The following is a 245,186-nucleotide window of genomic DNA, read 5'->3' as shown; positions in this document are numbered from 1 at the left end:
TGCAGATGCGAGCCTGTGCTCGGCGGACTCCGGGGAAGGCGCAGCGCCCGCCTGGGGAGCGGAGAGCCGACGAGGAAGCCAGACACGCTCCGCTCAGAGCCGTCGCAGCTGGGGGCGAGCCCAGGCGCCGAGACTCAGAGACTGTGGCTTGGGTCTTCTTTGCAATGAGAATAAAGCGGACGGGAGGGCCAGCTTTATAAAACCAAGAAGGGCCAAAAGCAAAACCCCATTAACGCCAGTGTCCCGTCACTGGTTTTCTGGAGGGGGCTGGGGCCCTGCTCCTGAGCTCTCCCGCGGAGAACACACCCAGCGGCGCTGCACCCTTGTCCCCGTATTTTTGCAAGTAGGCTACAGGGAAGAGTCATCAAACCCCAAAAAGCAAAATGCTGGCCTTTGGGGCAGAGGGACTGCACGATCAGTGTTCTCTATGTGTTCAGGCAAAGCACACCTGCTAATTCCTGAAGCGGATGGCTCTGAAATGTTAAAAGGACGGGCAGACAGCGGCTCAAAAATAACGTGAGGCAAGGAAAGTCCATCCGCCCCTTTGCAGCCCCTATGGGGGCGGGGGCAGAGAGCAACCCTCCTTCCTTCCCGGCCTCGCTTTCTTCATTGGTAGAATAAGGGTTATGGGTTCCGTAGATCTTCTCTACCCTCTCTCTGTCTAACGTCTACCATTCTATGAAAACAATCTTTATCCCCCGGGGTGATAGGGAGTAAGAGGGAGAATGAGAGGCAGGGGGCTCCTGCATCAACAGTTCTCTCCACCCTTTGTTTTTCCTTCTTTACATGTAGTCAGTGAACATTTATTCCGCAGGTCCTCAAACGCAGTCAAACCTCATCCGTCAAAAGTAAGGCAGATTCGGGCACCTGGGTGGCTCAGTGGGTTAAGCCTCTGCCTTCAGCTCAGGTCACCATCCCAGGATCCTGGGATCGAGCCCCGCATCGGGCTCTCTGCTCAGCGGGGAGCCTGCTTCCCTTCCTCCCTATCTCTGCCTGCCTCTCTGCCTGCTTGTGATCTCTGTCAAATAAATAAAGAAATAAAAATCTTTTAAAAAAAATTAAAAAGAGAAAACTCAGTTAATTCCCTTTAAAAAAAAAAAAAAGGAAGGCAGATTCTGGGTTTGTTTCTTTTCTTCCCCCCCCCCTTTTTTTGGTAGATTTCCATTTGAAATTTTACTTCACTTTTAGTCATTTCTTTGTTGAGATACAATTTGCATATCGTAAGATGTATTCTTAAAGTTTACCATTGGTGATTTTATATTCCGGGTTCTGCAACCACTGCCCCTAGCTAATTCCAGAACACTCCTACTATTCCAGTAAGAAACCCCACACCCACCAGCAGTCACTCCTCAGTTTCCCCCAGCACTGAGCCCTGGGCAACCACTAATCTGCTTTCCATCTCTACAAATTTGCCCATAGTGAACATTTCACATAGGTAGAGACGTACAATACAAAGCCTTTGTGTCTAGCTTCCTACACCTAATGTTTGCAGAGTGCTTCCAAGCTATAGCCTGCATCTGTTTTCCTTTTCAAAGCTGAATAATATTCCCTTGTGTAGATAAAACCACATCTTGTTCATGCATCCATCTCTGATGGACATTTTGTGTTGTTTCTACTTTTTCCCTCTATACTGCCTTGTTTGCCTTTCTCTTGGGTGTATATCTAAGAGTGGAATTTCTTGGCCATATGGTAACTCTATGATGAACTTCTCAAGGAACAGACACACTATTCCATAGTGGCCGTACTGCTTTACCTTCCCATTACGATGGTTCCAATTTCTCCAAACCTTTACCCACAGTCATTGTCATTTTTTTTTAAATTATACATATTCTAGTGGGTGTGAATTGGTATCTCATGGTTTTAATCCACATTTCCCTAATGACTAAAGATGCTGAGCGGCTTTTTCATTTATGGGCCATCTGTGTATCTGCTGTGGAGAAATGTCAGATCAAATCCTTTGCCCATTTTTACATTGGGTCGCGTGTCTTTCTATTGTTGAGTCATAAGTGATCTTATATCTGATAAGTAATAGTAGTCCTTTATCTGATATATGATTGGTAAATATTTTCTCCCATTCTGTGGGTTGTCTTTTCACTTGATGGGGACCTTTGAAGCACATACATTTTTAATTTGATAGTCAAATGTTTTTACAATAAAACATATGCTAACACGTTATAAGCTAATACTTAACAGTTTTTCAGACAATAAAAGTAATGCATGCCCCTTATCAGGGAAAAAAACTGCAAAAACATGGGAAGGATAAATTAGAAGTAATAATCATTTATGGTTCCATCACCTAGATACAGTCACTGTTCAGATTATGACCTATTTCCATCAGGCCCTTTTAAAACACATTATTTAGGGGCACCTGGGTGGCTCAGTGGGTTAGCCTGCTTCCCTTCCTCTCTCTCTGCCTGCCTCTCTGCCTACTTGTGATCTCTTCCTGTCAAATAAATAAATAAATATTTTAAAAAATTTAAATTAAATTTAAAAAATAAAAATAAAACACATTATTTATTTGCTATCATCCCAATGACGTCTGTAGCTCTGCACTTTACACTTGGGGTCATGATGAGGACTGTCTTACTGGCAATGTCCCCATGTTTAGGGCCTTCTCTTTATTCTCCTTTCCCACGGAAACCAATGTCTCCTATGCCCATTCCCTCAGGACTCAGCTAAGCTGTCTAGTATATTAATAATAAACACCATCGGGGCGCCTGGGTGGCTCAGTGGGTTAAGCCTCTGCCTTCGGCTCAGGTCATGATCTCAGGGTCCTGGGATTGAGCCCTGCATTGGGATCTCTGCTCGGCAGGGAGCCTGCTTCCCCGTCTCTCTCTGCCTGCCTCTCTGCCTGCTGGTGATCTCTGTCTGTCAAGTAAATAAATAAAATCTTTAAAAAATAATAATAAACATGATCATAAGTTATATGGGCTTTGCAGCTAAAGAGCACCTGTCCTGGTTCTGAGATATATCATTTGCAAAGTGGACTTTCGTGTCACATACTTAGTCCTCTGCCATATACTAGAAAGTGTGTGCAAGGAGCCACACCCACTCTTTTACCTCCCTGAGCCTCAAGCTCCCCATCTGTAAGATGGGAACAACACCAACCTCACGTTACAGTAAGGATCAAGCCTCAAAGTGTGAGTTGCAGCAGAAAGGGCCTGGTGGGGGTGGGGGTGCTGCAGGAAGGACTATGGCGCCCTGAATGTCCCATGCACTGAAGCCTGATAAGGTCCATGGCAGTAAGGAGATAAATCAGGACAGAGCGAGGGAGACTCTGAGATGAGAGGTCACCAAAGTCACACGAGTCCTTTGGGACAGAATTGGGGCAGGCCCTGGAAGTCATTTCCTTTCTCATACCCTTCTTTATTTCCTTTTTCTTTTTCCACGATGGATATACACCACTGCTATTGTTGAGGGGTTTGTTGTTTTGTTTTGTTTTTTTAGTTTTTGTCATTCTCAAATATTTTAGAGATGTGACGGGAAGTGTTTTATCTGTTTTCATGTCAGAGTATTAAAGAGAAGTTATGGTGGCAAGAACGTGTGTGAATGAATGTGTGTGCACGTGTGCAAACCTGGGCACAAGTGAGTCTCCCTGAAAGAAAAGGTAAACTGGGGTGCGGGGTGGGTGGCTGTGTATTGCACTGCAGAGACCTCTGCATTCACCACAACAGATTCTCTCCCAGGACCAAGCTTGGAGGCTCTAGATTTTATTAAAGGACGCAATGTGTTCCTCCTCCTGGCTCAGTTCTTACCACCACTAAGGAGTCTTCTTGCTGAAGAACATTTATTAATATTACAAAACCTTAGTCCATGACTCACATTCTGGAACACTTACCTCCTGCCGGTGGCTTTGTGGTTGTCTCTTCCAAAACAGTGCTTCAGCCTCCCTTGTTGGAGAAAACTAAAATAGAGAAGCAGAAGGGAATGGCCTGCAGAGCCAGCTCTGCTTCTTTCTACGTCCCAAAGCTCATAACTCAGACCTCACGAGTTTGCCACTGAGTTCTAAGCATTACGAAGCTTAGGAAATGAATGTAAAATAATCCAGCTGCTGACGGTGTCAGAAAACATACAATTGTTATCTAAATCTCGAAAGAAAAGAGGTTATTTCCACCTCTAACATGACAGCCCCGCACTCCTGGTTCCTGGGAACACCTGTCTGAAAAGTAAAGAACACATGGATTCCTTTGTTTTGTTTTGCAAAGTAAGTCAGGGTTTAGTCTGCAGTAAGCTGAGACCCCGTGTGACTATGTTTTATACATTGCTGAAGGAGGTAACCCTAATCCGGGAGATTGGAACTGTGAGTAATCTTTATTCATAGCTATAATCTTCATTATATCCTTGTTACTCACAGAAAATATTTATAGAGTATTCAAAAGGTGTGTGACATTCTCATAGGTTCCTAACTAGAGGGATTATGTGTCCAAGCCTGTCCCTGCAGATTCCCTATAGTTAGGACATTGATTTATTTGACAAATATTTCCTGGGGGCCTAGTGTGCCCAGAGCGCCGGGTTCAGAGCTCTATAAAGGACACAGAGTTGAAGAATCCGAAGAACCTACCTGTAACTTAGAGGAGCTGACCCGTGTACGAACTTGAGCATGATGTAAAAGATTTTGGCTTGAATGCAGTATAAAATATTATCATAATTCAGACAGTATAACTTTAATAATTGATAACACTTACTGAGAACCTCACTGTCTGGAGGGGTAGGCGTGATGATGACTCACATCGCAGAAACGAAGACAGAGGTTCGGGGCGGTTCAAGTATCCACAGGAAGCCACAGCGCCAAGTGGTGAGGGCAGGATTTGAACCCGGGCTGCAAAGGTGCAGAGCCGGAACTCACCACACCCTCTACCCCGTCACTTTCAGTTGCCACACTGTATACCTGGTGCCCGAGGTATTTTGGTTTGTTTGCTCATTTTTTTTTTAATCATATTAGTGATAACTCTGCCCCCAAGTCATTGGCCCCGAAGCCTTTTCTCCTTTGGCAAGGCCGTCCTGACCTGGTGACCTTCTGACCTTGACCTCATAGCCCCATTCTCGAACCCTGGAGTTTTCAAACAACTGGAACCGCCGTCTTTTGAGCCTGGGTGCTTTGTCATCAGACAGACTTTTAACAAAAAATGAAGGTTCTCTGAGTGCAGCAGAACAGGGAGGGGTGTCTTCCGTGGGCGCTAGGGGGAGGGAGGGAAGTTCATATGATGGTCAGCGCAGCTGGAACCTAGTTTGGAACACAGATGTCAATGCCACCTCAGGCTTGTCACTCAAGGAGTGCATTGACTTTGCCGTCACTGGCAGGGCTGCACCTGCCTCAGTAGACTGATGATTTAGAGTTGGTTGTGTTCAATGTTCCTTGCTACACTAAGCGCAGCTCCCTTTGCCACACCTTATTATTTTTTTTTTTTTAAGGTGAAAATGGCTTGTCGACCCCATGATCTCCCACCAAATCTCATCGGGAAGGTTGGGAAAGTCAGACGATGAGCCCCAGAACCGACCAAGCTGGAGAAATGGTGTTCCCTGCTTGTAGGATCTGGTTACGTAGGAGCCCTGTCATGAATGCTATATTCAGAAGAGACCCGGTATGTGTGACATTGTGCTGCATTTCAACAAAGAAGGGCTCAGTCAACTTGTTTTCTTCCAGCCACAATGGTAGGGTCTGACAAAGCACAGCCAAGGAGGGGAGGAGACTGCTGAGAGGGGGAGGCAGACACACAGCGCTGGGGGACAGTGGCTTTAGTTCAGGGATACCCTCCCTGAAATCCTGCTTTGGGACTTGGAGTCAAGGCAAAGATTCTTTTATCCCCTCCAAGGTTTTATTGTCTACTGTCGCTTCCGTATTTCTCCAGGAAGCACACAGAATTCTAGAAAGTGATTCTTGTTGTCTTAACAATGACATTCACCCAGCTCCTTTGCACCCACAATCTTAGGGTCAGCTTCAAGGACAAGGCACTCCCCTAACCAACGCAAGAGTTCATGTCTGATACCTGCCGTATTCTGTACCCCTGGGGAGGACTTGCCCCTCCGTGTTGCCCATCTTTCTCGTACCTGAGAGCAGCGACCTAGTCTCAGGAGCTCTCAGGACATTGCCTGGCTCATGGGCACTACTTTTATTGTAACTCACTATGGCCTCTAATAGGGAACCATGGAGCTGGGGACCTCCAGGGGACCTGGCATAACAAAGAACACCATAGAGCCAGTAAGAATCTAAGAATGTTGCAATCTCTTGGTACCAATGAAATGACCCTGAGGAGGAAAAAAATCAAAATACCCATAGACATATATACATTGTTTTACCTTGATAACAGCTATGTAAAAAAATAAATGCTTGTAGACTTACCCAGGACCAGGGGCGATGTTGAAAGATGAGAGAAATAGGTTTAGGTCCGGTAAATCCTTTATAATCAAAAGTTAATTAGAAAAATATATGTGTGTATAAACAACTGTATTAATGATATGTCTCTGCATAAACAAGTTATCGCAAAACTTAGAGGCTTGAGAGAACAAATATTTGTCCTCTCACCCGGCTTCTGTGGTTCGGGAATCTGGGGGTTGCTTAGCTCGATGGGTCTGGCTCAGGGGCTCTCCGAAGGTGCGGTCACATGTCAGCGAGGGCCACTGTTGACCGCGCCCAGCAGGTCCATTCCCCAAAAGGCTCTGACACGCACGATTATTGGCGAAAGGACTCAGTACCTTGTCACGCAGACCCCTCCACAGGGGACGCGTCTCCATGGGGCTGCTCAGGACACAAGAGCTGGCTTCCCCCCAGAGCAAGTGATGACTGAGTGAGAAAGAGAGCAGTATCCAGACCAAAGTTGCAATGCCTTTTATAATCTAATTATCGTTAGAGGAAAAAAATTTTAATTAAATATTTCTTCTAAAAAAGTGACATGTCATCACCTCTGCCACGGTCTATGGTCACATCAACCAACGCTGATACAAGGTGGGAGGGGCCACACATGGGGCTGAATCCTCAGACACAGAATCACGAGGGACCGTCTCCGAGGTTGGCTCAAAGTCCATTTTTGCTCAAATACACGTTTAGGTTATTAAATATGCATTCTGAGTATACACTGAAATAGATATGTCAAAATACCCAATTCTCCTGATTATAGTTTTCAAGAAATAAAAACAGTGTTTGGGGCGCCTGGGTGGCTCAGTGGGTTAAGCCGCTGCCTTCAGCTCGGGTCGTGATCTCAGGGTCCTGGGATCGAGTCCTGCATCGGGCTCTCTGCTCAGCGGGGAGCCTGCTTCCTCCTCTCTCTCTCTCTGCCTGCCTCTCTGCCTACTTGTAATCTCTCTCTGTCAAATAAATAAATAAAATCTTTAAAAAAAAAACAAAAAACAGTGTTTGGTTAGTACTTCCTAGGGACCAAGCACTATATTAAGATTGTCCATGGACCCTCTCTACAGCCCTCACGCCTTCAAAGGAGGCAGTTTTAGGCACCTCACTTTAGAGATGGAACTTGAAGCACAGAGAGGTTAAGCAACTCCCCCAAGGGCACACAGCTAGCAAGGACATCAGAATAGGAACTCAGATCTATGGATGAAAGCACATCTATCTTCGCTAAGCTGTGCTCCTTCTCCAGTTATAGTTTTGTGGGGTAAATCTCTAACCTAACCGTGCTTTACAAATTAAGAGCCATCATTCCAAGTGGGTAGTTGAAGATGTCCCTGCAAGTACAGAGAAAATCAGTTAAGACACAGATTCACAGTGATGTTTATGGAGTCTTGGATTAAGACCAGATCAGTCACCTGGGTCTTCTCTCTTCCCACTGTCTTCCTTCTCTAGTGGCTACACTGGGCTCCCCGTTGTTCCTGGACCACTGTTGGCATGTGACTGCCTTCGGTCTTTTGTGCTCCAAGTTCTTCTCATCCCCTCAGACCAGCTGGGTTCCCTCTATCACCTCCGTTTCCCAAATGCCACCTTGCAGGAGAGGCCCACTCTTACCCTGCTGCCTAAAATGACCAGCCCCCCATCCTTGGTCCTGCCTTCCTTCCCCTGTGGTCCTTTCCCATAGAACTCTGTCCACATCCTACATAATTCACTTATTTGGGGCGCTTACATTTTTCTCCCTATCCCAGGATGCCATCTCCACAAAGGCAAGGATTTGCATCTGTTTTGTTCACTGACCGCTATTGTGTTCGCTGAGGAGACCCAGCACTTAGGTCAGTCTTTGGTACATAATATGTACTCAACATTAAATAGGTGTTTCTAGGGACACCTGGGTGGCTCAGTCGGGTAAGTGGCTGCCTTCAGCTCAGGTTGTGATCCCAGGGTCTTGGGACTGAGTCCCAAATCGGGACTGCTTGGCAGGGAGTCTGCTTCTCCCTCTCTGCCTACTTGTGCTCTCTATCTGTCAAATAAATAAATAAAATCTTAAAAAAAAAAAAAAAAGATTACACAATCAAGGCAGAGACTCACACCAAGATTATCTGTCTGATTCTGAAATCTGGGCCAGTTTCAAGTGCAGTTCTCGGGCCCTAACCATCAGCCGAGGCACTAGCCTTACCTGGTTATCTTTCCATGAAGGCTGACACCTAACACTGCATGCCACATAGGAACGCTCAAAAAAATATCACTGTTCATCTGAAATTGAGACTTCGCTGGATGTCTCGAGTTTTTATGTGCTAAACCTGGCAAATAACAACACACGCTCTATGACGATTCTGGAGTGTAGCCAGGCCTGTGAATGTTCATAAACTTTTATCTGTTGCTTTAAAAAACACTAAGTCTGGGGCGCCTGGGTGGCTCAGTGGGTTAAGCCGCTGCCTTGGGCTCAGGTCATGATCTCAGGGTCCTGGGATCGAGTCCCACATCGGGCTCTCTGCTCAGCAGGGAGCCTGTTTCCTCCTCTCTCTCTCTCTCTGCCTGCCTCTCTGCCTACTTGTGATCTCTTTCTCTGTCAAATAAATAAATAAAATCTTTAAAAAAAAAAAAAAAAAACTAAGTCTGTACCTTGTACCAAGTACTCTTCTCTGTCTTGGAAACTCAGCAGGAAACAAAACAAATATTCCACCTTCGTGGATGTTCCTGGGGAACTTTAAACACTCATCCCAGTGGGGCACCCAGGTGGCCAAGTCCATGAAGCATCTGACTCTTGATTTCAACTCGAGTCATGATTTCGGGATTGAGTGGGGATCTTGGCTCCGTACTCAGGAGGGAGTCTGCTTGGGTTCTCTGCCTTCCCCCACCCCCTCCCCATGCACGTATGAACTCTCTCAAGCTGCTTCTGTAAAATATATAAATAAATCTTTTTTCTTTTTTTAAACCTCACCCAGTTATGAAACACTGGGGTCAAGCACCCTAGTTTTACAGATCAGAGGAACCGAAGCCTACAAGGGCGCTACCACGGCTCAAGGTCACAGACAGAGGAAGGACTAGAAATCAAGTTTCCTAACTCCTAGCTAAGTTTTTTTTTTTTTTTTTTTTTTTTTATTATCTCTCTGCTGACCATATGTCCTCAATTTCCCAGAACTCTTCCCTTTTAGTATTCCATTGTTCCTAAAATTACAGGCTTTGGTTTGCAAAATAAATTCCTAGAAGCTATGTCATTCTTTTTTTTTTTTTTTTAAAGATTTTATTTATTTATTTGACAGAGAAAGAGATCACAAGTAGGCAGAGAGGCAGGCAGAGAGAGAGGAGGAAGCAGGCTCCCCGCCTAGCAGAGAGCCCGATGCGGGGCTCGATCCCAGGACCCTGAGATCATGACCTGAGCAGAAGGCAGAGGCTTAACCCACGGAACCACCCAGGTGCCCCAAGCTATGTCATTCTTAAAATCATACACTTAATACGACTGGGGGCTCTCCCTGTAACCGTAACACCACGATTTTGGCAGTCAACACGCACACACAGTAACAGAGAATCCTGACCCTCGATAAAAGGGGCAGTCGTTCCTGGCACTTGACTCTGCAGAGTACGTGTGTGCAGCACTTACCGTGTACAAAAACCAACGATTCTTCCAACAATCCTGTGAACGGGGCAGGTAAGACATCACAGTCACTGTCCTTTATAATTGAAGTAGTGGAGATTCGCATACGTATCCAAGTTCAGACAACTTGTAAGTGGCAGAAACAGGGCTCAAGTCCAGGTTTTGTCTCTCCGAGTGAATAAAATAACCTGAGGGTGAATGAAGAGCTCGGCTGGCTTTTCTTCCTCCTTCTGCAGGGCTGGCCAGCTAAGGCCAGGAAGCCAGTGGCTACTGGTGAGGTGAGGCACCAGCCTGCTTGCTCACACGGAACCTGGCCCCGGCCCCAGCCGCTGTGTCCTGCCCGCCTCTCAGGCTCCACATTCCCGCACACCGGATGGCGCGAGGGCCGACTGATGGCAGAAAATCCTCAACCCAAATGCACACGGGTGAGCCAGGAACCGTGCCCGTGTGCTGCCATGTGTATAGAGAATCATGGAGGCGATGAGCCAGTCAGTTAACAAGAAAACCGCCGCCCCTCACATACGTTAAGGGCCCACATCAGCAAACCGAGCTTTGATAGCTAACCGAACTGCAGGTTCAACCCTCTGAGGAGGTAACCTTTGCCCAGTCAACATGGCATTTCATGGGCAGCACCAGAAATTTACTGATATGTCCTTTTTACTCTCCTAAGAAGGTGACCTTTCCCCAAACAATGCATTCTTCACCAAAAATTTCATTTTTTCCCCCACCTCCTCTCTGCTTTTAAAAGCTTTTTCCTCTTCTACAGCTCCAAGGACCTCCTTTCTCTTTGCTAGGTGGGTTGCCTGACTCATGGGAAGTTCAATAAAGCCAATGAGATCCTCCAATGTACCCAGTGGACTTTTGGTTATTTAACACCATCAGGTTCTTAGGAAATTGGTGGTCAAACTGGTCAGTTTGCTCACATCATCAGTAGGAGATCAGGCTGGGCCACAGAAGAAGAAACCCAGAGAGGAGGGCCTGGGGAAGCGAGGCCTCATTTGATGATAATGATGCTAATTAACAGAGGAGAAATGTGAGATCAACTTCATGATGACACAGAGCCCGGGACTCTTTCAGATTCTGCTATGTGTCCTCATTTGTAAAATGGTGGCTCTATGGTCATGCATAAAAAAATTCTATGATTACAGGGGCGCCTGGGTGGCTCAGTGGGTTAAAGCCTCTGCTTTCGGCTCGGGTCACGGTCTCAAGGTCCTGGAATGGAGCCCCACGTCGGGCTCTCTGCTCAGCAGGGAGCCTGCTTCTTTCTCTCTCTCTCTGCCTGCTTCTCTGCCTACTTGTGATCTCTCTCTGTCAAATAAATAAATAAAATCTTTTTTAAAAAATTCTATGATTACAGTAGATCTGAAGAATTCCTATCATAATATATCCGATTAACATCTAATTAATAAATAAATCCAACAGGCAACAAGTAAAGATTTCGACTTCAGTCACTGGAGTTTGGCCAATAATTTTTGGAGTCCGTTGAGAGGCTTCCATTGCAAGAGATGGAAAACCCCTTGTCAAGCTGGTTTACGACAAAAGGGAGCTTCTTGGTTCATGTAAGTAAAAAGTCCAGGGGAAACACTGGCTTCAGGTTCGGCTTGATCAGAGTCTGAATCAGTGACCTCAGGACACAATATCTCTCCATTTATTGGTTCTCCCTTTGGCAGTTCCTCCTTCATTCTCAGGTTCTGTGTGATGGCACCAGTCACTGACTGCGGACAGGCCCAGCCAGAGGGAATGTGGAAATCTCACTCAGCACTCACCTGAAGTTCTCTTATGACTACAGATGAGCATGAGAGATCATTTTGAGATGATGGAAACCTATCACTGTGTCAGGGGAATGTGATGCTCTGATTGACCAGGCCTGATTACCACACCTATTCCCTGGGGACAGGGATATAGTCCGTTTTATCCAAAGCACAGCGACCAAGACTGGAGAGAGGGTCCTCTGTCTGCCAGTCAAAAATTGGGTTAATGGATTTGCTTCTAAGGCCCAAGAACCAAAGGTTGACCTGGGACCAGTGCTAGCTTTCAGGGCCTTTCTAAAGTCAAACGTGGGTCCATCATGGGCCAAACCACTGTCACATGTGCACCTTGTGAGGCCTAACTTTTGTTTTCTTAACTTCTCCATGGCAAATTTCAAGGTGGGATCAACCTTGTGTTGGATTCTTAGTCTCAGAGATGTTGACAATAGCCATCCCCAGAAAAATCCAGAAGGTCTTTCTCTCCAGGCTCAAGCACGTCATTTTTTGGTGCTGTGTTGTCTGAACTCAGGTGCTACATAGAGTTTCCTGGGGCCTGTCACAGGCCAGAGATCTGGGAGGAGATTTTTGCCACCTCTCTGTGCTCCACTCTGCAAGTCTTCAACCCCATGCTCCCTGAGAAGGACCAGAAATAGACCCTCTGCCTTTATTTTTGGGTCATTAATACTCTTTATCTCACTTCTCACTATCTCTTCCAAGCTTGATTCGCAATGCTTGCGACTGTGGGTCCAAAGGAGGGAGGAGGTAATGGATTGGAATGAATCATGGGGCTGCACTTCACCCGATTTTCTGGGGCGTGGGAGACGGGGCGCCGAGGCTCTTCTTGCTTTGGGGAAAAAGGGCACAGTAGGCAACAGCAGCCAGGTCCCGGAGTGCCGAGCGGGGCCTTGGGGCTGTGTTCGACATCCTCCAAGTGTGGATAACCTGATCCACATCTGAGACCCGAGGAAAGCGACCCGGAGAAGTGGGTTAGCGGGGCACAGGGAGGCTGAGCAGAGCTGGGCTTGGAGCAGGCGCTGTCCTGTCTGCAAGGCGGGAAAGTTGAATCACGAGCTGCCCCTCCACTTCCCACCAGTCTGGCTGTGGTCTGCAGGCCCCTTCGCTGTCACAGCCCTGCAAGGGGCATCTCCTTTCCAATGCACACCTGACTTCACACTCCCAAGAGCATGATCCCAGTGACGTCGCCCCTGGATGTTAGCTATCTGACTCTGGCAGGCACGTGCCTCTACGTCGCTGAGAAACTAGCAAGTTGCCAGGAGCACCTGCCTGGACTCCCCTCTGGACTCCAGGAAACAAACTGAGGGTTTCATAAGGGGGTGGGTATGGGGTGACCGGGTGATGGTATTAAGGAGGGCTCGTGCTGGGATGAGCAAAAGGTGTTCTACACAACTAATGGATCCTTGAACACTACATTGAAAGCTTAAGATGTACTATATGTTGGCTAACTGAACATAATGGAAAAAAAGAAACCCATCCATATCAATAAGTTATTTTACATGCAAAACAAAAAGAGCTAAAATGCATTATTTCCACATAGAACATCACAGAACCAAGAGGTCGAAGAAAGCTGAAGGATCTTTCCGTTCAGGAGTGGCAAACCATCCTCCTGATCCACAGCCAAATCCTGCAGAGATATTTTATTTGGCCAAGACAATGCTTTTTAAAAATATATATATATAATAATATTGAGTTTGAACGCCTTTAGGTGGGGTGTGCCTGTCCAATTGTTCCCTGTCTGATCCACTTCCTGCTCTCTTAACGTTTTCAACAATTTAACCACCTGATCCGTAAGAGACATTGAGTCTATGAGCTCTAACTTGAACCCAGCTTCCCGAATTCCTGGATCTCTCCTCTAGCCACACACACATACACAGAAGATCTCTAGCATGTGGCTTCCTTGCCTATGCTTCTAGAAGCAGGTCCTTTGAGGAAGTGGGCTCCATGGGGAGCAAGCTCTGACTTAAGAGTTCTTCCTGCATGAAGGGCGTCTGGGTGGCTCAGTGGGTTAAGCCTCTGCCTTCAGCTCAAGTCATGATCTCAGGGTCCTGGGATGGAGCTCCTGTATCGGGCTCTCTGCCCAGCAGGGAGCCTGCGTCCCCCTCTCTCTCTGCGGGCCTCTCTGCCTACTTCTGATCTATCAAATAAATAAAATAAATCTTTAAAAAAAAAAGAGTGCTTCTTGAATGAAAATCATAGCATAGATTCACCAGCTAAAATTAATGTGCTATATATTAACTCTTGCACTTCCAATCCTTTTGGCAGCTCCCTGCTTCTTGCTGAATGCTTTTCTCATTCCCAAGCATCCCATCGCAAGATGGAGGTAGCTCTTAGATACATTTTCCAACCTGCTCTTCAGGAAGAAAACGGGTAACTTAGCACCACATTCAACTTGTCTCTGCAACCACGGTCATCTCACAATGAACTTGGCAAAGGTCCGTCTAGCTCACCTGACTAAGATGAGCCGGGAGTCTAGGAGGCACCCATCCCCCAGGAGGCTGCATTTCCAGGATATGGTAAATCTTAGTAGATCTTATCTTCAATTGCCCCATTAGACCTAGACATTTTCACAGCTTTGTGCTGTACAGAAGTTAGCTCGTGCCTGAATGCACAGGAATGTAACCCCAGCAATTATTTACCCAATGGAATGCGTTTTTTGTATTTCTGTCTTAAGGGAACTCTGTCAATGTTTTTGGTTTTCAGCTTTGACGGAGTAGATTGTGGACCTGTTATAACCTGATGAGAGGGGGAGACAATTCCATATTTTTCTGTTTTCAGGGAAAATAATCTCCATACGAAGGGCCATCTGGAGAACTCAGTAGATCATAAATCACTTCTAACACCAATTACATTTACTGGAAGCCCGGTGATTTTCTTGCAAGTAGAGACAGGAGGATACAGTGTCGGCTTCTGAAAACAACGCTGTTGTGAGCTTCCTCGAGGGAGAGCCAAAGGTCAGGAAGACCCCGGGCTGTTAGCCTGAGAAGGAGGGAGCTCCTGTAAGTAGGGAAACGGGAGCCCGTTTGGATTTTTCTCTTCTCTCTCAGCTGGAGTCCCCGCAACATCGAATGTGTTTTTCTCCCATGCAGCTCCTCATACACTTTCAGAGAGCACTGTCCTCTGCAAGCTTGTGTGGATCCACTGATCTCGATCAAGATGCACATTTTCAAGTCAATGTCACTTAGGAGCTGAACCACCTGAAGCGAGCCTTCTAACCCCTTAGGCTTTGCTTCCCTGTTTGGAACATGTGGCTAATGGAAATGGACCTCCCGCAGGGAAGCTGAGGCACTCAGGGGATCAATAAACATGAATTCCCTTTTCTTGCAAGTCAGAAATCTCAAAGGAGATGAGGTCTCCCTGCGAGGAATTCCACATAGCAAAACAATTACTGTCTAAATGTTAAACAGGCTGTTGAAATCCAGCATGTGTTGTAGATACCAGAATTCTATTAGGAAATTTCGCCCTCCTTCTGTTCCCATTAAAGAAGCAGAAAATCAACTCGGAAAGGGCAGAAAGGGCCGCCGTATCCCTTCCTTTTCATCACAGTGCTTGATCGTGGATGGACACACGATGCCAAAGGCTTTCCCTTCGATTTTTCTGTAGAAAAGACTTTGTCTTCCCTTTATGCTGGAGAGCTGTATGATGAATACCTACACCAGCAGGCTCCCACACATGTCATCTGGAAGGAGAATTAGTAGTGAAGAACTCTGGTGACATGTGGCCCCTAACACTTGGGTCCCCAAGGCCACCTGCTTTTTGCAATTTAGTGGATAGTCCCAGTATTGCGCCCCCCCCCCCCCCATTAAATTTCTATTTTCCTTAAGCTAGTTGGAGTTGGCTTTACATTATTTGGAACTGCAGGGGTTTTGATTAACTGCTTATGTGTCCATGAACACTGATAATTGGGAAGACCACATAGCAGCACGGAAAAGAGATTTTGGTGAATTTTACAAATAGCACCAGATCAAATTACGTGAATGATACACATTGTAGCTATTTAAAATAAGCACAGGTATGGACACCTGGGTGGCTCAGTCAGTAAGCACCTGCTTCAGCTCAGGTCATGATCCTGGGTCCGCATGGAGCCATGCACTGGGGTCAGCAGGAAGTCTGTTTCTCTCTCTGCTCCTCCCCCTGCTTGTGCTCTCTCTCTCTCTCATGCTCTCTCTCTCAACATAAATAAATAAAATAAATAAATAAAATCTTTTTAAAAAGTAAGCATGCATATGCAAAACAGCTAGAAATGAATGTTCAGCGTAGTAAAGGGGAATATTTTTTCCTTTCGTACAATTTCCTACATCATACAAATGGACCAAATTACAATCAGTGTGCAGAGTAAATGTGGTCTGTTTCCTAAAACTGACCGAACCTCTATCATCAGCTTTCCCTGCACTAACCATTAACGTATCTTAGTCTCTTTAGATGGGAAAGTGTTTTGGTTTTAAGAGTTGTTTTGTTTTGTTTTCATTTCAAAGTAAATGTCTAATCTTATTTGTTTCCTGCCTCACTTTCCAAAATAGGACCTTGTGGCATCATGGGGGCAGGTGGATGACCTGGTGGCAGTAGGTGGGAACCAAGCTGTAGATTTGCACACCTACAGAGATTTGCACACCCACAATTAGGGCATTTGGTATGTGATGTGATGGTATTTGGAGATGGGGCCTTTCAGGGGTAGTTAGGTTGAGATGAGGTCATGAGTGTGGGGATAATCTCACTAATCACGGGATTAGTTGCCTTATAAACAGAAGAGAAATCTCTCTCTCTCTCTCTCTCTCTCTCTCTCTGCATGCACACACCAAGGGAAGGCCAGGTGCACACACACAGTGAGAAGCTGACCCTCTTCAAACTATGAAGAGAGCTCTCGCCAGCAACCTGATTGGCTAGCACCTTGATCTTGGACCTCCCAGCCTCCAAAACTGTGAGAAAATGAACGTCTGTGGTGTAAGCCCCCCAGGCTACAGAATTTCGTTATGGCAGCCTGAGCCAAGATCGTTGGTGCTGATGTTTTCAGCAATGTGTCTGGGTATCTGGCTGACAGCACTGTTGATGTCTGTGTTTGGGAAAACTGTGATTTTTTTCTGCCTTGGTCAGGGCTCGGGGGTCTTCCCTATGACTTGCTCCCAGCTCCCACGTTGGCTTTGGTGGCCCTGCAGATTCCTTTGTGTCTCAGCCACTCTCTTACTTAGGCCATCCAGCTCATCCCTTGCCACAGCTGCCTGACTCATTGGCACCCACGTCCTCGAGTCCCTGAGGAAATGCCTGGGTCCCTCCTGGGCCACCTGGGGTTTAGGTCTCATAACCACATCGTATTCTGTTGTGAAATGACCCTTTATTGCAATACTTACCTTTGTTGTTCTTCACCACTGGTGATGTCACCTATGACGTCATGAGAGGGCCGCCCCCATCGGCCCCACAGCCCACAGACGGGGCAGACCCCAGGTGCAGGATCTCCTTAACGGTTCTAGAGAGTTCTCTGGCTGAAGACCACTATCTCATCTGTCCCACAACATCTGATTTCTACTGTGCTTCATGTTCTCCTGCTTCTTTCTCTCCCTGGTTGATCCCTGGGGGGCTCTGGTGATCTGACCCATCTATTCTGAATGGTCAGCTTCCCCATCAGCCGCGGATCCTTCCAGTCACTGGGGGTCTTGGCAAGGTCATTACCCACCATTTTCAGAGACAGACCCAGGGGGCTGATGTGGGGAGGCAAGGTAGACCTGGCATTGAACCCCCTCAACGGCGGACCTCAGGTTTTCAACTTTGACTTTGTTGGGGGTGAACTGGAGAGGAAGCCGGGGGGGGGTGTCTGATGAGCCAGACTGCAGGTTCCGGATGACCAGAGACGGCTGTACGTGAGCCTCCACGAAGACACGCAGAAACACCCACACTCTGACTTGCTTTCTTCAGGGCTCCAGCTTGGTGGGGGCTGCCCCTTAGGTCAAACTTACTTCTCTTTACTTATGGCTTCAACCTCAGGTCTGCCATTCAGACCCTTGATCCATTCATGGAAATGGTAGGAATTTAGAAAATCCTCTTCTTATTCTACAACTGATGACTTTTTTTTTTTTTTTTTTTTTTTTTTTTGGAGCGAGCTATAGAATGAGAGAGCAGGAGGAGAGGCAAAGACAGAGGGAGAGAGAGATTGAATCTCAAGCAGGCTCCATTCCTAGTGCGGAGTCAAATGTAGAGTTTGAGCCCCGGACCCTGAGATCATGACCCAAGCTGAAATGAAGAGTTGGACGCTTAACAGACTAAAGACTGTCCTTCTAGAAACTCAAATTTGGAAGTTAAATGCTGGGCCTTGGGGTGCCTGGGTGGTTCAGTGGGTAAAGCCTCTGCACAGTAGAGGCTCAGGTCATGATCTCAGGGTCCTGGTATCGAGCCCTGCATCAGGCTCTCTGCTTGGGCGGAGCCTGCTTCCTCCTCTCTCTCTGCCTGCCTCTCTGCCTACTTGTGATCTCTCTCTCTCTCTCTGTCAAATAAATAAATAAAATAAATAAAAAAAACAAAAATAAATGTTGGACCTTTACTCTTTTTTTTTCTACATTGCATTCCTGCTCTAAAGATCGCAGTCTTCCCCGAGGCACAGAGAAACCTCACACTGATCAGAGAGAACATCATTCACAGAATATAAAAAAAGAATAATCTATTTAAAGTATATTATCCTTATTCTACCCTTCAGACTCCCTTATGTTCTTAACTTTCTCCCCTGACATCCCAACTCCCGGACAATCCTTGGCCAAACTGCGTAGTGATGATAATTATTGTTTATTGAATACTTGGTGTCAGACAAACGTGCTTTTAAACTTTACGATACTCCCACAGATGCTTCTGTCCCCAGTGAAACAGATGAGAGAGAGGGCTCAGGAAAGGTGACTCGTACAACAGAACAGAGCTAACTCGGAGGACTCGTACAACAGAACAGAGCTAACTCGGAGGAAGAAACAACTTTAAAAAACACATTTGTATCTTTTTTTGCTTTTGCTCACTTTGGCTCAGAAGTCAGACATGCATTCCAACGCTGCAAATGTAACGTTTTTAAGACAAAAAAGAAAAAAACTCAAGTACGTTGGTGCTTAACATACTACTTAGAAAATAGTAAGGTCTCAGAAAAAGACAAGGGTTAATATTTATTAATGGTATTTCTATGTGTGTCCCAGGAAATGAGCATCTCTGTGCATAGAGGGGGGGTCCACCGTGGCCAAACTCTTGGTACGATTTGATATGACCACAGCCGAGCAAGGAAGGAGGAGAGGTGCTTTGGGGAGTAAGGACATCCTGGTTGAGACGGAAACATGGGGCTGGCCTTCCCCCTTTGCTTTTGGATGGGCGTCCAGGAAACCTGGGTTCTTGCCCGGGCATGGTCAACACTAGCCATTAAAGCTCCTCCCATCGGTTAGTTTCCGGACCCAGAAGTGAGGGGTTTGGACACCATCGGATGATGGCCGAGGTTTTGCCTAATATTAGGAGTCCTGGAAAAATGGTATCCTCAGAGGTAGAAAAGTCTAGATAGCCCCGCTGAGCTGCACTGTCCCCCGGCCCCCAGAGCCTCTCTGTCGTCTCCAGCGCTCAATCCCATCTCAGGAGCAGAAGGGGAAGGAAGGTTGGAACCGAGAGGGGAAAAGGGGAATCAGTGGAAAGAGGGAACCAAACGGCAGGTGAGGGGACAGGGGAAGGAAGACAGAAATCACACCGTTTTCAGAGAAAGGACACAGGGGACAAGGCAAGGGAGGCGATGAACGGATGTTTGCCTTCTTAGGCTCATCAGACGAAACGACAGCGGACGTTGATTAAGCCCTCATCCGAGGCCTGTTACCTGTGGAACGTGTTCTCCCTCATTTAGTCCTCACACATTTCATTTTCCAGAGAAGTAGGAAACTGAGGCTTACAAAGTTCGTCAAAGAGCCCAATGTCACCGTCTCAGACCCGTCCCGGCTGCTGTGACAAAGTTTCTAACACTGACTGGGAAGCTTTATAAACACCATTCATTTCTCAGTGTGGAGGCTGCAAATCTGAGCCCAAGACACCACAGATTCAGTGGGAGGCGAAGTCTCTCTTCCCGGGTGCCGATGGCCTACTTCTAGCTGTGTCCCCACATGGCAGAGAGGGCGAGAGTCCTTTGGGGTCCCTTCTACAACGACATGAATCTCATTCCTGAGGGCTCCACCCTCGTGATCTAATTACCTCCCGAAGGCCCCACTTCCAAATACCATCACATTGGGGGTTAGGATTCAACGCAGGAATTTTGGGGGGACACAGACATTCAGCCCACTACAATGACTGAGAGTAAGAAGCAGAACAAGGCACCAGACCTCAGCATCTCTGATTCTAGATCTGTGCTCCTCGACTCCGGTCCATACTGCTTTCCTGCCCAGTACCTCCTCTGTGCTAGGGAATGTCATTCTTTTGCTTAATTAAGGCTGACTTAGCATTTAACCTTAATCTCATGGCTGACCTAGTGAGATGAGTTCACCACCCACGGGCAGAGAGTCAGACAGACGGGCACCTGCCTACACACTCACTCACCCCTTGATGACACTCAAGAAGGCTTGGGAAAGAAAATTCAAAGCTGTGAATAACATAAATAGAAAGTATTTTTTTTTCTTTTTTTAAATTGGATGCCATCGCATAGAGACAGCTGTTTCAGCTTAATGAACTCTGGCTTCATTTACTGTTGAAGTTAATTCTTGTGCCTTCCGGATACAAGATCCCAGAATGTGTGCCTGGACATATTCCCACGTCATTCCCAGCTGACCACAGGTGTCTGAGGTTTGTTGGGGGATAACAGGCATATAAATCCAGCGGTGACTAACCCTAGCTAATCCCATACAATGTCCTTAGTATCATCCCCATCAGGAACGCAGTGCAAGCTTCACTCTAGCCTGCGACCGAGAGCACAGGTATTACGGTAGAAGCAGACTGAGCAGTGATGGAAGATGCCCCATCAGGAATCCCGTCTCCGCCTGATATTTTAACTCTGGGATCCATGAGGAAACATGGGAACAATGAACCAAATCCCGACCCAACCGTCTACGAGGTCCACATACCTTCTCTGGATCCTTCTTTGTTCTATTATAGGAACATCATAAGGTCTTGGGATCAGTCAGACTCAGGTTCAAATTTGGCCACTGCCATTTACTGATGGTGGAACAGGAGTGGGAGGGCAGTCTCTCCCACATGGAAATGCTACTACCTGTCCTGCAAACAGGAGAGATGGGCAGGTTGTTGTGGGGGTCAGGTGAGCTGGCGCACACAGAGTACCCAAGTGAGCAGCCCTTGGGTCTGTGCCACCTGCCCTGAGAGCTTTAGTGAGATTTCCATGAAGAACAATGCATCTCTTCTCATGGTTCTGCAGTCTGGCTTGGGCTCAGCTAGGTGGTTCTTCTGCTGATCTTACCTGGAGTTACCTGTGCACTCACACCTCCAGGAGACACAACTGGGGCTGGAAATCCAAGATGGCTTCCCTCCGGCATCAGACACCTTGGCTGGGATGGCTAGAACAGTGGGGACAAGGCTAGGGATCTCTGTATTTTCAAGAGGTCCCATCACCAGAGTGGCCAGCAAGGCTGGCTTCATAAGGATGCAACAGACCCACAGCTTCCCACATCCAAAAGGGTCCCTGCTGAGATGAACACTCTGTTGCCACCATCTTGGAATTTTTAGTAATTTTTTAAAGAAGGGACCTTGCATTGTCCTTTTAGATTCGGTTCTGCACATTACATAGCTTCTTTTTACAATGGATCACAACTCCAAGAGGATGAAAAATGGAGCTTGCAAGCTTCTTAAGATTGAGGCCAGAACTCACACCATATCACCTCACTGTATTCTGGGGACCAAAGGCTATCCCAATCCAAGAAGAGAAAGAAGAAAAATCTTCCATATGCTTAGCATTTCCCATAAGCAATCAGGTCCTGAGAGAGTTTGTTTGGTGCTCAGAAGCAGCTCATAAAAAAAAGGGATCTATGGTCAAGAGTCAGAAACTTCCCAGAAATGAAGGTGACCACAACACAAGAATGTGGAAAGGAGAAAAACTCAGGGCCTGAGGCAATGTTTGGCTCTCAGGATCACGCTGGTTTCCTTGGTCAGTCAGCCATGGTGTGCGAGGAGCAGCAGGCACCTTTCTTTCAGAAGAGACAACTGCCCCTTCCAGAGACTTGGGCAGGGTAGGCTCTCAGCAAGGGGCTGTGGATGAGGTGGGCCCTATAACCTGACAGAAATGCTTGTCTATTTATTAACTCTTTATGAGGTACAATACCATGCCTGGGCCTCTGGGGATATAAGTTGGGCCTAGAGGAGAACGGCCCCTTCTTTTTTAGTCACATAAGGGCATTTCTTGCTACCTCTGATCGAAGCAGAAGGGGAGGAGAGTGTGGGGAGCAGATTTTTTCTAACTGTTCCTTGCACACAGGGAGTGGGTCTTGTTCCTTGCTGGCTGGGGCACATGTCCTCATGTGACAACACCCAGCTCTAATGGAGAGCTAGAGAATGCATTCTTTTCCTAACATATGACTAACCACATAGAACAGCCGTGTGAAGGGGGACCAGAAAGTGTGACTTTATCTTACTTGATCCTGTCCCACTCCAGGGAAGATGGCAGACTTAGGCTCTCTCAAGGAGGCATACCCACAAAGGCAGGCCCATCTTGTGACTTCCATCTTCAGCGTGCCCCTCCACCCCTCTCTCTCTCCTACCCCTTATAGTTCCTTCTTCCCACCCTCGGTCTGGTGTCCGAGTGTCCTTCCTTGATATTTTCTTGGTACCTTCTGGCAAACTCCAACATGTATGACCTCTTCTGGTGCTGTGGGCTTTCTGTGCCTAGCTTTGCAGGAGAACATGGTTAGCCCAGGAGGTGGAGACCTTGGTGGGTGATCAGATCCCTGGGCAGGTTCCTTCCAGTGGTAGTTGTTTTTCATTCATTACATAACAAACAAGCAACTTCAACCGAGTAGGCTTCAATATCGCCCAGCCACAAGCATCTCCTGTTATTTGAAGAAATGTTACATCCTCTATTAACATGACTTTGAGCAGCTCTTTGCAAAATGATAACCTTGGCATTGTTTAGTTGAAGGAGAATTTAATTTCTCCAGTATCTGGTTTACACGGCAAGAATCCCCATGGGGACTGTGAACAGGACCGTCTTCACTACCCAGGAAGGCTCGTGTCCACTTGGATAAGAGTTTCCAGATCTTCAGTCTCTTAGCAGTCAAGAAGAGGGAGAGCTTCCTGCTGCACAGAACGTCCAGATAAGTCGGGGGTAGGGCGCATGTGTGTGTTAGGGGAGGGACTTGGACAGTCTTATACTCAGATGAAACTAGAGCGGGAGAAGTCAGTGAGGGGTGGGTGGGAAAGGGAAGAAGCTTCCAGAAGCAGGTGCACAGTTGGGGGTGAGTTCCTGCTGGAGCTCAGGAGTAATGGGGGGGCACACTTCCAATCCTTCCCTCCAGCTATGCGCACACACGTGTGTGCCCCCTGGATGGGGGTGCTCTCTCAGGGCAGAGACTGGGTTTTGCTTCCTCATCTGCAGGAAATGCTGCCCCCCCCTTGGCCTCCCAACGTTGTGGGTTTGCCATGAGAACCAGAACTCAGACAGGTGAACCCCAAGCTTGGTACGGGTGGGGGTTCTGCTCGGGGGACTCCACTGGACAACGGCCCGCTCCCCCCACTTTTTTTTTTTTTTTTACCCTTTCATTCCCACTGCAAGGTGAGCTGCCCCCGTCTGGGCTCCTCTAGTTGGAGGGGGGTGGGGAAGATTTTAGGACTGTGCCCAAGTCTCATGATACGACCTTACTCGGCTCCCACTTGGACTCCTTTTCCTGCAGCTTCACAGCTCCTGAGGGAAAAAGGCCCGGAGCCTGCCCATAGGCTTCCTTTCTCAAGTCCAGCTAATCACCATGAATGACAGGCGGAAGCAGTTTTCTGCTCCTGAAGCAAAACAAACCAAACCAACCAACAACAACAGCAAAACCAAAACAACAACAACAACAAACACACACACAGGGCTTTCGGGATTTGCCAGCCCCACTGGAACCACTGCTGGGGTGTCGTGGGCTCAGTTCTCGGGGGATCTGGGCCACTGAGTTTCTTATTCTGTTGCCGGGCCCTACACCATCGTTTCGTGAAACCTTTGGCTTCCTATGCATCTAGAGACTTCGGAGGCTTGGCGGCCAAGTTGGGGCGGATGGAGCGGGTAGGCGAGGCTGCGGGTGAAGGCCGGGCCTCTGACGGAGCCTGTCAGCTCAGTGACTGCGTGTCCCTCCTCCGGCCTTGTCTTTTTTTTGTTGTTGTTGTTCCTTAGGGCTCTGGGCAAACTGGGGTAGCTTTGTTTCCAGGAGGAATCTGTGTACTGTGATACCCTGGAGGAGCACCTGCGGACCGGGGTTGTGGGGGGTGGACACAGGTGGGCTGTTGGAGCCCGTGTATTTACCTTCCAGAGGAATGCCCTGGAAACATGCTGCGCTTGAGAAGGAAGGGAAGCCAGGTCGGATTGGGTTTCCAGGCGCCACTGTGCACCCTCTCTGTTCCACCGAGACGCTTGCTCTCCGCTCCCCTGCAGGCCCTCGCTGTTGGCCCCTGCCAGCCGGCATCAACGGGCACTTCAAGCTGAATAGGCCAGGCGTTGATTTACTGGGAAATCAGGCCTCTGTCCTGTGGCCACCTTTGGCCTCCTTTTGATGAATGCCGCCGCCGGGGGGGTCTGGCCAAACTTTCTGAAGCTGTGGAGTGCAAACAGTGCTTCCTTATATTGGGGGCAAGCCCTCTGGAGTTTCCAAAACAAGTCCCATGCCTTCATTATCCACTGGATCTCCTCGGCAGGTAGGAAGAAGACAGAGCAACGTTTATCTATATTTTACAGTTAAAAAAACAAACCCTGAAGCTGAGCAGAATAGTGACTTGGCCAGTGTTGCCGCACTAGAGACCAAAGGAGTGAGAAACCAGGGCTTCTGATCCCTGGTCCAGAGGCTTTGGGCAGTCACGTGGTCTTCTATATAATAATAATAATAATAATAATAATAATAATTTGTTGTTATTATATCATCTCATTGATAATCCTGACAATCCTGTTGGCTAACTGAACTTGTTATCCATACGGAACATATTCATCTATGTCCTGTTCTCTCACTGCATAAAGGAACTGACAAGGGACAAAAGCTGATTTTTCCACTGTGTCCTTTGGAGCTATACCACCTGGAAAGTCACTCCCTTATCCTTGCTGCTGGTGACTCCGTCTTCCAGGGCATGAGCAAAATAGTAAAAGTGAAAGCCATTTGAGCTGCCAGGCGAATGCCACAGACATCACTGTCAGACTAGGAGCTGGGCTGGATTCAGTAGCATCATTCCAGAGACAGCAGTGCCCCACCCCCCACCTCCACACCCCCGCAGGGTCAGGAACAGGGACATCTCTCCAAATCACTTTCAACTGAGGCCATGTTGCATTTCCTTCAGGAATTCTATGACTGCAAACTTCGTGACCATTGGAGATTTGGGTTCTTCATCAGACTCTGTTTGGTTGGGTTTAAGGTTATTAAGGATAAAGTTTAGGATGAGTCCGGGGATGGCGCCAGAAAAGGGAGGAAATCTTCTAAGTCTTGCCCATGCATTGACAGGCTAGAGTCAAGAGTGAACGGAAAGGCATTCCTCTGGGGCCAATGGACCCAAATGGACTGTCCTCCTTTAGGTACTGCTTTTAGCTCAGAGTTACAGAAAAGGAACAGTCTGGAAGAAATCATCACTGGTGGCCACCTTCATCCATTATTTTGGGTGTTTACAAACACCCACTCAGTGTCCATTATGGCCCGGCCCTGGCAATGCAATGATGATGTTTGACTTAACCCAGTCAAACCTACCGTTGTTCTATTTCCCTGTCCCTCTCTCTCCTACCAGTGCCCCTCCTCACCTTCAGCTCCATAGTTCTGATTCCTGATCATGTGCACAATTTTTGGAAAGACACTCCAGAGGACGAATGACTGGTACAGTGACATACCCCACTCCCATCTCTCCGGTCCCCACTTTCCTTCCGTCTACAAGAAGCCCTAGGTCCTGCTTCTTCTAGTGCATATATTCCTTCAGCTCCCCTCCTGGAGAGGGTCCTGCTGAGTCAGTGGTTGTGAACATGGTAGGAAAGAAACTGTCATCCTGATGCCCATACAATCTCCTGCTTCTGAATGCTGTAACGCAAAATGTTTGGTAATGAGCCTCTCGTGATTTCTTTGCTTCCTTTCTCCCTTTCTTCCCTGTTCTCTGAGGAACTACTGGTCCCTTTATCACTAGCCATGTGGTTTGACCCCACTTCTAGTGTGAAGGGAGAACCTTGGTTAGCACAAGCCACTCCACTTAGAATGAACCCAAAAGATTTCCCTGAGAATTCTGGAACAGAGGAGGTTGTAAGGTTCAGGACTGCCTGATAGTCTGTCATCCCGAGCGATGAGCTGGAATTTGCAGGGGCCACTACTGAAAGTCCGAGAACGGAGCCAGCCAGGAGGAAGCAGAGATAAAAAATGGACCCAGGACATGCTCTGTGGGTCCTGAATCAAGCTGCATCTGACCCAACAATACCTCTGGGTTGTCCTGTAAACTCCACCACCCCCTTTGAAAGCACGAAACTGAGTTTGGTTTTCTGTCCCTTACAAAACATGGCCAACTGAGACTACTCTTCAGCTAGATAGAGTTTCCCAAGTGGTGTGCCATGGTGCACCCAGGAACTGGGTTACAGATATTACTTGAGGTTGACTGGCCCAGCCTGCTGGGAGGGACTCCAGGGCTGGAAATCTCTAGCAGCAAGTAGCTTCGTCCATAGGTCCCAGTGAGACAGCAAATATAGAATCTTAACGTATCCCATTATGGTGATTTTAAAATATGTTTAAAAAATTCTTTGACACTTCTCCACTCAAAACATGGAGCCTAATAATTCTCCCCCGGAATGGGGCCCAACCCTAGTGGCCTACTTCTAAAATACAGAAGATGGCAGACGTGAGGGAGTCTGACTTCACAAGCTAGCTCAGGAAGGACGTGGCCACATTGGCCTTACTTCTCTCATATCGTGCCCCCTAGGGGGAGTCAGCAGCCGTGCATCTGGAGAGAAGTCCGCAGAGAGAAGAACTAAGGCCTCCCATCAAAGACCAGCACCAATTTCCAACATTAGGAATGAGCATCTTAGAACCGAATCCACCAGCTTCAGTCAGGCCTTCAGATGATGGCAGCTCTGGTCAAGAGCTTGACCGCAACCTCATGGGATACCTCAAATCAGACAGTCCGGGTAAGCTACTCTGGAATTTCAAATGCGCAGTGACTGGGTGAGATATTGTTGATTGCTGTTTTCAAGCTAACAAGTTTGTGGGCTTTTTGTTATGCCTCAATGGATCACTTTTAAGTCCATGGTGTGAAAAAGATTAGGAAGTACTGATTTCAGTCAAAAAAACAAAACCAGAAACAAAACAAAACAAAAACAACCCACAAAAACAAAACAAACCACAAAAACAAAACAAAACAAAACAAATATGCACTGGATACGGTGGACACACCCAGCACTCTGGGATGTATTAGAACCTTTGGGGCGTTTTGTTTGGTTTCCAAAATGATACTTAATAGCAGCTTTACAGATTTGAGATCACAAGCATTTAAAAATACATTCAAGGCAAAACAAAGGCTCCCTGTCTCTGGAAACATACTTGCAACCACAATTAGCAATGACAGCTGTAAAGTTTTTCATTTTGAAACAAACCTATTGTCATGGAAAGAGCTCCTTAGGGAATAGAATTAGAGTCTAAGACAGTGCAAGGCGTGAGAATGCAATCAGACCTATACAGCATATGTCCCATTTCCCTGCAGATCCTATTTTTCTAAAAAAGATGTTACTATTAAGTAATCTCTACACCCAACGTGGAAGGGGGGCTCGCACCCACAACCCTGAGATCAAGAGTCCCATGCTCCGTCAACTGACCCAGCCAGGTGCCCCTTCCTGGAGATCCCTAGGAGATAGGGACAATTGCGCCCTTGACCTTGCCAAAGGAGAGGCAGCATGAAGCTGATCAGTGGAGGCCTCCAAAAAACTTGCACAGAAGGGTTTTCCAAGGTAAAATCAAAATGCTATAATGGTATATCAGGTTAGTCTAATTTTTAGAAAACCAGAAGGCCTGATTTGCTTAAATTTTCTTTTAAGATTTTTGATTTTTAAGATTTTTAAAGATTTTGAGACAGAAAGAGCAAGCACAAGCTGGGAAGAGGGGCAGAGGGAGATGGAGAAGCAGGCTTCCTGCTGAGCATGGAGACCAATACCTGGCAGATCCCAGGACCCCAAGGTCATGATCTGAGCTGAAGGCAGATGTGCAACTGACTGAGCCACCCAGGCATCCCTAATTTGCTTTACTCTTGGGAAGGCTTTTTGGTTGTTTTTGTTTTTGTTTTTAAAGATTTTATTTATTTGACAGAGAGAGAGAGAGAGAGAGAGCACAAGTAGGCAGAGAGGCAGGCAGAGAGAGAGAAGGGAGGAAGCAGGCTCCCTGCAGAGCAGAGAGCCCGATGCGGGGCTCGATCCCAGGACCCTGGGATCATGACTCGAGCTGAAGGCAGAGGCTTTAACCCACTGAGCCACCCAGGTGCCCCTTGTTTTTGTTTTTTTAAGGAATGTTTAAAATGCTTTTCTTAACCTCATGTTTAAGGGTTAAGAGGACTGAGTCCAAGTTCTTTGTTTCTGCTATTAATTTATGTAAGTGCAGTAATGCTTCCACTGTATTTATAACTGTTACCCGAGGAACGACTAAATTCTCTGGAACTGAGAAAAAAGCCAGGGTTAACGCATAAAGACTAGGAGAAACAAAACCAAGGTTGGCCAGTCCAAACCCCCAACTCTACCAGCTTCACCTCTAGGGAAGCCCACAGGCTCTCAATCAGAATTCTGTCATTCTCTCTCCAGACCCAACCCCCTATTGAGAGCCCATACATCCGGGGCATCAAGTTATAAAAGCTGGAAGCTTCTAGAATTGCACTGTTCAAGAAAGTGACCGCCAGCCACATGTGGCTTACTGAGCACCAGAAATGTGGCTGGTTTTAACTGAGATTAAGTCTGCAAGTATAAAATCTGAATGTGTCAAATACAGACAGACAGACATTGCAGCCAGCATCAGAAAGAACGTAGAATACCTCATTAATAGTTTTTGGATTGATAATATGTTGAAACAATAATGCTTTTTATATATCAGGTTAACTAAAATACATTGCTAAAATTAATGCCACCTGTTTCTTTTTGTGGTTGTTTTTCAAGTGGCTACTAGAAAATTTAAAATTAGACCTGTGGGCTGTATCGCATTTCTAGTGGACAGGGCTATTCCAGAAGTCTACTCACACACGCTTGTGGACTTAGCCGTACAGCGAACACTTATCGAGTGTCTTCCGTAAATTCAGCACTGGGGTAGAGGGTAGAAGGCAGAAGTTAACACAGTCCCTGAACTTGGGAAGCAAGTCGCACCCACTGTGGTACAAGAAAGACTAAAAACAAAAACAACAAAAAACAAACAACAACGAGGGACAACAGGTAGCTAAACACAGGGGACTTTTAATCAAGAGTATCTTAGCTCATTGGGACTATTAGGACTCTTGGAGTTAAAAGACAGCCATAGGTAGCTTAGCAACTACCACTTACTATTTGAGGGCAAAATAGAATATATGTTGGTAGGACTGACGGCCAGCCTTGAGTCACTCATGAAAGGTTCGGTTCTGTAGGCCCCTAGACGCTCTGTTGTGGCTATGTGCTCAGAAGTGCTCCCTCCTCGCTAAGGCGGCAGGCTTTGGAGGGACGATGTTATGTGACCTGAGTCTCACCCAGAACCTCCCACACAGAAGACGCCAAACAGCATATGGAATTCAAGTGTCTCCTATGGACTCATTTAGGAAAGCAATTAAAGGTATAATATCCTTTAGAAAGAGTTCTTCCCGAAATGCCTAAACACCAAAGAGTTTGCCATGTGAACTAGTAAGCTTTTATGATTTAAAAAAAAAAAAAAATCACTTTCAGAATATAAATTCATGTCTCAGCAGTTCTGGATTACCCAAACGCACTCTCTCTCTCTTATAAACTCCAGATTAAATGCCCCAGGACAGCCCCGTCGGGAGGACCACACCCACCCACCGCAACCTTCCTTTTCTCCAAAGTGCTTTGTGAGAGCCGCGAGTTGTCGAAATAAAAAACACGAGCTGCAAAGGGAAACGTTTCACTTGCCATTCTTATTACATTTTTAGTACCAGTCAAGGGCATCAGGCATATGAAAAATATATGATTTAATCCTCAAGCCATAATGGCGTTCATCTGTGTCCTACAGTACATTGTCTGAAGTCGTCTGAGCTCAGCCGTCTCTATAGCCGATATATATACACGCTGACAGATGGCTCGGCATTCTGAAATGAAAGCAGAACTATTATCCTTTTACAAAAATAAACTTGGTCCCAGGCCGGAGGAAAAAAAGAGGGAGCAAGAAGGAGCAGGAAAAAAAAAAATGCAAGGTGCTGCGGGAGAAGCGTGTGAATGGAACTGAAAATGGCCAAGTACCGGGTGTCTCTTAACTCAGGAGGTCCAGGCTCCTCTCCAGGCTCCTCTTCTATAAACTCTCGTTAAATTAACTTAACACACAGTAACAATTGGGCAAAAGTAACTACACAACAACTAGCCCACCGTTACCAAAAAGGTACCAAATTCACAAATAATTCACCTAGATCCAGGTTCCCAACCATCATCATGATTTTTGGATTTCCAGTGAGGCCTCCCATCACGGATTTATTGAACACGTTTTTGCATTCCTGCCAGCTCACCCTCCTCTCCCATAAACAGGGGATGCAGGAGGTTCACCCGGAATGGGACAGCGGACAGTGTTTCCATTTCACCATGGGCAATGCGGGTTTTTCCTGTAAATCCCATATGGCCAGAGGAAGTCATCTCTCTGGTAAACAGTGACCAACCACTCCTCAGGAGGTGCTGTTTCTGCCTTGTTTTGTACGATATTGTGGAAAACCATGCTTTGATAAATACACAGGCTCCCCTGGTTGACCACCATCCGGTCTCCCCATCCTGCAGGATGGATGGCCCAAATCTGGTCAGACCCCATTTGGGTGCAATTCCCACGGTCCCTAGGACCCTAAGGCTTCCGGGGCGCTGTCCTGTCAAGGAGAATGCAGTCCGTCCTGTGCAGCAAATATCCAGTGCTTGAAGTACCAGCGAGGACTTCTCCAGGGTCACAGAGCCTCGGTCTCCATGCGTGAGGACAGCTTTTCCTAGCTGCCCTGTGATGATGACTGGGTTTCACATTTCCTGAAACTAGATCTGTGGAAGGAGTCTCTGAAATTACAAAGGAGAGAAAGAGAGAGAGAGAGAACAAAACAAAACAAAAACACAAAAACAGAGGTAAGAAAGATCAATTAATCTTTTAAGGAGGAGAGGGAAACCACCCACCAGAAAAGGCAGGGATTATGAGCAACTCACTAAGTTAGTGAATGTGCAAAGGTCCTGAGATCCCTTCATGCCAGCACCAGAGAAAACACAGGAGGAAATGGGTCCTGGGGAAGACCACAGGCAGCAGGCCAGCATGAAGAGGTCCCAGGGAGGTCAAGGAGAAGGTAGAGGGAGTGGAAGGCACTCAGGATAGAGGCCGGACGGATCAGGTTCTGGTGGATTCTCTGACTGCAGGTGCACTGCCAGTCCCCGAAGCTTGTGCGGCTCCCGAGTATAGCAGAGTGTGCCCTGACCCGTTGGGCCCCAAGCCCTGTCCTTCATCCCCCAGCAGGAGGCCTCCTCTGCCCTGAACTCACCTCTTGTGACTCTCAACTCTGAATATCGGCTTGTAGAGTTCTGGAATTTTCCGCTCGATCATTGGCCTGAGGTTCTCTTTCAGCTTGTGGTAGTTCTTTTTGAGTTCCTGCTGATACTCCCTCTGGTCCGCCGTGATGAGACGCTTGTTTTTCTCCACGGCCTCACCGCACCTGAGATGGGAACACAGGGGTTGGGGGCGTGGAATGAGGTGGTATTTTGTAGGAGTCTGAGGTGCCTGGAGGTTATCTAACACTTCTTGACCCCCTCCAAGAGTACCTACAAACTCGATGGCCTGTCAGGATCCCCTGTGGAGCCTTTCAAAAGTTCGGACTTCTGGACCTTAACCTCAGAGTTCAGGAATCAGAACACCAAAGGAGGAACACCCAGGAATTAATGTCTTTGAAAAGTGACCCAGAGACCATGATCCTCTGAGTTGCCCCAAGCCAGGCACTATACGAGGAGTTTTCCATACATTATCTGGTTAATTCTCCCAACAAACTCAGAAAGGCTGTATTTGTCTTCATTTTTGTCTTGAAGCTCAGAAGTGTTCGGTCACTTGCCCGAGGTAACGCTGTGAGGAAGTGGTGAGTCCGGGATTCAAACTCAGGGTCATTGCTGTGCTCACAAGGAACTCACGGTGACTTATGGCGATGTAGTAGACGGAGCCAATGCACTCAGCCCACCGCCTCCCCCGCCACCCCCCGCTGCATACACATAGAAGTGCTGGAACGTACAGCAAACATTTGTCGTAGGATGCAGGGGAGCCTCAGGCACCGGAGAGGAGGAGAAGAATCCAAATCAGAGTGATAGCAGGAGCTGATGTCACAGCAGCTGTCCCAAGATGTGCCCATTAGAGTTTCAAGACTGCACAGGGGTCCTAGAGGCTTGGGGAGGGTGCGTGGTGCGGCGTGCTGGGAGCCCACATAAGACAGGAAAGGTAGCCTCGGCCAAGGGCAAAGCGGGGCTCTGAATATGCCACTTGCATCTAGTCAGGGGGCTTGAAAAGCTGCTACCCCAGGGGTCCAGAGAGGTGGAATGAAAGCTTGCTAACAGTCTGGGGCCATCACTGGGAAAGCAAGTCTAAAAACTGAAATTCTAGGTTTGCACCACACGTGGGTGTGGGTTATAAATTTATACTCCTGTATGGTGTGTGCTCCAAGGTGAGAAATTAACTTAAAAAGCACCAAGGTAACTGGAACCCCCAGGGCTCGGACGGAAATGAGTGTGTAGTTGCTCTGGAGAAATGCTTTCTGCATCAGGGCTCCTGGGCCACCCACAGAAACAGTGACCCCTGCCAAAGATGAGCTCACGATACAATCATCACAGGAGAAGACGCACAGAAACAACAAGCAGGAGAAACATCCCCAAAAGAATCTGAGATGACAGAACAATATAAAAGACCAGAGGTTAATACATACAAAGATGTAAAAAAAAAAAAAGGTACAAAATTCATGATGAAAATAATCAGAGACAATGAAAAAAGAGATCAGGGAAACATCAGAAAAAAAACCAATGGAACTTCTATAAATAAAAATATAGGCACTAAGATAAAGAGAAAGATCCCAATGGACGGGGTAGAGAATAAACCAGACACGAATGGGAGACCATACGGACTATCGCACAGATCTAAGGAAATCACCAAAGAAATTTTTTTTAGTCAAAAATATTAAAAAATGGCTAAGAGCCTGGAGCTAGAGGGGCACCTGGGTGGCTCAGTCGGTTAAGTGTGTCTGTCTTTGGCTCGGGTCATGATATCAGGTCCTGGGACTGAGCCCTCTGTTGGGCTCCCTGCTCAGTGGGGAACCTGCTTTTCTTTTTCCCTCTGCCCATCCCCCCAACCCAAGCTTTCTCTTTCTTTCTCAGATAAATAAATAAAATCTTAAAAAAAAAAAAAAAAAAAAAGAACCTGGAGATAGAATGGAGATGCCCAGCCCACATCTAAATAACTCTCTATGGGAATGAAAATTAAGAGGCAACATTTAAAAGAGATAACAGCTGGTAATTTTCCAGAATTGCAAACAGACATAAATCCTCTCATTGACAGAAACAGATCCCTATGGAGCTCCACACGGTGAAACTGCAAAGCATCAGAGAGAAAATCGTGAAAGCTCAAGCCTAGTGTTTCCACAGTCTCCCACAGAGTACACTACATACCAAAGAAGAAAACCGTATTATTTAAACACGATAGAGTCTTGCCTTTTATTTTATGCTGTGCTACCTCGGGAAACTCACAAATCTACAGACCTAGAAGGGACATCGTAATGGTTGAAACCCAGCTGACATGCAAAAATTAGTAATAATTCTTTATTGCCCTGCAGATGAATGGGATCCTGGTGATTAATGTGGTTTAAACTGTTTTCCTAATTGCAGGGTTAAACCTGAGATGAGTCATGGGGATACCCAGACCTTGTGACCCCAATCCTCTGTATTACCACTGAACATATTCTCAGGGTAACAGCCGAAGGCAAACAGGGTGGAAGATGGCCACAGGACAGGGGGAAGCTATCTGGCCTTGGCAAAAATAAACCCGTGACCACAGCTTTCCCACACAATTAGCCCCGATTTAACTCAGCCTGAGGCCAGAACTCCCCTAACTGGACCTTCAGCAGTCTTTCAAGTTGATGTTAACTGCAGCAAATTGTAGGATGTCTAAGGTTGCATATCGAAGCTTCCAGGTAGGGCTGGGCAGGGGCTGTACAAAACCTCCGAATCCTGAGAAATCACCACCAGCCCCTATGTTTTTATTGCTTCTGAACTAAAAAGCAATAAAATCTGATCAGTTTCAGGATGTGTGTAAAATCCAATCTGTAAAAGCCACTGCAAAATCAGTGTGCAAAATCCAATCAGTTTCAGGATGACTTCAAGGTCCGGGTTTGTAACATCGGCAGACTGTAGGGGCGTGCAGGGGCTGACTGCATCCTTGGGAGTGTCTCTGAAAACTTGAGGGGAATGAACTAAATGCCCTCTAGTCTTTCTGCTCCAAAGTAGTAAGAGGCAGCTGGCACATTCTGACGGTGTGCCATGTGTTCTGGACCTGGCTGGATGCTTTATGGGCTCTGTGACAGGGTGAAGAAGACAGTGTGTCTTCTACCTGGCTCTGTCTCTTGGGACACGTGCCTCTGGAGTCCCAAACCACCTGCTCTTTGAGCATTTTTCAGCCCAGACATCAGACATGTGAGCGAGGAAGACTTCAGGCAATTCAGGCCACAACCACTGCCTGGGGGCCACCGTGAGACTGGGCAAAAACCACTTAGCTGAGCCCACCAGCCCCTAGAACTCCACGCACAATAATTAAATGTTGTTGTTTTCAGCCACTAAGTCTGGAGGTAACTCGTTGTAGAGTGACAGATGAACACAGCGCTTGACAAAGAGGAATATATTCATAGGTGGGGTAAAAATTTTTCAGATGTTGTCATAGTAACATCAAGTTGTATTTTATCAAATTTTATAGTTTATGAATTGAAGAAATACATTTTCTGTATTTCTTCCTTTCCTCCATTTGGATTCTATACTCTAGATTTCTTTTTTTAAGATATTATTTTTATTGATTTGAGGGGGGGAGGAAGGGAGGGAGTGGTGGGGAGGAACAGAGGGAGAAGACAGCCAGACTCCGAGGTGAACACAGAGTCCAATGAGGGGGCCCGATCCCACAACCCTGAGATCATGACCTGAGCTGAAATCAAGAGTTGGATGCTTAACTGACAGGGTGGGCGGAGGACAGAGACAGGGAGAGAGAATCTTCCGCAGGCTCCACATTCAGCACCGAGTCTGACACCAGACTCAATCTTACCACCGATCCCACAACCCTGAGATCATAAACCTGAGCCAAAATCAAGAGTCAGATACTTAACTGACTGAACCAGCAGACACTCCACCATCATGTTGATTTAAATCCATAAACTAATGAGAGAGCCATGCATGAAATCTACCTCCTCCAGAAGAGCTATTTCTCTTTGGAAATCTACACAATATCATAGATCTATGATGGGGATGATTGCTCAAGTGACCTTATCTGTCACATTGTCCTTAGGTCTGCAGACACGGACTGTGCCGCTCTCACTCAGTGACACCACCATCCCAGGTCTTTGGTTGCCCCCTCTGTTGATCAGGTCACTGAACACAAGCATTTTTTCATAGCAGAGGTGCCTGAGGGTTTCCAGAACCCAGAATCCTAGAGGAACCAGACTGAGAGGAAAAAAATTTTAAGTCCAGAACATGGTTCCTGGCTTTTGTAGACAGTCACTTCCGGAGGCCTCTCCAGAAGGAGGTAGGTGTCTTTCCTACAGAGACGGTCATCAGGTAGCCCTCCATCTCTGTATCCGTTGGCCTCCCTCCTCTGTGATGTTCCTCTAGCAGAGTCCTCACACCAGTCCCTTGGGATGGCCAAAAATTTCTAGTTCCTTCCTCAATCCATTCTCTCTTTTTTTCTAATAACAGAACTCCATCTGATGAGTCTCCCTGGGAAGTTACAGGTCCTAGCCCCCCTTAACAGAAAGGGATGGCTGATGAGATACAAAATGAAGTCACCAGGAAAGCCCTTTAAAGGGGCACAGCCCTTTTGCTCTTTCCTCATTTCCGCTCCTGATATTTCACATGGTCATGATGGCTAGAGCCCTAGCAGCTATCTTGTGACCATGAGGATGGATGCACTACGATCAGGATGGCAGAGCAAAAGAATGGAGAGAGCCAGGATGACGTAGTTCTGGGACGACAATCTCTGATCTTACTTTATATGAGAAAAAAATAAGTTTCTATGTTCTTTAAGCCATCTTCCTTCAGGTCTCTGTTATGAGCGACTGAACACAGTTCCTAAAGAGAATAGCACAGCGCAGTCGTTAGGGGTATAGACTCTGAATCCTGCTTTGTGGCGTATCAGCTTTGTGACATGAAGCCGGGCACTTATGCTTCAGTTTCTTTACCTGCGCTACAGAGGCGATAATAATAGCCAACCTGGTTATGCTTGTAAGGGTTAAATGAGTGAAAACATACAAAATGCTTAGAATGTTTGAGTAAGAACACTTATTGTTATGGTTATGATTCCTGATGGACGCAGTCTGAGCACAGAAACGATTTGTCCCATAGGAGGAGGATGAAGTACTCGAGCGTTTCCACTCCTGACCCTTGGTTTTCACAGTTAAGGAAGAATGCAGAGATGGAACACCCTTTCCCGAGTCCCACACCTGCAGGAACGCAGAGTCAGGTGCAAATCCAGAGACCTGGCACTCCCCCACTCATGTGTCCTCGGCCCCACTGTGTCTACGGTACAAACTTGAGGCCCCCGAGTCATGGGTGGACATCTATATTCAAATCAGACGGGTAAGTTTCTGCTTCCTTCTCAGACTGATCTGCTCTCTGCCCCACCAAATGATGTTCCACTGGTCGGTCATGCAGGATGTGCCCAGCCCTGTCCTAAGCTCTGTGTGTTGACTCAGCAGATCTTGGCACTAGGTCTAAGAGATAGTTATGAATACATACAATTCCCATTTTAAAGTTGGAGAAAGTGAGGCCAGGTAACGTGCCCAAGGTCACACGGCTAGTTAAGACCCGGTGGGTCTGTGAACCCCAGCAGCCTGGATCAGGAGCTCACACTGCTAACTGGGACACCGTGTACTCCACCTGGGAAGAAGCCCTTCCAGCTAGAATCCAGGCAGGTGGCCTCCGTCTCAAGTTGGACGTATTCTGTCTGGAGCCCCAGTTTCAACCTCTGCCTTTCTCAGCTTCTTCCCCGTCCCTCTGTAGCAAACCCCCACTCCAGGCCCAGGAAAGAAATGGAACTGCTGGAACGCTGGGGGTCTGGCAGCAATACTGGAGAGGCTGGGACTGCATTCCCTCCTGCCCTCCGGGACTGGGCTCCAGGCCCTTTCAGGCAAGGAAGGATCACGTGGGGGCAGGGCGCCCGGGGCTGAGGTGGCCGCCTGCCGGGGGTGTGAGAGGGCCATGGCTCCAGCAGGCACCCCTCCCCAGTGGTCTTCTCCAACTCAGCCCTTTCCCTCCTCCCTCCCTGGGCGGCCTCGACCAGACCCCAAACCTCAAGGGCAGCCTATCCTCGGTAAGAATTTCAGTCCTGGCACTTAACTTGCTGTGTGACCAGCGCTCTGTGGGCTGGGTCCTGACTCCGGGACCAGAGGTGCGGGAGGAGCCCGCCTGGGTGTGGCAGGAACTACGTCCCCTAAAGACCACTGGTGAGGGTGCCGTGGAGGGCGTGGTCTTTTATTGTAACATAAAAATAAGTGGAAGGGTCACTTAGTCCTTGTAAGGCTGGGAGCGTTCAGATAATATGGACTGAAGGTTTGTGTCCTCTGCCACCCCAAATTCCGATGTTGGAGCCCTAACACCCCCTGTGATGGTATTTGGAGGGAAGGACCTTCAGAAGAGTTCTGGTGTGAATCACTGTGGATTCACAGTGGGGGATGGGACCCATGGGGTCAGGTTAGTGCCCTTGTCAGAGAGCTTTCTTCCTTTTCCTCTCTCCACCCCTTGAGGGGGCCGGGCCAGAACGAGAGTCCGTCCCGGAGCCTGACCTGCCAGCACCTTCTGTCTCAGCCTCCCCAGCCTTCAACGCTGTGAGCAATAAAAGTCTGTTGTTCTGGACACTCAGTCCATGGTATTTGATGACACCAGTTTGAGCTAAGGCAGAAATGCAAGAAGAAATTTTAAACACCCGGATTGGCTCTGGTCGCACTGTCTGAACAGCTTGAGCACTTTGGGGAGCAGAGAAGGAAACAGATGGTGTATGTCACCATCTTGGTTTCTGAAACCCTGAGGTGTTGGGATTTTTTTTTTTTTTTTCTTACTGCAGGAAAAGGCAGGAGCGGATCAAGGTCCCGATCTGGCAACAGGCTGAGGAGCTCTGGGACCGGCTCCACGAGCAGCATCACCTGCCACGTCCTCTGTGGCCAGTCTGGGGCCGCTGCCACAGCTGAGTCCAAGGCCTTGCCCAGGGCCGGGCCCTCACTGCTCACTGCCTGGCACCCGGCAGGCCTGTGTGTCCGCACTCAGCAAAGAGGTGTCGGAGGGTTCACAGCGTTCACCCCGGAAATCTGGGCTATCAACCCACCGCTCGAGTCTGCCGAGGAGTGGGAGGTCCTCCACGGGAAAGCCCGAGAGCTGTTCCAGCCCCAGAATCTTCCAGTCTTGCGTCACCTCGTCTGGCCGTCGGAAGCAGAGAGCCGGGGGGAAATACCCGGGTGCAAATAATGTGACAGAATATTGACTCTGGTTCTTAAGAGCCTGGAACTTGCTGAGGGGACTTGAGAAACAATTAAGCAACCGGGGTGAGGGATAAGGAAGGTCTCCTCGCCTCCCGCTGCCTTGAGGGTACGAGCCACAGGCTGGGGCGCCGAATCCGTCAGCTCTTCACGCGGCTGCTTTTACTCTTCCCTCTGTCCGAGCCCCATCTGCCAAGACGACTGTCTTTGGTCTCTCCTCTTGTCCTCACAGGCTTCCAGAACACACTACTCTGGCTGACTCCGAGGGGCCCAGAGGCACCCCCGAGGTTCTGTGGTCTGTCGCTTTACCAGGCATGGCTCCCACGTCTGACCATCTCCTTTGATCTACCCTAAATATTCCAGACGAAGGTTAAGTGAAGGCTTCCCCAGCCTCCAGCCTGTCACAGACCATCCCTTTCTGAGCTCCGAAGGCCTGTATTTCCTGCGCTCTCAGCAGGGGCTAGTGAGCTGCCCTGGGCTGGCGTTCGGTCATGGACATGGGGTCCTGTCGGGACTAGACGGACACTCAGCTCCTGTCTCCCCACAACTGATATCGAACCCGGGCCATACTCTGTCTCATTAAACATTGCCGAAGTCCTTCCAGAGGACCAGACAGGCCTGGGCCGCTGCCAACTTCAGGGGCTTTCAACCATAACTTATTTTATTTCATTTTATCTATTTTTAAAAGATTTTTAAAATTTATTTCAGAGAGAGAGTGCAAGCTACGGGAAGGAGCAGAGGAAGAGGGAGAAAATCTCCCACTGAGCAAACTCCCCACTGAACATGGGGCTCCCCAAGGGTCTCCATCCCAGGACCCCGAGATCACGACCCGAGCAAAAATCAAGAGCCAGGCGCCTAAGCAACTGAGCCATCCAGGTGTCCCCACATAACGAATTTTAAAAGAAGATAAGTGGAAAGGAAAGAGATCTTTAAAAATTCCTGCAGTATTTTTTCTAGTTTTTTGTTCTGTAAAAAGGCACTATTTACTAAAGAAAATGCAGCTTTTGCGTAATATCAGAATTGCTCTCAGATACAGGAAGCAATTCAAATCCCAAAATATTAATAAATATAATCTCTGTGTTTAGGCCATCTGTGTGTGGGGGTGTGTGCCCACAGAACGAGTGTGTCTCCACACACAGCACGTTTACAAACCTCTCACCGACGCCTGTGGAGGAGGGATCTCTCCTCGTACTCAACACCGGCATGCCGATGAGTTTTCAGTGAATTTAGCAAACTTTCACTTTTCGCCTCCTTTGGTCCCCATCTGCCAAGTAAGTTTATACCCACACTTGATATGCTGCTCTAAGGTTGAAAGAAATATTAGTACACATTTTCCTGATGTTGTTCCCTCTTGTGGGTGAAAGGTCATCCCAACCTTCATTATCATTCATTTCAGGGCCACAGGAGACCCAGCTGTACCTGTCTATACTGTGATAGTTTGCAAGACCTTGCTCGAAGACCCACTCTTATGCAGCCTGAACGGGCTGTTCCTGATGCCAGCCCACAGAGGCTTGTCTGACAATGGGAACCGCCCGAGAGATGATACTTTTGAAAAAGCCCAGTGTTAGAATTGCTTTCACCAAACTGGAAGCAGGTTCTATTCTTAAGATTCCAAAAACAAGTTATTACATGATACTAAAACACCCTCTTGGACTTGAAAGCCTCATGGACAGTCAGCACACAGATGGAGGTGTGGGCTATGCGGCTCAGAAGATCTGGATTTGAACTCAGCTCTTCTACTAACTAGCTGCGTGACCTCAGGCAAAAGCATTTCCCATCTCCAAACCTCTGCTTCCCCTTTTGGCAAAATGAGGCTGGTGGTAATACCGGTTTGATGTGGGAGGAGCACGCAAGACTGTAAATGCGAAAACACTACAGAGTTTCAATGTTGGTTACTTAGTACACATGAGGCTGATCTACTGCAATGATTTCCAGACGTGAGTCTGCATCAGAATCCCCAGAGGGCTGGTTATACCCAGACCACCACTCCCCACCTCTGGGGGCTCTGATTCCATAGGTCTAGCAAGTTTTAGGGGTGCCCTAGCTGCTGCTCTGGGGACCCCACTCTGAGAACTGCTGCTCGGCTGCCTTCGCAGCCATAGTCCATCTTACCGCATTATGAATTCCTTAAAGCATAATCTCAGCTTGTTGTGATGTCGATACAGTCTTGGGTCAGCTGGAATTTCGGCCAAGAACACTTGGGCTACTTCCAGTGGTCCCTGATGGAAAAAGGAACAGAACAATAGGACATTGGGGAAAAAAATAAATTACTTGGGAGAAAATCTTGGATTGACTTCCTAGTTTGGACATTTAATTCTGTAGGTAGCATGACCACAATAAAAAATCAAGGAAGGAAAAAAAAATTTTTTTAATTTTAAAAAGATTTTTAAAAAATCAAAGGTAGGTACTGAACTTCTCAGGAAACTTTGATTTCTTAGGAGTCTAGAGATTTAGGAGAATACTCAGAAGTATAAACATATTTGTTTTTTTTTTTAAAGGATTTATTTGTTTATTTTATTTGAGAGGGGGAGAAAGAGCAGGAGTGGGAGGAGGAAGGGTCGAAAGTGAGGGACAGACTCCCCGCTGAGCAGGGAGCCCGACTGCTGGGCTCGATCCCAGGACCCGGAGATCATGACCTGAGATGAAGGCAGATGCTTAACCCACTGAGCCACCCAGGTGTCCCCAGATGTATTTTCTTAATCAAATGCTATACTAATAATAGGTTCTTCTTTGTAGGTAAAGACAATACTACTACATCCTAGGGTATGTGCTTTGAGTGGCTTTTCTAAAACTGAGGTCTGTCTGATTCATCCTTTCACATTCACTTGTTAAGTGGCCCCACTGGTGGGCACCGTTTTGTGTAATTGCTGGCTTCCGTCAGAGATACACACAGTACATGGTTATGGGCTCATAAAGTCTTCCATTTTCATTAAAGGATTGGGACGGAAAGCAAAAACTTCCTAATATTTCCTGATCTGGGAAATTTAATAGTCATTTCCCCTCTGTGCTATTTCTGCTCCCTTGATATTATCTGGACCCAATTTCTGTAGGGAAGTCCAGCTGTGCTGAGTGAAGAAAAGGTCATGACACTCACTGGATTTTGGAGTGGAGGTGTAGATAAGAGCAGATCTGGATCTGTAGTTAAGGAGGCCCACTGGACAGAAACTGCGGGGCCAGCCCTCGCTGTATCTGAGACTGGTTTAGTTTGGGGGTAAGGATTCTAAGGGGTTTGAGAACGCCCAGCTGGGTCCGAAGCCTAGTCCCTGGTCACTCCTGGTTGGTAAGGCTGGATTTGTCTGGTGACTGACCCAGGGGCTGCATGTTCTAGACCCTTACCCTCTCCCTTACCAGATGATCTCACACTCTGCAACAACTCTGCCTACACTGGGCATGACCAAGCCTTCTGCAACAGGACCCCAGATCTGGAGCACGCTGCCAGGACTGGCCTCACAGTGAAGACCTCTCTGTGGAAATGGTACTCCTTACCCACTGTCCACTCATGTCTGGGATGGCTTTTCTTTCTTTCTTCCCTTAAGATTTTATATATTTATGTAGGGAAAGTGAGCGAGAGAGAGTGCACAAGTGAAGTAAGGGCAGAGGGAGAGAGAGAAGCAGACTTCCTGCTGAGTAAGGAGCCCAATGCAGGGCTCGATCCCAGCACCCTGAGATCAGGACCTGATCCCAAGGCAGACACTTAACTAACTCACCCAGGTGTCCCTGCCTTGTTGCTACCATGGCAAGAGGTGTCGTCTTCTACACCTCACAGGTGTTGGGTCTAAGTGTAGGGATACTGTTTACGTGTGGATGGAGCCGTCTTCCTCATCAACCTCAAGGAAGGAGGGTATAGACAGGTAATGAAAACCCAAGGAACAAGGCCCAGGGGAGGTGCCGGCAGCTGGTCCGGCTCACCTGATTGACAGTAGCTCCGACGGAACCCTGCAGCACCATCTGAAGCATCTTGGCGTCGGGGGGCTCTTGGTTAATGGCAACTGCTAACTGCAGCGTCTTCTTCTTCATATCTTCAATGGCGACTTCAATGGGGGTCAAAACAAACTGAACACAAGACAGAAGCGTGGGGAAGTCATTATCTGGTCTTGGAAGCCATGGACAAACCTGGAGCCATGACGGATGTCGATTTGAAGATGCAGGTAAGGGGACTTCCAGAGTATTTAAAATACTCTGGATAGGTTAAGAGGAAGGAAAAACCCAACATTTCATGAACACTTATGTGTTCGGGGAACACTGCAGACATTTCTCCCATATTCTCTCTGTTTCTCTGTATTCTCTCCATCTTACAGCCCAAGAGGGATTTGTAAGGTTCAGAAAGTGCCACAAAGTGACATAGGGTAGTAACTAGAGAGCTCAGAATTTGATCATAATGATGTCTACATTCAAAATCTGAGTTCTTTCTACTCTGTTCAGTTTTCTCTCCAATTGCTGAACAAGTTACTTGAACTTGACTTATAATTAATTGGAAGGTATCAGAAGCACAACACTCAAGGTTTTTGTCTCCGCCGTAACGCACGACTTCGGCATCATGTGTACCTTCTCTAACTCACCCTGAAGGTGAATTCCTGGTTATCAGAATTCTGTTAAGAGTCAATCTGCTGGTTGCCAAGTTCTGCGGGTTGGGGTAGGTCCTTCTTGAATGTTGTAGGTGGAGTTGTGCCCCTCCCCCCGATTTCCTATGCTCAACTGCTAATTCCCAGTACCTCAGAATGTGACCTTACTTGAGATAGGGACTTTATAGAGGCAATCAAATCAAAGAGAAGTCCTTTGAATGGACTCTATAGGATAGAAGTCCCTATAAAAAGAGGAAATTTGGACACAGAGACACACGTGGAGGGAGGCCCAGAACATACCCATCCCCCACAACCCTCGGAAGGAACCGACCCTACCAACATCTTTCTTTGGTCCCTGACCTTCAGAACTGGGAGACCATACTTTTTTTGCCTTTCAGCCATGTGGCCCATGGTCCTTTGTCACAACAGTCCTAGTGACCTAACACACTGAGGTTCTCAGGGAAGGGCAACATGGCCAAGAAAAGCTGTGGGGCTTCTTGCTGGGACCACGAGCTTACTTCTGTGCTATGCCTCCCTAGTGTTTAAAAGTCCACAACAAAAAGAAATGTAATAGATGCCTTCTAAATCAACCCCCTCTTAACCGAGTCACTCATTCAGCATTTCTCTCACGGTCGTGAGGCTCGCTCTCTGATGCGGTTGCAGAACACCCTCGCCGGCGGGCGGTGAGCTCAGTCACCTCTGCTCCCGCCCCGCCAGGCCTCCGTTCACCACGGCCCAGCTCTGCGCCTTCACCAACCTGATGATGCCTGTTATGCTTGTTATTTTCATGACCTCATCTCATTAAATAGCACACCAACGGATGAGCCGTGGGTGTGGAACAAAACAGAATTGTTTCTACGAACACCAAGCGGAATGCCGGGGCAGGACAGCACGAAAGCGAGTCGCTGTCAAGATTCCTGCCGTGTTAGGTGTGCGCGAGACGGCCGTAAAAGGCTGGGGCGAGGAGCCATCGGCATCCAGAAGGACCTGCGCTCACATTATCCAGCTCCTCGACTGCTTTATAGAAACGAAAGCTGGAAACTATGGTCAGTGTGTTAAGGATGGGGCTTATACGGGAAGACAAAGCCGAACTGTGACCCGCCAACGCCAAATCGCAGGGGAGGCGGAGGCCCTCTGTAAACTGGACAAAAATAAAGTCCGCAGATGCATTTTAAAGTAAAATGAAACATTTGTGTTCTGTCTAGATTTGAGACACTTTGTGGATCAGCCCTTTTCCAACGGACGCTTCCGATGGACCACAGAAGAGAAAGGGGTCCTTGCTGTCCGTGTGGCGGTGAGGAAGCGGGGTGAGTGTCAGTGCCTTGGGCAGTGTCACAGGAAGAACCTGGGACTCGAAGTCCGTGGGGACCCTCCTTCCAGCTCATCGCCCCTCCTGGGGACACCCGCGTGCTGCTCCTCGTCTCTGACCACTAGTAACACAACTCGTCTGAACCACCTCTAAGCTTCCAAATATATAAAAATTCAATATAAAATACTTAAAAGTTAAATAGCAATTTCATATAAATGTATCATAAAAATATGCATGTTCAATACTGTAATTCTGTCATTCTACTGAGGTTCAAGATAGAACCTCAAAGTATAAAATATTTAAATGTTAAGTAATGCTATGAAACGCGTAACTGCCTAACTGGGATTTCCTGGTGCCGTGACAGTCGGAAAATCACCACCACAAGGATATTTCCAGGGTGTCCCCTTCTTTGGTTTTCTCTCTGCTGAGAGGGAGTGCGGGGGGAGGGGTGCGTGTTGTCCTGGGAGGGAGACCCAGGCATTCCGAGGTGACCTTGGTCCCGAGCCCGCTGGCGCCGGGGGCCATTACCTCTTCCTTCTGGATGACGCTGATCCTCGTCTTGACGTAGGGGAAGGCGTGCCCGGTGGTCAGCACGGTGTTCCGCCGGTACTGCTCGTGCAGCTCCCCCCGGGGCCGGCCCTCCAAGGTGAAGGGGGTGGTGAACATGAACCTCCGCAGATTGAAATTCTTCTCGAAGTACGTTACCCTGTCTTTCATCTCGTACTCATCAAAGTAGGGCTCCACAAACGTGATCTGGATGTAGGCCTGAGGGGAAGAGGTGGGGGAAGGAGGAGATGATGGGCTCGTCTGCAAGCCGCCCCCCGGGAGGCAGTGGGGAGGCAGGCTGGGGCACGGCACCCCTGCTCCGCCCCTGTGCGTGCCCCAAAGCCACAGAAGCTGAGCGCGTGAGGCCAGACGTCAGCCCTCCCTGCTCTGCACCCCCAGGGAGACCGAGGGCTGTGGGTGAGGAGGACAGGGCAGCGTGCCCATGGGACATCAGGTCTCCAAGCTGCCCCTCCAAGCTGACCTCATGAGTCCAACTGAAACTTGCTACAAAAGTTCTCCAACTGCTATTCAGAACGGACGAGCTTTCCTGTTTTGGAGCCACTGTGACCGCTACCCACTGAAGAGGACAGCCAGACTGAACGTGAGTGACATCCTGAGCACAGGCAGGGACAGGGGCACTTGACTTTCCGCACACCGATGATGGGAATGCAAAGCAGACAGCCCCTTCTAAGGTAGGCTAGCCATTTCTTACACAGGTAGGTGACCTTGGCCATCTGATCCCCAAATCCTGCTCTGATGTGTGCATCCAAGAGAAATGAAAATTCACCTTCACACAAAAACCTGCACATGATGTCTACAGCTTTAGAATTCGTAACAGACAAAAACTAGAATCGAGCCAAACGTCCCTCCAGCGGGGAACGGGTAAACAGAGGGTGTTTCGGCCCCACGGCAGAGGATGACTCCGCAGGACAAAGGAACAGACGACTACCACAGGGAGCGATCTCAGATGCTCTCTGTGCAGTGAAGATTCAAAGGGCTGTAGGCCTGTGCCTATTGTTCAAGGGTTCCATTTATGTGACCTTCTGGAAAAGGCAAAACTACAGAAACAGGGGTGCCTGGGTGGCTCAGTCACTGGGTATCTCCCTTCAGCTCTGGTCATGATCCCAGGGTCCTGGGACTGCGCCCCACATCGGGCTTCTCCCTCTCCCACTCCCCCTGCTTGTGTTCCCTCTCTCCCTGTGTCTCTCTCTGTCAAATAATAAATAAAATCTTTAAAAAAAAAAAAAAAAAACTACAGAAACAGATGGCACGTCAGTGACAGTCAGGGGCTCAGAGCAGAAGGAAGAGGCATGGGGACGTATTTGGGGGTGATGAAACTCTTCCTGATGGCAGTGACACGTGTTTGTCCAAACTCATAGAACCCAACTGCAGAAAGGTGAATTTCACTGCACGTACCTCATTTAGAAATGTGCCCACATGTGTGCGCACTCACACACACACACACTGACAAAGGGCCCTTATTAAGAAAGAAGGCATCTTAAAAAAAAAAAAAGAATGACTGTAACCATGTGACCACAGTCTCGGTAATACCCACCCAGTGGAAAGGGTGGGGAACATCACTGACCTCAGCCTGTATATCACTATTTAGTGTGATGAAATCTGGCTGTCGTTCTGGGCTCAGCTTCTCATTTAAAACTCTCAGCACCTGCCCTGGACATTTTAGAAGACAAGTGCACCGCGTGTCAGAGATGTCCGTGACAACACTATCACCTCTCTGTGGCGTGTGCTGTGCGTGCCTGTCTTCCCAGGACCTCCGACCCCTCTGTCGAAGGCTGGCTCAGCTCTTAGCACATTGACCACCTCGGGCCTGGACTAGGGAAGGTGTCTGGAGTGAGCAAGTCTTCTGGAATCTGGAGAAAAAAAACTCCTGCCTTTGGTCCATTCCTCCCTACTTGCATCATCTCCTTAATATCCTGGAGGTCAGATCTGAGGGGACAGTCTGGACTCTTCACTGGCCAGGCCTGCCAGATGGCCAACGCTCCTCTGACCCCCAGCGTTCCATAAAAACCTGGAACTCATCTTACTCCCAGCAGCTGAGACAGCCTCACACACACATCTGTCTATGAGGAGGGCTGAGCAGGGGGACAGTCCCCCGTGATACACTAAGGAATATATCTAGTCTTTGCATTTGCTGGCTTGCTGCTTCCAAAACTCTTGGAATGTCCTAAGGGGATAGGAGTGTCTCTGTTATTTTCCTGAGGTGACCCAAGCTTGGTGGGTCCCAGGATGCTCGCTGGTCACCCCAAAGACCAATCATGTGATGAGAGGGTTGGGAGTCGGGGCTGACTTTGACCTCAACTGGGTTGGGGGGGCCTGGAGACTTGAGTTTAATAATATGGCTCAGGAATTCATCAGTCATGCCTGGACATTAAAACTGGACACCAGGACTGGGTGGGGCTTCCTGACAGGTGAATGGATAGGCCTGCCAGGCAAGGGGGGTGTTGGGGGACATGCCCGGATTCCACAAGGAGGGGGCATGGAATTACGCGGGGGCCTTCCCAGACCTTGCTCTCAGTGCACCCTCTATCATAAAACTGTCATTGTCATAAGGCACTTTCCTGAGGTATGTGAGTCACTCTAGTGAATCTCCTAACTTGAGGGCTGCTGCGGGAATGGCCAAATTAGTAACCATTTGGTCAGATGTGGGGATGGCCTCAGGCTGGTGTCAGAAGACAGGGCAGGGCTAGGAGGGTCTGAGCCACGCTGCAGGCTCAGGGTGGGGAGTGTCCAATCTGGATGGGGCACACCCAGCTGGGGACAGGACCGAATACGCCCTCCTGTGACAAGGGAGGGCGCTGAGGTCCAAGCCCTTCCATCATTCCCCCAACATCACCCGGCCGGGGGGTGGGGGGGGGAGGGGCTGCACGTGGTTGTTAGAAATTCCTACAGCCTAAAGCAGGGTGCCAGTAAGGGCTGGCAGTGAAAAATTTGCATCTTTCCAATATGTGAAGTTGAGTGTAAACTTTGCATAGAAAGGCAATAAAAAGCAGTGATCAAGAGGATGGGTTTGAGGAGGATAAGACCCTGAGCTTGGGTCCTGGCTTTGGCACTTGCACGGTCCCAGAAAGCTGCTTGACAATTCTGCACCTTACTTTTCTCATCTGTGAAGTAGGAATAACCACACCTACTTCAAAGGGCTCTTGGAGGATGAAATGAAATGATGTACACAAAGGGCATGGTGCAGTGCCAAGGCATACAGTTGGTGTTTAATAAATGGTAGCTCTAATGGCTCTTGCCTGGGAATATTGTTTCTTTTAGATCTAACCATATACTAGTTGAGTCCTCGATAAAAAATTCAGCTACATTTAAGTGACCTTGAGAGCCCAGACAGAGGAGGACATTTTATGTTTTCGGGGGTAGACCAAGGGAATTAGAGCCTAAGGGTGACTTTTTGCAAACTTCCCAATACCTTGTTAGGATCCAACTTGGTTTTGTCCACAGGAGCAGAGTCTTTAATCACTTCCACAAATTCCTCCCCGAAACACTGGCCATAAAATCCCTAGGCAAGGAGAACCAATGGATTACAAAGGTTATTTTATTAAAATGCAACTCTTTGGGTCTCAGAAGTGGTGTAAGTTTGGAACAAGCATAAGGAAGAATTTGCACATTGATTATTGGAAGTCTTTCTGAGCTAAGGAGGCAAGCTGGCATATCCGGAGACAAAAATAAAAATATAAGGAAGTGCAGAATTGCAGACGGATGGATGCTTCCCTAAAATAAGTGTTACTTGACCTCTAATTCAACCAATGTCTTCATCTTTCTGGAAGCAGCTACAGGGGAATGGCACTATTTACATCTTGCCTTTTGTACCCTAGGAACTTGGAGGTCACTAGGCTTCCCAGAATGTGATGAACCACACTTTACAAGAAGACAAAACATACACTTCTAGTCCTGCATTGGAGAAATATATTAGGGAACAAGTGGCCCAGGGTCAGTTGCTGGTTTTCCTTCTCATGAGCTGTGTGACTTTGGACAAGTTACTCAACCTCTTTGGGCCATGGCTTCTTTGAGTCCAGTAAGAATTGAAGTCTCTTATTTTCCAGGGATGAACAGCATAAGGAGCAATTTGGCAACTAAAGTGTTCTAAGTTGTACAGCTATGAAAAAGCATAAATTCGAAGCAACAGCAAGCAGGCATAAGGAGTGAATCTTGAGTTAAGTGTCAGCACTCTGGGGAAACCCAGATACTCAGCCTGAGGAGGTTTTGCTTGGAGGGCACCCCTTGACTTTCCTCCCAAGTTCTTAGGGCTTGGCCCTTTCCATGTCTGCTTTTCTCACTTTTTTCTAGGCTGTTTTCCTGTTTTTCCATCATTTGCTCTAGGAACATGCTGTCTTTTTCTGTGACAATATGGATCAAATGTAGACAGACATTTGGAGTTGGGGCTGCTAGCCTAGGAGAGGGGACACTGACTCTGATAATCCACACAGAAGGGCTCCTTGGGCCAGCTCAGCAGGAAGAGCTCACCATGTTGCAGTTCATGGCGTGGCTACTGTGAGCATCTCTGTGTCAGAAGTGGGATGTGCTCTCCAATGAGACCAAAAGGATGGCCATAGCACTTTCTAGGGATAACTCAGTAGTTTGGCCAGATTCAAAGTCAAGGTAATACTACTCTTAAGGCTGAGAAACTATTACTAAAATTTCAAGAGTGATAGGAAAGCACCTGACATTGACTGACTTTTGGAAGTCTTGAAAATAAAGATCCACCCTATACATTTATAAACTTTGACAAGCATAAACAGAAAACTCTTGAACTCCTGCTTTACCTTGTGCTCTCACCTAATACCTTCATATTATAAATGCAATGTGGACAAATTTTTATACAGACCAATGACAAATGCACGACTTTTTTTGGGCAACGACCCATTCTAACTTGTTTCTGTGAAGTATGTGGTGTTGAGCACTTTCCTTACCTCTAGGCGGTGAGAGATCTCAGGAAGCTTGGTAATTGCGGGCTCTTTGTAAACAAATTCCTGCTCATCCAAATCCCCAAATTTGGATCCATAAAAACCAACTCGGAAGTAGGTCCCAAACATTCTCTTGTGACCCTAGTGAGGGAAATAAGAAAATCTCTCTTTAGTTAGCTCACTCATGAGGATCTACCAGCTTGCAAAGGGCAGGATTCTTTTATTATTGTGTTACAAAGCAGTTATTCCCATGGCTAATATCAACCAAAATCAAGTCTTTAAAAAAATGTGTGTTTATGGAAGAAACTTTGGAAATAATTAAAAAAAAAAAAAGAAATACCATGAAAGATTTCCAAGACTTCTTTGAGATGAACTTTAAAAATTCTCACATTTCCCGGTTGTAGTCATTCAAGGTGCCTTCTTTCAGTCTGAACTGTCTGAACTCTGGTACTCTGCCTATTCCCAGCCCCTGTCCATCGGGTAGGTGAGAACTATGGCAACGCTGTGCTCAAGGCAAATCTCTCGCTAGAGAGGAAGCAGGGCTAAGGGTCTCTGGGACAGGGTCACTGCTGCCAGTTAACAGGACCTGCTGGCAAGGTGCCCCCAGTTACCTTGCTAATGATGCAGTCAAAAGCCTTCTGTAGCTTGTCGTGGGTGGAGGTCAGCTTCCGGAAGTCTCTGTGTGCTTCCAGGATGGGAATGACCAGCTTGTAGACCTCATTAACCGTCTCGTATAAACCTCCCTTGGAAAGAGAAGAAAATCAACAAGAATTTAACGCAGTGGAAAGTTAAGAAGAGCATCCAGTGTTCATTACGTGCTGGAGAATGGATTAGTCATGGGCACCACAATATTTTACAGAGCAGGAGTGGTGTCTGGGCTTCTCTGAGATGGCCGGAGCATGCAAATGGAATTAGACACACGCTAAATGGTCCTAAAAATGTGATGATGTTAAGTGGGCTAACGGGTTTCCAAGTAATAGCAACAGATAGATTGGCAGCAGGGACCAGTAACTATTGAGGAAGACAGCCTCAGCCTCATTAAATATCATCAGGGTCACCCTAGGCAAGATGTTCAATGCATGGCCCAAAAGGAGTTGGTCAGATTCTAACTAGTTCAATTTCTTGAATTTTAGGAAAAATGGAAGTATGCTGCCCTTTCTCTGAATCCTGAAAGGGAAAGCAGAAAAAAGAAAAGATAGTTAAAGTGAAAAAAATTCATAGAGATTGTAGGGTAGGGAACTTGGAAATGAAAGGTAGAAAAGAAAGAAAACCATAAGGATGAACAAAAAATTGGATCAGCTAAATATAGCAAAGTATTTGATATTTACTTGGCTTAAAACTGGGGAAAGGATTGGGCTTATTAATATGAAAATGGGCAAGAGACTTTCTCCACTGCCCTGAATCTCCCTGACTTAATCTACCTATTTTTTTCTCTTAGCAGGAGTGTGTAGACCCAGACTAGGCTAGTGAGGGGCATCTCAGCGGTTGGCCCTCCCACTGTTCTCTGAGCTGTGGCTGGGTTGCACCAATCCTGATGGCCACCCAGTTGTCAGAAATGCAGATGGTCCATCCGTTCCCTCCCTCCCCTCCCAATGGCTCTGCCCCAATATTTTTCTCCACCAGAGGGAAAATGAGGGAGTGAGAACATGTCTCATCATATGTAGTATAACCCTGGGCAAGCCATTTCACCTCTCTGTGGCCTAATTTCTACCCTATTAAATGGGAATAATACAGTGTTTGTTGCTGCCCAGCCAAAGAGCCTGCCATGAAACCAGAATATTGCAGTGATGAAAGGCTTTCTCAGCTCCCTCCAGAACTGATGCAATTTGCATACATCAAAGTCATCTGGGGCCACCCCCTGCCCAGTACAGCCCAGCAGGAGCTGCTCCTGGCTCGGGGTGAAGACTGGCATTCACAGTGCTAGGAGTTCAGCCCAAGTGGAGGCCCCGGGACCCTTGTGAACACTGACCGTGCTGAAGAGCTCCGCTGCATGCTCCAGGAGGCCCACCAGGCCGCTCTCGGTGAAGTACCGGCCCGAGCACACGCCGTCCTCATCAGGTGACAAGGTGTCGTCAGAGACTGCGGACTCCTCCAGCACGTTGGAAGAAATGTTCTGAAAGAGATCCCAGTATAAGCCCAGGGAACAGGGGAACCAGACTAACAAAGGGTACCAGAGGAACCCAAGGTGGGGCACTGAGCCAGCCTACGTTCAAAGATCCTCATAGAGCCTGTGGTTATAGAATGTCTCTAATTCCAACCACCAGACATCCTGGCTGCCATTTATTTTTGAACGGATACACTGAGCAACTGGTCTTCAAAACTTAGAATTTTCTTTTTGACCTTGAGGACATACATAAAGGACGAAGTAACAACAGTTGAGCTACAGTCATGAAACGACCCCAGCGGGGGTCCTGGTTTTTAAGAGGTGAAGACCAACTATCAGCTAACGAGACTCCTTGTTTCATCAGCCCAGTGAACTCTGGAGGCGTGTTGCTCCTAACTTGACTTTCAGGTGAACAGCCATATGATATGATAATAGCCAGTGAGAATGTCCTCTTGGGGGCCATGCTGATAGCAATACAACAATTACTGTTGTTGTCTCTCATTTTGTTCTTTCTTTCAAGCGTTTCCTTTACACAAACCATAGAGTTTATAGTCTCTAGCAGAGAGTGCAATAACCAGGGCCTGGGCTAGGGTGAACCTAGTGAGAAACTGAGGGCACAATCTTTAGAGAGGCTTTCAATCTCAGGGTCCATCCATCTCAGTAAGTGATGACTCTGAACTTGCCCGACCCTAGGAGTGAGCGCTTCCTTATATTCTGCCCCTTAGGCACCTCTTGCCTCACCCCAGCTCTGGCCCTTGCAGTGACTTTCATACTCTTGATATGTTAAGAGTCTGTTTTCTTCAACCCGTCTTACAGCTGTGGCAGAAATGCACAGAGAGCATAAAAGCAATGGCACATCTTCCCAGCTTAGAGATTGCAAACGGGTAGCACACAGGCCACTCCTTCCTATTCCTACACTCTTAACAGGCATAACTAATCAATTATAGCACCATTTCCCTTCAAGTTTGGATATACAGTAGATCCCTGAACAACACAGGTTTGAATCACACAGGTCCACTTATACACATTTTCAAAAATATACTGGACTCTGAAAGTAAGGATATGCTATATGTTAATTAATTGAATTTAAATAAAATCAAATTTAAAAATATACTGGGAAGATTTTTTGAGATTTGCAACAATTTGAAAAAACTCATAAATCATGTAGTTCAGAAATACTGAAGATATTAAGGAAAAGTTTTTTTCCTTACATAACTTCATTTTCCTTAAATAAAAGTTATTGTAAGAATATATTATATATCTAGAACACAAAATACAATAAAATAACTTTATGTTACCTCTGTTCAACAGTAGGCTATTAGTAGTTAAGTTTCAGGGGAAATCAAAGTTATCTGTGGATTTTTGACTATGTAGGGAGGGTATGTCCCTGTTTTCAAAGGTTAATTGTGTTCTCAAAAGTTTTCTCAGCATCGCACTGCAGTCAGCCACTATCAACTGACCAGAGTTGGCTTGTGAAGTAAAATCACCTGCCCCCACGCCTGGCTAGCAAGATCCAGGGAATCACCCTTAGCAAGATCCAGGGAATCAACCTTAGTAATCAAGGAAAAGCTATCACAGTCCTCTATCTTCACATCCAAGACTCTAATGTAGTTCTAGGACTATTGGAGGCTCTCAGAAAGTCTTGGGGTCAGTCTTTTTTCCAAACCTGGCCTTTCTATTATAATGTTTCCAAATTGAAAATAATAGAAAGTCCAAGGGATTCAGCTGAAAGAATCTATTAACTCAAGAAATGAGTACTAGGAGAATTGTATGCAGTTTTCCACCGGTAGAGGAACAGATCTGAAGCAATGTAGGTTTATTAGCTGTAACCAGAGGGAAAGGATTCTGGCAGACTTTCCTGGCCTCAGAATCAGGGAGGAAAATGTCAGCAGTACCTGAGAATGTATCCGTATCTACATTTGCGGGATCAACACTGCAGCCCAGGGCATCGAATTTCGACGATCTCACTGCCTTGGAATTCAGTGGCCTCGAAGTTATTTTCCTTGTACAGATTTATTTATCTCCAGTTTCTAATTCTTTTCCAAAAATTCAATTTTACTGGAGCAGAACGGGGTTGAAAACTGAAGCGCACAGCACTTAAGAAACCAACTCCGAACATCTGCTGCTAACGCTGCCCAGACGTCCACCGTCCCCTTGCGGAATCCGGCCTCCGGGGGACCCTCGGCGAGCCCAGGTGTGGACCTCTCCTCCGGCCCAGCCAATCAGAGCGAACCATTTCTCCGGTCACTGTGATTGGCTCGGGGAGGAGCACATGACCCTGCCAGAGCCAATAAGAGGCACTGAAACCTCCCCAGCAACTGCCAGAAACGAGCCATCCCTGCATTCTCCTGGTCTCCAACCTGGGGAGGCATCCACCTGCACACATCTCAGGGGGCACAGGACGCCAGTGCAGGACAAGGTCGGCGTCAGGGAAAGCGGAGACAGGAAGTGCCGATAACACTGAGATCTGAGGATGTGGTCTGGGCCCCCCTTCCAGTGTGGCAGGGGCGGCTCCAGGCTCGCCTCCCTCCTGCAAGTGGTTAATTCCGTTTCCCCGCTAGGGCAGTCGAGGGTTGGGATTCTGTCACCTGCGAGCCTCCATTTCCCAAAAGGTCTGGCATGGCTCATCTGAGAGAAAAGGCTCGCCTCAGAGGCAGCAGCATAATTTGGCTTCTCTTATGTAGCCGAGAACACCGACCTGGCCATGTTCTGTGCATCACGGTGACCTCACACTTCTCAGCTCCTTCTGCCTCCCCCTCCACCTTCCTGGTCCTCCTGAGCTTCCCACGACCCCAGGTTAGGTCAGATTATAAACACTCACGGCATCTGGTACCTCTTTCTTAACAGCATTTATCATCATTGTAATCGAATAAGGAATAGAGTACTTAGAGGATGTCGCTCTCCCTGGCTAGAAGGTAAAGGTCACGAGGACAAAATACGTGCTCAATAAATATAGTCCAGAAGAATAAATGGATGGAGACAGATATATGAAAAATAGAGCTAAAGGCTCTCCTGTAGGGACAATGTGGAGTTTTTCTATTGGTTTTAGAATAACTATCCTAGGGGCGGGTGGCTCAGTGGTATAAGCCTCTGCCTTCAGTTCAGGTCATGATCCCAGGGTCCTGGGATCAAGTTCTGCATTGGGCTCTCTGCTCAGCAGGGAGGCTGCTTCCCTTTCTCTCTGCCGGCCTCTCTGCCTACTTGTGATCTGCCTGTCAAATAGATAAAATCTTAAAAAAAAAAAAAAGAATAACTATCTTATCTCACCTTGGGATGGCTTATAAGCAAATCAAATGAATTCTACACAGAATGAGAATTCTCAAGCTTACAAACATGAGAGTCAGCAAGGAAATGCCAACACTCAAGTGATAAATAGCAAATAGAATATAGTAGCTGTGAGAAAGGCATAAAAGAGTGATATGAGGTGGGTCCGGTCAAGATGGCGGAGAAGTAGCAAGCTGAGACTGCTTCAGCTAGCCGGAGATCAGCTAGATAGCTTATCTAAAGATTGCAAACACCTGAAAATCCATCGGCAGATCGAAGAGAAGAAGAACAGCAATTCTGGAAACAGAAAAACAACCACTTTCTGAAAGGTAGGACCGGCGGAGAAGTGAATCCAAAGCGACGGGAAGATAGACCCCGGGGGGAGGGGCCGGCTCCCGGCAAGCGGCGGAGCAACCGCGCACAAAATCAGGACTTTTAAAAGTCTGTTCCGCGGAGGGACATCGCTCCAGAGGCTAAACCGGAGCGAAGCCCACGCGGGGTCAGCGTGGCCTCAGGTCCCGCAGGGTCACAGAAGGATCGGGGGTGTCTGAGTGTCGCAGAGCTTGCGGGTATTGGAACGGGAAAGCCGGCTACAGAGACAGAGCCGACAGTAAGCTCGCAGCTCCGTGTTACCTTGAACCGGTCGCAGGCTCGGTGAGCTCGGAGCGCGGCCGGAGGTCAGGCAGACGGGAGTAACTGGGCGCTGTTCTCTGAGGGCGCACTGAGGAGTGGGGCCCTGGGCTCTCGGCTCCTCCGGGCCGGAGACCAGGAGGCCGCCATTTGTATTCCCGTCCTCTGGAACTCTACGGAAAGCGCTCAGGGAACAAAAGCTCCTGAAAGCAAACCCGAGCGGATTACTCACCCCGGCCCCGGGTAAGGGCGGTGTAATTCCGCCTGGGGCAAAGACACTTGAAAATCACTACAACAGGCCCCTCCCCCAGAAGATCAACAAGAAATCCAGCCGAGACCAAGCTCACCTACCAAGGAGTGCGGTTTCAATACCAAGGAGAGCAGCAGAATTCCAGAGGAGGAGAAAGCCAAGCACGGAACTCATGGCTTTTTTCCTGTGATTTTTTTTAGTCTTGCAGTTAATTTAATTTTTTCTTTTTCATTTTTTTTTTTTTTTTTCTCGCCTTCGGGTAAAATTTTTTTTTTTTTTAACTGTTACCTTTTTCTTTTTTAACGATTTTTTACTAGTTTATCTAATATATATATATATTTTTTTACATTTTTCTTAGGTGTTTTCTTTTTTAAAAAAAAATTCTTTTCTTTTTTTTTTTTTTTTTTTTTCTTTTTTCTTTCTTCCTTTTTGAACCTCTTTTTATCCCCTTTCTCCCCACTCACGATTTTGGATCTCTTCTAATTTGGCTAAAGCATATTTTCCTGGGGTTGTTGCCACCCTTTTAGTATTTTACTTGCCCCTTCATTTACTCTTATCTGGACAAAATGACAAGACGTAAAAATTCACCACAAAAAAAAGAACAAGAGGCAGTACCGAAGGCTAGGGACCTAATCAATACAGACATCGGTAATATGTCAGATCTAGAGTTCAGAATGACAATTCTCAAGGTTCTAGCCGGGCTCGAAAAAGGCATGGAAGATATTAGAGAAACCCTCTCGAGAGATATAAAAGCCCTTTCTGGAGAAATAAAAGAACTAAAATCTAACCAAGTTGAAATCAAAAAAGCTATTAATGAGGTGCAATCAAAAATGGAGGCTCTCACTGCTAGGATAAATGAGGCAGAAGAAAGAATTAGTGATATAGAAGACCAAATGACAGAGAATAAAGAAGCTGATCAAAAGAGGGACAAACAGCTACTGGACCACGAGGGGAGAATTCGAGAAATAAGTGACACCATAAGACGAAACAACATTAGAATAATTGGGATTCCAGAAGAAGAAGAAAGTGAGAGGGGAGCAGAAGGTATACTGGAGAGAATTATTGGGGAGAATTTCCCCAATATGGCAAAGGGAACAAGCATCAAAATTCAGGAGGTTCAGAGAATGCCCCTCAAAATAAATAAGAATAGGCCCACACCCCGTCACATAATAGTAAAATTTACAAGTCTCAATGACAAAGAGAAAATCCTGAAAGCAGCCCGGGAAAAGAAGTCTGTAACATACAATGGTAAAAATATTAGATTGGCAGCTGACTTATCCACAGAGACCTGGCAGGCCAGAAAGAGCTGGCATGATATTTTCAGAGCACTAAACGAGAAAAACATGCAGCCAAGAATACTATATCCAGCTAGGCTATCATTGAAAATAGAAGGAGAGATTAAAAGCTTCCAGGACAAACAACAACTGAAAGAATTTGCAAATACCAAACCAGCTCTACAGGAAATATTGAAAGGGGTCCTCTAAGCAAAGAGAGAGCCTACAAGTGGTAGATCAGAAAGGAACAGAGACCATATACAGTAACAGTCACCTTACAGGCAATACAATGGCACTAAATTCATATCTCTCAATAGTTACCCTGAATGTGAATGGGCTAAATGCCCCTGTCAAAAGACACAGGGTATCAGAATGGATAAAAAAACAAAACCCATCTATATGTTGCCTCCAAGAAACACATTTTAAGCCCGAAGACACCTCCAGATTTAAAGTGAGGGGGTGGAAAAGAATTTACCATGCTAATGGACATCAGAAGAAAGCAGGAGTGGCAATCCTTATATCAGATCAATTAGATTTTAAGCCAAAGACTGTAATAAGAGATGAGGAAGGACACTATATCATACTCAAAGGGTCTGTCCAACAAGAAGATTTAACAATTTTAAATATCTATGCCCCCAACGTGGGAGCAGCCAACTATATAAACCAATTAATAACAAAATCAAAGAAACACATAAACAACAATACAATAATAGTAGGGGACTTTAATATTCCCCTCACTGAAATGGACAGGTCATCCAAGCAAAAGATCAGCAAGGAAATAAAGGCCTTAAATGACACACTGGACCAGATGGACATCACAGATATATTCAGAATATTTCATCCCAAAGCAACAGAATACACATTCTTCTCTAGTGCACATGGTACATTCTCCAGAATAGATCACATCCTCGGTCCTAAATCAGGACTCAACCAGTATCAAAAGATTGGGATCATTCCCTGCATATTTTCAGACCACAATGCTCTAAAGCTAGAACTCAACCACAAAAGGAAGTTTGGAAAGAACCCAAATACATGGAGACTAAACAGTATCCTTCTAAAGAATGAATGGGTCAACCGGGAAATTAAAGAAGAATTGAAAAAAATCATGGAAACAAATGATAATGAAAATACAACGGTTCAAAATCTGTGGGACACAACAAAGGCAGTCCTGAGAGGAAAATATATAGCGGTACAAGCCTTTCTCAAGAAACAAGAAAGGTCTCAGGTACACAACCTAACCCTACACCTAAAGGAGCTGGAGAAGGAACAAGAAAGAAACCCTAAGCCCAGCAGGAGAAGAGAAATCATAAAGATCAGAGCAGAAATCAATGAAATAGAAACCAAAAAAACAATAGAACAAATCAACGAAACTAGGAGCTGGTTCTTTGAAAGAATTAATAAAATTGATAAACCCCTGGCCCGACTTATCAAAAAGAAAAGAGAAAGGACCCAAATAAATAAAATCATGAATGAAAGAGGAGAGATCACAACTAACACCAAGGAAATACAAACTATTATAAGAACATACTATGAGCAACTCTACGGCAATAAATTTGACAATCTGGAAGAAATGGATGCATTCCTAGAAACATATAAACTACCACAACTGAACCATGAAGAAATAGAAAGCCTGAACAGACCCATAACCAGTAAGGAGATTGAAACAGTCATTAAAAATCTCCAAACAAACAAAAGCCCAGGGCCAGACGGCTTCCCGGGGGAATTCTACCAAACATTTAAAGAAGAACTAATTCCTATTCTCCTGAAACTGTTCCAAAAAATAGAAATGGAAGGAAAACTTCCAAACTCATTTTATGAGGCCAGCATCACCTTGATCCCAAAACCAGACAAGGATCCCACCAAAAAAGAGAGCTATAGACCGATATCCTTGATGAACACAGATGCGAAAATACTCAACAAAATACTAGCCAATCGGATTCAACAGTACATTAAAAAGATTATTCACCACGACCAAGTGGGATTTATTCCAGGGCTGCAAGGTTGGTTCAACATCCGCAAATCAGTCAATGTGATACAACACATCAATAAAAGTAAGAACAAGAACCATATGATACTCTCAATAGATGCTGAAAAAGCATTTGACAAAGTACAACATCCCTTCCTGATCAAAACTCTTCAAAGTGTAGGGATAGAGGGCACATACCTCAATATCATCAAAGCCATCTATGAAAAACCCACCGCAAATATCATTCTCAATGGAGAAAAACTGAAAGCTTTTCCGCTAAGGTCAGGAACACGGCAGGGATGTCCATTATCACCACTGCTATTCAACATCGTACTAGAGGTCCTAGCCTCAGCAATCAGACAACAAAAGGAAATTAAAGGCATCCAAATCGGCAAAGAAGAAGTCAAATTATCACTCTTCGCAGATGATATGATACTATATGTGGAAAACCCAAAAGACTCCACTCCAAAACTGCTAGAACTTATACAGGAATTCAGTAAAGTGTCAGGATATAAAATCAATGCACAGAAATCAGTTGCATTTCTCTACACCAACAGCAAGACAGAAGAAAGAGATATTAAGGAGTCAATCCCATTTACAATTGCATCCAAAACCATAAGATACCTAGGAATAAACCTAACCAAAGAGACACAGAATCTATACTCAGAAAACTATAAAGTACTCATGAAAGAAATTGAGGAAGACACAAAGAAATGGAAAAATGTTCCATGCTCCTGGATTGGAAGAATAAATATTGTGAAAATGTCTATGCTACCTAAAGCAATCTACACATTTAATGCAATTCCTATCAAAGTACCATCCATCTTTTTCAAAGAAATGGAACAAATAATTCTAAAATTTATATGGAACCAGAAAAGACCTCGAATAGCCAAAGGGATATTGAAAAAGAAAGCCAACGTTGGTGGCATCACAATTCCGGACTTCAAGCTCTATTACAAAGCTGTCATCATCAAGACAGCATGGTACTGGCACAAAAACAGACACATAGATCAATGGAACAGAATAGAGAGCCCAGAAATAGACCCTCAACTCTATGGTCAACTAATCTTCGACAAAGCAGGAAAGAATGTCCAATGGAAAAAAGACAGCCTTTTCAATAAATGGTGCTGGGAAAATTGGACAGCCACATGCAGAAAAATGAAATTGGACCATTTCCTTACACCACACACAAAAATAGACTCAAAATGGATGAAGGACCTCAATGTACGAAAGGAATCCATCAAAATCCTTGAGGAGAACACGGGCAGCAACCTCTTCGACCTCTGCCGCAGCAACATCTTCCTAGGAACAACGCAAAAGGCAAGGGAAGCAAGGGAAAAAATGAACTACTGGGATTTCATCAAGATCAAAAGCTTTTGCACAGCAAAGGAAACAGTTAACAAAATCAAAAGACAACTGACAGAATGGGAGAAGATATTTGCAAACGACATATCAGATAAAGGACTAGTGTCCAGAATCTATAAAGAACTTAGCAAACTCAACACCCAAAGAACAAATAATCCAATCAAGAAATGGGCAGAAGACATGAACAGACATTTCTGCAAAGAAGACATCCAGATGGCCAACAGACACATGAAAAAGTGCTCCATATCACTTGGCATCAGGGAAATACAAATCAAAACCACAATGAGATATCACCTCACACCAGTCAGAATGGCTAAAATCAACAAGTCAGGAAATGACAGATGCTGGCGAGGATGCGGAGAAAGGGGAACCCTCCTACACTGTTGGTGGGAATGCAAGCTGGTGCAGCCACTCTGGAAAACAGCATGGAGGTTCCTCAAAATGTTGAAAATAGAACTGCCCTATGACCCAGCAATTGCACTATTGGGTATTTACCCTAAAGATACAAATGTAGTGATCCAAAGGGACACATGCACCCGAATGTTTATAGCAGCAATGTCCACAATAGCCAAACTATGGAAAGAACCTAGATGTCCATCAACAGATGAATGGATCAAGAAGATGTGGTATATATACACAATGGAATACTATGCAGCCATCAAAAGAAATGAAATCTTGCCATTTGCAACAACATGGATGGAACTAGAGCGTATCATGCTTAGCGAAATAAGTCAAGCAGAGAAAGACAACTATCATATGATCTCCCTGATATGAGGAAGTGGTGATGCAACATGGAGGCTTAAGTGGGTAGAAGAATAAATGAAACAAGATGGGATTGGGAGGGAGACAAACCATAAGTGACTCTTAATCTCACAAAACAAACTGAGGGTTGCCGGGGGGAGGGGGTTGGGGAGAAGGGGGTGGGATTATGGACATTGGGGAGGGTATGTGATTTGGTGAGTGCTGTGAAGTGTGTAAACCTGGTGATTCACAGACCTGGGGATAAAAATATATGTATATAAAAAATATATGTTTATAAAAAATAAAAAAAAAAAAAATATAAAAAAATAAATAAAAAAAAAAAAAAAAAAAAAAATAAAAAAATAAAAAAATAAAAAAAAAAAAAAAAAAAAAAAAAAAAGAGTGATATGAAATACTTCAGTTAATGAAGCATGGAAACAGAAGGATATAATTCAACATTAAGTAAAAAAAAAAAAGATTTTTCTGGGAACTGAAAGAGGAGCACTTAAAATATTAATCATTGGTAGTATCAAAGGGCCAAAATAAATGTGATGAAAGAAGCAGATACATCTAAAATGACTTTTGTAACTTTCTTCACTTTTACGTGAATGAAAATCAGATGTGATCTTTTTGTGCTTTTTGGGTAAGAATTTCACTTGTAGCCTTTGAAACTCATACTTTCGAATTGAGAAGAGAAGTGATTTGCTGAGGATGAAATGTTAGAATAAATATTATTGTTACTGAAAGCCATAAGAAAGGGCTTATTATTAATAATAAGAAGCAAACAGGTGCACAGGTGAACAGAGTTCTTATCCACCGGCCCCCCAGCCTCAATCCCCGGGGCACCAGTTCCAGTAATTTCTTCCCAAAGCCTGGGGAAGCTACTCTGAACTGTCTTCTCCCTCTGGTTCACATAGCCATCACAAAACTGCGTTGAAGAACAAGACTGAAAAAGAGCTTCTGATAAAATCAATCATACAGATTCAAACAAGGATAATACAAGCACTTACACATGAGTCTGGCTTGAAAAGGGCTCTATTTCTGGACTGGACTGTGCCTGGTTTCAAGGAGAGTCATTGCTACAGATTCTGTCTCTCTCACAAAAGGACTCATAAAACTTTTATTTTCTCTAAAGACCATGTTAAACTACTCAGCAAAAGCTGTCCAAATGGCCATGGAGCATCCTAGCCAGAGTCCATTTTCAGACCTGGTAGACCACTTTCCTTTGCTAACTGTGGGCAATATTCAACTTATCCTAAGAAAGTGCTGGTTCAGACCCCTTTGGCCCTCCCCAGGTCATTGTGGTTCTTCCTTGCTTTGGGATGATGAAGTGTGGGATGCTACAGAGTTGGGGCATATGATCAAAGGAATGGGTCATCCGGGAAATCATTTCTCTAGTGTCTGGAAAATGCTTTCCCAGGTGTCAGTGCCCTGTGCCAACTCCCAGTCTTTGGGAAGGAGATTAAGTGACCTTAGAAAAACTGCTTTCTCAGTTGTGTTAGTCGTAAAGTAGGAGTCATAGTACCTTGCCTATCTGCCTGAAGACAGAAGGTCAAATAAAATCATAGACCTCAGTGTTTGGGAATGTCTAGAGTGCCTATCAACTCTACATTTATTGTAAATAATTAAAAAAAAAAAACCCAAGATAGTAAAGCAATTAGAAAAGGCAAATATAATACACTGAAGGAGATTTCTTTCAACCTTGACAGTATTGACATTTGAGGCCAGATAATTCTTGGTGGTGGCTGCCGATATGCATTGTAGAGTATTCGGCAGGATCTCTGGATTATATGTGTCAGGGGTCAGCGCCCCACTCCCCCAGCCCACCCTGAGCTGTAACAACCCAGAAATGTCTCTGGAGGTCATCTAATGCCTTCTGGGGTGGGAGGCAAGCCTGCCCCTCTGTTGAGAATCACCGCCCTCCAGGAAAAGCGGTGTCCGCCCCCACCTGAAAGCTGACACTGCCCACGGGCAGGTAGCTGTGGTCCTCCAGCATGCTCAGGTACTCGGCCACCAAGGCAGCCGCGTGCACCAGGCACATGGCGGCCTCCGTGTAGCATTTCTTCTTGGTGTGTTTCTCCGCCATGTTCTGGAGCCAGGTCAGCCGCAGATCAGGGGACGTCTGGTAACTCTTGGCAATTCTGAGGACAGATTAAGAATGTTTCAAGGACAGCTGGCTCATGACACTGTTTTTCTGCTGTGGGTGGCCACTTTCTTCCCCACCAAGAATCCCTCCCCCGACCTGCCCTTTCCCCACCTGTTCAGAAAATGAGAGAAAAAGCAAACATGTGTCAGTCGTTTTCCATCCACAGGTAGGGTGTCCTGGACCTCGAGAAATAGCATTTACTTCCAGTTTCATGGGGAAGAAAAAGGCCCAATCAAATGAGGTCTGTCTTAATGGATCTCTAGCAATTTTCTTCGTTTTCCTTCCTTTCTCTCAGAATAATAATAACAAGACAGAAGTACGACCCGTCTATGACAGCACATCAGAATCAATTTTTTTCTCTAAGTAGTTTCTCCCGAACGAGGAGCATAAAGACAAAGTTTCAAACTATCAAGTAAAATATGAATTCTACTTAAATGGTACATGTATATTTGAATATAACTGGGAAAAAAAGGAAATAATTCATATGATAATAGATAGTTCTTTTCTCTCATTCTATGATAAGTAGAGGATAGTATTATAAAAGGTACCTCAGTTGAAATTAGGGGGATATTTCTAAAATTATAATTTTTAAAGATTTTATTTATTTATTTGAGAGAGAGAGAGAGAATGAGAGAGAGTGACCATGAGAAGGGGGACGGTCAGAGGGAGAAGCAGACTTCCTGCCAAGCAGGGAGCCCCAATGCAGGACTCGATCCTGGGACTCCAGGATCATGACCTGAGCCAAAGGCAGTTGCTTAACCAACTGAGCCACCCAGGCACCCCAGGGGGATATTTCTAAAAGGGATTACATGAATCAACCCACTGTGAATGATTACTTTCTACTAACTTCTCTTTATGCTTTTGGATGTCATCGAAATCACTGTACTCACATGACCTATAATAATCACACTAACAAGACCTCCAAGTGACAAACCCTAGGCCCTCAGCTGACGGCCTTGATTTGGTCAGAAAAGTGTACCTGTACATGAGATCCATCAGCATCTCGGGATCTTCCTGGAACTCCCTCATTTTCACGGTGTCGTATAAGATGCTGTTCAAATTGCACAGAAGTTCCTCCACCTGCAAAAAAAAAAAGCGAGCGGCTCTAATCAATCCTGGTTTTGTCATCCACGGTGACAGGCTGGAGTTGCGTTGGAAGGGCACCGGCCAGCCACGGGCGGGCTTCTTGGTGGGAGCAGAACTCGCAGGTGGAGGGGAGCCGGGAGGGGCCGTCCGTGGCCTTCACTTTTGCAGGTCCCTGTGCTTCAGAGGCCCAGACGTGAGTTGGCCCTTGGGATCCATGATTTAGCCCTGAATCCTTATACTATCTTCCCTCTTTTTGTTTAAAGTAACTTGAGCTAGTTTCGGTTATTTGCCACCTAAACGAGCCTCTAGCTGTACTCTGGAACATCAGGGGTCTTTACACCAATAGGAGGCAGCTTAGGACTTCTGCTTACACTATGTATGTGTGTGTATGTGTGTGTGTGTGTGTGTGTAATATAATATAATACAATAATATATGATAATATATGATACAGTAATATATATGATGTGATATATATGATATATAATATAGTGTGCTGTATATTAAATACAAGAGTGTGCTATATATTAAATACATGTGTATACATAATATTTATGTATTTTATATATAACCTGTTACATAATTACATATTATATGTGTTACATAAATTCACAGTATACACACACACACACACACACACACACACACTCAAGTTTATATGGCTGATCTCGAACCTGTGTGTGAGGTAAGGCGCGCTCTTCAGCTTACCTGGGTCGGGAAAGGAGTGGCCTGCATGGCCGTGTCCTCTTCTGCATAAGCCAAGATCGTTCTCAAGGATCTTCTCAGGTACTCCTCATTAAAGTCTGGTGCTTTGCCCACCAAAGATGCCAGAGACATGGTTACCTGCATCTTTACTCTTGCAAAGTTCTGCGTCAGGAGGAGGAGAAGAAGGAACCAATAAGAGGCACCTGGCCTGCAGATAAGGGAAGGCAGGCGCGCCAGACACCCGGGACTCCCCAATGTTTCTTTTTGCTCCGTCTCCACCACTTCCTTTTCTCTCAATGAAATGTGAGCTCTGCTTTGCACGAGATTCATATCATTGTTTAAATGGTTTAAATGGATATTGCTCTGACATAAATCCGTCAGCGGCCTTTAAATTTTCATGGAGGACTGGATGGCCTCTATGCTGCAAGGCTAGGAGGTTGCTACAAAGTTGGGTCTCAAAAATGGATCCTTTTGTACCAAGATTCCTCTTCTTGGGACATGACTTAAACTGGAAAAAGGAACAGTATCTCCATGGCCACATTTTCTGAGATTCTGGACCCTGGACAGGCAGTGAGTTTCTGTTTCTCCTTCCCTTCTAGCCCTATGGAAAAATATGGTTATCCTGCAGGCCCCAAGAAAATGTCCTAAATATTTTCAATAATTATGTCTCACACATGATGAGGATCCTATCTTTTTTCCATGGTCCAATTTATCTTTTAAGATCTCTTGGGGGTGCTCATCAATATGACCACAATATGACCACAAACTAAACTAAAATCTAGATAAATCTAAATAAACTAACATCTAGAAAAACTAAAGCAAAGGTTAATGCTTCTGCAATAAAGCATAAATCCAAAGGCTGCAAAGCTTCAGTTAAAACTCAGGGGCAGATGACGCTGGACATTCAAATTCTCACCCACAGGTCACACTGGTCCCATGCAATCAGATTTTGGAAACAAGACAAACGCTGCTGAATTCTTAGCCTGCCTGGTGTATTTTTCCCCACAGAGGACAACTTTTAATCTACCTATATTCACTCGGCCATCCTTGAAACACACGGATGGAAACCACTGCCTTCACCAGTCTCCATCTTCACTTCTGGTTACAAACTCAAAAGCTGCTATCCGTCTACATCATCAATGGTCTCCCCATCACATGCAACAGAAGGAAATGGTGATCCCACAAACTTTCTCTCAACCAATGTTTGCACTGACTTTGGGCCACTTGCACTGATTCTGGGTCCCCCCGCCCCCGCCCACTGGTGGGAGTTCTTACACTAGTGGCTCCAAAGCTGAACCTCATGAGCAGGTAGAGGGTGGCACAGGCTTGGCTCCGGGTGACGTCCATGCTGCTGCTGCAGTGGTGTAAGACTCGCTGGCACAGGTCCGCACACTGTTCCACCTCCTCCTCAAACAGCAAATCCCCGAACTAGGAGAGACACAGAGGCCATGAGGCAGCCCTTGGTCCCTTCATATTTTGTCTGGGTGGATGCCTGCTGAAATAGGCAATGTCTGCCGGGACAAGCAGAGAGGCTAGAAGAATTCATGCATTGCTCCATAAAGAAAATGAGCTCCTTGAGTCTGAAGAAGAATGCAAGCCACAGAGTCCACCTAAGATTTAATTATGAACCACACAACCAAGATCAGGGCATAGGTGTAATTCACCGCAATGTTATCCAGGCTACATGTACCAGCAAAGTCATCTCTATACAGGAATGACCTACGTTTTCTGAGCCCCCGGGAAAGGACTGGTGACCAAGAAAGAGAAAATCAACCTGAGAAGGGAGAGCAGAAGAATCGTACTTTCTAAATGTAACTGATTCCAGGGTTCCTGGCTGGCTCAGTTGGAAAAGCATGCTACTCTTAATCTCGGGGTCATAAGTTTGAGCCCCTGCTGAGTGTAGAGATCACTTAAATAAATAAATAAACTTAAAACAAAATGTAAAAGATCCCATTAAGCAGGTACCAACTGAGAGTTTTCCAATCCTGGAGGAGAAAGTAAACTGCATTAGACCACTTGATGTCAGGAAAATCTATATTCTTCAGGCTATGAAAAATTTACTTCTAAATCTTCTCTTATTTTACGACAAGACACTCTGGAAGACTTACTGATGGGCGTCCGCATTTAGGACAGTAATCTCACCCAGATGCGGTACTGGAAAGGGTGAAAGGTAAGGGTGTGAGGTTGCATTTGCTCTCCTGTCTCCATTGAGTGCCTGTCGGAGGCAGGCCCCTGGCCAGGGCGGCCTCAGCCATTAAAAGATGGAGCCTGGCTAGTTGCCAGGTTAGGATTGCCTCGTGAGACTAAGCGGAACGCCCAAAGAGGAAGTAAACAGCATTGGTTGCTAGCGAAGTTGTTCGTTTAGGTGCACAGCCTGATTCGCTCGCTCCTGTACCCTGCTCGCTGATTGGTCATGTAAGCGTATATAAGTGTGTAGACTTGCGGAAATAAAGAGAGAGAAGATGCATCCGAACCAGGGCATCTTGTCGTCCTTGCGGGGCGAGGGTGATAAGTGCCCATGTCAAATGCCTATAGTTCTGCCCACATTTTAAGCGGGAGACCCACTGACTCTCTCCTGGTGACTTCTCAAAAAATCAGGGCATTCGCTTTATTCTCAGAGAGACTTAAAACCTTTACCTTGATGTCACTTAATACCATGCTGTGTGGGTTTGGGGACCCCTGAGAGGAGAATGTGTGAAACCAGGTGAAACTCTCAGCTCTTAATTAGGAATAAGAAAACAAGCATCCCGTGTTTACCTTGGCAATGAGAGCCCGGAGTGTCGCAAAGCAGTGAGTCAGGTAGGTGGTGCTCTGATCGCAGCTCAGAGAATTCACCAGCACCCTGAGAACACCTCCCAACAGGCTGTCTTTACAGTCCAGAGCCGAGCTTGCCTGGGGGAAACAGAAGAACAGCATCACTGAATCCCTGTGCCATGCCAGGGAGTGGTGGGGTGAAGACACAAATCAGCCCTCTTGACAATTAGCACAGCGATGCTGACATCCCATCTCTCTGAGTCTAAGATCTTCAGGGTTTGGCCACCACACACATCATCCATTACCATGACAGCTGAGGACCTATATCCAAATGACTTTACTCTAAAACTCCCAAATGATTTGGGATTTATGCCCAGTTCCGGGCTGCTACACTAAGTTATGAGGCACACCTCCCCCTCCCCATCCCAGACAACAGCTCTTGGAATGTTCTTCCTTTATATAGAAGGCACAGCTTTCCTTGTGGGCTTCAAAGCACAACTGTGGGCTTCCCAGTACAAAAGGGGCTGCTTGATGGCAGCAGTGTTTCCAAATAGAACAGTGAGACTAATCCCACTGAAGGTAATGACAGGTAAATGCCATTTCTTTGGGAAAAAGAAAAAATCACTGTGAGGACTGGTAAGTGTATAGCAATCAGAGCAGCGATGGATAGAGATATTATCAATATGAGGCCAAGTGTTTAAGATATCAAAGACATCACATACTTTTTGTCTTTCTGTTTCTGTAACAATTACTTTGATTTTAGACTACTTAAAAGTAGGATAACTAAGGTTTCCCTGGGTTTCAACAATATTTCTTTTTCTAGTTCCCCAAAGCATCACTGGATCCACCCGAATAAATGATTTCTCACTGGAAACATGGTGGGACTCATTTCTCAAGTTCACCAATACCCCATTATCCCCTAGACTTCTTGGGAATTTTTGGAAACACTCACTTAGCAGATAAAATTGTCTTACTGCAACGTTCATAGTGGCACTATGCTTTTCTGCAGTGGGGATGGCAAATTCATGGTACAAGTGATTTTCCTTCCCCAGTTGGGGTCCAAAGTAGACCTCATTATTCAGACCCAACACCTCTGCCACCTGGTCCAGTCATAATCTTAGCTCCCATACGAGATGTCAACCTTAATTCAACTGGGGTTGTCCCAAACCACCTTAGCTCTCATCCCTATTCTAGATCATCAGCTACAAGCCCCCATCTGTATTATACGCTTGGTACACACTTGGCATATTTAAGTATAGGATCACCTTGTCAATACCCAAGGGAGCAGCGAGTCAAAGAAGCCAGAAGAACGTTGATTATCTCTGGAATTTGTAAGGTGAACAGTATTGTAAATGGTTAAAAAAAAAAAGGCATTTGGGGATCACATTTCTCTCCCAGTTACCTATAAAGAGATCCTTATTAAATTCCAGTAAACATGTCGAACAGATCAGGTGTGTGTTGTCCTCACCTGGATAATGTTCTCCTGCATATCCAGGATGATTAAGTTTGCCTCTGTAGCCAGATTGCCACTGATCAGGGCTTCTTGATCTAACTCTGCCTTTGTTCTAAGAAAAAAAAAAAAAGGGTCAAATTGAAGAGCCTATCAAAGCCGGCTGAGTTCCAGTGATGGCAATCTGTGCACCAAGGTGTAAAGAAATATTCTGAATAGCCCATCGTGAAATGAAAACAGAGGAGGTGGCCACAGGGCACCAGAGAGTGCAGGGTGCTTTCTGCGACCACTGCCTGGTGAAAACCATTTTTTAGGTCAAGTCTCCAGATTATCTGCAGCCCTACTACTATGAATAATGATGACAGAGAAACAGCAAAATGGGGAGAAAAAGCAATTACTGGTGGCTACTAGCCACCAGGCAAGTCAATCCGATGCTGGTGAAGCCTCGGGCCATTCCTGGGTTTCTTGCATGAGAACCAGCTCTAGATCGGAGTCAAGGGAAGCCTGTGGCACAGGCCAGAGGGAGTGGGGCAGGGTGTGATCTGAGCTCCGCAGACAGCAACGGTGCTGGATGAGGAAAGCTGGTGCTTCTGAACTGGGGCAGGCAAGAGTTAGGCTCTTGATGTCCCAAAGACCACCTTGGGGGGTTGCTTGGTCAAGTGTAGACCTTTTGTCTAGACTTTTCCCCCAGTGGCAGCAAGGTGGTACTCCTGCGGGACAACAGGTTCATCTGACATCCCGGTGGGCGTTACCGCCCACGAGGGAAGGGTAGGGAACAGGACATTGCCTGGCGCTGCTTTTCCTCGAGGTTTCCGTCTTGAGGAACCAGAACATTTCAGGCACTGTTCAATGATTCCTATAAAATCTAAGTGATGCTGGAAAGGGATATCTTGTAACATCACATTTAGTGGCCAGAAAAGGGAAGTGTGAAGATGTCATTTCCCCAAGACGCCCCAGAGGCTAAAATGTCACCCCAGGGCTTGGGGCGTCAGGATGTATGAGCCCACAAGTCTTGACCAGGACCAGCACCTCGTTGTTCCTGAGTCCTCTTCACCCAACTGTGGGAGCTCTGCCACTGCTTACTCCCTGCTGAGGGCTCAGAATAAGTATTTCCTTGTGTTTTAAATGTTTTCAAGCCAGGGCGCCTTAGGGGCTCAGTCGGTTAAGTGTCTGCCTTTGGCTCAGGGCATGATTTCGGGGTCCTGGGATCGAGTCCCGCATCAGGCTCCCTGCTTGGAAGGGAGCCTGCTTCTCCCTCTCCACCTGCTTGTGCTCTCTTTCTCTAACAAATACACAAATAACATCTTTAAAATTTTTAAGCTTAGGACAGGGTCTTGGGTCCCAAGGGGCTCTACATTGTATTTCATTCTGCAAGTGATAATATTTGCATAAAAAAGTGAAATATAGAAGCTATTTTTAAAAAAGGTATTGGTAGATTTAGGTTTTGAGCAGGGCGATGCGACAGAAATGTAATGAAGAAAACAAATGTCGTTCTCCATTTTGCCAAAGCCACAGTAAAGAAAGCAAAAAAAAAAAAAAATCATGTGAAAGTAACAGAAGAATTTTTTTGACCCAATACAGAAAAAGAATTGTCCATGTGTAATCACTATGAAAATTACTAATGAGACCTTTTCCATTCCTTCACTGGTGCTAAATCATCAAAATCTTGCCTGTATGTTTTACTTGTAGCACTAATGAGGCTACTCTATGGGACAAAGCAGACCTAGATCTGGTTTTCATTTTTGTTGTCAAAGTTTTTCAATTGTGGTAAAATACACATAACATAAAATTTCCTATCTGAACCATTTTAAAGTGTACTGTTCAGTGGTATTAAGCACATTTGTATTTTCTTGCAACTCTCATTGCCACTTATCTAGTTTTTAGAACACCTACCACCCAGTCCTTTAAGACGCTGGTTCTAAAATTGGACCGGACAGCAGAATCACCTCGAGAGTTTTACCGAACACTGACGTCTGGGTCCTACTGTGGGAGGTTCTGAATACATTGTTCTGGGGTCCATTTGGACCCGGGCAGCTTTAAAATCTCTCCTGGTTGATTCTAATCTATAGTCCTGTTGAACATGACTGCTCTAGAAGAAACAGACCCAAAATAATTAAAAAATGATCTGAAAGAAAAAGGTAAAAGACCCCACTATTATAATTACGAAAAGTTTTTCAAATAGCTAACTCTCACTATGGTTCTCTCGAAAAAGAAAAACAAACAAAAACAAACAAACAAAAAAACCCCAAAACCCACATCAGCCCGACTGGGGAGTGCTGGGAAGTACTACACAGAAAGACTCAGTGTGGTGTTCTTTCTTTCTTTCTTTTTTTTAAGATTTTTTTTTTTTAATTTCTTTATTTGACAGACAGAGATCACAAGTAGACAGAGAGGCAGGCAGAGAGAGAGAGAGAGAAGAGGAAGCAGGTTCCCTGAGGAGCAGAGAGCCTGATCCCAGGACCCTGGGATCATGACCTGAGCTGAAGGCAGAGGCTTTAACCCACTGAGCCACCCAGGCGCCTCTGTGTGGTGTTATTTCTGCAAGCAAAAGGGAAAAGTTTCCCCAAACCTCAGTTTATGCAGCCCGGGTCAAACATGACCCGGCTCCTCTCCTAATCTCAGCAAGTAAACAGCCCAACCCCCTAAGTGGTTCTTTGTGTGTCAAGTGTGTGGGGCGGGGCCTTGAACCATGTAATGTTCTGCTCAGTGAACCCTGAGATTCATACCTGCTGCAAAGAGGAACAGCACAGGTGAGCTCTCTTCAACATACTTAGTGGCACGTCTTACATATTCAAATTCTTACACGTTTATCTTAGACATTGCAATCCAAGCAGCAGGTTGGATTTTTTATATTTTTTGCTGATAATAGCATACATTATCTTATGTCTATGTTATATATAGTGCACGTGTGTGTATAGAGAGAGAATCATACACACACCCATTGTAGGAGATACAGCAAAGTATAAAGAAGAAAACATCAATAACATTAATGTCCAGAGAGAAGAACCCAAGGAAAACCGCTGTTAATATTTTGGTAAATTTCCTGCCAGTCTTAAAGTGTATTTACCCTAAGCAGCTGAGGATTTAAGATTCTATTCCAAAATCAAGTGTCTGTCCTATTTTTCCAACCTTACATCATAAGCATGTCCTACGTCATGCAATTTTAATACCAACCTAATATTTCTCTACAAAGTTCCCTATTCTCGAGCATTTAGAATGTTTCCATTTTTAAAATATTGAGCGATACTGATGTAAATATGTGTGACTACACATTTTGCACACTATGAATTTGAACTATGTGGTCTCGGGTCCCCTGTCCTGTCCCTGTCCCCTCCAGCAGCTCCGGTAAGGCTACCTGACATTGCTAAACACTCGTTTTCTTTAACTGCTTAGCAGTGCGGTCAAGCTTTCAGAGCTGTGAATCATAGCTCCTTATACCTTCGATCTTCCTGGGTGCCCGGACAGAGCGAATTTACACAGGTAACGATGTTTCCCTTCCTTCCCCTTGGAAGGATACAGTTGTTTTGGTAATACAAGTAGCCTGGGAAAAAGGGTTTTAGATTTTAGGTAAAAGTAGCACAAAGCTGCTGAGTGACGCACTTATCTTGTTTCTCATTAGCTTGCCGCCAATGTGTCTGCTCCTTCCTCCATCTCAAATTTTCATTGAGGCCTGGAAATCGGTCATTCCCTAGGAGTTAAGAAATGCACGAGAGGAATGTGATTAGCATGAAACCCTCCAAGATAACCAGAAGTTCCGTAACCCGCTAGGGCAGAGAGGACTCAGCACTGTGCCTCTGGCTAATTAGAGCCCGTGCTGGACCCTGGGTGGGGGGCGGTGGCGCTGGGGCAGGGAGACAGGGCTGCCTGGGACCCGGCCGCCTGCACTTTGACGGACAGCCTACCGTTTTAGAACCCTTGCCTTTCTGGAGAGGGGGTGAGCATATGTGCCCTGAACAGAGGGTCCCAGTGAAATTGGGGTTCTCAGTGAAATACTGAAGAGGAGAGTGTGGGGAGGGTGCCCCCTCCCCAGCACTGTAAGAGCTGAGCTTCTCCCAAGTTCCTGGCCACTGTGTCCCATGACATGGACGAGCTGTCACCCTGTGTAACTTGGAGCAGGGTGACCAAGACGGAGCATGCCTGAGCACCTCTCTCTGCCATATAGCAGCGAGTTCAGCCTTGATGAGATCATTCCTGGTGAGCCTGGAACACCCGGACACCCCTGTGGCTGGGATGGGGGGGGGGATCGGTTGTGTTCTAGAAATACCCTGAACAATCTGGGGAGTCGATTTTGGAATCAGTATTATCCAGTGTCTTGGCCATGCTTCACAAAAATGAGTCAAACGCCCTGGGAGAGGCTTTGACCTTGAGGGCGACCACATTCCATCTATCCTGTGACTCATGTCCTTGGAGGTGGACAAGTCTTGAACAGAAGATGCACGTGGGGACATTTCTGGGGTTCCTGTGACCTCCGGATAGCCGCCTTCCCTTGCAAGCACAGAGCAGGCACAGAATCCGGGAACCGGTTTGCCTTCATTACCCTGACATCTTAGGAAAGCGAGTAGGTCTGCTCGCATTTAAGGATGTTTCCCTTCACCAAGGGTGTAAAACCCGCAGACGAGAAGCAAGGAAGGGCAAGGCCTACGTACCGGGAGCCCGGCAGCGCCGCATCATCTCCCCACGGGCCCCTTCCCCGCGGAGCAAAGCCTCTTCCAGCCTGGCCTTGACATCCCTTGACTTCTGCAGGACTTGGGTACTGACTTTGTCAGAACTCTGTTTTCCCTGGACAGGACAGAGGCAGAAGGATGTTTAGTGTGGTGAGATCTCTGTCCGTGGGAAGAATCCTCAAAACACAACATACTCTGCGGCGAACGGCTGCCGTTTTGGACACGTGCCCCCACAGAGAGGCTGCTCAGGGGGGTCCCGTGGCTCAAATCCTGCAAATGAGAATGGGGTTCTCTCTGCAGAAGGCAGAGATCCTTTCCCTGAAAAATGGTCGTATCTAGACTGCAAAGAGGTTATGGGTTTTAGTACAGAAGTGAGACCAATAGATGATGCCTCCATTGTCCCCCAAGCCAAGGGGAACCATAGTAATGACATTGATCTGAACATGGGAGCTAAGAGCTGCTGTAAGGCTGAGCCACCTCATGCTCACCTTGTACTCGAAACACGAGACACAGATGAAAAGGAGATCCAGGATCCTATTGAGCTGCATGGACGGCAGGTCGGCGATCCACTTCCTGATGAGGCTCTGGTCGGCGTTCTTCATGATCCAGAGGAAACAGATCATGAGGTTGCGGGTGGTGTCGGCATTCAGCATGTTGTACTGCTTGTAGGGCTGCAGGGAGGCAGAGGGTGAGGTGGATGCAGGGGAAGGAGTGAGTGACGGGAACCCCAAAGGCTTCGGGGATGCTACGTTCTTAGAACACAGGCACTGCCCTTTGCTCCTGGCTGAGGAACTGTTTCTAGGAATCCGGCCTTTCCTGGACTATGAAGCTGTAATCCCTGAGCTGAGGGGCTTGGCAGTGTCTGAGCCAGGCTTTCGGGCACATCTTGTGGGCTCCCTCCATCTCCGGAGCAGCGTGGTCTGGTGGTCTATCCTGCCTTGACCAGGGCTCCCCAGTCTCACTGATAAAAAGGAGGCTTCCAAACTGCTAAGATTCCAAGTATTTCTCCTTCCAGCTGGACACCGGAGGGCTGAACTTAGGGAAGAAAACAAGACTAGCCAGGATCCAGAAACCTCCTAACTGTGCAGGAATTAACTTCTTTGTCGGAGTCCAGAGGATAATACGAGGGTCACCAAGTGCTCGGCAAAGAAATCAAATCCCTAATTTAGTGCAGTCCTCGATGCTGGGACTTGGGGGTTGGGGGTTGGGGGTTGGGGGCTCAGGCTATTTGCTTAAAGACCCCAGTCCCAAGGGTTCGATTTCGAGTCCTGAGCGCGCTTTCGTTACTCATCCAATGAAGACAAAGACCAGTGTACCACATCTTTGGTTCACAAGGCCGTGTACCAACACCCAATGGAATGTGAAACCCCCTGTTTGTGAGTATGTGTGAGAAATGTTGGTTTGGGATGCGAATGGTAGAGCTTCTGAAATTAGCTGAGTTTTCCTGAGTATGGTGACAAGAAGCTACGAAAACCTTAGTGATAGGGGTGCCTGGGTGGTGGCTCAGTGGGTTAAAGCCTCTGCCTTCAGCTCAGGTCATGATCCCAGGGTCCTGGAATCGAGCCCCGCATCAGGCTCTCTGCTCAGCGGGGAGCCTGCTCCTGCCTGCCTCTCTGCCTACTTGTGATCTCTCTGTCAAATAAATAAATAAATAAAATCTTTAAAAAAAAAAAAAAACCAGAAAACCTTAGTGATAACTTCCCAGGGAAGATCTTCTAGCTGTGAACTCTGGGCATCTGAGGATGTCCCCTTCAAGCCAAATAATAATGTAAAAGGCACGGACTCCCTTGGGCAACTAACTTGGGTAAGACGCACATTACTAAGGTGAAGGAAGTCATGAAACACAGCATTTCCCCAACAATGAGGGAGGTCAACTCTCAAATGTCTTTTCTCTTTCTTACATCCTTGCCTTCCAGCCCTCCTGGGGGTGTCCTGGTGGGCGTCAGGGGTTTGCTTAGTGCTGGAGGGAAGAGAGGAAAGCCATCCAGCAGAGAAGCTACTGAGGTCTAGATGCTGCCTTCCCAGGAGAGAACCGAGGGAGTTCTCTGTGGATGTACACCCTAAGCTGAGACGCAAAGTTAAATTAAGCTGGATGGGGAGGCACCGTCACCATCTCCCAAAGGGAGTCAAGGCTCCCCAAGGAACAGAGTTGCCACCTCAAGGAAATCAGACCCTGTGCTTCTGGAGATGGTGCTCTTTAAGCCAGAGTCTGTGCAAAAGCCTAGAGCTATCCAACTCTGTTTGGGCTCCCTGGGGACCCAGAAAAGCTGAAGTCTTTTGTCAAAGAAATACTCACCCCCAAGAAACTGGCTCCTTCAATCATTTTTTGGGAGGCAAACACAGTGTAATGATAAACATAGAATAAATACCACTTTGTGCTGACCCCAGATAGCCCAAGTTCGCCTCTTTCTGGTGTTTGAACCTTGAACTCAGGCACCGCTGAGACTGCCTGGATTTGATTCGTGGACCTGCTGCTGCATCCGGGACCATCTGGGACTACGCTGCCTCATCTGAGCCATTTCACTTCTCAGCCCCAGGCTCCACGCTGATGCCTTTCAGGACTGACCAAAGAGGCAGGAGAGCCTGCTCAACTCTGGGTTCCAGTAGGTAAATATAAGAATAAGCCCATCAGAAGATGGGACACAGGACAAAAAATAAACCAGAGAAAGGTGCACCAACATACCAAGGAAGAAAGTATGGTTCCACTTGTCTTCGAATTAAAATTGTTTCCGGCGATGGCCAGCGCCACGTTCTGGTTAATTGCACTGGTTCCTTCTTGGTCTTCATCAGAGCCATTGGCACGACTTTTTCCACTACGGGCATCTGCAGCTATAATGAAAACATCATTGGCCTTACCATACCGTCCAACAATTGTGCTTCTTGGTATTTAGGCAAGGGCTGGAAATTTATGCCCACATAAAAATCTGCACATTTCTAATGGGCAAAACATGGAAGCAAGCAAGCTATCCTTCAGCAGATGAATGGATAAACAAGCCGTAGTACGTTCAGACAATGGAGTATTATTCAGCCCTAGAAAGAAATGAGCTATCAAGCCATGAAAAGGCATGGAGGAAGCTTCAGTGACTGCCAGGGCCTGGGGGAGAGAGGAATGACCGGGGAGAGCACAGAGGAATTTTAGGGTAGAGAAACGAGTCTGGTTGATATCATAATCATGGATACATATCATTATATATTTGTCCAAACCCACAGAATTTACAACCCCAAGAGCGAACTCTAATGTAATCATGGACTTTGGGTAATTATGATGTATTTCTATTGGTTCATCAGTGGTAACCCATGTTACCACTTGGTACTTGGGTGGATGCTGACAACAGGGGAGGCTGTGTACACAGGGGGCTGAGGGGCGGGCGCATACAGGAAGTCTCCATACTTTCTGTTCAATTTTGCTGTGAACCTAAAGCTGCTCTTTAAAAGTCTTTAAAAATGGGGGGAGGCGGTTTGGGTTTATGGACATTGGGGAGGGTATGTGCTTTGGTGAGTGCTGTGAAGTGTGTAAACCTGGTGATTCACAGACCTGTACCCCTGGGGATAAAAATATATGTTTATAAAAAATAAAAAATTAAAAAAAAAAAAGTCTTTAAAAAATCTTTGCTGATGAGAAGCCAAAAATCAGTATTTCCCTATGTCTCCTACCCAATGCCCACCGAGGGACTGATACTTATTAGTCACTAAAGTCTGCACAGTAATTAAAAACCTGATGTCAAGTGGGGCGCCTGAGTGGCTCCGTTGATTAAGCGTCTGACCCCTGATTTCAGCTCAGATCATGATCTCAGGGTTGTGAGACTGATGTGCTCCTCAGGCTCCTTGCTCAGTGTGGAGTCTGCTTGCGATTCTCTCTCTGACCCTCCCCCCGACACGTGCACTCTTTTTCTCTCTAAAATAAGTAAATAAATCTTTAAAAAAAAATCCCGGTTATTAATTGTACTGCTAAATTGCTACCGTCTCTAGGAAAAAGCAGGCAAAAAAAAGAGACAAAATGCTCAGCAAAAGATTCAGCTGGAAATTAATTTTTCAAACTGTAAAAATGAAAATTTTCAAAACTTTCATAACACTTTCCTGTAATATTTTACAATTTTTTCTAAGTTTTTATTTAAATTCCAGTTAGTGTAATAGTGTAACATGGTGTAATGCTTCAGGTGTGTAATATAACATTTTTTATTCTATTCATACATTTTAAATAATGACCAAATAGAAAGGAACCCATAATTACAGAACTAATCTGTTCCTTATAAAATAACAAGCTAAGGTCACAAATTCGGCAATAATGTATTAAATTTCAAATGTCTGAAATGTTAATTATTATCTCTATGTAATATAGATATACTTATGTTTATATGTTTAGATGTCTGCAAACAAAAGAAGGTCCCACCACTTAAAAGGCTGGTTTTTGACCACCAATGACACACAAAGTTTTTACTTAAGCAGTTCTTAGAAAAGTGTATTAAAAACACTTGCAACCCATTGATTCGTTAAAAACTCATATTTTGTTATGCTTGTCAACATTGTAAGTATTTAGATCTTCGATTTTTCAGGAAAATTAGATTGCAAACAGTATATCCTTCTGCTAAAATTCTAAAAACAGAACTCAAATATTTTTAGAACTCAGTGTTTTAAAATAATAGTTTATTATTTGGGTTTAAAGGTGGCCAAGTTCTTAAACAAATGGTAAAATGAATAGCCTGTGGCCTTAATGTAAGACCTGATAACATTATCAGATTTGAGGATGCATTCTTACTTCCCCCAAATATCCACAGGGTCATGGTTATAAAAGACAGAGAGAAGGACATACACATTTGCCACATAAAACGCTTTCATAGCGTTTTATGGTCTCTCGGTTCATATCCTTATAACAATCCTAAGATGTAGATATTGTTACCACATTTTTACAGTTGAGGAAAGGTTGAGAGAAGGCATTGAAAGGCTGAGGAATTTTTCAAAGGTCACATGTAGCCATAAATGGGCTAGAGTTTGAATTCAGCTTATCTTTTTAAAAAACTATATCCTTCTTAGTGTATCAATCTACGGATTCCATATGTAATAAATAAGCTATATTAGCTCTAATAATAGAATAGTTCCACTGATTTCCCACTTGTCAGCTACATCATGACTATAAAGGTCGAACCCATACATCAAGAAACCACTGAGATTTAAAAGCTCGGGGGCCAAGTGCTAAAAAGCTCTGATCCAAAGGGACTGATTTGGGAAATTCTCATCAACATGGACACACAGGAGAATGTGTGCCAAAGCAGTTTCCTGCTTTGGGAACAAATGAGTCATAGGTCTTTGAATGGAACTTTCTAGAAACTTTCAGCAAAATTCTGGAAATGGTCTGCAGGTCACTGGCTATGCTCTGGATTATATCCTTAAATCCTGAAGACAATTCGGGGCTCAGTCTGACATGTGAAAAAGTGTTATATTACACACCTGAAGCATTACACCATGTTACACTACCAGAGAATGTTTACCCGCTGGGCCAAGCTTGCTTTCATACATCCCTTGCCCATTTCTAATCCGTCTTTGTTCCCTAACCCACACTGTAATATGTAAATAAACTCAGGAGGTACACAAACTCCTTTAAGACAATGTATCCTTTCCTCTTGCTGAAAAATGAGAGATACTGACTTCCAACTCCAGAATCAGCCTCTTACGGCCAAAGGCAAAATTCCTCTGCCATGGCAGAATTTCTTAATACGGAAGACACCACGATTACCATGATTTTTTTTTTTTCCAGTTAGAGTTGGGAAAGGCAGAGTAGGAGAGAGAGAGAATCCCAAGCAGGCTTTACACTCAGCACAGAGCCCGATGCGGGGCTCAATTTCATGACCCTGAGATCGTGACCTGACCTGAGCCAAAATCAGGAGTTGGATGCTTAACCAACTGAACCTCCCAGGTGCCCTGACACCATGATATGGAACAATCATTAAGGATGCTTGGGTCTGCTTCTTTCCTAAGCCATTCTTAAGAGAAAAGACCAGGAACACCTTATTTCAATGCCTTAGAGTGGTGACCTCCCAAGGGAATAATTCTGTTAGTATTTCATCCTTTGCGATGGATGGTCTATAAAGTTCATCATATACCAGCAGATGGGTGAATGAGTGAAAAAATGATTTCTAAATGAAAAACTGTAAGAGACTCTTAATCATAGGAAACAAACTGAGGGTCGCTGGAGGGGAGGTGAATGGGGGGGATGAGGTCACTGGGGATGGACATTAAGGAGGGGACATGATGCAATGAGCACTAGGTGTTATTCTAGAACACTGATGAATCACAGACCTGTACCTCTGAAACCAGTAATACATTATCTGTTAATTAGCTGAATTTAAATTTTTAAAATGTTGAAAAGAAACACCACACATGACTATGATTCTTTACAAAATAAACGAAGAGTAAACTTATTGGAACCAAAAAAAAAAGAAAGGAAGGAAGAAAGAAAGAAAGAAAAAAAGAAAGAAAGAAAGAAAAGAAAACCCAGACCCCCAAAACCCCCCAACACTTATTGGGACTCATGCGGAAAAGTTCTGAGAGCACCGGTGTGGAAAACTGCTCACACAAACACATCAGCACTAGAACTAAGAGAAGAAACTTCATTCCGGGGGGGCATTTGGCAGGGGCCCCTTCATTCAGTCCCTGAAGGACACGGAGGCATTATTACCTGTAAAGTCATAGAGTTGCGGCAAAGCATCCAAAATGATGCCAACCAAAGGCAGGTAGAGAGCAGCGATTTTGACCTTCACTTCCGGTTTGACGCAGCGCGGGTCCAGGTCGTGAGAGCTCAGAAGGCTGTGGATGGCACTGACCGCTTTCCTTTGCACTTTGCTGATCCTGAGACAACACAGAAAGCTAGAGGTTATGGTGAATGGAGATCGGCCAAAACACTCTTAAACAACAAGGAGGGATCAGAACGCTCCTGGATCATTGGGGTGACATGTGAAAACCAAGGAAAAGGAGGAAGAGGTGTCTAGAATCCAGAAAGAGACAGCCTGAGTTCTGTTCCTGGGCTTGATGTTTCAAAGTCCACCATATTGTAGCATCTGGTAATTCATTCCTCTTCATTGTTGAGTAATATTCCATGGTGTGGATAGAACACATTTTGAGAGAGAGGGGTGGGCTGTGAAGTGGGGGAGAGGGGTAGGGGAGAGGGCGAGAGAGACTCCCATGCAGGCTCCATGCCCAGCGCAGAGCCTGACATGGGGCTCGATCTCACAACAGTGAGATCATGACCTGAGCCAAAATCAAAAGTCAGATGCCTAACACACGGAGTCATCAAGGAGCCCCAGATCACATTTTAATACCCCATTCATCAACTGGTGGACGTTTGGATTATTTCCACTTTTGGCTATTATAAATTATTAATGTTGCTGTGAATATTTGTGTATAAGTTTTTGTATGGATATAAGTTTACTTCTCTCGGATATCAAGTTTACTTCATATCTCAGGGTAGAATTATAGGATTTTATGGAAACTATATTTATCCTTTAGAGGAGCCACCAAGCTGTTTTCTTTTCTTTTTTAAGATTTTATTTATTTATCTGAGAGAGAAAGGCACAAGCAGGGGGAGGGGCAGAGGAAGAGGGAGAAAGACAAGCAGATTCCTCACTGAGCACAGTCTGCCCAGAGGCTCGATCCCAGGACAGTTTGATCATGACCTGAGCCGAAGGCAGATGCTTAACCATAGGAAACAAACTGAGGGTTTATTTTACCAACTTAACCAACTGAGCTTAACCAACTTAAGCTTAACCAATTGAGCCACCCAGGCGCCCCACCACCAAACTGTTTTCAACAGTGAATACACCATTTTACAAGCCTCCCCAAGTTTCTGTTTTCTCTCTGCCAACGCTAGTTAGTATTTACCTTCTTATTATGACCATCCTAGTGGGTATGAAGGTGCTATGGACCGTTTGTGTCCTCCCAAAATTCGTATGTTTAAACCTAACTCCTAACATGATGATGGAGGAAAGGCCTTTGTGAGGGGAATCACGTCACGAGGGTGGAGCCCCATTCATGGGATTAGTGCCCTTATGAGAGACCCCAGAAATCTCCCTTGCCCTTCGGCCATGAGAGAATATAGCAAGAAGATGACCATCTGTGAACTAGGAAGTGGGTTCTCATCAGACATTGAATCTGCCAGCGCCTTGACCTTGGACTCCCCGGCCTCCAGAACTATGAGAAATAAATTTGTGTTGTTTAGAAGCCCCCGAGCCTATGGTGTTTTTGTTACAGTTGCCTAAAGGAACTAAGCCAGAAGGGATATTCCTCTGGTTTTGATATGCATTTCCCTGATTGTTAATGTGGCTGAATACTTTTCTCTCTCAGGTGCTTATTGGTCATCTCTTCTTGGAGAAATGTCTATTCTGATCCTTGCCTTCTAAAGAACTGAGTTACTTGTCTTTTTGTTATTGAGTTGTAAGATTTAAAAATTATATAAAGAGCAGGGAGCCTGGGTGGCTTAGTCAGCTAAGCCTTTGACTCATAATTTCAGCTCAGGTCACGATCCCCTAGATCACAAGATCAAGCCCCCTGTCAGGCTCTGCGCTCAGTGGGGAGTCTGCTTGGGACTCTCTCTCCCTCTCCCTCTGCCCTTTCCTTCACATGCACGTGTGCTCTCTCTAAAATAAAAAAAAATAAATCTTAAAAAAAAATGATATAATGCACACAAATCCCTTATTAGGTCTACAATTTGCAGATATTTTCTCCTATTCTGTGCATCATCTTTTCATTTTCTTGATGATGTTCTATATACCACAGAAGTTCTCCCTTTTAAGAAATCTAACTTACCTATTTCTTTTTCTTTCATTGTGCCTATTTTTGGTGTCAGATAAGCAGCCATTGCCTGATCCATCTTCATACGGATAATGAAGATTATCCCTATGATTTCATCTAAGTGTTTTGTAGTTTCAATCCTTACATTGAAGTCTTTGATCATTTTGAGTTAAGTTCTGCACATGGTATGAGATAGGGTCACAACTTCATTCTTTTCCATGTGGATACTCAATTACATCAGCATCATCTGTTGAAAACACTCCTCTCTCCCCCTTGAGTTGTGTTGGCATCCTTGTCAAAAGTCAATTGACTATAAATGTGAAGATTTATTTCTGGACTCTTAATTCAGTTGCATTGATCGATAGGTCTATCTTTATGGCAGAACTACTATTGCTTTGTAGTAGATTTTGAAATCAGGAAATGTGAGCCCTCCGACTGTGTTCTTTTTTAGGATTGTTTTGGCTATATTGGTTCCCTTGAATTTTCAAATGAATCTTAGGGCCAGCTTGTCAGTATCTGCAAAGAATCTAGCTTGAATTCTGAGAGGAGTTGCACTGAACTTATAGATAAATTTGGGGAGTATCACCAACTTAACAGAATTAAGTCTTCTGACCCATGAATACATGATGAGTCTCCACTTGTTTCGATCTTTTTATTTCTGAAGTGTTTTATAGTTTTTAGTGTACAAATCTTATATTTCTTTTGTTAAAAATTTAGTCCTATGATCTTTATTAATTTTTGATGCTATTCTAAATGGAGTTTTCTAAATTTCATTCCACATTGTTCACCACAAGGATATGGAAATATAATTGATTTTTGCATATTGATCTTGTACCTTGCCACCTTGCTGAACACATTTATTATCTTTAATAGGTTTTTAGTGGGTTCCATAGGACTTTCTAAAAACAAATCATGTCAATCTGTGAATAGAGATAGTTTTACTTCTTCCTTCCCAACATGGGTGCCTTTATTTCATATTCTTGCCTCCTTGCTCTGGGTAAGGCTTCCAGTACAATGACAAGTAAAATAGAAGTAGTAAGAATGGGTAATCTTATCTAGTTCCTGGTCTTAGAAGGAAAGCAATCAACTTTTCACCGATAAATACAATGTTAGCTTTGGGTTTTTCATAGATGCCCTTTCTGGGCTTGTAGAAGTGCTCTTCTACCTCGGTAGGATTTGTTGAGTGTTTTTTCAAGAAGGGTATTAGATTTTGTCAAATGCTTTTTCTTCATCTCTTGAGATGACTGAATGGGTTTCGACTTTTATTCTATGAATTGAGTGTATCATATCAATTGATTTTCCCAGTGTTGCATTGGCATCTTGCATTCCTAAGATAAATCCTACTTAGCTGCAGCGTATACCCTTCTTATGTGCTGTTGAATTCAGTGTTCATTTTGTTGAGGATATTTGTATCTAGAGTCATATTTTGGTGTTCAGTTTTCTCGTGATGTCTTTTGTCTGATTTTGGTATCAGGCAGACACCGGCTTCATGGAAGGAGTTGGAAGGTGATCTCACCCTTCTATTTTCTGGAAGAGCGTGTGAAGGATTGGAATTAAGTCTTCACTCAGAGCTGCTAGATGATTTCTGCATACTTGAAAAACACTAGGGATTTAAGACGTGTAGACATTTGTAGGCAGCCCCAAGTGAGGGGTTCGAGGGAGACTTATTAGAAACTGAAGCTAGGGCTCTTGCACAAGTCCAGACACTGAGACGTGTCTCACTGGCCCTTGCCCTTCAGATGCCCTTTAGGTGTTGCTGAGTCTAGTCATTGTTTTGGCAGCGAAAGGAAGTACTGATAAAGAGGAAGGATTGTTCAAAGAGATTTTTCTGAGGCTTTAGCCCACATGGTAAAGTCACTAATAAGTATGTGACAGTTATTTCTAATGACTTTCCAGGGGAGTAACTGACAACCCAGAAATCGGGAATTATTGTGTTGCCAAAGGAGAGACACTCTTAATTAGCTACCCTCTGAGAGGCAGAAAAGGTCCCGTGTGTGTGTGTGTGAAGAATGTGACAATTAAATTACTGAAAATGACATAACATCCTCTGAATATAGTCTTACTCTGTTGCTAGTGAAATTATAGCAACAATTTTATGACGAATCAAAATAGATGTCAGGGCTGCTTCCCTTGACATCTCAGTGGAAGGGAAATTGCAATTAGAAACTTCCGCTAATTAAATACTAAAGAGTACTTTCTGATACCACGTGGATCAGTGCTAGCAAAGACAATTAAGGAAAATGTGTGTGTGTGTGCGCGCGCGCGCGCGTGTGTGCGTGCATGCTCACGCTCACGCGTTGTGTACACGAAGGCAATTTTCTTTGTGCTCAAACCTCATTCTCAACGCCTTATGGGTCAGGGTACTCTGTGTTGCTGTGGAGATTCATGCTCGTTATACAGTAAAAAGTTCTACTGAAAAACCTGAGAGAAGTGTAGTTAGGATTGAGAGAAGATGAGATGGAAGCTCTCACTCGGGACCTGAATTTCTGGAAAAAGGCAAACTTTAGGGAGAAGAAAATTCCGTTTCTCACACTGGCCTCCTGGTAGGCAGAGACAGACGTTCACTCGGCGAACATCACTGGCAAAGTGCTTAGGGTACTTTTGTGATTGCAGTTAACGTAAACGGAAGGTGCTTCTATCATTGTTTCCTTCTCTAAATTGTAAGCGCTTAGAGAAAATTTGAAAACTTCCCATTAGATGAAAATCTGTAAACATACAGCAATGCTGCCACTAATGAGCATAATTTATTCCAGAAGCTTCTTTAGCACAGCGAGGAAGAGCGGAGGAGTCGTAGGTAGAGGTTGTCCAGGGAGAGCAGTGGTGGGGTGTGTAAGGGTGTACCTTGTTACAGGAGATGTAGGATTCAGGAGACCAAGGCTCTGGGTGGGTTCTGCTACGTAACATTGGGCAAGTTCCTTCCATTCTTTGTGCCTAACCCGAACACCAAAAGGGCTGAGCTTGAATTATCTATCAATGCCAACGATCTCTAGATCTGAGTCCCTGAATGGTGAGTTCTACCGGGGCAGGGAATTTTGTCTCTTTTGTGCACTGATGTACCTCTGATATACTCCAGACTATAAGCATTTGGTGAGTGTTGAATGGAATGTATACTATTTGGAAGGCACTGTCTCCTTCCGTCCAACTGGACAGATGGGGGTTTTCTAATCCTATGGCTCGGGGAGCACAGGGAGAGAAGGAAAGAAGGGGAGGTCGATCTCCATCCCTGTCCGTTGACTTCAAGAGTAGATCCTGCCAGAGCCCATGGGTAATCAGGCTTACAAAAGGCGAAAGGATGTATAAGCCTTGGACCTCGGACATCTCTTTTAACCTGGGAAGGTCTCTCTGCAAGAAACCTAATCTGGACACTGGGTGACTGCCTTCCAGTCAGCGGCCACTTCCTTTGTCAACATGAAGCCAAGGGGCACCTTGCTGCTGTCTGTGTACATAGATCACCTGGGGCATGTCTTATAAACGGCTTTGTTCCTAAGTTCACTAATCAAAGCATCCCTGGGAAGCCTGCTTAGTAGAAACGGGAAACTCAGTGATTAAGTGGCTGGAAAAAGCCATTTTATGAGGGTTTCCCTCAGTCCCTCATGCCTTTCCACGTTCCTATGAACACCTTTTTCTCAGCACATGGATGCTTCCACTCCTCAGAGCTGGTCAATGGTAGGGATTTTTGCCAAGTAGGAGAGGTTGGACTACAAACTCTAGGAAAGAGCTTTTGGTTTTTGCAGGGTTTTTTTGTTTTGTTTTGTTTTTGATTTTTTTTGCTTTTGTTTTTGCTTTGTATCGCAATTAACACCTCTGCAACATACCCTTCTCCTTCAGCATCCAGAGCAGCAGCCAGTTCCGTAAAGAGAAGACCCGTGAGGAAGTGTTGCTGGCGGTACTCCGGGGTCAGATCGAACATGCTGGCAATCTTCTGGTCCTGGAAACTGGAGCAGGAGCTCGAGTTCTACAAAAATGCAAGGATTTAAATTAAAAAATAAATAAATAAACCACGATGCTTGTTTAAAAAAAAAAAAGAAAGGAAAAAAAAGAAATGCAAAGAGCAGTTCCAAAAGGAACAGGAACAGGAATTAAAATCACAATGGCCCATACTTCGGGAGCCACGCAGGCTTGATCAGCCCTTCCCAGAGACAGTCCCCAGGAGGGAGCTGTACCCCTGGTGGTCGCTTTGTGTTCCCATCCCTGCTGGCAGAGAACTGTCCGTTGGGAAAGATGAAAACAGAGCCCCCAGGGTCTCTCACAAAAGGACTCCTACTCCCTTCCCCACCCCAGATCAGAAGCAAAGATGAAAGCTTCCTCTCGTATCATATCCTTGTATCCCGTGGATCGGGAAACCCAGGGAAACAGGCACTGTGTCCCATGCTGTGGCTTTGAGCAGGGCATGCCTCTCCCACAAACTACGTCCTTGATTTGAGGTCCCTGTTTTCTCCGAGGCACTTCTCAGTCTGGCTTCCGCACACTGCCCAAATTCTGCTGCCGGGACTAGCAGGGGAGTCAGGCAGGGGAACTGTCAGAGTGTCTCTGGAAATCCTTTACAGCTGGGTGGGGCTGGAGCCCACCCTGTGGGCCCCAGGGTTGCTAACTTCCTGGAGTAGTCAGAGGGAAATGGGGTGGAAGACTCGGGGCAAAGTTAGCCCATTTGGAATTGCTGCTCTAAGTCTGATCCTCCCCAAGGCACATGGAGACGGTCATGTGGCTGACAACTAGCTCCTGTCTATTGGAAGAAATGGCTACATTTTCTTTTTTATTTAGTAAGACAAACCTTCACCTTTGTATTAGTCTCAAGGAATATGCAACAAAAATAGACCCTAACATGGAGAAAACTTGCTTGCTGTCCTGAGCTACTACTGATTTGTCACCTATAAATGGAATGGGGTTATAAAACAGCATTTCCTTAAAGTTTTTCTAGAGGGCACAAGTCCCTTGAGAAATCTATGGGGGCGGGAATAAAAAATGGTTTTCAATAGCAAAATCACTTTGGGAATCAGTGTTTATTAAACACTTTTTTCCTCCACCCTTTGGGTATTTACAATTTACACTAACAAGCTAGAGATTCTTGGGTGGTCTACTGCAAACAGACCTGTTAACACAGGTTAACAAAACAGGGTTTCCAAAACTTATTTGACTCTGGAATTCTGTATTTGCATAATACCTCTAGAATCTGGGGCCCCTGCTGAACCTAACATGTGAGAAACTGTTACCACAAAAGATCAGCCACGTCAGTCAAAGCCTTGTCTCTAAATATTATACAAGTGTTATTTGTGTGTGTGTGTGTGGCAGTTAAAGAACAGGACTCATTAGAAATACATTCTCTATAAAAGAAACTGTCGGATTCATTTATGACAAGGTCTTTTTAGTGCTTCAAGAACTAAGTAATCTGGAGTATAATTCAAGATGGACTCCTCTTGCACCCAACTGCATTTTATAACAGTACCAACAGAAAGTTCTAGAATAGCTCAAAGATATAATACCAGTGTTAAAAACCATTTCGGAATAAACATAAAGACATAGGCAATTTCATGAATTTTACGGTTCTGGGGTGCAGAAAAAGGAAAGTGAGCAAAGAAGATGGTCCCCCTCATGTGGAAAGATGATTAATGCCAGAGAGAGGAAGCTACGTGGCTTATCTATGCATTTCTAAATTTTCATCATGCGTATGGATTCTGTGCTCTTCCTGGCTTCAGCAAGGACGCCTGAGCTTAGGAAGAAACCAGTCACAGACCGTGTTAGGGGTCAGTTAGATGCACAACACTGGGTACCGTCTTTGTGTGCATCTGGATCAACCGATCTAGCGTGGACAGCTTGATTTTCCTCTTAATGAATAAGACCAACCTTTACAGTAATAAACGACTCGACTAATCAAATCAGATTTTGAGGAATTCTGGAGCTGATCACCTGGGAAGAGATGGAGGGGCAGGGGGACGCCGGAGCAGCATCGACGTTCATAAAGAAGAGGTTCAGATTCAGGTAGTGCTCGTGGCTGCAAAGAATTCTCAGAAACTCCAGCCTCATGGAAATGAGCATCGGAAGGTTGGTGAGCTTGGCCGACAGCTGGGAAGAAGAATGAAAAGAGGAAAGAAGTGTTTATTATAAGGCAAACGGAGTCCAAGCTGGCAGATACAAAAATCTCCTTTCTCTCCAGATTAGGACAATCAATTTAATAAAAATGAATAGGACAGTGCAACAGATGGAAAGTTCTATATTCCGGGGAGGCCCAACGAGTGGTCACACATCACTGTTCCCCTTAATAACTCTAGCCCAACTCTAGCCTGGCTCCTTGACCCGACGCCCACCCTTGTCACATCTACAGTGCTGTGGCCAACCTGGGCAGCAAATAAGCTGGAGGTATGTCTTCGGGGTCACATAATGTCATTAATTTCACAATTAATGTCACTGTATCCGAGGAGCTAAATGAAAGGAGTTGACCCCACATGGGGCCACACAAAATTAACGGAATAAGACTGGGTGACTCTCACATCATGACTGTTCTTTTGTAGTTGCTAATTAAAGTCCCCAATGGGGAGTTCTCAGACCAGTTCCCTAGGTAAAGGCATCACCTTACTGAGGAAAGTATGTGGTCCCAGCAAAAAGATTGGCGTTTGCCCCAAACTAAGAGGGGAGGAAGTGGAAGAGAAAGCAAGAGACAGCTGGGAGAGTCTTTCCTTCAACGAGGAAACCATGAGAAGTACAGCATAGGGAGGACAGTCAACCGCACTGTAGGAACACTGTACGGTGACAGTGGGGACCACACTTGTCGTCGTGAGCACTGTGCAATGTATAGAACTGTTGGATCACGATGTTGCATACCTGAAACTAAGGTAAGATTCTACTGTTAATTTGACTTCAATTAAAAAAATTAAAACAAAAACAAACCACGCAATAAGCAACGGAAAGCTGACAACAGTGACAAAATGGAAGAGAACATTTGTTTCCCTCAGGGGAGGTGACAACTGAAGACCCAGACTCTGAAGGCAGCTTCTTTTAAGGCAAAGCAAGGAAAAGGGGGTCATGTGGGACCGTGAGCCTCTCAGTTCATCATCAGCAACCTCGCGCCCCAGCATGGACACACCTCCTCTTCGTGGACTCTGAGAGTGATTTTATAAATGACATAATTGAAATGAGCAACATATTTCAGCCATCTTAGAAGAAGCCGTTGCACTGTGGGTCACTTTGCTTATAGGATCGGTGAGTCTGTAGTTAGACTTTTACTTGAAACAAATGAATACCGTTACATGTTACGTAAAAAATAAAATGTGGCTTTTGTGCAACAAAGTTACCAGAACCTATGCTCTTTGTCAGTGTGTCTTGCTGGCTGACTTTGGACGAGTGGAGCCACCAGTAAACTCAACTGATCAGAACTGGATCGCATGCCCCTCACCAAACGGTCCCTCACCAGGAGCTGCTGGGTCAAACCAGTCAGAATGTGAAAGCGTAAGATATTTGTCCTTGAAAGAAGGTCACAGTATAGGTATCTTCAATAGGTCCCTTGAGACTTCATTAAAGATGGGAATTTCAAAAATATTTTTGGTGATGTTGAGAACAAAATAAGATACAGTTCTGGAAACATCCTCCCCCAAGGTCAGGACCCATGGTGGCACTCCCCAAGGGATGGGTGTTCCCTTAGTGGCAGGCTGAAGGCCACCTCAAGCAACTGAAAAGCTTAGATTTGTGTATTGTTAGTGACTATTTTAAAAAGGCTGAGATCATACCCATGGTCACATGGTCTATGAATGGCAGAAAACATGATAGAATGTTTGGGTGATGGTACGCAAAATGATAAAATCAGAAGACTTTGGAAGAATATAACTCGCCTCAGGTAGGATGCTCATACTCCACCTACATAGCTGGGCTCAATTGCCCTCAACTCCAAGCACTGATCACTGCAGGTCTGAGTACTACACTATTTATGCTAGCAGTGCCCACAGACGTCACTGGCAAACAGAGCACAGAATCAAAACGACAAAGCCTGGACAAATCTAATCCAATTTTGGCTTTTTTTTTTTTTTTAAAGATTTTATTTATTTACTTGAGAGAGAAAGAGAACAAGAGGGGGATGGTCAGAGGGCGAAGCAGGCGCCCTGCCGAGCAGGGAGCCCTATGCAGGGCTCGATCCCAGGACTCCAAGATCATGACCTGAGCCAAAGGCAGATGCGTAACCTGCTGAGCCACCCAGGGGCCCCTCAGCTCTGGCTTTTGGCAAGATGAGGGAGCTACGGAGGCCAATGTAAGGCTGCCCAAATCACAGAGGCATAGAACGGCATCACGTGAATTAGAACACAGGTCTCCAGATTCCAAGTCTGAGGCTCTCTGGAGGCTGAGACACAAAAGAGGAAGAAAGAGAGGGGAAATGAGAAGCAACCCTAATGTAGAAGAAAAGGAGAAGATTGAAAACACAGAGAGAGAAAGAGAGAAGAAAGGAAAGCAAGAGAGAAAGTATGAAGGGCCTGTGCAGGGCAGCCGGCCTCTCCTCTGGATGCCTTGTTGGTTTTTCAGTGATGGAAAGCGTCCACATGTGGTAGAGTCTCTCCTTCACTGAACGCGAGCCAGGCAACTCTGAGCTGTTTTCCGAATAGGCCCACCCTTGGGCACGTCCCCGAGAGCTCGATTTTAGCAAGGATCCTACTTCGTCAGTTTAGCCGAAGTCCCCCCGTCCCCCCAACCTCAACGTCTCATCCCTCAGCGGCCCCCGGATGGTTTCTGGTCGCCCTGGTGTGTCGTCACCAAGAATCCTCTTAGGGTGGTTCAGCCAGAATCCTCCTCACTTCTGAGGCTTCTGCTTATGAATTTCTTATCCACGAATCCCCCCACCCCGCTCCCTGGGTCCAGGTTCCCACTTTTCCTTGTCTTTGTAGTTGAGTCCAGTGTCCAGTAGGGTGAAATCGCATTGCAACGGTCCCTACACTTATCTCGATGGCCTGAATAAAAGTCTGCCTTACTGTTTAATAAGCGTCATGATTCACTTTTTCTTTAAAAGCGGCTCTCCATGGGCCTACCGTGATGTTCAGTATCTCCTTTCTCTATATCCAACTTTAAGTTTTGAAAAATGGATTAATTTATATTTGTAATTCATCCAATGACCTGTTTTGAAAAACATATACACTTATATTTGCAATCCATCTGATGACCTCCAAGTTCTCAATAGCTAAGACGGAAGGCACAGAGGAAAGGCGTCGTCTTCCAACCCTCCATTCTGGTGGAATCCGAAACAGAAGACCCACACAGGGTCAGGAGGTCGGGGCCCTCAAGATGCTGGTGTTCTGGGAATCCTGAAGTTTCCCTAGGATTCTCCTTTTACAGGTCGGTTTCCTAATCAGTAGCTCCTTTGGAAAAGTCATGGTCTTTTGTGGGGAGGAATGGGGAGAACCTTTTCTATTACAAATGAGGAAATGAGACCCAGAGAATTTGAATGAATTACTTAGGGTCACCAAGAGATTAACCGCGGAGAACCAGGCCTGATGGGAGAGGGTAATTAGAGTTAGGCAGATGTGGCTCTTTCCAACCTGGGCAAATTACACGACTCTTCCAAACCTCGACTTTATCATTTGCAAAAGGTAGAAGACACCTTGTAAGGACTAAAGGTACTGTTTCTAGAAAACGTTCAGCCCAGTACCTGGTTTTCAGGAAGAACCCAGCCATGGTGACAGGGCTGGTGACAGTTCAGGGAGGTGGGGGTTGACAGTGGGAGTCGGAGGTAGTCGTAGTGACATGGCAGTGACAGTTGAGGGTGGGGGGGTGGCTGGAGCAGGAATTAGGAAGGAAAGAAGAAGCAAACACCAGCCAACCACTATTTATGTGACTACTGTTGGGGCAATTTAAGGAGAATGGCGAACAAAAGAAGAATTGTACTTAAAAATCTGAGCTGTGGGCTAAGACGCTAAGATGCTAAGACGCTCTTAAATTGTAAATATCTGCTTTGTGCTCGGTGAGGTTCGAGCTATTTGGCCGATTTTATCAGGGTTCTTTAAAGCCCAAATCCACAAGCACATTTTAATTAATGGCCCTAATATGTGAAAAGAGACCTCCTATGTTGAATTCTAGACCTGGTCTGAGACCGAACGTGACCATCACGTGATTTCTATTAACCGCTCCAGTGAAGACAATCAGAGCACTAACACCTCCCTGTTCTCCTACATTTAACTTGGAGACCCTTCTGTGTTGGGTTGGCCAATGCTCTGGGAATCTCTGCGGCCCAGTATGTCTAGGGATGTCCACGGCAGAAGACAAATGACGTAAAATGATCGCAAAACCCAGAACATACAAGAGTTAAGCTAACTTGGCAACGAGCATGACGTTGGAAGAAAAGGAACCAGGGGCAACGCAGCTACGTCTGTGGGACGCTCACCTGGTTACAGTAATGTTTGATGAGGTTAAACACGAAGCCTCGGTCCATGAGTGAGAGAAGGTCATACAGGAAGAACGCCAGGCTGATGTTCATCTTTTCTGCCTGTTCATTTTCCTTAAAAACAAACCAACAATAAATAAATAAATAAATAAATAAATAAATAAATAAAACAACCACCACCAAAAAAAAAACCAAAACCAACACCTGAGTCATTTTGCGGGAAACCCTGATCACAAACAACCAGGTCCATGGTGGGAAAGATTCACTATTATTTCGGCCACTGTCCCTAGGGAAGACACGGGACGAAGCTGGTGACCCTGCAAATACCAGTCAGCCCTTAGCAGGTGCCATGCGTGTGAGGTTGAATCAAACATTTCTTCATTTACAGTTAGTATTTAGGTACTTTTTCTTCCATCTACTTCCCCCTACATGCATATTGACCGGTACATAATGAGGCTCGTTCTGCATACACGGTGTTGGGCCTCTCATCTTCTCATTCAGCATTATACTAAGGACACCTTCCCGCATGTTTAGCATTTCTTCAAAACCCGTTTTGAATGGCTGTCTCATATTTTTTCACACGCTTCTACCGGAACTTGTTTGATTCTGGTTACTGTTGCTTTGGCAAAACTAACGTGAAAGGTACCCGCTCTCTTCAGTGAGACAGATGCTTTTTAGTTGAGAAAATCTCATCAGGATACAAGAACCGGTTTTTACGAAAGGAGTTCTTTGCCCTCCACTGAGGCAGCGTTCCCACCCAGGAGAGGTCAGAGCCGCACATGCTAGAGCGAATTCTTGCACCAACAGAGACAATGACTGCAGTTTTCAACCGGACTTCAGAGCCCCTGGGGAGTCCCTTTTCCAAGTTTATGTCCTTCATTCTCAGAAGGATAAATCACTTTTAAAGATTTTTTTTTTTTTAATTTATTTGACAGAGAGAGATCACAAGTAGGCAGAGAGGCAGGCAGAGAGAGAGGAGGAAGCAGGCTCCCTGCTCCCTGCTGAGCAGAGAGCCCGATGCGGGACTCGATCCCAGGACCCTGAGATCGTGACCTGAGCCGAAGGCAGCAGCCCAACCCACTGAACCACCCAGGCGCCCGATAAATCACTTTTCTCTGCCTCTATTGAAAATCCGATTTCAGAATGTGGTCCTTTTGTTCTGATGGGCTGTTTGCAAATTCGGGCCAACCCGCACAGCTCCTGGGATGGAGCCGGACCTGACAGGGAAGTTTCCATCTATCTCTGCGGCAAGTCTGCCTGCCCCAGGGTCCAGCGGAGGGACCACTCCCGGGGAGCTGACGTTAACTGTCTGAATATTCTGGGCTTGGAGTCTTCTTCAGCCCTGGCTTTGCTGCTACCCGCGTGGATTTTGGAAACTCTATCAACCTCACTGCAACTCCTTTTCCACGCCTGCCAAAATGCAGACAGCCCTGCTGCCCTGAGACGTTTTGCCGCAAGAAATAACCACACGGAAATCTCCCGAGCATATTCTTAATTACAATAAAGGTGTTAATAATGACCACTGCAGCCTCATATTTTACAGTAACCTTCTAAAATGGTTCTACTTCATTTTATTCACTTTGCAACTTCCTATTGTAACATAATTTCAAAGACAGAAAATGTACAAGAAGAATGCAAAGAACTCCTATGCGTCCTTTGACCCGATTTATTAATATTTTATCTTTGGCTACATTAGGCTCATTCATTAGGCTTGTACATTAGCTTTATCCTGCTCTCTCTGTATATAATGAGTGTTTGGTTTTTTTTTTTTGTCCAGTGTCATTGACCCTTAGAGTAGGCTGCAAAAATCACACCCATGACCTCATATGTAACACTTCAAGATGGATTTTCTAAGAACCAGAACATTCCCTCTGGGATCTGCATGGACCATCCCCTAGCCCCACCCCAGCCGGTGTAATAACCACACTTAGGTGTCATGTTTACTTGCTGATATTTAAATCACTGTCTTAAGAGGATGCTTCTTTTTCTCCGCTTATTGAAATAACAGACTCGCAAGGGCAAAGATTTAGAAAATAAATAAAGGCCCCGTTACCTTCTGAGGTTTCACCAAAAGGGCTGCTGTCTCCGAGGTGACCACATTAACAATAGTAGTTATGTCATCTTTGAACCGGTCGGAAAAACGAGTCCTCCGAAAATTGTCCCGTTTGTCCATGTTATGCACGTACTGCGCCATGCTTTTCACCTACAGAGGGGGCGGGGGAAACGCAGAAATTGGTGAACTGCCGGCACAGGGAGAAGGGGCGAAGACGTGAAGGAAAGCTCATGAACTGTGGACTTCCTAATGCTTTATCTGCCCGGGGGGTTGCCCAAGAAGACTCTGGACAAGAAATGCTCTTGAGACACAGAGGGTTACCATGGTGGCGGGAGTTGGGAAGGATGTCCTCCTCTTGAACCCAAGTCAGGGCGCTTCCTTCTTGCTGCTCATAAAGCCAGGGAGCTTCATCCTTTAGCTATAGTGTAGGAAGACTCCCCTTCCTCAACTACCCATGGGAAGGCGGAGCTAGATGGGGATCCGTCCCCTTCCGGGCCCTGCTTGGTGACGGCACCAACGAGTGACACAGAAGGAACTGTTTATGGTACAGTTTTTCATGTGAACTGAAGTCACTTCTGTCCCCAAAACCACAATGAGGAGAAGAGGGGACAAATACTTCTCTTGAGTTTCAAGCTGAAACAGGGAGCGCAGTTTTCAAAAAACAATTCTTTGTTAAGCTAGCTGGAAACTTAACCACTATTTGCAACACTGTCTCCAGGAGAAGTTATGTTTTGAATTCAGTAAGACTACTTTGCTTTATGTATCTGCTTAAAGTATCTATTTATTTATTTAAAGAAAATGTATTAAAAATATACAATATACAATAATACAGCACATTTAAAATCAAGATCATAAAAAATATATATAAAAAATAAAATCAAGATCATGTTTTGATTTTGGACACCTTCTTGAGGCCAGGAGATCTGGGAGTAATACAAGCCCCTTTGACATCATCTGAGGTCATGTCTCCTCAGGAACACTCTGATGGGCAAGACTAGGAGTTCTTACCCTTGGATGCCTAACGTCTAAGGCCATGTTCATGAATGTCCCTAGACTAGTCAGAGAGTCATGGCAGAAAGAAATGGCCTTAGGAGTTAACTGCCCACTTTTGCCTGAAGATGACCCTCTAGGCCAGGGCTGGCAGAAGCAGGGACAAAGCCAGTTATATGGAAAAAATGCTCTCCACTCCTATGATGGGAGCTGAAGTCACTATATGGGAGAATTTCCATGCACGACCAGCAGATTTCTGGTTCCAAGAATTCAGGGCCAACAATTTTCATTAGCATTGAGACAAGCAAAGATAACAAAAGAAAAAAAGAAAAAGAAAAAGAAAAAAGGAAAAAGAGAGAAGGTCACACAAGAAGAGGCTAACAGACAGGCTTTATGTGTTTTATGTTTTCAGATGATACCATGGCCAGCTCAGAGGAGACCCAAGAATGTAGGATTCTAAGCCCAGCGAAAGGACCAATGGACTCTCTTCACTGTGTAGGGTCCTGCCTGGTTCCGGACACACAGAGGAGTCTGTATCTCACAGAGTCTCACATACTTGGTGGGAGGGAGGATCAGGAGAAGGGATGCGGACTGGGCTCCAGTTTTTGTCTGACAAACATGTCTCTCTCACTAGGTTCCTATCAAAGGACCTACGGAAGACAAGGCCTCTTTGTTTCGAGCTGTCCCCATCCTGATTTTTCTTCTGGCGAACTTGCCCTACACCAGACTTCTAGAACTCACTGTTTTATCCGGCTCCTTCCTGCTGAGCTTGGCCATCCTACAGCCAAATAAATAATTCTCACAATCCCCTACTTCCAACTGATGGCCTCTTTCCAGACTCTAAAGTCACTTGCCAGCTACGTGTCCTTCGGCTCTTCAGAGAAGAACATCCAGTAGAAATAAATACTGTGGATCCTTGGTCAATTATTTGTACGTGGGGTGAGGCAGGAAAATTCTTTCCCCTCTACTGGCCTCCATGACCCGTCACAGCCGGGGTACCTCTTAAGAACCCCTTGGTGAAATACTTCATGTTCTGAGTAAACTAGGTCACCTATTTACCTGTGGGTCTGCCTCAGCACTTTCTAGAAGCACAAGCATTTATTCATTAGCGAGTATGAAATTGGCCTGAGGCCTGTGTCCAACAGCTCTGAGGACAAGTAGCTGCCCATCCTGTGCTCAGGCATTAGTACAATTGAAGGATGTTAAAGGGCCCAGGTTGTTGGCTGAGTCTAAGGAGAGTGTCTTTTCTTTCTTGCAGGCTTCTTGGGGGGAAACCCCCTATTTTTGTTTTTCAATAACTTCCAAAGCATCCGTAAGGCAAATGCACAAACAATGCATAGAGAACCATGCACTGCGTCTGAGTCTGGGGTAGGTTTCCTGCGCAAAGTTCTGGCTGGGGTGAAGACTTTCCATCTGACTCCGCCCCGGTGCCGAGATCCAACTTTGGGTGTTTTGTATTTAAAAATGGCGTTTTGTGTCAATCTCATGCCCTCGGGAAGCTGATCTCTATGGAGGACACCAGGAGGACACCTGTCAGGCCTCCTTGCCCTCGGGCTTCTGCTTGAAGTTGGCCAAGGGAGGCACCGGCAGGGAATGAGTGAGGGAGAGGGAGTCCACTCCGCTGCGCTCATCTGGGCCGCAGCAGGCTTCTGGCAGGGCCGACATTCTGTAGGACTCCGGCTCCTATGGGGGTGGGGGGGCTCCGCTCCGCCTCAACTTTCTCTAAATCCCAGTTACGCTCTTCCCCACCGCTCTGCAAAGGCTTTGCAGGCCATGATAAAATTCGTGATTTCCAGTACACCGGAAATCATGGATGGTTTTCCAAAGGAGACCGGCATGACCTGTGGTAAGAATCGGCAGCCCGGGGCAGAACGGATGGGCCGGAACAAAAAGACAGGCAGGTGGGCAAAAGGAGAAGTGACTTCGAGAAGCCTCCAAGAGAGGCTGGCAGGTGGCCAGGTGGGGAGTGGCAAAGTAAGGAGAAGGGAGGGGCGCGAGGTGTGTTTTCAAGGCAGCAGCCACAAGAGCGAGTGGAAGCCAGCAGAGGAGTGAGGCAGAGCTGGGTTTTGAGGAACAGTCCCAGGTTCTTAGCGGGAGCAACTCTGCAGATAAGACGTCAGTTCCTAAGGGGTGGGGGAGGGGAGGGTAACTTCGCGGCCTTTCGGCCACGGGCCGCGGGCCTCGCTGAGCGCAGACAGAAACGGGCAAGAATCTCACCAGAAGCTCGAAGAAGAACCAGGCGTACTTAAAGACGGTTTCTCTCACCATCCCGGTGCTGACCACCATCTGCAGGGCGAGCTCCTCGTGGAAATGCTGGGCGACAAGGACAAAAACCAGTCCGAGAAGGCAGGGGCTCTCGACACCCTCATGCCCTCTGTTTTGTACCAATGGTTACTTCCTGGCATGGGCATCCCCGCTGTCCCGGACCCCGGCTGGATGGCAAAGTCAATGCCAGAGGTTAACTGAGGGGTAGGACCTTCCAAATGGGTTGGAGAAGGTCGTTGGTGGCATCAGGTAAGAGGGTTGGTTTGAAGGGACGGTCTCAGCCTGGGAGAAACTCTGCATTCTGGGGGAGCAGTCCGAACTGGGCTTCTTCCTTCCCCCCAGGCCCTGCTGCAAACCCTCTGCGTGACCCCTGGAAGCCGTTCCTCTTTCAGCCCTCCATTTTCTCGTCTGTGAAATCTAGTGGTTTCAATGTGGTAGCCATGTGGTAGCAATGGTGGTCAAAACGGACAGTGGATCTGGATCCCCTAGGGGGACTGTGAAGACACTCAGACTGCTGGGTCTGCCCTCATAGGTTTGGATTTGGATTTGGTGGGTTTCAGGTAGAGCCTGAGAATTCACGTTTCTACCAAGTTCCCAGGTGCTGGTGACGCCATTGGCGTAGGGACCTCCGTTAGAGAATCGATGTCTCCGTGATTTCTAAACTGCCTCCCGGATAGGACAGTTCTTGGTTTTTTTAATCCCACTACAGCACGGCGGGGAACATGATGGGCTGATGGGCAGATCCTTTCCATTACAGTGGTAGCAGCCTGAATTTCCAACTTCTCAACCCCTTCTGTCCCAGGGTCAGATTCTGGAAGCTTACTCAGTCAGCTCTGCTTTACGCCTACACTTCCCTGCAAGTTATCCAACTGCTTGAGAGCAAACATAGCAGGTGGTGACTTTTGCATCTTTTGTACATTTCCTGTTCCCTGGTTTATCTGGCTACTTATACTCTTGACAACAGGTTTGCTGGGGAAGAAGCTCAAGACTGAAGGTAGGGCCGCCAGCTCCTCTCAGTTTGCCTGGGACTGCCTCGGTGTGAAAACAGAAAAGCCCTGCATCCCAGCGAGCCTTTGGTCCTGAGCAAACAGGGATGGGTGATCGCCTTAACTAATGGCAAAAAGAATGCCTGGGTGTTTGTGGGTATCATTAATCTGCTGACCATAAAGCCTAGAATAAATACAGATGAACTAATTTATTTATTGTTCTGTGGGTAAAAGAACTAAAACTATTTGAACATCCTCATACCACACCCTAAGCCACTGGCACATACAGCAGTTAAGTCTCAAACTCAACCCCTCAAACAAAAACTGATTACAGCAAAGACTGTCCTTGATATGCCTTGACGGTGTGCACGCTGTACAGCGTGTCTGCAGCTCATTTCACTGTCTTATGCACATGATAATTGCAGACTTACTAAGCCGTGCTAAAAGGATACAAATGGAAACTCTACGTGCAGATCTCTGGGTGTTCTAACTATTTAAGCTTCAGCCGGTTAACGACGATGAATCCAAAATGCTAAAGTGTTTCAGCATGTCAGAAGGTTCGCAGACCTTCTGCCAGCTGAGTCAAACCTTTATAACCTTCGGACACAGAAACACATTTGTCTGCTGTCCAGAGCCGTCCATGAAGCTCACCGGCCTGGAAGCGGTGGGAGGCGGATTGTCAACCCAGCAGGTGGTCTGCGTGTGCCGGTGACGTAAGTCAGCTACTCGGGGAGCTTGCCCTTGTAGGAAAGCCTCACGCCACTGGCTTCAAAGGTAACCTCTGGGAAATAGGTCAGTTTGACTGCCAGAGTCTTAGAGATTAGAGGAAGATAAGCTGCTTCTTAAAGTAATTTATGTTGCTTACCAGGCAACATTATTACAAGAACACCTTGCTCCGGAGGTTAGAGAGGAGAGCCAAGCAGCTAAAATCCTTTTTGCTGAGCTAGTGAACAAACAGTCTAAACTTCCCTCTGAGATGAAACAATTCTCTTCTCATCATTGAGAACAAAATCAAAACAAGGCAATGGGAAAGCCAAGTGCCATTGTTTGTTGCAGGAGGCGAGGCTGTAGGCAAACTGTGGCTTTCAAAAGAAGGTCGAATGGTTCGTGGAACCAGTTCCTGCCAAGCCCAAGGTCGAGTTTGAGGGTAAGTGAAATATCTTCAGCACCTCGCCTGATCTTCTTTCACTTTTTTAAAAATTAATTCCCTGTATCCCTCCCCAGAGGGTGCCCTGGGCCCGGATCACTGAGAAGTCAGCACCCTCAGACCCCCGCAGGACACCCCCATGCCTGATCTTTCCCTCACTTGGTGCACAGCGAGCTGAGCTGAGGTTCGCTCCCCCCCTGGCATGTTTAATAAACATTCCCTGTGGCGTCAGCTGTTGCAAATGGCTTCCCATGTTATCCTTCCACTCAGAGTATTTACATTTTAATAAGGATCTGGAAAGACTCTTGAGACCTTAACTTCAGTCACTGCTCTCAGGGAGCAATCCTCGGGTGTCTGGCAGAGAAAAAACTGAAGCGAGACACCCCGGGCCCTCAGACCACACAGGCCATGGCGATGACTGGAGAATTCTGCTATTATCAGATATTCTGGTGAGCAGCTTGTAACGTCTCCCAGCTCCTAACTAAAGCTGATTAGAATGAATTTGGAGGAAAGCCTGTCAGGTCACCTGATGGAGGACTGAAATAAATGATACCCAGTCATTGCCTTTCGCTTTTGCTGAGGATGAACTGTTCCCAGCCCACGTTCGACTGAAGAAGAAAGGAAGCCAGGCATTCTCTGACTGATCGCTGGACGAGCATCCCCTGGGAACTTGTTACAAATGCAAAATCTCAGGCCCAGCTTCGGAGCTATTGCATCAGAAACTCGGGGGGGGGGGGTAGGGTCCAGCTATGGGTTTTAATGAGCCCTCCCGGGACTTTGGGTGCATGGTAAGTTGGACCACCCTTCGGGAACAGGAATCACTTGGTCAAAAAAATGGATGACAAGGAACAGAGCTACTGAAGTGTGTGTGTGTGTGTGTGTGTGTGTGTGTGTGTGTGTGTGTGTGTGTTGGTGGGGGCGGGGAAAGGAGACAGAAGAGCCTTCTGACGGTGTCTGTTATCAATCACAATGAGAACAACAAGCAAATTGTCCTCACACTCAGTACCTTTTTGCTGGCCGGCCTCGGGGCTGTGGTCGAGCCTGGGACCTCGTTATTGGCTGAACAATAGTAGGACATCCGATTGCAGCTGCGATCTGAGTTCTGAAATACACAACCCATGACACATCCGCCAGTCGACATCAGTCCCCTTAGAAGCTGAGCCCGTGGCCTGAAACTCACACCCTCAATGTTCACTTATAACCTATTTCTTACTTTTTTTTTTGGTTGTTTTTTTTTTTTTTTTTTCTGGTTACAAAGGTAAAGCACTGATCACAAATGAATACAAAACAAAGCAAAGGATATAAAGTCACAGCACATTCTACTTGCTCCTGACACAATCCCTGTTAGTGGTTTCATGTGTAGAACAACAACCCATAGTTGCGAACCTAGTCAGGATTATCCTATGGTCTTGATGATAGCAGGAATTTGAGAAAGAAGACAGAGGATCATCAGGGAAGGGAGGGAAAAATGGAACAAGATGAAACCGGAGAGGGAGACACACCATAAGAGACTTAATCTCAAGAAACAAATTTGAGGGTTGCTGGAGGGTAGGGCAGAGGAGGGATAGGGTGGCTGGGGATGGACCCTGGGCAGGGAAGTGTTGCAACGAGCACAGGTATTATAGAAGACTGAGGAAGCACAGGCCTGCACCCCTGAAACAAATGATACATTATATGTTAATTAAAAAAAAAAAAACCTAGTTAGGGACGGGGGTGCTGAAGTCTCTTGTATATTCTGACTTTTGGGGGGAGGTGGGGAGCATAAAACAAAATGTGGGAACAGCGCCTCTCTGTGGGCTAGGATGGTACTCTCCTGGGCTCCCAAACACTGTATTTAAAAAATTGCCAAAAAACCACTGTGGACAAATGCTCTCCCCTTTCTACAAAACAGTTAGATAATTCTTAACCCCATCCACGAAGAAATTTAGTATTTTCACTTTTCTTAAAGGAAACCAGAACGATCAAGGCTGTGAATAATAGAGACAGGCCACATGTCCCGGGAAATCGGGAAATGTCATTGCTTACAGAGGGACCTTACGTATGAGGTCGTACTGGGGTGCGCTGGCAAACGTTTAGCAAACAGCTCTTGGGTGGAGGACCTGATTTGCAATATTTAGTTCTGTACCTTAAATGCTTTCATCACGACAGACTGCAAGTTCAGATGATGTCACTGGACACGGTGTTGGGAAGAAATACACACCAGCGAACCATTATAGAGTACTTCCACCATACAGATACAAGAGACACAAAAAACCCTCAAGAACACAGATAAAAGAGTAAAATGTAGTAAACTAGCAAGGAAGGGATAGTGTCTGAGTACTGTCTTTCTAAAGCGGAGTAATTTCGGAGTTATGGACAAGTTGCAAAGGTGATCGAGAGTTCTTGCACAGCTTCTTTCTCCAGTTCCTCTTGATGTTAACATCTGACATCACTCTGGTACCTTTGTCAAAATTAAAAAATTATCATTGGCTCCTTACTAGCAACTAAACCACCGATGTAGATTTTACTAGGTTTCCACTGAGGTCCAGTTTCAGCTTCAAGATACAGTCCAAGATACCACAGTGCATTTAGATTATTTTAAATTCAATATAACTTGTTATTTTATATAATTTCATTTTTTAATAGCGTCTAACAACCGGCTCAGAAAATTTAAGTGACCAGCTCTCAGAAACTGGTAGGAGCCGGCTCCAGCCCTGCCGTGCGTTGATTCTGTAAGTCAAAAACGCCGGGGTAGGAACAATTTCGTAAGGTGCGTACACACTCTAGATTGTCAGAATCTCCAGTGGCGGGTCCATAGATGATCCTTAAATCCATCCAGGGTTCAGAAACTCTATGGAGATGAGCAACGAGAGCCCCAGGGCAGGAGCGGACTCGCCCGGGATCACACAGTGGGGTGGTGGTAGAGTCCTGACCCAACCCCGGGGGTCTCCAACCAATTTTAGAGACCGGGGTCTCCAAATTCCTTTTTCTTACAATATACTGTCTCAAGTAGGTGGATTTTGTAAGAGAAATTATGTCAAAACTTAGAGAGTATGATTTATCATACTCAGGGGAAACAATATTACTCTAGAAGTTTAGTCACAGGGGCCACAGGTAACTGGAAAGAAAATTCAGATGAAGAATTTACGGCAGCTTTGTGCTGGGTCAATTTTATAGTGTATGGTTATATCACAAGCTCGAAATAAATTTTCAAATGAGACACACTCTACCAAAATCTGACCAGGATCCCTCCAAAGTGTCGAGGTCATCAAAAACAAGGGAAGTCTATGAAATTGTCACCACCAAGTGGAAACTAAGGAGACAGGACGATAAAATGTAATGTGGTATTTTGGCTGGGATCCTGAAACTGAAAAAGGACATGAGGGAAAAATGGAGGAAATCTGAATAAAATATGAACTTGGGTTAATAATGATCACAGACCGATATTAGTTCATGAATTGGAACATATGTACCATTCTAATGTAAAATGGTAATAACAGACGAGGCATGACAGATACACAAGCTTTCTGTACTCTATTCACGATAATTCCATAAATCTGCAACTGTTTTAAAATAAAAAGAATATTTATCAAGAAAAAGCAAAGATGGAGTGCCTGGGTGGCTCAGTGGGTTAAGCCTCTGTCTTCGGCTCAGGTCATGGTCTTGGGGTCCTAGGATCGAGCCCTGCCTGGGGCTCTCTGCTCAACAGGGAGCCTGCTTCCCCCTCTCTCTGCCTGCTTCTCTGCCTACTTGTGATCTCTCTCTGTCAAATAAATAAATAAAATATTTTTAAAAAAAGAAAGAAAAAGAAAAGAATTCATGGAAGAAAAACATTATAGCCTAAGTCATCAACATCTCTGATCTGTTTTTGTTTATAAAACCTGGCTTTGCAGGGTGCCTGGGTGGCTCAGTGGGTTAAGCCTCTGCCTTCGGCTCAGGTCATGATCCCAGGGTCCTCGGGTCGAGTCCCACATCGGGCTCTCTGCTCAGCAGGGAGCCTGCTTCCTCCTCTCTCTCTGCCTGCCTCTCTGCTTACCTGTGATCTCTGTCTGTCAAATAAATATATAAAATCTTTAAAAAAAACAAACCTGGCTTTGCTCTGGGGATTACTCTATGGTATAATTAATCTATGGATGTTAACGAATGTTAAAGGGCAGGTATTAAAAAGTTAATAAAACGAAATAAAAAACAACTGTTCCAAGGCATAAAAAAAAAAAAAAAAAGCAGTTAAAGCTACATTGTTTCCCTTGAAAACAGACTCCAAGTGGCTCAATCAGCCGTGCTCTAAAAACTTCCCAACCACAGACTAACGGAGCAGATCAAATGCCAGTCTTGCCCCTGCCTCTTTCCAGAACGGTCTCAATCATGTCAAAACCTGAAGCATGAGAACATGTGACCAGCAGAACTGTGGCCCCAGCTGTGGTCCGTTTTGTGTTGTTTCTCTAAGTTTTCGCTAAAACTAAAAAAGCTCAGGTGCCTGGGTGGCTCTGTGGATTAAACCACTGCCTTCGGCTCAGGTCATGATCCTGGAGTTCTGGGATCGAGCCCCGCAACGGGCTTCCCTTGCTCTGCAGGGAGCCTGCTTCTCTCCTCCCTCTGCCTCTCCCCCTGCTTGTGTGCATGCTCTTTCTTTCTCTCTCTCTCTGTCAAATAAACAAATAAAATTTTTTAAAAAATAAAATAAAATAAAACTAAAAAAGCTCGTGTTGCGCTCCTGGCTCTGGCATCTCCCGTACCTTCGCAGCCATGATGTGCTTTACCTCCTGGTCGGCCGCGCAGTGTGTCCCCGCGAGGTCCGGGTTACTGCTGCTCATCACCCGGGCCTGCAGCAGCTTCGAGCTCACGGCGGCCGCGGACGTGCGTCCGTACGTGTGGTAGCGCGGGTCAGGGAGGGCGGCGGTCCCACCTGCACCCCACCAGGCCCAGACATGTCAACAGAAAGAGGGGATCCGCGTCACTGAACCGTGCTGGGGATGGAACTGAAGAGGGACAGGGTGGGGAGGGGAACAAAAACCCACCTGAGCACATCTCGGAATTAGGGTCTTATCATCAAAGGCCTAGCGAAGGTCAGAGGAGCATGGCTTTGGGGGTAAGGAGATGAGGGCGAGGCTCCAGGGAGGGGTGAGGACTGTGGTAGCGGGAAACACCTGCCTCATCGGAAGGGGGGGGGGGCGGCTACGAAGCTTCAGCCTCTTAGGGCCCCAGGGAAACAGCCCCCAGGGTGGCCCGAGCTGCAGCTTGCTCCAGACAAGCTGGAAATGGGGACTTCTAAATTTATTAATATTTAAATTAAGACAACTTTATAAGTCATGCAAGATTTTCTGAGATAGGAGAATCCAAGGATAAGTATATGTTATACATCATTTCTCACTTTTCAATAGGTGTATGTCTTCTGAAGTGATTATACAAGTTCTTTAAAAACTCAGCTGAAATTATAGGTTTTCTGGGGCATCTGGGTGGCTCATTCGGTTAAGCGTCTGCCTTTGGCTCAGGTCACGATCCCGGGGTCTTGGGATTGAGCTCGGAGTTGGGCTCCCTGCTCAGCGGGGAGTCTGCTTCTCCCTTTCCCTCTGCACCCATCCCTACTCTTGCTCGCTCTCTCTCCACTTTTGCTCTCTCCCAGATAAACAAAATCTTAAAAAAAAAAAAAAAATACAGGTTTATTTGTAATGACGTTGCATGGACTAATAAAAAGGGCAAGTTTCTTCGTTAGAACCTTGAATTTTGTAAACTTGTTGATGCTCTTTTTTACCTCCTGCTGACTGGAAGTATCATGGGAGGACTACCTCTGTACGTAGCTGGGAAGGATGGAGAGATGCCCTGTTATTATTTCAGAAGTTGAGTTTGGGGGAAATGGGGAAAGGGAGTTAGCTTTTCATCCCGAAAACTGGAGGAACCGGTGCTCACCACTACGCTGGGATATTTGTTTTCCTTCGTCATTCTTATCCTAGCATCCCAGACAACTGTTGTCTCCACTTTTTAAAATAAAAATCCTCACCCAAATCAAATTACCCACTGGGTTATCACAGAGGCAGAAAAAAACCCCAAGTCCTTCAGGTATAAAAAGAGGGAGGGGTGCCTGGGTGGCTCAGTTAAGCGTCCAACTCTAGATTTCTGCTCAGGTCGTGATCACAGGATCCTGGGACGGAGCTCTGGGTGTTGGGCTCCGTGCTCAGCAGGGAGCCTGCTTGAACCTCCTTCTCTCTCCCTCTGCCCCTGCCCGTGCTCATGCACTCCGTCCCTCTAAAATAAATGAATCAATCTTAAAAAGGGGGGGTGGAAGGGAGGCAGCAAGAAAGCGAGTCAGAAAATAAAAACTAGAAACAAATTTTCTAATTTCGGCATTCGCATAAGTTTGGTCTCACCAATACAAAAATAAATTAAAAATTAATAAAATCAATTTTAACTGAAAAAAATCAAACATATAATTTAACTTTGGGCTTTTTATGATATTTTGAATCACCGGGTAGCAGGCCAGGCGCAGGGTCCCACCCACCAGGCACCCATGGCCGGGGTGGGGGTGGGGGGGGCAACCCTACCTGACTTGGGTGGGTCCCTGGGCGGCTCCGGCAGGCGGAAGACGTAGTGCACGTAGGAGGCCAGCAGGCAGTTCCTCCCATGCTGGTCCTTGGCCAGGTCGTTGCTGTTGTGCAGACTGTTGGCTATGGCCACCACAGACTCAAACGCAAACTGGGAGAAGTTGGCTGAGGAACCAAGAGAAAGACAGGCAGCCTCACAACTGGTCCCGAGGGAACCCGAGCTAGAATGTTCTCTGGGGCAGCATCAAGGAGTCCTCAGAGCGGACCTGCTGAACCAGGCTGGGCAAGACGGCGGCCAGGGCAGGGTGAGTGGTTGTGGGGACAACTCCTCCATCCCAGCTCTGCTAACTGCAAACCACGTCACCTCTCCCCCTTCCTCAGCCTCCTCTGGAGAGCACTGTGGGTCTTCACCGCAAAGACAGGAGACCATCAAGGCAGCCTCCCCACCACCACCGAGCCGTGATCGCAAGATGCCCTGGTGATTCTCACACGCCCTCCTGTCTGAGATGTGTCCTTGCGCCATGCAGTTTCTTGGCATATAGATTAATCTGGAAAAGTAGCTGTGCCGTGCTCTCCTCCACGTGGGTCTGCACAAACTGACTGATTTACCGTGTACGGTCTTGTTCAGGAGCTCCCAGCCCTCCACAGTTTGGCTTCACCTCGTTACCCAAACTTGTTACCCTTCTTTCCTGCTCCAATTCAACTTCCTTTAAAATGAGGCAATTGTCCTGTCCCCATCACGTGTCTGCTCTGTCTCAGCTCTGCAATTTTTCGCATGTTGTTGTTCTTAGCTAGAAAGCCCTCTGTGCTCCCGCCAGCAAAATCCCACCAATTCTTCACTGCTGGGCCCCATCCACCTCCTCCATGAAGCCTCGGACATGACTCGGCACAAGGCTTCAGGGATGCCAAGACTCAAAGTTCTTTGGCTGCTCCCGGTGGTCACCTCTGTCTCCCTGAGCAGGCTTCCAGCCTCTGGGGAGAAGCGTATTTCTCCCTTCTTCTTGTCTCCACCCCTGTGATGACCAGAGCACCTGACATATTCTGAATAAATGCTTCTATGTTAAGTGCCTCCACCTAGTTGGTGGCTGTCGCCCCAGGACGGGTGGCAACTTGCTACAAAGAAGCAGCTTAAAACCTAGGAATGAATGGTTTGTCTACTGCACAGGTCTGTGTGCGAGTGCAAATATGTGGGGGCATGGGAAGGAATCTGGGAATGGTGGAGCTAGCTACTCAGCAGGGCTCTAGCTGGAGAGGCAACGGATGCAGAGAGGAAACGCTGGTCTGCAACACAGGATACCTTAACTGTGGCACCATGAGAGACGCATCTCAGGACACGGCGTGAGCTAGGGATTCGGAGGTCCTCTTCTCCCCTGGCTCTGAAGGCTGCCCAGCGTGTGCCAGGCTCTGAGTGCCCCATTGTGTGAGTCACTTCTCTTCTGACACTCCCAGGAAGGTGTCTTTTGATACCATTTTCAGAACCCCTTCTGTTCTGAACCAGACACTCCGGGTTTCTGCGCTTGCCCTGCACATCTGACTATCCCTATGTGGGCCCCTTGTCCCCCACCCATCCTTCAAAGCTATCTCAAATACCTCTGTCTTCCTCCTGGGGGCCTCCTTCGTCCTCCCAGATTGAGGTTCTCACTTCCCCCCCAATATTTAGCTGTGTCCTTTAGAGGACGGTCCTGCGCTGATGCTCTTTGCTCAGTTTCAAGTTCTCTGAGGTCCCACAGGCTCTCAACTGTTACTGCCAAGCCCACAAGACGTAGCAGAGCCCTGGGAGCAGGGCTCTGAAATGTCCAAAAGACATCTGCAAGTCTGGGGAGCTCAAGAGGACATCAGCCCAGCTGAAAACAGCGGCCAACAAAGGCGCCCCACCGCCTGGCCTTCTCCTGCAGGAGTCGGGAGGACCACTGGACCCAGGTCTTACGTGCCATTGTCTCCAAGAGAAGTCTTACACGTTGTATTCAAATAGTGGTAATTTGTGCCAAGTCAGCATTTAAAATATACTTTCGGAAAGTGGATGAGTGGTTGTCAGGGGCTGAGGGGAAGGGAGAATGGGGGGGGGGCAGCTGCCAAAGGGCACGGGTTTCAGTTCGGGCTGATGAAAATCTCCTGGAACTGGAGACCAGTGATAGTTGCCCAGCCATGAGATGGGCTAAAAGCTAATGAATTGTACACGTTGGTGGATTTTAGGGTATGTGTTTTATAGCTCAATTAAAGAAGTGATCCCACTGAGTTTCCATTTAGAGAGTTCCTCTGCCGCCATTTAATACGAGCTGTCTTACTTCCTTAAAAACATCGTATTTCCTTGTCGGTCAAGAAAATAAAAATATCCCAGTGTCCAAATAAATCCATCCATTACCAGGAATGGACTTGGAACGATCACCTCTAATCATTCAATACACCTATTTTTGAAAACTATCATTTTAAGCATCCTAAATTAATCTGTTTTTTATTCAATGTCCAGGAAGTCTCAAAAAAAAAAAAAAATTACCCCTGGTCTTGGCTTCCCTTGGACTCACATCATCGATAGAAAGGAAGATCCCACTGTCCCCATTCTAAGGATTTCTGGAAAGTCACGGGTCATGCAAGGCGCCGCCTGCCCGTCCGGCCCCGCCCCAGCCCCGCGGGCCCCACCTGTCTGGCCAGCGATGACCATGGGCTGCACGGACAGCTGGAAGAGCTTGTCCAGCACCAGGTGCAGGAAGAGCACCAGCGGCTCTAGGCGGGAGGAGTTCAGGCAGATGAGGCTGAGCTTCAGCTCGTGTTCCAGCGCCATCTCGCTGATCTTCTGGTCCAGCACTCGGATGGGGAAGGTCACCTGGTTCTCCAGGGAGTGGCAGAGGGTGAAGAACTTCTCCAGGTGGTTGTCCTGGGAAGACAGACAGCAGGCATCCTGGGGCGGACCCCATCCACGCTCCACGGGGGGGCTCATGAGCCAAAGCTCTGGGACCCGGAGGTTTCAGACCGAGGCTACGGATGCCTCAGAAGAGCAGCGGGCACAGAACAGAACCTCTTGATGACTAGTAACTGAAGAAAATAGAATTTGGCCTCGGATCTGATCTGGTTGTGGGCAGAGGCGAGCGCACTTGGTTAAACACACAGCCAAAATGGGGTCTGAACAGATGGAAAGTGCAGACAGAAAAGGAAGGAATGGAGAACTGGGAAAAAACAAAAAACAAAAAACAAAACAAAATCACAAAGCGGGGAAAAATGGCCGATTGACAGCGGGGAGTGAGGCAGCAGCAGGAAAAGGTTGCTCATGGTGCCCCTCGCATGGTTTCTCAGCCCAAAGGGCAGATACTGCATTCCTTCATCCAGGCACTTGACATTTTTAGGAGGTCTCTCCCTTTAAATGACCAGTAAAACCTGAACAGGCCTGTAAGCCTCCAGGATGCAGTGAAGGTGGTTTCTTGTTTTATCCATGCACGAACTCTGTCACTGGTCCTCTACTGGCCTGTCCACAGACGGTTCTCTGCTGCACCCCCTTCTTCTTACGAGCCCTCTGCCTCTGATCTGAAGAGGACGCTGATATGTTCCTTACCTGGGTGTGGACAGAAGAAACAGCCTGCACTTCAATATTAAATACTCCCTTGTGTCCTTCAGCCCATTTAATGGGGGGAGTCTGTGAAGGGACTTTCTGTGTTGAAGGGAAAAGAAAAAAAACAATTAGCAATCCAATCCCCTTTTCTGGTTATAGACTAGCAGAGCGAGGCAGCGTGAGTGTGAATGTCAGGGTTACGCAGGTGTCTCCCTCCCTGGAAGCCAGAGAACTAGCCGAGGAGTCAGGGGTCCAACACTCGGGTTCAGTTTTTCACCGAACGAGTTGTTGTTACTTTGACGAGTCGAATGAACTCTCATTTGCTTATACAGATGGGAGGGGTCTGAAATGAGTGATGGATCCTAAGCTCCCATCCAGCATTGAGGACCCTGGATTCTAGGGGTGGGAATAAAATCATATTGCATTGGGGATGCCTGGGTGGTTCCGTGGGCTAAGCCTCTGCCTTCAGCTCAGGTCATGATCTCAGGGTCCTGGGATCGAGCCCCACATTGGGCTCTCTGCTCAGCGGGGAGCCTGCTTCCTCCTCTCTCTCTGCCTGCCTCTCTGCCTACTTGTGATCTCTCTCTCTCTCTCTCTGTTAAATAAATAAATAAAATCTTTTTTTTTTTTTTTTAAAGTCATATTGGGGCACCTGCGTGGCTCAGTGGGTTAAAGCCCTTGCCTTCAGCTCAGGTCATGATCCCAGGGTCCTGGGATCAAGTCCCGCATCGGGCTCTCTGCTCAGCAAGGAGCCTGCTTCCCTTCCTCTCTCTCTGCCTGCCTCTCTGCCTACTTGTGATCTCTGTCAAATAAATAAATAAAATCTTTAAAAAAAAAAAACAGTCATATTGCAGTGATTTCCCCATTAATCAGGAACGTCGAGACAAAGTGTAGAATATCTTACGAGACATGAAACTTTAATGCCTTGGAGATCCCGAAGTCACTTTCTCTTTTAACAAAAGGTTTCCAGAGAGCAGTCCCAAAGGCTTCTGCATTCAGTACTTAAAATGACTCTTTCATACCATTTATATGTTGGTGGTTCTGCAGTCCTTGGGGACCATTTCTGGCCTTAAATCCCCACCAGAATAGTCATCCTCTAGAGACACCATCATACAGCCCTGCAAGAGAACGGTGTAGCCTGACCCGGCCACGGGAGTGTGGGCACCTCTTGCACGCTAGTGAAAGGAAGCACGCTGTCCTCTCAGGAGTGGGAAGAGTGCCTGGTGTGTGAACTTCTGGAACTCTCCAAGACAGAGTCACAGACGGGGGCCCAATGCTAGATCCAGCCTCCAGACAGTTCTGTGTGGCCCAGGGCTGGAAACATTTTCAACTAGCAGCCAACATTTGAAAGTCAAGAAATTTCACATGAAAGCTTGTTTTCCTTTTTTGTTGTTGTTGTTTTGGTTTAAGACTTTTTTTTTTTTTTTTTTTTTTTAAATTTATTTGAGAGAGAGAGGGACCGAGTAGGAAGAGGGGCAGAGGGAGAGAGAGAATCTCAAGCAGACTCCAGCCTGAGCAGGGAGCCCAACTCGGGGCTCGATCTCACGACCCTGAGATCATGACCTGAGCCAAAATCAAGAACTGAGCGCTCAACCAACTGAGCTGGCCACCCAGGTGCCCCCAAAGCTTGCTTTTCTAACTTCCTTGGAGAACCGGAAGATAGGAAGGCACGGGAGTGGCCAGCTTGCCGCTTACCTCTGCTGAATGCATGGAGTAATTGGGGGGCAGCTTTTCCAAGGCAACAGGGAGACAGTAGGATCCAGTCTGAAGACGTTCATTTAGGAGAATTGGCAGCCACTGAAACAGATGATATAAAGAATAAAGTGGAATTATTACAGCATATCATTTTGGCCATTTATCTAGCTCACAATAATCAAATGCAACTGAATGATGATTAGATATTGACCAGGCCTCTTGCAAGCAGTAATTTCTGTCAAATTCTTTGCATTTTAAATTCTCTGAGAGCTCCTGAGATAGGGTATCAGTGATTTACTGCTTTCAGAGCCAAAGTAGTGAGTGTCTAGACAACATCAACGTTTATTTTACCCGTTATATTTCTTAAAGAAATAACTTTCTTCCCCTGGGGGAAGTGGAGCATATATATGGGATCTAGAAATAATGGATGTTGCGATGCTTTTTTATAAATGCGTATTCTTCCAATATCTACCACCCGCTAGCTTGCCATTCCAGAAATGTGTCACGTGCCGAGTCAAGTCATTTCTGCTCTTTGCTAGAATCTGGTTTGGCACATTTTGCTACTTCTGACATTTGGAAAAAAGCAAGTGAGCTGAACTGAGTTATTTATGTCTGCAGGGACCTTGGAGTCCAACCACCGCAGTGTGAATCGGCAAGGTGGCAATGACTTACCGAGTACCCCAGGAGACTTTCCACGGAGGCCCCCTGCTTCTGCTGACAGCTGATATGATAAAAGGTGAACAGGAGGTGGTGATTTACAGTGAGCTTAGCCGGGAGCTTGATTTTCACTTCTTCATAGAAGTCAGGAGACCTGTTTCGAAAGTACATTGTACATGAGAAAGCTTAAGCAAGAATGATGCTTTCTCCAACGATCCCTTCTAATGCCACAGGCCCTTTGCACCTCAGAATTTGCCTGCTTGGTGTGCTTCTCATTTTACATCATTCTGCTCCCACGCTGAAGATCCTTGAGACCAACTTTATACCCCCAGATGTGCTTTGTTTACAAAGGACTCCTCACAAACTTAAGGCGTTGTTAGGAAAACAAACAAACAAACTCCACACATAATGGGAAAGCTCAACTTATTTCCAAAAGAAGACTCAGTCTTGCTGTGGCCTCCTTTTCTATCTCTACCCCCAAGAACAGGGACGGGCCCATCTCTGGCCTTCATCAGAGGAATCTAGATTAGCAAATGAATGCCGACAGGAAGGAAAGGGAACCTGATTCACTGAATTACAAAGACCCAGATACTTGACTAAGGGCTTCAAGTACATTACTCATCTCAACCTGTCCCAAGGGAGGAAAGAGGGTTCAGAGAAATATTTCAATAGGCCAAGGTTATCAAGCCAGGATCAAACCTGAGTGCATCTGATGCTCCCTCCCCAACCTGTGAAATGTCAAAGATGGTTTGAGACATTAATCTGTGACTCAGTGCACCCACAGAATAATGAGGGTCCCATTTCTCTTTTGGCCAACTTCCATGTTCTTAAAGTAGATAGTAGCACAGATGTGGAGTAATATTTAGAAGACAGGGAGACAGGGAAAGGAGGGTTGGATTTTGCTTCTGACCCCCTGCAGTATCTCCAAGCTAGTTAGGAAATGTATTACTTTGTTTAATACCATAAAACTTCTCTGTCTCGTGCTACATCAGAAGGCTCCTGAAAAGTCAGAACAATATTCACTTTTTAAAGACATGTTCTACTCTCAGTCTTAGTGACAAAAAGTATGCAGCTGCAGCACAGAATCATAGAACCGACATATTATTTCCTTTGTCCCGTAGTCCCTGAGTTATAAAACCTTTTGGGAGGAATCACCAAAAGGGGATTCAGAAAAGCCAGGAGATAATGACACAACCACGGCATATATCTGAGGTGCGGAAAGGTACTCACTTATTATGGTATGTAACAGCTGTGTATACTTCCTGCAGAAATTCAGGGCCAGTGGATTTTCCAAAGATGACCTGTGTGCCAACAGAGAAAGGACCAAATTAGCAGGGGGTTTTGGGCATACCAAAGCAACTGTCATCAGCCCCATGGATGTTTGGGTCTGGCAAAGCGACATTTTGTAAATTAAGTGCGCTAGGTTTACAACTGACCAATTGCACACCGACGCAGAAGAACCAGCTGTGAAGGGTAAACTGAGGCCCCAAGGAGCTGTATTAGTGACCGAGAGCCAGATGGTTGTGAGCCTAGAAAACCAGTGCCCTCTCCACTTGGCCTCGAGGTCTAGAGGTCCGTTCTCCAGGCAAAGCCACACGGTTTTGTCCCCAGTGACTCTGATCCAGGTTCTTTCTCCTCCAAAGACATGGACCTGGTCTCTTGTGTGATCAGGACGTTCCCTGGCTTGTCAACGTGCTCCTGTTATTTAGAAAAATATACTAGGGCGCCTGGGTGGTACATTCAGTTAAATGTCTGCTTTCGGCTCAGGTCACATCCCAGGGTCCTGGGATCGAGCCCCGTGTCTGGCTCTCTGCTCAGCGGAAACCCTGCTTCTCCCTCTCTCTCTGCCTCTGTCTGTTGCTCTGTCTGCTTGTGCTCTGTCAAATAAATAAATGAAATCTTAAAAAAAAAAAAAAAAAAAAGGACACCTCCTGTGGCCTGACTCAGCCCTGAAGGTACATGAGTTGACTCCTCTTTGAGCAAAGGAAAGAAGAGCCTTCTCCTATTACTGCAGCAGTCATGCCAAGGTCCCAGGGCTTGGGGAGAGGAGAACAGGCTGGGATTGGCCCTCACGTGTCCCCTCCCAGAAGCTTCTGCACAGCTGGACCAGGCAGCCCTGGGAGCCTTGTTAAGGGCCAGAGCAGGGAACCACAGGAGTCCTCCTTGAGGACTGCTTTCCCATCCCTGCCACAAAAAGAGACCTTGCCGGGTACCTGGGTGGTTCAGTGGGCTAAAGCCTCTGCCTTCGGTTCGGGTCATGATCTCAGGGTCCTGGGATCAAGCCCCGCATCGGGCTCTCTGCTCAGTGGGGAGCCTGCTTCCCCTCTGTCTCTGCCTGCTGCTCTGCCTACTTGTGATCTCTCTCTCTCTGTCAAATAAATAGATGGAATCTTTGGGGAAAAAAAAAAAGAGAGAGAGACCTTGCCTTGGGAAGGTGCATGTGTCAAGAGAAGGATGTTTTTTTAAAGGAAAAAAAAAAAGTAGGTATCTGAAGAGCAGAAACACTGGAAAAAATTTCCTTCAGTAGAAAGGTACGGGACCGGAACTCTAGGGCTTAGGGATGGAAAAACCGCCCATCTCATTTAGTGGCAGAAACATAAAATAACACAAATTCTGGCCTTTTGGGTGCCTTTGAGAGTGCAGTAGTATATCTTATTATTTGATTTATATTTTGTCTCAGGCTGAAGACCCACTCCTGAAGGGTGCTGAGACGGCGTGGGTGTTATGCTACTAGGCAATATTTCACATTTGCCTCCAGAGGCAGCCTGGGGCTTGGGTGAGTGCAAACGTGGCCGACACAGCGGGCCCGCTCGCCAGCTCTTCCGCCAGGAGGGTGATGTGGAAAGATTTCATCATGTTTTTCAAAGCTCTAAAATGATCTGCTCTTCCCAATGTCACAGATCACTACCGAGTAAGTCGGGGAAGAGACTTTCAGCTTAGAATGACCCTGTTTCCCCTTCAGCACCCTGGGACCCATACTCGAGTAGCCCCAAAGGCCTAGGCAGGTGCTGACATGTAGGCCTGCCCGGACGGACTCTGCACGCGGACGAGCCCTGCATTTTGTCCGCGTGGCCCGACCGGGGGCGAGGAGGAGGGGTCAGCCCGCCCTGCTGGAAGGCACATGTTTCTCTGTCTTTACCGGCATCGCGTTGCTAGCATCCTCTCCACACATAAACTGGATCTTTATAGTGATATTCCGCGCCGAAGCCAGTTTGTTAGCGAAGTTTAGCCTCTGCGGGTAGACGTAGAGAAGATTCCTGGAAAAGAGAAGATAAAGAACCAGTGAACACTCGGCATCGGGGAAATACAGATCAAAAACCACAGTGAGATCCCACCTCACCCCAGGCAGAACGGCTAAAATGAACAAGTCAGGAAATGACAGATGCTGGCGAGGATGCGGAGAAAGGGGAACCCTCCTCCACTGTTGGTGGGAATGCAAGCTGGTGCAGCCACTCTGGAAAACAGCATGGAGGTTCCTCAAAATGTTGAAAATAGAGCTACCCTAGGATCCAGCAATCGCACTACTGGGTATTTACCCTAAAGATACAAATGTAGTGGTCTGAAGGGGCACGTGCACCCGGATGTTTATAGCAGCAATGTCCACAATAGCCAAACTATGGAAAGAGCATAGACGTCCATCAACAGATGGATGGATAAAGATGTGGTATATATACACAATGGAATACTACGCAGCCATCAAGAAATGAAATCTTGCCGTTTGCAACGACGTGGATGGAACTAGAGGGTATTATGCTGAGTGGAATAAGTCAGTCAGAGAAAGGCAATTATCATATGATCTCCCTGATATGAGGAATTTGAGAGGCAGGGCGGGGAGCCGTGGGAGGGAGGGCGGGAAAAATGAAACAGGATGGGACTGGGGAGGGAGACAAACCATAAGAGACTCTTAATTTCAGAAAACAAACTGAGGGTTGCTGGGGGGAGGTCGGTGGGAGGGCTGGGGTGGTTGAGTGATGGACACTGGGGAGGGCGTGTGCTACGGTGAGTGCTGTGTATTGTGTAAGCCTGATGATTCACAGACCTGTACCCCTGGGGCAAATAATACATTATATGTTGTTAAAAAAAAAAAAAAAAAAAGAGGGGCGCCTGGGTGACTCAGTGGGTTAAGCGTCTGCCTTCGGCTCAGGTCATGATCTCAGGGTCCTGGGATCGAGCCCTGCATCGGGCTCTCTGCTCAGCAGGGAGCCTGCTTCCCTCTCTCTCTCTGCCTGCCTCTCTGCCTACTTGTGATCGCTCTGTCAAATAAATAAATAAAATCTTAAAAAAAAAAGAACTAGTGAATAAAGTCTGGAGTTTATTTGTGCCAAGTTCTTCCCTCAACGCAAAACCCTGTACTCAGGAGGTCACTATCACAAAGAAGTGTCTCCTTTCAGAGGTGAATTATTTTGGGAGGAATGAGGCCTTATGGATTCTTCTCTTCAGCTGCAGCCAGCTGATAAGCACCAACCCTGTTCTCTGCGTTGATACACAGCGAGACAGGTCTGCTGCTCAGAATGTCTTACTGCCTTCCTACGTGGAAATCTGCCTAGAGGTGGAACGTCTGATACCGGGATAAGAAAGCAACAAAAGGCTCGGCTTATTTTATTTTTTTATTCATTAATCATATCATTTATTTATTTGAAAGATTTTATTTTTAAGTGGGCCTACACCCAACGTGGGCCTTGAACTCACAATCCTGAGCTCAAGAGCCAGAAGCTCCCCGACTGAGCCAGTCAGGTGCCCCTCAGCTCCTTTTACACACAGTTTGTGACCACAGATGATGGGCCTAACTTCATTTCTTTTCTTTCTCTTTTTCCCTTTCTAGTCTGTATGGAGTAGTTTCAGTTTCTTCTTACCACGGCATTCTGGATAGGTTTAGCTTTCTTCTCCTATCTAAGATGAGAGTTCAAACCCCCAGCCCAATAAAGTTATAGGACAATAACACAATAACAAGACGAAAAATATATCCATTTATCTAACAGCTATGGAACAGGTACTAGGCTAACTATAATTTTTATTTTTTTTTCTTTCCCTTTGCATTTTTACTAGTATATTCCACTAAAAGCAAAGCTCTGGGAAGACAGAGATTTTTATCTGATGTTTGATCCACTGATGAATCACTAGCAGCCAGACTAGTGCTTGCAGCATAGTAGGTACTAAATAAATATTCATTGAATAGAAGAACAAATGTGTATTTTTTTGATGAGTCATATTCCTGACTCAAAGAAACAATGATATTACAGCACTTACTTATCCTGTGTCAGGCACTATTCCCAAGTACTTTTTTTTCTTTTCCTTAAAGATTTTTATTGATTTGAGAGAAAAAGCATGAATGGTGGGAAAAGGCAGAAGGAGAGGGAGAAGCTGACTCCCCGCTGAGCAGGGAGCCCAACGCAAGGTTCATTCAATCCAGGACCCAGGGATCATGACCTTAGCCTAAGGCAGACCCTTAATCATCTGAGTTACACAGACATCCTCTTAATTATTAATTTAAATTTAAATTCTCATAACTATCCTATAGCTAGGTACTATGTTCATGATATCATCCCCATGTCATAAATAAAAAAATGAGATGCAGATATGTTACATAACTTGCCCCAAATCACAGAGGTAGGAAATGTCAGTCGGGAATTAAAGTCAGGAAGTCTGGCTCTAGAGCTGTGTTCCCTCTCATCAGACCCATTGAAATGACAAGAATGACCTTGCCATACTGGGTCACTCATGACATCTCAGTGACAAGTCTGCCTAACTTTCTGGGTCTTATCAACAGGACACAAGGACTGGACTGACTCAATTAGTTAATGTCCCCTACTTCAGGCAAATGTCTTGTTCTCTTCCCACTTGGTCCACTGTTCCAAATCCTAGACAGCATGTTCACCCCAGACAGAAATCTTCTTGTTCCAAAGGCTTCCAAATCCCCCCGGTTTGAGAACCACTTATTTACGCATGTGAATTTGCACAGGAAAGATTTGTGCCTCCATCCCCAGCCGATTTCCCATCTTGAGGACGTAGTCGCTGCCACTCACTGGGTCCATATTCAAATGTAAAGGATGCCCCACCGGAAAAGGGCGAAGGCAGGCGATGAAAAATCTGTATCTGTTTAGTTTATGAAATCTCTGATAGGAAAATCAAAAGGGAAGGACGAAGCTAGCCTTGACTCCATTTTTGCCACTCTAACCCCTTAGTTGTAACAGGCAGATTGATCCTGCCATCACGCGCCGGTGACAATGGCCATTGCGGACCTGCCTCCGCAAAAACGTCTGGATTTACCCCATGGCTCTTCCTCGGTATGACAGTATCAGCAGGGACAAGACTCATAACCACCCCCTCAGACAAGACCCAGGACAGGGGCTGAGTGAACCCACTCCCGATGGACCGGGCTCACAGCCCCCAGTCAATGACTGGGCACCAGACATGGAAATAGAGAGCCATGTGGCAGAGGTCATGTTCAAGGGAGAGCTTCCTGAATGGCCAGGAATGGATGCATCGATGCTTAGAATCCCACTTTCACAATAAAATTTCAGAGTCATACAGTTCATGGGACTTATCATTGTTAAAAGCAAAGATGCTTATTTCCCTGAGTGTCACACAACCTCTAGTCCGACGCCAGGTATCAGGCAAGGCGAATCCCATTAGCCCGCTGCTCACGGAAAACCCAGCAAACCCGGCACTGCCTGCGCTCTTCTGCAGAGCCCCAGCGCTGGGCAACACGTGAACACATCCGTGGGGAAGCAGGGGAGGTGGGGGAGACTCAGGGGACATGAAGGTAATGTGCGTCCTGAACCGCTTCAAGGGGGAAAGAGGCACCGCCTTTCCCTAAATGTTTTGACCTCAGAACTCATTTCGTTAATCTTTTCTTTCATGGTATATTTCCCCTGTGTAATGTGCTGAGAAATCACTCGGGAATACATTGAAATAAACTTCTCTGGAGACACAGGAACATCCCACATCAGGGGAGGAAAAACGCTGGTGGATTCTTGCTGTAATGGTTTTGCAGGATAATGAGTGAAGACTCACAGGTATTCAAGGAGAGAAAATGCTACTTGGAATTACCAAGAACACCCAGCAGCTGCTCATTTGCTTGTGCAAGTTCAAAGACCAAGGATGCAAATAAGTAACATTCCTATGTCTTTTTTTCCCCCAGACTCGCTGGGGGCAGGATGGGGGTGACAGAGTGCTGGGGACAGATCCCAACTGCTCGATCTTGGGAGCTCTCTAGGCCACTCTGCTTCGGGCACTGATGCCTGGCATTGTACCAACTGGGGTACACACTTTCCCTGCCTCCTGGCTTCTGTTTCCAGCTCTTTCTAGCTATCACCCTGTCCTCTTGGTGATCTCTTGTGATCTCAGGACCAAGAGTAGGCGTGAATGGTCAAGTCCATTGACTGCAACCTACACCGTAAGTGGAAAATAACACAGATGCAAGGCAAGAGAGTCATCACCAGGAAATTAATTAAATTTCGAGAACGGGCACAATACTCAATAAGCTTCAAAAGTCAGTAAAGTCTTGACCACCCTCCAAAGAGGAGATGGCAGGCCGGGAGAGAGTAAAAGGATGAGCACAGAAGTCTGGGGAGCCAGAGTCGGGGGACACCCACGCCACGCCCCAATCTTTGAAAATGAGAAAATGAAGGCCCTGGAAGGAAAAGGGACAGTGTGTCCTCTCTGAACCTAGCCGTGGCTGTGTCCGTGGAACCGTCCAGATCTTGTTCTATCAAACTGAGGGAGCCCAACTGTGAGGCTGTTGGGAATGGACACGGATGTCGTAAGGCGGGCAGAAGGCAGTCCAAGGTCGGGTGCGGGCACGTGGCTGGGGGTACAGACCCCTCTCTGCTCTCGCTTACTTATCTTTGAGGTCACCATGCCCCTCTGCCAAACCAAGGTGTCCCAGTGGTTGTGTTGAGAGTGGGTAAGGGTGTTGGCTCCGGGGCCAGAGAACTGGCCTTGGGCAAGATCTTCAGGCTTTCCAAAGCCCCGGTGGGGTTAATAGTCACACGGACCTCGCAGGGCTATGGTGTGCATCAATGAGCAAGAACTTACTAAGGACAGTTATGATGACGATGATTTCCTGCACACAGCAAGGTCAGACCCACACCACGGCCTACACGCTCCACTCCAAATCACCGTCCATCTCCCCTGGACCAGAGCAATGCTTTCCAATCATCTCTGGACTTCTACACTTGCCCCTTACAATTTACTCCTTATATATGCGTCAAGAGGACTTTTCCAAAAGTGTGAAACAGATTATGACAAACCCTACAAGGGTTTCCCACACTTCTCATTATGAACCCTATATGGTGTGGCTCCTGGCAATTTCTCCCACCCTATTGCTCATTACTTTCCTGTACTAGTTTTTTGTTTGTTTGTTTGTTTGTTTTGCTTTGTTATTTTTTTCCCCCAAGGCCTAGATCATTCTAAACTGATCCTTATGACAGGGCTTTGGTACCTGCTGTTTCCCCTCACCTGGAAGAGTTTCTCCCGGTTCTCTAAATGACTGGTCCCTTCTCATCTCTTGGGCTTTGGCTCAGATGTCCCATCATCAAAGAGATCTTTCCTATCAGCCTCTAGAGTCGGTCCACTCCACTCTCTCCCCTACATGAACTCTTTTATAATCATGACCATGAAAGCACGAGGATGATGACATTAATATGAATCCACTTTTCAGTCTTGAATAGCTGAGAAGTACAGGAAAGTATAAAGAATAAAATCTCAACTACCCAATATCCTACTGCCTTGAGGAAAATCATTGTTCAGACAAGCTTATTTCCTTCTGTCTTTATTTCCTCTGTATGTTGAACAGTTTTATCCCACTGTGTAGATGAAGCTTTATCTTGGTTTTGTATCATTTAGTGTTGTTCAGTAACGACCGTTTTCCCAATGAACATGATGTTAACGGCTACATGATAACTCCATGGGATGAGGAAGCCGTCATGTACAGCAGTGTCCAAGAATAAGCATCGAGGTTATTTCCTCTTTCTCAGTTCTTAAGCTGTGATGCACACTTTTTATCTACCTTGCCCCTCTGTGATGTGGTGTATTTTTCAAAAAATCTCTTACGATTCTGTAGAGTTCAATTTCTTCATCTTTGAATCCATAGAAAAAAAAAAAAAAACCACCAACCCACCTTCTGTTATTCTGGGCTTGAAGAAATAATGAGCCAGAGTTTATAAAAACATTTTCAAGGAGCTGGATCAAAGGCTCCGTGTAAATCACAATGGATAAGCAGAAAAGCTGTTCCCACACCCATCTCCATGTCCCAGTACAGGGGCACCACCAACCTGACCCACCTGTCCCCCCAACACCGGTCCACCCCTTCGCACACTGTTCCACAGTCATGTTCAACCCCTGTCCTCAAACCTCATCACCATGGGCACTCAATTCCCTGCCCCATACTGAATGCACTTTCTGCAGGACACACAGCTGGAAGGAAACTTCCAGAAAATTTAGCTCAGCATCTCTTTTTGCAAACCTGGAACCTGACTCCAGGGAGGTTAAAGGGCTTTACCTAAACTTCTTTTTCTTTAGGAAGGTGAATCTCCCAAGGATTATTATGTTTCTTATTGCATCAACGTTACCTGATGTGTTTTGTTAAATGGGCACACTTTGAGAGAAAACGGGTCCACAAAAATAAGAATGTTATTTCTTGGGAGGGAAGATCTACCCACATGCTCAGTAATCTGGAGAACCTAAACCAGGTAAGATTATCAAGACACTGATGAACGGGCTCTATGTTTTATATGTAATAAGGTACACGCCTCATGTTAGCTAGAGAAAAATCCAAGACTTGATGTCATCTAACGACTTTCGAGAAGGTAGCCCATAAGCAGGATGAGACTCACTGTTTCTGGCCGAGGGATTTCGCCCGTGCGGGCCCAGTTGTGCATGCATAGGATCGAGTACAATCTCATTTTCCCCAAACACAGACAAGAATGGCCCAAAGGGAAAGTTGGGATGTTCACAATCTTACATCTTGTCTGAATCAGATTCACATTGAAAAGAATCATAAATACATAAGCATTTGAGACCTGCTGGGGGAAAACCGACTGCTTTAGAAAAGAGTAAATCTCTCTCCAATCCCACTTGAAACTGTTTTAGAACATATTTCATTGTGCTCATTGAAATTTTACCAATTAAGACATCCCTGTTACCAAATATTTTTTTGAAACACCACTTAGGAGTTTTCAAATATTAAGAGGTTTAAATATCATCCACTACCACCTTAGTATGAATTAGTTTTCTTGGTTCCTTTCCTCCTTACAAAGAGGTTGGATTTGGACTGTTGGTGTGAGTGGAGAAAGGAGACAGACAGGAAGATGGGGTAATTTTTAATCATGAGGCACTGCTCTTGGGAAGATCTGGATATGTAACTCGTCAAGGAAAGTCACAAAACATGGAAATGGGGGAAGGTCTCAAATCCAAATTTTTTTATTCCACATTTTTTTCCCTAAAACATTCTTAAACTTGACACTGACAAAACAGTCAAAACATTCAATGGCTAACCACATCTCTCCTAACTCCCAGCTACACACATGAAACCTATGATGTGGTTTTTAAGGTCTGTTGTTTAGATGTTCTTTGCGATTCCCACATAGGGAGGGCTCAGAAATTTGTTGTATAGATCAAGCTCCCAGTCAGTGTGTTAGAACTCTATTATCACTAGTGTTTGCCTGTCTTTCTTTCTTTCTTCCATGGTGACTAGAAAGCATTTAATAAGTATATATTTTATCTACATGGGCAGGATTGGAACAGACCAGTTTAGCAGTCCACATTTCAGACACCCTGCCAAACTCACCCTTCTCAGCTACGTCTTCCACCCCAACTTCTGTAGCTTGGTTAGAACTGTGGTAGCAGCTTCCGACATGGCTCCCAGTAACCCTGCCTCCTGGGATTCCTGCTCTGTGAAACCCCCTCCCCTTGCTTGCGGGCTGGATCCAGTGGCTCGTTTCTAACCAACAGAATACAGCAGAAGTGACAGGATGTCACTCTGAAGGTTTACATAAAGACTGTGGCTTCTTCTGCCTTCGGATCAGGTCATGATCTCAGGGTCCTGGGATCGAGCCCCGCATCGGGCTCTCTGCTCAGCAGGGAGTCTGCTCCCTCTACCCCAATCTCCGCTCTCTGCCTGCTTCTCTGCCTACTTGTGATCTCTGTCAAACAAATAAATAAAATCTTAGGGAAAAAAAAAAAAAGACTCTGGCTTCTATCTTCTACCTTGCTTATGCATACACCCTCTTGCTCATCATTCTGAGGAAGCCAGTCGCCATGTTGGGAGCTGCCCTATGGAGAGACAAACAGCAAAAACCTCTGGAGGGCTCCTGCCAACCGCTAGTGACGAACAAAAGCCCTTGTAATCCAAGAGGAACTGAATCCTGTCAACAACCACAGGCGTGAGCCTGGAAGTGAATCCTCCCCTAGCTGGCCCTTGCGGTGGTCACAGCCTTGGCTACCATTGAACTGTGGCCTTCGAGAGCCCTGGGTTCATGGCATCCAGCTAAACCACACCTGGATAAACCACTCGGACTGGGAGATAACAACTGTGTGTTGTTTTATGCTGTAAAGTCTCGTTACACAGCAATAGGTAACACAAGCATGTAGGTTTTTAAAACATCATCGGTCAACTATTCACTGACATTTAAACATGAGTTTCCTTTAGAAAATGCTTTCTAATACCTGTAAAATTTCTGCCTCGTAACTGGATCTCAGAGCTATTCTCCTGGCCTAAGGAGTATAATATAATGACAACCCATTACGTTATAATATACGTTGTAACATTATAATATAATATAATGACGATAATGTTCTTAGTACCAAAAGAGCCTCTTTGGCATCCATCCTATCTCCAACTAAGTATAAAAACTTGAGAATTACGAAAAACATAAGTAACTTTTCTTTGGTTCTAGCTCTGATTCCATTAACCGAACTAATTAATGTCTCTTTGAGAGGCTGCGACCAGTCAGACAAAAGCTAAGAAGAATGCTAAGAAGTATCAGCCACATCCTTTCTTCTCCTCTAAAGCAGCAAAATTTTAAGGATCGCTTCCCCACATAAAAACAGAACAAGCACTTCAGTAATATTTGGCTTTGTAAAAGACCTAAATTTCAAATTAAAGACACTCTTCCAATGCCAGATTGGGACTGGGCTGCATTTTTTTAAGACTACCAGACATTGGGCACCTGGGTGGCTCAGTGGGTTAAAGCCTCTGCCTTCGGCTCAGGTCATAATCTCAGGGTCCTGGGATCGAGCCCCGCATCGGGTTCTCTGCTCAGCAGGGAGCCTGCTTCCTCCTCTCTCTCTGCCTGCCTCTCTGCCTACTTGTGATCTCTCTGTCCAATAAATAAATAAAATCTTTAAAAACAACAACAACAACAAAACCTTCGTATGAGAATAATGCCCTCCCCAGGCACCTGCTTAGAGTTTACTCTCAGTCGGAGACTGACCATACAAGGAAAATTGGGGCAGTCACCCTGGCTCTGCCCGGGCCTTGCAGAGGAGAAAATCCACCCAGCAGGATGCTAGAGACATAAGGGGTGCAGCCGGCGCCATGGTCTCACCACCAGAGCAAAACACCAGCAAGTCAGCTTAAATTCAACCTGCTTCTTCCCCTGCTACATGCGAATACTGAGAGCAGTTACTGATGCGATGTCACACAAATAGCAACCGTTAGCACGCGTACCGTAGAGCATTTTACATTTCGCAAAGCACGTTCGTTCGCACGTGAAGTCTTTATTATCTCCCCAAGTATCTTGGAGTTACTCCATTTTACAGATGAAGAAACGGAGACTCAGTCTTTTGACTCTGATCTTGGGTACTTTTCTGGGCAGTAGAGCAGCTTCCCTTCAGGCTGAATGGTTCTGTTTGGTAAAAATATTTCCTCCCTTTGTCCCTCTTAAAGCTGTTCTTTATGTCTGGTCTCAGCAAAATTTCACTGGTTTCAAAATATTATTGGGGGGGGGGTGGTTTGCACTGCTAAGTGCTCTCAGTTTGCTTTTTCACCAAGTAAGGACAGACCACTAATCTGAGGTTTGTTCTTTACAAAAGAGAAAGCAGCCATCCAGCTACCCCTTCGGGTGGGGGCTGGCTGGTGATGACAACGAGAGAAAGCCCATCTGGGGAAAATGAGTCACCTCCTTCCCTTTTCCTCTCCTCACTGGGAAGATCTCACTGATGTTATGGGAGAATTCCAGTACCATCCGAGAGTCCTGGACAGTGCGGACTTTGGCGGGACTCAGGTCAACGATGGTGGGGTACAAAGTTTTGCCACTGGGATATGTTAAGGTCAGTGATGCAAGGAAGGCAAGACAGAACCGAACTCTGAGCTCGGGAGGAGCTGAGGTTTCTGCATTTGCCTCTTTTTTTTTTTTTTTTTTTCCGATTTTCTCAAAGGGGAAAAAAGTAGAGGGTGTATCTCTGCGTGTCACCCTGGCGGACACAAGCTGATAGGCTGATATGGCCACAGTGCAAATTTATTAATAATATGGAGAAACTGGCCCACTTCTATCTATAAACCCAAGAAGGGACCTCAGAGAAGCTGTGGCACTGGTCTAGGGGCTCTGATAGGAGAGAAAACACCACCCGCATATCCCCCAATGAAGAAAGTGGGGAGGGGCCAAAGGAACCACAGGTGCAGTTTTAAAGCCTGAAACTTTAGGGAAAGTTGAGAAATGAGCTTCGAGAGGTTCTTACTGCTAAGTGTGGGATTTTTAGCCGTAGGCATGGAAATCTCTTTAAAATTGCTCAAAGGAGCCAGTAAGTTGAATTCCTCTACTATTATCCTTATTAACCTATAATATTTCTATTTCTACATGGTTGCACGGATCCCAGTTGACCTTTCTTTTTTTTCTTTTGAAGATTTTATTTATCTGTCAGAGAGAGAGAGCACAAGCAGGGGGAGAAGCAGGCTCCCCTCTGAGCAAGGATCCTGCTGAGGGACTGGATCCCAGGAAGCCTGAGGCTTAACTGACTGAGCCACCAGGCGCGCCAAACCCCCAACATACCTTTTGAAGGTCGTCAAACAAAGAACATAGAACACATGAGGTGAAACTGGCACATTTTAAGTTCTATAACCTATCTGGTTTTTAGGCTTGCAGATAAATGAAATTCATTTTTTAGTTATAAAAGATACACAAAATCTGATTGATGAGCATTTTTTAAAAATTCCCTTATGCCCCTGTAAAACTCAGTCTTTCCCCACCACTTAACTATCAATAAATAGTTCAATTTAATGCAGCAACGTTTAAAACAGTAAAGTCTATTTCACTCTATGCTGTGGGGCCCACCTGTCCTGCCCCAACCCCTACCCACTTTGTCCCCTGCGGAGACTCTGACACAGCCTCTAACTTCTGGCCCCAGGGTATTGTGACTTTTGCTGAGAAGGGTCAAGGGCATGGGGTCCGACGCCTTGAAACCACAGGATGTCCATCACGAGTGAGAGCTCTTAAAACACCTCTGTGTTAGCGGGGGTCAGGCACGGCACAGGAAGAGTGTGGGTGACCACTCGCCCCGGATCGTCTACACAGCACAGGAGAAAGTCAGATCTGAGCATGAAAAAGCTCAAAAGGAGAGAAGCTGTTTCCCCCTGCACCTGCTCGGCTGGGGAGTAAGAAGAAATAACTCCCTGAAGGATGTCTCATCAGGAGAAAGACACTTCAAAGAACCGATTTTAATATTTAAAAAAAAAAAAAAAAAGTCTCAAAATCAAAGAAAGAAGGCTTCCTGCATTTTAGGGAGCTCCTCCTCGGCCAGCCCGACTGTTCATCATCATAATTAAATACATACCCAGGTCTGCTTTATTTGCATCACCGTCTCCCTGCTGCCGCTAACTCATCAACTTTGTCCCGCCCAGGTCCAAACGGGAGGCGGCGTGAACCCGCCTGTGGATAAAGGATCTTCAGGGAGGAGAAGGACACCACCCTCCAGGGGACAGGGCAGGGTCTCTCAGGAGGACAGTCACATTCGCGCAAGGTGCCCTCCCAGGGAAGGAGTCTTGAACTTCAGATGAACGTGGGGCGGGGACTTGAGGAACAACAGACACTACCGGGCACACGCGATCTCCGTGAGGATTCATCACTGCCTCATGTTTTTAACAAATTCTTGATTTCGGTACAGTTGCCACGGAACATTACATTAGTTTCAGATGGACAGCACAGAGCTTTGAAAAGTGCTGGCTTTCTAAGGTCATGACTTACTTAATGAAAGAAGACAGAAGGGGACCAGTTAGGATTCACGACTTTGCCCCCCACCCCCCTAAAAAAGACAATAGTAATCTCTCAGGACACTGCAATACTTTTCAGTTCTTCCTGGTCCTGCGCTTCAAAGGCAATCGATCAATCAATCAATCAAATGTGTGTTTTCCTTTAATAAATCACGACTCCCTCTGCTTTGTAATGGGGGAAAACCAAAACAGGTGGGTCGGCACCTAGAAAGTGAGCAAATTGTGCCCTCAAGTGGCGGAAGGATGTACTGCGGGCTGGGCTTGGCAAAGCCGGCGCTTGTGGGGAAGTCCTGCCAGGTCACTGCCTCCCTTCTGATCTCTTTCATTCTGAAAAGAAGGAAGACAACTGAATTTTGGAGCAAGGCATCGGGAAAGGGGGATCGTGTTCCCGAATTATTATTGAGCCCAACGTGCCACAGCGAAATCACGTACAAGGACTTAAGTATCGGGACAGTTCACGCAGTAGGAATTCATTTCGGTTTTGCCTGTGTTGCACTGCTGTTCTAAATAAAATGTTTGTTTATAATAGGGTTTATTTTCTTCAAGCAACTACTTGCTGAGGTTAGTAAAACCAAGGACTGGGTTTTAGGATTGTCTTATAAAGCAGAGTTCTTTCAACATCCCTTTAAAGATGAAAAGGAGAAAGTGGATCCAGTAAGTATGTTTGCTCAGGTGTGAAAAGTTATATAAGATTTTTTTTTTCACTGTAACATCATTTGTTACAAAAGATTGGCAACATCTTAGATGCTCCTTTTCATGGGTTAAGTAAATCATAATGCATCTCAATGAGATTCAGTGCAGCTGTTAGAGACGTAATTCTATGTACTCATCAGAAGGGCTCTCCAAAACCCAGTATTTGATGAGAACTCAAGACGCAGAACAGTGTAGAGATTTCGCTATGCTTGCATTGTGAAAGGAAAAATCCCAGAGCTATATTGGCTTGTACAGACATCATCCATCTCTGGAGGGACACACATTGATAAAAATGGCTGTTTCCAAGGGTCAGAAACAGAACTGTGGAATTTATGGGATTTTCATCTATTTTGTTCACTAGAATTTCTCTATTGTCTAGAAAAGGGCCTGGCACACTGTAGGCACTCAGTATTTGTGGAATAAATATGCAGATAAAATCAAACAGATGTATATGTACACATATTTAAAAGGCTCTCCCCAAGGAAGGGGTTGGATGACTAGAAATCAGTAGTGGGAGAGAGAATTTATTCTGCATTTTCGTACTTCAATAATTTAGAACTGCCAGAGTAGGCTGTGCATTCCAAGAGACATAAAATTCAAGGAACATAAGAAACACGTAAGAACGGGGAGTTATTATTTTGATAGCCACTTAAGGAAGGTACTGTTCGATGGTGATTTACACCCAGGCAGCCTTATCAGAAGCCACGGACTGTTAATTAGCAGTCATGCTGGAGTACTCACAGCATCTTAGCATATCGTGTTATAAAAAACACTGTCATCCTGGGGAGCGATTTCCTGCTCCAACACTTGGTCGTTCCCAATTCTCCTGACCTGATACTCCAGCAGCAGGATCCGCTGCGGCCCCAACACACAGCGCGGAAAAGATCCTGGCTGGACGTACAGCCAGTGGAGCTCAGAATGGGAGTCCATTGCCATGGACCCAAGAGAAGTCTGTCTCAAGGTCACCTTCTACTCCGTGTGCCCCGGCCCCCTCCGACCCACCCCTCCAGAATTATTTCTATTCCTTTCCTTCCACGAAATTTTGACTTTCAGATATCTGTTCAGGATTAGCTTGTACATTTATCTTACACCCTTCTCCCTACCTCTGTAGGATGCTGGTCTGATGGTTTTCAACCTCCTGCTTCCCCCTGTGATAGGGGAGACACCTCCCTGGTCAACCAGGCCTCAGGTGAGCTTTGGGCATGCGGACTGCTGGTCTGAGAACATTCTGCTAAGAAGGGGGACACCTGAAAACAGCTCATTATCCATCCAAGAAATCGTGTTCCAACGGATATACTTGCTCTCGGCAAGCTCGGTCCTCCACAGCAAGTCTGCTAATTGGATAAAAAGGCTTCAGAGCCTTTGGGAGGGGGGGATAGGAGGTGAAAATGTACTTCATGGGGCTTTCTCTGATCTAATCACCCGCTAAAAGGACGGCCAGGAGGTTAACAAGCTAATTACAAGCTCAGTGCCTATGATCTCCGCACACACCCCCATGGCAGCCGCAGGACCGGGTGCCCCGAGAGGTCAGGCTGGGCCTCGGCGGCAGCCCCGCTGTTCCTCCATCCCCAGCCCCACAGAAGGCAGCAGCTGGCATCCCCCTCACCAGCTGCTGGGCCCCTGGGACATAAGCCAGGAGTGGGCTCAAACATGTGACCGGGCTAACATCTGCATCTGGCCGTGGAGAAAGGGGTGCCCACGTCAGACGTGGATAAGCCTGTTTATCAACCTCATTTTCCCAGCTGTCCTGCCCATGATTTCGCAACGGGGCTGGGCTGGGTCTGGGTCTCGTCTCACCCCACGCCCCTGTCCCGGGAGGTTGCATGTGGCGCACTGATGGCCAAAGCCCCTGGTTCGGGAGAGGCCGGCCATTCCTGGGAATAGCACTTCTGGCTCTAGAAGTTCACCTCTTCCCTCAGAGCGTGGGTCTGTTTCACGAGTGACCGCCCCATGGGGGCTCACGTGGATGCTTCTGGAGCCGGGTGCAGGGCTCCTGTAACTGGTCTAGATTATTCCGTAAATCACTCTGAGTAAGGCAGAGGCACCAAGGACTCCACAGAGAAGACAGTGCGGATGGAGCTCCTTTGGGTACCAGCTGGTGGCTGGCAGAGGCCCCCTGCAGAGGTCGGAGGGATGAGGGGACTGAGAACAGGAAGTCAATGTCAGCTTATCTAGCCCCGTTGTATTAGAGGCCCTGCGACAGATGCTCCTCGAAGACACTAAAAAACAGTTCTCTTGAGTTCTACTCACACGGTGGTAAATCGAAGCCTCACCCCTACTTAGATTCCTATCACGTGTGACTCTGGCCAGCTCTCACCTTCTCGCCCAGAAAACACCTCCTGGGGCGCCTGCGTGGCTCAGTGGTGAAGCGTCTGCCTTCAGCTCAGGTCATAATTCCAGAGTCCTGGGATCAAGCCCCGCATCAGGCTCCCCACTTAGCCACTTTCTCCCTCACCCACTGTCCCTGCCTGTAGCCCCTCTCTCGCTGTCTCTCTCTCTGTGTCAAATAAATAAATAAATAAATAAATAAATTTGTTAAAAAAAGATTTTATTTATCCATTCGACAGACAGTAGTAGCCAGAGGGGCAGGCAAAGAGAGAGGAAGAGAAGCAGGCTCCCCGCTGAGCAGAGAGCCCGACTCGGGGCTCGATCCCAGGACCTTGGGATCATGACCTGAGCCGAAGGCAGAGGCTTTAACCCACTAAGCCACCCAGGTGGCCCCCCCCCATTTTTTTTTTTTTTTTTAAAGAAAACACACCTCCCACCGGATCCACTTAAGAGTTTCCCGCACCCACGGAGCTCAACGGTTCAGGTGAAAATTACCCAAATTCAGATCCTGGGTTTGTCACCACAGACATTCCGTGCTTGGCCCAGAAGATGCATCCCCACAAGTTCCAGGCAAATCAAATTTCTCTAAGTCAAGCTATATTTCAAATTCCTGAGGTGGACCCTCTATAAAACTAACTCACCCACTCTGTAAATCTTAATTTTCATTCCCTTGATTTTGTTAAAGGGACGCAACTGGGACCAGGATCAGAGACACGGAAACAGCAATGTCAGCAGGGACAGCTAGAGACAGGCCAAACCCTTAGCGTGCTGTCCAGAATTCAACGAGGTCGAAGGAAAAATTTTTTTAAAAAGAAAAAGGCACTGCTACTCCTGCTGAAATGATAAAACCTGTACGACAGAGAAGACTTTAGGGCATACCCACTCTTGATACCACAATGTAAGAAGGTTTGGAAATCTTTGCTTGAAAAAAGACTTTGGGGCGCCTGGGTGGCTCAGTGGGTTAAGCCGCTGCCTTCGGCTCAGGTCATGATCTCAGGGTCCTGGGATCGAGCCCCGCATCAGGCTCTCTGCTCAGTGAGGAGCCTGCTTCCCTTCCTCTCTGTCTGCCTCTCTGCCTACCTGTGATCTCTGTCTGTCAAATAAATAAATAAAATCTTTAAAAAAAAAAAAAAAAGAAAGAAAGACTTTGATCAGAGGGGAAAAGGGATAGAAAAGCCACAAGGTTCCAGGTTTCCGGAGGTATAAGGAGATGAGAAGGCACAAAAGAGGGTTGGATTCGGGCACAGGTGAGCAGCCTCGCTCAGCGAAGGCCCACAGTCAGCTCACCGGTCTGACCCAGCGTTCAGATCTGACCCAAGCCTTCCACTTCTATTGTCTGAAATGGAGCTGGAGGTGTGTGGAGAGGGGAAGATTCACCCCCCGCTGGGCTGCTCTTAAGACCAACCTAATCAAAACCACGAAAAAGCATGTGGGGACTGTTGCAAAAATAGTAAACATTTAACAAGAGCACAAGAGAGGTAGACAAGACGCTCTCTTGAGGTCACTGTGACTCTCCTTCCTCACAGAAGCTATAAAATACGGTGGCCTAGGAGCCCGGCGACGGTGCCGAAGGGATACTGAAGACCGGGTTCCTAGTGGGCCGGCGTTGGCGCGTCTAGAGTGTCCAGTGGAGCTGAAGAACATGCACTGTGTCCCTGTGGGTGTTTCTCACGATGCCAAGTCAGGTTCAGAGGAATCTGTCCGGACGTGTCCTCGTTAGAACTCCTGAATCCCACATCGCACAAATGTACTCTGAGTCCCGCGGTGATGTAATTAAGGGATAATGTTTGCAGCAAGGAGTAGAAAGCGCCATAAATGCCTCCCCGGGGTGATTAAATACTGAGGAGAAGTTGAGTCACCACAGAATTCATTTGATGCAAGTTTATTCCAATGCCAGAAGCATTTCTTTTTCCAATGATAGGACAGGGTTTCTAAAAAGATACAAATACAGCCTCCACAAGCAAACCTTTTCATGCCTTCCTCTCCCTCTTGGGAATGGGGAGCTGAAACCACTAAGCCAGAAATACTTGTTCATCGATGGAAAGGGATGGGGGCGGAGTCTGTGTTTGAGGATTGAGCAAGGACAATGAAAAGCTGCTTCGGAACAGGGAATAATTGGGAGGGACTTTGGTACTGAAGGAAAAGGTCCATTTCTAACTGAACGGATGCCTGTTCCTACTTCTCGCTGTAATTCTTGACGTCTTGACGTCAACAAACCACTCACTTCCCCACCCTGGGTCTCAGTTTTACGCATCTGGAGATGTGGGGGTGGGGACCGGGTCAGTTCTGAGATTCTTTGCATGTCGGGTTGGCATACACACGCTTCACACTGGGAAGTGTGAGTGGGGATGTGGGGGAACGGGCTCACTTCCATGCTGGGAGGAAGGACTGCAAGCGGTACGGTTTTGGAAAAGGGGGCGGCATGAATAAAACTGAAAATGCGGATTCCTTGCGACCCAGCAGGGTCACTTTGAGGCACGCTGCTTAGAGAGGCGGTCACACGTGTGCAAAGAGAAACAAGGACAGAAACCCTCGCTGCAGTGTTTCGAAGAGCCCCGAATTGGTAAAAACATAAGCGTCCATCAATAGAAAAATAAGAAATGGAGAAATACAGTAGGGCCTCTTCCTACAAAATACTATATCCCAGTCGAAAGCACGACGAAGCGCTATCTGCATCTATAGTAATATTCCCAAAACACAAGCTGTTAAGAACTTGGTCAAATTTGTGAAAATCAGAATAATTATGTAGGATAATTTATCGTCGCCGAGTATGACCCACTGAAATAATAGGATTCACGAAGCCGCAATAATAATCAAAGAAGAAAAATTATACTGTTATATTGAAAAGTACAGTGTAACACAGAGTGTAAAGCTATTGATGTACATTTTAAATGAATATAAAAATAAGACCATTCGGGGTTCATGTGTGTTGTGTGTTGTGTGTGTGTGTGTGTGTGTGTGTGTGTGTCTGTGTGTGTGTGTGTTGTAAAACAGAAGTAAGGAACCATCCAACTTCATAATAACTGTGGTGTGTGGGAGGCAAGGTAGAAGCCTGTGTCTGGAGACGGGGGATAAAGCAGACTTCAACGTAACCAGTAAGAATGTACATGTGTATGTGTATAAAATGCATGAAAACAAACGTCATTTCTGGATGGTGGCAAAAAGGTACTGGTTATAACATTCTTCTCCACAATTAAAAAAAAATCTTCTCAGGGGCACCTGGGTGGCTCAGTGGGTTAAGCCTCTGCCTTTGGCTCGGGTCATGATCTGGGGGTTGTGGGACCGAGCCCCGCATCGGGCTCTCTGCTCAGCGGGGGAACCTGCTTCTCCCTCTCTCTCTGTCTGCCTCTCTGCCTACTTGTGATCTCTCTCTCTCTCGGTCAAATAAATACATAAAAAATATTTTTAAAATAAAATAAAATAAAAAATCTTTTCAAGGGGTGCCTGGGTGGCTCAGTCAGTTGAACAGTTGATCATGACCTTCTGCTCAGGTCATGATCCCAGGGTCCTGGGATCGAGCCCCACGGCAGGCTCCCTGCTCAGCGGGTCTGCTTCTCCCTTTCCCCCTCTACCCAGCTCATGTTCATCATCTCCCTTAAATATATAAATAAAATCTTAAAAAAAAAATAAAAAATCTTCTCAAAAGAAAAACAAAAATACATGAGCAGCAATGTCTTTGGCAAAATAAGTGAGAACAGCTTCCTCCCAGCCCTCCGCGAAGGGCCACCAAGAAACCAAGGCAGCCTAACCTCTTAGGCCTTTACCGTCCAGTTCTGCTCTGCCCACTATGGTAACCACCGGCCGCTTGCATCTGGATTTAAAGTCAAATCAAGAAAGATCAAATAATATAAAAATCTCCATTCCTCCGTTACTCTAGCCACAATTCAAATGCCGAACAGCCGCAGGTGGCAAGTGGCTGTTGTATCGGAAACATACATAATGAAGATGTCTACCATTGCTGTCAATGTTATAGGACAGACTTGATCTTGAGCTAAAAAAATCTTTCTTTTAGACAATGAGAACATTTTTGGTCACATTGCTCTTTCCCTAATACATCTTTCTACACAAAGGGAAACCGAGGTAATGACTAGGAACCTTATTTCATTTCTGGAAGGAATATGTCCAAAGTAATCCCACGTTCCAACTTTGACTCAAGTAACATGTTCTGGTTAAATAAAATTAGATAAACCATTTTTAGAAATGGATCTCACCATGATCCACAGTTATGGAAACATCGTATTTCATTTTCCCCAAAATTTAGGAAGGAAGAAGATCGGTTGAAGGATACGGAGAGTGGTCTCCAAGCACAACTCTACATGTGGGTTCCACGGTTTCCCATGAGCCCAAGTTTCTTACCTGTACACAGTATGAGGGACGTAGACTTCCCGGATGGGGAATTCCAAAATCTCTTTGTGTGGACGTGTCCGGTTTTCAGGAAAAGGTTTCACTGGCAGCATTTCAGGAGTGAGGGAGCCACTGATGATCTCTGGAGCTGGGGAAATTTCCAGTCTGAGCAAGCCTAAAGAGGGAAAACAGGACTACTTCGGTAAAAATGCAGTCATGTGACATGGGACTCAAGAAAGACTGTTGTGCTGTATTTCTTTTATGAAAGAAAGGATGAGTTGTGGGAGTATAAGAGTTTTGGAATTCCTAGCTAATTTCCTCTAGTTGGAAAAAAAATCATGTTTTGATAACTTTTGAGATTTAGTTTCTAGAAATTAAAGAGCAAGGAATTGTACAATGAGAAAAAATGGATCTTTAAGCTTCCTTCTAAAAATACCACATTATAATAGCACATAGTTAACAATTGGTGGTTTTCAAACTGGGTTCCCTGGTGCCTCAGGATCTATTAAGCTAATAAAAAGGAAGATGTTCTCAGCTTCTACCAATGCACCTCACTCTCACTTTTCTTTTTGCACTAAGAGTTTCATATAATATTTTATTTGATAAAAGATGCTGCTCTGTTCAAACTATTATCTGATTATCTGAAAAGCCAGATCTAAAACATAATGCTCCTTTAATAGGAATAGAAATATTAACAGATTTTTCAAAAACATAGACCAATTCAGACTCTTCCCTCCTGAAGCAAAATCAGGAAACATTTATTTAGCAAACATTATTATTATTATTATTATTATTTTTAAAAGATTGAATTTATTTGACAGACAGAGATCACAAGTAGGCAGAGAGGCAGGCAGAGAGAGAGGAAGGGAAGCAGGCTCCCCGCTGAGCAGAGAGCTCTATGTGGGGCTCGATCCCAGGACTTCGGGATCACGACCTGAGCCGAAGGCAGAGGCTTTAACCCACTGAGCCACCCAGGCGCCCCGCAAACATTATTTTATAAACTGTAGCATTAGACAAAAAGTATGTCCACTCATTCATGGTTTTGGGACAGTTAGCGAGGAAAAGACAAGACATCCACACCTGGAATCGACTTGACTCTTCTCTGTAAGGACGAAGATCTCTTGTAGTCAGCCAGAAACTTGAATAAGTCTTCGTCACTGAGGCGATCCCCCTCCTGCAAAAAGAGAACTCAGGGTTAGTGCAGAGACATCGCTGGCTCCTGGGGTGAGGATCAGTGATTTCCAGGAAGACCTTGATCCTTAAGTTTTATTCTGACATGGTTTTCATAGGAACAATGACTATAGCCACTGCTGAAATAATTTAGTTCAACCTCTTGTCAAATATTCCTTCCCAGATACACGTATCAATGGAACAGAATAGAAAGCCCAGGAATAAGCCCACAATTATATGGTCAATAAACATTCAGCAAAGGAAGAATGAATGTCTAATGGGAAAAAGACAGTCTCTTCAACAAAGGGTGTTGGGAAAATTGGACAGCCACATGCAGAAGAATGAAACTGGACCATTCCCTTACACCACACACAAAAATAAACTCAAAATGGATTAAATACCTAAATGTGAGACTTGAAACCATAAAAATCTTTGAAGAACACACAGGCAGTAATTTCACTGACATCGGCTGTAGCAACATCTTTCTAGATATGCTCTTGAGGCAAGGGGAACAGCTATCAGGACCACATCAAAATGAAAAGCTTCTACACAGTGAAGGAAACAATCAACAAAACTAAAAGACAGTCTATACTGAATGGGAGCTCTTTGCAAATGACATATCTGATAAAGGGTTAGTATCCAGGATAAAGAATTTATAAAACTCAACATCCAAAAAAACAAACAGTCTAATTAAAAAATGGGCAGAAGACAGGAAGAGACATTTTCCCAAAGAAGACAACCAGATGGCCAATGGACACATGAAAAAATGCTGGATATCACTCATCATCAGAGAAATGCAAATCAAAACCACAACGAGGTATCGCCTCACACCGGTCGGAATGTCTAAAATCAAAAACACAAGAAAAAAAAATGTTGGCAAGGATGTGGAAAAAAAGGAACCCTCGTGCACTGTGGGTGGGAATGTAAACTGGTGCAGCCACTGCAAAAAAGACTATGATGCTTCCTCAAATACATTAAAAATAGAACTTCCCTATGATCCAGTATTTGAACTACTGCATATTTACCCGAAGGATATAAAAACTAATTTAAAGGGATACATGTACTCCTACGCTTATAACAGCATAATTTACAGCATCTAAATTAGGGAAGCAGTTCAAGTATCTATCAAGAGATGAATGGATAAAGAATATGGGTATAGACACACAGTGGAATATTACACAGCCATAAAAAAGAATGAAATCTTGACATTTGCACTGACGTGGATGGAGCCAGAGCATATCCTGCTAAGCAAAGTCAGTTAGTCAGAGAAAGACAAAGACCCTATGATTTCACTTGTATGTGGAATTTAAGAAACCAGACAAATAAATACAAGGGGAAGAAAAGAGGCAAACCAAGGAACAGACTCTTGACTATAGAGAACAAACAATGGCTACCAGAGGGGAAGGGGGTGGGGGGGTAGAGGGGAAATGGTTGATGGGGATTAAGTAGTACACTTGTGAGGAAAGCAAATAAATAAAATAAAATAAAATAAAATAAAGCAAAATAAAGTAAAACAAAAGAAAGTAAAATAAAATAAAATAAAATAAAATAAAAATAAAGACTGCTCCATGGATACTTGAAAAGAAGGAGCACCCATTCTTTTCAGGATTGGGATTTCAGTGCATCAACTTGATATGCCTCATCAGTTACCTTATGTAATTCTTCTGTATCCTGACTTTCACTCCCTATGCTTCTTTGTTTGTTGGCATAACCGGATAGTAAGAGACCCCACCTCAAAAGACTACTTAGAGGAACACACAAGGGTACTTAACCCAAAGCATTCAGAAGAGTGCTTCTGGGTCTGAGTGTTTGATAAATGCTACTACTCTACGGGTTGAATTGCCCATTTGGTCTGTCACAGGCTAAGCCAGACAATTAAAACTTGCTTTTCGGGACACTGCAGGGACAAGAAACAAGAGACTGGCCATAATGCAATTACATGAGATGACTGAATGAAAGATAAGTATAATAAAATAAAGATACCTTTTACAAGGAAAATACACTCCTTCTGTACCACTCCCAACTTACTGTCTCAACAAAAATCCTTCTCAACAAAAATCCTTCTACTACATTCTAAGGAAGCCTGCTTGACCTGTACAAATCTAGGCCAAAAGTTTCTTCCCCTGTAACTTAAATCCACTAATGCTGGTTTTACCCTCTGAGACAAGGCAGAACAAGATTACCTCCTTCTTCAAACATTTAAAGAAAGAGAAAGCATCTTTCCGTATTTTTCCTATCTTCCTTTTCTTCAGATTTGTCTCGAACAAGAAGGCTAAGCATAAACACTACTCTCCAGGCACCTATAAGGGCCAGGTACTCTGCCAAGGATTCAAGGGCAAGAGCTCTAATCCAATAGCCCAGGAAGGTAGGTAGCTAGGTAGCTAAGGTAGATAAGTAAGTAGGTATGTCTTATTCCCAAGTACAGACAAGAAAAGTCAGTTAAGTACTTTTGCTCCCTGTCCCCACAAGGACAAGAGAAAGAGCTAGATCCCAAACAGAAACTCTTTGTCCCAAGCTACTTCTATGGGCATGCCACCACACCTCCCACCCCCAGCATCCCTTTTGCATTTGGGGTTGTTGAGAGGCCCCTCAACTGCTTCGTGAAGACTGCTTGAGCTTTGGAAACTCTTCCAAGTCAGAGTCAAACCAGGTCTAAGTCAAATGTGTTTGTAGTAAAATAGACCTAATAAGAACAGCACCATCGTATCCCTTTCTGAACGCACAGTGATTAGGGCCAAGTACATTCGCGGTGTTGTACAACCGATCTCTGGAACTCTTCCATCTCCCAAAACTGAAGCTCCGTATCTATTAAACAACAACTCCCGATTCCCCTCTTCCTCTCGCCTCTGGCACCCACCAGTCTACTTTCTGTCTCTATGAATGTGGTCACTCTCAGAAGTTCTCTGATTTTTTAAATAACCTTGATTATCTATTGAACTAATAAAGAGAAAGATCCGTGATGGTGACCCTCTATGAGGAAATAAATGTGGCAGAAATGTGGAAAGACGGAGTAGGGGTGATAGGGACCACAGCTGGGCTGGGAAAGCCCAAGACCAAGGGGAAAGGGCTGTTCCGGCCAGATGCTCTTAATAGCCCAATAAATGGAACTGGTTTGATTATGAACTGGACTGTGATTGTTCAAAGAGGAGGGTTTGCCTTAGTGGGAACAAAACCTTCTGTCAATGAAATGAGCCAACACTCATTTAGCCTCTGCTCCATCCCAGGCTCTCTGAGCAGAGCTTTACACACCTCCGGCCATCTACCACGCCCACCTGCCCCACGGGGCAAGCACCGTGGTCCCTGTTTTGCAGATCACGACACTGAGGATTGATGAGGTTAACTAACCTGCTCCCTTAACCATTACATATACCTCCCCTTTGGGCTCCAACACTCATACCACCCAGGAGAGAAGTTCAGACCCAATGGAGCGGGAAGAGATACCTGCTTGAAAAAGCTGTTGACGGTCATGGTGGTGGTCTTGTAGTTGGAGCCAACCCCATTTTCCTCCAAGGAGAGGGCTCTTTCAGAAAGCCTTCTAGTCTGGGACAGAGTTCTCCGCTCACCCGCGGAGCCTCTCCCTGTAAGGAAGACAATCGTCATTCGAAAACATGCCTTTCTGTGTGAATACACAGCAGTCATGACCTTTATCATATAAAAGACAGCATTTAAAAAATGTATTATCGAAGTGTAGTTGACACCAATGCTGTCTTCATTTCAGTGTACATGAAAGAGAAGTTTTAAGTCATGAAATGAGAACATGGCAAGTGGCCATCCTTGTTTTGGATGAAAATTTCCCTCCACTGGCCTCACCTTCCTCTGTCCCCCTGTCGGAGCCCCTCGTCTTCCTCTGACCAGACTGGAGAAGCTGTGCGCAGCCGCAGGCCCCTCCCACATGGAGATCAGGGCAGGCCACCCAGCAGGGCCCAGCACTGCAGCCAGAGCTGGGTCTGCCGAGAAGCTTTATTGAGCCAACACTGTTTGCTTTTGTTTTATTTTTACATTTGCATCCTGCTGGGAGAGGCCTGAGGTCAAATGCCCCTGAAGGCGTTTGGGACTGTGACCCAAAGTTGCCAGAGTTAGGGCACCTGGGTGGCTCAGTGGGGTAAGCCGCTGCCTTCGGATCAGGTCATGATCTCAGGATCCTGGGATCGAGTCCCGCATCGGGCTCTCTGCTCAGCAGGGAGCCTGCTTCCTCCTCTCTCTCTCTCTGCCTGCCTCTCTGCCTTGTGATCTCTCTCTGTCAAATAAATAAATACAATCTTTAAAAGAAAAAAAAGTTGCCAGGGTTAGCCTGTGTGCGTTCTGAATCTGAGCATTCTTCTGCTCTCCCTGTGGGCACCAGGCAGCAGAAGGGGGTTCCTTGGCTGACCTGTCCAATAGGGATTAGAACCCTGAGTCACACCCACACCTGGGCTGGGACCCCGATACTCTGCACAGTTATCTGTTATCCCCTTCTGGGATTGAGGTGGGCACCTTGTTGCTTTTATATGGCAAAATTAAGGGGTTCCACTGTGAACGGTCAAATTGCCTTGAACTCTAATGTCGCCAAGCCCACTCTATGAATATTCTCTTATCCTTAATTCTTGCTGGGATGCTGAATGGGAAGTTTTTATTTTTGTTTTTAGGATTTTATCTATTTATTTGAGAGAGAGAAAGAGAGCAGGCGGAGCAGCAGATGGACAGGGAGAAACAGACGCCCTGCTGAGCAAGGAGCCTGAAGTGAGGCTCAAACCCAGGACCCTGGGAACATGACATGAGCGGAAGGGAGATGCTTGACTCACTGAGACACCCAGGTGCCCCTGAACAGGAACTTCCTGCTTCCATTGCCCGCCTAAACTTGCCGTACTGCCCCAGGATTAAACGCTGCATTTTCTGGTTGCTTCTTAAGAGGCAGCCTCTATAGTCAGGTTAATTTATCCATGACCCGGTCATTACCCTATGGCTAAATTACCCAGTTTATGGTCCCCTCTGAAGTCTGTGAGTATTCTTTTCAAATGAGGCTATGTGGGTCTACATAGAAGTTGGCATGAAAAAGAAAAAAAAAAAAAAAACCACTTATTGTGGTGTGAAGGTCAGGATGCACTTGAATGAGGTTTGTTGTTGGTAAATCAGAAATAACCCCGCAGTTCTGACTGGTAATTCACAGCAGTGATAAAATACCTTTCCCTCCGGTCCCCCATTAAGGGCGGCATTTGGGAAAAGGCAGGGCGTGGGAACACATGAGGAAAGTGAACAGCCTCACATATTTGCTGAACACAAAGACACTCAGGACAAAAGACACTCCACTGGGTGGGTCAGCTTGAGAACTCTGAACCCCCCTGGACACTTCCATACCCAAACTGTTCGGGAAGTTAATGACTCAGATCCAGGGAGAGGTGATGAAAAGGAGAAATACACTAAATAAGTTGGAACAGTAACAGAAATGTTCTTTTGGCATCTACTTTTTCATTACACTAGGGGAAAAACATTTTTTTTTTTGAAGGGACTGGAAATTATGCTGAGAAACCTGAGTTCTGTTTTTTGAAGCCTGTAAGAGCCAACCATGGTGGCACTGTCTAAGCCACTATAGATAGTTGCTGTACTTTGTTATTTCAAAACTTTTACTTTGAAAGGGAGGCAGCTACTGGAAATTAACTTTTTATAGTGTCAGAGTGTCCAGAAAATTCCAACCAAAAGTCTTACTCCAGGAGTATATTTAAGTTCCACAGATGTTCATGGTAATTGTTTTGGGGATCACCATCCAATCAAGCGTTCGTAAGTCAGTCATAACGTGTTTCATTCTATTTACCGTCTTTGTTCCTACTCTCCACACCTTACTGCACTCTGAGCCCCCACTCCTAAGCCCCTGACCTCAGAGTCAGTGCACTAGGGACCCCTCCCCTTCCCACTGCAGTTGAAAAATCTTACCAACCATGGACTCCACATCGGTTACCTCCCTGTCCAGGGTGGAGACATTGAAGAAACTTGTTAAGCTTATGGGAGCCCAGGCAAAAGGCATCCGGTATTTCCCCAAACGCTGGCAGAAGGCTTCTGCTTGAAGTTTTAGTTTTTCAATCTTTTCTTTACTCTAGAGGAAAGCGGAAAGACACAAGCAGAAACAAACAATATGGCGCCAGCACCAAGTCAATGGTCTCTGCCATGGATATGACAGCCACTTCCAAAGTCCCTACCCTACTAATTAAAAAGGGTGAATGGGCAGGAGAATGACACGACTCAGGCTAGGATTCTTGCTGACAAGAGAATACAGATCAGAAATCGAAGAGTTCAGAGAAAGTCAACATTCAATTATTAAATATACCTTCAGCTAAAAAAAAAAAAAAAAAGTCCAAGTATCATTATCCCAGCTAACCAACCTAACCAAGTGCTTTTAGGGGCTAGCTCTAAGACTTGGATCTGCACAACAAAATTCTGGAATGAAACATTTTACAAATTAAATACCAAGCTGTCAAGAGAGTCTACTTTTCAAAAGTTGCCTTGGGAAACTCTAGAAAAATCAATAATGGTTCACCACGTCCTTATTAGGTTGGTAACATGTCCAAGGTGTTCTGAGTTCAAAAGAGAAGGTAGTTTTTACAAAATGAATGCCTTGAGTTCAAGAAATTGTATTTGAAATTTATGAGTCTGGAACAGGGTGCTCCTTAGCCAAGCCTTCTTCCAGAAAGGCTGTGTTTTAAAGAGTCACGTTGGAAACCTTTGCAAATGGATGCGGAGAAAAGATGTCCTTTTCACAGGCTCAGTACCTGTGTTGCCCCAGTGAATTTATCCCGTACAGAAGTCTTAGCCTATTTCCAAATAACCACACCAAAAAAGATATTTGGAAATGGGCTGGGACTGTTGAGAAAGCCCAGCAGAGCTCTGATATCTTTTAGTTTCATGAGGTCTCTGTGGCCTTCCCAACCTGGGTCAGGGCCTTGGAACCAAGACAGCAGGATGTGGCTTTTGTCCTAGCCAAGTTCTTTTCAGACACTGGTGTCTATGTCATTTGTTGAATTCAAGAATTTATTCCTTTAAAAAAAGTTATCCATGACCAGCTTTCCTTTCTTCTTTTTAAAGACATAATTTATCAATGTCTCATATGGGGACATATTACGGACATATTATGGACTTTACTATTTTGTGGAACTTCCAAAAAAATAGCTGCTTATTCTAAGATATCACCATTTAGTAACAGCCAAAGCGTCATACCTTTCCACCATCACCTTCTTTGATAACCATGTATGGTTCGGCACAGTCTCCAATCTCTCCCTGCTGAAGGACTTTTTCAATCTACCAACAAAAAAAAATATTAAAACAAAACTCATGAATTATACCCATATAATGACATCAATGCAACCATCAAAATGAGGTTTTGTCACAGTACTTGATGACAGGGGAAGATGCTCGTGCTATTTTTTATTAAAAAATTAGGGTGAAAAAAATTAGCATGAAGAGTACTACACAGTTTTGTAAAAAAAAGAAAAAATCATAAAGGCTGAGCTAAAGGATGATAGTAGATACACAGCAAATGTTAACAGTAGTTATCTTTGTATGGTGAGATTATGTGCTATTTTTATCTTCTTCCTAATGCTTATGTGTATTTTCTATTTTTAAACCATAAACATGCATTATGCCTATAATAAAAAATGCAATAAAAGTTATTTTATAAAACAGAACCCACGAGACATATGTAAGAAGTGAAAAGCTCATTTTCTTTATTATTACTTACAATGTAAAAAAGAGATATGGCCTCCGTAAAAGTCGGGTTAGGGACCAAAACCTTCCACAAAATGAATAAATGAACAGAATAAATTATCTGTAATTGTCTCGCTTGTATTTCCTATTAGGGCCGCTTCTCTGGATTTAACAGACATGGAAAGAAACTGAAAGGCATGGAATGCGGCAGCTTTTCACTTGGCTAACTGGCTGGAAATACGAATGAATGTCAGCCTGTCGAGTATCTTCTTCCATTTGGGTTCAGATGAAGGATCTGACTGGCCAGAAATGTGACCACCATGTTTGGGAGAAAGAAAAGGAGAGATCTGAAATTTGCCAACCCTCTGTTCCAAGGAAATGTAGCTTTACTTGGAGGTTGAAGAGAAAAACAAGTGGCGTTAGTCCCATTAGCCTTTGTGGAGATTAGACACCAGTAAGTCATTTAATTTCTTGGAATCTCTAGGTTGCTCTCTTGGGATCATGGGGTAATCTTTGGGATCCTGGAAGTAAAACACTGTGCTAACTAGAAAATGTTCCAAGCCTGGAACTCTGCATGGATGTGAAATAAAACCTAAATTAATAATAATATTATTATTATTACTTAAAATTTTGGGGTAAACAGTCAATAAAACTAAATATTTGGCTTAAGCTAAGTAAAATACCCAATATTCATTGTTAACCTCTAACCAGTCATTCTGGTGTGCAGAGAAAGCCTCTGGTTTTCTTACATCAGCAAAGAGTACAGCCGAGAATGCACAGTCTTCTACTTGGAATTGTCCCACATATTTTGAGTTGTACCGTACAAAGTCATAGTCTGTGACACGGTGATACAAAGGGAGAGTGAAATTTGGAAACCACAGGCCACAACTTAAATTGTCAAAGCCTGGACTTGGGAACATTTCTCTACAGGTGTCTAGAAGAACATGAACAGGTACTCTCTCCAAGACTTCCTCCACAGTAGCCTCCCAGAACAGGACCACTGAGGATAGGAGGAATAAAGCCTGTAATGGGCCCGGCTTTCTTCTGCAATCACAACTGCCCACTGAGGCCAGTATTATAACCTCCACTTTACACAAAAGGAAACAAAGTCTTGGCAAGGTTAGATAATCACCCTAAGTCCTATAGCTACAGAGTTTCAAAGCGGGGATTCAAAACCAAGAGTGTATGACTCCCAAACCCAGAGTTGTGCTAGCTTCAGATACAGGATTTGCTTGGAAAGGAAAAGGGGTCAGTTGAACATGAAACAAAATGAACAAAGTGACTCTCTCGGAGAACATGTGGACCCGTTCTGACCTCTCTTCCGCAAACATGCTCTGGGAATAAGGCAATGAGGAGAGCTTCCGAATGCAGAATGTGCAAGCCAGCCTGCGTTCAATTACCTTGACTACCAGGTAGATGTCGGAGGATGGGTAGGTGACGGAGAAGACCGCGGATCTCGCCTGACTTGAGGGGGCCACGGAGGGCGTGTAAGCACGCAGGAAGCCTTTGAACTGGTCAGAGTTTAGGTCACAGTGAAAATTTTCGGAGATCTGTAAACAAAGAGCAAGGCAAAGAAGAAGTCACCTCTGCTGTTCTTCTGGTCTACGTGTGTTTAAAGGGTAAGGAACCCATGAAGAAATGTTGCCGCAAGAATAAGGGTCTTTATGACCAGGAGTGGTGGAAAAACCTGATACGCATTTTGTCGCAATTTCTAGATGTCTTGGAGCTGTTGGAGAGATGATCCTCGAAACATTTGCATTTTTATTATCCCACCCGTTATTTCCTGAATACCAATGATGCGTTGGGCAAAGAAACACAAGAAATCGTCTCTGCCCCACACCCACCCCAGTCAGTTTACAGTCAAGAATGAGGAAAAAGGCAATTTTGCCATTTACTAGTAGGAGCTAGAGATAAGGGACCGCACTCGCACGGAAGAGTACAGGGGATGCTCCAGAGGGTGGGAGGTCGCATCCAGTGGAGGGACGGCGATCAGGAGGCATGTGACACGGAGGGTCCCTGGATAGGGACAGATGGGCAGAGCTGGAGGATGACGGTTCACTGGGGAGAGAGCCCTGCACAGAGAAGCCTGAGAAAGGTCTCAGAGCGCGCAGAGCCACGAGCGAGGGTCGCTCACAGCGAGGACACTAGCTTGACTCTCACTGGCTAACCCGGGAAGGAAGCCAGGCATGGAAATTCAAGAGTGTTTCTCATGTCGCAGGTGGCGAGGCCCCATTCGAGATTCTGAGCAAGAGCAGGGCAGGCCACGTGCTGCCGGGCTCGCCAGTGCCGTGTTAGTTAAGAGCCGCTGGGTAGTCAGGTCTCCCTTTCATCGCTAAGAGTCGTAGCTGAGAACTGGCTGCTCGGCAGAAACTACATTTACCAGCATCCTTTGCAGGTGGAGCGAGCATGTGACTAGGTTCTTTCCAATGAGCTGTGAGCACAGGGGCTGAGTCACCCAGCTGGTAACAACAGGTAAGGGGGTGAGTGTTGTCAAATGTATAGAACTGTCAAATCCCTGTACCGTATACTCAAAACTAGTATAAGAGTGTATGCCCCCTGCACTTCAACAAACCAACAAACGAAACACTTCCAGCCCTCCCCCATCCATCTTTTCCCTTTTTGGGGAGTACAGTGCCAAGGACAAGGCTTAGGGAGGGTGCATATTGAAGATGGTGGAGCTCTGCCAGCATGGGTTCTAGAATGACAGGGCAGCAGACCTCTGCTGAGCTAGCACCCACCCCACGCCACCCTGGATTGCTAAGAAACCAAGACAGAAACTTCTTTTTTAAACCAGAAGTTCTCCAAATGTGGTCCCCTGCCCAGCAGGTTCAGCATCACCAAGGAAGCTGTTAGAAATGCAGATTCTCAGGCTCCCCCGGACCTCTGGAGTCCAACGCTCTGACGGGAGCCCAGCATCTGAGATGTCAAAGTCCTCCAGGGGATCTCTGACACCTGCTCACGTGGGACAGTTACTACCTTACACTTTGGAATTTAGGGGTTAGCAGTTTTAGCAGTAAACCTACCCGAGCTGATGTACATCTCAGCTGTTATGAACATTTATCCAAGAGATACACACTTCCTTAAATACAGAGAGGTTACAGGTCAAAGGGGCAACAGCATCCTTTGTGGCTGGGTTGTTTTTGTCCTCCTCTGGGGTTCACAAAGTGACTAAACAGTAAAACTCTCCTGGAGAAGAGGCTGAGGTACTCAAAATCTCTTTCATTAAAAGGACATCACATTCAGTGAGGTCTTCATCTCATGGTCCTCACCATCCGTGACGAGATTATCTCACAGTGCAAAAACTCCCAAACAGAGGTGACATTACATATATATCCAAACTTGTCAAAAATGTATTTAAATTGCCTTGTTTATGTGTCATCCCATAAGTTGCTATTTCTTTGGTCTCTCGATCCTAAACAGGCCACTACCTCCAGCAGGCTTTCCCTTCAAGATTCTTCGAAGAACATAAATGACTAACATTGCCAGATCAATCCTGCAAAAACTGCCAGGGCAGTAGGACCAGATGTGTCAAAGGTCATCTACTTTCAAATCTGATGTGTTTTTGCTGCAGAGAAGTGAGATCTGAAAAACACGCCCCCCCCCCAATCATGAGCAATAGTGTGCCCCCCAGGATGGAATGTTCTTTGCTTCCTTACCTTTTTCCTTTCTTTAACATCATAGAGGGCAATGCTGGCAAACAGAGGCTCAATTTCAATCTCAAACCTGTCAGAGAAAGAAAAAAAATAGCATTTTAATTTAGATGATTTTGAATTTGCTGAAAGTGCTGAGCTCTATAAACTGCTTAAACATGTACGCCATTCCCCCAAAATATTTGGATAACTCCACACAGATGAGACTCATACTGGGATATTAGTGGAGAAAGATGGAGGTTGGTGGAAATTGCGCAGTCATTGGAGACTGGGCTGGATGGCACCTTCTCCTAAAAAGTACTTGTCGGGGGCACTGCAAGGGACAGAGGGCAGAATGGCGCCACAGTGGGATCCAATATGGCTCTACTTACCATTGTGGGTGCTGTGTTTTCTAATGGTAAAGCCTCGGTTTAGTCAAAGATTTTATTCCCAGTTTACCCTTTACTACTAGGGTAAGAATCCCTCTTATTCAATTCTAGGGGACAAGGCATTTCAGAGTTAAATAAAGTTTTGCTGCTTTTGCATAAATTTATAGTGGGACCATTCGTGTGGGTGGATATCTGGTCTTTCGTAATTTCTCTGTCTGGGGAGCTGCTGAGTTGCTGGGTCAGGATCAGAGCTGTGGGGACCCAGTGAGAGCTAGAAGCATGTCAGCCCTAACCGCCCCATTCCCCTTGAAATGGTGGGTTTGAGGAGACCGCATATCCAGAGCATAATCTTTCCACATGTTACGGAAGACACGAGAAGCACAGATTAACATGTTCCAAGCTTCTCAGGCTAACAACCTGTGATTTAGGATCCTGTTAGCTGAGCGCACCAGGAACCAGGCCCTGGACCACCATTACGTCAGAAGCCACGGAAATTAGGCCAAATTTTGTTTCAAGGCATGTGTGAGAGGATGGCCTTATTGCTGGGTAACCTTGTCTAAAAAGAAGACTTATTTTTTTTTTTAAGATTTATTTATTTATTTGAGAGAGAGAATGAGTGGGAGAGGCAGAGGGAGAGAGAAACTCAAGCAGACTCCATGCTGAGCCCAGAGCCCATTATGGGGCTCGATCTCATGACTCTGAGATTATGAACTGAGCCCAAACCAAGAATCGGACGCTCAACCAACTGCGCCATCCAGGCATCCCTAAAAAGAGAACCTGAGATTTTTCACAGAACCTGAGGTTTTTCTTCCTACAGGTGTATCTCCAAGGGTAGTCCCCAGAAACTTAAATTTTGAGGCAAATGAGAAGTTTATCAAAATGTAGGTTTCTTTGTCCCCCTTGAGGTCCAGTGAACCATAATCTCTTAGAGGGAAGGATGGTGCTGCAAGGTCTCCCAAAATCTGCATTTAAAACACGCTCGGGGGCTGGGGGGGCACCTGGGCAGCTCAGGTCATGATCTCCAGGTCCTGGAGAGCCTGCATCAGGCTTCTTGCTCAGCCAGAAGTCTGCTTCTCTCTCTCTCTCCCCCTCCCTCCATTCCCCCTGCTTATTTTCTCTCTCAAATAAATAAATAAAATTTAAATCAATCAATCAGTCAATCTATCTGAGTAAACTTAATGATGCACTCAGTTTCACCAGCAAGGAGACTCCTTGAACTGAGGTTACTGTACATAAGATAGCATTAAATCTTTTATTAAAGATTTTTGCACATTAAATGCAAAAGAGAAAAATACTTTGTTGCCATCTTCTTTTTTTTTTTTCTAGGTGCTATAAACATTTGCAGATTCTACACCAGCCTGATTCTTTCTACATGCTTGAGGCTTTACATGTTTCTCGAAAGCAAAACAGTGACAGTTAGAGATCTCAACAGATTCTGAAAAATTACCAAGCTGATAAAATCTGTAGTGGTCAAAACAGAATACTGCATGTCCGTGTCAATGGAGAAATGGGGGTCTTTAACACTACCATTACATTTTTACTATTCATAATTTTGACACTGTAGGTTTACTTATAAGAACTTGCTTTTTTTTTTTTTTTTTTAATCCGGTTTATTTGGAGTAGTTAGAAGTGGGACAGTCTCTTTGGTACATCACTCCTCTTACAGATGTATGTTGATACGGACACTATTTAAGACACTTGAGTGGGCCAAGTGCACCTCAATTCTACCTGATTCCTGCTTTGACAATGGGGAAAAACATTGCCAGAAAACTGACAATTATCATTAAGAGAAATCCAAATGGCTCTATTTGTTGTTGTTTTTTTTGTTTTGTTTTGTTCTCATAATACACGTCTGTCTTAGTGGTCATGTTTTCCCACCTGTGAGAACTGCTGCTTTTTATTTATTGGAAGGATCTGGAAGGCTCGGTGGCATAGTGACATCAGGAGGGAGAATTTCTCCAATCCTGAAGAGCACAGTTACTGCACCTACCAGGGGCCTGATGTGCATCCTGTGGGGGTGGGTGAATGCCTCAGACAATAGGGGGCTTCCTGCGCAACGCAGAGGAGACCGGCGGTCACTTCCACTCAGTCCCCCTGCTCAAGGGCCAGCTGACTCCCACTTCCGGGTTGGCCTGCAAGGGCTAGAGGTTGCCTTTTGTAGCCCAGACTTGCCAGAGAGCTCTTTTATGAGCTGCTTATCTCCCTGTATAAGACAAAAGGCCCTCACTCCCATCCCCCCCTCCCCCCGCTGGGTAGAGCCGGCTGGGGGGAGGGGTTACCACATCAAGGGAGCCCCCACGACCGGGTGAGCAGCTCTGCCTGCTTGTGTTCTCAGGAGAGGATCTGGGGAAACTGTTCATTAGAATCACGGAAGTTTAGGGCAAGTAGGAACTTCAAGAATGCCTGGTGGAACAACATCATTTATCCCTAAGAGCTAAAACACCCAGAGAAGCTCCCAGGGTTGAAATACAGCCTTGAATCCAGGATCCAGGTGCCCTAATTGCAAACCAGGTGCTATTTGAGGGGCCATGAAGTGACTTCAGCAGATGAATGACCCTCCTAATGGGGTATGAAAATATAATATGCTTATGTACTGTTGCTCAGATAGAGCATTTTACAACTGAATATTTTCCAGAGTCTGTGATTTGAAGTTGGAAGAATTCTCCAAAGTAGACGTCTGCAAGAGAGGCATGCAAACCCTTCCAACTAGATATGCAACAATCTGTTTGTGTGCTGGATTTACTGTGATTTATTAGTTCATACATTTCAATTTTTCATTTATGTGTATTCAATAATGTATGTAATATTTTGATCTGCACGTATCAAATTAATACACGTCAACAAAGGACAGCGGACTTTCTCCTACTCTAAAAGTAAACCATCAAAAAAAAAAAAAAATTAGAGGTAATTGCTATAAAGTAGATGTGGCAAACAGTTGGCCCACCAGGTGAATCCAGATGGCAGACATGAGGTCGTAGGATATTTAAAAAGGAAATGAGAAGGTATGTAAGAAGTCAGGAAATCATGCAGAAAAATCTGAATTTCCTGCTTCTTTTGAAAAAGCAAAAACAAAAACAGAACAGACAGCTGGCCACAATGGGCTTGTATCCTTAGATGGTAAGAAGTGGCCCTTGCTAGCAGTGGGGACTCCCTTAAAATGGTTTGCTGGAGTCCACACTGCTCTCTGGTCCTCTGAGGTCCCCGGCATGGAGACTGGGTTTTAGTAGCATTTAACGCTGTTTCAATAATCAACAAACGAGTCTCTGTGGGGGGAGAGAAAAAAAGCTCTGATTTGTAGCATTTTCTCATTTCTATGTTGCAAATATCCTACCGTGGCCAATTTCAAGTGAGGACGGACGGGAAGTCACTAGACACAGAGCTGGGAAGAGAAACGCACCACCGGCACTCATGAGTTAGTCAGAGTGGACTCAAGTACACCATTCACTCCTTTTCAGGTGTTTCCCCCCCCTCCCTGCCCAGCTTTCCCTGTTCCTTCTGTTTCTCTCAGTTCCCTTCCATGACTCCCTTCAGGGTGTGCCTTTGCTATGACACAGGAGGGACCACTGGGAGAATTAGAATCTTGGGAGAGTTAGAATCTGGGTCTAGCTGACTCCAAATGCTGCTTCTCCCATCATGTCACAGCCGCACACGGTTACAAGGGTGCCCCACGGCCCTCCCCATTCGAGCTCCGTCCCTACAGATGCAGCTTGTCTGTAAAAGGCAAGATCAGCTCCGTGCAGTGGTTAGTATGCTTGCTGAGACTTACTTCAGGGTCAGCACCTTGACCAGTATTCTGTTGCCCAGATGTTCCTTTGGACATTCTGGCACCGGACGTATTTCCACAGCATCCTCCTATTATGAATCACATGGCGAAGAAATCATAAGTGAATTTCCGTGAGGGGTTCCGGCGGGCGTGAGTCCAGGGAAGGAAAGGCTGCTGCCCAGCGCTCAACCTGCATTGGCCTTATGTCTAACAGACAGATAACACTTTGCCTTTTATAAGAGGGTTTGTTATTCAGTCCCGAGCTTCGAAGTCAACGCTGACCGCAAACAATTTCCCCTTTAGGAAGGCAAGGCATTGGAGACAAAGAGACAGAGAGAGGAAGGAAGGAAATTGGAACACAAATAGGACTGAGTAACATCCACCAGACGGCACTGCAAAATATTACACCTATTGTTGGTGTGGCGGACTGCTTTTTTTTTTTTTTTTTTTTGGCTGCTCTAAGTCCCCATTCAGAACTTTTTTCCTGCCAAGTTTTTCTAGTAAAAAGTGAGTTTCATATTTGAACCCTGAGTCAGAACAGCTCACAGCAGGCTGTATGTAAACCACCGATACTCATAAGAGAGTGTCTTTCTAGCTGACCATTTTCTTAAACAGATTTGAGACTAAACATATAGATTCTACACAGGCATATCCAGGTAGAGCTTGCTGAAGTTCTAAGTACAGGAAACTTAGTAATGACACATGAGTAACAACTTAGTAATGGTAAATGCACCTTTTTTCTTTTTTTTTTTTTTTTTTCCCACTAACCACATTTGGGACTCTATTTTACTGCATTGGGACTCAAGACCTAAAGAGAAACACCACATCCCTAAGGAAACTTTTCACATTCAAACCTGAACTATCACGGGATCTTAATTATTTTCATGCATGCAAAGGTAACAGTGCCAAGTCCTGAAAACTTGAATTCCTGCCCTTGTCATAGACTATCCCAACACTGGTGGTCTGTAGCTCACAAGGCTCCAAAGAATGTAGTCAGGGCTAATAAAGTCTTCCTGGGCTATAAAGCATGGGAGCTCCTCCCAGATACTCGACAGCAACGGTAACATTTTTAGAAATAGCAATAGAATTGCCTTCCCAATAGCTCTACACCCAGTTTGGTTACACAGAGTGGTTAAGTCACACCTACTCTAACCTCTATTCTCCAAGGCCCAATCCTGCTGGCCATCCTGTCCGGTGGAAAGGGCTGGGCTTGTTTCCAAGGAGGCACTGCCCAACACCCACATGGAGCTCAGCTCCCTCGGACCAAGCTCAGATCACTTGCAGGGTGACCAGAGCAGACATATCGAAAACAAGAAGCCCCCCACCATTGGAGAAGAAACTGAACATACATTCATGGGTGTCTAAGGCTACCTCTCTCTCTGGTCTGGGTTTGAATCTTGGGGATCCTTTGTTGAAAGCTCTTCATTGGGAAATGTAAACACACACAAAATTAGAGAGAAAAATGTCATGAACCATCTTTACCCATCATGTAAGTTTCAACACATTCAAGTCGTGGGCAACCTGGTTTCACCTCTACTCCCACTTACGACCTCTCCCCACTCAATAGTGGATTACTTGGCAGCCAAGACCCAGACATCATACAACTTCATCTGTAAATCTCTAAAAGATAGACTTCTAAAAAGAAACAGCTGTGATATCATGAGATATAATGATATTATATTATATTATATTATATATAATTAAATATATAATATATATATTATAATATAATATATATATTATATATATAATATCATTATATCTCATGATATCACAGCTGTGCCTTTTTAGAATCATGATATATAATATCATGATTAATATCATGATATAATTTCTTATTATTACTTATTTCTTATTCTTATTTCTTATTGCTACTAAATTTCTTATTGTTACTAAACAGTTAAATTTCTTATTGATATTAAACAGTCAGTTCCAAATTTCCCCCTCTCCATTTTTTTTATTTGCAGTTTGTTAAATCATGATCCAAACAAGGTCTACATATTGATGCATTTCCTAAGTCTCTTCTAATCCATATGTGTTTCTTGAGCCTTTATAGTTATCTGAAATTGGAACTAGTTTCCAGAGAAGGAGAAGAGCAAATACAAACTTTTAAGTGGATGTCTGTAGTTTTACTTTCCTGAGTGTGTGTGTGTGTGTGTACACATATATATATTTAGAGAGAGACAGAAACAGAATGGGAGGGAGAGAGATAGCGAGAGAGAAAGACAAAGACAGTAGGAGAGACATCCCTCTCTCAGTTGACGCAGGAGATCCCGAGGCCCACACTCCATCTGCCGCCTGTGCTGGCATTATGGGAATGGATAAATCTCATCCCCCACCACCATTTTTTTTCATAATTGATTTTTAGTTGGGCTCTGTCACTTACAGCCTAGGGAGATTGAATGCAAATTCTTCTGTGATCCCGAGGACAGGGGCATCTTTGTAGGGACCAATACACAGGATGCCTTTCACAGAACCGAGAGTGAATCAGGGGAAGACGTCACCTCACAGAGGCTTGGTGGTTATGTTCTCCTTTTACCTCTCCTGTAGGCTCAGTCATAACTTGGATAGAATAGTTTACCTCTCTTCTCATTATCCTCGCCAGGAAATAAACTCAAGGTCATACTAAATAGTTTCATTAATGTGTTTCCAAAAAAAAAAAAAAAATCAGCAGGGGTGATCACGTCAAGGTAGCCTCAAATTTTCCTTTCTTCCGTAGGACCATCTTTGGAGGAAGTTCAAGTTACAAGGACAAATGCGATTTCTGTGTGTATGAGCTTCAGAATATGAAAGGCTGGTAGAGGGGCCCTCCAGCATTTCAGACATAGCAATTTACAAATAATTGGCACAATCATTACAAAGCATTCCTCTCCACTCAATAAAGCATACCTAAAACCTCTTCTAGACTATAACTTCAGTCCTAATCGAGTTTGTGCATTGTTCCAGAGACCATAAAAAAACAAAGTTCTTTCCTCAGAGTCCGTGATTCTTTTTGTAATCAGTGCAAGCCTGGACACCCTCTCATTCAGTCCCCCAGCAGGGACTTCAGCGAGCGGACATCCCACTGGGCATGTCCTTCTCACTCCTTACTTGTTTTCTCTCTCCTGGCATCCACGTGGGGACAGTTTCTGACCTACGGGCACCTCCACCATGGAACTGGGAGGAAATGGAATGTAAGTAGAAATCGAACCTATCAGGTTACTACTTCTTGACAAAGTTGGTAAAAAAAAAAAAAAATCAAATTTCTATGGAAACTGAAACCACACAATGTGGTTGCTTATATCATCTTTGGATTTCAATTCGGTGGGCTCACACACAAGGCAGTCCCATGTAGAAACATAAACAGGCAACTATAAAGGTTGGGATCACGGGGCTGGGATGCCCATTCTGTATTTTAATTTGCCTGTTGAATCTTGAACAAGATACTTAACCTTCCTGACTCTTACTCTGCAACCTGCGATAACACTGCCCAAATTATTCATGTTTATTTTTAACCTGCCTCATTCAGGAAAGGATTTGAGGCCACTGCAAATGAAATAAGTAGGTCAGAAAACCAAGGCGGCTGGAATATAAGGAGAAAGAAGGAAGGAACAAAGGAGAAGTAAATGCCAGTAAGTAAGCCACTGGATTTAGTAGCTGCAAACAGAAATTTGACCTGAAGTGAAGACTTAAGAAGAAGCTGTGCACAGTCATCTAAGTGTTCCTGCTTCTCCAGTGGATGCAACTTCTTCTCTGTCTGTAGGCTTGAGAGACAATTTCCCTCTGGATCCTCAATGAAGCAGGTGCTGGATGAGGAGGAGGTCTGTGTCCTCGATAATATTTGCACAGTGGACATCACGTCACATCTTGTGACTGCTGCCTCCCTTACTAGGCTTTTTTTTTTTTTACCAACAGTAAGCTCATCCCAGGGCAAGTCAGCAAACACAACGCCCAGGGGTGGGGGCTTTGCACCCCTAATGGTCTTCCTGTTAGATCCGAAAATTAAATTTCTAACATTTAGAGGCAGGGATGATGGTTTATCCCTTGGGCAAAAATGCCCCCAAATTGTGGATCCTGCAACTGAGCTTTCAATAAAATTCGAACAGCAGAGCTGCTGCTATTGCCAGTTTTGGTAAGAACCAGAAGTACAGACATTCTGACAGATAGAGGAAAGGCACAGAGCCTTCTATTAAGTATGAGGATACTAAACAGACTGGAGTCACAGTCATTTCTCATGCTAGCCATCTGAAGTACCCCAGAGAGAGACCACAAGGCAAAGCCTAAGTGATCGCACTGTCCTCGGTCAGCTCCAACATGGAAAAAAGTAGGCAACTGGGATCCTGAAGTTCATGCGTTAAGAGCACAGGTATGGGGGCACCTGGGTGGCTCAGTGGGTAAAGCCTCTGTCTTTGGCTCAGGTCATGATCCCAGGGTCCTGGGATCGAGCCCAGGCTCTCTACTCAGCGGGGAGCCTGTTTCCCTTCCTTTCTCTCTGCCTGCCTCTCTGCCTACTTGTGATCTCTGTCAAATAAACAGATAAAATCTTAAAAAAAAAAAAAAAAAGAAGAAGAACACAGGTATGTTCTTTTAGGCTGGAATGTTTTCAAAGCGATTCTCTTCAGGTTGTTCATAGAGATTATTTTTTACAAAGATCTTAATACTCGAGAATATCAAAGTTCAAGTAGCGCACGTCTTGCTGGGTTCACCCCCAAAACAGACCCCCAAATAACTGAATGGTTTGACTCACAGAGTGAGGTCACTACCTGCAGACCCTTGAAATGTTGGGAGGATGAAAAGAGACAAAAGTCAGTGAAAGTGTTTTGTAGAGAGCAATGAAAATCCTGGTTGTTATCACTGGAATCTCTTGGCAGGACTGATTAGTAACTGACAGCTATCGCACAGGCCTGTCCTAGGGAAGACAACGGCCCAGAAATCATACAACGAAGCATCCGGACAGGGCTATCTGGTCACGACTAGATAATATTCTCCTGGAGACTCGGCTTCCTCCCTGAAGCTCTCCAGCACGGGGAGGGTCGCACCCACCTCGTCCACCGATGGGTACAGGGCAAAGAGCTCGGCCTGCCGGTTGGTCCTCCGGGCCTCTTCATTCTGCTTCTCGAAGTCCTCGGCGCTCACCTGCTGCAGGAGGTTCTCCAGCCGTGGGTCAGGCGGCAGGCTGCGGAGGTCGAAGCCACAGGCGGTGAGGGGCCCTTTCCCGGTCACATCGCACAGCACGTTTAAGGGGCGGGGACGCGCCTGCGGGAAGAGACCCATCGTGTGAGAGGGAGACGGTGGGTCCAAAATGAGAACGCGAGACCCCAGCTGGTCTCACCCCTGCACCCACGGAGGACTGAGGATCGGGCCTCAAGTGGCTTCTGAGCAAACTGGGGGGTCTGACAAAAACCACAGCTTTGCTTCCTGGCCTGAATATCCTAAAATTAAATGTCTCCTTCCCACCTAGAAGCAGGTAATTACTCCTTGGATGTGGATAAACCGGTCCTTGAGGAGAGGTCTGAGAAACAGCACTGTGTTCCTATCTGTTTGGGGCATGTTGTCTTCCGGAGCGGGGGGAGCTGAATCTCTGGGGCACATCGCTCATGTCCCATGCTCGGGCAGGACACAACTGGAAGAGGTTGAACAGAGAGAAGTCTGGGGTGTGCAGGGACCTCATCCTAATCTCAATTTCAGAATTTTCTAGTTTCTAGCCGAAACTAGAAAATAAGATGACCCGAGAGGAGCCTTCCCAAAGAAACCTTCCAGAAATTCTCAGACTGAATATTATGCTTCTGAAGACTGGGATGTGGGGCTGGGAATATTCTTCTGCAGGACTTTCATAGCAGTTATAGGAAAAAGCACCAGAACAAAAAGCAGAAAAGCCCTTTGCTATTCAAAGGGCATCCTCTTTTAGCCGCAGTGTGTTTGAAAAAAAGAGTCTGAAAGCCTTCACAAAGCGGATGCTTTATTCCGTTAGGAATGTTCCGGTAATGGGGAATGGCAAACCCAATCAAAGACTTGGCAAAGACTATATAACCACAATCAGCGATATATCATAAGAATATAGATGAACTGTTATAAATAACTATAAAATTAATGGTAAAATGTTCTCAAGTTCTACTAAATGGATGTGTCACTACACAATTTCTCTATAAAATATCCTTCCTGTGACATCCATCTACCTTAAAAAAGTGTTACTCTGCTCGATCATAAATGTTACCTAACTGAATGTGCTAGCAATAATTAATATTAGTACTTTAATTACTGATTTTTTGGGGTTAGAATTGATGAGGACTTTGGGAAAATGAATTGAATTTACCAAGTTTCTTTGAAAGGATGTCAATAGAGATCATCTCCAGAATTCATCCCAAGGATATGATGGACAAGTGAGCAAGGATTGTGAGGACAACAGCATCTCTGGAACATTGTAGTATCAAAATAATAGAAAGTGTCTAAATATCTCCCCAAAGAAGTAGCATTCAAAGATTTGGGAACTTTCATATAATGGGATGTTATGCAGCCACCTGCAGAAAACCCAAGTAAACATGTATCCCTGGACAAGAAAGGTGATCACAGCACAGTGTATTGCTAATATGAAAAGGGAAGGTATTCGGTATTATCCATAATATCCTCTAATTTTTATGGAATATGTGTGTACCACGGAGGTGCACCATACACGGACTGAACTTCCGTACATTCAGGAACCTGGCCTCCCCATTCCACTCAGAAGGTGCCCAGAATGGGAGCGACATGGAAGGTGTTGCCGGTTGTCTCACAGTCTGAGCATCTCTGCACAATGAGTATTAGTCGAACACGTTTGTGTAACTTGGCTCTACAACCTAGTTGATGACTTAATGGAGTGCTGTTAGCATGCCAGATGAGGGTGCTTCATGGGGTGATGGTCATTTACCCATTGCTCTCTGTTCCAAAGTTTATACTCAGCTCTGTGATGCTGGGCCTGGTCCTCAGCAAGGCACATTTCTGCTTTGCCACCTCTCCTTTTGGGTTCTGCCAGTAGGGGGCGCTAGAGGGAGAAGGGACTTGGCGGCTCCTGGAAAGTTGGTCGTGGCAGTGAGCTCTGGCCTCCAGCGAGTTTGGACGCTTCCAGAACCATCCTCATCTTACCTCCTTGGAGGTATGAGCACCAGCCAGTCAGGCCCTTCTAAGCGGTCCAAGTCCAAACTCCCAGACGCCGTGGAGTATTTCCTCTGAGATTCCCAAGACACGGCCTCTAGCTAGGTCTGGCCCTCCCCTCGCTCTAAGGATCTTCCGAGCTTCTAGGTTCTGATAACTCCAAACTTTTCCCACCAGACCCGTGGTTTCCAAGTGTGGTCTTGGGACTAGTAGCCTCAGCATCTCCTGGGAAACGCTAATTAGAAGTGCGAATTATCAAGCACCACCCCGACCTACTGAATGAGAAATTCTGGGGTGGGGCGTGGCCCTGTGGGTTCAAGCAAGCCCTCCAGGGGATTGCGATAAAGATCCAGATTTAGAGCCTCTGCTCTGGGCCCAAGCCGCAGGATGGCCTTCTGTTTCCAGCTCTTATTTCTGTAGGACCTGAATTCTCCCATTTGGTTCTCTCGGTCTTCCCACACTGGTTAACCAATTCCTTATATTATATTTCCTTTGTTGAGATACCTGGTGTGGCTTCTGTCTGACCAAAACAAGGAAAAATTCAGTTGCTCATGATATAAAATAAAAACTGAATTTAGTCAAAATTCCCAATGAAAAATCCCTTAAAAATCTACAGAGTGCAGATGTCCCATGCTTCAGGAAGCCCATCATATTCAGCCCTGGAACTGATGGCTGATTCCTCTGCAGTGCTCGGATTAAGTAGTCAGCTGGGCGGTAGAGACCACACTGTTGGAACATAGGTATTATTGTAAAACTCTCTAGTCATTTACCATTCAGCGTGGTGAGATGCTTATAATGGGAGAGCCTGAAAGCTTAAAACTCCATAGGTGTTTTAAATTTCAGAAGATGCTCTATAAAACTTGAACAAATTTCTTCCCCTTTGTTTTATTTTTCCTATTTATAAAATGGACAAGTTGGAATAGAGCCCTAGCTTTCTTTAAAATTTTTTTAATTGTGCTAAAATATACAGAATGTAAAATTTTCCATCTTCATCCTTTTCTAGAGTACAGCTCGTAGGGTGAAGGACATTCACACTGTTGTGCAAACCACCATCCACAATTCTTTCTGTTGGTACCCATTTGTACTACAGTCTGTACCCATTACAAGATAATCTCCATTCCTCCCACTCCCAACAGTCCTGACAACCACCAGTCTATGTTTGGTCTCTAGGAATCTGAGGGACCTCTAGGACTAAGGGACTCTAGGGACCTCACACAAGTGGAATTATATAATTTATGTTCTTTCATGACTGGTTTATTTTACTTAGAAGGTACGGGCACTAAGGAAGAGCAGGCATTGACCTAAATACTTAACACATATTAACTCATTTAATACTCAAACAACCCCATGTGTTAGTTACTATTTGGTGTCATTGTGACCAGTGTTATGGACTTGAACATTTATGTCCCTGAAATATTCATGTGTTGAAATCCTACTGCCTAATAGGCTAATGGGAGGTAGGGCCTTTGGGAAGTGATCAGGTCACAAAGATGGGGCCTTCGTCAATAGAATTAGTGCCCTTTTAAGAGATATGAGAAAGTTTGTTTTCTTTCAGTCTCCACTGTGTGGTGATACAACAAGGTGTCTGCAAACCAGCAAGAGGACTCTTACCAGAAATGAAATCAGCTGACACCTTGATCTTGGAACTTCCCACCTCTGAACTATGAGAAATAAATGTCTGGTGTTTTAGCGACCCCAGTCTATTGTAATCTATTATTCAGCCCAAGTTGACTAAGACAGTTCACTTCCCTTCAGGCGCCTGGGTGGCTAGTAGGTTAAGCATCTGACTCTTGGTTTCAGCTCTAGTCATGATCTCAGGGTCATGAGATCAAGCCCTAAGTGAGGACTCACATTCAGTGGGGGGTCTGCTTGAGATTCTCTCCTTCTCCCTCTCCGTCTGCTGCTCCCCCCTCACATGAATATGGTCTCGCTCTCTCTCTCTCTAAAATAAGTAAAAAAAATGCTTTAAAGAAAGACAGCTTCCCCTGAATAATTAATAAGTACTTGTTAGAGAAACTGTATAAAATTGAGAAAAGAATACTTTTTAAGAAGACACAAGAGTTCTAGTACCCAAAGATACTGCCCTCTATATTTCTGTAGGCATGCCTTTCCTACCAAATTCAAGAGTTGGATTCTTGATTTTGGGTTAACATATTAGTATTTCCCATAGTTTCAACATTCTCTTCTAAGGTTTCAGGGGCTGTGTGGTTTTAACGGACACACACAGTATATATGCTCAACTACTCCTCCACAGAACCTCTGCCTGAGTTCTCAAACTTTCCAGTTAACCATGGCTGTCCTTTTCTAGAGCAATCACTCAAATATATCCAACATAGTGTATCAGATTCAAAACACTACTTTGCCTCGTTAGCTCAGCTGTTTCCATTTTTTCCCCAAAGGGTTTAAATATTCTCAAACAAAACTAATGTCAAAGTCAGAGAGCTGAGATTCAAAATTGGAAGAGACCCACTGCAGCCCATTGTTTCCCACTGAGCGGACTCAGGTGGTAAAGTGACTTCCCCAAGATCAAACAATGGTTGACCAAGATGGCGGCCAAGCAGCTCTCCTAAGGCGCTACTCCCTTTACACCAGCTGGTCTCCATACCCAACACTCCTTTTTCATGTAAATATTTCCTCATTCCTCCTTTCCCCTTCTGAAAGGTCATGTACAGATGATATAACTCACTTACATACATATATTTCTTAAATAAACTCAAAAAAATTTAATGGAATGACGAACTAAAAGTAAAAGTTAAAATAAAACGAGATGGCTTTATTATCATCCTTGTCTTCCAGGGAAGGAAGCCCAGAAAGGTTAATTATCCTGCCTGGGGCGACGGAGTTAATATGTGGCAAAATCATGAAGAGAAACCGGGCAGACTGGCCTCAGTGTGGATTTTCACTCAGTCCTCAGCCTGCCTTAGAGGCCCCACTGTGTCTCCTCAGGAATTGTTACGGGGGGGGGGGGGCTGCCCCCCTCCAATTCTACCTATTTTCATTATTGAACTTGCGGGTTCTCATTTGAACACCAACTTCTACAGCTACAAACAGGTTTACAAAAAAAAAAAGTCAGCTAGTAGCATTCTTCCTACTCTGACATTCTCTGACTCCAGCCCTTTCTCTAGTTCAAACACCAACATCATGCCCTGGGCAGAACAGCCCAGTAACCTGGTAACCATGTTTGTTGCTAGAAAATACCTGTGTGCTTGGTTCACGGCCCTCCAAGGACTCTGACTCAAATGTCTGTTTCTGCAGCGTCTTGTGAAAATCTCTTCGGGATCCAGACTTTTTAAAGCCGCCGATCTCCGGACTGCCTTGGTTTCTTTTGTTGTTTATGTTGTTGTTGTTGTTACGTAATTTGGAGAGAGAGAAAGAGAGAGAGGTACAAACGCGTTAGATTAAAAATAAAAGTAATGGCTGGGAGCAGATGCGGCGCTGAGAAATCTTGCAAAGAGAGGACCGATTGTGACTCCTCACATCTAATTATGCACCAGGCCTAATACAAGGCTCTGCTGTAATGAGATACAGACTCGCCTCCTGGCTGGCTCCTTATTAAAGGCAGGAACGGTCTGGGAAAATGCCACTTCGGAGGTGTGGTCATTTCAGCTGCGGGCTATTTGGCTCCAAGCTGATGCTTAACTATGACCCTAGTGTTAAGAGGCTGAAATAAATCTAGCAATGTGCAGAGCAGCAAATAAAGATCGTTTGAAGATTAAAAATAGAGGAAAACTTTGAATGTCCCCATCAGCGTGTTTCACAGTGAATTAGAAAGGCGGGACATGGTTAAGAAAAAAATAGAAATAAATGACCGACAGGCTGAAAATCTCTGCTGTCTCAATCTCCACCCCGTGCACGCCATCAAAGCGGGGTTTCAAAACCGTGTAGCTATGAAAAGGGTTTCAAAGATAATGGCTAGCCCTGTTACTGGGGAAAGAAATTAGACCATTGTGAAAAAGGCAACAGATAGAGGCTGTCAGGTACCAACTGTAGAAAGCTACGTGCCTATTCCCCATTTTTATGACTCAAGGTCTTCTTGGAAAAGAGGCTCAAAGTCAACCGCACAGCCACACGCCCATGTGGCTTGATTTCTCCTGCTATTAGAAAAACCCCTGCATGAGTGGGTAAAGGATATGAAATAAGTAAGGATTTATTAGGCAGATCAAGCAGGAAACAGATCGAGCAGGAGATGTGGGAGCGTTACTCTCAATGATCCACACACGGAGTTTATAACTCTTTGGGAGGGCGAAGTGTTGGGTTGTGCACAGACTTGGTATCCAATCAATTGTCATTGATTAAGTTAATTAAAGGGGGAAAAAAAAAAGGAGATGTCCCAGTGTTGTCTACAGGGAGAACCAGCTCTGTCCTTAGATTTTACTGTGCTCTCAAGACAAGCAATTTGAAGAAAAGGAGACAAGAAATGGCCCCCAAAAGAGGGGCAAGATGGGCTTGGTGACTAATCCGAGTCACCGTCAGCTATAAATGGTCATCTTCGGGGTCTCCTGGCTGAACTGCCCTAAGCCCAAACCTGTATTCACGGGGCTGTATTCAGCATGCCAAATTGGGGAACTGAACAAAGTAAGTAAATGAGTAAGGTACATTCCAAGTAAGGAAAAGAGAGTGAGCATTGAGAAAAGATTTCAAGAGAAATATGCAGCATAATCTCAGGCTTAGAATTCCTAAACCCCAACCAAATAAATAAAATGTAATATATCATCTTGTTCATAAATGTCAATTAGCAAAAAGTATTTTGGGGGACCCCTTCAAACAATTCCCCAGACGTAATTAACCACTTAAAATATTTAAGAAAATTATGTTGGTTCCAGTTGCTTTAAGTGTGCAAATGGCGGTGTTAAGAAGAAGAGATATATGTGTGAGCAAAATTTATTTTTTTTCGCAATTTATTTTCTACTATAATATTTTCTATGAACAGAGACCTTTGAGAGAGAGCCCCACATGGGATTTCATAAACCTGCTAGCTTTTTTTTTTTTTTAACATGTTAGCTTTTTAAAAGTGATTCTCATCCACATAAACTTCCCCAGCAACACGCATGTGTGCGCTGGATGGACGGCTTTGCTAGTGGATAAAATGCCTTTTGGGACTCTCTCCAAGAGTTCAAAGAAAAGGCTACATGGACTATAATGTCTTGGGGAAAAAGTACCCAGCGCAAAGTAGTGGTAAATAGTGAGCTGTGTCCTAAGATCACTCTCGTCATTAAAATACACTGAATCCGTGCCTGTTTTTCCTGAAGGATCCAGTTTTAAGGGGAAACTTCCCAAAGGCATTAAGTACTATAAATTAATTCTAGGGCCGCCTGGGTGGCTCAGTGGGTTAACATCCAACTCCTGATTTTGCTCAGGTAATGATCTCGAGGTTGTGAGATCAAGCCCCGTCTCCGGCTCCTCACTGGGCGTGGCCGTGGAGCCTGCTTAAACTTCTCCTCCCCCACTCGCTCTGCCCCTCCCCACCTTTAAAAATTGATTAATGAATTAATTCTAAAATCGAATGCAAACAGTGAATTAAAACACTGTTTTCACACTTTGGTATCTGCCCTTGGCCTTCCTTCAGGCTTGTACACGCCAAAGGTTCAATGTCAGATGTCTCCTCACCAGGCCACCTGCTCGGGCCACAGAAATAAAAATCAGGAAGCAGCCTAACTTAAGACCGTGTGTGTCCTGACAACCAGCCTTAGCTTTATTTCTTATCTTACAAAGTATACCTATTTCCAAGTATTTACTAACAAGTGAACAACACACACACACACATACACACACACACACACAATTACAGCTCTGCACTTGCCCCCATCACCCTCAGTCATTTTCCTCAGTGCCTCTATTTCTTCATCAATGACATATAAACACAAGGTGAATTCTAGGATATTTGCCCAGCTTTAAGATTTTATGAGGAAAAAGTTCATACACCATATCTGGAAACATTCAAACCAGTTTTCTTCCAAAGAAATTAGAGCTGGGAGAAGTCAAATTTATTTGGCTCTTGCTCTTCTGCTATTTTATGCAAATACTTTCTTTCTTTTTTGGTCTTCCATTGTTTGAACATTTTCTGGAGTTACTTAAATGAACCCCAAAGACACTGACAAATAGGCATTAAGAAAATGAGTCACAGAACAGTGTTAAAAGTTCACAACATAGATATATGCTAACTCTCTATATGTACCAGCCCTCAGCATTTTGGGGATGGAAAGCATTTAGACTAAAGTTTTTCATGGTTGTGTGTTTGAAACCAGAGCAAATGTTTCTCCCCTTCCTCGTTCCGGATTTAGCATCTACTTCCCCATTTTGAAGTCTCAGAAAGTCACAAAGCTCCCTTGTGGCAGCAGGGGTAGAGCTGGCTGGGGGAGAGGATAAGTGGTGGTAAGGATGTAAAGATGACTCATTTTAAAAGTGCCAGCCATGGAAGGCAGAAACCACCACCGGGTAAGTAGTGAGGCTGCTTGCTGAGTGACAGTGGCCACCAGAAACCGCAGCCTCGCTACCCAACGTGGGCAACTGAGCCAAATAAAGCCCTGCTCCTGTTGAACCTCTCTGCAGACAAGAGAGAGAGAGGGAAGTGGGCCAAGTGGTAGGAAATCTATTCTTAAAATGAACAAACCTACTGCTTCTGAAGAGAACTGCATTCCTTATCTCCAGACACTACCTACTGTTGTATATTTGGGAACCACACAAAGACCAAACATATTTTATTTATTTTTTGAAAAGATGTGTTAAATTTAGACAGAGAAAGAGAGAGAGAGAGTGCAAGCTGGGGGAGGGACAGAGGGAGAAGGAGAGAAGAAGACTTCTGCCGAATGAGAAGCCTGACATGGGGCTTGATCCCAGGACCCTGAAATGGTGACCTGAGCCAAAATGAAAAGTTGGATGCTTAACTAACTGAGCCACCCAGGCACCCTAAGACCAAACAGATTTTAAAGACCAAAGTCTTGAGAGAAAGTATGGAGTGGACAGAATTTGGCTCTAGAGGCTGGGATCAGGGTTCAGATGCTGCCTCCTTATGTACTGGCCATGAGATCGTAGGCAAGTGATTTCATTGCTCTGAGTCACAGTTTCCTCAAGGGTGAAATGCGGAGTAACACTGCTCATTTTGAAAGCCTGTGTGATGACTGGAAACAAATACACATACATCTTCTTCTCCTTCCTTCACTTCCCTTTCTTTCCTATCCCTCCCATACAATTTGGCACTAAAGCCATCAGAACATGGCAATCCTCCATGCCTTAGGATGGGGAGTAGGTGAGGAAGCCCAAAATGGGAAGTTGAAGGCCAAACAGGGGGAGGAGAACATGCATAGAAAAGGGCTGCCTGGCATGGAGAATCAGAACTCACCTGGGCTGAGGGGGGCACCCACGCCTGGAAGAGCCTGGCATGTGGTAACAGAGTAGACATTCTACATAGAACAAAGAGGCATGCACCTGGAGGGGCAGCCTGCCAAGTGTGTCTCTATGGAGGGGTGGCCTGGCACTCAGTATCAGTGCAGGGCAAGCCACACAGCGTGGATGGTGCCCATCCATGGTACCTGTCGCAGGGTGTTAGTGTCAGAGCCAGCATATTAGGAGGAGGGTGACTGTGGGATGGAGAGTTGAGGTGGTTGCATATCAGAGGATTAATCAAATAAACATCATACGGACAATAAGAGTCATGTTTTCCACTACCTGAGAAGGGATAAAAATATGGAAAGGAAGAAAATTGGAACAAATACTCTGATGTCGTGTTGGAATTACATGTATCAACATGAACTCATGGTTTTCAGAACACATGTGCGTGTGCGCACACACACACACAAACACACACACTCCCTACCACTGTTCACTGAGAAGACATGGGAGGAATGACACTTTAATAGCAATGAGCACACTCAACACCTACAGCTTGGCTTCTAAGTACCACTTTCCACTTAAAAGGAGTCATATCTACTTGGAGAAATGACTGAATCCAGGGGTGAGGAAAGGAAACTGTAAGAGCAGCTTGGAATACCTTGTGACCAAAAGCAAGGATGGGCTCAATGGTTGTTTGAGGGCATGTGAAAAAGACAAAAGGACCAGTTGGAGGGATTCACACTGGTCAAAGTGAGGACAATATGAGCATCAAAATAAACCACAGAACTAGATTCAAACTTACTGAATAAAATAGGAAACTATGATTCAATGCTGATACAAATAAACTGAAAGTTTGGTGAGGAACTGGGCATTTTATAATCATCAAATCCAGATGGAAGGATTATTATGTCTAAAAAAATAATGGCCCTGTGATCTCAAGGTCATAAAAGTCAAAGAAAGATCCAGGAACTGTTCCAGAGTAAATAATACTAAAAGCATGTGACATCTAAATGCAATGCATGCCTTTCAACTAGATTGTCTTGCTCTAAAGGGCATTCTTGGGACATTTGGTTAAAGCTGAATAGGGTCTAAGAATTAAATGGTAATAATGTATCAATGTGAATTTCCTGAATGTGATGTCTATATGCTAATTATGGTGGAGAATGTCCTTGTTTGTAGAGATTACACGCTAAAGTATTTGGGGATAATGGAGAATTAGGTTGGCAACCTACCATCAAATGGTTTGGGGGAGGGGAAAAAGATCTTTGTGTTATACTTGCAAGTTTTCTGGGTATTTGAGATTGTTTCAAAACAAAAGGTGAAGAATAGACTGAGTGTCTGGCATTGTAATAATTCTATTAGTGGGTCCTATTTACCAGGCTGTGTATCCATTACTGTAGCTGCTGTGAGCATAGGAGCTCTCATATCCAGAGACATCTAGACATCTAGAGTGATTCCCTCTTCCTGCCAGGCCTCTAACTTCCCACGTTGGCTCGGTGGCTATGAGCAATGACTGACTGATAAAGGGGTACAATATTGCCACACCCTGCCTCAAAGCTGGACAGTGGGAAAACTTTGTACTGCTGTCCCTCCAGGGCACCTGTATGTTGGCCAAGAATTTTTCAGCAGTCTTATCCTGAGTTGACTCCTTCTGCTTCTCTTTCTTGCTTCCCTCATCCCCTTACAGGCTTTTCCTAAAGAGGATACTCTCAAAAATCATGTGCATCTGAATCCCTGCCTCAGGCTCAGCTTCTAGACCATCTCAACTAAGACAATCACCCACCAGCTCAATGAATAATAGTTATTATTAGTAGTAGCAATGACAATACCATTATATGTAACACCAATGCAAGTGTTACCATCTAGATGACCATATTTTATGGAGATGCTGAATTTAAAGTCTTCTAACATCTTTATTTGTGAATAATATCATTTTTATATGGGAACTTTACTTTCTTACCAAAAGCAAAAGTCGAACTTGGAGAAGCACTCACTTTAGGATTTCACTTGCAGAATTCTCCCAAAAGACCAATTAACACCCAAGTGAGGTTACTGTCCGCATTAAACTTGTTCCATTCCACTCCATCCCTTTTAGGAATTCTTAGTGGATTACCTTTCCCAGTCGTGCAGCTAAAACCGTGGTTTGGATTGGATTTTGGGACTTCAGTTTTCTGATGGCTTAGTAGCAATGATTCTCAATGAGGGTAATTGATGCTTCCATTTTTGATTGTCTCAATGACCAGGAGGTACTACTATATTTCACATCCTGAAATGCCTGGGGCATCCCACACAACAAAGAATGATCCCAACACATCTATCATCATCCAACACAGCTATCAAATATCCTGTCTTTCATGGAGGTGAAAAACCAGCCTGTAAATATATGAGCCAGACCCCCAGTATTTTTGCACCAAATTTTCCAGCAAAACAACTACCATATAAATGTAGGGGGAATTAAACTCTGTGATGGTTCAATCTCTACCAAGAGCTTTCTCCCCTTTTTGGAAAATCACATTACTAACAGCAATGCTGCTTGTGGTCTTTGAGTCACCCACACAACACACCTGTTGTCGTCTGCTTTTGTAGGTGTGATACTTGCAGTGATGGTTCCCGCAGCTGCAAAGAGCTACTTGATCATGTTCTCTGATGGAGCTGTGTCCAAGCACTTGCATATTTACATACATGCTATTTAATGTATTATGCTTCTTATAGTTCTCCTTTATATAACAGTTGGGACATTTTATTAACTTTTAAAAATAAGAAAGTTCATGGGTGACAAAGATGGTATTATAAAATACTCATTACACAGAAAGATGCCGTTGGGTCTGATAGATCCAAGAACAATTGTCTTAAAGAACAGGATATGGATGTTTGCTTGCTAACATTTCATTCATTCTCCCATTCAACATATGTCTATAAACTATCTCCTGAGAATAAGGCACCAAAGAGGAATGCACAAAAGTCCTAGCTTTAAGGGAGTCCCTGTCCCCCGTGAAGTCATAGTCTAGTGAGAAATACATATTTAATAGGGGAGAGAAACATTCAGAAAAGTCATCAGAATGCAAGAGGCCCTCTGCAAGAGGGCTACCTGGGTGGCTCAGTCAGTTAAGCGTCTATCTTCGGCTTAGGACATGATCTCAGGGTCCTGGGATCAAGCCCCACATTGGGCTCCTTGCTCAGTGGGAAGCCTGCTTCTCCCTCCGCCTCTGCCCCCTGCCCTTGCTTCCTATCACTCACATGCTCTCTCTCTTGAATAAATTAAATCTTAAAAAGAAAAAAAAAAAAAGAGTACAGTGTAGAGTATGACAAGAGTTCCCAAGAGAAATACAAACAGCAGGCTTCGAAAATTTACAGAAGGGAGCCACTTCCTCCAGCCAGGTCAGGGTAGGCTTCATGAATGCCCTGGCCTTGGGGCTTCAGCGGGGTGTAGGTTCATGGGGATGGGAGGTGTGTGTCACAGCTCAGGAGTGGCTCAGTGATTTCCACAGCTGGATCACTCTCTGTAACTGCACAGGCTGACGAGCCTTGCTTGCTTCCTATACTTTTAGAAAGCAAATAGCTGAATACCTTGGCAGCCAGCACAACAAATGCATGTCATAATAAGCAATTATTGATCAGGGAGACATTTTTATGGTGTTTTGGGAGTAACTGAATTATATGCACTGATGTGTTTGAATTTTAATTGTTTACCAGTTCACTGGGAGTAAAATATGGAGTAATAAAACAGATGATACCCCATTCCTTGATGTCCTAGCTCTCCTTGAGCACGACCTTCCTTCAGAATTACTTTAATCACCCAGGATGAAAGACAAAGTCTAAGGGCTTTTACGATGTTGCTCATAACATTCCTGAAATGTTTCACTGTCGCTGTGCATTATACACCGAGAATAAATAACATGTGAACAAGTTTAATTACTTAAGAGCTCGACTTTCCTCCAAGACACCAAACACAATGTAAGTGAATCACTCTTTAGTTCATGCAGAGAAAATGGCAGAGGAAATAATGCTTAAGTAATAATGCTTAAATAATGCAGGCCAAAGATGCCTGCAAACATCAGTCCAAGCAAAATAATCAAATATTTGGAAATGAGATGAGATGAATATGCAACCATGGCCCCATTCTATTTGTGAGATCGAGGGTCATTTCCAAAAGGCATGGAGAGAAAAACACTATCATTTTTAGAGCAATGACACCACATTTTATGGTGTTTATGTTTCTAGACATGAAGGATAGAATGGAACCCATTCAAGGCATCTTCCATTATAAGTACCACAAACATCTCAAGTAGGAAAACATATTCCAAAAGGAGATCACGTAGTTTGTGTTTCTGTGTAGTCGAATCTTTCTTATTAAGTGAAAAAGAAATTCTAGAACTTTCCTATTTCCTTCATAGGCAGCATTCTTTGTCTGATTTAAAAGCCTCAATTATAGAACTTGAGTGGCAAATGCTCTATAGAATTATGAGCGTGGGAGGGAACACAAGTGGCCATTACTCCACTCCCCTGCCCCCTAAGTGGGATTCAAAGCCATTATCACAGATAGCAAGGACATAAAAGACTATCCTTAGATATTACAGAGAAATGTAATATCAGCAAGGAGATAATTGAGGAATAAAAGAGCTAAGTAAATCAGTGTTTGAGTGCGTGGTTATGGATGGCAGAGACATGTCCATAGAAGGTGAAATGGCTTCATTAAGTATGGTCTTCCAGAGGAAAGCAGTGCCCCCTCCACAGTGCATTAAAATATACAGGTAGAATTTTTGGTTCATTCCTTGGACAGGCTAATATAAGTGCTTTATCTGAAGTGTTCAGATCTTATTTCACTTGAAAGGAATATTTTGGATGGGTTGAATTGGAACTAGATAAACCCTAAAGCCTTCTGATTTTCCAAACTTTATCTGTATTTCAAGAATATGGAAATTATAGTGCTTTTGAGGGGAAATCTACCCTGAATCATTAATTGAAAAGAAATCTTCAGTAACACCGAGTTGTCCCTTGTTTTTTTTTCCTTTGCATATAATCTTACTAACATCTAATTGAAGTTATTTGTCAACTGGGCAGGGACACGTGAGCCATATTCTGTAGTACTATTTTTAAAATATCATAAGTGGTAGCTAATCTATTATGATAGGCCAAGATATCTAAGCATTTTGCATATGTTAATTTATTTATTGCATATAATATAACTTGTGTGGTAGACACTGTTCTAATTCCTGTTTTCCCAATTAAGAAATGGAGGCACACACACAAAAATAGTTTGTCTTAGGTCACACAGCAGTAAGTGGGGGAGCCTGGACTTGAAACCATTTACTCCTGCTCCAGAGAAATCATCATTCTGTGAAATAATAAAGTAAAACCATAGCAAAGTAATAGATCTTCCATTTAGCGAGTAATTAATCAATGTCAGGAACTATCTTAGATTTCTACCCATTGATTTTAGGGCCCAATTACAATTCATCTTTTTTAGATGACACTTGAGTGAGTTGTGACAAACGCAGAGTTGTGTAACCACCACTGCAGTCAAGACTTAGAACAGTTCCAATACCTCAAAAGTCTCTCGTGACCTTTTGCAATCCCTTCCTTTGACCACCCGAAGGCTCCAGCAACCGCTCATCAAGTTTCTGTCCCTACAGCTCTGCCTCTTCCTGAACAGCAAACAGATGGAACAATGCGTTAGGTTCCTTTGTCTGGCTTTTTTCTCATTGCGTGATGTAACTGAGAGTCATCTGTACTGCCTCAGGCATGAGGAATTTGTTCCATTTCACTGCAGAGTAGCATTGGGCTGTATGGACGTGCCAGAGTCTGGCTATCCCTTACCCCACTACGTACGATTTGGGCGGTTTCTGATTTTTGGCAGGCACAAATAAAAGTGCTATAAATATTTGCATATAGATGTTTAAAGGAACAGAGGTCCTCAGTTCACTTGGGTAAATACCTAGGAGTAGGAAGTCAGGCGGTATGATAAGCGTATATTGAACTGCGACTTGAGGGAAGATAAGGAAAGAAAACTCAACGACAGAAACAATATTCAGAAAGTAAATATAGTACATCCAGTTACAAGAACTAGAATACAAGTTCAGGAATTCATATTTTATTTTGACCAATCATGTCCAGCACTGGCTAGGATACGGGGGACAGGGCAGTTTCACGCCCTGATGGTAATGGAGCCCATCGGTATAGCTTTCCTGGAGAAAAATCTGGCAGTCCTTAGGAGGACGTGTCATATGCCCAGACTTCATATCTACCCTCGGAAATCCTCACACGCACGTGTCGGGGCAAGTGTGCCTAGATGTCTATTTCGATGTTATTTATGACTGTGAAAATTGGAGACAATTTCAATGTCCATCAATAGAGAAAGATTTGGTAACATAATGATACATTCCTTCACCTCACCCCTAGAATACCAGGCGGGGGGATAGATCTCTGACACGGAAGGAATGTCAAAGACATTACTGAGGGGCACCTGGTGGCTCAGTTGTTGAACGTCTGCCTTCGGTGCAGGTCATAATCCCAGGGTCCTGGGATCAAGCCCCACATCGGGCTCTCTGCTCAGCGGGGAGCCTGCTTCCCCCTTTCTCCCTGTCCGCTTCTCTGCCTACTTGTGATCTCTGTCAAATAAATAAATAAATAAATCTTTAAAAAAAATGAATCAAATCTTAAAAAAAAGATATTACTGAAAAAAATGGTACTTTGTGTATATATACAACATACATACATATTTATAAATGTGTACTTACATACATAATATTTATGTAAAATACAAATATCCATCTATATGTTGGTGAGGGTCTGATAAACTCTGGAAGCCTGTATAGCAACAACATCCGTGCATTAAGAGGGGGTTGAAGGAAGGGCAGGGAGCGAGCAAGGAGTGAGGCAGAGACCGCCTTTTACTTGATACACTTCCACATGGCTTGATTTCTTTCAAAATGAGCATGTATTATTTGACAAATAAAATGACAGATTCAAAGGAGAGCCAATTAATCACTAAGCAGCAACTGGCCAGCACGCCCACAGTGTCCTCCTCCAACTTCCCAGTACCCTGCTCAAGAAGACCCAGAACAAATGGACACTCACCCAAATGAGCAGAAAAGTTAACACCTGAATCTGGACAGAATCTCTGTGGATCAGATGGAGCTGGCAGAACAATGTCCCATTTCTTGTCCCCACAAAGGGGAACACATGACACTTCATACTGTCCTTCCTGCCAGGCCCTGAGCAGTCAAGGTCTACATGAGCCAGAAATCTGAATGCTCCTTCTTCATGGTAGTGGCTTATGGATGGAGCCAGGGCCAGACTCCCCCTGGTTGCACTCCCTTTTTGGCACCAGAAACCCCCTCTGCCTTGCCTTTCTCTTTCTACCATCATTCAGCAATGACTAAGAAACAACCCATAGGGGGACGCCTGTGTGGCTCAGTCTGTTAAGCATCTGCCTCCAGCTCAGGTCATGATCCCAGGGTCCTGGGATCGAGCCCTGCATCGGGCTCTCTGCTCAGCGGGGAGCCTGCTTCCCTCCCCTCCTCTGCCTGCCTCTCTGCCTACTTGTGATCTCTCTCTCTCTCTCTCTCTCTGATAAATAAATAAATAAAAAACCTTAAAAGAAATAACCCATAGGAAACAATTGAGCTGTAAATGTATGCAGGGTTGGGAGATGTCTGGCAATAGTGTATCACAGTATGTTGTATTCTCCCCACAAATAAAATATTACAGGTACATATGGGGCAGAATGTGTGCTAAGAATATATTTTCATGTTTGGAGTACCAAATTCAGAGTACCAAAGGATCAAACAGTGGAGCAGAAAAAGGTGCTTCCTCTCTAAAACACCAGTCAGGGGCACCTGGGTGGCTCAGTGGGTTAAAGCCTCTGCCTTGGGCTCGGGTCATGGTCCCAGGGTCCTGCGATCAAGCCTCGCATTGGGCTCTCTGCTCAGCAGGGAGCCTGCTTCCCTCTCTCTCTCTCTGCCTGCCTCTCTGCCTACTTGTGATATGTCTGTCAAGTAAATGAATAAAATCTTTAAAAAATAAAAAAATGAAAAAAATAAAACACCAGTCAAAGCTTCCAGAGTTGCATACTCCTACCGAATTTCTCAGAAGGGAACTGGCCCATTATACAAGCGCGCAGAGAACAGGACCAACAGCAACGCCCAGCCCCAGCATGTCGCCAAAGATAACGCTAAACAAGATACTACTTTGTTTCATGGGGGGAGAAAAAGGGCACAAAAATTTGAATAAAATAAATATACGAATAATCATTGTTGCTATAGAAGAGATAAAATCAAATAGAGACTCAAAGGGGAATTCAAAAGGGATCATGTGACTAATGGATTAACATTTTGACTTAAAATTCTCAGTAAATAATATCAGGTTTGTGAATTACATTTAAACCATGACAGCAAATATAGAAATCACAAGGAAAATTAGGAATACAGATTTGATTATGTAAATAAATCTGAATGTTAAAAAAGTTAGAAGCAATTTTGAAAGACAAAGAACATACTGGAAAAGGAATATCTAATATATGCCAGACAAACAATTACTATCCCTAATAAATAAAGGTAGTCCTAGAGATAAACAGGCCCAGACAAATACATTAATAGAGGCGCACAAATTTCAGGAATAAATAGGACATGAAGGAAAAATTATAAGCTGGCCAACTTAATATACGGACAACGGATTCCCCAATTTCATAACCAAAAAATGCAAATAAGAGAGTCTTTTTGCAAGAAAAATTGGCAATTTATTAAAAGGTAACATCCAATATTCTTGAGGATTCATGCACATATTATTGATAATTTTTCAGTTATATTATTTCCAAATCCTTAAATTTGTGCATAATCCTAGACAGAAAAATTCCTCTCCTAGGGATTTATTCTGAAGGAAAAAAAAATCATAGCTATGCACAAGAATGTTACCATTTTGGAGTATAATCCTGAAAAACAGGGACTCGTGTGGGGTGCCTGGGTGGCTCAGTGGGTTAAGCCACTGCCTTCCGCTCAGGTCATGATCTCAGAGTCCTGGGATCGAGTCCTGCATCGGGCTCTCTGCTCAGCAGAGAGCCTGCTTCCCTCTCTCTCTCCCTGCCTGCCTCTCCATCTACTTGTGATTTCTCTCTGTCAAATAAATAAATAAAATCTTAAAAAAAAAAAAAACAGGGACTCGTGCAAACACTAAAATTGGTTAAATGAATTTTGATATAAATATATCATACAACCATTAAAAATTGGATTGAGGAAGAATGTTTAATAGCAAACAGAGATAATCACCAGTTACTGTAAAAACCCAAAATAGCATCATGCTACAAATAGTATCATAATCTGATTTAGTTTTTATACAAATATAGATAAAATGAAATATGATGTGAAGGCTATGTATCAAATGTTAATGGCAGTTATCTGTCTATAGGAAACTGAATGGGTTTTTCCCCTTTTGTTTCCCTATAAACTCTAAAATGTCTAAAATAAATATTCCAAAGGAGTCCTTTTTTCTTTTAAGTTTGTGCAACCTAGAGGGGAAAAAAAAAGAATATTCCAACGGGAATTGCCATGAGGAATGAAAAAAAAAATAGTGTCCCAAGAAGCAAATAGAAACCAAATGTAGTAAAACAGACCTTTCTATTTATTGTTCCTTCTTAGACTTTTTTTTAGAACCGTAATATCCAGAAAGTATCTCTAATTACAACATTAAAAAGCTTGAGAACAACTTGTTCTGGAATATTTTATTTATTACCGGCCAAGCATAATCTTCCTTGACTACCTGGCAAACTTTGTTTTCCATTCATGTTGGAAATTAGAACACATGATGGATTAGTATCTAACGTTCTCTTAATCACTGTTTACAAGCTCTGCTTTCTCTTGCTTGGCCATTGAAAATAGTATGCTTACTGACACTGCTCCGAAAAGCATCAGCACAAATTCACTGGCACACTTCTGCGACCTGGATAAAACCCAACCCCCACAGTCTTTCGCTCTTTATCCCATAGAACACCAATTCTTCCAGCAGTACAGGAGAGGTGAGGAGAGCAGAAATTCACTATTTATGTCTTGACAGAGGCTCTCTGATGTTTCTTCTACTGGGATGTGTCCTCAGTCCGCTCACACGCCCCTCCCTGATGCCCAACGTATTCGCACACATAGGCTGAGAATTTTTGCGTGTCTACATGTTTCTCATGGGATGGTACTGTCCAGGTTATTGACGTAGAGACACAGACCTCAAGACAATGTGGTAGAACATTTGGCTAACCCAGGAGAGAAGGGCCCTTTTGACGGGAAGCTTAGAAAGTTATCTATGTCTTGGTCATGGATTTAAATGTTACCTTTGAATCTGAGGCCAAGTTTCACTTCATTAATTTCCACCCCCCCCCCCTCAGAATTCGTCAGAATGGGAACAAAACAAAAAGGCCCTCTTCTTTATATTTAAAACGTAACTTTCTCCTTGCATAGGTGAATGACTAACCACACTGTGATAAATCCACACAGTGGAATGTTCGTCAGCAAAAAAAAAAAAAAAAAAAGGAAAGAAAGAAAGAAATGAGCTCTCAGATCACAACGAGACATGAAGGAACAAGGCAAAACTGTGTAATCAGTAGAAAAGTAAGTGGTTGCCAGGGAGAGATGAACGTGGGGAAGCACAGGAGATTTTTAGGGCAGGGAAACTATTCCGTATGATACTGGGATGGCAGACGCACGGCATTATGTAATTGTCAAACTTGTAGGACCTTGGATACAAAAGATGAACCCTAATGTAACCTCTGGGCTTTAGTTAATAATAGTATATCACTATGGGCTTATCAGGGATAACAAATGTATCATGTATCTTAAGTAAGGTCTATCCAAGAAAGAATGAATCAGCCAGAGGAGGCTGCATAAAGACAAAAAAAAAAAAAAAAAAAAGAAACGTGTCCTGGTCTTGAATCCATAGGTAGGATATGATGGACAGGGGAAAGCGGGAGGGCACATCCAGAAGGGTACAGCAAGGGCCCAGGTGTGGAGGTAGGACTGAGTGGGTTATGAGGACGGATAGGGAGGAAGAGGCTCCAGGTCCAGCAGAAAGGAAGTGGATCTGGCCCGCATACAGTGGGACCAGATTATTAAAACCCTTGAAAGACAAGCAGGCAGAGTTGATATTTGATAGAGAAGGTAATACAGAGCCTACAGCAGGTATCTGAATAGGGCACAAGATAAAGTCAATCCGTATTCATTATTCATGAATTTTGTACTTACAAATTCCCCTCCTTGCTAAAGTTTCTTTGAAACAGTCATGTGGTTATGTGTGCAATAACCAAACCAAAAATTAAACTAAAACCCAAACAAACTAACAGCACCCAAACTCCAAGAGGTTAACACTAAGGGGAACTGTTCGAAGAGGGTATACCAGAACTCCCAGTACTCTCTATCCAGTTTTCCTGTAAACCCAAAACTGCCCTTGAAATTTTTCATTGAAAAGCAATTGCAGGGGCACCTGGGTGGCTCCTCTGCCTTTGGCTCAGGTCATGATCCCAGGGTCCTGGGATCGAGCCCCGCACCGGGATCTCTGCTCAGCAGGGAGCCTGCTTCCCTTCCTCTCTCTCTGCCTGCCTCTCTGCCAACTTATGATCTCTGTCAAATAAATAAATAAAATCTTTAAAAAAACAACAACAACAAGCAATTGTAAAAGCTAACAATATACATATATATATATAAAGAGAAAAGAAAAAGGAGCTTACTTTTGGTTCACGATTAGCCATTCCCGAATGTAAGTCTGAACACAGTCCCTGACATGAGGGTCCAGTTCAACCCTAATGAGGTGGAAAATGACATAAAATCATGTTAGTACCTGATAAAGACAACAAAACAATCCCTTATCATAACTAAGGAGAGTAGCATGATTCAATCCCGTATCAACTGAGAATGCCAGGGGCATTCCTACCCATCCATCAAGTGTCTGCAGCATTCCTCGGGCGACAGCATTTCTACTTCGATGAGCCAAACATGTTGCCATTTGATGCTCTGTGGGTTTTCTTTATTACAGAGAATCCTGTTAAACTACACCCATCCCTTAAAGGCATTCCAATGCCAGACAGGTAGAACTAGCTGTAATCACATACAGAACCAGAAAAATAAGCATAAATACCCATTTCTCACAGGGGCAATTGAGACTAATTTTTGCTCATGTGTAACCTTGTTAGGACACGCAGGTTTCCCTTTTGGAAAGCCATGAAGAAGGTCTGTCTTGTGCTTTGAGGACTGGATCCTGGCTTCTTTCGTTGGTGATTCTTAATCTGGGCAGTTCTTGTCCTACCTGCAGAAGAGTGCCATGGGAGACCCTCCCCAGGTGCATCAGAGTCTTCGAATAACCAGTTCCACACAGTAGCGAAACTTTTGGCTGTTTTCCCAAGTGTTTCGATATTAGAGATGAATGAGTCGAAATACTACAGGCTAAAGACTGATGCCCCACCCCTTATTAATTACGTGGCCTGGGGCGCTCCTTCTCTGTCTCTGGGTCCTCCTGTTAGAGCATACATAGAGGAGGGCCTCGTTCAGAGAGCTGGGATGAGGGTCAAGTCAGCATGGAAGCTTTTAGAAGCATGTCTGGCCATAGCTCATGCCTCCGACCCATTTCTTATGCACTAGATACTGCGATAACTACTGTATGCATGTTTTCTCTCTTTTTTAAAAAAAAAAAAGTCCAGCTAATTCTCAACCTGCCTCCGAGGGGATGGGCTTGCACTATTATCCGAATTTTGAAGAAGAATGAGATGAGAAGAACCGGGCTGAAAGTCACCCAGCAGGGGAAGAGCAGGGACTTAAACCCAGGCCTTGGACCTGTGCAGTGTAGGCTGCCAGCCACCGCACTGCCAGAGCTCCCCACGAAGTTCTGGGGCCACGGGGGTCAGCTGCTGTTTTCTCTGCTGCTGGTGCTGCTGCCGAGGCCCTCCTGGCTTTTGATTATAATGGCAGACTTCTGGGCAATGATTGAAATAGCAGAGGTTGTTTTAAAGTCATCGGACAGACAGGGTGAGCTAGAAATCCTGATCCCAAGGCAATATTATACTAAATAACGGATGCTAAGGGAAAAACCTGCCTCTTTCATCAAAATTCAAAAGTCCTACCTCTATATTTTTTTTAAAGTATCTGAAACAGGATTTTCCAAGACTCTGACCTCATTTGAAAATGATTAAATAAGTAACCATAAATTTCAGACGAAATGATAGGCAATGATTCTTTGTCAACGGTGAAAAAACAGAGCTTGCCTACGGGAAAGTTACACTTGAATAGATGGGCTGATGGTGGAGGAAGTGTTTCCCACTGCTTGTTTTCTGGGAAAGGAGTATTTCTAAAATAGTCTGAGCTGAGCATGTGACAAGCTTCCCTACGTGAATAAGAACTATCAAAACAGGAGAGCAAAGACTCACGATAATACTGTACCTCTGTCACCCCACATCCTTAAACTATGATGGAAGAAAATCCAAAACAGAACTAGAATGTATTGCACAGCAGTGGGGCAGGGGCCGTGTTTCATGATCTCTTTCCGGGGACTATTTTTGGGGAAGGTGACTAAGTAGAAAATGTCCAAGAGAGACGTGAATCTTGATTTTGTTTTGAAAATTAATGTACATTAAAGTTCACCCTACACTTTTAAAGAGGCACTGTTTTTTTCCACCATGGAAGTCACAAGAGTTTCACCAGCACACAATTCCATTGTTCACTACCTAGAGCTAATGCCCGCGCCTAGAAACACACTGACTGACTCACCGCGGAAACTCAAGTTCGACCCAGATCTCCACATATTCCCTCCACAGAGCTTTCCCCACTGTCTCCCCACTTGGCAAAACTTTCTTCCAAGGAAGGAATGCTGCCTTATTCATCTACTATGTGCCCGGCACATAGTAGATGCTCAAAAAATGTGGGTTGAACTTGTCTGTGACTTGATCCAGGGTCTTTGGTGGAAACCATTCAAATGCTTCTGAATCATTTCACTGATTATTATTGAAACACTGGACATTTTTACGGATGGAGACACGGAGGTTCTTGGGAACTCAGATGAGTCACCCAAGGTCGCTGAGCGGACACCCAGGCTGTCCACGCTCCCAGGCCTCCACCTGCCCCCTCCTCCTGTCCTTGAGCATCCCCTTAAGTGGTTTTGCCCCCACATGCCTTTTTAAAGCCTCTGGTTGAAACGATTTAAAAACCACCACAGGCGACAGTAATGAGTTGGCATCCTGTCCATCTTAATGGATCGGGGTACCGTGAGTTCCAACAGAAGTCCAGAATTAAGGCGTCTCCCCTCCACACCAGTAACAGTCACGACTTCACACTGACAGCTACAGTTTAGGAAAACGATTTACCCTTCCTCCGGCAAAGAGGGCTGCAGAGTGCGACATTCCTTTGGCGTGAACGCCACATCCAAGTCGTCCTCCGTGAAGTCCCCCAGCTCCTGGGCGAGCTCTGCGTCCAGGCTGTTGAGCTGTGTCATCAGAAGTCCCTCGAAGTCCACTGGCTCCACCGGGTCATAAAACTGAGGCTGCAGAGATAAGGGGAAGGAGAAGGCGGTTCCCGCGGGGTTTCCAGGGAAAGCACCAAGGCCACAGCCTGGCGCGCCCTGGGCCTGCCCCTTCCACTCGGCAAAGCACTTGGCTCTTAGCGCACAACTCAGTGGCGCCGTCCTCAGAGGGGCTGTCAGAGCCAGAGGCAGTGATACGGAAAGAGACACAGCACGGCAAGTCAAGTCAGAACACGGTGAGGCACCCAAATCACACCCCAAGGCAGAATTTTTCTCTGCTTAATTGCGTCTTGATGAGGAATCCTGAGGAGATCCAAAATGAGATCACGAGGCTTTGCTGAATTTTATAATTTCCCCTGCAAAAGCTCTCTGAGGCTATGTCTACCCAAATACAGTGAAGTCGCACGTGGAGGCAATTTTCCCTAAATCCTGGCAAATGCAACACTCCTGCTGTGGGACTACTCAGGCCCCGTGTTTCCGCCGGCCTCACTTATCTTTACTCATTTAACTGCAGTCCCGGTGCCCAGCACGAGTCGGTCCAGAAACATCTGGAAATCACTGCCACCAAGTCTGGCCCACGGTGGGCTGTGATTATGTATGAAGTGTTTTTAAGAAGTAAACTCGGGGCAACTGGCCTCAATGTACTCCCTTTTACAGGACTGTCCTGTTTTGCTCTCTGACTACATCCACGCGCAGTGGGGGGGCAGGGAGAGGACAAAAGAAGTGACAGAAGAAGATGGTGATTCGAAATAGACAATTCTCTAGTTGATAAAATAGTTGGCGATGAAGCAACTTTTTTTTTTTTTTTTGTCTGTGAAGTCCCAAAACGGGAACCACTGCCTTAAGGAAGTGAAAGAACCGGAGCGAGTGGTGTCGTGGGATGATGAGCCCAGCAGCTCCATGGGGGTGACTTACGAAGGTCTATTTGGAATCACCGGCCCAGGGAGGCAACTGCTCTCTACCCCCGCCAACCAGGGACCCCTGAAACAAACACTCCAGACTCTGATTCGAACTGGCGCGATGGGAAACACGGCCAGATCCAAAGGAAATACTAACAAAACCGGTTTTTCATCACCCTGAAACCACACACCAGACTCGATGCGAGGACGCCACGTTAGAGAGGAGAAGCAATGTGCAGCTCGCTGGAGAGGCAAAAGGACCTAAAATCAGAGAGGATGCGGCTCGCCCTCCCTCCTCCCACCTCTTCGTGGTGGAGACCTGAGTGATGGTCTGGGGATGGAGGACAAAGCAAAGAACTGGGGGAACACGGTCCCTCCTCCTTCTCTGAGATTCTGGAAGGTGGCTGACGTACGTCACGTCCTGGGCTGCAGGGACAAAGGGAGCGGAAGAGAAGCAACAGGATATACTTTGGTGGAGGAGAGCAGAGACATCCCTAGCTCAGCCTGGCTCCCATGTACTGTGACATGGGACAGGGAAGTTTCTTGGGGGACCTGCAGGCCAGCTAAGGAAAAGACCATGAAAGTACAGGGACCAGCAGAGGAGCAGAGGGAGCCGGGGATCAGCCTCTGCGGAAGACAGGTGGGGACAGAGTTGGTCAAGGCCGCTACTGACCTCTGCCAGAGGAAATGACAGGCATTCTCTCTGTAGACCTGCCTAAGACCAACCAACCCCAAAGGAGAAAGTGGATTTTCCCACCCCTTACCACAACCCAGTACACAGCACTCAGAATCAGGAACGGAAATAGGAAACAGCATTTTTTGCAAACCCCATCTCCTTATTGCCAAGTTGATACCCATGAAGCCAGTAACTATCGAGCACTTACTCTGTGCCAAGAAATCGGCTCGGTCATTTTATACATTATGTCACATCATCCTCACTAAAGCTTATAAGTTCCACACCCTTCTTACCCCATTTTACAGATGAGGACGCGGAAGGCTAGAGATTTAATCATCTGTCCATGGCTCCACAGCTGGGAAGTCGGTAGACCTCCTGGAATTCAAACCTAGGTGGGCTCATGTTCTTACCCACGATAGTTGTGTTTTCTCTTGCAGGCATTTTGGGGAATTTGTACTTCCAGAAATACTTAAAACAAAGGGCAATAGTAAGTGTGTTTGCAAGAGGGTGATCACTACATTTACCACACTGACCAAAAGTTCCACTCTGTGTTTCTCACGAGCCCAGCTGCTCAAAGTAATGACATAATTAATTACTTAAAGTAATGACAAATGTAAATTTATGCTGAGACATATCGATCCCTCAAGCTGAGGCCCTTTAAATATATACTTTAAAATCGTATTTGAAGCACACTCAGAAGCACTGTGACGCTAGCATTCATCACTGGTGAGTAGAAGCTTCCACGGAGAAATGGCATTTGTGCGAAATCATCGGAGGGAAGCTAATTCCGGTGCAGCCAATGTAGTCTGCTTGTCACAAGCCTAAAATCCAAAGCTATGAATGGTGACACAAATGTGGCTGAGAGCAGCCTTTGTTGCCTACAGGACAGGGTGTCCAGGAACCTGGGTGACAAGGACAGATAACTCCCTCCTTCAGCTACGATTTGCTGAGTATCTGCTGCACGCCAGTCTCTGAGCAGGGGTCGGGGGTGGAGAGTGGGGCGGGGGATACAGAAGAATCAGGTAGCGCCTCTCCAGCATCTTTGCACAGATCTCCGGTCAGCCATGAGAAGGCGAAGTCAGCTACATTCTCACAGATAAAGCTCTCTTTGAAGAGGCAGCCATCATAAGGACACGGTAACCTCACCAAGCACAAATTGCGGGGCCATGCGCCAAGTGTAATCGATATGCGGGGCTGATCATAGAGTGAAACTCTGGAGGTCAGCACAGATTTCAGGGCAGAGCACACTGTAAACATCAACCGTGTTAGAGATCACTGAGGATGGTTCCAGCACAACAGACAAGCTGGCATTTGACTAGTTCCCCTCTCTTTCTACACCGAAATGGACAAGGGAGGAAGCTGTCTATTCCTAAGGCGATGCAAACTCCTCTTGCCCTTGGCAAGTACGTGGAGACCCCAAGTACTTTCCCTTGCCCCCTAATGCACATCAAAGCCTAGTTCTCCTGACATGACTGGGATTCCATTTGTTCTGAAACTGACAATTCCTACAGCACCAGAACGGTATCTGTTTAAAATGAATCCGTGTAGCTCCTAGCACAGTGTATATGCAGAGAGCACATGGATACCAGATTAAAATAACAAATCTGTGGACACCTGGGTCTGGCTCTGTCAGTTAAGTGTTTGCCTTCAGGTCAGATCATGGCCCCAGGGTCCTGGGATCCAGTCCTGCCTCGGGTTCCTTGCTCAGTGCAGAGCCTGCTTCTCCTTCTGTCTGTTGTTCCCCCTGCTTGTGCTCTCTTGCTCTCTGACAAATAAATAATAAAATCTTTAAAAATAAGATAACAAATCTGGCAAATACTTCAGAAAGAAGGATGCTGAAAAACAGAGAGGTTAAATGACTTGACCCAAATCACACAGGTAATCACAAGGGTCCTTTGTTACAGCACTGGCGGCGGGGGCGGGGGTGGGGGGAGCGGTAAGGGAGGGGGCAGGGGTTGCTTCATGCTGCTCTGTGTGGGGCTTGGGGGAGAGGCGTGATGTCTCCAGGGGTACTGGCCTGGTGCCCTCATGTGTGTGCACCCCTATGTGATGGTCCTCAAATCTCCTGGGCTGTTCATGAGAGATCTCTCGTCAAAGTCATCCAAGACTCCCCTGCTGCCAAATTCAATGGTCATTGCTCAGCCCTGGTTCATCTACAGTACAGGACACAGCGAATCACCCCCTCTTTCTTGCAATACTTTATTCAGATGGAAGGTGATGCAGTTTCTGAAAGTCCGTGTACCACGAAACCCCTCAGTCCTGAACACGTTGAAATGGTCGGTCACTCTCCCTTTGGGATATCGCTGTTTCCAGGTTCTCCTCCTACAATGCAGTTCTCCAGGATTCAGTCCTAAATGTCTCTGCTTCTCAATCTCCATTCACTCCCCGAGGAGCTCATCCATCCCATGGCTTTAAATATCACTTTTCAATGTTACAAATTTATATGTTTGCCCTGAAATCCAGGTTGACTTTTCCAGCTACACCACCATCTGGTCCAGACATCACCATCTGGTGGCCTAACAGGACTGCCAAATACAACAAACTCAAAACTAACTCTTAATTTTCCTGCCTCCTGCCCATCTTTTCTTCCCTTATCTCCTAGGTCTTGGCATCTCAGGGATTGGTGATTCCATTCTGCCGGCTGCCTGGGGCAAAAACTTCAGAGTCTATGTTGGTTTCTCTCTTTCTCTTATGCCTTACACGTTGTCCATGAGAAAATCCCATCCACTTTACTTCTGGAAGTATATTCAGCATCCAACCTTCTCTCCTTCTCTACTGGCATCACTCTCTACAGCCCTACTCCACAGTTACTGGGACAACTTCCTAATACCCTCCCTACCCCCCGTCTACTCTCCACATAGCAACCACAGTACAGTGATCCTTATAAAAGGAACTCTGTAAGTCATCTTTATAAAAAGTCAGATCATGCCTGGCCTCTGGCTCAATGTTTCCAGAGCCTTCCCTTCTTAATCAGAGTAAGAGCTGAAGTTCTTCTGTGGTCTCTGAGGCCTAGGACCCAGCCCTGCTTTCCCTTTGATCTCATGTCTCCTGTCTGCTCTGCTCAGCTCATACTCCACTTCCTTGCTGTCGCTGGAAGAGAAGACATACTCTTGTCTTGGGGACTTTGCCCTTGCTGTTCCTTCTGACTAGAAAACTTTTCCTTCAGACACTTCTCAAGTTCATGCAGAATTCTTCCCAAGTGTCTCCTTTCCAACAGACACCCAAAGAACTCCTCTTCGGCATCACTCTCTATCCTCTTTCCCTCTTTCATTCTTCCAGCACTTAATACCCCTTGACAGAGTCCGCATTCATCCGTTTGTCCATGTCACCCATTCTAGAACATAGGTTCCATGACGCCAGACTCTCTGTTGTATCCACTAGCACATCCCCAGCTCCTAGACCAGTGCCTGGCACAGAGCGAGACCCAAAACATATTTCTGGAAGGGAGGAGGGGTGGGGAGGAAGGAAGGAAGGAAGGAAGGAAGGAAGCCAGGCTTAAGACAATCCTCTCAGTTTTCTACTATATGTAGGTAAACAGAGCCGAAGACAGTCAGGTTCTTCTCCTTCATTATTTCAAAGAACTTCACGACTTAGCTCCAACAATGATTCCCTACTTCTACCAATGGCCATCTGCCACCGAGGGGAAGATGGCTGATAGGCCATCATGGGCATCAATCTATTTCTACCAAGATACTTTGATGTCCCTGCTTTTCAAAGACGGTAATGAAATTCCCGCTCTGCACGCAGGCTGTCACTCTGTCATTTTATGTTCCATTGTGAATCTGCGTGAAAACTGTATTGAAATCTTCATTTCCATCACGCCCCTCAAGGGAAATCAATGAAACCTGAGGACAGCCCGACTCCTTGACAGATGATCCACACAAAGACAACAGCATCAGAAAAATTTAAAAGAACCGTATTTATCAAGTGATCTAACATTTCGGTCATCCCTGCCAGTAAAAGCAAAAGGTTGCTTTATTGCACAGAAGCTTAAACACACTAGAGAAATGAACGCCTTCAAAGATATGAGACTTTTTTTTTTTAACATAAATGTTATACACAAACAAGTCATGTAACCATAGTGTTTAGGATGTGGCTTTTTATATCCTTTTCTTCAGCAGAACCATTACATTCCAGATGATTCATTCCATTTCACTTCAAATCTTTTCTAGTCTCATTTCTAAAAATAGAATTTTTCCCTCTATGAAAATGTAGGTTAAGGTTATTAACCATGTGCAGCGCCTCAAATCCTCCTTTCTACCTTCAGACAGAGGTCCCAACCTTTTCTTGTAGTTCACTCTCCTTTTGACTTTGAATGACCAGAATATGGCTTTCGTCCTTTACTATTTCATTTTAAAGAAGACGTCAACTATAGAGTCATTTGCTGGTGTGGATGGTTAGCATGAGAGGGGGTCTGGCCAACCTGTCCAAATAGCTGTGGCAATGGAAGATTCCAAAGCCAGAGGGCAATGCTACACACAGATGAGTCTGTGCACAAAGCCATGTTCCCCAGCACTGGTCACAAATGACTCAGACAGGGGTGTCAAAGACACCCAAGGCAGGTCTATAACCATATCATGAGGCCTAAAAAGCCAGCTTGAAATGGTCAATCCTCCTCATATTCCAGAATGCAAGACTCAAAAATATTTTATCTACTTTGAAAACACCCCATACATCACAGCTGACATTTATAATTAGAGCTGACATTTATAATTTATATAATTTATTTAAAAAATCTAACAAAATCACACACACACACACACACACACACACACACACACACACCCTTTCTCTCATGGGATTGATCCATTTACAACAGAAGCCTCTCTATTTATATAAGAATATATCCACAGGGCTAGCAAGTGGTCCTTACCTACCACATTTTCTGAAATCCAGAGTAACCAGGACCACAAAAGAAACGAACTTTATGTTTTCTCCTATTTGGAACACTTCCACCAATGTCGGTTCTTTAAAGAATCCTACGCCCAGATCACATGCCAAAATCCCAGGGAACTTTACCGTTTCCATACGTAAGCCCCAGCCCTTAGAAATTCTGATTTCATTGTTCTCTGGTGGGCCTGGCCGCAGGTGTTTCGAAAGGTCCCAGATGATTCTAAGGGGCAGCCCAGGCTGAGAACCTTCCTTTAAGTCTTCCCGCCTCGGCCAGCAAGCTCTTATCTCCTTTGGGACACCTAGCACGCTAAAGACAGTATAGGTCCTCGGGATCATCTTTCCTCCCAAGTAGACCACAAGGCTTTTCAGAGCTGAAACCACCTCTGGCCACCAGTTAATCTCTCATTGCTGTCTTCAATACACTATTTACACAACGTCTGACACCATTCTATCAGCCCTAAGGGAGCAGGACCGGGGTGGGGGGAGCACTCATCCAACACCGCAAATGAAAAAAAGCTGAAGCCTTCACAGAGGTTAACTTGTTCCCGGTTAGATACCTAATCAGTGGCAGTAATGCTTCTCATCCAGATCCATCTCATGAGTTTTTTTTTTTTTTTTAATATTTTATTTATTTATTTGACAGAGAGAGATCACAAGTAGGCAGAGAGGCAGGCAGGCACAGAGAGAGGAGGAAGCAGACTCCCTGCTGAGCAGAGAGCCCGATGCGGAACTCGATCCCAGGACCCTGAGATCATGACCTGAGCCGAAGGCAGCGGCTTAACCCACTGAGCCACCCAGGCGCCCCATCTCATGAGTTTTTGTAGAAAAAAACCTCATGGTTATTTTTAATGATTTATGTCTAAAAGAAAAGTAAATTTTATGATACAATTTTATGATGCAATGCAACTTTTTGCAACACAAAAATTCTATTCACATACACAAATTCACAGAAGGCAGAAATATTCATGCAAAATGGGGTCCACCTGGGCTTGTGGCCAACTTTGGACTGCTTGCAAAACAACAAACTAATCATTGATTTTTTTTAAAGATCTTATTTGTTTGAGAAAGAGAGAGAGTGCCTATGGGTGAGTCCGGGGAGGGGCAGAGGCAGGGAATCTTTAAGCAGACTCTCCACTGAGTTCAGCGTCCAAGTGGGGCTCAATCTCATGACCCTGAGACCATGACCTGAGCCGAAACCAAGAGTCAGATGCTTAAGTGACTGAGCCACCCAGGCAACCCCCCCTACCCCTGGTCCGGTTTTAAATAACTTGGCACCATTAAATACTTCTAAAAATTAAATAGCCATTGGTTGTTGAAATGGATAGTTATATAAATAAAGGTGAGTGGGTCGCCTGGGTGGCTCAGTGGTTCAAGCCTCTGCCTTCGGCTTGGGTCATGGCTCAGGGTCCTGGGATCAAAGCCTACATCGGGCTCTCTGCTCAGTGGGGAGCCTACTTCCCCCTCTCTCTCTGCCTGCCTCTCAGCCTACTTGTGATCTCTCTCCGTCAAACAGATACATAAAATCTTTAAAAATAAATAAATAAATAAAGGTAAGGGAAACAAAGGTCTTGTTTCCCTTTGTTGGGAAACAACAAAGTTGTTTGGTCTTATTTTCCAATTGTTTAAAGTCATATAATGAGCAGCCTATATAGCTTTGCATTTAAGAAAAGTGTTTTTTTTTTTTTTAAGATTTTATTTATTTATTTGACAGACAGAGATCATAAGTAGGCAGAGAGGCAGAGAGAGGGAGAAGCAGGCTCCCTGCTGAGCAGAGAGCCTGATTCGGGGCTGGATCCCAGGACCCTGGGAAGGAAAAGTGTTTTTAAAAGCTAGTTCAGCCTCAGAGTCTTTAGAGGATAAACTCCTTCTCTGCCTTGCCAGGAATGAAGCTTGCTGAAATGTCCCATTAGCTTTCTACGAAATTGATTTTTTTTTTTTTTAAGGTAAAGGGAAATCACCATTAGGTTGATGATTTCTGGTGGAGGAGCCTTCATTCGGGAAGATGACTCAGGGACAAGAAAGGCCACTTCATGGAGAAGATACAACAGTGTGACAGCAGATAAATGTTAAGGTGATTTCCTCTACAAGTTGTGCTTTTATTTTAAAGGGGGAATTAAAATAAGGCCCCTTAGCTCCCTCCTGCCTCCTCTTCCTCGTGCAATTAACAAGAAGGGTCCAGGGCAGCACCCAGTGTTGAAATTGGAGTTGTGATCTGGGCAGAGATATCCAGGAGCTAACCTGGAATGCTAAGATATATTTTAAATATATGGCTATTTTAAAGGCTATTTATTTGCAAATAGAACCAGGAATAAATTAGGACAGGCAGGAACAGCATGAGTCTTGTGTAGTTAAACGTTGCTGCTTCTTTTTGCAACTTCTTTGATAGCCTCTGTTAGAAAATGGGTAGTTAAGCCACATGGTAATTGACTACCTAGCTAACAAAGAAATTCACCAAAACTCACATTCGTCAAAACCTATGAGTAAAGAGGCAAAACTACCAAAAGAACACCTGTAGACATTCAGCAAGGTTTTTTTTCTTTGTGTCTTTAAATGAAAAACTTAAGACAGCAGCATTAATGTCAAAGCTGGTGTGTAGAGAAGGGGTTAACGCTTGTGAGCTCAACTTCCTTAAAGCCTCTTCATGATGATGTCCGACTGTTTCTCAAGACAGCCACTGCAGAGAGCCGCAGTCTTAATTAACCAACAAGCAAGGCACCAAACCCTCCTCCCTCCTTACCTTGTTTGAACTATAAACATGTATCTGGTCACTTTTTAACTGAATTCTGCACAGTTTGGAATACAACGTGAGGCAGAAATTTTTTAAAAAATTTAGGAGGGTTTTTAATGAAATATCGATTAGCATTAAATTAAACCAAAAAAAACCCCATAGCTAATATTTTAGTCTAAAGGTTATCTAATCCATCTGAAAGCACGGACATCATGCCTTTAATGTGCTTTTATTATAATCTGCAATTTTGAAGGAGGAAAAGTTCAAACAAAAAGGACAGTTAGCAAGCCACCGAAGTCGGCATTTCTTAAAAAAAAAAAAAAAATAGATTTTTTTTTTTTGAAGAAATGTCATTACCTCTTGCAGTAAAAGGTGCTATCACCTTTTTGCTACTCTCATTTCGTCCATGATACAACACACAAATTATCCTACTGAAATCACCACACATCACTGCCGCAAACATACCTTTGAAAGACACAGAGTTACACGCCGTGTCTTGTAATTGTTACAGGAGCAAGATGGCAGCTACCGGAAACAAGTGGAAGGTTACAAAACTTCGAAGAGCAGAAGTGGTTTTGAAGTAGTAAGTGAGAAATGAAAAAAAAACAAAAAACAAAAAAAAAAACAAAAAAAAACCTAACCTCCTCAAGATAACCACTAGAAGAAGCAAGAAGGTGCCGCCGTGCTGCGTGTGAGGAAGTGAGCACAGCGAGGGCTGTAGCCTCACACAAAGGAAGTGAATACTCAACTTCTGGTTTTACAAATCATCTCATTTAAGTGAGGTGTAGCCCACCTGACATATGTCTGGCATTTAGCCCTCAAATAATGTAACACATAATACACACTCGACAGTAGGTGTTAATGTAAAAATGTAAGCAACCTTCAAATTAAAAGGGGGAGTGTGTTTCAAAAATGAAAGTCTGGACATGCCCAGGTGGCTCAGTGGGTTAAGCATCTGCCTGCAGCTCAGGTCATGATCCCAGGGTCCTGGGATCGAGTCCCATATCCGGTTCCTTGCTCAGCAGGGAGTCTGCTTCTCCCTCTGCCTGCTGCTCCTCGTGCTGCTTCTTCTCTCTCTCTCTGACAAATAAATAAATATCTTTAAAAAAAATTAAGGTCTGTTTTGTGATTCCAATTATATGAAGTTCCAGATAAGGCAAAATCGTGACAGGAGTGGATCAGTGATTGCCTTGGGTTGGAGGTTTGAAGAAGAGACCCACTGGAAAGGGGCATAAGGGGCATCTAGGGGGTAAAGAGACTGTTCTGTATCTTGATTAATTAAAGATTAAATGACTAGAAACTGGCCCAATTCATCAAACCATACACCTAAAATGAGTGAATTTATTGTTGTGTAAATTATACGTCCAAGAAAACCATTTTTAAAAATTAAGGTTCCTAACTTGGCTTTCCGGATTTCGGGATTTATTTTCCTAATAAAAGCCTGTGTACAAATGGTAGTCAGGTTCCAGGCCACTCCACCCTTCCCCAAAATATGAATCATAATTTGGGGGAAATCAAGCAGCCTGTTTGCCCACTGAAGCCGGAGACTTCAGAAGCATGGTCCCTGGAGGTCCGCACGGCAGATGGAAGGCGAGAAGGAAACCGTGTGATGTCAAGAAGCAGGTATGGAGGTAGGAACTCGTAGCTGGAAGTGTAAGGCGGCAGCGGAGAGCTAAGGAGAAGCAGGAAGCAAAAGACGCACTGCGCCTTTCTGCACATGACCATTCTCTAAGCAAACCCATACTCATACTTACTAGTTGAAGAGAGGGGAAGCCAGAGGTACTGATGCTCTGTCGATGGTACTGGCCAAGGTTCGGAGGGAGAGTGAACTGCTTCCTTATTTCCGCAGAAGAATACCTTGGGTAAGATACAAATATCCAAATGAAGAGGCTATTTTCACAGATTATCACAATTACAGATACGATCTTTGGTATCGTGTTATAAAACCCAGGCGTTGGCTGGGCAATTGGCGGAACTAACATGTCCTCGGCGGCCTATGAGTGGACAGCGTAGCTCTTGTCTGACCATATACAGCCTTGAAAAGTTCACCAAGGCCAGGACACCCACAGCCGACCATGGCTGCTGCCCAGTACTGAAAGGATGGGAGCATGAAGGAGGGAAGAGTTTGAGGCCAGAGGAAAGATCCAGAGTGCTTGGGTCCTTCTTCCTGAGCCATTCAGGACACGAGGACATGCATGAGGACATCTGGTCTCAGACTAGAGTCCTTTGAACCCCATGCTGCCATTCTGATCCCGCCATTCTCATTTTAAGCAGCTGAACCCTTCTGGTCGGCTGCCTGCTATGAAAGAACATTCTAGAGATCTATGATATGAACAATCCCTCCTTCCTCCAGGTACCCTGAGCGCTATGTAGGATTCCAAGGACGGCACTCTTTCCAAACTGCTCCTAGCAGAGCGATCCTTTGAGTCATTCATAGCCCAACACTGTTGTCCCCAGCCAACACCCTCGGTAGCTGGAAACCAGGTACAGGAAAGTTGTTCCCCATTGTCTGCTCACACCTACTGGCCCGAGCTGTGGACCAGGGAAACCCCAGCTTGCAAAGAGATTGTCTTTGAGGCACTCATGTGTTAGTCGTTAGTTCGGAGCTCAGAATACATTTTCTCACGTTACCTTTCTCATCCGATCTCATTCGTTGGTGGGTGGATTCCCAGACTAGTTCTCTGAAGTGTATTTAAACCCCAGTGAGACCACGACATAACAGAAGGAGACACGAACAGACGTTTCCTGAGGATCGGGTGAGATCGTGTGTTTGAAATATGCTGTTTGTCAAGCCAAGGGCTATATAAATTTTTTAAATGATGACTTTAAAAAATAATATTTGAATATTATAAAGCTTATTATGTTTTCTCCATTACACTGTGTGCTAAGCATAATTGGTAATTACTCTGCATGATAAGGTTTCTGACATGGTCTGCTTGACCCTCCGACGTGGCAACGTGGTACTTCAGAAACCCTGTTCTGGTCCCACGTGGAGCATTCATTCCCCCAATCCGAGAGCACCTCAAAGTCCTTTCAGGATCCACACTCTCATCTTGTACTTAATAACTACAAAACAGAGGGGTGGGCACATAACCCAACACAGGACAATGATCTCTCCTTCCCAGGATTCCGGATGATGAGTGGGGACGAGGTTAGAAGAATATGGCCGGAGCAGCGTCATGGCCAGGGGGGCACTCCCTACAGAAGGAAGCAGTGAAGTGATATCCCCTCCCCCAGGAAGTGAAAGCAGTTCATTCTCACTGTATTCCTGAATTATCTGAGATCTTGTCCTAATTTCATTTTTTTAAGTGTAAGAACACATGAGGATAAGAAGTATTCTATGATCTGCTGGGGAAACGCAAACCAAAACCATAGGGGCTGCCACTTCACAATCACTAGGATGGCTATTTCAGAAAAAAACACGGGCGATGGCAGGTGTTGGTGAGAGTAGAGAGAAATCAGAGCATCGCGCGTTATTGGTGGGAATATAAAATCATGCAGGTGCTTTGGAAAGTCATCTGGTTGGTCCTCAAAAAGTTAAACATAGTGTTCCCGTATAGATCCCAGCAACTGCACTCCTAGGAGTACACCCAGGAGAAATGAGAGCAGAATTTCCTACAAAAGTTTAGCCAGGAATGCTCACAGCATTATTCATAATGGAAAAGTGGAAACAACCCAAATGTCTATTACCTGTTGCTTGGATAAACAACATGCCGTCTATCATGCAAAGGAATATTATTCAGCAACAAAAAAGGAAAGAAGTATTACCATATAGGACAACATGTATAGACCTTGAAAACATCACGTCAAGAGAAAGAAGCTAAACCCAAAGACCACGTATTTTATTATTCCTTAATATGAAATTTCCAGAACAAGAAAGTCTACAGAGACAGAAAGCAGGCCTAGGGCTAGGGCTTTGGAGACCAATGGGGAGTGACTGCTAATGGGAACGAGGTTTCATTTTGGGGTGATGAAAATATTTTAAAATTGACTGTGGTGTGCTACCTGGGTAGCTCAGTCGGTTAAGGGTCTGCCTTCAGCTCAGGTCATGATCTCGGGGTCCTTAGATGGAGCCCGGCACCGGGCTCCCTGCTCAGCAGCGAGTCTGCTTGCCCCTCTCCTCCTTCCCCCCACCAACTTTGTGCTCTCTCTCACTCATTCTCAAATAAATAAACAGACTTTAACAATTTTTAAAAAATAAATAAATGAAATAGATTGTGGTGACAGAAACCCAATTTTGTGAATATGTTAAGAATTAGCAAATTGTGCATGAAAAATGGGTAAACTAAGTGGTGTGTGGATTATTTCTCAATAAAGCTGATAAAAACACAGATACAGATATGGATGTGTGTTAAGTGTCCCAAAGATACAAGAGGGAAGGCAAAAATTACTAAATTGAATGAAACAGCCAAGAATGGAGGAAAACCTTCAGAATTTGATTCCAAGTACTCAATATGCTGATTTTCATGACAAGCTGAACCATCACCAATTTTTTAAAAACCAACAGATTAGACCCCTGGCCATATCCAAAGGCCCATCTTGCATGAACAACCCTGTATCTTGCATTTGGCACTACAAAGGAACCCAAACCACCATGGCGTTCAGTTATATGCTTACATGGGGAGATGGCCGTACACACAGAGGGACAAGACAACCAAGCAAAGGCCCTTTGCTATGACCTGGGGGCCTTCGACAGACAGGACTTACTGCTCCTGCGACTTCTGCCCCCAGAGCCTCCCCATAGGACCTCTCAAATAACATGATTTCATCTCCTGGTCCTACGGAAGCTCTTCCCGCCATAGACCAGACGGGTCTACCTGAAATGGGAATTTCTTTCTTTCTTTTTTTTTTTTTTAATATTTTTAAATTTATTTGACAGAGAGCATGAGTAGGCAGAGAGGCAGGCAGAGAGAAAGAGGGGGAAGCAGGCTCCCCACCGAAGCAGAGAGCCCGATGCGGGACTCCATCCCAGGACCCCAGGATCACGACCTGAGCTGAAGGCAGCGGCCCCACTAAGCCACCCAGGCGCCCCTGAAATGGGAACTTCTAAAAAGGTGTGGTGTTACAGAGAGTCAAAGAAAGGAAGCAGGGACACATTCTTGCTTCCATCTTGAAGCAAGATCTATCACCCTCTGCCAAAACCCCAGGATTTAATTCAGCACGAAATCAGAATGTTCCCACTCTTCAATCCTCCTTAAAGAGGGTCCGCGGGCGTTCCCATTGCGATTCTCCACATCGGGTCCCCAACTCGGAGCCGTACAACCGATGCTCTTCCCTGACCCTCGAGCCTGACCCCATTTCCCATCCCTACAGGGGATGGTCAAACCGTGGGAAAATCGGCGTGCCCCACACCTCGCTGGAACCCCCCAGGGTTGTATATAGGTTCGGTGCCTCTGGAAAGCAATGCTGTGATACACAACAAGAACCCTAAAACTGTCGTTACCTTTCAATGTAATCATTTCACTTTGGAGAGTATACACCGGGGGATTCAAACAAACATATAATTTGAGCAGAAATGAATATCAGAATTCCAGATGGCGGCAAATAACTGAAAATAACCGAAACACCTAACACAAGGGAGAGCATGACGTCAATAACAGCAAATAGGTGAAATGTGATTTTAACCACCTCAAATAAAAATGCAAATTAGGCTCACCCACGGAAAGGTGCATACCAAGTTACAAGTGAAAGGTAGAATGAGGAATTGAATAGAAATGACTAACGGTATATGTGTAAATACAACAAAAGGATTAAAAATCCATTCGGGGGGCGCCTGGGTGGCTCAGTGGGTTAAAGCCTCTGCTTTCGGCTCAGATCATGATCCCAGGGTCTTGGGATCAAGCCCCACATCGGGCTCTCTGCTCAGTGGGGAGCCTGCTTCCTCCTCTCTCTATCTGCCACTCTACTTGTGATCTCTGTCAAATAAATAAATAAAACCTTAAAAAAAAAATCTGTTCGGTAATTATCTAAAGGTAGCTTAAAAACTACCTCATTTAGCTCTCTGTGATGTAGAGCTGCTTAAGTTCAGCATTTTGAAAAAAGGCAGGCAGGCAAAGGTGCAGTCTTGGGAATTTTTTAAATTTTGTAAATTTCAAAAATTTTTTAAAATTTTGTTCATTTCCAAGATATGGAACTTCATTCTCAGAAGAGCACCCAGCCTCCCAGCATCAGAATCAACCCTCCTCATCTCTACATTGACCCTAGTGAAGGGGAAAGCCTGCCCACACAGCTAAGAGAATTCAGCCCGGGCAAGAAGTCATCCAGACTTGTGTCCACGTAGGTAGTCCTGGCGTGTGGGTTTTATTTCCTCTGTACTTGAGTTTCAGCCCAAATTCAACGAGTCTCAGATAATTTTCCTGATGCCAGATTTATATGTATCATGATGATATTTCCTTGATGACCTAAGACACTCTTCTTCTAATAACTCAAAATGCTTTAAAATATTATTTCCTTGATTCTTACAAATTAAACTGGGAGGGAGATTTGGAACTTGTTTTAAACGCTGGTACCCATACCCAGGAGTCAAAATTGTAGAGGGGGATGTGTAGCCAAGCTCTGTTTTTATTCAGATGGATGGGTAATTGTGATACACGCAGTTGGATGGGTAATTGTGATACACGCAATTGGATGGGTAATTGTGATACACGCAGTTGGATGGGTAATTGTGATACACGCAGTTGGGACTAAGGGCCAGTGGAACTAATGATGGAGCAGAGCTTGCCAAGGGCTGTCTATGGACCATATGCTTCAAATTATCAGCTGCTTAATAAAATGCAGATTCCTAGACCCTATCCCCATCTATAAACAGCATCTCTTACGGCATGGCCTGGAAAACTGCATGGCTAGCCAGCAACTCCAGGTGATTTTTATGTCAGTAAAGATTCCCTAATAGTGCAAGACTATGAGAGAGTATTAGTTCATTCATTCATTCATAAAACATCCAGAGCACAAAAGTGCCAGGCTCTTTGCCAAGTGCTAGGGATTAAAGTCCAAGATGATCCTGTAGCTGCTCCTGGAGGCTCAACCCAGTGGGTGGGAGGTAGGAGGACAGATGGACAACTGAATAAATAATTATAATACAACATGATGAGAATCACAATAAAAAAATATGACCATGCCCTGTGAGCAAAGAGCAGCGGGTTATTAATTCAGCCTAGGAACGCTTAGGAAGCTTCTGGAATAAGAATGACTGTCGAGCCCAGGTGCCCAGTGGCTTAGTACGTTGATTTCGGTTCATATCATGATTTCAGGGTTGTGAGATTGAGTCCATGGGAGTTCGAGAGCCCCAAGACTCACTCTCTCCCTCTCCCTCTGTCCCCCTAATAAAAAGAGGACTTTCGAGGCATACTTGGGGGGAGAAAAAAAAAAAAAGTAGGAACAGACCTGATGGAAAAAAGCAGTTTGTTTGTTTGCTTTTATCATTTCATGACATCTAAGTATTAGGTTTCCATACTCCTACTTCAAGTATTTTAACTATCAGTCTGTCCTGTTTGTTTACAATAAATGTAGCCATTTGCCAGCTGTTGGAGTTCAAGTGGATTCCTTAACCAAGCTGTCTTAGTTTCATTACATGTGGAATGAAGGGGCTGGGCTATCGGATCTCCTGGGCACCTTTCCAGCTGGAACTGGCAAAGAGGATCCAGAATCTCCAAGTGGAACACTTAGCACCATGATCTACACCAGCAGCTGTGCTAGGAAACTACATCGTCCCGGATGCTTTCTCGCTGGCTTTCATCCCTAAAAGAAAATTCTTTTACTACATGCTGGACGGCCAGCAGCCATAATGGCTGGAAGAATTTTAAAACTGATTCAAGAAAAAAACCAAGTAAGTGTTCAAAGGGGCTTAGGGTTTTCCCGAATGCGATATGTTTTAAACAATAGTGAAAGGGATGAAATGGAGAAAAGCAAAATTGTAATTTGCTCTTAGTAACTAACAACTGACTCCATAACTACAAAACACTCAACAAATACAAAGGTAAAGTAGGGAGCTAGTAAGGAATGCTCATTATAGACACGTGTGGGTGGCACACACATGTATGTGACCACAGGCACATGGTGTCATTAAATCCTGCAAAATAACCATTGTTTGGGACCAGCAACGATTTGCACCAAGTAAGCAATGAAAGAATGTTATTTCCCAAACTTCCTGAATTATAACATCAGGGCAGTACAGCGTAACAACCACAATAAAGATGTTTAAATGTATGTAGAAAAAGTAAATGATGATTGATGTAAATAAGCCAGCTTGGATCACAGAGCACGGTATGGGTCAAGTCTGAAAACACACAGCGGGGCTTACGAGTGAGCAGTTCCTGGAGCTGACCACACCGAAACAATGGAAGGTGGGGTGCCTGGGTAGATCAGTTAGTTAGTTTGGTGTCTGACTCTCGATTTCAGCTCAGGTCATAATCTGGGGTTCGTGGGATCCAGCCCTGCATTGGGCTCCACACTCCGCTTGGCTTGGGGTCTGCTTGTCCTTCTCCCTCTGCTCCTTACCACATCCCCAAGATAAATAAATAAAATCTTTTTTAAAAAATGATCTAAGGGGCCACCTGGGTGGCTCAGTCATTGGGCATCTGCCTTCGGCTCAGTTCATGATCCCAGGGTCCTGGGATCAAGCCCCGTATCGGGCTCTCTGCTCTGCAAGAAGTCTGCTTCTCCCTTTCCCACTCCCCCTGCTGTGTTCCCTCTCTCTGTCAAATAAATAAATAAACTGTTCGGGCGCCTGGGTGGCTCAGTGGGTTAAGCCGCTGCCTTCGGCTCAGGTCATGATCTCAGGGTACTGGGATCGAGTCCCACATCGGGCTCTCTGCTCAGCAGGGAGCCTGCTTCCTCCTCTCTCTCTCTCTCTGCCTGCCTCTCTGCCTACTTGTGATCTCTCTCTGTCAAATAAATAAATAAAATCTTTAAAAAAAATAAAATAAAAAGTGATCTAAGGCTTTTCTGAAAGGCATCCTCAGATACTCTTAATACAACCCACCTTTATATTTAAAAAAAAAAATTTTTTTTTAAGTAATCTTTATACCCAACATGGGGCTGGAACTCACGACCCCAAGATCAAGAGTTGCATGCTCTGCTGATCGAACCACTCAGGGGGCCCTAAAGTGCACCTTTAAATTTAAAAGGCTACAAAATGAATAGCTGATGCAAATTATATATTCTATGTCTAATATATATATTGTCATATACATACATAACTCCGTCCTTACATATACATACATATTTTGAGCACTGGAGTCTGGAACAAATTCCTCAGAAGTTCGTTAGCCTGGGGCTTCGTAATAGATATTTCAGGTTTCAAATTGGCTCATACTTTCCGTCTCTTCTCATAAACAGACATGCCCTCAGTGTACAACTTCTATAAAGATGATTCAACAGGTGGAAACATGACTACAAAGAGAAGTTTGCACTTATTAACAAGCTGCAGGACTTCTACGTTTTTTCCTCACAGGGAGTCCCAAATTCCTTTCACTTGGAAAATTCCTCTAAATAGGAAGAATGTTTATTCGGTGACTGAAGCCTTTGAGCGTTCAGCAGGGATCCTAGAGAAGAGTGAGCCAACGTCTTCAGGGTCTCCCTAAGGCACTACTGTCTCCCAGCCTGTATATATTATCAGAAAAACGTGACTTGGGACGCCTGGGTGGCTCAGTGGGTTAAGCTGCTGCCTTCGGCTCAGGTCATGATCTCAGGGTCCTGGGATCGAGTCCCGCATCGGGCTCTCTGCTCAGCGGGGAGCCTGCTTCCTCCTCTCTCTCTGCCTGCCTCTCTGCCTACTTGTGATCTCTCTCTGTCAAATAAATAAATAAAATCTTTAAAAAAAAAGAAAAAGAAAAGAAAACATGACATAAGTTAGTTTCTCTCCTGACATAGTCATATCCTACTGATGAGGCAGAATAATCACCTAAAAGTACACCTATAGCGCGCCTGGGTGGCTTAGTTGGTTAAGCTACTGCCTTCAGCTCAGGTCCTGATCCTGGAGCCCTGGATTGAGTCCTGCAAGCAGGGAGTCTGCTTCTCCCTCTGCCTGCCCCTCCCCGCCTCGTGTGCTTTCTCTCTCTCTCATTCTCTCTCTCTCAAATAAAGAAAATCTTTTAAAAATAAATAAATGCATAAAAGTACACTTATAAGTACTAATTTTTTTAAAGACTTATTTATTTATTTGAGAGAGAGAGAGAGAGAGGGAGTAGGAGCAGGAGAAGAGGAGAAGCCAATCTCCCCCCACAACCCCATTGAGAGGAGTCTCAATCCCAGGACCCTGAGATCATGACCTGAACCGAAGGCAGACGCTTAACTGACTGAGCCACCCAGGCGTCCCATATTTGTACTTGTTTAAACCAGGGGGGAAAAAAAAGATGCCTCCAAAAAAGTGTCCTGACACATAAAGAAACAGATCTAACATATGTAAATTAAAGTCCCCAAAGAGGAGGAGAGACCAAACAGGAGCAGAAGTGAGATTTAAAGAAATAGTGTTGACAAAGACCCAGATTCATAAGGTACCACGAACTCCTGTCAGAATCAATACAGGGAAAATAAAACCTAGTCACCTCATAGTAAAACTGACAAAAATCAAGGCGAAATTTTAAATGTTCCTGAAAAAGATCTTGAAACCCCAAAACAAATGCGATGACATCTTTAGGATTTTCCACCTGGTGAAAATATCCTTCATTAAGAAGGATAAATAACGACTTCACCAGATGAACAAAACCTGAGAGAATTTATTACCAGGATAGCTGGACGAAAAGAAAGAGTGAAGAGCTCTTTAGACAGAAGGAAAGCAGAAAAGTGTTCCAGATGGAGGCACAAAAGTGTTGACAGCAATCAAGTGCGTCAAAAGGATAAATGTGTGAGTAAATCCAAGCAGCAATGACAGTACAAAGTAATGACCATAATGTAGATTCAAAATATACACTATTTGTATGGCTGGCTCAGTTGCAACTCTTGATCTCAGGGTTATAAGTTTAAGCCCCGTGTTGGGTACAGAGAGCACTTTATTTCTTTAAGATTTTATTTATGTATTTGACAGAGAAAGAGGGATAGATAGAGAGAGAGCAAGCATGTGCACAAGCAGGAGGAACAGGAGAGGGAGAAGCAGACTCCCCACTGAGCAAGGAGCCCAATGCAGGGCTCTGTCCCAGGACCCTGGGATCATGACCCGAGCCCAAGGCAGAGGCTTAACCGACTGAGCCAACCTGGCGTCCCTAGAGATCACTTTAAAAAATTAAAAATCTTAAAAAATTTAAAAACTAAGACTCAAGATATACATAGTACCAAAATCCATGTCAACGATAACGCAAAAGGTGGGAAGGGTACATGGAGTTCAAATCTTCTAAAGTTCCTGTATTGTCTGCGAAATGGTAAAAGTACTAATTATAGAATTCTAGTAAGTATGTATTCTAATCTCTCTGGGAACAAGAGACAAGTTGAAAAATAGGGGGAAAACACAATAGAAATATACATTTAAACTCAAATAAAAACATGAACATAAGACCTGAAACCATAAAACTTTCAGAAGAAAATATAGGCAGTACGCTCCTTGAAATAGGTCTTGGCAATGATTTTTTAAATCTAACACCAAAAGCAAAGGAACAAAAGCAAAAACAAATAAATAGGACTACATTAAAGTAAGAACTTTCTGCACAGCAAAGGAAACCATCAAGAAAATGAAAAGGCAATCCACTGAGTGGAAGAAAATATTTGCAAATCATGTATCTGGTAAGAGGCCAATATCAAAAATATATTTAAAAATTCATACAACTCAATAGCAAAAAGCCAGTCTGATTTAAAAATGGGCAGAAGACCTGAAATGACACTTCTCCAAAGAAAATATACAGAAATATATTTTTCCAAAGAAGATGTCCTTTCCAAAGGAGGTACATGAAAAAAATGTTCAAAATCATTAATCATCAGGGTAATACAAATCAGAAGCACAAGAAGCTACCACCTCACACCTGTCTGAATAGCTAGCATCAAAAGGCAAGAAATAGTAAGGGTTGGTGAGGATGTGGGAAGAGGGAACCCCCAGGCACTATAGGTTGGAATGTAGATTAGTGTAGCCACTTGGAAAACAGTATGGAGCTTCCTCAAAAAAAGTAAAAATAGAATTACCATATGATCCAGCAATTCCACTTCTGGGTATTTATCCAAAAAATACAAAAACACTAACATGAAAAGACACAGACACCCTCGTGTTCTCTGCAGGATTCTTTATAAAAGCCAAGACATGGAGATAACCTAAGTGTCCATCAATGGATGAATGGATAAATAAATTGTATACACATACACAATGGAGGGGGTATAGCTCAGCGGTAGAGCATTTGACTGTATACACAATGGAGTATTATTCAGCCATAAAAAAGAATAAAATCTTGGGGCACCTGGGTGGCTAAGTCAGATGGGCATCTGACTCTTGATTTTGGCCAAGGTTGTGGTCTTGGGGTCATGGACTGAGCCCCGCATGGAGCTCTGTGCTCAGCACAGAGTCTGCTTGGGATTTTCTCTCTTTCTCTCCCTCTGTCTGCCACCCCCCCTAAAATAAATAAATAAAATATTTTTAAAAAGTAAAAGAAAGAATGACATCTTACCTCTTGCAACAACATGTACAGACCTTGAGGACATTATGATAAGTGAAATAAATCTGACAAGGAAAGACAAATACTGTATGATATCTCTTACATATGAAATCTACAACAAAACCGGAAACAAGCTCATAGATACAGACTCAGATTAATGCTTGCCAAAAGGCACGGGAGAAATGAATGAAGGGGTTCAAAAGGTGAAAAAAAAGGGCTAGGCAATCTGCCAAAATATAAACCTTTCTGTTGAAAAGGGGCATCTGCTTTAGAATTTTATCTAGGATTCATCTTGCTCATTCCTGAAAACCAGGAAAGAAATTGAAAACTACAATGATTTATAACTCACTGAGACTTCTACATCTAATGATCTCATTCCTTAGAATGACCCAGGGAAATAGGTAGAATGGTTTAGCATCATGTTTGAGATAAGTTATCTCAGTCTTAGGAAGGAAAGAGTGCAGGGAAAAAAACAAACTCAAACATGTCAGTGATTATATTAACTGTAGTTAGAGTAAATTCACCAATTACAAGACAAAGATCATCAGATTACAGAAAAAAACTTTATGCTACTTACAAGAGACACATATACTTTTCTTTTTTAACAGATTTATGGAGGCATAACCGACATGCAATATACTGCATATATTTAGAGTGGATAATTTATAAGTTTGACACAAACTACACCCATGAAACCGTCACTGCAATCACAAAACTTCCTCCTGCCACTTCTTAATCTCCCTCCTTCCCCCAACCCATTGCTCCCCTGGTAACCACTCATTTGTCTTCTATCATTATAGATAAGTTTGTATTCTTTAGAATTTTACATAAATAGAATCATACAATAGATCTCCTTTTTTCTGGCTTCTTTCCCTAACTATTTTGAGATCTATGTTGTAGCATCTCTCAGTAGTTCATTCCTTTCATTATAGACGATTTCCACTGTGTGGATATATGACCCTTTGTTTATCTGTTCACCTGTTAATGGACATTTGAGTTTTCTCCAGTTTTTAGCTATTACAAATAAAGCTGCTATTAACATTCATGGGCAAACCTTTTTAGAAACATCTTCTTTTTATTTGTCTTGGGTAAATGCCTAGATAAACTCCTTACACAGTGGTGGGAAAAAATCAGGCAAAAATAGCCAAAAGAAATCTGGTGTAACTACAATAATATGGCAAAAAGGACTTTAAAGCAACAACTGTGACAAAAGGTCAAGAGGACATTTTGAATGATCAGAAGTCAGTTCAGCAGAAAGATGTAGTAATCTTAAATGTGTATGCACCAAGTAATAAAGGCTCAAAACATATAAAGCAAGAACTGCAGAAGAGGAGACACATCAAATATATAATTTTAGTGAAAGAATTCTGCATACTTCCTTTGGTAAGTGATAGAACATGTAAAGCAAAAAATCAGAGATATGTAAGATTTGAAGATAATAAACAAACTTGATCTATTTCACTTATACAGAAAATCTACACTTAATGACAGAGTACACATTCTTCCTGTGCCATTTATCAGAAGTCACCATATACTGAACCAAAAATCAAGTCTCAACAAATTTCAAAGTTCAGAAATCACATAGAACAGGTAGTCTCACACCACAGTAGAATTAAACTCAGAGTCAAAAAAAAAAATACTAGCTTTCTAAATATTTGCTAATTTTTGCAGATGGAATAATATTAAACCTCTCCTTTGTGTTTATACACATAGGCTGATTAAACGAATTTTTAAAAACTAGTTATAAACCAAAAAGGAAAAAAAGAAAAATTATATGTAATATCTAGATATAGTTGTAAACTATCCTATTTTTATTTTGAGTATGTAATATTTTTTGTACTTTTAAATATAAAAAAGAACATTATAAAATGTTGCCCTCTCACTTTTGTCTTCCAGTTATGCAAGCTCCTTCCCCATAGACAATCTACATAATAGTGTCTTGTGGATATTACTGTACAGATGCAGTCTAGATGCAAATACATATATACATATTCTTTCCCCAATACTGTACACAAATGGGAACACAACAGTTGTTCATTTTTTTAATGAAGGAGTATTACATTGTATGAATTTACCACAATCCATTTAACTGACTTAACTTGACAACATTCCCATGTTGTCTCCAACTTTTTGCCAGCACAAATAACGTTCAGTAAATGACACATCTGCTAATTCACACATTTATAAGTATAGCTGTGGAATAAGGTTTTAGAAGTGGAATTCCTGGGCCAAAGGATTTGCATACTTGTTCTTCATACTATTTGATCAATTAACACTTTAGCAGTATAAGAGAATGAACAACATGTTTGCATCAAATTTAAGGAGTTCATGAGCCAGCTGGCTATTCTGCTTATTGTACCTATAATTGTCCTGTAGTGTCAAGATCTGTTTATCTGAAAAACAAAACTAAGGTCTTCAATGATGAGCTCTTTTCTTCCCTTTACGGGCAGGAAGCTTCTATCTAAAAATTAATCCCTTCCTTTACAGGGCAACTAGAAAACTCAGGACAGTGTGGTTACCTTCTGTCAGCCTGAAGATTTGGTTCAGACATTCTGGGTTTGTGGTCCCAAGAGGACACCCAGCGGCAGTCAAGTTGGTGAAAGGATAAGCAGGTCTGGGGCAGAAATGATAGGTCCAGGTTGCAGATGTAGATTTGGCTAAGCCTGAGTTTACAGCTGTTTGTCCAAGAGGTAAGAGATCTTCCTCTCTCCACCCACGGTTTCTCACCTGTCTCCCTAGCAACCCACCATCAACAAGGCTGTAAGTGATGCCTGCAATGATACAGAGTTTGTGGTCTTGGAGGAAGCAGCCTCCAAGCTCCAAATGGTTCATTTGCTCTCTAGCAAGGCTGCTAGAATTTAAGGCTGCTAGGGAGCAAATGAACCAAACTTTCCAAGCCCAATGGTCATTGGTATGTTTTGGCTTGGACTGCTCCTCGATGAGTCTAATTTCTGAGGAAAAACCAAGGAATAAGAGCTCTCAGTAAGCTGGTCAAAGAACCTCTTCCAAGCACAGTCTGAACCACAGAAGAATTTGTGGAATGAAATCTTACCAGACTCATGAAATAAAAATAGGCATGTTTCTAGATGTCGATAATATTACCAATTATTAGGATTGTGGAACGTAGGCATGGCTTCTTAGTGAGAACAGAAAATTATGCCAATATGGATCCAGTGCTTGCTCTAGGCCTGGCTCTGCGCTGACCACGGGATGTGGACCTTTCCACCGAATTTCCTCAGCAGCACTGTGAATGGAGTGTCTTCCCCCATCGGACAAGTACAAAACTCAGGGCAGGAAATGTCTGGAGTCAGGATTTGAAACCAACGCTATCCAACTCCAGAGACTGGGCTCTTAGACACTATGATTATATAAGCTTTTTAAAAAAATATATTTTTAAATCTAAATACACAATTTAAAATTACATAGAAGGAAAACCACTAGCAGGAAATGCTGTTCACAAGTATGTTAGAGAGACAAGAATAATCTTTTCTTCTATTCTCTTCTGTTTTTCCGTATAGTTTGTGCTGTGGCTGCCCTAATTTTGTGACAGAAACTATGTACACGCGCGTGCGCACACACACAGACACACACACACACACACATTTTTAAGCTACAATGTCGTCAGCTTTCTAAATAACATAAATTCTTCTGCTGAGACATAGGAATGGGCCTGAGCATCTTAAGAGTCTCTTGAGGGCTCTTTTATTATTTTGTTCCTTCGTCTCTTGGAATTCCTAAATAAAACTGTGTTCTCAGGAGACTTCGAGCCCTTATGTTCCCCTTCTGATCCACCTGAATTCCATTAAACTCAACAAACACTGTTGGGTGCCATTAATTCAAAGCACCTCGTTTCTCCATTCTGACTTGCGATTTATCCAGATCACTGGTCCTGGGCTTGGCCAGATCCTTGGCCGCTGAGAGGTCACACACTCTTTTTCCATCCAAGACCCTAGAATAAGGCTATTTGTTTTCGGATACACAGCCAAGGCAGTGAACTGGCAGCCTGTCTGTGTCTTAGTGAAGTTCCTTCAGTAAGACCCCCAGAGACTTGTGGCCTCTACCCCCGAAGGTGACTGCAGCTGTGAAGTACAAAAATGCCTTTTACTCTGAGGTGAAACGGGATGATTTTAACCCCTTCCTTTCTTGTCGGTTTCCCCTTCCTTAAATTGTGGAATTTACTGGGATGACTGAGAAAGATGTTGTTTGCTCTCGAACCCAGCTTCAGCTTGAGGGGGACACATGTACTAAGCAGAGGCCAGTAAGATCAGCTGTATCTTCCTATCCTTTCTATATGGCAACTGTTCTCAAAGTGTGGTCCCCAGACCAGCGACATCAGCATCCCCCGGTAATTTGTTAGAAAAGCAAATGCTTGGGCCCCACCCCAGACCTACTGAGGCCTAAACTCAGGGGTGGGGGCGCAGCCTTCTGTGTTTTAACAAGGCCTCCAAGTGAGTCTGAGGTACTCTCAAGCCTGAGAACCGCTTCTCTGACGTGAGCCAAGAACCTGGAGCTCCACCGGCCATCCTGCCCTTGCCTTCTAACTCCCCCACCCTCAGACTTTGGACTCCGCCATCTGACCATCTCCCTTAGCCTAACGAACCCTGCCTACCCAGTTAAGCTGAAAATCAAGATGCTAACAGACATTCATTGACCAACGATTATATTTCCTCCTCAGATTTAGCCAAAATGTGCCATTTTCTACAAATAAATGCACCCCAAAATAACCAAATCCCCAAACCCAAACTACCGCTATTTTTCCCTCAAAATTTATTTAATCATACCTATTTTTAAAGATTTTATTTATTTATTTATTTATTTATTTACTTGAGGAGAGAGAGAGAGAGCGGGTAAACGGGGGGAGGGGCAGAGGGAGAAGGAGAGACTCTTCAAGCAGACTCTGCGCTGAGTGTGGAGCTCAATGTGGGGCTTGATCCCAGGACCCTGAGTGAAACCAAGAGTAAGATGCTTACCTGACTAAACGAGTCACCCAGGTGCCCCTCAACATTTATTATAGATTGGGGGATGCGAACCATGCTTCTTACGCTAGAGAAACCGCATTGTTCCTAAGTCAGGAAGCTACTAATGGCTAACTATTGCTCACTTGAGGAAAGAGCTCTTTAGGGGTGCCCGGGTAGCTCAGTCGTTAAGCGTCTGCCTTTGGCTCAGGTCATGATCCCAGGGTCCTGGGATCAAGCCCAACATCGGGCTCCCTGCTCAGCGGGGAGTTGGCTTCTCCCTCTCCCATTCCCCATGCTGGTGTTCCCTCTCTCGCTGTCTCTCTCTCTCTCTCTCTGTCAAATAAATAAATAAAATGTTTTTCCAAAAAAAAAGAAAACAAAAAGAGCTCTTTAGTGGGGGAGGAGGAAGACCGGTCCATAAGGGCCAATGTTCTGGAGAGCAGATCAGGAAAGTTGTAGAATGAAGAGAATTTCTTAGGAAGACTAGGAAGGAAAGGGGAGACAAAAACCCAGACGTCTGACCTTGATTTCTTCTTTCAACAATTATTAAGCACCCATCTTGTCAAGGTTCCACAGTGAGAACAGCAAAGGTCCCCTGCCCTTGAGAAGCATATATGCAAATGAGCCCTGATGCCTGGGCTTCTGTATTTTGTAAGAAGCGTCCTTATTCTGAACCAAGCATTACACTAGCCAGTGAGCTTTCAGCTCAGGGTCCTGCTGTTTCATGACTGCAGGCATCTGAGGCAAGAGAACATTTTGGTGCCTTCACTGGAGGCAGGAGATGGCCAAAATGAGGGAGAATTGTCCAAAAAAGAATATGGGACCAGACCCCACCTCAACTAACATATTCAGCTCAGAGCAAAGGAAACCTCCCCGAGGCTTCTGAAATGCACATCCTTATAAGTTCTGAGTATTATACACATTCTGTAAAGCCGCACTCGCCCTCACACAGCTCTCCCGCGGGATAAGTAATAGCCCCGTTTTCCAGAAAAGGGAAGGGAAGCAGAGAAGACCTGAGGGCCTGGAGCCAGTTCTGAGGCCTACGTAGCCTCTGACCTAAGGAGCCCCGTGTTCTCTCGCAGGGGTCTCCCTGGGCTGGGTGGGCACATTCCCACCCGCTTGGCTGGAACACTCGTCCTCTGCCAGCACTTGTCAGGAGGCCCCCATGTTCTTTGTCTTTTCCGTAAACAGTCCTTCCGGCTGGTCTCAGAAGGAGCCTCATTCTTGTTTCCATCCACTACAGGCCATAAAAATCCTGATGCTGGATCCTTGATGTCATCTCTACCCAGTTATAAAAATAAGTTCCTTTGCTCCTCCCTTACAAAAGGGTTCGTCACGTGGGGCACCTGGGTGGCCCAGACAGTTAAGAGTCTGCCTTCCGCTCAGGTCGGGATCCCGGAGTCCCCAGATCGAGCCTCACATCGGGCTCTTGGCTCATCAGGGAATCTGCTTCTCCCTTTCCCTCTGCCCCCACTTTTGTGCTCTCTCTCTCTCTCTCTTCCTCTCACTCTCTCTCAAATAAACAAATAAAATCTTATTTAAAAGAGAATGTATCTTACTGTTGATTTTGTGGTTCCTATTAAACTAAACTCCTATGCAGTTACGTAAATATTAAACACACGAGAAAATAGCTTTACTTCTCACCATCCACAGGGGAATAACGTAAAGCTTTAACTTTCTCCAGTTCCTGAATACTCCCATGTTTTACAAAAATTTGCATTTGAACACAATTCAAAATGTTGGCTACTCCTTTTCTCATGCCTCAGTGTGGAGTTATGATCCCTGAGGGTGTTCAAATCCTTTTGCACCAAGTGACTTGGCACTGAGCCCATTGAGGTGACGTTAATACACAGTCATTAACATGAATGAGATTTTAGAAACGAAAAACCTAAAACTGATTTCTGAACTGAAGCTATCACACATCAGGGGTGCAAAGCCGACCCACACAACTCTTCCCGTCACATCGATTTTGGTCAAGCCCAAGGTCTTCTCCACAAGAAGACGGGGAACGTGTCTCCAGCTTTGCTAGGATCTTATTTTGGCATAAATTTAGAACTTTGCAAAGGCCCACCTTCTCTGCCCAGAGCCTCACTGCCTGGGAAGTGAGCAAGACAAGGGCACAGTACTCAGGGAGGGGAAGGGCCAAGTCAGAAAACACTCCGTGAGGTTGAACCACTGCCTAAACTAACAAGCAAAGATGAGATGAGAATTCGGTTCTCTTAAGGCCCAAGAAAGTCCATGGCGGTCTTTGCTCCTATAGAAAGTTGCATTTAAGTACAATCGTTAAGTCAGAAGAAATCCGTGCATTATGACTTCAAGGTGTCGGGAATCCCTGACCTATGCTTGTAATTCCCACCCCTCTAAAGCATAAAGGAAGTGTTTCACTGGGTTGAATGGTTAGTCACTTGAGAGAATAACACAGAAACGAAATTGGCCGTGGTGTCAGGTCACTGTTCATGTCACCCTGCTTCCGCTAACTGCGTACGGGAACTCAGAGGAAATGAAGCCCAGACCATCCCACGGGGGCCTCGGGGGCTGAGGAAGATAATGACTTCCAAAGCGCAATGATGAGAGAATGCAGGTCCGGTCCTTCGCCAGGAGAGACAGAGAGTAAAGAAGGTAAAACCAGGTTTTCACGGCTGGTCCCAGACAAATACACCTTTGAATCAAACCCTTGTGCCAAGGACAGAACAAAGCACTTAGCACCTTTGAATGCCCTGGGATCAACTTGGCCCCTTTCCGAGTTTTCCTTAGACCAGGAAATGACAAGTCAGTTTAAATGCATGTGGGTTATGCATAAAAGTTAACAATAAAGCCTGTCCTCATTTAACAAGGAAATCTATATGAGAATTTCTTTTAATAAGCAAATCTAAGGGGTGCCTGGGTGGCTCAGTGGGTTAAGCCTCTGCTTAAGACCTGAGATCAGGTCATGATCTCAGGGTCCTGGGATGGAGCCCCGCATCGGGCTCTCTGCTCAGCGGGGAGCCTGCCTCCCCTTCCCTCTCTGCCTGCCTCTCTGCCTACTTGTGATCTCTGTCTGTCAAATAAATAAATAAATAAAATCTTTTAAAAAATCATATTAATAAGCAAATCTAATAAGAAATTATCTTCAATGTCTTCATGCTAACTTACACAGTAATCATTTTCCAACAAGGGATAAGCTCGGCTCAAATCCGTCTTCATCACCTACTAATTGTACGATCTTGGGCAAATCAGTTAGTTGATTTGGGGGGTGGGGTGGGCACAGGTGCGGAAACACCCAGACAGAAGGAGTCAAGGAGTAGAAGCTACAAGTGAGAGGAGGCCATGAGACAGAAAGACGCAGCAGGGCGAGCAGATGAGGAAGGTAGAGCAGGTAGAGACAAGAAGAAAAGGAGACCCCAAGTCCCAAATCTGTCAGGGTTTAATAACTGCCCTTTGCAGATCATAGGAACTTAGCCCATATTTGGCCCCATAGCTGGGTGCCTTGCACAGTGAGCAACCTGCATGGCCTTACATGGAGGCCTCGGGCCCATGTCTACTTTTGGCAGGGATTGGCACTAATCTTGACAAACCTGAGATCCCAGACCTGTGTGCAGATGTGAGGGACTGTTGAGCTCCAGACAGAGCCGCAGAATATGCCTAGTGCTACTGGAAATTTGGATTTTCATATGAAACCTGCAGTTTGTAAATGCTCACAGGGGGGAGAGAGAGAAAAAAGAATTGCCCTTAGATTTGCAGACTCAGTGTGCTGAGTAAGTAGTCTCCTGTTCTCCTTACCTTGTGGTGTATCCTTTATATTTAAAGGAATCCCTGGGCAACCAGTGATTTCTTTCCACTATGAACAGAGGTAACCTGACAGTGTCTGTAACCCTTACAACCTGGAAAAGCCCGCTGCCGTAACCAATATTACTCACCTAGTACATATTTACTGTCTGACAGGGACTGTATTAATTGGCCCATTTAATCCTCACAACAACCCCAAGAAGTAGGTATTATTACCTGCGCTTTTCAAATCCAGAACGGTTATGTAACTTGCACCAGAAAGTTGCTATAGGAGTTAAACTTCTGGCATTTTCCCTTTCCGGCAGCTTAGCAGTGGCAAACTTAACGCGTGAAAGCTTTCCGAAGAAGGATATTAAACTTTATCCTGACTACTGAAAGGAACAGGCTTTGGCTTGTTTTTGAGACTTTGAACTCAGCTCCAACACCATGAATCCTTCCAGGGGTAAGCAGCCTTGGAATTTATTCCAAACGTCATTCAAATACCCATACGAGCAACGGGCAAAGGATTTAAGAGCAATTAGGGAAGGGAGAGTTTCCACCAAATACCATTTTCTTCTTGTATGTACAGTTTTGTCCCTTTGTGTTTCACCAAGGAACAAATCCCAAGCACAAGAAAAGGGGAGCTCTTCGAAGTCCAAAATCTGTTCATGCACCAAATATTTGTCCGGGATGTGGGATGATGGGGAAGGCAGAAAAGGCACCCAGAACAGAAATTTTATTTCAGTTTTGATTCCAGCATCATACCCTGTCTTGGCCAGCACCCTCCTTTCCCTGACTCCTTGCTTCTTCCTAGAAACCGGCTCAATTCAGTCCCATCTGAAAGGAAAACCTTCATCGTCAAGCTCCTCTCTCCCCTGGCCCTGACCGCCAAGCCTCCACTTCCTCTCTGCTCCCTTGCCCGGCCCTGAGGAGGCGTCCACCCTCGCCCCTCTGCAGAAGCTATCCTTGATCTAGCCACTGATGACCCTTCCCTGGGCAACCAGTGATTTCTTTCCTGCCCTGTTCTAACGTGACCTTTCTTTGCATCAGATACTAGTGACCTTCTCCTTCTTCATGAAACCCCTCCCTGGGCTTGTACACATCCTGCCAACTCTCTTAGCCAACTGCCCTCGATTTTGTGTTGTTTTTTTTTTTTTTAATTGGTTTTCTTCCCCTTTGGGTCCTTTCAATGTTGTTTATTCCCAAATGGTGGTACTGGGATAACTCTAAAAATGAGAGGGAAAGGATCCCCTAGGTGTGCTCAGTGAATACATCGTATGCCTAAAACATTGAAGGGAAAAAAAAAAAAAAAAGGCAGGGGGTGTGGGGAAATCCCAGCAAGGAAAAACCCAATATTACATGGTATTACAGGATCGTGTGATGAGGCTGCTGTGAATATTTTCTGCAGAGTACCTATATTATTATAATTGGCCTTTTCTCCAAGGAAATCAGTTTCTTTAATTGTTTCATTCTTTCAAGGGACAATGTCAAAGTTGTTGAGCCCAAAACTGCTCAGTTTCATCATTTAGCTTACATGGAAAAATTTTTCCTAAAGAATGCAGAAAGGAATTTCTATAAAGCAATTAATTTATCCTCTTTTGCCCAGCTGAAAGCAGCAGCAAATGAGCCTGGGCTGTTTCCTGTCAGTTTAATAATAAACAACTCAGCCCTCTCTTGCCCTCACGTCTTGAGCTCCACATGCCCCTCAAGATACAGTAAATGCTTGTCCAAGACACAGGACAACTTAAAAGATCCTTAGAGTGTGGAATCCTGTTGAGAGGTTCCGATGGTCCCAAGACGTGCTTCCTGCTTATACAGCCTGTGGCCTAAAATAAGGGAGGGGCATCTGGGTGGCTCAGTGGGTTAAGCTTCTGCCTTCAGCTCAGGTCATGATCTCAGTGTCCTGGGATCCAGCCCCGCATCGGGCTCTCTGCTCAGCGGGGAGCCTACTTCCTCTTCTCTTTTTCTCTTCCTGCCTCTCTGCCTACTTGTGATCCGTCAAATAAATAAATAAAAATTTAAAAATAAATAAAATAGAATAAGGTAGAGGGACTTTGGGCCAACAGCAACTTCATGGAGTTTTCAGGATGCTACGAATTGTCTCGATGCTATAATTAAAAGTAACAGCATGTTCTCTGAAAGGTCAAAATTAACATGGCAGACTCGATACACTCTCACTGACCAGGCACAGAAAAGAAAGGTTTGGTATTGTATTTTAAACGTTTTTAAGGAAAATGTACTGAGGCTGTCCAATGGGAGCTGACAACCATCTAAAACATCACTGACTTTTCTCTTGCATTTACCTTTGGAAGGGACAAGCTGTGGTCAGAGGCAGGCTATGTGTTGGGTGGAGGCTTGTCTCTGTGCTGCTGTAGAGAGCCTACGGTTGGAGAGAATTCACCATGGCAAATTCGAGATGATGTGAACACTCTGGTGAAGGAAGATCTGTCCCCAAAAGGTCATGCCATAGGGCTAGCTCTGGACTTGAAGGCTTGCCGTTCTTGGCCCCGGCCCAAGATCCTAGGCATCTTCCCCACAGTCCTTTGCCTGGGCCTTCACCCTGTCTTGGGAGCTCTCAGGTAGGAAAGGTAATTACAGCAGAAAGAGCAGTTACAAAGACAACCAGGCTTCAAGAGAGAAAGGAGAAGATGGGGCATCGCATTCCTCCCTGCTCTGTGTAATCCTTCTCCAGTAAGGCCACATGTGGTGCCCGTACCCAACTCCAGCACCCAGGCTGAGGTAGCAAGATCAGGCCACAAATGCCCATCTGTTAAGGTGACGATGTCCGTGGAAAGTCCCTACTTTCCAGAGTTAGTTCTGCTTCCTCGGACAGCAACCCTGCATTTAGCTCAGTCGAAATGCAGCTAAGTCATGAGTAATAACACTCTGAGTCCATACCAGCCCAAACCAATTCATGTGGAAGAATGCATCAGCCAGTGGCTGGTTTTTTAGGGGGTTGGGGGAAAAGAAAGGTACAGTTAGAACCCTTGGACACCATGTCTGGATGAGAACCCCAGAACATTCTGGAAATGGGTGGAGCGGGAATTGGAAGGTGGAGGGGGTCTAAAGGCAACCTCACTTACGTCCCGATTTTCTCTGGGCTCTGGTATTTGAGTCAGATAAAAGAAAAAAAGAGAGAGAGCTCTTCACATAGGTGAATGGTGTTTCTTGTTTTTTTTTTTTTTTTTTTAAGATTTTATTTATTTATTTGACACAGAGAGAGGGATCACAAGTAGGCAGAGCAGCAGGCGGGGTGGGGGGGGGGGGGAAGCAGGCTCCCTGCTGAGCAGAGAGCCTGATGTGGAGCTTGATCCCAGGACCCTGAGATCACTACCTGAGCTGAAGGTAGCAGCTTAACCCACCGAGCCACCCAGGCACCCCAATGGTGTTTCTTTGAAAGGAAGAAATATGATATTGACCAAATAAATCTGGTAAATGAACCAGGCCATATGATGATAGAAAGTTCAGTGTTGGAGACCAAAGAACAGGGTGATGCACTTTAAAAAGTGCATACCCAGGTGGTTCAGTCTGTTAAGAATCTGACTCTTGATTTTGGCTCAGGTCATGATCTCAGGTCCCTGAGACAGAGCCTTGCATTGGGCTCTACTCAGCATGAGGTCTGCTTGTCCCTTCTCTCTCTCTCTCTCTCATAAATAAATAAAGTCTTTAAAAAATTAAAATAAAAAAAAAGATGCATACCAAGGAGAATATAGGGGAAAATAACCAAACAACTGAGGAGTCCCTCCGGGGCTCCAGGGACACAAGCCCAAGGTACAGCCTGAGTGTGGACGTACAGAACACCTCAGTGTTGGTGGAACCCAGCAGTGACATCTCAAATGAGGTGTTTCACCACTTGTTACACCAAAATACAGAGAGGTCATCTCCCAACGTCCCATTCTCCTCCTTTCCGTCTGAAAATCAAGTTACGTGCATTGTATCACTGAGTTGATTAAGTCTCTGAAGGCAGGGCAGTATTTTTAGGACATCCGTCCTAGTTTTAGGGCTTTTGGGGGCAGGGGAAGGTAGAATTTTTAAGTTTGAGGGGTGCCTGGGTGGCTCAGTGGGTTAAGCTTCGGCCTTCAGCTCAGGTCATGATCTCAGGGTCATGGGATCAAGCCCCGAATCGGGCTCTCTGCTCAGCAGGGAGCCTGTTTCCCCCTCTCTCTCTGCCTGCCTCTCTACCTGCTTGTGATCTCTGTCTGTCAAACAAATAAATAAATAAAATCTTAAAAAAAAAAAAAGAATTTTTAAGTTTGAAAATGCATCTCTACTCAATAGCTAATTCCAGAGGAAAACTGAGTCAGTGTTGACCACTCTAATAGGAAGATTAGAAAACCAACTCCAGGGTGCCTGGGTGGCTCAGTGGGTTAAGCTGCTGCCTTCGGCTCAGGTCATGATCTCAAGGTCCTGGGATCAAGTCCCGCATCAGGCTCTCTGCTCAGCAGGGAGCCTGCTTCCTTCTCTCTCTGCCTGCCTCTCTGCCTACTTGTGATCTCTCTCTGTCAAATAAATAAATAAAATCTTTAAAAAAAAAAAAAAAGAAAAAGAAAACCAACCCCATAAAAGGGTATGTGCGCAGTGATGAAGGGATTCTACCACAATGTTTTTAGATGCGGGAAGGTCACGTCTAGTTGTGTTTAGAGTGGAGACGGTCCATCTCTCTTGAAAGCTAATCCGCTCGCCCATCTGAGGCAAAACTAAACATATCATGGCATATGGAAAAAACAATCTCAACAAATTCCACGGCCGGGCCACAGTGAGAACTGATGTGGGCAGGTGAGCCAGCTTGTGGGCAGCAGGTGCTGGCGATGACAAGAAGCAAGGGGTTAACCACACGGGTCTGGCCTTAGCTGGGTTTCCTACACTTGGGTTTCCACCATTGCGTTACCACTCACAACTGCATAACCTGAGCCAGCCTCTGTTTCCAAATCCACACCTTGGGATCAGAAGAACACCCTTCACCCGTGAGCCTATTACGAGAACTATAGAATTATAACAACATAATTTAATACTAGAAGACATAATTATATGCATATGAATATATAATAATACACATAATTACACGCATGGGAAGGACATAGCAGGTGTTCATCAGTACAAGAATTAATGTTGAGGGTTTTTTAAGATTTTTTTAAAAAAAGGTAGAATTTAATCTTTATTTAAGAATACTGCAATAGAGAAGATTCAACATAGAAATAAGAAGCCCACTGAGAGGAGAAGCTCTGTACAGTTTGTACAGTCTAGAACTGGTCAAGTAGATCTTCGTTGTAAAAGGTGCTTCAATAACAAACCACACTGAAAAGGAGTTCTTAGCAGAGAAACCGTAAGACAAACTCCGACCAAACAGAGCACACAACAAACCACATTCCGCCTCAGGTGTACAAGCTAAAAACTAAAGGTCCCAGGAGTGCCACCCTCAACTTGGAACCGAGAGCCTTCAGAGGCAGTTTCTGGCACACCCTTCCAATCTCCCTCTTCCTCTACAGAGAAATCCTTCTCAATCAAGGTTAAGGAAGCTTTGTACCCTGATTTTTGTGGTTTTGCAGAGCTCCCATTTGGTCCAAACCTCCGCATTCTTCCATCATTATATTGTCTCCATGTCACCTAGTTTCTCAGCAGCCCATACAGCTTCATTTTGAGTCTTATAATCTGCCTCGGAGAGAACACCAACAAGGAAGGGGACTAACCCATGATTCACAGCTTGCTCTGTCTGGTCCTGGTGGCCAGCTGTGGTGTTTGACACTGTCCATGTAGTTTCCTTCTCAACATTGGCTTGACAGTTTGTTAGCAGGCTGGGAAAGGCAGCAAGCCCTCCTGCATCTATTAGCACCTGGGTGTGTTCATCTGTCCCATGGACAGTATTTCCTGTGGCTCTTAAGGCAGGAGTCACAATGGGCAATTCAGTAGCTCCTAGAAGCTTCCCAAACCGAGGCACAACTCCTGTTTTCACAACCATTTCAGACCATTCATTTGGACCATCAGAAGGTAGGAAATGGCCCAGCAGGGATCTGCTAGTATTTCTGGATCATCATGATGCGGGAGACCAAGTGAGGTAGGAAGAATCAGCTCAAGAGCATCTCAGGAGCGCAGGATTCTTGTTACCACAAGTCTTGAAAGTGTCCGCGTAAGGTTAGGTACGTAACCGTAGGCTAAAGACGACATGTCGGGAACTGCAAGGAGAGCCAATAGCGGGTCAGTTGCACCGTGCTTGATAACCAAGTCTCGAAAAACCAAACCGTCACCGGCAGTGTTTCCTAGAGCTCCCACAGCTTGTTCCACGACGTGGGCATGAGAAGTTGCCAACGGAGGAATGAATGCTGGGAGAGAACCTCCACCTACCACAGCCTTGGTCGGTTCTGATGCCCCGGAAGCAATGGTAGTGAGAGCTCAAGCAGATTCAAACTGAATGGGACTACAGTCAGTTCTGCCCAAGAAGGACACAAATTTTGGAATCAAACCAGCCCGGATTATGGCATCTACGGAGTGGGGGGGAGGGGGGCTGTTCTTCCCTAGAAAGCAGTTTCCTAGCAATGTGAGCAGCCTGGAGGTGGCTTTCCAATTTGTTGCTATGTTTACCTTTGACAATGTCATCAACAGACCAATTTACAGTGCCCTAGTTGTTGTGGTTTTCCTGCAGCGCTGAGGGAGCATCATCAGGAAATCAGCTTACGCTCCCCCCAGAAGCTGAAAGCATCTGGTCAACCTTCTTAGCTTTCCTCAGCTAAGGAGCTATTCGGCACCACCTCATTTCTGTACTGCCTTTCCCCTTGTTCTTGAATCTGTTAAGCTGAGCAGCTGGTGAATTAACATTCTTGTTGGTCATGGTTATGAGACAAAGGGAGAAGGCTACATGGCCAGCTCAGTCTTCCACGGGAGGTGGTCCAGGGCAGGCCAGAGCGGGTCAGCTGTCCTAAAATCGTCCAGCACGGATCACCCCAAGGACAGTGTGGCTAAAGATTTTATGTATTTATTTATTTGAGAGAGAGAGAATAAGCTGGGGGCAGGGGCAGAGGAAGAGGGAGAAGCAGACTCCCTGCTGGGCAGGGAGCCCGATGTGGGACTCAATCCCAGGACCCTGCAATCATGACCTGAGCCTAAGGCAGACACTTATTAACCAACCGAGCCACCCAGACGGCCCAAGATTTAATGTTTTAAAATAATTATTAGTGACCACATTGTATCTCTCTTTCCTTCTGGCACAGCGAGAAACACACCACTGGTTTCTCAGCTTCCCCAGTTTATATCAGTCTCCCCCTGTCAATGAAGACACCGTATACAACTGATCTTTCTACTTCTCAGCAAAACAGAATTTTAAAAAAACTCATAGTCACATTACTATCATTTTTTATTTCTTATCAAGGAGAGTCTGGCGCCTGGCCTTCACCCTTTCAAGTGGATGGAGTAGGGGAGGACAAAATGCTGTCAGCACTGAAAGGGATGTTAGAGGTCGTCTAAGTATGCGAAGGCTCACTCTGCCCTTCTCTCCTGAGAAGAAGCTGGTATTTGATTTTGCTCAGAAAAAAAAAAAAAAACTTGAAAAAATTTTTACCCATCCCTTCCTTAAATATGGAATAAAGAACACGCTAGTTTCTTCATCTCACATGAGAATTCAATTATTTATACCAAATCATTTTCCCTTTCCCTTTCCCAAAAGACAGGAAGAAAGAGGAATAATATTTCTCAAACACCAACGTGATAAGCAATTTCTACAGAATCGCATTTAATCCCCCTAACAACACTAGGAAATACAAGAGTATCTTTGAATAAATAAGGAAATTGAGGGCCAGAGAAACTAAGGGACTTGCTCAAAGCTGATCAGGAAGCGGTAAAATGGGCACTGGAACCCAGTCGTGACTCAAACATTCATTCGTGTTCGCTCTAAAAATGATTTGGTGTCTCCAAAGCTCTCACCCTGTGTGATTTTCTTCACAGCAACTTAACACCACTTGACATTATATTATATGTTGATCTGTGTATTTGTTATCTATTTTCCTCATTGGAACCTAAGTTCTATGAGGGTAGGATCTTTCTATATCCCCCAAGGGTAAAACAGTACCTGACACATAGTATGTGCTCAAGTAAATATTTGTCACATGAACAAATGGAGGAATGAATAAATAAGTTGTTGAGTTAATTAATGAATTAGTAAGGGGATATAATAGAGAATTAAATGCCAGATCTTTCTTTAAAGATTTTATTTATTTATTTGAGAGAGAGAGAAGAGGGAGACTGAGTGATGGCGGAGGGGAAGAGAAGGAGAAGCAGATTCCCTGCTGAGCAGGAAGTCTGACATGGGGTTCAATCCCACGATCATGGCTTGAGCCGAAGGCAGAGGCTTTAAACCACTGAGCCACCCAGGCGCCTCCGAATGTCAGACTCAAATGTAAATAGCATATAACTCTGGCAACAAAAAAGAAAGTGTACATAATAAATTATTTTTTCTAGGTGATCTAATACGTTTATATAATTGTATTCTCTTTAAGAACATATGCACTTAACTGTCTCAAGAGGGCTAGTTTATAGATTCTTGATACAGCTGGAAATGTTGGTAACTAATATCAGCATACTGATGCCCTCAAATAGGACTGAGACTATCCAGAAAACCATTCACTTTAAAACTGGCTACCAGGAAACTTCATGAATTAATAGTATTTGTCCAAACCAAATTTATCTTTGGGTTCATTGACTCAATCACAATAATGGTTTCAGTTCGATCTTTCAAGGTTGATTTTTTTACTTGAAGGTATCTATAAAAAATTGATCTTACCTGTTTGTATCTATTTGAACATAAACCATCTTTTGGTACTTCCCCCTAAGAATTAAGGTAGAGTTCAGGAATGCCATCTTTTTAAATTTCCTAAATTAAATTAAATTTCCTTCTAAAGACAGATGTCACACAAAACCTTCCAGGAAGACAACTGGGCAGCTATATAAATCACTGAATAACCTTTGAGTCTGCGGTTCAATTTCCAGCATTTATACTGAAGAATCATTCAAGAAGAAAAAAAAAATAACAATCTATCTTCACAATGAAATGTTATGCACTCATTTAGAAATGTCATGCAAGAATATTTAGTGACATGAAAAGTTCATAATATATTTTTAAATTAAAAAGCAGGTTACAAAATAGTCTATAAGTCTGCTTCCAATTTTGTAAAAAATATGCACATAATTGTGTGAAAAAAATATATATATATCAAGCTATTAAAAGTGACAAACTTTTGGTCAAAGAACTAGAAATTATTTATTTATTTATTTATTTGAGAGAGAGAAAGAGAGAGCAAGCAGGGAGGAGGAAGGGGCAGAAGGAGAGAGAGAATCTTAAGCAGGTTCCACTCTCAGCCCAGAGCCTGATGCAGGGGTTGAATCTCATGACCCTGAGATCAAGACCTGAACCAAAATCAAGAGTCAGACACTTAACTGGCCAAGCCACCCAGGCACCCCTAGAAATAAAATATTTGCTTGATGGGGTGCCTGGGTGTTGGCTCAGTGGGTTAAAGCCTCTGCCTTTAGCTCAGGTCATGATCCCAGGGTCCTGGGACCAAGCCCCACATCAGGACCTCTGCTCAGCAGGGAGCCTGCTTCCCTTCCTCTCTCTCTGCCTGCCTCTCTGCCTACTTGTGATCTCTGTCTGTCAAATAAATAAATAAAATCTTTTAAAAAATATTTTAAAAATATTTGCTTCATGTGCATTCCTGCTTTTTCTATAATTCGCACATAGAGCTTTAGTCATAAGAAACCATCTTTCACTTAAGGAAAGTCTAGGAAACAGGTCTGCAGTCTCCAAACTGTAACTCTAGCTTTTCTAGGTCATCTTCTAGGTCATCTTCAGGATGAACCACATCTTCTCTGAACGGCTCTGCCCTCCCATATTTCTTCCCCATCTCTCATATAAAACATCCCTGGACCCAGGATGAGCCTTATCTAAGTGGCTCTACCATTCCCTCTGCAGACTTTCAGAACTGCCCTGATTTTCCCCAGAAGCTACTTTTTGGAAAAGGCAACAGTGTGTGTCTACCACCTCTTTCGGTTTTCAGAAGATGTGAGGTCATGGGGAAATTTAAGGTCCAAATTTCCCCTTGGCCTTTACATCTCTTTCCATTTGAGTGAGCTACAATGCGTGTGTGGCGTGTACGTGTGTGCATGGGTACAAGTGCGTGCGTGTTCTGGGGGACAGGCTTTGTAAATGGGTTGAAACCTGACTTTATGTTGTGGTGGTAGCTGTTTTTAACACTTCTCTATCCTTTGTGTTTGCTGTTTTTTCACTTTGTCCGTGCTCACTCTTAGTTTTCTTTTCTGAGCACCTTCCTAGCTGGATACCTGGTTGCAGGTATATCACACAAGACACGTTGACGAATCACAGAAATGTGTCATTAATTATTAATTATTAATGTGTCATTAATATGTGTGTTGTGCTCTTTGACTTACGTACCATTTTCATAGGGATTTTATCATTTGACCCAATGACATAGGTATTATTCTGTTTTACAGGCGAAAAAACTTAAGACTCAGGGAAATTAAAGAACTTTCACAAGATGCTCCCACCGAGAATCAGTGAAGCAGGACAGGAATCAGATTTGTTTGCCTCCCCACGTTTCTGACTTGAAGGTCTATGCTCTCTCCTCCCTGCAGTGAGGGCTTTCTGAGTTGTTTATTACTACAAAGGATAACATGAATGAGAAGACTGATTTCACAGGTTACTAAAATGATTAAAAGGCAAATCAAACAAGAGGATTCCTCAAACCCAAAGTAAGCCAGTCACAAAAAGCAACGTGACTCAGCTTCTCATCAAAATGCTGTCACAGAGGGGAGCTGGGACCATCACAAGGTTACCCCTCCAGTGGGAGTGAATGTTTTAGAATGCTTCTTTCTCTTAGATAACATCTTATTTCCTGTCAAATAAAAAATTCTCATTTAATCACTCAAAAGCTTTTAAAAATATCTTAATCTTCTGGTTTTTCCTTAAATGCTTTTTAAATGCTTGTTCTCAGGAAAAAAAAAAAAAAGCGCTGAGCAACTGGGCTCCTTACCAATCTGTGGGGTTTCTAGAAAAGATTCGCTTTCACATGGTACTTGTAGTGTCCTCAATTTCAATGAGATTTTAAATTGTTTTTCTTTTTCCTACTGTCAGCCACCCTGCCTTAAAGGATGGGTATGCCTGATATTCTGAGTGGTTCCATCTGGAATCTCAGGTGCTTAGCTATAGACGTTTGGATATTGCTTCTCTGGTTGTCTCCACACCATATCCCTGTGACATAGACCCCATGGTCTTCATCTATCTGACAACAGCACAGCAAACCAGGCCTATCCATATGTTCACTGACATTTGGTTAACAGCCCCTCATTTATGACTGGGGCCCTGTGACAGAGATGGCTAGTTGACCCCCAAAGATTCATGTTCCCCATTCCCAGGGAGGATCTGTTGCTGGCAAGTGACTGCCAGACAAGAACCGTATTCACCAGCTCTCCTTGCCTATCAGTAGGCCTTATAAGTAGTTCTCACCATGTAACGTGAGCAGAAGAGATGTGTACCACTTTTAAGTTGAGGTATTTAACGATGAGCTACAAAGTCTTTCTCTATCTCTTCATTTTGGCCATTGGCTGAATGATACCAGAGTAATCTAAAAGTTACAAGATGGCCAAGCTATAACATCAAAGCTTCCTAGGTCTCAGAGCCACTGCTTAGAGGAGAGCCACCTAACCTGTGTCAGTCTGTGACATAAATATAAAAGAAATGTTTGTTGGGTGATTTCACTGAGATTTTGGAATTACTTGTTATGACAGCTCTTTTACCCTGATCATACTGGACCTATAAGTCCAGGAAACCCTCCTCATGAGGCCTAGCTCATTAGGTCTGGATCATCCCTCCTCATTAGGATCATGGAATTCGATGAGCCTGAATCTGACACGAGTATTAATGGGCTGGGGGTGGCATGATGCTACAATGGAAGTCCTATCACTAATTCATGCCCACTGCAATGTGCAGGGAGGGGGACTATGCCTGAGACCGCTAATTGACTATCAATAGCTATTATCCCCTTCCTTCTAACTCAACCCAGGTTTTGTTGGAGGTGGCAACGTGTTGGGCTACTAAAAACTGTATTTCCTAACCTCCCTTGTAGGCAGAGGGATCCCACCAAATGTGATAGATAGCAAATGTCCAGTTTCCTTTTTCTGGGAAAGTTCCTTAAAGGGGAGCAATGTTAGCCAACATGCTTCTCTGGCCTTCTGTCTTCTTCTTGTCCTCAATATTTTTCCGGTGCGTAGAGTTTCAGGAGCTCCCTTACGACCATGAGCATGAGAGCCACACACTAAGGATGACGGGACAGAAAGACACAAAGTCTCCAGTGGCATCTCCCCTACCAGGTCTGAATTGCCAACCACTGGAGTTCTTGTTACGTAAGAAAAATAAACTCCCCATCTGTTGAAGCCACTGTTTTGTAGGGTTGTCTGCTCCTGCAGCAGCTAAAAGCAATCCTAGCTGTGATCCTTCGGACACAGCCCACGTCATGTATCGTCCTGACAGGCCGGTCTTTCTGCCTTCCTTGGTGTGTTTTCTTCTTCTACTCACCTTAATGCTTCCCAGCCAGGACTCACACGGGACCACCGAAGCTCTAAGCCCACAGGGTAACTCTTGAGAATAAAGAGCTTGCTGACCCCATTTCTAGTCATTGGCCTCAAATCCTGCTCCTTGGAGTGACACCTGGGACTTTCCAAGCTCCTTGTCTCTTCGGTATCGTCCCACTGCTGCTTCGCCTCTGCACCAGACAGCTCTGCCATCTCGGCTCCATCGATGTAATTACGGGATTTAAAAGAAACCCAAGAAGCTATTACGTTCATTCACCTGCCTCCAGGCAGGACTGTGATTAGCTCTTCCAGACACAGAGCTGACATCCATGGGCCAGAGAAGCCTCTCACAAAGCATGACTCACTGGTAACCTCGAAGGAGTCCATTAAATCTGTTCCCAGTTTCCCAGCCAGTAAAATGGGTATTGTGATGGGAACAGGGAATGACAAGACCTTCTGCTGAAATCCATGGAGTTTAAAGCGGAATATGAGTGCCAAACACACCACACCTCCTCCCACTGAGAGGGTGGGTCTATCTCCCCATCCATTAAAGCTCGTTGGCCTTGTAACTTGTTTGAGCCAACCAATGTGGTAGGAGGAATGTTTAATAAGCTCCAAATTCAGCCTCCAGGAGCCTTGTGGCTTCCACTCTCCTCCTCTTAGAAAGCTCCCTCCACCCCAGTAGGAATAGCGAGCCAGACTCCTGGAGGATAAGGACCGTGTGAAGAGGGACAGCAACACCAAGGCCCCAAACTTGTGAGTGAGGCTATCACAGACATCCCATCCAGCCAAGCCATCAGATGATAGCAGCCTCACCAATGACCACAGCAAGACCAGCAGAAGGGCCCCACTGAGCCCAACCCGAAATGCCAACCCACAGAATCATGAGACACAAGAAACTGCTGTTGCTTTAAGTCAATAAGCTTTGGGGTAACGTATTAGTTTCCCAGGCTGCCATGACGCATAGCCACAAACCCAGTGCTATCTATTCCCTCACTGTTCCGGAAAGGGGAAGTCCAAAATCAGGGTGTCGGCAGGACCATGCTCCAGCTCTGATGCTCAAGGGAAGAAACCTTCCTTGACTCCCTGTCTTCCGGAGGTTGCCGGCAGATTCGCGTTCCCTGGCTTGTGGAGGCGTGACTCCCGTCTCTGCCTCTGTCTTCACGTGGCCTCTTTGTGTGTGTCCGTGGCTCTGTGGCTCTTCTTATATGGATCACACCGATTAGATGTGGGGCCCCCTTTAACTTACATCGGCAGAGACCCTCTTTCCAAAACAAGATGGCTTTCGCAGGTACCAGGGCTCAGGAATCTTTGGGGAGAGACACAATTCGACCCACAACAGGTGGTTTGTTAGGTAGCAAAATGGAACTGATCCTGGTGCTCCTTCCTATAATTTTTGTCCTTCAAGCACAGAAACATAAAGATAATAAAGTACAAAGAATTTTTAGTTCTGAAACATAACACCTGACAGTGTCTAGACAGTTTCAGAATCTCCCCGCAAGAGAACAGATAAACAGAATATTGTATTTATGATTAAGGGTCTCAGCGGTGGTGCAAAGCAAAATGTTCTTAATCTATCAGGCAGTATCGGATCTTATCTTTATCCATGTGTTAAGACTCATTTTATGGGAATGAAACCTACCTGCGCTTTCCCTCTCCGGTCAGAGCATGCTCTGTCCAGCATGTGTGTGACGTCTGCGCCAAAGTCAAAGGTCTGTTGGAACATTCTGGTTACCGATGTCCCACTTTCTCTTCTGCCTCGTCTGAACTTTTTAAAGCTCCCAGCTTCCTCCATTTCCCCTGCCCTGACTCCCCTCCAACACTCTGAAATCTGACTTCCTTCCCCACAGCTTCACTAAAACTGCCTTTTCAGACCTTTACGCTGACCACCAGCAAGGCAAACCCAATGGCTCTTCCTTTGTCCTCTGACCTTTCGAATTGCCCTACTAGCTTGCTTTTCGAGCACTACACTGTCTGCCAGGCCTGAGCCCAATTCTTCTTCCTCTCTTTTTGTAGCTTTTCTCTCTTATACCAACTGGCAGGGGCTCATGCCCCGTCCCATTATTTTCCTTTTCCCACTACATTTTCCTACCTTCACTGATGACTTCCTGATTAATGAGTTCCATCCGGACCTCTCGTGCAAGCTCCGAGACTACATCTCAAGCTACCCTATAAGATATGTTGTATATTTTATGCTTCTCTGTATCGATCCGAGTAGGCTTGGTTATGTGGTCATAACGAATAGTCCAAAAATCTTCGTGGCTTATAAACACAAAGACCTTCAGAGAGCAAGCACGGCCCTCCCCTGACTGTCTTGACTCCCCGGCATAGGCTACGGACCCATCTGGAACATTGCTGATGGTGCAGAACAAGAAAAAGAGGACATGGCAAAGGCCAGCCTGGCTCCTGAAGTTTCACCTCCAAGTGACCACATCACCTTCAGTAAGGTAAAAAATAAAATCCTCTCGCAGGGCAGGAGGGCTAACTCTACATCAGTGCGCAGCCTCCTATGTTCTCTTAAACAAAAACTCTACGAGAGAAGTGCCAAGTCAGCCACCCAAAACTTACTCGGATTCCAGGTTTTCATAATGACTCAATGCCACCATCCTTATCCAGTTTCCCCGAATGGAAATCATGGCGTTATCTCTTTTAGAAATCTCACCTTTCCCAGTTACAAAAATTCATAGGAAAATTTGGAAAATATACATACCATGCAAACACACGCTTCACATGCCAGGAAACAAAAATCATCAGTCACACAACTAACTCCCCAGGTGTAACACTGATAACCCATCCACATATGTCCTTCTGGTCTCCTTATCATATGCATTGATCTGTTATCGCTACAGGGAGATATATACATATTTATTTTTCAATAAGAATGATTTCATACCATACACACAGCTCTGTGGCTATCAAAATCTATCCAGATAACTTCAATATTTTCTTTTCTTCCTTTTTGAAAAATAGCATGGTAATGACTTGCACATTTAAGTATCCCGCTCTGACCTCTCTCCTGAGTCTCAGATTTCTAAATAAACCTACATAATAGGAAATTTCCTACTACTATATTCCCTACATAGTAGAAAATTCCATTTGCACTGTTCATATGCATCTTAGACGTAAAATGCCTCCAACTAAACTCTTGATTCACCCTGAAAGCCTGCTCCTCACCCAGTCTTTTCAATTTCTGTGCAAAGCATCCATGTCCTGGGGCGCTTGCGTGGCTCAGTGGGTTGAAGCCTCTGCCTTCCGCTCGGGGTCATGATCCCAGGGTCCTGGGATCGAGCCCCGCATTGGGCTCTCTGCTCAGCGGGGAGCCTGCTTCCCTTCCTCTCTCTCTGCCTGCCTCTCTGCCTACTTGTGATCTCTGTCAAATAAATGAAAAATAAAATCTTAAAAAAAAGCATCCCTGTCTACCCAGAACTCCCACCCCGGAGACACAGTGATTTGTCTTTTTCTCCCACTGTTCCTGGACCACATCTAACCCATCTGCTCAATCTCCAAGCTGCATCTCTGACCTGACAGCCCTCTCCCCTGAAGACCCAGCTGCCACCACCACCGTCCCCTAGAACCTGACTCCTTGTTCCCACCCTCTGCTTCTCTGTGGGCAAGCCAGAGCGCACTTTTAAACAAAAGTCAATTGCATCACGCTTCTGTTCCAGAAACCTTCCCACGGCACTGGGAGTAATACTTAAACTCTCCCCACGACTTGGAAGGATTTGGTTGCTGCCTACTTTTCCCTCACCTCTCCCACTCTCCCATCACCTGCTCTACTCCAGACACACGGGCTCTTTCTTTGCTTCCAGCGCACCAGATTTCCTCTTACTCCAGCCACGGCCCTCGCTGACTCCCCCGCCCAGTCCCGGTCCCCGTCACTGAGCCACTCGGGGAGGCCTCCCTTGTCCATTCTTTTGAGGTAGCCACACTCTCCACACGGCTCTTGAGCATTCTCTGCGTAGCACTCATTTTACCTGTATTTCCTTATTTCTTTCCTGCTTTACTTTATGATCTTGCCACTGGAAAATAACCTCTTTTTTTTTTTTTAATTAAAGGTTTATTTATTTTATTCAGAGAGAGAGCAAGTGCGTGAGAGGGGGTGGGGCAGAGGAGAGGGAGAGAGAATGTCAAGCAGACTCCGCGCTGAGCGCAGGACTGATGCAAGGCTCGATCTCATGACCCTGAGATCACAACCCAGGCCGAAATCAAGAGTCCAAGAGTCGGTCGCTGTACCGACTGAGCCACCCAGGCACCCCTGGAGAATGACTTCTTGTAGAACAAGAACCTTGTCTGTCTTGTTTGTGGCCCTATCCATGACCCTTAAAACACTGCCAGGCACAGAGCAGGCTATAGTCAAGGTGCATGACATGAGCTAATGAGTAATTATTTAGGTGCTTCTCAAGTCCAGTTGGTTTCCTTTGAAGTATCTGGGGACACAGTCCCCTCTCAGTCCCTTCTTGTGACCAGAGCCTAATCCCAGACCTCATCACCTCACCATGGGGATGACTGCAGCTCCCTCCAGATCCATCTCACCGAGCTCCCTCTACCCTACCCATTCTGCTCCTGGTTGGCCAGTTCACCTCCCCATTACACCAGTTTCCTCTGTCACTCCCTTCCCCGTGCCTCCGGGCCTGGCTGAACCCCTCCAGCGCTGGTGGAATTCCTCCATCCTACCCAGGGTTCTGTCAACACTCTAGCCCTGCTCCCCACCCAGCCACAAAAACTCCATCTCCTGTGTTCTCTTATGTCAAGCTGCTCACTCCTGCTGAATTCTGGGGAACAGATGCTGGTTGCTATTTTTTCCTTCCTCACGCTGCCTAGAGAAAGTTAAAGACAATAAAAAAAAAACTCGTGTGAGTTGAACAAAGTGATTGGCGAGAGAGCCACACACAACAGGTAAAGTGGAAATCCCCTGTCAAGGGATAGCGTGAGAGCAGGCAGCGATGTGGAACAAAAGAAGGCAATACTAGTAGGTCAAGCAACCCAGGGAGGACCTCAACAGGGAGGTGACAATCTTGTTTCTGCAGAGAACAGATGACCGCCACTGCCTTGAAACATGTCTGTGAACTCGCCGGAGAAGGTACATTTCTGGTGGACTTTGAGCCTGATGTTTTCTGCAAGCAGAAGGGAAAGCAGACGGTCATGCTGGTGCAAATCCCTGCTGGGTGATAAGCACCCGGTAGGCAGCTCTGGTTGGACTCCCCAGGGACCTGGGACCCCAGGGGGAGGGTCTATTGTCTTGGTGAGAGCTCAACTTCTCTTGAGTTCTCAAGGACAGCGCCAAGAACTCAAGGCAGACAGCTCAAACACTTCTACCACAGAAGGGGTTTTCTGGGTGCGGAATGCTGCCCTGTGCCTTGTGCCCTGTGTCGCAGCAAGGCAAAGTGATGATTTGGAGGACAGACCTGCTATCTATGGCCATTCTTCCCATTTTTTCTCACGGGAGGTCTGGTGCCCCAAGGGATTATATCTCCCTGTTCAAACAGGGGGGAATCCAGCCCAACCGTGCAGACCTACCCATGCCAGAGAAGCCACACACTTCTTAGCAAACACCATACCCTCTTTTGCTAATCTACCTACTTTTTCTAATCAAAAGTCCAGGCAATGAGGCAGACTCTTTATTCTATGTTTTAAAAACCATATTACTGGGGCACCTGGGTGGCTCAGTTGGCTAAGGGTCTGCCTTCAGCTCAGGTCATGATCCCGGGGTCTTGGGATCGAGCCCCATGTCCGGATTCCTGCTCAGTGGGGAGTCTGCTTCTCCCTCTCCCTCGGCCCCTAACCCTGCTCATGCCCTCCCTGTCTCTCAAATAAATTTTTAAAAGTAAGATCTTTAACAAATGACATATTACTTAAAAATAAACATGTTATCAACTCAACTCCTTATCTCAGGTCAAATGCAAATCATCAGATGGAGAAAAAAAATTTTTTTTTTAATTTCCTGGCTTTTCCAGGAAATGAATAATGTGACTATAATGTCAGGAATGATTGAAAAAAGCATGACCAGACTGTACACATGTAAATACCTGCTGTTGATTGTTTCTTTTTTCTTTTATTAAAAAAGATTTTATTTATTTGACAGACGGAGATCACAAGTAGGCAGAGAGGCAGGCAGAGAGAGAGGGGGAAGTAGGTTCCCCGCTGAGCAGAGAGCCCAAAGTGGGGCTCGATCCCAGGACCCTGAGATCATGACCTAAGCCGAAGGCAGAGGCTTTAACCCACTGAGCCACCCAGGCACCCCTCATTGGTTGTTTCTTACAACGTCACCCAAGAAGGGCCATGCAGTCTATTCTGATAGAGCGGTCTTCCTGAAATCATCTTCGGAGCTCTTCTCGGCAACTGCTTTCACAGTTACTCGAAGAGGCCTTTAAAAAACAGCTCCGTGATTCTACAGTCATATCTTTCTATTAACTCGTACTGAGATTATCTAATTTCGCAGACCGGATCAAATGCTAATGACTTTGGCTCAAGCCAGAAACCACACAATATATCATTTACGGACGTGTGCCCACGTGCGCGCACACACATACACACACTAAAAGTACAACTTGGTGGTAGTGCTGGCCTCTGGAGAAGCAAAAGAAAGAACAGGATGGGAGAGCAGAATACGGGGCCTTCAGATTTATCTGTAATGTCCTTTTTTTTTTTTTTTTTTCCATTTACAAATATCTAAGACAAAAGTCACAAATGTTGGGACACCTGGGAGGCTCAGTCAGTTAAGTGCCCGCCACCTGGTCTTACTCAGCTCAGGTTGTGATCTCAGGGTTATGAGACAGAGCCCCGAATGGAGCTTACTTTTAAAAAAAAAAAAAAGTGGGGGCACCTGGGTGGCTCAGTGGGTTAAGCCTCTGCCTTCGGCACAAGTTACGGTCTCAGGGTCCTGGGATCGAGTCCCACATCGGGCTCCCTGCTAAGCAGGGAGGCTGCTTCCCACTCTCTCTCTGCCCGCCTCTCTGCCTACTTGTGTTCTCTCTCTCTCTCTCTCCCCTTCTGCCAAATAAATAAATAAAATCTTTTTTTTTTAAGTGACCAAAAGTTCACATTTGTTCATTCCGTTCATCAGGCCCTCGGGTACTTGCCATGTTACCATCTCTCTAAATTTGCTACATTTTTGAAACTTTCCAAGTAAGGCAAAAAGCAGATTCTCCATCAAGGGAAAAAGATTTCATGCCACTGAGCTTATTTTTTAGAATAAATGTACTCTAAACTTTGAGAGCAATTCTTAAAGGACCTCCAAGAATGTTCTGGATGTATTCTGAGAATAAGTAGCACGAAGCCAAAATGACCACTTTAAAAGCACAATGCCCCGAAGGGCAAGGCTAAGAGGCAAAGGAAGTCTCCCTCCTTCCCGGTCCATAATCTTGGGTCGATGTCCTTGTTCCTTGCAGGCAAGGCCACAACTTCCATGACCTGCTTAGAACAGAGTAAGGCTCATTAGCTGGAGAGCATTCATGAATACCACCTCAAACTTATGAGCCTAGGATTTGCAAAGTCTCCCAACAAACTCATCCATGCACCAGAAAGTCAACAGATGGAAGAAAGAAGTTGATTACAGTTCTGCATTTCTTGATCTAGTTCCAGTCTAGCCTGAATACCATTAGGTAACCTGTTCCCTATTTTTTATCTTTGACCTCTTGCATAGGAAGTACAATAAATTTTATCCTTTGGATGATAAGGGCACTCGTGAAGCCTCTCGAGGTTTCTGAGCAGAGCGACACTAACATGTTGTATAAACATAAAGTCAATCCCAGAGCCAGAGGGAGCCAAAAAAGTGCGGAAGAAGGTCAGTCTATGTACACCCGGATCCAAGAGGAAACACAGTGAATGACGTCATCTGGATCTTATTTGTGATAGAAAGGGATTCTGATTCCCTACCTGCCATATCACCTCAAAGAGCAAGAGTTTATGAAAGGACAGGTAGATTAGATTAGATTGTGACGGTACAAAGTGAGTGAAAGTGTGACAACTAGAATCTAAAAGAGAATGAAGAAAGTTAAGTTGCTAGAACAATCTACCTTTATCATTAACCTACCCATTCAATGAATAAAGGAAGAAACCAAGGAAGATGGAGGTTACCACCATCTTTAGTTGTCTATCAGGCAAAAGAAGGAGAAATGTATGACCATTTTAATCCCTGAAGCAGGACTTCATAGGTCACACAGGGATCTGGCAGAGAAGCTAAACAGGGAGAAGTGAGAGACACTGAAGGGCAGGGGTCAAGCTTGCAAATAAAGATTTAAAAGAATGATAAAACCCACCAGGGGTGTGAATGTGAGGAAATGATCAGTCTTGGGCTAGGCTGCTGGGGAAGCAGAAGTAACTGTAACTTTCCTGGGAGACAATTTGTCCATGTGTATCAAAAGCTTAAAGAAAGTTTCTTTCCTTTGACAAGGCAAGGCCACTCCCAGAATTTCTAAGGTAGCACTAACACATCAAGATGTATGTTTAAGACATTCCATCAACCTCTGTCTGTTACTGCGAAAAACTAGAAACTCTCTTGAGGTACAATAGCAGAAAATGAATTCAATAAATCATTGTCTATGCAGTCAGAGCAGTTTTACAGGGCCTTATGCAAATGATAGCGTAGATCTATACTGACTGACATAGAGAGTTGTTCAAGGTATTTTAAAATTAAAAAAAAAAAAAAAAAAAAAAGCCCTAAAGCAGCATGCACAATATGATCTTATTTTTGTAAAAAAAAAAAAAAAAAAGGGAGGATATACATGCAAAGGTTAGCAGCTGTGATTTATGGGTGGTCGACATTTTTGCTTACTTGTTTCCTATTTCTGATGTTGAACATGGATGAAAAGAACAGAGGGCAGGGGAAGCTCTGTTTCTGCCACCCCTAATCCTGCTTTTTTGGTCCTGTGTCTGATCTGAATGCACTAAGACACAACATCCTATGCCAACTTTATCAATTTGTTTGATTTCACCAAACACAGGCGTACAGATGCCTTTATATGTACTTTCAGAAATTTCAGCCTGTTTTTAGTCTGTGTGTCCCCAAGTTGTCCAAACAGCCAACTGTACCATTACAGAGCAAACTCCAGAAGCAGAAGGACCACACTTGCCACAACTGTATAAATGTGTGCATTTCCCTAGACCCTAGAGAACACTCGTGGCTGCCGGTTACTAATAAATTTGACTAGACACTTGTGGGAACCAGCAAAGTACATTCTGTTGCAAAACATAATAAGCTCCTGATCGTTTGCTACTGAAAAGAACTAAGGGCTCCCATTTCTTAGCCTTCTTTGGCAAGAAGTCTGAGCATCACATCCCTGCCTCCTCGCAATCCCTGTTAAACAAGAGGACAGGAAGACGGGGAGCTCGTCACGTGTCCCCATTCCAGCACTAGCTCTGTCTGGGGCACTGAGATGGGAGACCCGGGTCCCTGGAGCTCTACCTCTTCCCCCAGGTGATGCAATTATATTTGCTTTCCACAGGTAACCACATGATGTAATTATACATCTATGTTCCATGGAGAAGTAAACGGTTGCTCGGCAAATGCATGTGAATTGTCAGAACTAAGAGAACTCCAAAGGAAGGACATGTCACCCTGGCAGAAGGTTCTTTCATTTGCCCTTGACGCCCAAAGTTCAAGGAGCTGTCCCAAGAATGGAAGAAAGCAATTCGGAAAGTGAGGACCAGAATCCTGAGTTTGATTGCCTAAAGCCTCGTGTGTTGGCCATTGGTCTAGAACGTGTCTGACAAATCAAGCAGTTCCAGAAAACACCAAGACCCCCACTCTGTCCTCATTACTAACGAACAGCACTGCTTCCCTGTTGATGTGCATTTAAACATAGATTTCTACACCTAGGCTATCTTCACAGACGAAAAGGCCTACATATAATTCTCAGGGAGATCTCTATACCTTCATCTTGTTCTGGTCCTTATGCCCAAAATCACTGGGATTCTTGAATGCAATGTTTTCCCGGTTCCTTGTTTTTATCTTCCATTAAATAATGGCAATTATTTTGTCCCTTTTCTACAACAGTGCAATGTAGATGGATAAAGTTATTAGCACAATGCTTGGCACATAGCAAGCAGTGAGTAAACATTTCTTATTCTATTATTATCTTACAATAAAACGGAGATGACAGCATGGGATAGAGATTAAAGGAGAGGATTTTGAAGCCAGGCTGCTGCATTTGAGCCCCAGCTCTGCCCTTCATTAGCTATTTTGTGACTTTGGACAATTTTTAGGACTTCTCTGTACTCAGTTTCTCCGTGCGTAAAATGGAGGTAATAATTATTCACAATTCATGGGGTCAATGAATCATAACGTGCCAAGATTTAAGTTGCCATACAGTAGCCATGTCGTAAGTATAAGCTGTTACTATTTCATCCTTTCCATCCCGAGTGTCCAGGAGATCCTTTATGTTAAGGATTTTATTTATTTATTTGACAGACAGAGGTCACGAGTAGGCAGAGAGGCAGGCAGAGAGAGAGAAGGAAGCAGGCTCTCCTCAGAGCAGAGAGCCCGATGCGGGGCTCGATCCCAGGACCCTGGGATCATGACCTGAGCTGAAGGCAGAGGCTTTAACCCACTGAGCCACCCAGGTGCCCCTTATTTTGCTTTAATACATGCCAGATTCTATTATCTCTTCTGTGTGTGAAAGAAAACCAGATTTCACTTAATGAATTTTCAAAATATTCATAATAATTTTTATAATCTATGGAAGCACTAAATGCCAGGAAAGAAGAAGGGTAGTTGATAAGACTTGGTGCTCATACATGGACTGTATTATGACATTTAAGGCAGCAGTGTTTGAAATCCCAAATACAAACATTACCGTGAATTTCTTAACTCAAACGAGTCCTTCTTTTGGGCACAGGAATTTAGCCACAATTATATAGAAAGGAAGATGAGCATGTGACACTTATGCAAAATTAAATTTTACTTCCCCAGCTCAGATCTTTTCCCTGTATCTCCCTGAGACACGGGTTCTAGAGAAACGTTTAACTGTAACGAGTTATACGATTGCATCATACAATTTTACTCTGTACTCAAAACAAAACAGAAAGACCTATAGGATGGGACTCTCTACTAACATGTGGATTTCCAAAATATGGGAATTTAGGTTTCATCAGAGCCTGGGAGAGCCACGGCAATCGTGGTGATTGGGGACTAGTGGGCGTTCCCAGGTTCCTACTTTGCTTTGGCCCTGCCCCTAAACTGAGCAATGTAGCTTACAGGAAACCACAGAATTTGGGAGCAGTGGGGGACACTCGTTTCCCACTGTGAGTTAGTCTGCTCACTCTTTCCTGAGGTTGGTGCAGGCAAAACTGAGCTCTTTACAGATAAAAATTTTAATACATCAGATTTGAATATTTCCATAACAAGGAGCATGCTGATTTTATTCCCCTCCCCAACAAACATTTTTCAAGGGATAGTTCATCTCATTCTGAATAGAAAGGTGAAAAAATAGGGACTTCTAATAGGAACCCATGCTAAATGTAGTGAGGGCCATATTTCAACACTGAGGAGGCATGCAAGCGAAAACATTCTCTTTTCCAACTGCAAAATTGCAAAATGTCACATTGGTGGTTTAAAAAACCGATCAGAGCACAGAAAAGTTTGTCAGGGCTGCTAACGAGATGCCAGTTATTTTAAAAAAGTAATTCCCTGCTTGGTTTTATGGGGAATTATCACGGCTCATGCATCCAGATAGCACATGTGCCCGATTAAGAGCACAGTTTCTGGAGTAGTTGGTAATCTCTACTACTGTTGCCTGGGTGGCCTTGACCAAGTCACATGGCTTTTTGCAAACTGCCTCTCCAGGCTTCATTGTCTTCCTGTATGAGCTTTCATGTGCATCTCCCAGAATTTTTGTAAGGATTTAGTGGCGTAATCCATGAAGCACATCACAGTGTCTGGGACAGAGTAAGGGATCAATAAAGGGAGAGTTTTTATATGATACTAATACTAGGTATGTCCTTACCAACCCTCTCCTTTGCACAATACTTTCTGCTAAGCTCCTTAGTATAACTCACCTGATACTCAAATGCTTCAAAAGGCAAAGCAGACCCTCCCCACCCCCCAAGGAATATCCAATTCTTTTCCTTGCCTGAGGATTAGGGAACCTTCTCTACTTCACTTGAATGGGGCTCTTCTTGTTCAAATTGTATCACACACCCTGTTCCACTGGGTGTGTCCGGTGAGCTCAGCACCGGGATGGAAGTCATATGAGGGAAAACACCCACTCCAGCAGCTCCAACCTGTCACTGGCAACGGCAGACCCAGCCCAAAGTGCTCTCCAACGCCAGCTTCCTCTCCTACCCTTCTCCCCTCGGCTTTCAAAAATGACAATGTTAGAGACATTGATGAAGCTGATGACAATGTCAATGGTGACAACTGACATTTAACACTTACTCTGAGCCACGCACTACAGACACTGTGTAGACATTATTATTTCACTCAACCTTCCCAACGGTCATAAGAAGTAGGTCCTATGATTATCCCCTTTGACATATAAAGAAACCAAAGTTTAGAGACATTAAATAACAGGCCTGGGGTCACACGGTGTATAGCAGGAGGCAACTCTGCAAGCAGGCCGGAGACCAGCTGAGACCTTTATTCTTAACCCCGAGGCCATGTCCAACCCCATGGCTGCATTCGAGTGTGTATAGCATTAGCGCAGGCCCTGCTGTTCCGCCCAGATCAGCTCCACCAAACTCCACAGTTTCCAACATCTTTCTGTTCCAGCCACGCCTCCCGACCTAAAATTCACAGGACAGAGGAGCTACAGCTGTGCAAGTGGGCCACCCATTACTAACTACACTTGGGTTTCCATACTCACCAAATGAATTCATCGCCCTTTGTGGTTTGCAACAGCCATGAACCGTAATGCAAAAACAAAACAAAACAAAAACAAACAAACAAACATCCCCATAGGCAGAGATTCCTGAGGACTTCATGCCTCTTAACTAGTACCTTTAGTACTCTAACATTAATATACGAGGCACATTAATAATTAAATTCATTTTAAAGATGAAGAAATATGCACCAAGAATGCTTTGCCCACAGCCACCCAGCAGGTGGACATCCACCAGCAATGAAGCCCAATGGGCCCTGGGGAGGTCCTTACTGCCTATTGGGGGCGTCTAATGCCTTGTGGCTGCAACTTCCCCACACGCACTTCTTACACACGTACTGTCCAACTACCCTCTTGCCGGCTCAGCTAAAAGAGGAATAACAAGTCCTAGAGCCCTCAGGGCACCGTACAATAATAAGTTGACCCTTCAGGTCCTTGGTTCATGTTATCTTTTCACCGGACAATCTCAATTTCTCAGGGCAAGACAAAAAGGTCCCCCAATACTTGTCAGCAGTTCTCAGCTGAGGGACTGCAGCTGCGCCACCTCGGCGAGAACTTGGAGCTGCAAACGTGCTCGCATTGAGTGGCGCGACTTGGATTATGCCTCGGACGCGGAGCGGATTCACTGTCCTTCGCTCTTTGCCAGAGTGCTGGAAATGCACAAAATGCCAGCCACAGGCCATTCCTTTTTGTTTATTTAAATGGAGAATTTTTAAAAAATCACTTTTTCCACTTCACGGCTCCTTTGGACCAGGGCATAAAAATAGCGAAGTCAACAGGAGCCAAACTTCTTCGGGGCGGGGGGGGGGGGGGGGAGGGGGCTGCGGTGGTGGTGGTGAAAAGCCCGGCTCAGAACAGCCGAAGTCCTCCAGCCGCTGCCTGGAAACTCAACTCTCATTGCAACCGCTTCTCCACTTGCCCCATCTCCCAGCGGCCTCCAAGGCCCGCGCAGTTGAACAGCGCCGAGCCCAGCAACAGCTCACCCCGCGCCCTTCACCCTGCCCGGAGCGGCCACCTGTGCGAGGCGGGGTCGGCGAGGGAGGTGGCCCCGAGGGCTCGCTCAGGGAAGGGACGCTGGTGGCCGGGACACCCGGGAGGGCTGGAATCGTCCGGGAGGCGCGCGGGCGGGGGGCGGCGCGCGCGGAGACTGTCGCGCGCTCAGCGGCCCCAGCGCGGCCGCCTCGCCGGGGGGGCAGGGGGCGCTCCGGGGGGTCTCAGGTGCAGCCCACCTTGGCGTCCCCGGGACTCGGTCCCCGCTCGGTCCGCCGGGGCGGCGCGGCGGCACAGCGGGGCGCGTCTTACCTGTTGATCTTGAGCGCGAACGCGCGCCGCTCTGCGCCCGGCAGCGTGGCCATGGCCCGCGCGCGGCTGGTCGGCCTCTAGGGGCGCGGGGCGCGGACGGCGGGGGCCCGGCGCGCCGCGGAGCCGCTGCAGCGCACGCCGAGCGGGACGCGAGCCTCATCTGTCAGTCGGCGCTGGAAACTTCCGCATTTCCACCTTCGGCGCTGCGGTCACCGCGGGGGGGAGGGCCCAGCCTCGGAGCGGCGGCCGCGAGCCCGGCCAGCCCCCCGGCGCCCGGCCCGGCACGCAACGAGCGGCGGGCGAGAGGGTGTGGACACGCCGCGGGACTGCCCTCCGGATGCTCCGACCGACGGCGCGCTCCGGCCGGGGCCCTGACCTCGGGCAGAAGCGAGCGCGGGCGGAGGGCCCCGCGACCCCGGGCCAGGCCGGAAACTCCACCTGCCCGGAGCCGCCGGACCGCCAGCGCGGGTGGGCACGAGGGGCAACGTGCTGGGCGCCCGCGCCGCGCCCTCGGCCCGGCTGCCGGCTCGGGAGGCCAGCCCTGCGCGTCTCGGGGCTGGGCCTTCGGAAGGGTCCGCTCCAAGCCTGGGGGGCGCGGCGGGGGGGGGGGGGGGGTCGGGGCGGGGGGAAGAGGCAGATTTGAAAACAAAAACCAACCAACCAGCCTACAAATCAACTTCTCCAAAAGATGGGTCCCGCAACCTTCCTGGGGCACTTGATGTAAATATAATGAATCCAGCCAAGGAATAAACATTGTAAGTCATTCCCTAACACCCCCTTCAATTTTTTTTTCTTTTTTCTTTCTTTCTTCTCCCCCCCCCCCCCCAACAGAAGGATAAATGCCTTTCTCTGGGAAAAACCTGCACGCCTCTTTCCTGTCGTTCAAGAATATGCTGCGGCCCTGTTTATTGCGCTTTCAGACTGAGAAGTCTGCTAAGAGGCCAGACCCAACTCAAGAAAAATCAGAAAAGTCCCAGTGCTCACCAGAGTGGGAAAGTAAATGTTTATTTCAAGTTACTGGTTTGCTATAATAGAGCACTCTCTAAATTCTGCCTCTGTTTGGCAACTTGCCCTTTTTAAAAAATACTAAAGCAAGATATTTTTGGTTCAGAGCTACACTGCTGCCCAGGGTGACTGCTGACCATTGGAACAGATGTCGTCTGAATTCAGGTGTGCTATGTAAAATGCACGTCAGATTTTGAAGACAGTGTAGAAAAAATAATGCAAAAATATCCTGTTAGTGATTTTTTTTACATTAATTGAATGTTCAAATAATAGTTTTGATATTAGGCAAACAAAATATTAAAATTATTTTCACCTGTTTGTTTTTCCTTCTTTAAAATGTGGCTTGCGTGAAAGAATGTTTAAATTACACGTGTAGCTCACATATGACAGCCACACGTATGTGTGTGGTTGTCGTTGGCAACCTAATATATTAGTAAAACACCTGAGGACTGAATTGAGTCTCTTCTTGATCACCTTCCTTTTCTCCAGTTTTGGATGACTCTGTTAGATTAGTAATTCCTCAGAGCAGGTCAGGTGACATTTCCCTGTAAATATCAATGCCTGTGGGGCACCTGGGTGGCTCAGTCAGTGAAGTAAGCATCTGCCTTGGGATCAGGTCCTGATCTCAGGGTCCTGGGATCAAGCCGGGCATCAGGCTCCCTGCTCAGTGGAGAGCCTGCTTCTCCCTCCCCCTGCCACTCTGCCTACTTTTGCTTTCCCTCTCTCTCTTTTCCCTGTCAAATAAATAAAATCTTTTAAAAATGTTTTAAAAAATAAATGCCTTTAAGCACATAAGACAGAGTTCTTCAGTCCAATGTTATTATATAGGCTATGAAAAAAGATCCAAAGAAAAGAAAGCTTTTTGTAATGTGGAGTTTCTGGCTTTCAAAAATTCTGAGTTTATTTACTGCACTGGGAGCTGTAAGCCAACATTTAGATCTAGAGATGCTGAGAGAACAATTCTGTAATGACTTCTCGAACTGGGAGCAAATGGGTGATTTGTGGCCAATTCTTCACACCAGAATCTTGAGTCTGCTGTGTACCAGGTTGGCCTTTCATATGGTTTCTCGGAGTTTCTAAATGTTCGTGACACAGGCGTGCCTACACAGCCAAAATATTCTGGTTTCCACATAAACACAAATAAAATGTAATGAGAGTATCTCAAGTTTTCAGAATTTGCAATCAAGGAAAACTTTTTCTGGAGGGGGTGGGTAGGTAAGGGGGAAGGAACCATAAAACCTTCCACCTTACACGCATCAGACTCCATACAACTTGGGATTGGATACCTAATTAGGTTAGGCCAGGGGCGCCTGGGTGGCTCAGTGGGTTAAAGCCTCTGCCTTTGGCTCAGGTCCCTTGCTCTCTCTCTCTGCCTGCCTCTCTGCCTACTTGTGATCTCTGTCTGTCAAATAAATAAAATCTTAAAAAAAAAAAAAGAAAGAAAGAAAGAAAGAAAGATCAGGCCAGCATTACACTCCATGCTGTCCATTCTCGGATGGTTAGAAATGACTCCAAATTTCAATAGCCTTTTAACAATTCACTGTGAGTATGTTTTCCACTAATTTAGTCAGATGCCTATTTTAAAAATGTATCTGCTCTGGGATACATTCACAGATCACAGATCACTAGCTAAAGCCCTGGCTTCTCACTATTTCTTTAGTTCCCTGTCGTTGGGTGTCTCTCTTGGCATCCCCCTCTGTCCAAAATGCACTCTAGAAAGCCGCCTTCTTTCCACAAGTAGGACCTCTCATGGCCTTCCTCTTCCTCTGCATCTCTATGTCATCGCTTTTGTTTTCATCTTCATAAAATTCCTCCCTTGACATTTTTTTTTTTTTTTTTAAGAGAGAAAGAGAGCGAGCTCTGGGTGGGAAGGCACAGAGGGTGAAGGAGAGAAAGAATCTTAAGAAGACTCACACCCAGCACAGAGCTGATTCAGGCTCCATCTCACCACCCTGAGATCATGACCTAAGCTGAAATCCAAAGCTGAATGCTTAACCAACTGAGCCAGCCAGGCATCTACCTCCCTTGACTATACCAGATGTAATGTCCATCACGGTAAATTCTCCTCTCGCTTTCCCTATGTCTTCTTCTTACCTCTCCAGAAAGCCAACCTCTTTCTTGGGCATCTTGCATATTTTATTTAACAAACAAATAAGATTTACCTTGTACGAGAGCCTGTTGTGAGCCCTTATAAATACTAATTAATTAATTAGTTAATTACAAGCATTAAGTGAGAACATTATGCCTACTTTGCAACCAGGAGAACTGAAGCTCAGAGAGGTTAAGTGATTTGCCCAAGATCACAAACTAGTAAGGGACTGAGTCATTTCCAATCCTAAATTGATGCCTTTCTCCCAAATACGTCCACTTAACTATCCTAAAACTAACCCTCTCCATCTCCTCTACCCGTTTATTTGTAACCTGGCTATTTCTTTATGATCACTCATTTCTGCTGATGGCCCTCTTTCTCCACTTGCCAGTTCGAGAAGTTTGGAGTCATTTAGGGTGGGAAAAGCAGGAAACCTGCATTCTGGCTTCAGCTTTTCACAAACCGCGTGACCCAGAGCCAGTCACCCCCCGCTGGGCTGACGCCATCTGCTTGCCTCCCTCTGAACTCTGAACGCGTCAGCTCTAACTTCTTCCTCTTCTTTACCCTTTGGGTCTCATCGTCCACCAAGCCCTGTTATTTATACTTCAGAAACCTCATTCCTACTTACTGCTCTTGTCCTTCCTCCTTCCCCTTTGGCCTCAGCAATCAACGTCCGGTAACAGCACAAAGAAAATTTTTTAATCGCCTCCTTGCCTGTTGCTTCTTTTTATTCTGATTGAAGCAAACTCTACCGTTGTATGAATTTTACTAAGACACTTGTTTCATCATCTTCTTTCCCTGCTTAGTTAACTTTAGTGACTTCCCATAGCGCTACAACCAAGTGGGTTCTCTGCAACTGGTTTGTGTATAGGCCCACCCTATGTAACTAATTCTGGCCCTCACCTCTCTGTAGAAGCAAAGAAGATCTGGCCTGGGGCCTTCCTTGCTGGTGTCATTTTTCCTGTCTTCCTCATGGCTGAAGTCCTAGCCAGTCTCTCCTGATCCTTCAAAGTTTGAATGGAGTTTATACCTCCGCCTCTACCTGAAGGAGCCTGTCTTTCAATGCGACAGCACCTTGAACTAGCTAGAAAGGGTAGGTCATCGCCAAAGAACACACCCTAGTGGAATTTAAGGTCCACAGGACTGCAGAGCAAAGTGTGATCATTTGCACAACTCCTTCTTTATTCCCTGAGCCTTTTAAGATTGTGTTCATCTGTCACCTTCTGAGAGCATCTGTTTAACACTGGAATGCCCCTTTCTCAGCTCTGATACTTCTAACTCCATCTCCAATTTTGTTTTTCTCTATAGGACTTTCTCACTATCTGACATACTCTAAGACTTATTAATTTATGTTTATTATCCCTCATGCTTCTAGAATATGATTCCATAAGTGCAGAGAATTTTGTTTTACCCACTGCTCTACCTCCATTGCCGAGAACAATGCTTGACACATAGTAAGTGTTTGACAAGTACTCATTGAATAAATAAATGCACACTTGACTCAGTATTGAGCACAGACCACACACTCAGTATTTGTTAAAGTGAACTTGGATGGGAGTGATCGAGTTTCCCGTGTCTTTCGGAAGAAAGTAAGACTCTTTTCTTATTCTCTTGAGTTTTTCAGCTGTGCCTTTGTCTGAAATCTCTGTATTTCTCTCTTGGGTGGAGAAATGAAACCAGCAGGTAGATTATTACAAGAAAGTATATATTTGTATTACTGTTTTGTCATTGACAACAGATACAGAGAGATTCGCGTGCTGGCATTTAAATCCAGCCATGACTCAAACATGAGAATTGGAATTTCTATTTTTCTCCACTTTATTCCTTGTACTGTCACAAGAAATCTGTAAGTATGAAAAGAATATAGAATAAGAAACTTTCCCTTAATGATCATGGTGATAAACACACATGTATGAGCATAATGTATATATTTTATATGTACACTTTTTATATTATTTTTTAATTTAGGATTTAGCCCATATTCCAATGTGCAACGTTATTTCAATAGTAATATTCGTCCCATAGCATTTTATAACTAGAAAGACCTTGGATTAATTCACTAATTCATTAACTCACTATTTTATTATCATCTGTATGCTTTTTCTTCATTCCCCAGACATTACTGAGTGGTGACCATGCATGTGTCAGGCTCTGTGCTAAGGGATACTACGGGCAAAACAATGAACAATACTTGCTCCCGGACTTCGCAGAACTCAGGGTCTAGGATCGCAAAAGCGTTACAAAGGAAAGAAGCAGCTTGGGTTCCTGTGACAAGGCAGGGAAGTTTTGTTTCCCAAAACTCTGGTGAATGCGGAAACACAGAGGGGAAGTGATTTATTCTAGTGGAAAGGGTGTTGGCAGAGGGTCGGACGCTGAGGAAGAGTGACTTAACTCACGCAGTGACACGGGGACTGGGTCTTAAACAACAAGGAAGCATTCGCCGGGCAGAGAAGGGCGTTCAGACGTCGCAGGCACAAGGAGCACAGCGTGCCAAAGCGGAGGGGCCCCCACCCGCCATGGTCCATACCAGGAATGAAAAGTACAAGAGGAGCTGCCCGGCACAGAGGCAAGCGGTGAGAAAGGAGGTGGGCGGGGCCTGAATAGGACCATCCTGTCGAAGAGTTGAGACTTTCTTCTACCAGGTGGTGGTTGCTGTTTCTGTATCTAGGTCATCGTCTCCTGGGGGTTGATGCCTCTTGCTACCTGGAGGTGCGTGGTGGGGACCATCCAGTAGAGGACAGACCCAGCGTGGTGAGGATGAGGCCTCCTAGATCCGGCGCTGTCACCCCCATCTTTCGCACCCTGCGCACACGCACTGGACACGAATGAAGACCTACACAGTTCTCTACAGAAGGATTTAGGCAGGTTTCCAAGAGTCACATCGGATAGGGAGAGAAGTCAGGCGTGGTGCTCTGGTCTGGTTCCTTCCGCCTCTTACTGGAGTGCCTCACTGGGGTACAGTCATTGCCTCATTCCTGACCTCAGCTCTCTCACTGACTTCCCTTAGGCCACCCCCACTGATCCACTTCCCCATCAGTCTGTTTTCTTCTCCCTAAAGAAAAAAATCATACCTGGAGACGAGTGGGTGATCGTGGTTGGCTTAGAAGAGCTCCGACTCATTCTCCTGAGCTACCGAAGGAGAAGAGGGACAAAGGGGAGGGTAGCTGGTGTAGACAGCGAAGACAACCCACCATATTCACACTGTTGAGAAGTTGAGTAAGATGATGCCCATGAAGGACAGAGCATACTCCTGGACAGTCGCTATCGTCTCAGGGCATGTGAGCTGTGATTTTATTATTATTCAACATTTGTGCTTCTTGAAAGCCATATAAACTGTCTTTTACATGTTTACTATTATTTTCTCCTTGCAGATTCCGAGAACTGGAATTTATTGGGTCAAAAATTATAGACTCC

General features: G+C 45.2%; 1 protein-coding gene, 1 long non-coding RNA gene and 1 pseudogene across 11 annotated transcripts in view; 1 reads left to right on the top strand and 2 right to left on the bottom strand.

Moving 5' to 3' along the window:
• Window positions 1-29,892: 29,892 nt before the first annotated feature.
• Window positions 29,893-238,950, bottom strand: DOCK8 (dedicator of cytokinesis 8). Of its 3 annotated transcripts, none has more exons than XM_059142619.1 (48): window positions 238,679-238,950; window positions 192,478-192,580; window positions 181,373-181,548; window positions 178,751-178,822; window positions 162,919-163,042; window positions 157,636-157,848; window positions 152,617-152,702; window positions 148,489-148,555; window positions 146,233-146,382; window positions 144,347-144,427; window positions 143,069-143,228; window positions 140,603-140,739; window positions 137,072-137,165; window positions 136,004-136,166; window positions 116,558-116,675; window positions 114,649-114,719; window positions 113,434-113,572; window positions 112,762-112,863; window positions 111,070-111,165; window positions 110,163-110,397; window positions 107,526-107,690; window positions 105,723-105,892; window positions 102,014-102,109; window positions 98,827-98,922; window positions 95,620-95,769; window positions 93,567-93,680; window positions 89,120-89,275; window positions 87,031-87,170; window positions 81,108-81,277; window positions 77,118-77,263; window positions 74,923-75,105; window positions 74,417-74,549; window positions 73,371-73,458; window positions 69,789-69,885; window positions 68,324-68,458; window positions 66,842-66,994; window positions 65,570-65,728; window positions 64,757-64,857; window positions 63,580-63,772; window positions 52,007-52,150; window positions 50,649-50,780; window positions 50,044-50,178; window positions 48,543-48,632; window positions 45,095-45,331; window positions 42,605-42,748; window positions 40,808-40,914; window positions 31,487-31,657; window positions 29,893-31,016 (listed from the first exon to the last, which is right to left on the bottom strand). In XM_059142619.1, the coding sequence occupies exons 1-48, from the start codon at window positions 238,729-238,731 to the stop codon at window positions 30,953-30,955; spliced, it is 6,309 nt and encodes a 2,102-aa protein (XP_058998602.1). In that variant the 5' UTR covers window positions 238,732-238,950; the 3' UTR covers window positions 29,893-30,952. The 3 variants fall into 3 exon arrangements, with proteins under 3 accessions (XP_058998602.1, XP_058998603.1, XP_058998604.1); XM_059142620.1 differs by having other exon boundaries at window positions 105,747-105,892; XM_059142621.1 differs by lacking the exons at window positions 192,478-192,580; window positions 238,679-238,950 and adding an exon at window positions 191,189-191,375.
• LOC131812753 (importin subunit alpha-1-like) lies at window positions 215,777-221,466 on the bottom strand (annotated as a pseudogene).
• A 2,576-nt stretch (window positions 238,951-241,526) lies between the features above and the next one.
• The window catches only part of LOC131812754 (uncharacterized), a 7,777-nt gene continuing 4,117 nt past the window's right edge, over window positions 241,527-245,186 (top strand). Inside the window, exons 1-4 of one of the 8 annotated variants that reach the window (XR_009346467.1) lie at window positions 241,527-241,738; window positions 243,148-243,226; window positions 243,889-245,050; window positions 245,144-245,186. The exon at window positions 245,144-245,186 is cut by the window's right edge and continues 1,247 nt beyond it. This is a non-coding gene — a long non-coding RNA (uncharacterized LOC131812754). Of the gene's footprint in view, window positions 245,051-245,143 lie in introns of all 8 variants that reach the window. The other 7 variants (XR_009346468.1, XR_009346466.1, XR_009346464.1 and 4 more) reach the window with 7 other exon arrangements.

This window comes from Mustela lutreola, chromosome 12, assembly GCF_030435805.1.
Source record: "Mustela lutreola isolate mMusLut2 chromosome 12, mMusLut2.pri, whole genome shotgun sequence".
NCBI lineage: Eukaryota > Metazoa > Chordata > Mammalia > Carnivora > Mustelidae > Mustela > Mustela lutreola.
This window is presented reverse-complemented; position numbering and strand designations above follow the sequence as displayed.

What these genes read in the sequence shown, in the direction of transcription:
- DOCK8 (XM_059142619.1), bottom strand. Translation starts at nt 238,731, where the DNA reads ATGGCCACGCTGCCGGGCGCAGAGCGGCGCGCGTTCGCGCTCAAGATC. An exon ending in AAGAAGGTGATGGTGGAAAG is followed by an intron (nt 143,229 to 144,346) that starts GTATGACGCTTT and finishes GCTTTCCTCTAG; the next exon opens with AGTAAAGAAAAGATTGAAAA. An exon ending in AGATCTCTCACCGCCTAGAG is followed by an intron (nt 48,633 to 50,043) that starts GTAAGGAAAGTG and finishes CTCCTTGCCTAG; the next exon opens with GGATTTTATGGCCAGTGTTT.